This window comes from Ursus americanus, chromosome 33 (assembly GCF_024610735.1).
Source record: "Ursus americanus isolate L20-20 chromosome 33, mUrsAme1.1.p, whole genome shotgun sequence".
Classification (NCBI taxonomy): Eukaryota; Metazoa; Chordata; class Mammalia; order Carnivora; family Ursidae; genus Ursus; species Ursus americanus.
Genome location: NC_142159.1, coordinates 11514090 through 11751238, shown reverse-complemented (window position 1 = coordinate 11751238; position 237149 = coordinate 11514090). Strand labels below are relative to the sequence as shown.

General features: G+C 50.1%; 12 protein-coding genes and 1 long non-coding RNA gene across 46 annotated transcripts; 6 read left to right on the top strand and 7 right to left on the bottom strand.

Moving 5' to 3' along the window:
• Positions 1-23043: 23043 nt before the first annotated feature.
• On the bottom strand, positions 23044-67003 carry PAFAH2 (platelet activating factor acetylhydrolase 2). 2 transcript variants are annotated; one of them, XR_015722704.1, is made up of 13 exons: positions 66865-67003; positions 60178-60318; positions 59076-59229; positions 58408-58504; positions 54080-54148; positions 53567-53702; positions 52489-52602; positions 49074-49165; positions 47091-47261; positions 45241-45395; positions 32053-39404; positions 26070-26187; positions 23044-24527 (listed from the first exon to the last, which is right to left on the bottom strand). XR_015722704.1 is itself a non-coding variant. In XM_045782065.2 (12 exons), exons 3-12 carry the CDS (start codon positions 60265-60267, stop codon positions 39310-39312), a joined length of 1173 nt encoding a protein of 390 aa, XP_045638021.1. In that variant the 5' UTR covers positions 60268-60318; positions 60831-61002; positions 66865-67002; the 3' UTR covers positions 32754-39309. The 2 variants fall into 2 exon arrangements, 1 of the variants encoding a protein (XP_045638021.1); XM_045782065.2 differs by lacking the exons at positions 23044-24527; positions 26070-26187 and adding an exon at positions 60831-61002 and having other exon boundaries at positions 32754-39404; positions 66865-67002.
• Positions 67004-68080: 1077 nt separating this feature from the next.
• Positions 68081-108675, bottom strand: SLC30A2 (solute carrier family 30 member 2). 24 transcript variants are annotated; one of them, XR_015722839.1, is made up of 12 exons: positions 107903-108675; positions 107020-107240; positions 106171-106317; positions 105299-105452; positions 104415-104571; positions 103576-103681; positions 102344-102478; positions 85594-95600; positions 84099-84192; positions 69038-81551; positions 68918-68960; positions 68081-68337 (listed from the first exon to the last, which is right to left on the bottom strand). XR_015722839.1 is itself a non-coding variant. In XM_045782703.2 (9 exons), the coding sequence occupies exons 1-8, from the start codon at positions 107950-107952 to the stop codon at positions 101705-101707; spliced, it is 1116 nt and encodes a 371-aa protein (XP_045638659.1). In that variant the 5' UTR covers positions 107953-108671; the 3' UTR covers positions 97520-101305; positions 101693-101704. The 24 variants fall into 24 exon arrangements, 4 of the variants coding, with proteins under 4 accessions (XP_045638659.1, XP_087714827.1, XP_087714828.1 ...); XR_015722832.1 differs by adding an exon at positions 84525-84766 and having other exon boundaries at positions 68081-81551; XR_015722835.1 differs by having other exon boundaries at positions 68918-81551.
• Positions 85646-99381, top strand: EXTL1 (exostosin like glycosyltransferase 1). 2 transcript variants are annotated; one of them, XM_045782700.2, is made up of 11 exons: positions 85646-86412; positions 91705-91795; positions 92069-92176; positions 93236-93355; positions 93931-94063; positions 94269-94375; positions 95168-95257; positions 96030-96116; positions 96520-96680; positions 97718-97889; positions 98050-99381. In XM_045782700.2, the coding sequence occupies exons 1-11, from the start codon at positions 85646-85648 to the stop codon at positions 98218-98220; spliced, it is 2007 nt and encodes a 668-aa protein (XP_045638656.2). In that variant the 3' UTR covers positions 98221-99381. The 2 variants fall into 2 exon arrangements, with proteins under 2 accessions (XP_045638656.2, XP_087714826.1); XM_087858700.1 differs by having other exon boundaries at positions 97984-98119.
• A 1749-nt stretch (positions 108676-110424) lies between the features above and the next one.
• LOC148107220 (uncharacterized) lies at positions 110425-117644 on the bottom strand. The gene is made up of 2 exons (XR_015722849.1): positions 111399-117644; positions 110425-111062 (listed from the first exon to the last, which is right to left on the bottom strand). It is a non-coding gene; the product is annotated as an uncharacterized LOC148107220 (long non-coding RNA).
• A 2146-nt stretch (positions 117645-119790) lies between these two features.
• Positions 119791-131904, bottom strand: TRIM63 (tripartite motif containing 63). Its single transcript, XM_045782441.2, has 9 exons — positions 131597-131904; positions 130554-130726; positions 127368-127536; positions 126502-126597; positions 125051-125284; positions 124272-124294; positions 123811-123935; positions 121642-121716; positions 119791-120381 (listed from the first exon to the last, which is right to left on the bottom strand). Exons 1-9 carry the CDS (start codon positions 131753-131755, stop codon positions 120371-120373), a joined length of 1065 nt encoding a protein of 354 aa, XP_045638397.1. The 5' UTR covers positions 131756-131904; the 3' UTR covers positions 119791-120370.
• A 190-nt stretch (positions 131905-132094) lies between these two features.
• LOC123782438 (uncharacterized) lies at positions 132095-162822 on the bottom strand. The gene is made up of 5 exons (XM_087858716.1): positions 162408-162822; positions 162202-162272; positions 161175-162142; positions 160214-160288; positions 132095-132982 (listed from the first exon to the last, which is right to left on the bottom strand). The coding sequence occupies exons 1-5, from the start codon at positions 162820-162822 to the stop codon at positions 132973-132975; spliced, it is 1539 nt and encodes a 512-aa protein (XP_087714842.1). The 3' UTR covers positions 132095-132972.
• On the top strand, positions 161685-172918 carry PDIK1L (PDLIM1 interacting kinase 1 like). 3 transcript variants are annotated; one of them, XM_045782393.2, is made up of 3 exons: positions 161685-161818; positions 164265-164566; positions 169034-172918. In XM_045782393.2, exons 2-3 carry the CDS (start codon positions 164282-164284, stop codon positions 169772-169774), a joined length of 1026 nt encoding a protein of 341 aa, XP_045638349.1. In that variant the 5' UTR covers positions 161685-161818; positions 164265-164281; the 3' UTR covers positions 169775-172918. The 3 variants fall into 3 exon arrangements, with proteins under 3 accessions (XP_045638349.1, XP_045638348.1, XP_045638347.1); XM_045782392.2 differs by lacking the exon at positions 161685-161818 and adding an exon at positions 162165-162316; XM_045782391.2 differs by lacking the exon at positions 161685-161818 and adding an exon at positions 162799-164068.
• A 17995-nt stretch (positions 172919-190913) lies between these two features.
• Positions 190914-194089, top strand: FAM110D (family with sequence similarity 110 member D). 2 transcript variants are annotated; one of them, XM_045782303.2, is made up of 2 exons: positions 190914-191031; positions 192861-194089. In XM_045782303.2, the coding sequence occupies exon 2, from the start codon at positions 192955-192957 to the stop codon at positions 193783-193785; it is 831 nt and encodes a 276-aa protein (XP_045638259.1). In that variant the 5' UTR covers positions 190914-191031; positions 192861-192954; the 3' UTR covers positions 193786-194089. The 2 variants fall into 2 exon arrangements, with proteins under 2 accessions (XP_045638259.1, XP_045638260.1); XM_045782304.2 differs by having other exon boundaries at positions 190944-191045.
• Positions 194090-195226: 1137 nt separating this feature from the next.
• Positions 195227-198563, bottom strand: C33H1orf232 (chromosome 33 C1orf232 homolog). The gene is made up of 4 exons (XM_045782645.2): positions 198418-198563; positions 197097-197180; positions 196912-197009; positions 195227-195581 (listed from the first exon to the last, which is right to left on the bottom strand). Exons 1-4 carry the CDS (start codon positions 198499-198501, stop codon positions 195281-195283), a joined length of 567 nt encoding a protein of 188 aa, XP_045638601.1. The 5' UTR covers positions 198502-198563; the 3' UTR covers positions 195227-195280.
• Positions 198564-199986: 1423 nt separating this feature from the next.
• ZNF593 (zinc finger protein 593) lies at positions 199987-200872 on the top strand. The gene is made up of 3 exons (XM_045782420.2): positions 199987-200186; positions 200418-200480; positions 200575-200872. Exons 1-3 carry the CDS (start codon positions 199987-199989, stop codon positions 200714-200716), a joined length of 405 nt encoding a protein of 134 aa, XP_045638376.2. The 3' UTR covers positions 200717-200872.
• ZNF593OS (ZNF593 opposite strand) lies at positions 200184-208390 on the bottom strand. Of its 3 annotated transcripts, XR_015722818.1 has the most exons (7): positions 208243-208390; positions 207507-207633; positions 207045-207112; positions 206033-206343; positions 203646-203696; positions 203308-203380; positions 201679-201703 (listed from the first exon to the last, which is right to left on the bottom strand). XR_015722818.1 is itself a non-coding variant. In XM_087858671.1 (6 exons), the coding sequence occupies exons 3-5, from the start codon at positions 206065-206067 to the stop codon at positions 201210-201212; spliced, it is 252 nt and encodes an 83-aa protein (XP_087714797.1). In that variant the 5' UTR covers positions 206068-206343; positions 207045-207112; positions 207507-207633; the 3' UTR covers positions 200184-200346; positions 201203-201209. The 3 variants fall into 3 exon arrangements, 2 of the variants coding, with proteins under 2 accessions (XP_087714797.1, XP_087714798.1); XM_087858671.1 differs by lacking the exons at positions 203308-203380; positions 203646-203696; positions 208243-208390 and adding exons at positions 200184-200346; positions 201203-201353 and having other exon boundaries at positions 201631-201703; XM_087858672.1 differs by lacking the exons at positions 203308-203380; positions 203646-203696; positions 208243-208390 and adding exons at positions 200184-200346; positions 201203-201353 and having other exon boundaries at positions 201631-201703; positions 206033-206261.
• On the top strand, positions 205009-214512 carry CNKSR1 (connector enhancer of kinase suppressor of Ras 1). Of its 4 annotated transcripts, XM_087858667.1 has the most exons (21): positions 205011-205286; positions 207186-207343; positions 207448-207633; positions 208243-208323; positions 208744-208785; positions 208864-208968; positions 209524-209583; positions 209694-209762; positions 210065-210166; positions 210248-210318; positions 210397-210470; positions 210623-210729; positions 210807-210837; positions 211210-211382; positions 212244-212317; positions 212486-212557; positions 212823-212896; positions 213052-213113; positions 213196-213295; positions 213386-213567; positions 213825-214512. In XM_087858667.1, the coding sequence occupies exons 1-21, from the start codon at positions 205235-205237 to the stop codon at positions 214092-214094; spliced, it is 2145 nt and encodes a 714-aa protein (XP_087714793.1). In that variant the 5' UTR covers positions 205011-205234; the 3' UTR covers positions 214095-214512. The 4 variants fall into 4 exon arrangements, with proteins under 4 accessions (XP_087714794.1, XP_087714793.1, XP_045638371.2 ...); XM_045782415.2 differs by lacking the exon at positions 208243-208323 and having other exon boundaries at positions 207448-207629; positions 208587-208785; XM_087858668.1 differs by lacking the exons at positions 208243-208323; positions 210065-210166 and having other exon boundaries at positions 205009-205286; positions 207448-207629; positions 208587-208785.
• Positions 214513-215071: 559 nt separating this feature from the next.
• CATSPER4 (cation channel sperm associated 4) lies at positions 215072-227952 on the top strand. The gene is made up of 11 exons (XM_087858670.1): positions 215072-215423; positions 215545-215619; positions 216097-216240; positions 219526-219627; positions 223931-224028; positions 224185-224305; positions 224517-224650; positions 225037-225211; positions 225990-226201; positions 226547-226712; positions 227355-227952. The coding sequence occupies exons 1-11, from the start codon at positions 215355-215357 to the stop codon at positions 227406-227408; spliced, it is 1350 nt and encodes a 449-aa protein (XP_087714796.1). The 5' UTR covers positions 215072-215354; the 3' UTR covers positions 227409-227952.
• The last annotated feature ends 9197 nt before the right edge of the window (positions 227953-237149 follow it).

The window sequence follows — 237149 nt, the reverse complement described above, 5'->3', positions numbered from 1 at the left end:
CTTTGAGATCGCGACTGGGTGGAAGGACACCTTCATTTTATTAATCAATGGGTCCAGTCTCCCCATTCCAAGAAACAAATACGACTAACTCTGCAGAAACAACAGTCCTAATTGTAAAAGACTCTGCATGTCCAGCCAGTCACTGGGGATGTGCTAGAGATAAAGACAATTACTGGGTGCGCAAGACAAGGAAAACTGGATCATATAGACAGCAGACACACCACACAATGTAGCAAACAATTAGCAATGCGCTGTTGCCTGAAATATGCTTGTTGTGGCATTTTCTCCAACAATCGCCCTTGTGTGGGGTCAGCCTCTCCCCCGCCCCCAATCGAAGTGGTTTTCCCTTAGCATGTGAGCAAGACCAGGAATGATTCAGATTCTGAGCCCTGAAAGCCACAAAACAGCCAGGTGTTTCCATCTGTCGGTTTTCTGAGCAAAATCTGAGAAATCTTTAGAATGAGTGGAAAGGGGTGGGGATGAGAGCTCACCGGAAAGTGACAGATTGGCAGACAATACAAATGAGCTCCGGAACCCAAGGCCGAGAGGTCTATTATCCCCAAACCAGCCTTTATCTTAAGTCTTTGTACTTGGACTGGAGGTTTGCAGAGGAAGGCCCCACCCATTTGATGCATATTTCTTTTAAATACAAGATATTGCCATGCAAAAATCTTACCTTTCTGACTATTAATGTTGTGACAGGAAAAAAAATAAATCTTTCAAAACACTGATTATTTTAAAGCACTTACACCGCTTCCCCCCCCCCAACTTTCCTTTTTCCCTAGAGCAGATGTCTATTTCCATGGAAACCACAGCTAGGAACGAAGATGTTAGAACTCATGGAGATTTTTAATCTTTTGTAACGGTGCCACTTAGCTGGTGGGTTTGTTGTTAGATGCCTAGTCCTGCCACAAGGATTTCCTGAGCTCCTCACTGCTGCTTGAGGCCTGAGGGGGCGGGGGTAAGGCTGCCCCTTTAACAATCCTTTGCATAAAAAGGTGCTTGTGTGGTGAGGTGATCCCGGTTTCCTAGGTGGGGCTGCTTTTCTGAGGGCCAGACCGCAGCTATTGATTGTCAACTCTGTCTATAGGGTGTTCCTAAACGAGCCCTGGAATAGGAAGGGCTTTCAACTCGAAGGCCAGAAAACAGCTTTGCCACTTCACTTTGGAGAGGAGCAGCAGCTCCTTTCTTGGAAGCTGGCTAAAACTCACTTTAAAAGCCACTCCCTCCTGAAGTGGCAGCAAGGAGTTAATGTTCACATCTTGGAAGTGCCTATCTTTGCCTGTGAGAATTATTTTTGCCTCCGCTCAGATGGTTTGGTCGGATTGCCGCGGAGCTGACTGTGACTAGGGATTAGCACAGAGTGAAGGCAAGATATGGCAGCCCTCCAGCTTATTTGATCTGTGTAGACAGCGAAAGGAGAGCACTTCAGGCTTCAAAGTCTAGAAGGGATGTCTACACTGATCAAACGCGCCGGGCTGTTGTCAGATCTCCTCTGTCCTTACAGAGCACTGCAGCCTTTGTTCATTGTTGGCTCTGAGGCTGCCGGGGTTGTCTCTCGCATGGGCGCCGCCGGGTTCCAGCACTTATGGGGCCTGTCCTTGGCCAAAGGATATTGTGGGAGAGGTTTTCTCCTTGTCCCCAGCCTCTCTGTTCCCTCTGTCCCCTAATCCTTAGGCACTGTGCTCTAACACTCCCTTCCCTGTTCAAGCCCTGTCTGTGAATCTATTTTACATGCCCGTCTCCCTCAGGAGCCCATTAAGTCCAAGAGGGCGGGGCTTGTGCCTGGATCTCGACATCCCTCTGATCCAGAACAGGGCCTGGCCCAGGACGGTGGGACCTGCCTGTGTGCAGCTGACTTTAGGCAAGACCCTCCACTGTCATCTTCCATCTCCTCCTCTGTGATACTAGACACCTGCGCCACAGAAGGGTGGTGAGGACTAAATGAGAAAACTTACATAAGGGTGCTTAGCACGACGCCTGGCACATGTTAACTCTTGTCGCTAGAGAAGGTTCTTGATTACTATAGGTTATGGAACGAACGAATGAATGGATTATTGAATGAATGGATGGATGAATGAATGAATTCCCACACTTTGGTGGGAATCAGAGTCACTGGTAACTCTTCCTATTCGATGTTTTTAAAAATTCAATTAATTTAGCATTTTGGAAAACCCATTCATGTAGTTTAGAAATAAAGCGTAAAAAGGGTACCTGGGTGGCTCGGTCAGTTAAGCATCTGCCTTTGGCTCAGGTCGTGATCCCAGGGTCCCCGGATCGAATCCTGCATTGGGCTTCCTGCTCAGTGGGGAGTCCGCTTCTCCCTCTGCCCCTCCCCACTGCTCATGCTCTCTCTCTCTTTCTCTCTCTCTAAAAAATAAATAAAATCTTAAAAAAAAAAGAGAGAAAGAATAAAAAGTCTTCCTCCCTTTTCTGTCCCCATCTGGCAAATCTACCGACCTTCCCCAATCATAACCACTGTCATCAATTTCCTGGGTATCCTAGAGTCTCTTCAACAAGTTTGTAGATGTGTATTCTCATTCCCCCTGCATCATACAAATGGTAGTCAACTGTAACGGTTCTGCACTTAGCATTTTTTCACCTCACAATACATGTCAGGGATCTTTTCCCTGTTTATACATCAAGCATTTCCTTGATCTGGGATCCACTGTATGAATAGTCCATAATCTAGTTAATCTGTGCCCTATCCATGGCTTTTAGGTTATTCCCAATTATTTGCTATTTCAAACACTGCTGTAATGAATAACCATACACACACACACACACACACACACACACACACATATATATGACATTTTCCACATGGGTGAGTAGATCTGCAAGACCTTTTCCTAGTGTGGTATTGTGAGGTCAAAGGGCAAATGCATCTGTAATTTGGACAGTGCCAAACTGCCTTGCACAGGAGTTGTACTAGTTCAACACTCACCATGTGGTATTTTAATTATCTCAAATCATTCAAAAATGGTGTGAAAGGCTTTGTCCCTAAAAATTTCAGGCATCGGGGAAAAGGAGGGGGAGGACTAGAAATCCCAAGAAAGATGTGGCTGTCAATTCTGTCTATATTCACATCTCCCGTAAATACTTGACAAGCAGCAGCTGATCTCAGAACAGCTCTGGTGTCTGCACGGTAGCCCTCCTCCCACTCCGTCCAGTGGTGGAAGTGTCTGCAGGTGTCGCTATGAGATTGGAAGCCTTTTGAAGGCAGGGTCTTTTTCTTGGCTGTATTGCGCCCCACGCCCCCCCCCCCCATGATGCCTGACACAGTGCCTGGCTATGCATCTTATGTTTTCTCCACGTTTTTGTCTCTGAGGACAATAAATAGCATGTCAAATTACTGACAGCGTATTTTCTTAGTGGGTCATAAAATAATAGTATCTTAAAAATCAATGGCATTTTTGAGTCACTGAAATGTAGTAAAGGGTGCCCATATTAAATGTGTGAGTGGAACAATGGCCAAGGTGTCCCTACTCCTGCCAGTCCTCTCGCTGCATGTCCTAACATTTAAGTTTCCCATTTAGCTGGTGGCTTTGCTAGACACTCTCCCTCCAGGTTTAAAACTTCAGTCAGACTCAACTCTTCCCTCTTTCTCACCCAAGTCTCCAATTATAGAAAGTTAGCATTTTCTAGTAGAACGGAACCTTTAAGATGATAATAGCTACAAAAAGAACAAAGCTGCAGCACCCACACTTCCTGATTTCATAACTTACTACAAAACTACAGGAATCAAAACAGTGTAGTACTGGCATAAAGACAGACATACAGCCCAATGGAATAGAATAGAGAGCCCAGAAATAAACCCTTGTATATGGGGTCAAATAACTTTTGACGAGAACGCCAAGATTCATTCAATAGGGAAAGGACAGTCTTTTCAACAAATGGTGCTGGGAAAACTGGATATTCATTCACGTGCAAAAGAATGAAGCTGGGCCCTTACCTCACACCATATACAAAAATCAATTCAAAATGGATCAGTGATCTAAATGTTTATAAAACTATAAAACTCTTAGACGGAAACAATAGGGCAAAGGCTTCATGACATTCAATTTGGCAATGATTTCTTACATGTAACATCAAAGGCACAGACAACAAAAGAAAAAAATAGACAAATTGGATTTTATGAAAATTCAAAATTTTGTGCATCAAAAGATTATCAACAGAGTCAAAAAGCAACCCCCAGAATGGGAGGCAATAATTGCAAATTATATATCTGATAAGGGAGTCACATCCAGTATACAGAGAGAACTTCTAAAACTCAACAACCTACTTCAAATATGAACAAAGAAAGGCCTTCAATAGACATTTCTCCAAAGAAGATATGCAAATGGCAAGTAAGCACATGAAAATATGTTCAACATCACTAAGCATTAGGGGAATGCAAATCAAAACCACAACAAGTACCACCTCACACCTATTAGGATGGCTACTATAAAGCAAAACAAAAAAACGGAAAATAACAAGTGTTGGAGAGGATATGGAGAAACTGGAGATTTTGTGCACTGTTGGGAACATCAGATGGTAGAGTCACTGTGGAAAACAGCATGGAGGTTCCTCAAAATATTAAAAATAGAACTGCCATATGATCCAGTAATTCCACTTCTGGGTATTCACCCAAAATAACTGAAAGTAGAGTTTTGTTTTTTTTTTTTAAAGATTTTATTTATTCGACAGAGATAGAGACAGCCAGCGAGAGAGGGAACACAAGCAGGGGGAGTGGGAGAGGAAGAAGCAGGCTCATAGCGGAGGAGCCTGATGTGGGGCTCGATCCCATGACACCGGGATCACGCCCTGAGCTGAAGGCAGACGCTTAACCGCTGTGCCACCCAGGCGCCCCTGAAAGTAGAGTTTTGAAGGGATATTTGTACATCCGTGTTCGCGGCAGCATTATTCACAATAGCTAAAACGTGGAAGCAACGCTAATGTCCATTTACAGATATGCAGGTAAGTGAAATGTGGTACGTCCATACAATGGAATATGATTCAGCCTTAAAAAGAAGGAAATTCTGACACCAGCTACAACATGGATGGACCTTGAGGATATTATGCTCAGTGAAATAAACCAGTCACAGAAAGATAAAAATCCTGTATGATTCCATTTCCTTATATGAGATGTTAGAGTCATCAAAATCATAGAGATTTAGAAAGTAGAATGATGGTTGCCGGGGCTGGGGGTAAGAGGAACTAGGGGGTTATTATTTAGTGGGGACAGAATTTCAGTTTTACAAGGTGCAAAGAGTTATGGAGATGGGTGGTGATGGTGACTGCACAACATTATGAATGTATTTAATATCACTGAACTGAATACTTAAAAATAGTTAAGGGGGTGTTTGAGTGGCTCAGTCAGTTAAGCATCTGACTTTTGATTTTGGCTCAGGTCATGATCTTGGGGTCATGGGATCGAGCCCCCCATGGGGCTCCATGCTCAGCAGGGAGTTGGCTTGAGATTCTCTCTCTCCTCTTCTTCTGCCCCTCCCCCCATTTATACACACTCTCCCTCTCTAAAATAAATAAAATCTTTTAAAAAAATAGTTAAGATGGCAAATTTTATACGTGTATTTTTTTGTTATGTGTATTTTTTTTTAAGATTTCATTTATTTATTTGTCAGAGAGAGAGCTTATATAAGCAGGGGAAGTGGCAGGCAGAGGGAGAAGTAGGCTCTCTGCTGAGCAGGAGCCCACCATGGGGCTCGATCCCAGGACTCTAGGATCATGACCTGAGCCAAAGGCAGATGCTTAACCGACTGAGCCACCCAGGCATCCCTGTTATGTGTGTTTTAATACAGTAAAAATAGTTGGACAAAAATGACAGTAGCTAACATACTCACAGAATAATTACCATGAGGCAGGCGCTGGTCTAAACACTCTCCGTGAGATAACTCATTTAATCCTCATAACAATCTTATGAAATATTATTAGCCTAACTGTAAAGCTGAGGAAACAAGGGTGACCAACTACCCTGGCTTGCCCAGGACTGAGGGGTTTTCTGGGATGCAGGACTTTCAGTGCTTAAAGTAGGAAAGTCCTAGCCAAACCTGGATGAGCTGGTCGCTCTAAAGGAAACTGAGACACAGAGACACAGTATCTTCCTTAGACGTAGTACCAAACAGGGTCCTCGCCCTAGGCCCTGCACTTTCAAGGGCTGCACTCCAACCCTCCAGCTGTGCCCCTTCTCCCAGGCAAGCTATCCCCTGGGGCCAAGGATACGAGCCTCCCTGGAACCCGTGGGTATCCGGGACTCCAGAATTCCCTGTCCAAATGACCTGAGTCCACTTTCAGCCTCTCTGCCAGCCCCTTCCCTGGTTCATCCTTCCATCCTGGGTGCAGGGGTAGGGACAGAACCTGGGCATGAGGGCCAGAAAAAGGAAGTGAAAGGGGCTGGCTCTGTCACGCTCTGACCTGGAACTCCAAGGAATCCAAGAATTCTCAACTCAAAACCTGCCATTCTAGCTTATTACGGGGGCATATTTCTCAAGGTAGAAGGATAAAACATATATTTTTAAAAAATAGTGTGTGAGTTTGGTTTATAACTCTTACATACTTAGACCTAAGGTATGTGGGCTTCTCTTTTATACCCCTGCCTCGGGTCTGGCAAATGTTAGCAGTAGGCCTGCAGAGATTGAATCACTAGTCCAACTAGGCTACACAGAAGTGAACAGCTTTTGCAGCCTGGCTCTAAGCCTGTGCTTTTAGCCGGCGAACCCTATTATTTTCCAGATTGGGGAGAAAGGCCCAGAGAGCTTTAGACATTTGTCCAAGGCCCCGCGGCTAATTCATGTCACAGCAGGAATTTGAATTCTATGCTTTAAATGATGCTGCGGGGGACTGTCCAGTTACTACTCGTGTGAGCGTGGGCAGATGGCTTCTCACTTTTTAGGCCTGTGTTTCATCACCTGTGAAATCAGGATGATGCCCCAACTTCCTAAGGTTGTTGTCAGGAACAACAGCCTGAAATGCTAAATGTAAAGTACCTAGCATTAGTGTCTGCTGCGTAACAAACCCTCAATAGGTGAGCGCTGTAGTGTGAGTTCTCAAGCACAGCTCTGATCATGCCACTTTTCTGCTCGAAAATACTTGATGGATTAAACTTTGGGGCACACCAGATGAGAAACATACAGATGCCTAACATGTAAAAAAAAAAAAAAATTTTTTTGTGGATGACTCCCTTGGATTTATGTCATCCTTGGCATGGCATCTGCGACCCTCCGTGAGCTAACTGCAGTCTACCTCACGATCAAGTAAACTCTGAGACTCTTTGATTCTTGATGTATTTGAAGATCTGTCATCTCAAAAAAGGATCGTTAGAGGGTAGCGCAAGTAAGATGCATGGAAGGATTTGGCTAACAACAGAATGGACCTCATAAGAATGAATGAGATTCTTGCTATGGAAGGTATCCAGACAAAGATTTGTCATTCAGCTGCTGGGAATGCAAGAAAGATTCTTGCAGTAGGAGGAAGGTGGACTCCCTTCATGCTTTAAGAATCTCTTTAATGAGATGGGGAAAGGCTTGTGATATTATGCTAATGAAAGAAACCAACAAAGGCTCCCCAACTGTGTGTACTATATGAACTCAAATAGGAGCAAAATAAAATGCAACAAAGTATTTGTTTGGAGGGTAAAATAACAATTGAGTTTAGTTTTCTTCTTTGTACTTTTCTGGAATTCCCAAACTTCTTAAAGTGAACATATTATTTTTATTAATATGAAACCATTGTATTTTAAGAACAGAAGAGAATTTTGTCCTCCTGACTGATCGTAGGTACTCCTGTCTCTGAAACCCCTACCCCCCCCCCAAGACCCCCTCCAAATCTGTTTTATTGCACTATTCCCAGCTCCGTGAAAAGTCGTACACCTAATATGTTTCAGTGTTTTGCTGATACTAACCCTCAGCCTGGAGTCCCTTGGCCTCTGTGTCTATTGAAATTCTCTCCACCCTCCAGGTCTTGGTTCATCTCTCTGACTCCTCCATACTATGCCTGGTGTTGAGTCGAAGCATACACATCTTTGTACTCCTCACTAGGGAATGAGTTCCTTGAGGGTAGGATTATGTATGATTTCCTCCTCATATCCCTACAGTGCCATGAACAGACGCTCAGCAAATACTGAATCTTTTGGCTGATGTCTTTTTGACCACTAAACAACACTTAGGGCCACAGGTCAGGCAGTATAACTGAGGGTTTATCCTGGAGTCTAGTCTCTTGCAATTCAAAAAGTACCATTCCGGGGACGTTTAAAAATATTTTTTTTACTCGTTTTTAAGCTTTTAATTTGAAATCATTTCAGATTTCCAGAGAGTTGCAAAGATAGTACACAGAATTCTCATATACCCTCCAGCCTGCTTGCCCTAACGGCAACATCTTACATAATCACAGAACATTTATCCAAACTAAAACATTAACACTGGTACAGCACTATCAACGAAATGGCTAGCTTTAATTGGAGTCTACATTTTCCCATCGGATCCAGGATCCAACTAGGGATACCACCTTGTGTGTAGCTCCGTGTCTTCTTACCCAGTGACATTTCTTTTAATGTGGAGGCTGGGGTGACTGCTTTCTATTGTTTCTTCCAACCACCTTTTTCCAAATAAACACAATGTGAGCAAGAAAGATGGTGTGGGGACAGTAAGGCTGTAGCACTCACCCTCTCCTGGGCCTCTGGGGCTTTGGACAAGTAAGTGGACTCTTCCTCCCACATGGGGCTAGGAGGACGGCTTTCATTTTATAAGATCTAGTCTTTTTCTTGAATGGGGGCTTGTAGGCCTAAAGACAGAAGGGGTTTACAGGTTACTCTTACTTCATTAAATTCCTGGGCCATTCCATAGACCACTTCTCCATGGCCTGGCATGGGGACATGTTCCCAATTACTTCCCAAACTTCCAAGCAGTTGGTGTTTATCAGCAATCTTAGCAATTCAGCGAGAACAGAGGTTACAGCTGTCACAGGAAGCTGAAACCAAGCCCGCTGAAATCACACCCATTGGAAGGCGGGGGAAAGTACAGACTGAGTAGGATTCAAGCCCGGGACGTGGGGGTGGCGGGGGTGTCAGGAGAAGGGTGGGATGCTGTACAAGAGCGAATACGCAAGGGGAAGAGAAGCTCATGTGTCACTGGAACTCGGGTTGATTTATAGACCTTCACAGGCTTATTGCTAAGCCCTTGTATCGATTAGTAAGCATCAGCACTGCTGGGCTCTGGCAGACCCCACCACGCTCCTGGATTACCACGGCAGCCTCCTAATTGGTCTCCTGCCCGCCCCCTCCCTCAAATCCATTCCCAGCTTGGGCACCTGCCAACTCAGATCCTTGGAGAGTGCAGCCCCCATCTAAGCAGGAGGGTGTGGGGTGTATTACTTTCCTGGGGTGCCTTAGCAAAGTGCCACAGCTGCATGGTGGCTTCAATGACAGGAATTTAGTGTTTTGTTTTGTTTTTTTTAAGATTTACTTATTTATTTTAGAGAGGGGGAGAGAGAGCACTGGGAGGGGGGGAGAGGGAGAGAGAGAATCCTCAAGCAGAGTCCCTGCTGAACGCAGAGCCCACTGTGCGGCTTGATCCCAGGACTCTTGAGATCATGACTTGAGATGAAATTAAGAGTCGGCCGCTCAACTGACTGAGCCACCCAGGCGCCCCACACTGTCATTTTTTAAAATAAAAAATCAGAATGTTACAAGTTCCCTTTCACCACCACTGGCTATCCCAACTCCCTGCCCCTCTCCCCAGAGAAAGCCACTCTTATTGAGTTGGAAGTGTATCTTTTCATTTAAAAAAAAAATGCATTACATATGTTTGAATATACCACAGTTCTGTTGGCTACGTTGCAGAAGCTTTATTATGCTGTATTCATTATTCTGCAGCTTTCTGTCCTAACATATTTTGAGCTCTGTCCATGTCCCTGCACATATAGCTCCAATTTACTCCTTCGAACTGCAATATAGTGACCCATTATGAAAACAGACTCTTATTTATACTTTCCCTATTGATGGCCATTGAATGGTTTTCAGTGCTTTGTTATGAAAATGATCCTGCAGTGGCCAGCCTCCTTGAATGTACCGTCTTAAGTATTTCTCCAGGGTAGAAACCAAGGAATAGAATTGTCAGGGCACAGGGTATAAACCCATTTCCCCACAACCCTCACCAATATCTGACATGGTCTAACTCTATTCCTCACTGCATCTTTATAGATGAGAAGACAGGCCTGGGGCTGTACTGCTTTCTCATAGTCAGAGAGCAGGGCTGGGTTCAGGGCCAAGAGTAGCCCCCACGCCCCCTGCTTCCACGGGGCTCAATCTTTGCACCACGCCATATGGTCACTGTCCTTTCTCCCTGGAAAATCAAGGGAAAGGCTGTGGGGAAGAAAAGGCTGAAATCCTCCAGCCAGTGATTATACTGTGAGTGGAAATGACTCCAAAGCCTCCCAGAAAATGGCTTCACTGTGCTCCATGGATCCGCTCTCCCACCCGAGTTGGTCTCTACCTGCAGCTTTCACAGCTCCACGCGAAGATCGTGATTGGCTCTTCCAACCCAGACAAGGGTGGGGACAGAAATGGCGTCTCTAAGCAGCTGATTGCAGCCCTGCTCAGGGAGGTGGGGGAGGGCAAGCCTCTCGGGACTCCTGCAGGTGCGGAGCCCACGAAGGCCACCCTGCATCCCAGGCTCGCCAAGCCGACCGCAGCACCCAGCACCCTGCGCGAGCCCCAGCGACCCCGCCCTGCCACTTGCAGCACCTCAAGGGTGGGCTGGTTCTGCCCCAGCCCTGCAGCCAGCGCCTGGGTGGCTGGAAGAGAGCGAGCGCTGCAGAGAACTGCACTAATGACAAGTCACAAGGACCTCCCTAGCCAGCAAGCACACGGCCGCGCCCACCGGGGCAGCTCTGACATGCTGGACCCCGGGAGGCACAGGCAGCAACGGTCTGCTGTTAGCTGGGAGTAAGAGATGCAAGGCTGGGTCAGCACTTTTCACTTCCCAGGCTCCCATCGGGCTGTGGAAGCCCCGCGACAGGGACCCCCACGGAGGACGAAGACTAACCCTGCCTGCGCTCCTCCTCCGAGGCGCACAAGGGGACTCTGGGTGAGGTCCCAGATCCCAGTCCCTCTTAAGAGCTAGTCTTAGTGTGAGGTGCTTCTCCCCAGGGGCTGCTGGCCAGATTTCCCTTTTTTTCTTCAAGGCAGGAAAGACCAGAGGGAGAATTTGAGGGAAAGAACAAAGCTGGCACCGCCCAGCCTCCTTTTCAGAGCCTGGAAGGCTCCCTTCCTCTCTCAGTTGGGATTACTTGGAGGGCTGGCATTTTTTCCTTAGCAAACTTTTCTTCTTAGCTACCACGTTTTGAGCCCTTGTTACATGCCAAGCACTGTACTGAGTGCATTATCTCATCTCCTCCCCCGGACAACTCTAAGACCTTAGTCTCGGAGAGGACACGCAATTTCCCAAGGTCACACATATAGAGCGACAAAAGTGGGATTAGGACATTTTCCCAGATCCTGTGCTTTTAAAACGGTTTTAGGTTTAAAAATTAACTCTTTGCTCACTTTCACTAGTCTTTCACAGATCCTTTTGAAAAAATGACAACTGAGCACAAAACACCACAAACATCAGCGTGCTATTTTTACTCCGTGGGAGAAGGGAACAGAGCGCTGGTGTTTTGTTGGCAAGAGTGTAAATAGGTAACACTTTTCTGGAAAGCAGTTTGGCCATTTGAATCAAGAGGTTTAAAAGCTGTCCTTGCCCTTTAATGAGGAAATTCGCACTTTCTAAGGAGACCGCCACTAGCTAGCAATATGTAAAGTGCACATTTCCAGGGACCCAGCGATTCCCCTCGAAGAGATCTGTTCTACAGATGGGTACTCTAGCACATGGTCAAAACGGTACATATGTAAGGACATTCCTTACTGCACAGCTCCAACAGCGAAAGATGGGAACCAACCTCAAAACATTTCAATAGAATTCATTATGGCACATCCATTTAAAGAAATTCTATGCAATATTCCTAGAAAATGAGTCGGTTCTTTTTATGTACGGACCAATCATCAAAAAATATTAAGACAGAAAGTACAAAAGTATGCATCCAATATGCTGTTTCTGTTTAAGAAAAGACTACATATGTAGGCATATATGTGTGCATATGTACACGCATATATTTTTTTTTCCTAAGAAAGATACACAAGAAACCAGGTAATAGTGTTGCCTTTATGGAGAACCACCACAGCCGAGGGACCAAACATGATAAAGACATTTTTTTTCACTGTGTAACTTTTTTTTTTTTTAAAGATTTTATTTATCTATTTGACAGAGAGAGAGAGACAGCCAGCGAGAGAGGGAACACAAGCAGGGGGAGTGGGAGAGGAAGAAGCAGGCTCATAGCGGAGGAGCCTGATGTGGGGCTCGATCCCAGAACGCCAGGATCACGCCCTGAGCCGAAGGCAGACGCTTAACCGCTGTGCCACCCAGGCGCCCCCACTGTGTAACTTTTAGTACCTTTGGAATTATGTACCACGTGTGCCTATCAGCAATTCAAAATTTCACTTAAAAAAATAGATGCACTAAAATCCTATCTCTAGATCCAGTAATTCTCCTTTTGGGAATCTAGCTTAAGGAAATTATTGGATTTCAAAGATTTATACAAAAAGATATTCACTGAGGTATTATAGTGAAAAAGCTGCAGGCGATTCAAAAGTCTAACAATAGAGGAATAGCTAAGGAATTATGGTATGTACATGCAATGCCTATCATGAAATCATAAAAAGGATGCTTACAAAAATATTTTAGTGACATAGGAAAATGTTTATTACGTTAAATAAAAAAAGCTGGACAGAAATTATCTCTGCAGGATGATCTGATCACGGTGACAACAGTGGGTCATAGGAAATAACTAGAAGCAAACATGCCAAAAAGTAAACAATTGTGGCAAGTGGGTGGAGGGCCTGTGAGTGTTTTTTCCCCCTACACAGCTTTCTATACTTTTCCACTTTTTTGTAATGAGCATCCATGTCTCGGATAATTAAAAAAACAAAACAAAACACTTAAAAATAAATTGCCACAGTATTTAGAAAAATTAAAGATATAAAAACATGTCAACCTAGCAATTCTACTTCTAGAAATAAACCCTAGATAGATAGATAGATAGATAGATAGATAGATAGATAGATAGATAAATGCTCAGAGCATAATATGAATAACAAAAGATTATAAACAATTCAAGTGTTTAATAAGTACAGAATATCCATAATGGAGAATATTAAGCAGCAGTTATGGAGAATGGGGTAGGTATACCAACGTGGAAAAATCTACAGGGTAACATATATTTTTTAAAAGATTTATTTATTTGAGAGACAGAGAGAGAGCAAGAGTGAGCGAGGAGAGGAGCAGAAGAGGAGGGAGAGAGAGAATCTCCAGCATACTCCACATTGAGCAAGGAGCTGGAGGTGAGGCTCAATCCCACGACCCTGAGATCATGACCAGCGCCGAAATCAAGAGTCAGTGCCTAACGACTGAGCCACCCAGGTGCCCCAAGGTAATGTATTATTGTGGCAGGAAAAGCAACTTGCAGAAGAATGTGGATGTTATGATTGCATTTATGCTAAAGAAAAGCTGAAACTCTTGTGTTTGTGTTTGTACGTAAATGTATGGAGGATGTTAAACTTGACCAATAGTTGTCTTTGGGGAAGGGAATATACTGTAAAGGAGACTTCTGCTTTGGACTCTACATTTTTCTGCGGTGTTTGTTTCTCTTATAAACGTGTGTTCTCATATCACTTGTGTAATGAAAACAATATAGTATGGGGGGGTGGGAAGTATGCACAGAGAAAGATCTAAAAAGATACATAACAAAATTACCAGTGGTTTTCAGCAGGAATGAGGGATTGGGGCTTGAAGTGATGGGTCAGTTTCCCTATTTACTCTATATACTTTGGCAGAATTTTTCTCCACGCCCACATATGAACGACCTTCATAATTAAAACAGCAACATCAAAAATCCTGGCTGATGGGTAGTAGCCTCTGGATTTCTCCAGCTTTCCACTATCCCTGTTTTAGGGCTCTCCTCTCTTAGGTAACAACCCCGGTCACATGCACCACCCAGGTGTGCAACGCCCCAGACAATACCAGGCTCATTTCTCCTCTTACCAAAGAGGAGGAAACCGAGACGCTGAGACACAACCTTCTGGCAGCTCTGCTGGGAAAGTGGACTCAGGCGACCTGGATCCCAGGCCCCTACTCTCCCACCTTCAATTTCCAGAGATAACCCATAGGAAGGGAGAGCCAAGGACCGGTTTCCACCAGGCAAGGGAGGGCAGGACTTGAAGCCACACATTAATGATATCCGTGTAGTCTCAAATGAGGGAACAATAAACCCCATCATTTGCCGAGTTCCCTCTAGGCTCAGCTTCAAGCTCCTTTCCCAGACAATGGCTGGTCACATCCCCACACAGCCTCTGCCAGGTTCTCCAGAGACTGCAACAGAGCATGGGGCCAAATTGGCCTCCGGTGGCCCACACTCTGGGACTCACCTCCAAGGAGGGAGCTAGGGAACCCTCCCAGGGCCCAGGAGCTCAGCACTGGAAGATCTGTTTGCTCCAAAAGCTGAGCAGGAGACAATGATGGTGCTGCAGGAGGGCACTGGCCTGGAAGGAAGAAAAGCAGGGTTTCAGGAGCCAGCATCGCCATGGCTCCTTTTGTGACTCGGGCAACTCACCAGATCTTCTGAATCTAGGCACTGGGGCGGGGATGGCGGGCGGGGAGAGACAGGAGCCTCTGTATCTGGGGGAGAAAGGGCGGTGTCAAGCCCCCTCCCCCTCCATGGCTGTCTCAGAATCCTAGATGTTGGTGAAGCTTCTGGTTCCTTTCCCAGTGCAGCTGCTGCCTGTCTGTCTCCATGGCAACCAGGCCAAAAGACTAATTTGCCAGGGTCCAGGCTCAGGAGCTTACCTTGGAGCAGGGTTTTAACTTGTCTTTCTGGAAGCCAATCCATGGCCACTCTCAGGAGCCTCTGATAGCAGCCCCTAGCCATTGCATGGGAAGGACACTGGGCCAGCCAGAAAAAATACTCCGTGTGTCCTTTATAAACTCCACTCACTGAGAGAGAGGAAAGACAAACAGCCTTCTGCCCAGTGGCCTTATCACCACTGGGGATTTGTGTTTCAGAGACCTCCGTCCTGCTCCCCAGTTGCTCCGGGCTGCCAGGAGGGATCTTCAAGAGCAGATGGCTTAGGGGACAGCTCCACTGGGAATCGGGTCCCCCATCTGACTCGTTTGCATTCCCTCAGGCTCCTCACTGCTCTCTGCTGGCCTATGGCTGGTCCAGAAGTCCTGCTGTGGCTTGTCTGCTTCTAACAAGACTGAAACCTTTTTTTTTTCTTCTTTTCTAAACAAAAAATCTTGATAATCATCTCTCTCAGAAGCTCATGGAGGGCTAGGCGGGCACTCGGAGCTTTACAGATCTCACCCCTAGACATAGCCAAATTTGCCTAACTATATTGGCTTCCCCCAGGGCCGTCTTAAATCAAACAGCTATCTTTTTCTATTTGTGCTCTGCTACCCTGGCTGTAACTTCCTAGAGGACAGGGATTATACGGCTGTCTCTTCCCAGGATATGGCATATTGCCTCGTACACAGCAGATGGGTTCACGAACACTTCCAAAGCACAGAAGCACCTTTATATACCAACCAAAAAAATCGGACTAGAGTCAGAGGACCTGGTTCTGGGCCTAGCCCTGCAGCTAACTTCCTGTGCAACTTTGAACAAGGCTGTTGCCTTTTCTGGGCCCCACTCTCCCCATCTGTGAAGTAGGACTGTGATCTCTAAAGATTCCTCCTCCGCTCCAACTCTCTCTGTCCAAGACAGAAATCCACACAGCTCTCTGTAGGGGAAACTGGGTCAAGATCAGGATCGATGAAAAAGAAAAGAAGTCATGAAATGGCAACGTTGGACCCTACTGTCCCGACTGGAAAGGGCTCATAGGATAAATAACATAGTCTGTGCAGATTAAATGCCATCCATGAGATGAATTCTGGAAAACTAAGTAACCTGCCCTATTCACAGCCCCTTCTGAAGAAGGCATCCAGTGTTCTCTTATGGATAAAGTTGTAGTGGATTGTGATCAAAACCAGTCTTGTCTGGACCTGGGATGGGATGGCCTGGTGGATGCTGGGCCCAATGGAAACCAAGCCATGAGAGCTTGGCTGAAGACCCCGCATCATGGGGTGAGTTACGCCAGTCGGCAGCGAACCAATGCAACCAGACTTTCTCTGAGGAACTGCCAGCACTAGGCGCTCTCGGACACGGCGGGACCCTGCAGTTGAGGTTGTAACCTGAACAGCACTGCATTGACTTAGAAGTGAGGGATCATGAGCTGGTCCGGGTAGCAGCTGAGACAGTTTAAAACAGCAACAGAAGGGGCGCCTGGGTGGCTCAGTGGTTAAGCGTCTTCCTTTGGCTCAGGGCGTGATCCTGGCATTATGGGATCGAGCCCCGCATCAGGCTCCTCCGCTGGGAGCCTGCTTCTTCCTCTCCCACTCCCCCTGCTTGTGTTCCCTCTCTCGCTGGCTGTCTCTCTGTCAAATAAATAAATAACATCTTAAAAAAAAAAAAACAGCAACAGAAAATCTCTCCCCAGAGGCAACCCAATATACACACACATACCTACCTAAACATGCCGCAAAGAGAACTCCAGGGTGACCATGAGGCTCCATTCCGAAAATAAGAAACAGCTACCATGCTTCCTCAAACAGCCCACGCTCCAGCCATGCTGCCACACACGTGCACGTTCTTACCTCTCCACCCCCCTGCACACGCCCCCTATCACCTTCCTCCTCATCTTCCTTCTGTGGGGCCTTCTCTGGTCCCAACTGTTGCCCACCCCACCCCTTTCTAAATCCCACAGCACCTCGGGACACCTCAATGAGAGGTCTCGACTGAGGACATCATTTTAAAGTCCTCACATCTACGTGCCATCATTCTTTGTCTACATCTGTCTCTTCTCCCTTTGAATTCCTCAAAGCCTGGAGATTTCCTTGGGTCCTCAGTACTGAACACAGTGTCTGGTACAGGGGAAGGACTCTAGAAGCATTTTTTCCAGCACCGAGCAAATGCATGAGAGACACAATCTGAGGGCCGCCAGACCTCATGTTTGTATGAAGATGTTCAGAATCGTGCCTGGCACTTGTTACCATGCTTTCCATATTTTCAAAGCATTTCTGATGTCACTTGTTATTTTGATTCTTGTCATACCCAAGAGGTAGGCAGGGAGATGGCATAGACTCCCCACAGTACAGAAGGACCCCAAGACTCTGAGAAGGGCAGCGATGTGCTCAGGGTCACAGAGTTGGAGGAGAGCTCTGACCTCCTGCCTCTGAAGCTGGGGTTCATTCCACCCCCCACCATTGCCTTCCTAATGTCCCTGTGACCTCTCACACGAAAGGGGGTATTGAGAAAAGGAGGGGAACTTTGAGGCCACACAGATCTTCAGCCCTTTGGGAGAACCTTCTCCTTCTTAGCAAAAGCCCAAATCCGCCCAGGCATGCCCCAGGGACGCCTACACCCTAGGGAAGGAAGCATCTAGAACTGGACTCACAGCCAGCAGAGTTGGGTTCCAGATTTGGAATTTCCACATCTTAGCAATTTCATCTTGGATAAATTGTTTACTTTCTCTGAGCCTCAGTTTCCTAAGAAGTGACAGGTACTTGCATCACAGACGGGTTACAGAATCTGTGGGTTTCCAGAGCTGAAAAGAATTCAGACCCCGTTACAGTATCATATGCACGTGAGGGGGAAAACAAAAATGACAGGACACACAAGGCACCGTGGACAAGGCCTCAAGTCTGAACCCGCACGAGGACATGCCCTCAGACGCTCTGTGTGTGGGCAGAAGTCACTAGCAGGGTGACAGGACCTCCGGCCCTTTGTCGCATCATTCCCACATCTCCTGCCACGCCCCACAGGCCACCGAGGGAGGGACAGTGGAGAGGGTTCCACTTGAATTTAAACTTTGCAAAAAGGCATTTTCCTGAATTCCTTGACCTCATACAAACGATCTGCTTACTTTGTGATCACTTTATTTATTTTTAGGTAATCGCCACACCCGACCTGGGGCTCCGACTCAAGAGTCACGTGCTCTATAGACTGAGCCTGCCCGTGCCCTGGCGATCTTACTAGATTCGCCAGGTTCTGGCCAGCGGCCTCCTCCCAAATTGCCCTTTGGCCATTTTGCTACTTATTTTCCCCGGCAAGGGGTGGGTGGGGAGCCCGGAGCCCATACCATCCCAGTTCTGACCCTGCTGGCCTTTGTCGGAGGAGGAGTTGGTATGCACGGGGCCTTAGGGACAATTACTTTTATTAAGGCCCTAGAAAAGCCACACTCAGCGCTTCCGTTATTCATCACCAGACTTGCCAAAGAGAAAATGAAATTCACTGGCCGCTGTGACATTTACACCCTCTCTTAGGAAATGGCTGGTTGCTACTTGCTATTACTACTATTTTTTTACATTTCCATTATTAAGGTCACGGGTTCAGCTTCTGCGCTCACACATATAATTTCACCTCGAGACAGGGCGATCTATTCCACCGCTACAGAGACAGTGCCACTCCCAATGCGCTGCACGGTAATGCTGGCTTGCTGTTCCACCCACAAGACAATCAACCCCTCAAAGGCGAGGAATCTGCCTTATTCGTGTAAGTATTTCCAGTGACTGGCACACTGCCCAGCGTCCTGGAGGCATTTAGTAATTACAGCTACTGGTTGTCGCACACTGTGCTAGGCACCTTTTTACGTATCATCTTGTGTAATGCTTACAACAACATCTCAAGGTAGAAATGTTATTATTCCCACTGTACAGATGGGGAAACTGAGGCTCAGAAAGGCAAAATAGCTTGTCCAGGGCGACACAGCGAGGAAAGAGCAGAATCAGGACTGAGGAGAGGCTGACAAGCTTCAGAGCCCATTTCCGGCCATCCGCCTCCCCTGCTGGGAGCCCCCCCCTTTAGAGGGGGCCATTTCTGCAGCTGAGGCAGAGGCTCTGATCCTCCCTCCATCCTGTACTCCCGACTCTCTCTGGGGCCTTCACCCTTTGTTTTCCCAGTGACTCTCAGTTCCCCAACAACAGAATGGGGCACTTACTCTTTTGCCTTCGACCTGATGTCTGCAATGGTGGGGGCAAGGATTTCTTATCACAAGTGCACGGGGACTAACTGAAAAGGAAAAATTCATAATGATTAAAATAACGAGGCAGCCAAGGGACACTCCAGGCTCGTCTGTCCCCAGGGGAGCCTCACATCCTAATCTGGGACAAGCCACTGCCTCCCTCCCCAGTGGGGCTGATAAGATGGTCTATAAGACGATACTCATGCTGACCCTTCTCATGGGAAGGAAAAGGAGGTACCCGGGAGGAGTTAAGCCTTAGACGAGAAAAGATTAGAGATGAAAAAGCACGAGTTTCAGGCTGAATTTAGAGATGACATCATTTCTTTTCAGAGTCAAAAGTCTCTTTTAAGTCATGTTTATGAGATTGCTTTTTGGAGCTCCTTGCATCCCTCATTTCGCCAATCTTCTACCTTCTATAACAAAAGTAAAAAAAGGGGAGCTGTAAGTCCAGAGGGTGCTGAGACTCTAGCCTTCACAGGACAGACCGGAGACTCAAAGGCTCACAGAGCCCCCACCCCCAGCAAGGGGTGAAGGACAGTGAAAACAGGAGGGGACAGCTTGGAAGGTGGCTTTGGGTAGCTCCAGGTGCCGGAGGATTTTCAGGGGGAGAGACCCAGGTCATGGGGAGGGAGTCTCCCTCTGAGCAAGAGAGGGGTCCTTGGGCCCTCGCCTGGACCACTAAAGCAGACTGTCGTCCGAGGGCTTGTGGGCTCGGAGAGATAAAAGTGGTATTTAGCAGAAGAAAGAAAAATGTATTCAACTCCCAGCCCAGTTATGATTTAGACGCAGCCGTGGGCAGAATAGCAATGAGCTCCTTATTTTAAACAAGTGGTAGAGAGATGGAAATAGATCAAGGGTGTGGAATCAGGGGAGGTTTTTGCAATCAGGGAACGGATGGCAGACCACACCCTTGTCAGGCAGGGAAAGAGAGAAATAGGAAGACTATTCCTTAAGAACAAAAAGCCTCTTTTCAGAAAGGAGTGTTCGCACCATTGCTGCAGAGAGGTTTGCATCTAAATCATCAGGAGAGAAGGTTCAGACGCCTCTTGGGGTGGGACTCAGGAAGGGAGGAGACGCCAGCGCTTCCCCTGGGGACTCTGCATCCAAGTCAGACCCTCCTCCAAAATTAAGGGAACCCTAGACTAGATGGACCCTCAAGATCATCTAGCAAAAGCTAGGACAGTGGTTCCCATATTTGGTGCTGGACATTTTATATATATTCTTTTGTTCCGATCCTACAGAGTTCTCATGAAGTGGGTACTTGTCTCTGCATTGCTGTAAGGGAAGAAACTAAAGCTGGGTCTAGCTAAGGTCTAGCCCAAGACCACACAGTTAAAAGGGGAGAGTCAGGATTTGAACTTGGGCCTGTCTGGCCCCCAAACCCACATTTTCTCCACTGTACACAGAGGCCTTTGCTCGCTGGTTACGTCTTGGCGAGGCCTTCCCTGACCACCCGGTGGTCATGCAGTGCCCGGTCCCTGGCCCTCTCTATGCCCTACCCCTATTTTCTTCCTCTGCTCAGCACTTAAAAGCATCTGACCTACTATATTTTTTACTTATTTGTTTACTATCTGTTTTCTTCCTCTAAAATCTAGGCTCTGCAAGGGCAAAGCTTTTCATCCATATCTGTAGTGCCTAGAACAGTATCTGGAAAATTAATGAATAGTCAGTAAATAAACAAATATTGAAAAGCCTCTTGCCTGACTTTCTACTGAAAAGCTAACATTGAAATGCATACCACTTTTGATAGAAAGCAACCCCATGGTCCTTTAGAAAACGTAAAGTTTCTAGACTCTGATGGAGTAAAAGGGAGAGTAAACAGACAGCAGGTCTGCCTTTTGGAAGAAAGGAGAGTGGAAGATGGCATCCAAGCCGCCAAGGTGGGCGAGAAGCAGACACGAGGTGCTAGTTCACGAGCTAATCTGAGCGCACACAGGGATCTGTGAATGAGAGGATAAAACAGGTAACTAGAGACTCTGAGACAGACAGTGGCGCTCAGTGTCCAGGAAGAATCAACAAAGCCATTCCACAGCTGCATTTGGCAGGGGTCGTGGATGTGCTGTTGCCAATAACTCTTTCTCCATTCAGGAAGAGAAAAAAGTTGGGGGGGATAGGACTTCCCTGCAGGGCAGACATCGACTGCACCAGAGAAAAGATTCACAGAGTCACCTGAAGGCAGTGGTTCTTTGGGGCGCCAGGGTGGCGCCTTCGGTCAATTGTCTGACTCTTCTTGTCAGCTCAGGCCCTGATCTCAGGGTCTGGAGATCAAGCCCCGCATTGGGAGTCTGCTTAAGATTCTCTTTGCCCCTCCCCACCATGTTCTCTGTGTGTGTCTCTCTCTCCAATAAATAAATAAATCGAAAGAAAGAAAGAAAGAAAGAAAGAAAGAAAGAAAGAAAGAAAGAAAGAAAGAAAGAAAGAGCAAGCTGTAGTTTTTTAACTTGCCCAAACTGATAACTTGGGGCAAGATTCTTGACTCAGTGGGGATAACATGAGATAATGTATGTAAAGCCCTGAGGACAAGATCTGGAACATGGGAGCCATGGGATGTTCACTCTTAAATTGATATTCATTTCTGAAAAATCTGATAAATGTACACACCCCTTCTACAGAAAAATGCACATTTGACTATACACTCAAAATTCTGTATACAGTTTCACGGGGGCTAGGAGCCTTCCAGAGCCTTCCAGTTCTACTGAATATGGGGTTAAGGAAAAGTGCCTTAATGAGATAGAAGGGCTCCAAGGTCAACAAGATTTGGCTGTAATTCACTAGAATATAACCATACACTTACAGAAACAATGTGCTAATTGGAACAGGGGTAATCAACCTTGGGAGCACAGTAATGGCAAATATAGACTGACCCCATTCAAGCACTGCTAAGGGAGGGGTGCCCTGGTCCAAGAACCTATATGTCTGTCCCTGGTGGCAATGGTTTAGTCCTACTAGAGATGTGTGTAACAGGCCTTAGCTTGGTGTCTTTGACATCTGAATCATGTCACCTAATTCCCCTGACTCCGCCAGTGGAGGGCCTACAGGGAGCAAAACAGAACAGTCTGTGAGTATGGCTAACCCCTCCTCCTCCTCTGAATTACAGATCAGCTTTCTACGCCCACAAGCCTTCTTGGGTGATAGACAGGAAGCCCCAGTGTGCTGAGATCGAGAGCTCTTCTTTTCTTTTCTTTTTTTTTTTTTAAAGATTTTATTTATTTATTCGACAGAGAGAGAGACAGCCAGCGAGAGAGGGAACACAAGCAGGGGGAGTGGGAGAGGAAGAAGCAGGCTCATAGCGGAGGAGCCTGACGTGGGGCTCGATCCCATAACGCCGGGATCACGCTCTGAGCTGAAGGCAGACGCTCAACCGCTGTGCCACCCAGGCGCCCCGAGAGCTCTTATTTTCTACTAATGAGTAGAAATGAGTAGTTTTTAATGAGTAATTTCTCTCATAGCAACGGACCTAAAGGAAATAATGAGAAGTTGAGGATGTATACAGGTACTTACAGAAGATGTTCACTGTAATGGATTTCTTAAAACTTTTTATTTTGAGTAAATTTCTATTTATTTATTTTTTAAAGATTTATTTATTTGAGAGAGAGAGGGCACGCGCAGGAGCAGGGGGAGGCTTAGAAGAGAGAGAATCTTAAGCAGACTCTGCGCTCAGCGCTCAGCCCAACACAGGGCTCGATCTCACAACCCCAAGATCACGACCTGAGCCAAAACCAAGAGTCAGACGCTCAACCGACTGCCACCACCCAGTCACCCCTTGAGTTAAATTTTAGATTACCATGCAGTTATAAGAAATGCTATCGAGAGATTCTCTATACCCTTCACCTAGTTTTCCCCAATGGTAACCATCTCAATCTGTTCAGGCAGCTATAACAAAAACACTAAAAAGTGGGTGGCTGAAAATACAAACATTTATTTCTCACAGTTCTAGAGGCTGGGAAGTCCAAACTGAAGGCGTCAGCAGATCACATGTCTGGTGAGAGCCCCTTTCCTGGCTCAGAGGTGGGCATCTTGCTGTGTCCTCAACATGGCAGAACGGTGAAGAAATTCTGGTCTCTCTCTCATAATTCCATTCACGAGAGCTCCACCCTCCTGACCTAGTCACCCCCAAAGGCCCCACCTCCTAACGTCACCACACTGGGGATTAAGTTTCAACATAGGAATTGTGAGGGGACACATTTGCTCGATGGCAATAATATCTCATATAATCGTCAATCCACACAACTTATTCAGATTTCACTGTTTTATGTGCACTCATTTGTGTGTATTTAGTTCTATGTAATTTTATTACATGTAGATTTGTGGGACCACCACCATAGTCAAGCCACAGAAAGGTTCCGTCACAGTAAAAAAGTAAAAATAATAACCTCAGCATCCAACGTGAGGAGATTGTTCACATAAATTACGGCATGGTTATAGGATAAAATACTATTCATTTAAAATGGTGAATGCATGAATATTACAAAATGTTTATAGAGATTGTTTAATATGGAAGATGCTTATGAGATACAAAGTTCCATATATGATATTTTTTAAAGTGTTGAAAAAAAAAAGTGTTGAGAAATACTTGAGGAAATATGCTAGAAGTTTCTAAACACTATTTACCTTTAGCTGGTAGGAGAGGTTGTACTATTCTTCCATTTTACTTTTTTTTATTTGTCAAAAATTTCTACAATAAGCATCTATTATGGACTGAATGTTTGTGTCCCCCTAAAATTCATATGTTGAGGTCCTAACTGGGAATGGGATGGCATTGAGAAGCAGAGCCCTTGGGAGGTAATAGGGTTTAGATGGGATTATGAGTGTGGGGCCCTCATGATGGAATTAGTGGCCCTAAGGGAACAGAAGACAAAGAAGAGAGAGAGACTGCTCTATGTCCCGTGAGGACACAGGGAGAAGACAGGTGTCCGCAGGCGAGGACGAGGGCCCTCACCAGGAACCAAATCGGCTGGCACCTTCATTCTGGACTTCCCAGCCTCCAACAGTGTGAGGAGTAAATGTCTGTTGTTTAAGCCCCTCAGTCTGATACTTTGTTACGGCCGCCCAAGCTGACTGGGACAGCATCTCTTACTCAAAGAATGGGGGTGGCGAGTATTGTGAATACAAGAGGGGAAAAAGGGAAGAGAAACCAAATCAAAGCCAAAAATTTTGACTCAAGGCTGAGACCTTACCATGAGGAAGGATGGTTCCCTGGGAAACAACTGCTCTGTCTGCCCCAGGACTCCAGGGCTCCGGGGACTGTGGCCTATGGCTTTCCCAGGCACTGTAGCAGTGCGAGGAAGTCCACAGGCTCTGCAGCTCTGGCTGTGAACAGGGTGGAACAAGGCGGTGAGGGCATCCTCTGGGCCTCAGCCTTTATTTATGAAAGACAAGGAGGCTGCAGAGACACGAAGAGCAGGGGCAGGAGGTGGAAGCAGCCAGTTAGCTCACCCTTGCCTGTTCCACACTCACCTTCCTGCTCTGAACCCAGAAGGAAGAGGAAGGGGGTGTGGGGAGCGGGACACAGGATGGGTGGAGCATCTGCTCAGGCAGTAACCCGTGGGAGACAAATGAGGGCAGAGCCCGGCTGGAATCTGCCCTGTCTGGGTCTGGGCTCTCTCTGCAAGGAGACTGTGCACCATCTGATAAGAGTGTCGGCCTGGGAGTCAGCTATCTGAGTCTCATTCCAACTGGGCCTCAAAGCTGGGCAGTTTGGCAAAGCCAATTCGATATGGGGGACATTTTGATAGAACTGAGTCAAAATAGAAAATTACTATTAAAAAAATCACCAAGTAACTTCTGAAAGACCTATCCAACCCTTAATTTCTCTCAGACCCTCCCCTCTCCCCTGACCCTCATTCCATCCCTGACCTTGACTCCATTCCTGATTTCTACCATGTCTCTGACCCCCTCTCCACTGCAGACCATTCCTGACTTTCAGAAGTGAGAGCTGGCATTGGGTGGGGCTCAGAGGGGAAGTGAGGACGTCTGCTTTGCATGTACCACTTGACAGTAAAAAAAAAAAAAAAAAAAAGTTATAAATTTAATGATTTGGTTTTTAGGGTAGATGTTCTCATATGAATAGTGCTGTGCCAATGCATTCCAGGGTTGAATCGCTGCTTTCAAACCTGCTAAAGGCATTGGAAGTGATTTCTAAGCAAAGTGAGAGATCTCAGGGAGGGTTCTCAGGTGAAAAAGCCAGAGGTCCCAGAAGGGAAAGACAGCTCCATCCGGGAATGAGAAACCCTAGAATCCTTATGAGGATATGGGTGGTCTGCCTGCCTGGAATTCTGCCCTTTGTGGGGCTGCCTGCCCTTCTGCCATCCCACATCGTTCTGGTAAACAGTCACAGCGTCATGCCTGCCCCAGGCGAAAGAAATGGGGCATGGTTCAACCCTGGCCAATTTTAGTACCTATCTCCTATCCACAGCAACTGGTCTAAGAGGAAGGTACAGAACCCAAGCAGAGTGAGCCTCCTTCCACGGGGTCTAATAATATGGTGCCTGGGAGAGAACACTCTAGGATCTGCCTCTGGGATTGCGGACTATAAAGATGACGGGAGTCTGGGGCTGCTGGCAGCCATCTTGCCACCATGCAGATAGTTAGCAAACCTACTTCAAACTTCCTAAGCCAATAAATTGTTTTTGCTTAAGCTGGATCATGCCTGTTTTCTGTCCATTGCAACTCACGGACCAGTACCACATTGTTCCACTCCTTATTTTAGAACTTCGGGGATCCCGAGATTGCCTAAAGGGAGGCTTGCTTATTGACAGGCCCTGCCCACTCCTCAGAGCCCATAGTCAGACCTCCCACACAGGAAAGAGGTCCTCTGTGAAGAAAACCTCCCATGCTTCAGAAGAACCTACACCAGCTAGCTATCTATACTAATCGACCAAGTCCTTCATTCATAAATGTCTTTCAATCAAAAAGAGATACATACCTAGGCATGTATTGGTGAAGTTCTGACCTTTGAAGATAAAAGTTGGCGTCCAGCGTTCCCAGAGATAAAGGATCAAGACTTAGATTGGCATCAGATCTCTTACCAACGGTACCAAATGCTATAAGACAAAGGAGTAAGGTCTTCAAAGGTCTGAGGGAAAAAATGAATTTGTACCTAGAATTCTCTCTGCAGCCAAATTAACATACACATCTGAGGTCCTACAAGGACTCCAATTTCCGTGTCACACCACCTTTCGAAGCAGTGTGCGTACTCAAGCAAAAGGAAAAAGGAAGCCCAGAAAGAAATGGACCTGAATGGGATACAGAAAACAGAGGACTAACCCAAGAGACCTATGAAGGTGATGTTTTATAAACTACACGAGTAAGAGTTTCCAAAATTTTTTTTAAAGATTTTATTTATTTATTTGACAGAGAGAGAGAGAGCCAGCGAGAGAGGGAACACAAGCAGGGGGAGTGGGAGAGGAAGAAGCACGCTCCTAGTGGAGGAGCCTGATGTGGGGCTCGATCCCAGAACGCTGGGATCACACCCTGAGCCGAAGGCAGACGCTTAACGACTACGCATCCCAGGCGCCCCAAGAGTTTCAAATTATTGAATCCAGGTGGTGGGTTTACAGGTGTTTTTGTACTACGATTTCGACTTTTCTCTGTGTTTGAAATTTTTCATGATACAAAGTTGGAAAAAAAAATAGAAGCACAAGAATCAGGAAGAAAAAAGCCTAACAGCACTTATCTTTTGTGTCAATAAGAAAAAGGGGCAGTTAAGTGCTAGGATAAATTAAAACATAGGTTATTTAATGCTTTGTTAACAACATAGGGGGCTCCTAATTTACTCCATTCTACCATCTAGATATTTAAACCTGTGCTCCTCAAGAAACATGGGATTTTTAGGTTATGTAATGTGAATGCAACTAATACCACAGAACTGTACCCTTAAGAGGGATTAAAAGGGTAAATTTCATGTTAGGTATATTTTATCACAATGAACTTTTTAAAAAGAAATGTGATTTTTAAAAATTCAGTATTTTCACTTTTTTTTTAAAGATTTTTATTTACTTATTTGACACAGAGAGAGACAGCCAGCGAGAGAGGGAACACAAGCAGGGGGAGTGGGAGAGGAAGAAGCAGGCTCCCAGAGGAGGAGCCTGATGTGGGGCTCGATCCCAGAACGCTGGGATCACGCCCTGAGCCGAAGGCAGACGCTTAACGACGGCGCCACCCAGGCGCCCCTCATTATTTTTTTTAAACCCTAGTTGGAGATTTGGGGAAACAATAACTTTTGTGATGAAGAAACATTTGTGTGCTGCAAGAAACAATTCTGTGGTTTTTTGTACACGTGAGCGAGGATTTCTTCGGGTTTGCCTAGGAGTAGACGTGCTGCTCGTAGGGTATGTGCATCTTCGACTCTGGAAGATATTTCCAAAGTGGTTGCACCAACTGACTGGCGTGCCACCAGAAGGGAATGAATATTCCCAGTGAGTATTCTCCCCAATTCCACTTTTTTGCTGGCATTTGTGTTTTCAGACTTCCGCATTTGGGGTGTGAAATCTGCGTTTTATTTTTATAGGGCAGGGGTGAGCCAGATGAGATCTGTCAGCCTGGTGGAACAGTCGGGACAGTGCCCAACATCTGGTCCAGCAGGGACACAGCAGGTATGATGTTGGTTGAACTGAATTGGCCAGGGACACTTGTCCTTTACGGAATCCTTTGTGTGACGGGGGAGCCAGTGTGCATGAGGACCTGGGCAGAAGAAGCTAACAGCCCTGAGGAGTAGATCCCAGGTGTTGGCAGCAGACAGGGCTGAGAAGGTGCTGGAGCAGCTGGTGTGAGGCTTGCAGGGTGGGTTTTTCAGAGAAGGAGAGTCCATGGCAATGCTGGAACAGAGGGGAGGAACAGAATCTGATGAAGAGAAGAGGGGAGGAGGACAGAAGAGACTACAGCCTGTTTCAAAGCTCAAAAGCAGGAGAAAATTCTTCATCATTGAAGGAAGAAGATGGGTGTGCTTAGCAGAAAAGAATTAAAGTAGAGAAGAATCAGAAATACGGACATTGAGGGGCGCCTGGGTGGCTCAGCCGTTGAGCGTCTGCCTTCAGCTCAGGTCATGATCCCAGAGTCCTGGGATCGGGCCCTGCATCCGGCTCCCTGCTCCGCGGGAAGCCTGCTTCTCCCTCTCACATTCCCCTTGCTTGTGTTCCCTCTCTCGCTGTCTCTCTGTCAAATAAATAAATAAAATATTTAAAAAAAAAAAGAAATACAGACATTGAGGCAAAATTATTAAATTGGTGCATGCCTCAGTATCCCCAATTGTAAAAGCAGGATACCGATGGCACCTATTTCATAAGTGTTGTGAACATTACATGAAATAATATCTCTAAGGCGCTTGGCATAACGCCTGGAACAAGTAAGTGCAGTAAGTATTAGCTCTTGTTAAATAAGTCGTCCAAAATCACACAGCTCAACTCGTGAGTGGGTGTCTAGGATTTGAACAGTTCTCTGATTTCAAAGCCCAGACTCTTAAGCCCTGTGCTCTACCGACTACCTACCATTTATGGAGCACAGTGCTCCATACTCTACATTAGTTATCTCACTTACTCCTTATCACATCCCTGAGCTGGGTATCACCATTTTACAGAAGGGGAAATTGGGCATTGCTTAACTCTCTTGCCCAAGTTCACACAGTTGGGACTCACTCATACCCAGGCCTGCCTGGCTCCAGGGCCGTCTCCCCATCACCACACTGGGAGTCTCCTGGCCCGGGTCCCAGGCCCAGATCTGCTACTGATCAACCCGTATCACTGAGTCTATTTCCTCTTTTGTAAATAACAGGGACTAGTTAGAGAATGATCTCTCTGGTCCCTTTAAGCTTTACTGTTCTGGGAAAGTGGATTCGATGAAATCAGACAGTGTTCCAGGTAGGAGAGAGGGATATGTGTCAGACGGTTCTCCATCCCCATCTGATTGCACAACATCAACCCACAGAGATCCAGAGGCGCCAAGAGAGGAGTCCAGGTCTCTAAAGTGTTAGTCATCGTCTGCTCCCACCTCCCAGGGGACCAGCAGGGCTGCCGCTCCAATTATAGTGGATTGATGAGGGGCCTCTAGGATGATGAAAGGGTGGGAGAGGGCATGTCAGAGGGCACACTGGGAGATCCGAATCACTCAGCGTGGAGAAGAGAAGGTGAGAAGGGCCAGTCTTCAAGTCTCTGGTGAGTACGGGGTCTGGGTGTCAGGGGAGAAAGAACACAAGGATAAGCCTCAGTGTATCTGGGACCTGGCCCTACTCCTGGCTCTGACACTAACAAGCAGTGAGACCTTCGTTTGACAAGTTACCTCATCTCTCCGATCTTCAATTTCCATGTCTAAAATATTAGGGAAAGAACTTTACAGAGAAATGCCACCGATTTAGACAAAGAAATGTAAAATATTACAGCTAAAAACAACTAAAAATGGCTCAAAACCCTGGCAATGGGGAGAACTGCTAAGCAGACCCAAACGAGAGGATGGTGGTTGATGTGACGGGATATTAAAATGTCATTTGGAATGCTGAACGGTAACAAACATTTATTGCGTGCTATGTGCCAGGCACTGAGGAGAGGTCTTAACGTGCGTGACCTCATCTAATATCCTCAAGCGGCTTCTGAGGTAGATAGGATCGCATTTCCCAGATGAGTTAGTTGAAGGCCGGAGAGGTTCAGTCACCCCACACGTTAGTAAGTGATGACATCAGGACTCCAGTTCAGAGGTCCATCTGACTCAGAAGGCCCTGGCCCTAATTTACACTCTCCTGTTGGATGGGAGGACCATGCGGAAACAGACAAATGGATATATGAAAGTGTGAAGCGGGGAAAAAAAATACTTTCCAGAGTGATTATGGTAATGTAAGAATGTTGGCATCCACACTAGGTTTGGAAATTTATAAATAGGCAATTTAGGATGATAAGAAGTTACTCGGGGCTGCTGAAGTTTAGATACTTCTGCTCCATTTTTTTTTTGGTAGTAAAGATGATGAAACATAGAATACCTGAGTGAGGGGTGAGTACAGAGGATGGGGCCTTTCTGGTTTTTCAAGGTGAGCAGAGAGGGAAAGTACAGCTGCACTTTTTCATCTCTGAGAAGAGACTGGAAGCCTGGTCATATGACTCTCCTGCTTCCCGCTTTTTGGTTACTTCGTGTGGCCTACAGCACTGGTTTTCAACCTTGCCTGCATATTACAATCACCTAAGAAACTTTATTTTTTAAAGTAGGCTCCATGCCCAATGTGGGGCTTGAACTCATGACCCCAAGATCAAGAGCTGCATGCTCCACCAACTGAGCCAGCCAGGCGCCCCCACCTGAGAAACTTTCAAAACTACTAATATCTGGGTCTACTCCCAGAGGTTCTTATTTGATACGGGTGTAGCTTTGGCATTGGAAGTTTTAAAATCTTCTCACGTGATTCCAATATGTGGAAACATCTCAAAACCACTGGCCAAATGATAAAGACCTAACTCCTTCACTTGACATAGAAGGCCTTGATTTCTTCAAGCTCCCCTTTCCCCCATTTTTCGCCTATTTTCTCCAAACCAGTTACAATGTCCTGAATATGCTATGCCTTGCTATTTGTATTTGTGTCTTTACATCTTATTTCTTGTGCTTGGAAGGCCTTCTCCCTTGGCCATCTGGAAAACTCCATGCATCTTCAATTCTGTGGTAGCCGGCCTCCACAATGACGCCCAATAATCTCCACATCCTGGCGTTCACCCCCTTGTAAGGTCCCCTCCCCCACTGACTAGGCTTGGCCTGAGTAATAATATGGAAGTGTGGATACGCCGGACTATGACTTTCAAGGATGGGTCCTAACACACCCTGCAGCTTCCATCTCACTCCCTCTTGGATCACTTGCTTTGGGAGAAGCCTGCTCCATGCCTTGAGCAGCAGCCCCATGGAGAGCTCCACGACCTAAGGCCTCCTGCCAGCAACCATGTGAGTGAGCCAGCTTGGAAGTGGATCCTCCAGCCTTAGTCAAGCCTTCAGATGACAGTAATCCCAGCTGACATCCTGACTGCAACCTCAAGAGAGATCTTAAGCCAGAACCACGCAGCTAAGCCACTCCAGAATGCCTGAGCCATAAAGTGTGAGAGAATGTTTGTTGTTCTAAGCTGCTAAATTTGGGGTTATTATGCTGTGATAACTAATACAGATACCAAGCTCAAGTATACACTACTGTCTGAGAGCTTTCCTCCTGGGCTGAAGTTGGTCACCCTGTACCCCTCCGGAGCCTTAGAGAGCCCCTATTATAGCACTCATGACACGGGGCCTAACCGTTGGCCGTTCTTGCCCCTTAGATTCAGTTCCACGAGGACAGGGCCAACCATTAGGGTAAATGAACACATGTGAGAACGAGCCATCTGAGTTGATTCTCACAGACCTTTTAGCCCAGGCTTCTTCCTTACACAAAAACTCCAGGGTATGACCACTGGAAACCACGGATGTTATGGTGAGTGGGTCCTGAGGATTTTCTTCATAATCCAACAAAACCCTAGCATCTATGGATGCATCTAGAGCACGAGACTGGAATCCAGATCTGGATTTGATTTGATTTTTTAAGTAGGCTCCACACCCAAGGTGCAGCCCAACACAGGGCTTGACCTCACGACCCTGAGATCAAGACCTGAGCTGAGAACAAGAATCAGACACTTAACTGACTGAGCCACCCAGAAGCCCTGATATGTGGATTTTAATTCTCTACCAAATTCTTGCTGAACTTCTCCGAGCTTTGGTTTCCTCATGCACCAAAGGGCTCTTCCAACTCTAAAATTTAATGATTCTCTATTTTCAGCTAGTACTCTTGTTCCATAAAGAAGAGAAAAATAGGCTAATAGTGTTAAACCATAACAGGGGTTCTCAAACTAGGCTGCATATCAGAAATACCCCTGGCGCTTATAACACACACACACACACACACACACACACAGCCCACACTATACCTTTTGAATCAGCTTCTCTGGGTCTCTGGAGACACGGCCAGGGCATCTGTATTTGGATATAGTTCCTAAGTGATTCAGATGGGCGTCTAGAGCTGAGAATCACTAATCTATAATATATAAGTCAGAGATTTAAAAAATTTTTTTCTGCCGGTTGGTTGGCTCCATGGTTTATAGAGTACAGTACTAATGGGCTTGTTCTCTGAACTGTTCACTTTCTGGGAGGTGGACAGATGATGGATGGACTGCCGGAACCAGCCCATTTCTACTGCTAGAAATGCCTTCAAGGTGCACTCTCAGGACTCAGTTGGGTCATCAACACAAATGACTCTTTGTATGACCCAACTGTCACGGGCATTTACTGGAGAGCAAATTATGGGTCATTTCCGCCTGTGTAGGGCAAAGAGCTGCCTTCTTTTTGTGAGATAGGAACGAACAGAAATCAGGAGCACTGGCTTTGGAACCCCCCCGTTGAGGTTCAAATCCTGGCTCCAGGACGGAACCGCATGCTGGGTGACTGTGCCTGAGCTCGCACATCCTCTGAACCTCATTCTCCTGAGCTGTGGGAAGGGGATAACATGCACTACCTTGCGGGGATGTTGTTAGGATTAAATGCTACAATGTATGTGAAACACTCAGCACAGAATCTGGCACAAAGAGAGCTCATTATGTAGCAGCACCCTGGCAAAAACAAAATATGGCACTTTGGTTATTAATAGCAATATATATTTGTCCCGTGCCTTGCAAATTACAAAGTGCTCTTACATCCGACACTGAAACCCTCTCCCCCCACCCTCCAATCCTGAGGTGGGCACAGCAGACATTAGTGACCCCATTTTACAGAAAAAGAGAAAGGCTCAGAAGGGTTCACTGGCTCCAGATCAAATGGCAAAAAAGTGTGTCTGGCTTCAGACCTGGGTGTGATACCATGAAAATGAATAATTATACACGCGCACTTGGCAGGCTGAGCATGTAGGGACCATCTGGCTTCGCAGGCTGAGGACTGGATTTCTGAGCAGCTTCTTTTTTTAGATGAAAGCAAGATGGGGAAAATAAGCTGGCGAACTTTCCCTCGTTTTCAGTATCGGTGTGATTTGTGCTCAGTTTTGCCTTCCTTCTAACTCTCAGGCGCTCCACGTCCATGTAGCTCGGTTCCCTCCAGCTGCCCTGGGCCACACCGTCCCTGGCTCTGCCCTGGGCCCCACAGCTGGGGTCTGAGAAAACCGAAAGGAAGGGAAGCAGGGGCAGCTGGAGCCATCGAGGGCTGGGCGAACACCAGCTGTTCCCAAGTCTGGCTGGGGAACAAGAAGCCTGCTGATGAGGGGGACAAGCGAGGAGGGAACAGTGATCCCTGCTCCCCATGTCAGTCAACAGGAGGATGATTTTCCCGTGCAACAGATGGGTCCTGCTCCTGGAATAATGTAATCCAGCCCAGTACTAAATATGGCACGAACGCGTTTCTCCTGGGGAGCAGGAGGCCAAGAGATCAAATGTTAGTTGAGTCTAATAAAGAAGGCTTTCAGAGAAGAGGGGAACTCGAAAGGGGCCTAAAGGATTAGCAGTACTTGGAAGTTCAGGAAGGAGGTTGGGAGGCCCCCCCCAAAGGGAATGTGTGTTGGTTTGGGGAATGGGTGGGCATATTAGGGGGACTGGGGAAAAAAGAGTATATAGTAAGAAGCAGAGGACAAGGAGGGGTAGGGCAAGACCAGACAGAGTGAGGGGATGAGATGCCATCTTACAAGGAAAAGGGAGTCCTGCAGATTCCTGACAATTTCAGGGCAGCGCCCCGGAACGACAGCACTGAAGGGGCCTCAGGGATCAGCCAATTCAACAGCCACCACCCCATAGCCCAATTTACAGGTAGGGAAACCAAAGTCACAAGAGGAAAAGCAAGCACTTACACGAGGTCACCGAGCAAGAGAAACCATGACAAGAGCGACTGTGACTAAGAGACGAGACAAGAAGCCAGGGCTCCAGACCAGCAGTTCGGTCCTTCTCCCTTCAGACCACCTTGCCAGACTGGCGTTTCGATACAAAAGTAGCATTTTAGGCAGCTTTGGCAGCAGGATGCAGCGGGAAAGAGATCAGTCCAGGGGTGAGCTGCTGGGGAGACTGGCCTCCAAGGACCTGGAAACCAGCAGTGGGGAGGGGACAGAGGAGCTGGTGGGAAATCAGAGCTAGCGGCGAGGGGGAGAGCTGAGGTCATTCACAGGCCCTCATCGGGCCTGGGGAGTGTCTCCTGAGGAGGTCACGGGGCCCTGGAACCCCTTTATGCCCACCTCCAACGTCACAGACAACAATCACAGCACGTAGCCTCTATTACACACTCCCCACCCCCAGGTCCTCCTCCCTCTGACTGACGTCTGCACAGAGCTCTGATTTTCCCACTCAACATTTTAGGACCTGTGCATAGAACCAGTGCGTAGAAATGTGTGTTTGGATGATCAGGAGTGAAACTGAAACCCAAACTGGAACCTACGAGTGTAGACCCTTCCTGGTGGGCAAGAGAGCCTGCCAGGCTAGAACTGCAGGGTGGGTTTTGAGTTTTGATGTGAGGAGCAGGAAATCAGAGTCAAGAGAACAGAAAAACCGTCTTTTCATCTAGCTCCACCCTCGCACAGTGAGCAGCTGGGTGGCAGGGGGCAGGCTTCTTGCGAGGGAAATACCCGGGAAGCCAGACGAGCTGCAGTAAGAACTTAGACTAGGACCTCCGGGGTCCACTCAGGGAAGGGCAAGTGATATCTGACTGTCCAGGCGTGTAAGGAGGACCAAAGAACACAGTGCTGTCATAGCTGATAATGATTAAGCCCTTAGTACAGACTGTGCGAAGCGCTTCACACGCATTACTTCATCTAATTATAACAATTCGAAGAGGTAAATACTACTAGAATTCTCACAGATGAGAAAAACCAAAGTTCAGAGAATGAACAGCATGGGCCAAAGGGCTAATAGTGGTGGAGGTGTCTGATTTCGAAGACCATCTTCTCAATCCCTGAGCTGCTTTTCTCACGTATCACACCAACCAAGCACCCGACCCACAGTCCTTGGTGAGGCACACCTTCCTCCTCAACCCATCTCTCAATAACGCTGAGGATATCACTGAGTCTAAATACAAGTCATATAGAAATTGCTGGAGTTTGACTTTTTTTTTTTTGGAGTGTGATTTTTTTCTTTTTTTTTTTTTAAGGATTTTATTCTTAAGTGAGCTCTACGCCCAATGTAGGGCTTGAACTTACAACCCCGAGATCAAGAGTCACATGCTCCACTGAATGAGCCAGCCAGGTGCCCCATAGAATTTGGTATTTTGATTCAATTTCTCATGAAATTACATTACTCTTACCCCGACAGTAAAGAGACAGAGGAAGGTGCAAAACCGAGTATGCGTATCTGACAGTATATGGCTCAGTGATTAGGAGCTTGGATTCTGATGCTGAAATGCCAGCTTTGCCAAATTCTTGCTGTGACTGCTTGATCAAGTCACTTCTCTAAGGTTCTGTTTCCTCATAGGTAAAATGAGGCCAACAGCACCTGAGCTCAGGGGGTTCCTGTGAGAAGCAAGCGAGATGATGCACGTGAAGCCCTGAGCACATAATCCTTGACGCCCAGGAAGGGCCCAGGAAACACAGGCTACGATGATCACCATCGCGGTTCCTTCGCCACGCGGCAATGGCCGGAGACGCTTGGCTTCTGCATGTGGTTGTGACAGGACAGAAAGTAAACTTCCTAACGAGGATGGTTCCTGAGTACAGAGTGCAGCCTCTCCTGTCTCTCTGTCACTCGGCAGGCCCAGGGGTAAGTGGTGCCCCAGATAAAAAGGGGAGCAGATGTAGGTCCCCACAAGGCCCAGACATGGAGTTAGCATCCATTGACTGACATTTCGAGAGCCTCGTAGTCCTCTTGAGGATGGGCAAGGAGGCAGCTATGTCAGGACATATACAAGAGAGGCACCTGGGGACTGTGTCGGGGGCACAGCAAGAACCCATTCGGCCTAACCTTCCCTCCTCATGCACCATCCCGCGCACAGACGCTTCACCATGTACCACTAGGAGGCTTCCACGGGAACAGTCTGATCATGGGATGGGGAACAAGATGCAAAAAAACCCCCAAACATTTCCTTTGCTTTTGGGAAGGATTCACTAGAAGGTAATTTACCAGCAAATGCCAAATAATATGCACGATTACCTTACTTATCTAAAGGCCCACTTAGCTGGTGTCTTTCTATCCCCTGGAAGCTAACAAAAAATCAGGACAAAGGACCAAAGGCCTGGTGATACCCCTTCTGAGCAGTCAAAGGAAGGACTGTAAAGTCCAGCGCTAAAGGCAGTGCGTTTTAACTGCAGGAGAGTCTCTGAAGCCCTCTCCGACTACCTAGTTCTATTTTAGACAGTTGTAAATAAGGTGGTTTATCAGAAGTCACAAACTTGAAATGAACAGGGAGGGCCGCCAGGGGCCGGCACATTGAAGGCAATGAGGAGTGATGGCTAGCAGCCCGACCACAAGGGAGACAACACAAGCTCTGAAAAGCAATCAAAAGAGCTCAGAGGACAGTCACTGGGGCCACAGAGGGCCGGTGCAAACAGCTCTCCACATCTTTCCAGACCAGAGGGCACCGCCGCTCAGACCTCAGACCTGCTCGCAGATACGTCAGCTCTCTTGGGGGTGGTGTGCGATGTTAGAAACGAGCCAGATGACTTGGTCTGGCTAATGAAATGTGAATGGAAACAGTGAGGGGGTGGCACTTCTGGGCAGAAGCTTCAAGAGCTGGTGGTGCTCCAACCATGGCAACTGGCTACAAACGCTTTCAGACGGCAGCAGCTCCGCTGGCCTGGGTCCCCACGTGAGGATAAAAACAACGCCAGGCAGAGCTTCCCCAACCAACAGAGAACAAGAACATGGGCAAGACATACCCTTGTTCCTTTTGGGGGTTGCTTCTTAACTACCACACAATCTAGTTTATCTTAATAAAACCATCCTAAAAAGGCAGAGGTCAGCTCACATTAAGAAAATGTGTGCATTATCTTTTTGGTAGATTGCCATTCAAAATAGTCAATATTTTGTGGCTTTAAAGGATAATTTTCAATAATATAAAAATTCACCAACCTCAGTGTTGCCGGATAAATGAGTCATTACCAGAACATGAACTGAATGGAAGAGAGAGATCCAGTTTCTGAGAATCTTCTTTACAAAACATACCTGTGTAGACATTGGACATATTGGTTGGGTCTCGTGGGCTCATGCTGCCAGAGCTGGCCCCTCCACATCTGCAGAGCCAGCCCCAGTCACAAGATGTGGCATCTACTGGTTCTGTGAGTGCGGAGGGGCTCTGGTCCCCATACGGGGGTTTGTGGGCTCTGTTAAGTACCCTTATGCACGCATTCATAGCAGGAAGTCCATGATGTGTTGCTGAGTAAAACGGCAAGCCCCAAACTTCAAAATAGACAGTCTTTTAAATCATATATGGAATATTTTTAAAACTGACCTTACACTGGGCCAAAAAGCAAGTTTCAACAAATCTTGGAAGGATGAAGACCATATGGGTTATTTTCTTTGGCCACAAAGCAACAAAGTCAGAAAACAAAAGCTATAAGATAACTACAAAAATCTCACATATTTGGAAAGTAAGAAACATACTTTTAAATAACCCATGGGTCACACATCCTTACGCTTAATCCTCTTAATTCATGATGCAGATTCCCGTTTTAGAAATTCAGGAACTGAGAATGGAAAGAGAATACAATTTGCTCAAATTTATGCAGTTAGTAGTAGTAGAGCCAGGACTCAAAACCAGGATACAGAATTCTAGAGCCCGGTGCTTCAATGAATGATATTCTCCTCACACTCCGTCTCACTGGAATTCATAAGATACTCCCAAGGTCCACAGCCTCAGTGGATCTGATGTTTCACGCCTTAGAAAGAATAGCTGTTGAGAAGGGAGACATGGGTCCCAGCTTGCTTTGGTGGCACTGACCTTGGATCTACTGTGTAGAGATGCATTTCCCTTTTGCTCCTGCCTCATCTGGGGTCCCCTACCTGGGCTGGGGCATGAAGTCTAGAGGAGTGGAGAGGAGAGTTTCAGGTTGATGTTCCCAGACAGCTTTGAGTTAGATCTCCAGGAAGATTTCCTTTCCTTTTAAAGGCTTTTCCACATGGGTATAAGTAGTAAGCGAACAAAGAAAGACAGAAGGAAAAGTTACTTCCAGATGGCTCGCCATCTTGCTCTAATGCAGATTAAATAAAGAAAATATTCCAACATATCATTAGGCAAACATGAGTATTAATATCATCCATATTATAAATGGAACAGAATGGAAATTCAGTCTTTTTCTTGACATACATTTGAGGCTAGGGCCTCAGAGCCGGAAAACAGACAATTACAGCACCCTGATTCTGAGCAAGTTGGATGCTCATGGTATCTGAGGTAAGAGGCAAGACCAAAGTGTTCCTAGACATCTCCAGGGGTGGCCTCCTGAACTCTAACCAACCAAACTGCCTCCCTCCTGGGGCAAGGGTCTGTTCAAATGGCCACTTAATGGTTCTCCATCTCCACCAACTTGTGTTGATTCTTGTCAAGATACATTTTTGGCAAACCTCCGTAACACCCAGAGCTTCTGTGATACCACTCTGGACCTCAGTTTCTCTCCCTATGCTGTGAGGACAATGCTTCTGCCCTCCTCCGTGGGCTCACAAGTCTGAGTCCTGACCATGTTCCATGCAACAAGAAAATAAACAGAAAATCTGATGGTGGTCCATATCCTAGAAAGTCACCAGAAGTGCTCAGAACTTACCAAGTAGCTCTGGGGAGGGGGAAGGCTGAGAGGTAGGAAGAGATAGTGCTAAGCTGGGCTAGAGGTCCTGAAGGTGGGCATTTTACACCATCCTTCGGCTTCATTTCTTCCACGGCAGAAGCCACAATGGCGCAAGCGGAGGGAGTAGGCCGCTGGGTTAACACTGTTCAGCTTGGAGCTTGAAGCAACCCCCCGCCCCCCAACTCTATCTCATTGCTTGTACCCCACACCATCAGGGTTTAGTTCCCAGAAAGTCAGTTTGCCAATCCGTAAGTGACCCAAGTCCCAGCATGAGTTTAAGATCAACAAGTTTAGATCAAAGTACCCAGTTATCCAATCAGCAGCATGATTACATCCTCTCAATCTGTGAAGAAGGGTCACATCAACCACTTCTTGATAGGAGGCTACGGGTGTCCCCGGGCAGGCCCCAGATGGGAGCTCGGCTCAGTGACCTTTCACAAATGGCTGGTTGTGCCTACAGGCTGGACAGATGGCGTGGGGCCCCTGGGGTGAGCGATGGTCCGATGCCTTCAATGAGGCTGTCCCACTGGCCATAATCCTCTTTCAGGTCTGAGTGGGGGGGAAAAAAAGCAAAACAGGAAGGTTAGATCAAAGAATAGCTACCATGGATTCTGTGGGTCATCCTGGAGAGGAGCACCGGGGATACTAAAAGGACTGATTATGGTGGTTGTGAGGGCGACAGCAGTATGGTAACTACTATTCATTGAGTGCTTTTATAAATGTGCTTCATAAATGACTTGCTTAACCCATAACAACTCAATAAGGGTAACAGTGACAGAAGGTAGCATTTACTGAAGGGTAATTCATCCTAGAGACTATGCCAAACATGCAGTGTTTCATCTAATTTTCACAATATCCCTATGCGTTAAGTCCTGGATTAGCCCTATTTTACATGTAAATTGAGGAAACTGAGGCTCAGAGAAGCGACCCGATTCACCCAAGGTCATTCCAGTGGAGCAGTAGTAGAGACAAATTCAAAGCTGGGGCAAAAAGGGGGAGAAAACGGAAAGCCTATGTGCAGTCTCGGGGAAGCTGCTGAGCAGGAAGGATGAGATCTTTTGCACATCAGCCGGCGGCTGCGCATTCAGGGCCACCTCAGTAACGGGCAGGAGAGAATGGGACGGCCGCATCATGGGGCAGCATAACACTGGATATGATTCAAGAGAGGGCCCTGGCATCATAGGCCGATGGGTCTAATACATAGCCAGAACAGTCAAAAAGGGTCCAAGGCCTCAGGCTGAGGGAGCAGGGCACAGCTGAACAGGCAAATGGTGCTTTTGTTCAAAACAAACAAGAGCTGGGACAGAAGGCAGGGACCACTCTCCTTCATCTTTGGATCCCCAGTACCCTGCCAAGAAGCTGGCCTGGAAGAGATCCTCAACAAGTAAGGGGTACATATTCATTAATTCAAAAACTATCGAGCACACCCATGATGGACCAATCTGTTGTTGGTGCTAAAAATACATCCACACACAGTAGAAAGCCTTATCCCCATAGAGCTCATAATCTAATAGGCAGAGATAGCAATACACACAACAAATTATATAGGATGGGAAAAGGGGATAAGTACTATGGGGAAAAAACCGCGGATAAGAGAAGCAGTGGTGGTGCCTGGGAGCCGGGGATGAGGGGAGGAAAGAAAGGTACAGGGTTTTAAAAAGGGGGGTCAGGGGGCACCTGGGTGGCTCGGTTAGAAGAGTATATGACTCCTGATCTCAGGATCATGAGTTCTAGCCCCACACTGGGTATAGAGATTACTTAAATAAATGAACTTAAGTAAAAATAAAAATAAAAAATAAAAAGGGTGGTCAGGGTGGGCCTCACTGGGGAGATCTGCACAAAGACTTAAAGGAGATGGGAAGAAGCCACGGGACTAAACGCAAGAGTGTCCCAGGCAGAGGGAACAGCAGTGCAAAGGCCCTGAAGTGGTGTGTGCCTGGAGTGCCGGAGGCTCGTGCGGCAACACTTAAGGCAGCTGGGAAGGAGCAGCGGCGGGCGGGGGGGGGGGTCAGGAGGGACCGAGGGCTGCATTGTATGGGGCAAGCAGGACACTGGACGTTGGCTTTGACTCGTAGAGAAATGGGGAGCCCCTGGAGGATTCGAAACAGGGGCATGAGAGATCGGACTTAGTTTCTACCAGGATCACTCTGGCCGCTCGATTAAGAAAAGACCATGTGGGGACACAAGGACAGGGAAGAACGACCTGGACAGGTGGCAGTCATGGGGGTGAGGACAAGTGACGAGATTCCATATGTAGTCGGAAGGTAGAGCCAACAGGATCTCTGAGGGACTGGAAAGGGGAGCAGAGACAAGAATGAAGACGTCAGCTTCAGGAACTCGAAATCGGGTCTTGTTGGAGAGGTCTACTGGACGGAGAAACGTTGCATGGTGGGTTATATGTATCTGATGTTCATGGGAGACATCGAACTGGAGACATAAAGTGGGGCATTGTCAGCCTGAGACTTCAAGCCATGAGAGTGGATGGATGACATCAGGGGATATGGACAGAGGTGAAGTTCAAGCCCTGAGCCCTGGAAGCAGTAAAGTAGACCTAGGAGGAACAGACATCCAGATAGGAGAAAACCCACAGTGGGGTGTCCTGGAAGTGAACACAGGGTTTCACAGAGGAGGGCGTCACCAACTGTCAGAAGCTGCTAAGCGCCCTAGCAGATGAGGAATGAGAACTCTCCCCACCGGACTGAGGGCTGTGAGGCTCACCGGCCACGCTGACGAAAGCAGTTCTCACAGGGAACTGGGATGCAAACGCCTGACCGGAGTGGGTTTAAGAGAGAATGCAAAGAGAAGAACCAGAGAGAGTAAAGAAGGACATTCTTTTGATTTTGCTCTTGGGAGGAACAGGGAAATGGGGTGGTAACTGGAGGGGAAAGTGGGGACAAGTGGGTATCTTTTAAGAGAAATTTCAGGGTGAGGGGCGCCTGGGTGGCTCAGTCAGTTAAACATCTGTCTTCGGCTCAGGTCATGATCCTGGGGTCCTGGGATTAAGTCCCACATTGCGGTCCCTGCTTGGCAGGGAGCCTGCTTCTCTCTCTTCCTCTGCCTGGCCCCCAGCTTGTGCTGCCTCTCTCTCTCTTTCTCGCTTACTCCCTCTCTCAAATAAATAAATAAAATAAAATAAAATAAAAAAGAAATTTCAGGGTAAAACGAACCAAGTAGAGAGGGGCAAACTAATGATCAAAGATAAGAGGAAAACCTGCTGGCACAATCACCTTGAGCCCACGGAAGAGGAGGGAACCTGGTGTGCGGGTGGAGGGGTTGGCCTTAGTTAGACAACTGACTGGGAGCTAGTAACCAGACTCGGAGCTGAGTGTCTGCACACAGGTGGGTAGAGAGGCGCTGGGATTTCAAGGAAGCACTGACTACTTCCATTTTCTCAGTGAGGTGGGAGGTGAAGTTAATCAGCGGAGAGACAGGGGAGGGGAGAGTGTCAGACGTCTGCAGAAAAAGGAGAAGGGAGAATGGAAAAGTGGAGGTAGAAGCTGCCTGTAGCTCACAGGAAAGAAGCACAATCTTCTTACCAGAAGAGAAGGAAATCCCGGGGTCAGTGACAGATGCTCTCCCAGGGGTACTTTTAGGAGCGGGAAGAGGTAAAGCTCACTACAACCCATTTTGGTTTCCCATGTGACAATGTACCATGTGGCCACCAGAATGCTTTTCTCCCTTTGCAAAGCTAATTGCCCCAAGTGGAGAGTCTTTGCCTTTTCAGACTCTGTCTCATCTCTTCTCACCTGGTTACACCAGAGCCTCCGACTGGGGCCCTCAGCCTCTCAGACAGGCCCATCGCCCGTCCTCCATGATGCAGCCGGACCGCTGCACCGGACCACCAATTCACTATGCTGAACGCCAGATACACTAAACACAGCTTCTCCAAACTGACCGCACAAGCCTCTGTGCCTTCTGTTTAGAAGACCCTTGCCCCTTCCTTGGTGAACCAGACTCATCTGTTAAGGTTAAGGACAAGCATCACTTTGTCTAAGGGGCCTCCTTTCCTGGCTGTCCTTTCCCTTCCGTCAGCTAGGGCCTTCTCTCTGTGTCTCCTCAAGACTGAGTCCATACCTTAGTCATCAGAGTTGCTGGCACGACAGTGCACCAACTCAGTATGTGGGCTTTGGAATCAGACAATTTAGGCTGCATTCTGGCCTTGCCACTTAATAACCAGATAACCTCGAACAAATTACTTCAATCTCCTAAGCTTCGTATCTTCATCTATAAAATGGAGTTAATAACAAAAGTACTTACTGGAGAGGGTCATCTTTGGGATTACATGTGATAGTGAATCTAAAGTACTCAGTGTAAGGCCTGGCATAGAGCAAGTTCTCGATAATCCCCCTACAATCTAAGACTGTCCTCCGTCCCGTCTCCTCTTGTGCTGGTCTTCGGTAATGAGCATCTTAGCTCAACAGACATTGCTCCTAAAGGCAGCCCAATCATGCCATGGTGGGCTCCCTGTCATCTTTTGCTCTTTACCTAATGACATGATGCTAACAATTACCAGGGAAAGCAGGCCGAAGACCATGTAGTCAGTCCCCATCTAAGTCTAGAGTCATGGGTCCATTCCTCTCCTACGAGGTGACAGGGTGATGCTCTAAAGTCGCCATTAACCCTAAAGTCTAAACCCAGGCTGGCATAATGGCTCACAAGGAGCAAGTTGAAATGAACAGGTATGTAGATCTGTAACTTCAGGTTAAGAGAGTCGATACATTCATAATAGAACAAATATGCTTTAAAAGCAAACTGAATCCACACCAAATCTGTTAGGCAACTGTTGGAACTGTTAATGCACTCAGGCCATGCAACTAGATGTCCAGTGTCCAGGGCACAGAGGGGACCATCCTGCTGGGTACGTACCACACCCAGCATGTCACGTTCAAGTCAGGGCACCACACATTAAAAGGCACCCTGACAAACAGTGAGTCCAAAGGGGATAATAAATGGCAACGTGGGGAGCCACACAGGGACAGGTGGCGGTACCACAGACATTCAGCTTACCGAACAGAAAACACAGAGCAGACGCCACGGGGGACTTTGAGTATCTAAAGAGCTGCCATGTGCAAGGGGTCTGAGGCTTCTCTGCGTTGCCCCTGAGGGGACGACCAGGGCAAGTGGAGAGGACTCAGAAAGGATCAGACCTTGGTCTTGGGCCAGAGTGAGGTGACCCTGGAAACTCAGGCAGGCCTGGCTCCCAAAGCAAACTGTACTGTGCACGAGACTGCTGAGGGGTCAGTCTGTGCCTCAGTGGTAGCCGGATTCCATTCTGGCTGGATCAGAAATGGATATCCGGTCAAGAGAGCTCCGAGCCTAAGTGGGGCAGTGGCCTACAACGTGCTGCTAGGTAAAGGTGAGCTGGGAGAATCAAGCTGTCTCTCTTGGGAATCTGGTCAAAGAAATCCTAGAAAATGCGGCAGTGAGCAGTGGGAGCCACGGAGGAAAGGATGCCACAAGGTAGGAGACCAAGCCATGAGTGGTTCGAGCCAACCGAAGCTATGAGGAGCCAGTAACGACGAGTAAGTCGATGCTACCGGGAAGAGAAAAACCAGAGTAGAAAAGGAGAAAAATACAGACCAGAGGCAAGAGAAACAGAGATTTCATGAGAGGAAGAGACAGAGAGACTGAGCCCATGAGAGAGACCAGAGAGAGAGGTCAGTCCCGTAAGCGACCCTGGTTCCCGTAATTTTTCACTTCTCACGTGGCAGGTGTACTTTCATGAACAAACTCTCCTTTTCTTCTCGAGGTAAATGAGTGAATCTCTAGTCCTTGTAACCAAAACGAGCCTAACTAGAATACCAGTCATAAAATAGAGAGGTGGAGAGGGCTGACCCTCGTAGCAGTGCACTCTCCATGCTGCCTGACTGTGTGGCGGAAGAAGGAAGAGAAGAGCTCCTCTGGGTGGGAAGCTAGACCAAACACCTCTACGGCCTTGCCATTTAGCTGGTCTGTGATGTATGACACTTGTCATAAGGCTTTTCCATGCTTCGTTTTGTTTAAAGCACTTCTACAAATTTAGCCCATTTATCATCATAACCTCCTGTGCAGTACAGATGAGGTGAGTGAGAATGAGTCAGGACACAGGTCATGGAGGAGAGAGAGAGGTGAAAATTCCATTTACAGTGAGGAAACGAAGGCCAGAAGTTAAATGACTAGGCCAAGGTCATTCCGGTAGTAAGAGACAGAGTCAGGCTCTCCAAACTTACAGCTAAGTGTATACAGCTGTAACTTTCTATAACTCCATGCAACTTTCTCTTTCACTCAGGTTTTCCTTTTGCCATAAATCTTCCTGACCTGGGACATGTCAGGACAGGCCACTGGGCAGGGAAATCTTAGGGGAACCCCCACCCCCGCTGCCCACGAACCCCAGTCCTCTCCTTACCTAGGTGCTTCTGCAGGAAGGCCAACATGGCCCTCACCATAATCTCTTGACCTTCATACGGGTCCAAGCTCCCACGGGTTTGAGTGGAGAAGAATTTACCAATCCAGCTGCCAGCCACAAAAGCAAAGTCAGTTTGACTCCGATGAACAGAACCACTAGAGGAAAAGAGAAACGAGTAACTGGTAGGGGTCTGGAGGTGAGGGCACGCAAATATTTGCTAAGCAACCTACCATGTGCAAGGGGCTATATGTGCATTATCTCACTGAATTTTCATCACAATCTTGGAAGGAAGCATTTTCCTTTCGACGGAATCAGAGGAAATGATCTGCCAAGGTCACAGAGCCAGGAAGGGACAAAGTTAGGACTTGAAAACAGGTGTGCCTGGCTTCAAAGCTGCCTTAACCCCTAGATCACACTGTCTGACAGTGCTGGGAAAGGGTGAGTTCGCTGGAGTGCGCAGGCGCAGGGCGGGGAGGCGAGGCCTGCCCTACCTGCCATTCCACTGGGATTATAAACTATCACACCGTGGCTTTTCCCCGGTGACTTCTGAACAGTCACAAAACCTATCAGCTCCTTCTTTGTCAGAACTGTGCCACAAAGTAAACAGGAAAAGGAATCACCTGCCTTCATTGAAGTCATCAGAAAAGTAAGGGCAAACGCCTTGAAACGAGGGTTTCTGGATTAGAATTTAAGTTCTTTGCTATCAAACACGTTTAATACAAAAGTGAAATTCTCACTAGATTCATTTTGGGCTATGAGTCACAACTAAATATTTACTAGTCAATTAAATGAGGGAAGAAAATCTAAACGCTAAACTTTGGTTGACACCACGCAGAAAACCTGACTTTTTAAAAATGTGGTGCTTATGGCACATGAAAAAGTGTAAAGAATAATACAATGGATACTTGAGTATCCAGCACTTGGTTTAAGAATACAACGCCAGTAATGAAATCGCCCTTGGGTTCCCCTTCCCAACTGCTCTCACCTCCCTTCCCTCCAGAGGTCATCATTATCCTCAATCTGACTGGTGTGGGGGAAAGTGTCAAGCAGTCCCTGGCTGCCAAGAGCTCAAAAGGAAAGGGGAGGGCTGGCCCTAAGGAAGACAGCCTAGCCAAGGGGAGCAAGGGAAGTACTGCCTACGGGACTCCCAGCATTCCAGCACTTTGGATTTAGCATTTCAACTACCCGAGTGATTCCAGAAGCCCGTGACATGCAGTTACTTGTTGTTTTGCTGAAATAGGACCTGGAATCCTTGAGGCATGCGTGGTCAGGTTCTGCTAGGCTCGCGTGCAGGGCGGAAGCAAGTTGGAGACTTGTCAGGGAGCCTTCAGCCCTGCACTTGAACTCTGTGCCACTTCCGATCTACGGTACGCATCTGAAGGTCACTCAAAATTTTCTTTCTGTGATAAGTGTTTCCTGAGAGAAAACCATCTGATAGTGCTACCAATGGAGTGAAGAGAATATGGTTTCTCTCGGGCAGAATAGAGATGGTTTATGGAAGATATCTGAATTGAGGCAGTCAAGGTCTCCATAAGTCTATCCTGTTGTGAATGTCAAGGGTCTATTGTACAACTCGCAATCCCGCAGTACCCTTTTTCCAGAAAGCAACAGGTAAATCCTGTCATCAAGTCATATAAACTAGTAAAGGAATTGCTGTAGGTGGAGCTAAGTGGAGGAGGACAGATATGACATCCTAAAGAAATTAAGACTTTGCACTTCAGGAAGTATTTAAGTATTGTATTTATGGGTAGAGCTTATGGATAATTTAGAAGAAATTAAGAGAGAGTCAGCATGAGCAGCAAACGGAGAGGACACTGGGGGTCATGGTCATGAGCCTGGGGCTTACTCACAGGACAGTTATGATCCTGGACTGTTCATGCTGAGCACATATCTTCTTCATCAAGTTGACACTCTCCATTGTCTGGAATTTCTCAGCATTGATAAAGAACACGGGGCCTTGGGCTTTGGGGTAAAAGTCATGTTCCAGAGGAAACATCCAAGCATCCAGAGCCACAGCACACCTGTGACAAGACCAGACATTTGGAACTGCCATGCAGAAACCCAGGCAAGAATAGTTAGGCAAGCGGGGAGAGGCAGGGTTCTTCCCTTCAGTGGGACAAAGGCTCAGAAAGCCAGGAAGAAGGTACAAGGGCCCAGACTCTTTAGTTAGGATCTTGGCTAGAAATCACTTTAACCTGTCACCAAAGATCCTTCTAGATTTTATTTGTTTGTTTATATTTATTTATTGTAAAGTAGGCTCCATGCCCAACATGGGGCTCGAACTCACGACCCTGAGATCAAGAGTTGGATGTTCTACTGAATGAGCCAGCCAGGCGCCCCAGATCCTTCTAGATTTTAAACTCCCTGACAGCAAGGATCGGACCTTTTCCTGGGTCTACTCTCAGGCAGCTGACCTGAGTTACTCAGAAGGCACTTCATTCATTCAACATTCATTGAGTACCTACTATGTGCTTAGCCCTGTGCTGTGGGTACAGAGATAAATGACACAGTTCTTGCTCTTCAGGGGCTCCCAGTCTAGAAGGGGAGATAGAACAGACAGGGTAACAAAATAGAGCTCAGTGCCCTGACTGCACAAGGAGCTACGTGAGCCCACAGTGTGCGTGGCACAGGAGGTCAGGAAAGGCCTCCTTTGTGCCATAGTTCAAACATACGGCCAGTGTGTCTAGCAGTAATCTGTTACCTGGGGCAGACCTAAGGCCCCAAGATTAGCTCCTCTCCCCTACCCAGAGTTCCTCCAGTCTTCTCCACGTCAATAAAGGACAATCATCTCCCACTTAAATTCTAAAACATATCCTGACTCAATTCGTATCTCTCCATCCTGCCACCTCCATCCTAATGCAAATCCATCACCTCTGACCTTGACTCTGAAATGGCCTTCCTCTAACTAGCCTCCTGGTTTTCAGTCTTGTCCTGCTATGGTCCAATCTTCATACAGTAGCCAGAGGGACCTTCTATTTTTTTATTTTTAATTTTTTTTTTTTTAAGTAGGCTCCATGCCTAGCATGGAGCCCAACGCAGGGCTAGAACTCACGACGCTGAGATCAAGACTTGGGCTGAGATCAAGCCAAACACTTACTCCACTGAGCCACCCAAATGTCCCTTTGAGGGATATTGTAAAGTGTAAATAAGATTTTTCTCAGGGTCTCTGGCTGGCTCAGTCAGAAGAGGATGCAACTCTTGATCTCAGGGTCGTGAGTTTGAGCCCCATACTGGGTGTAACGATTAGTTAAATGAATAAACAAAAACTTCAAAAAAAAAAAAGATTTTTCTCTGCTTAAAACCCTTAATGGTTTCCCATCATACTTGGAATAAAACTGAACTCTCTTACTCTGGCCAAAAGGCCGTGTGATCTAGCCCGTTTATGTCTCTGATCACATCTTGAACCACTTCCCCCTCACTCACTGTGCCTTTCCCACAATGACACGGCAAGCTTCTTTCTACCTCAGGGCCTTTGCATTAGCTGTACCCTCTGCCTAGAATGATCCCTCCCCTGGACCTTCATATGGTTGTCTTCTTTATAAGACTTGGCTTATGTCACTTTCTCAAAGAAGCCTCCAATTACTCTGGTGTTATCAGCCTGGTTTATTTTCTTCACTGCACCTGAGTGTTGGGGATTTGGCTGTTAGCTTGTTTACTCGTCTCTCTCCTCCCACAATAACATAATTCCATGAAATCAGAGACCTTGTTTTCTTGTTCGTCACTGAATCCCCAGCCCCCAAACCAGTGCCGAGCACGTAACACTTGCGTGACAAAGACTTGCTGAATGAGTAAACGGTGCGCGGAGCTCACAGAAGCATCGCTGGGACACTCACCGAAACTGGGTCTCCTTGGCCAAAGCCAAGACAGCTGTGGCCCCGCCAAATGAATGTCCCATCACAGCCACACGGCTCATGTTGATGCTGCCCTGAGGAAAGCGGAGAACTGAACCAAATCAGAAATGCGGGGCTGCTTTTTCAGGAATGCTTCAGAGGCAAGAGGCAAAGAGCGACACATGGATGCAGAAGCACCATACGGGGCGGGGGTGGGGAGGGTGAGCTCCCACCTGCACCGTAAGAACCCCTTGCTCACCAGAGAGCAGCCAGTCCGGCAATCCCGAGGCTGAACAACTTTCTGTAGTCAGGATTCTGAAACCTGTGTTCTTCATTTCTGTTTTTGTAATCATACCACCTGTAATACTTGGGACTAGGGGAGACATCCAAATATACACGAATAAACGACGGGGCCTAAATGATGTGATTCCACACAAATCCATCGTGTAAGAGCACGTTAGGAACGAGAACGGTCTCCAACCCCTAGATCCCTGCCTTACAGCCGGTCCAAAGGGTGACGCAGGCGCCAAGTCGAGAACAGAACGGAAAGCTCCTGCGGCCTGTCCACTTCCCCCTGAAGCAAGGTCTGCTCGTGCAGAAACAAACTCAGCTTCTACTTCCTCTGGATATCTGTCCTGACTTTGATCCCGCAGAGTGAGTCTGCTTGCTCTTCCAGGCTCCGCAAGTATCTATTTCTAGTTGTCCCCAGAAGCCTTCAGGGCACGATTATATAAAAAGCCACCATAGCCGCCTGCCGAGGGGCTCAGGGAAATCTCTGTAGCCTTTGCCGCCCAGCCTCTGCCCTGAACCCGTGCTCTCTTCTGTTCTCTCTAGTTTCCACCCTGAGGCCCTGTACCTAAATTCTCCCCCTATGCTTAGTACCTTCAGACCAACAACTTGGTTGATGGCCACTTCAGTTTTTTTTTTATAGGTTAATATATTTATATACGCTGAGAATCAGGAGCATATAGCAAAGTCACCCACGTACCACATTCCCTTTCCATACAGCTGCCCAACACCTACCCCCAACACCTTCTTCAGTGTCTTTGGAGAGCTTACTAATGCACACATAGGTAAATGTGAATCTATACACCCCCTCTTTTTACACAAAACTCACCTTTGTGCATAATAATGTTAGTTACATAAAGACCTTCCTTATCTTTTTATAGCTACATCTGGTTTCCCCATGGCGTAGACGGCTGGCTGATCACCAATCTGTCTCTCTTCTTCCTGGACAAACAGCTAAACTCTGTTTCCCAGCAGATGGATGTGGCCTTGGGACTGAGTTCTAGCCAAAAGAAGGAGCGTGAAAGCAGTATCTCCACTTCTAGGCCTGGCCCATAAAAAGTGTTTCGTACAAACCTCCACGCCCTTCCCCAACTCCTGGCTTAATGCACACAGTGGAGTTGGGTTTCACAAGTAGAAGAGGGTAGAGCTATAAGCTGAAAGGAGCCTGAATTCCTGAGTCACCCCTTGCAAGAGGAGCACCCATTTGCAACTTTGCATGGGAGGGAAGTAAATTTCTATTGTTAAACTACTGAGATCTAGGACTTAGGAGTTATGGCAATTAGCATTACCAAAACTGATACATCCATTGTCCCATAATCTATTAACCCGCTTTCCTTCCTGGAGAACACTTAGGATACTACCAGTCTCTTGCTGTTACAAACAATGGTGGAAAGAATAAACCAGGTTGCATGTGCAGATATCTACAGAATTCCAGAACTGGATATTGAAATGAGTATACACATTTGTACTGTTGATAGCTATTGCTAAACTGCCCTGCGTGGGGCAATCTGTACTCTCATGGGCAACACAGCAGACTATCTACTTCCCCACAGCTTTGCCAACAAGAATGAGTAACCAATTTTCAGAGCTTAATTTGCTAGGTGGAAATGTTCTTAGCTGTTTTTATTCTGTATTTCTCCAAATCATAATAATCCAACTCAACTCTAGCCTGCCCAATGCCTGTCTCAGGCTCACAGGCACGCAGCCCTGCCCTTCAGCGCCTGGGACCCTGCTTGTCTGCTGGGGGCTGGTGGCACATATCACATCGCTGGAAAAGGGCTACAGATGTCTGCCCTCCCAGCTGGCCCTCCAGGCAGATGCTGTGCCCTGGATGGCCTTGACTCGACCACAGCCTTTAAAAGGCATTTTCTAACAAGGCTTTGGGGCACACAGCATAGGCTTTGGGATCAAAAAGCCCCCGTTTGAAGTCTAACTCTACCACTTACTTGGCTGTGTAACCTTGGGTAGATACTTAGCCTCTTTGATCCTTGGTTTCTTTCTATGGAAAGAGCTAATAATGCTGCGTAAGTTTGTGTGAGGGGCTCTTATCATAGTAAGTACTCATACAGCAATAACTGTTATTTTATGTATATTTATATAGATATATGTATGGATATACATATGTACACAAACACATACGCTTTTCTCATTCATGTGATGCAATATTACATGGCTATTAAAAATCATGCCATAGAAAAATATTAACTGGTATAAGAAGACATTCAGACTATTATGCTAAGTGAAAAAAAGGGCCACAAAACATCTTGTATTAAATGATAACATTATTGTTTTTAAAAATGTATACATATGTGTTACATGTTTTAAAGGAACTGGAAAGGCAAATGTCAACATGTAAAAACATGTTTTTCTTCATGCTTTTGTGTGATTTCTTGGTTCTCTAAATAGAGACTGAGCTACATTTGAAATTAGGTGGGAAAGATGGGGGGCTTGGGAATGTATTTTCATAGGTACCAAATTCCACAGCTGGGACAGTTTCTATCCTCCTGGGCGGATTTTTGGGATTCCCGCAGAGGAAGGAATTAGTCTGCTGGAAACACACGTTGTTTGTTGCTGAACAGACCTTCCTTTGGGGAACGAACCATTTTCCCCTTACCCGTGTGGCCCTGTAGGGATGCCAGTCCTGGCGCTCAGGTTCCCCTGACCCAGAAGTGGGTGTGTAACTTAGGCCAATCAGAATACCCTGTCCCTCTGGTACAGTGACTGGTCCGGAAGGGACATGTAACCCAAGCAGGGCCACAGCCTTCAGAGAATAGTGGAAGCCAAGAGCATCTCTTTTCCTTTTAAATTTGGAGCTGCGCTGAAATACAGGCTTGGGCTGCCAGCAACCATCTTTCCTGCCTAATGGAGAGAGTACGGTGAGAATGAAGCCCACACACACAGAGTGGAACTGAGCCAGGAGAAGGAAGAGAGTGCCAGAGCTCTGATGAGAATGTCTGAGACCCTGGATCTCACTACGCTGGCCTAAGGCCAGCCTGCCTTTGGTCTTCCTAACTTACTGAACCAATAAATTCTCTTTTGATTTAAGCAGATGAGTTAGGTTTCTGTTATTTGTAACCCCAAAAGTCCTGATGAATACATGTGCTCCAGGTCATACCAATTGCTGCCATACCTTCAAGGTCATCAGATCCAACCCATCGGGCAAGATGTTGGGGACGATCTGCCCAGCAGTGACCTCTTGCAGGATCCTCAACACCCGTGTACACTCGCTTACCCTCTGATGCACCTGCAACAGAGACCGTCGTGGTGGGAGCTGGGATATGGCACAACCGTCCAGCAAGAACCTCACTCTCCAAGAGAGCCAAGGGAGGATGCAGGGAGAGTGTGCCCACCTAGATCTCGGCAAGCACTGGGGGCTCCACATCCTGAGAAAGGCTTGGCAACCTCCTAGCAGCTCACCTAAGTGCCACCTAACAGTCCACTGGAGTCAGCACTGCTATTCGGACTCTATGCACCTCCCCATGGGGGCTTCAGGAAGACCCAATAAGACAACATATATGAAAGCACCTTAAACACAAAAGAAGTAAGAGTGTTTTTTTTAATCAACCCAGTACTGGATTCTACTTGCCTATATAGCATACATCTATTGTTTTTGTCTGCCGAGCACTTACCTGCCCCCATTTCTCCCATTACCCCTGACTTTTGAGGACTCTGACACCCCTCAAATCTACCAACGTATTTCTGACGAAAATTTCCCACCTGGGTACTTCTTCCGGGCCTAGGAGCCTCCCTCCAGGATTTTTCATAGTGCAGCCTGAGGCAGGTGGGAGGACTGGGGGACCACCCTCCCCCAACAGCCCTATTCTCTCAGATCATGAGGCCAAACATATGCTAACTCAATCCATCTAACCTTGTAAGGTAAGCCAGTTGGCAGATAAGACCAACCAGCAGAGGAGACAGAGAGAAAAAAACGTCCTGATGGTATTTGAGTCTGGCTCCTGTGGTCCTGCCCTTCTTACACTCAGCCTGTTTAAGCCAGTCAATTCTCCGTTTTGCCTACCAAGATTAAATTGAGTTTCTGTCACCTGCAATTGTTAAGAGTCTTGATTACTACCCCATTTCTCTGCCATGGCAAGTTCAGACCCCCTATGAGTAAGGTTTCAGGACAGAAGGTTGGTTCAAAGTCTTCTCACTGACTGTAGTATCAGGAGGACAGGTTTAACCCTCCTCGCCAACTGGCACAAGCCTACCTGGCAATTCCGGACATAGAATTCCTTCTCCCCTTCTTCAATCTGACGGTGAGGGATCCATTCTTCCTCCAGCGGCTCATGGGTCAGCTGGCTCTCCCCCTGCTTGCAGAAACAGGTGGCCGCGGCTGACCCGTCCCTGAAATACACACGTCGCCAGAGAAACTAGAGGATACCCTTGAGCTTATTTCTCCCCTTTACCAAAGCCCCCATTCCCGCCAAGACACTCTGGATCATCTTTTGGCTAGCAGGGAGAAAGATCTGGGGCATGCACAGGAGAGTAGAAAAAACACGGATTTTGAAGACTGACTTGGGTTTGAACCCCCACTCAGCTGTGTCACTTCCAGCAAGTGAACCTTTGAACTTCGGTTTCCTTGCCTTGAAAATGAGTAGAATACCTGCCTTGCATGGTCATTGTGAAGATGAGAAATAATGTATCGATAAGGGACTCGCCTATATCCTAGCCCACGGGCAGCAGCCAATCCAAGAGAGTTCGTTTTGGCCGTCACCACTCACCTGTGTTCTGGGACAGCCACCACAAAGCCATGGGAGGCCAGCTCCATGCAGAAGGCTGAATACAGCGTCCTAGAGATGCAGGAAGGAACAGAGAGAAGTGGTCAAAAGAATTGGCCCCCTGCAGCTCCCATTCCAACCATGCTCTGCTAGTGACCATCTCAAAAGACTGAATGGAGGAAGTTTCATCTGTAGCAGCCCTCCCTCCTCAAGGTGCTTTCTCTGGTCAGCAGACCACTCGTCTCACCAAGGCTCCAAGAAGCATGTGTAAATCCATCCATGGTGTTTTCAACCCCACATGAACCTTGACTCATCTCCTCCACCCACCCCCAATACAGTCTGGATACTTTAACGATTGCATTTTTATTGTCTATATATTATTATACGTCTCCCAAATTAGTTGGTCAGATCCTTGGAGACAGGCACTCTGGCTATTTCTGTAATATGCAAATATGCACCTGTGATTTAGCATGTGAATTTGTCTGTCCTCCAACTTCCCAGAAAAAAAGGAATATGGCAGACACTGTTAACTGCCTAAACACTTATTTTTTCCCTCTTCCTTAGTAGCAGAGTCTGATTTTCACCTGAAGATACAGGCATCAATTATGAATTTCCCAGCCTCCCCTGCTGCCAGGTTTATCTAGGTGATTAGGTTCCAGCCCAGCAATAAAAATAGAATGCTGCCCTCATTAGTAATTAAAATTCTCTAGTAGATACATTTTCAAAATAAAAAAAAAGTGGAATTAATTTTAATAATATATCTTATTTAACTCAATAGAGCCAAAACATTATCATTTTAACATATAATTAAAATGTCTGAATTAGGGGCGCCTGGCTGGCTCAGTTGATAGAACATCCGACTCTTGCTCTCAGGGTCATGAGTTTGAGACTGACACTGAGTATAGAGATTACTTTAAAAAAAAGAATGTTGAATTAACGAAATATTAAGTTCTTTTTTGTCCATATGAAGTCTTTGAAATCCAGTGTATATCTTATACTTCAGCCCATCTCAGTTTAGACTAGCCGTATATTTGTAATTTCAATAGCCACATGTGGCTAGAAACTACTATAATGGACAGAGCAGCTCTAGTCATTGGAACATAAGCAATTGTGTTGTACAGAACTTTCGGGGGGGGAAAAAAGGTTTCAGGAGAGTTCTCCCTTCCTATTGCCTGGATGGTGGATGTAATGGCAGGAGCTAAAGCAGCCCCCCGAGGTCATTAGATTACCTTAGAAATGGAAGCCACACGTGGCAGAGCAAAATGATAAAAGAAGTCTGGTTCTCTGGTAACCTCGTGGAAGTACCTTATCATCTCTGTCTACCACTAGCGTTCTTTTATCTGAGTAAGAAATAAATTTTATATTGCTTAGGCCACTACTGTTTGGGGTTTTTCTGTTAATACAACTTGCCTGGACCCTAACTGATTCAGGAAGGACAGACATTATTTCCTTTCACCTTCTCGCACTTCTCCGAGGGAGGCAGTGAACTGGGAGTAAGAACCAGAGAGATCTCTGATCCCTTCCCAGGTCATACTGCGTAATCTTGGGCAAGTCTGTCTTTCAGAACCTGTTTGGTCATCTGTAAAATACACACCCCCACCACCTACCTCACAGGACTGTGTGGAAACCAAAGGAACAACTGCACATTGCAAGCAGGGAACACTTAAATGCACATACTCCTCCCTGGGGTGGGAACCCATAGGTCTGGAAGGATTTCAGATGCTGAATTAACCACATACGCAACAAAGAGGCAACCACGTCCCTTTCCCTCCCTGTTCTTCAGCTTGGAATTTCTTTCTGGTGAGCAGAGTATTTATAACTGGCTTACCCAGGTCAACTGAGGTGTGAAGTCTCAATACAGATTCTTAGACCAAAAGACCACTCTCCAAAGTCATGTGTTCACCTGCTTTCTGTACAAAATACCTGTAAGCTTAGGAGAGAATGTTTCTTACTTCTTTTTCCTGCTAGACTACAGTCCTTCTGAAGGCAGGGACTCTATCTTATTCGCTACTGAGGACACAACCCCAGCACAGGCCCCAGCATATGGCAAGTACTAAATTTACTGAATAAGAGAGCAATACTGAACACCATCTCCTTGCCTTGCTGGCCTCATCTCTGCATTTACTCTCCTGCCAAGGGCTACAGTTTTGTGAGTCCATGTTTGGGCTCCCCCAGTGGATGCAATTCCTTGATTTTCTCCACAGGACTCACCTTCTTCTCATGCCACGGGGCTGGCACAGGACAGGTGCTCAACAGGTATTTGCTAAAGGAATGAGAACCTAGCAAAACATAGCCCTTGTATTCACTTAACAAATATTCACTGGGAAACTACTACTTTCCAGGTATTGTCCTAGGCACTGAAAGAGATAGAAGACAGATATAGTCTCTGCCTTCATGGAGCTTAGAATCCAGGAGGAAAGACAGACCTTAAAGAGTAATCACAAATGTAATTAATTCACTACAATTATATTAAGTACTGGAAAGTACAGGTTATTTTATGAAAGCATATTACTGGGAAACTTAAACTAATATAATACAGGGGTCAGGATGGGGGTCCCTAAGAAAGTCACATCCAAACTAAGACCTTGAGGGTAATTTGGAATCAGCCAGGCAAAGATGAAGGGGTGGAGGGCAGGGGAAGAAGACAGGAGCAGAAGAGCAAATATTCCAGGCAAAGCACAGCACAGATAAAAACTCTGAGGCAGAAAATAAAATAGTGCCTTTATGGAAGTGAAAGAAGGTCAGTTTGTCTAGAGAGCTGGAGTGGTGCAAGTAGTAAGAAACAAGGCTGGAGACTTTGTCTGGGACCTGCATCTAGGTAAGACCATGACAAGAGCTGAAATAAATTCAAAGGGCTATTAAAAAGATTAAGTAGGGAAGTGACATTCATTCATTTATTCAACAACTATTTATTGAGCACCTGACAGACACTGTTCTACGTGCTGAAATGACAAGGTCATATTTGCTTCCAAAACAGATCTCCCTGGGGGCACCTGGGTGGTTCAGTTGGTTGGGCTCAGGTCATGATTTCAGGGTCCTGGGACTGAGCCCCACGTCGGGCTCCACATTCAGCAGGGAGTCTGCTTAAGATTCTTTTGCTCCCTCTCCCTATGCCCCTCCCCCTGCTCATGCTCTCTCTCCCTCTCAAATAAATGGATAAATCTTCAAAAAACAAAACAAAAGGAACGCCTGGGTGGCACGGTCGGTTAAGCATCTGCCTTCAGCTCAGGTCATGATCTCAGGGTCCCGGGTTCGAGTCCAGCATCGGCATCCTTGCTCAGCGAGGAGCCTGCATCTCCCTCTGCCTGCTCCCCCTGCCCCCACTTATGCTCACCCTCTCTCTCTCACAAATGAATAAATAAATATTTAAAAAACCCCAAAAAACAAAAAACAAGATCTCTCTGGCTACAGTGTGGACAATGGTTTGGGAAGTGCGGAAGCAAAAACAGACATCTTTGAGAGGTGTGACACTCTAGGGCATAAACTAGACTTAAATGTTGATAATGAACGTATAAACAGAATATTCATAAATTTAAACAGGAACATATGGCCTACAGTTATTAAGCTGTATAACACAGCAAGATGGAGAAATCAGGATTCCCAGGATGATTTCAGAAATGGATACTGCCCTAACATCAGGCAGAGTTTCCCAAAGTCTTACAGTTCACCATCCCGTGTGCCTGCATGTAGAGAAACAGAAAGCACTGCACGTGTGCATGCTTACTGGTGCCAGTCTAACCGAATCCTCACAAACCACGGGGTGGGAGCAGCATCCCCATCTGACAGACGATGAATTCTAGGCTCGGAGAGCTCTACAACTGTCCCAAGCTCACACGGAGCACAGGCGGTGAGGCTGAGCCTCCCAGGTGAGGCTGAGTTGCGGGCGTGCAGGGAGCGAGCCCACCTCACTGCTACAGCCGTGCCACGGCAAAGCTGTCCCTCCACGGACACTAAAGGAATGACTCTGGCTATAAAGCTCAAGCTCCTTCTAATACTTCTGTGCTATTATATGGAAAGAGAGCTACAAGTGTTTATTTATAAATGTTTACTTATTTTAAAGACAATATAAACATAAAATCATTTACTTATTTATCAGTGCAGGAACATGAGAAGCGAAGGATGTGAAGCCTGAGGGAAGACCCCCGGGTGTCAGGGCCTTGGGGAAGGCCTTCATGGGAAGGTGGACACAGTGCCCCAGCATGAAGCAGATGGCAGGGAAGACAGCTGGCAGATGGAAATGTCTGTTTCTCTGCCCTCTGAGAGTAAGTTAAGACTCAGCAGCTATCACTAGTTAAGGACTATGACAAGGTCTGAGGGACAGAAGCTCTTACCTGAAGGCTCCCATGCCATGGGAGAAGATGATCAAGGGGTATCCAGAGTCCTTTGTCTTAAAGGGGCCATTCCAGCTAACAGGCAGGCGACAAGATCCTAGAAGAGACAGGGGCTATGAAATCTCTGGCTTCCCCAAAGCTGTAATCCCAGGGGCAGCCTGGGCAGAGGCATGGGTGGGGATATGTGTCCCTCCTCACTGGAGAAGCACTTTTACCCCTGAGCAGTCCAGGGCAATCAATCACCTTTTCTTTCCCCCTTTCTTCCCTAGAAAGTACAAATATGATAGAAAGTGGGAAGATAAATGCAAAGAAGCATTGAAAAACTATGGGGTGAACCCCTGAGATGCCAACACAGTTGGCTAGAGTTCCTCATGGTGGGGCCTTTGGGGGAAGTGGATGATTCAACGGTACTTTACGCAGAGAGAGGAGAGCTGAGGAGGAACTGTCAACGATAAAGTCTGCATTTGAATCCCGGACAACCTAACTCTGTAACCAAAGCTCTCATGTACATACTCCTCTCCCGAGTCTCCACACCACACTGGCTCATGCATGCCCCACTGCAAGAGGGCTGGACGATGCCGGCTTCACAGTACTGTGCCTGCCTAGGGATCCCCCAGGAACATAACCAAGATGCTGGGAAAGCATCTGGGGGTGAGCCCAGCACTTACCCACAGCCAAGCTGAACAGCAACCCCCCCCAGCGCTTATTAAAGTGCAGGTAATCGGCCAGGCCGGTGCAGTACTCATAGCGGGGAATCCACAGGGGCTGCTCCGTGGTCTCCTCTGCCTCTTGGCAGGGGTAGAAGAGTCTAAAGAAGCTCCCCTGCAGGAAAGAAGAGAGCAACCGCTCAGAGCAAGAACCGCAAGCTCGGTTAGATTTCCCAACAGACACACTGCGGGTATGAGGGGTGCCAGCAAAGCAGGCCACCAAAATGGGGCACTTAAGCTTCAATTCACATACCTGAATTTTGCATTCAGAAAATCTAGAAAGAAGCAATTTTATTTTTAGCATACACGTAAGCCTTCTGTTATTTCAAATAGCCGGCTGTATTTTACATGACATCTGGGGGGGTACCAAAATATTTTCAGTGCTTGGATCAGAGAGATTTAAATCTGGCCATGAGCCCAGGCCTGGAGGAGCCCTGGGAATGAAATCAGCCCTCATGCTGCATGGGGTGGCATCCGGAGGTCACCCAGGCCCCTTCTCGAGGCTGGCCCTTAGGAAGCAGCAGCACACTTGTTTCACATGGGAATAGGTGAGGGGTTAACAGGAAGCATGTGCCTCTCAAAAGAGAGAGGGGGAGTCCAAGGGCCAGCAGAAAAGCACCTAGGAACTGGTGGAGGGAAAGTCGAGAACCGAAGTGGAGGGAAAACAGATAAAGACAGGAGAGGAGAAGGAGGAGCAGGTCTTCCTACCCAGGGGGAGTCAAAGGCCAACAGCACATGGTCCACTTCCCCTCATACACCTTCAGACTGGGATGAGACTGGAAATCTTTCCAGATCAGGCATCTGCTCTCAAGACCGGGCATGGGATCTGAGAGCTGACTTTGGAGCTCGAGCCCCCCTTTCCTCTTAGCTGGCTACCGAGAGGTTTCTAACTGGAAAGAGGAAGAAAAAGGTCAGGGAAGACAGACTTGGAGGCTCTGTCACCAAATCCAGACCACCTCTCAGTTCCCCCACCGCTGAGAATCACACCGTCAGATTGGCTACTGTAAGTTAGGGCACAGAAGCAGCAGCGGAGATGTGCGGGGACGGAGCTGGAGGCACTTACCTGGAGACCCTGGCCCTCCATCACATCCCCGCAGCCTACAAGGTGGGGTCCTGTGACAGGTGGGAAGCCCATGGACTGGTTCACCCCCATTTCATCACCAGTTGGAACACACAACGACCTGGACAGTGCTGAACTTGATGGCTGAGGGCGAAACACAGAAGAGCCTCTTGCTGGTTTCCTCTTAGCTTCCTGTTGCTTTTATGTGTTATCTGTCCCCCGTGTCCACAGCTCCTTATCACCCCATCTCCCTTCCAGGGACTCACTCCATCTTCCACGTGATCTGCTTTGCTACACTGACTTTGCCAAGGTTTAAGGGCTGCATTGCTGTTACTGGGAGCAGGGTGAAGAGATGGTTGGGGAAAGAGAGCTTCCATGCTCTCCAAAACCCACTGCCAAGGGGGCGCCTGGGTGGCTCAGTTGCTTGGGCGTCCGACTCTTGGGTTTCAGCTCAGGTCATGGTCTCAGGGTCCTAAGACTGAGTCCTGTGTCGTGCTCCACGCTCAGCAGGGGGCCTGCTTGAGATTCTCTCTCTTTCCCCCTGCCCTCACTTGCACTCTCTCTCTCTCTCAAATAAATAAATAAATCTTAAAAACAAAAAAATGAAACAAAGCAAACAAACAAAAAACCCACAGCCAAGTGCACTCAGCACCTACCACATGCCCAGCGTGGCAGTCACCTCTGCAGAGAATGTAACCCAGACCGTGTCCTCATGAGGCCAGGAATAGTAAGACGTATTATTCGCTGTGTCAGCACTGAACTAAGCTCCCTCCATATAGTACATCATTTCATTCTCTCCACAACTCTGAGGAAGGTCCTACAAATACCCTGTTGATAGATGAGGAAACTAAGGTACAGAATGGTTGAACAACTTTCCCGAAGTTATCCTGCTTCGGGGCAGCAAACCCAGGTCTGTCTAATCCAGACCTAAGCTCTTAACCCCAACTGGTCCTGCTCATGGGGGAGACTCAGTTATATGTTTACACAAACACGGACCTAAGCTACTATAACAGTGGCACTCAGGCTGGGCCTTGAGGTAGGAGAAAGATTTAGGGGCAGGGGAGAGGAAGGAAAGCATTTCTACACAGGGCATAAGAGCAAGAAAGGGCAGAGACGGGGAAGAATACAATGTGGCTGCAGATCAACCAGGAGCCCTCGACATGGCAGGTGTGTGTTCCTGACTAGCAAACATTCTTGTAATTTGGCTGCTCCCTAAATTGGGGCCAAAGCCATTGATCTCTATCCCTCTTCAATCTCATCATCCCCATCAGCATCGTCATCATGACACTTAGGGAGTGCCAAGAATTACACTAAGTGCTTTAATACATTATTAATTGAAAAACTGAGATGAGGAAACTGATGCTTGACAAAGTTAGGTAATTTCCCCCAAGAACATACAGCTAACAGAGCCAGAATTTGATCATGGACAACGTGGCTGTAACAGTGGAGAATACGGTCAAACTTCTCCACACCTATTCTATCTTGCCCTCCTATGCAGTACCCTTGTGACTTGAGTGGGGCTGACACTCCCCTCCCCTAACTTCTAGACTTGGGCCATAATTGACCTGAACCGATCAGCCCTTGGTGTCCCCGGGTCGGTCTCTGGATGAAGAGTGGGCACATGACATAGTTGGTCCATTCAGAGTAAAGCCCAGGACTTTGATGGTTGAAGATGGAAACGTTCTTTCTTGTTCTGAACTACGGTGATGTGCAGATATGAAGCCTTGAAATGTTGCAGGCACTTGCTACCTCAAGGATAAAGCTACCCATGGAAGACAGCAGAGGAAAGAATCAGACAAACGGAGTCATATTTGTGAAGACATTAAGAATCTCTAGACCAGACAATACCTGAAAAACCTGACCCACTTCTGGACTTTCCAGTTACATGAGTCAGTAAATCCCCTTTTTGTTAAAACCAATTGACTTTAGATTTCTATTGCCTGAACCAAAAGCATCTAAACAAATACACTGAGTCCCAGACCCACATTTTTAGTCATTACACTATTCTGCTTTCTTTAAGACACTCTGGGGTGGATCAGAAAGTTCAAGTCCAAGCATGTCTTGGCAAGCAGAGACCTTAGAAGCCATTTCTATGGATCCTTGCCACAATCATCTCCCACCCTCCCCACTACATACATGTGCTGTCCTGATGAACAAAACAAGGTCCTCAGAGGTTAAGCGAGCTGCACAATGTCACAAGCAGAACTATTATTACACACAGATCTCCTGGTAGCCAACTTCCAATTGTCTGGTCCAATGGCAAACCCCAAATAACCAATAATCCGAATGTCATTCTATTTAACTCTGGAATATAAGAAATGATTTTCTTGGGGCGCCTGGGTGGCACAGCGGTTAAGCGTCTGCCTTCGGCTCAGGGCGTGATCCCGGCGTTATGGGATCGAGCCCCACATCAGGCTCTTCCGCTATGAGCCTGCTTCTTCCTCTCCTGCTCCCCCTGCTTGTGTTCCCTCTCTCGCTGGCTGTCTCTCTCTGTCAAATAAATAAATAAAATCTTTAAAAAAAAAAATCTTAAAAAAAAAAAAGAAATGATTTTCTTTCTACTACTCTGTAGTAGTAGAATGCAGTTCTTTTTAAAAAGAAATTAAGCTTGGGGCGCCTGGGTGGCTCAGTCGGTTAAGCGTCTGCCTTCAGCTTGGGTCCTGTTCCCAGGGTCCTGGGATTGAGCCCCACATCAGGCTCCCTGCTCAGCAGGACGCCTGCTTCTCCCTCTCCCTCTGCCGCCTTCCCTGCTTGTGCACACGCTCTGTCAAATAAATAAATAACACCTTTCTAAAAAGAAACAAACAAACTAAACTAACTAACTGACCAAGCTCCTGATGCAGTCAGTGGACTGGTTAGCCAGAGTGAAGTTGAGTATGTGCTACTTAGTCTCACACCCTGACCTTTTCCCCTTGCCGCTGAGGGCACACACGGAAGACATAAGGCAGGGGTGCATGACACATGTCACCCACATGACAATGAAGCAGCTCCAAGATCTAACTGCCAAAGAAAAGGTCATATAAGAGGATCAGATGCAGGAGTTCTGAGAAGAAAGCACACGTCCGTAGCTTGGCAGTGGAGGCAGAGAAAGATGGCAAAAGTGGACTTTCAAGTAGGAGAAAGTGTATCAGCTAAGCCACAAAGGTAAGAAAGCACATGTGAGAAAAGGTGTGACAGATCTGGAGGGTAGCAGTCTCTCCAGTGCTAGCTAAGGAGCTGGAATCGACTCTGGAAATGAGCGATATTAAGTCTGAAGGAGCCGAATTTGAGCCCAGCTCCTTTGCTGCCTAGCTTTTTCACTTTGGGCAGATCCTCTGATCTCCCTAAGCCTGATTCCTCATGGGTACAATAGGAAACTATCCACCCTCGTAGGGTTGCTAGGAAGATAAAATGAAATAATGCATTTAAAGCTCCTTGTGTAGTACCTGGCTCTTATGAAGTACCCAGGAAATATTTGTTGATTGAGTGAAAAGTAGAAACAATGGGATTTGGCAAATGAGTGGATTTGGGGAGGCAAGGAAGACAGAAGAACCAAAGAGGAGTCAGGTTTCAGGACTGGGTGACCAGAATGATAGTAACTTCTTATGGGAAGAGATTTTGGTCTTACCCCATATAGAGAACAGTGCTTGGGATAGGAATCAAGATGAGTGGAGTTAAAAACTGCTAAAAGGAAGGGAGTAGAACTCTCTAGTAGTCCTGGAAAGTTTCTGAAAGAATCTTGAAGTTTGGAGATAAATACAAACTAAAGCTAACTGGCCAGAGTGAGGCATACACAAAAATGAATCTGCATTCCCTGGGCTCATATTGATGTCCAAGGAAGATGGGGAGATGGGAAAATCCAATTTCGCCTAAGAGACACCCACCCAGGGTATCCAGAGTCATTTCTAATAAATGCCATAGCATTTTCCAAGGAAATCAGCCCAGGTGTCTCTACCTTCTTTTGTTCACTTCATCCAAACAATTTGTGGTGGTGCCTGTCTAGAAGTCTCTAGACCCATGCAAGCCTGCCCGATCCATCAAGGCCCAGTGAAATCTCTGGTTCTCTGCGCTTTAACAAGTCCTTCCACTTGCCGTTCTCTCAACTCTAAGCACTGTCTGCATCCTTCACCTGCTAACCAATCATGGGCTGCCTTAGGATAGCTCTCGGATTAGTACCTATTCTAGCAGTTTTCAGTCAGTGACTTCCTACAAGTAGTCCAAGCAGAACCTAGTTCAGAGGTTCCTGAATCTATTGTCACAGTCACCTGGGAAACTTTCAAAAATATAGATTTTAGGATCTTCATTTCCAGAGGTCAGTTTTTAAAAGCTTCCCATGTTTCTCCCCAGCAAGGTTTGAGAACCTCTGGTCCAGATGATACTTTTTATTCAGAGATGCATGCATGCAACAAATATTTACTGCGTGTATACAGTGTTCCAGCCCAGCATTTTCTAGTAATGAAACGATAATGACTATGACTTCACTTGGTTCAATGCCCATGGCCACCTAGAAGCATGTTCCCACCAGTCACAAGGCTTAACATAGTGCCTTGCATATAATTGGTCTCAATAATTAACTTATCCAGTGAATCTAATTTTTACACCCTTATGCATTTTTTTGGATACCATATAAAGGCTGTGTTTTATACGTCTTTGTAGGCCGAACCATCTACCTTCATGCTTTTCCTATGTAGTAAAGACCCACTAATTGCTCCTTTACTTGGCTTTGATTTAAACCCTCTCGATTCTTTAATCTGTCTTTTTTGACCCCAAAATAAGGCTATATGGTATAGTGTAAAAAGAAAAAGCTTTGGTGATAGTCTGAATTCCAATTCTTAACTGGCTGTGATCCCGAGGATGTTCCTTCAATTCTAAGTCTCTGAGATTTTATCCATATGACAGAAATACTAGCACTCATGAAGTTGTTGATGAGGACTAAATGAAATAACGTATATAAAACACCTGACAGGTAGAAGGCACTATAACCAGAGATAGTAGCTCTAACTACAATAGTTATTATAGCATGACCTCTCTGAGCCTAAGCTCCTTAGAAGTAAAATGAAGACACTTCAAAAGTGAAATTTAAATAAGAAAATTGAGAAAATACATAAAAATTTTTAAAAATAAGTAAAGAAGGAAAGTGAGGGGCCCCTGGGTGGCTCAGTCGGTTAAGGGTCCTGGGATCAAGCCCCTCATCCGGCTCCCTGCTCAGCAGAGAGCCTGCTTCTCCCTCTGCCTCTGTCCGCCGCTCTGCCCACTTGTGCTCGCTCTTTGACTGTCAAATGAATAAAATCTTTTTTTAAAAAAAAGTGATATTGTCTAGGGCTTGGTACATTTTAAGTGCTCACAAAATGTTAAAAATTGGGGCGCCTGGGTGGCACAGCGGTTAAGCGTCTGCCTTCGGCTCAGGGCGTGATCCCGGCGTTATGGGATCAAGCCCCACATCAGGCTCCTCTGCTATGAGCCTGCTTCTTCCTCTCCCACTCCCCCTGCTTGTGTTCCCTCTCTCGCTGGCTGTCTCTATCTCTGTCGAATAAATAAATAAAATCTTTAAAACAAAACAAAATGTTAAAAATTAATTAACAGTGCTATTTCATCACACCAGGCCAAGGGGCCAAGGTCTCTTCCATTTTTTTCTGTATTAAACCCTTTGGCAAGACGAATTCTTTCCTTCCAGCCTTCTTGAGTCTGAAACACTCCAGCAAAAATCAGAGTGTACTAAAAAGGCCCACAAGAGCCCAGGAGATGGACAGTGCCTACAACGCAGCTGTCCATCTCCTGCTGGGGTCCTGTTTCCAATGAGGAGAAACCAACCACCCTTTTGCCAGCTGTGTGGACTTTTCATCACTGGCTATTTCAGGACAGAGTCCAAGAGAAGCACTTCTCTGGGGCTTCCTTTCGGACAAAGCTCTCTGGAGACTTAAAGCTCATTAGTCTGACCTCTGGTCTCTGGAGGAAGGGAGGAAATAGCCTACTTTTAGAGAATGGAGACACCAAGCACTCAAGAGACAGGCTTGAACAACAAGGGGACAGAGGTAGAAAAGGACCCAAAATAAGAGTGTTCCAGAGTATTAATAATTATAATAAAAAGAACCTCTCTCGCTTGAGGAAGCTTTACAGTTTAAAAACCCTTTCACACATATTATCTTATTGGCTCCACCAAAGAGCCTCACCCCAAGACCGACACCAATTGCCATCTCCATTTTGTAAATGAAGAGCTGGAGTCCCAGGGAGATTGCTTGATTTGCCCAAGGTCACACGGCGAGTGAGCTGCAGGGGTGGACTAGACCCCGGGTCGGCTGAGCCCAGGGCTCTTCCACGGAATGGGAAGAAGGAATGGCGACCCTTCCTCCACTAGCATGAAACAGCAGAAAGTGAGGGGAAGAGAGGAGCACACAGGAGGCGTGGAGCCTAAGGAAGCCCAGGATTCGCGGAGGTCACGTTGTGTGCTCCAGCTGGGGCTGAGGGGCTGAGTCCTACCACCACAGCTCAGGGTGGGATTCCGGGGGCGACGGGAGTGAAGGCGCGAGATGATCGTGAGAGCGTTAAGGGTGCGGGCAGATACTGGAGGGGTCTGAACAAGAAACAGAAAAGGATGAAGGATTAATGCGGAGTTACTGGGATTGAGACAAGCAGCCCCCAAACCGGGCTGGAAGATGAAAAAGTCGGCTGATACCTCAGTTCAGAACAAGAGCTTTCTCCACCCCAACTTACCCAGTCAGGTTGACCCCTCAGAAGTAACCCAGACGGTCAACTCCACGGAAACCAGAAACTACTCTGGAGCTCGTGGCCCTTTGGTAGGTGTAGTTTCCAGAACTCATCATTGACGCCTGAAAGCATTCCCCTCCTCTCTGTCTGGAACTACAACTCCCGAGGGTGCATCGCGCAAGATTGCGCATTGAGACCCTAAGACTACAATCCCCAGAGTTCCACGCGGGCCCTCATTGTTGGATGAAACCGCCCAAGGCCCAGGATGCGGCGCGATTCCTCCCCCTGGTGGTCTGAAGCGTCGCCGCCACCATTACAAGGCTCGAGCGGATCGTTACTGCTTATAGTCCCGGTTAGTAACCCTCCGCCTCACCATTCCTCAAATAATTCCCGGGCGTGCCTACAAATAGCCATGGCTTCGTTTTATTTTCAAGGAGGTGCGAGCCTTTTTTGATTTCCCACACTCTGCGCTCTGTGAGAGTATGAAACTGATCATTCAAATTAAGCGCCCATTTTCTACCAACCCATACCTGTTGACACTTTTTTGACCTGATTTTCCATTGTCCTTCAGACACCGACGAAAACGGAGGAATCTGAGTGCTCACTGGTCACCCTCCGCGCCCCCCCACCCCAACCCTCCCTCCATCGTCACTTTGCTGCCCCTATCCTGGTTCTTAGGGACACGGTGGTGAACAAAGTACTGTTCCTAGCCTCGGATGAAATCACAATCTAGCGGAGGATTCCGGCGAATGAAGATTTACAACACAGCGATACGTGCTCTAATAAGGGAAACAAAGGGGGTTGTGGGAACCCTGAAAGGAGGCACGTACGCAGGCTTCAGGGAAATGGGACCGTGTCAGCAAGGCTTCTTAGAGATATTAGAGGGATATTAAAATTGAGACTTGAGGGAATAGGACTTAGCCAGGTGTACAGGCATTGTGAAGAAGGTCTTATATTCAGGCTGGAGCACAGCAGAGTGAGGGATGGAATGGAGGGACACCTGAGGAGGTTGGTAGAGCCACATCCTCAAGAGTCTTGTAAACTTCTGTAAGAAATTTGGATCATTCAAGAGATTTAAAAACTTTCAACAGCTACTGAATGAGGTCCCAACTTCTTAACTTTGATGCAGGCTGTCGGGGTCTGAGGACCCAGGGGCGTCCTGCAGGACTAGCCAAGAGGGTCCTTGGCTTCATGCAGGATGGAAATCAAACTCGAGCCAGCAGGAGGTGAAAGTGGTTTATTGAGGATATAGAAACAGCAGATACAGACAGAGCTTCTGGGAGACTCAGAAAGGAAAGGAATGTGACTCTTGTCTTTGCTTGGGGTCTGGGGGATTTACTGACGATCATGGTCTGATGCACGTGTCCTCTCAGGCATCCAGGAACTGGTCAGAACAAGGACAAGGTCCAGATGTCCATCCTAAGCCACTCACTCCTTGGAGCCGGGGATCTTGGTGTTGAGATGTCTGGCACCAGTGGTCTGGAATATGGACATGATGGCTTTGCCCCGTAGTTCCTTAGATATTATCTATTGTGCTGGAAGACTCCAAAGATATCATTAACTCTTTGTCCCTTACAAGGAGGACATACATACAATAAGGCCTGTGTAGGGCGGGGGTGCAAGTCTAGCAAGAATAGAAGCCCAAAAAGGAGCAAAAGAAAAAAAACAAACATTTTTTCCCCTCATGGGGTCCCTTCGGTTTTCCTGCCTCAGCTTGGCATTGGAGGTCCTCCTCAACCTGGCCCCCCACTACTTCCCCAGAAGTGTTGCTCACTCTGTCAGGGCTCTCCTGTCTTCTGCTCTGCCTCCAGCTGCCTTCACCTCCTCGCCATTCTCGAGATGTATCAGGTTTTTGTTGTAACCTGCACCCCTTTACTCATGCATGCTCTTCGCTCCACTCGGTGCTGCCCTGCCTGGTGGCGTGTCTAATCCTGTTCTTCCTGTAAAAGCCAGTTAGGCCCTCTCCCCATGAAGCTTCCCTGATTCCTCCAGTCCCAAAGAACCTCTGCCCCTCTCAATGGCTGGGATATTTGTGTGCACCTCTCATGGGGGGGCTTACCTCACCCTGTCTTGTGCCATCTCCTAGGTGGGAGGTCTTAACGCTGCAAGAAATGGGGAGCTCTCTGAGGTCAGGTGCTGAGTCCTCCAGGGGGTCCCCACCCACCCCCATCTCACATACCCTCAAATCACAGGTGTCCAGAGTCCCTGCTTTGGGCTTCTTTAGGCTCACCCCTGCTCATGACACTGTCACCACCACCATCCTTCCAGGAGCCACGAGAAAGTCATCAGGAAGGAGTGAGGGCAGCACCGCACTGTGGTAATTAAGCCCCAGATTTAATTAAATCCGTGGTTAGTGGCAGAGGAGAATGCTCTCTCTGGCGTTAATTAATCGGTGCTCTGCGGCTGACCCAGAACACCCAGGACTAACCAGAGGCCCCAGTCATGAAAGGAACAACTGGGGTCATTCCTCTGTCTCCTACTCCCAGACCAGACGATGGTGGGGGTATTTGTTGGGCAACTGACTTTTCAGCTTCGCAGGGACAGGGACATCACAGCCTCCTTTACCTCCTTTGTCACTGTTAAGAAGATCTGTTTTGGGCCCAAATTTCTCTTGAAAAATAGAATGCTTGAGTTCAATTGCATGTCCTTCCAATCTAGTCTTTTTTGGGATAAACAACCCAAAGGCTAAGTTTTTAGCAAGCAGTTGCTTTTCCAGGCTTTCATCATAGATCCTGTCTTCCAACAGCCCAAGGTTCCCTTCCAGTTGGCTACCATCCCACTCCAGCCTTCTTGTTGCTAAGTTACTAAATCGGTATTTAAGTGACCGGTTTGGATCTCCTGTTCTCTCCACTACCCGCCAAAGTTGTTGGACAACACTTTTTAAAATCGAACCATAATATAGATATAATAAAGTGTGCAAAGTCCACTACTAGTAAGTGGACAGCTTAATCTTTTTTTAGAAACATTTGATGTAGGTTGGGGCACCTGGGTGGCGCAGTCAGCTGGGCGTCCGAGTCTTGGTTTTGGCTGAGGTTGTGATCTCAGGGTCATGAGATTGAGCCCCAAGTCGAGCTCTGCACTCAGCTCAGAGTCTGCTTGTCCCTCGCCCTCCCCCTCTGCCCCTTCGCCCCTCACTTGCACACAAGCACACTCTCTCTCTCAAATAAATAAATAGGGGCGCCTGGGGGTCTCAGTTGGTTGAGCATCCAACTCTTGGTTTCAGCTCAGGTCATGATCTCAGGCTCCTGGGATTGAGCCCCCCGGTGGAGTCGGGAATCCGTGCTCAGCAGGGAGTCTGTTTGAGAGTCTCTCTCTCCCTCTCCCTCTGCCCTTCCCTGCCCCCCCCACTCTCTCTCTCTAAAATAAATAAATCTTTTAAAAAATAAATGTGGAACATTTCCAATATTCTGAAAGTTTGCCTCATGTCCCTTCCCTGTTTATAACCACTCATTCCCCAGAGGGAGCCACTATTTTTCTGTCGTCTTCAACTAGTTTGGGGTGAGCAACACTTGGTAACTTTTGACAGTGATATTTTACGGTCAACGATCTATCACTGGATGACACCTGGGTTAATGCCACTGCAGTAAAAGACCACCGGAAACAGAGCTGTAATTGAATACTCGTTGCAGTGAGGTGAGGGAGAGCACACACAATCAGGAACTGTGGGCCATCTCAGAAAGAGGGTATCAGAAAAGACTTAGAAGTGGGACTTTTGTTAGATGATTTCAGGGAGGGTTGAAGGAAGCAGGGCTTTGCTCTGGATGGGATGCTATCCAGAAGTAGGGGTAATTCTATGACTGGAGATCTTAATTTTATCTAGAAGGAGGGAAGTTCACTAAGGTGAAAGTTGTCATTAGTAAGAATCAATAGTCTCTTTTATTAGCCAGGATAGGGGATGGTTGGTGTTTTTTGTGGCTTGGACAATGTTCAGTGTTCATTTTGTCTATGTTCAGAGGTGATTATGGAGTGGTCCTGTTTGCATCTTTTTTTTTAAGATTTTATTTATTTATTTGATAGAGCGTGTGCACGCACATGAGCACAAGCAGGGGGAGCAGCCGAAGGAGAGGAAGAAGCAGACTCCCCGCTGAGCAGGGAGCCTGATGTGGGGCTCGATCCCAGGACCCCGGATCATGAGCTGAAGGGAGCCACTTAACTGACTGAGCCACCCAGGCGCCCCGGTCCTGTGTGTATCTTGATCCATCACGGATGTAGTGGCCTCACTGCTGTGGATATTCTGTGAAATTGTTGTTTCTGTTCAGCTGAGGAACACCAAAGCTCAACTGTGAGTCCCAGGCCAGCTCGTGGAGTTCAGGGGCTGCTTTCTTCTTTCTTATATACCAACATATGTTAATGTCTGCTCTGCGCTGGGTGCTGGGCGTATAGAAATTACTTGCCTTTATGTCTTCAGGGACCTCATGGCTTGTAGGGAAAACGGACAAGAGAACACATAAATACCACTGGAAAGCACTATAGTTAAGGGTCTGAGCCTTGGAGATAGGCTAGGAACATTTTTTAAGATTTATTTATTCATTTGAGAGAGAGAGAGAGCAAGAGTGTGAGAGCAGAGAGAAGGGTCAGAGGCAGAATCCTCAAGCAAGCTCCCCACAGAGCGTGGAGCCTGATGCAGGGCTCGATCTCATGACCCTGAGATCATGACCTGAGCCAAAACCAAGGGTTGGGTGCTTAACCCACTGAGCCACCCAGGTGCCCTGGGTATGAACTTTAAATCCCAGCTCTGCCGCTGACTAAATGAGATCTTGGGCAGCTCCTCTTCTCTAGGCCTCAGTTTGCTCATCTGTAAACAAGGACAACAATAGCACTGACATTATAGAGTTGACACGAAGATCAAATGAGCTCACCCATGGATCACTGGTCACCTAAGTGGCTTGGATCTGATAGGGGGCAGAGGTGGGTTCAGGTTTTGTGAGGCTTGAAGCTTATACAATTTGGGGAGACCCCCTTTAAAAAAAAAAGAAAAATTTTCAATATCTTACTTTTTCAAACTTTGTAAACCGTGTGGCCATGTGAGCACATTGCTAGGTCCCCTCCCAGGGCCTCAGAAAGGACTCAAAAGCTTAACTTCATTAGCTTCTCTACAACTCTGACCCTGGGAAGAGGCAAATTATGCAGTAGCTTCATTCTTTCCAAATCACTTCCTGCAAACAAGCTCGCCCAAAATACCCTTGTCCTGGGGCGCCTGGGTGGCTCAGTCGTTAAGCGTTAAGAGTCTGCCTTCGTAAGGTGGTATCTCAATGTGGTTTTGATTAAAAAGTTAAAAATTGAACTACCCTATGATCCAGCAATTGCACTACTGGGTATTTAGCCGAAAGATACAGATGTAGTGAAGAGAAGGGCCATATGCACCCCAATGTTCATAGCAGCATTGTCCACAATAACTAAATCGTGGAAGGAGCCGAGATGCCTTTCAACAGATGACTGGATTAAGAAGATGTGGTCCATATATACAATGGAATATTATTCAGCCATCAAAAAGAATGATTTCTCAACATTTGCTGCAACATGGACGGGACTGGAGGAGATAATGCTAAGCGAAATAAGTCAAGCAGAGAAAGACAATTACCATATGGTTTCACTCATTGATGGAACATAAGAAGTAGGAAGATCGGTAGGAGAAGAAAGGGAAGAAGAAAGGGGGGGTAAACAGAAGGGGGAATGAACCATGAGAGACTATGGACTCTGGGAAACAAACTGAGGGCTTCAAAGGGGAGGGGGGTGGGGGATTGGGATAGGCTGGTGATGGGTATTAAGGAGGACACGTATTGCATGGTGCACTGGGTGTTATACGCAAGTAATGAATCATGGAACTTTACATCAAAAACTAGGGGTGTACTGTATGGTGACTAACATAATATAATAAAAAAATATTATTATAAAAAAAAAGAGTCTGCCTTCGGCTCAGGGCGTGATCCCGGGGTCCTGGGATGGAGCCCTGCATTGGGCTCCCTACTGGGAGCCTGCTTCTTCCTCTCCCACTCCCCCTGCTTGTGTTCCCCCTCTCGCTGGCTGTCTCTCTCTGTCAAATAAATAAATACAATCTTAAAAAAAACAAAAACAAAAACAAAAAAACCCCACCCTTGTCCTGGCTGAAATCTGCTCAAGTACTCTTAGTTCTTTCTTGTCTTATAGCCTGGCAGTTAGTGGGCTAGTGTCTGAGGACTTGAAGGGTCCTGCTCTGAATATAGCTACACTTACTCTTTTCAGCATTGGGCCCCAGCTGGAGTCCAGATGAATCCAGCTGGGTCTAACGTCCTGTTAACAGATAGAGGATGTGCTTAATAAAGGTCAAGAATAGTAACTGCCTTCTCTCTTATTGTTTTTTTTTTTAAGATTTTATTTATTCATTTGACAGAGACAGAGACAGCCATCGAGAGAGGGAACACAAGCAGGGGGGTAGGAGAGGAAGAAGCAGGCTCCCAGCGGGGGATCCCAATGTGGGGCTCGATCCCAGGACTCTAGGATCACACCCTGAGCCGAAGACAGATGTTTAACGACTGAGCCACCCAGGCGCCCCTCTATTATTGTTAATATAATGATTCTTCCATTCAAAAAAATATTGAGCCCCTAGTATGTCCCAGGTGGTGTGCTCAGCACTGGAGATCAAGTGGTGAATCGAGAAATTAATTTCCTACTCACATGGTGCTTTCATTCTAGTGGAGAAAGACAGATGATGAACACACATAGAACCAAGATAATTACATGCTATGTCAAGTGCTCTACAAGAAACAGACAGGATGCTTTGATGGAGAATAATGGTCTGGGAAGGATTCTATGAAGAGCTGGCATTTGTGGGGAGCCCAACCATACCTACCATTTCTCGACTGTCTACTCTGTGTCAGACAAGTCGTTAGGACTTTCAAATAGTTCACGTCATTTAATCCCCCTGGGAAGTATGTCATAGTCTTTCTGCTTTTCAGACAAAAAACCAAAAAACAAAAAACAGAGGCTCAAAAAAGGTAATAGGAGTGTGGATACCTGCCTCTTTTCCCCTCATCCCTTCTCTGAGGTCCCGTGCCAGTGTGGTACTTTCCAGCATGCTGAGGGCCCATCCACTCAAGCTCTTCCTTCTGCCTGCTTCCTTGCCCCAAGGGCTCTCTTGGGCATCTATGAACCAGGAAGGGCCAGAGGGTGCCACATCTGGCACCCTAAGGGCAACCCTCACCCATCCTGAGCCAAGATGATTTTGAGGTGCATTTCACACTGTCTCTCAGAGAGTCCCCAGGGGACTGAACCCAGTGGCTCCCATGAATGTGCCCCACCTGTATTAGCTCCTCTCCCCAACTCACCTTCTCCATGCCTTTACTTCTGCTTCTTGAAATCACTTCCCCTAGACTATAAGCACCTAAGTCCCGGGGGCTGCTTTTGAGGGGACTCAAGCTAAGACAGAGCCTAAGTGATTCACCCAAGGCCACCCAACCAAGTGGCAGAACTGGAATTTGAATCCACATTCGCATGTGTCACATTCCACAATCTTAAACACTATACCAGGGGACAATGAGCCTGAAGATGGAGCCCAAGCCCCTTTAGCCCCACCCCACGCCTTTCCCATCCTGACCTTCCCTGCTCCTGTCCAGTCTCCTCATTGTCAGCCACCTCTTGCTCCGGGCACAGCAGACTGCTCGGGGACATCACATTCTCCAGTCCGGCCATGCCCTGTCACCCTCCATGACTTTGCAAGTGCTGTGTCCTCTGCCCCAGCTACCCATTGTGGTCCATCTAATGTTACCTTCACCCATTCCTGTGCCTCTCACCTGATGAATTCCAGTTGCAAGCGTCCAGCACTGACAAGAATCACATTTGTTCCAAGTACTTGGCATATTCGATCTCATTCCATCGACACGAGAATTCTGAGAGGTCAGTAGTGTCATTCTCAGTTTGCAGGTCAGGAAACAGGGTTCACAGAGGCCGGGTGATTTACCCAAGGTCTTACAGTTAATGACGGGCAAAGCCAGGACCAAAACCCAGATCTAGCTGTTCTGCTACTACACCTGGTACCTGGCTGAAGAGAAGGGGCAGGCACTGGGGTCTCTGAGGTTGTTCCGACATTTCCCCTCTGTCAGACCTAACTCTACAGCTAAGGGGACAAACTCCCAAGGCAGTCCCTAGAGCGCTGGCTGAGAGGTGCAGGGACTATGGAACTCAGAGGAAGGAGGCCAGGCTGAGGGGGTTTCCTGCAAAGGAAGGGTCTGGGCATCTTGCCCACCCCCACCTGGGGAGGGGGAGACCTGGTGAAGGCATTACCCTTTCAATTTCCTGGCTCCTTCTATGCTTTCAGGAGTTTACTTGGCCTTGGCAATGGCCTGCTTCCCAGAATCTCTCATCAAAAATGGTCCTTGGAGACTAGGCCAGTTCAGGGATGCCCAGAGGCCAAGAAGGTCCTGAATCCCCACTCTCAATCTTTTCTTCCTGGCCCCCAGCCTTGTTATCATCAAGCCCATCAAATGTCTGGTAAAGGCTGGCCAGCCTGCAGAACATGAGCTGGCCTGGTGGGTACCAAGTTCTTGGCAGGTTTGGGAAAATGGAAGTGCATACGGGTGGAACCCTTACTCACATGACTAATGCCACGTCAGTCCCTGCTCAAAATTCTTCTAGGACTGCTTTCAGCCTCCATGACTAAGCCCAGCATCCTCAGCAGAAAGCCCAAAAGCCCTTCAAGATCTGAGTCAACTTCCTTCAGGCAGTCAGATTCATGCTTCCTTCTGCAAAGGGACTGCCTGGTCCCTACACACGCGTGTGCTCCGTGTGATTTATGCTGTTTCTATTTGTGCCCGCTGCGCCATTCCCGTCTGCTTCCTGTCCAGTCTTCAAAAACCCAGCAGAGATGGCACTTCCTCTGGGGGATCCTGGTTGAATCCCCCTGTGCTCTTCGGTGCTTCCCGAACACACATCAACATCCCTGTGACAGGTCGGCCTCCCCACACAGCCATGGGCTCCTTGAGGACAAGGATGTCATCTTACTCCTCTCTGTGGGCCTAGCACGGTGCCTGGCACAGTGGGTGTTGGTTAAGAGGATGAGTGAATGAGTAAGAGACACCCAGAGCAGGGGGTTGGAAACATGAATGACTTCGGGGTCCAAGCAAGTCAAGTGAGTTGGTGTAAGATGCTGGGGAGGGGGAGCATGGTGGCAAACTAGACAGAGTGATTTGCCTGAAGGAATTTGAATTCCATGAAAGAAAATAGGAGAGGGACGCCTGGGTGGCTCAGTCGGTTGAGCATCCGACTCTTGATTTCAGCTCAGGTCATGATCTCAGTGTTGTGAGATGGAGCCCCAGGTTGGGCTCCGTGCTCAGTGGGGAGTCGGCTTCTCTCTCTTTCTCTCCCTCTGCCTCTTCCGCCACTCAGACGCTCACATTTGCTGTCTCTCTCATAAATGAATAAATCTTAAAAAAGAAAGAAAGAAAGAAAGAAAGAAAGAAAGAAAGAAAGAAAGAAAGAAAGAAAGAAAATTGGAGAGTGTAATTCAGCCTCTGTTAACAATGTCGACAACAATAATGGGTAATTACAAACTGAGTCTGCACCAGGAAATAAGGTGCAGTGGTTCAGGGTGTGGACTCTGGAAATGGGCTGCCAGGTTCGAGTCCCAGCCCTCCTGCCTGTTAGCTGTGAGACTTGGGTCCAGTCCCTTAACCTCTCTGAGCCTGTTACCGCACTTGCAAAATGGAAAAATAATAATAACACCTACCTTAGAGGCTTGTCATGAGGATTCAAAGAGCGAGTACATGGGAAGTGTGTGAAAGGGTGCCTGGTGCAAGGACAACCCCCAAGAAGTGGTACCATTATGATCCCGTGATGGCAAGGGTTCAGGGAAGGCCTCTCCATGAAGGCGACGTATACACAGAGCCCTGGATGGGGAAACCTGTGCAGAACCCTGGGAAAAGAATGTTCGAGGCAGAGAGAAGAGCTAAGGAAAGGTCCCAAGGTGGGAAATGGCTTTGCTGGGTCTGAGGAGTAGCAAGCAGGCAGCGGGCTGAGGCGCAGTGAGTCCGAGTTAGAGGGGCCAGAGCCAAGGTGCTGGAGGGTCGGCAGGGGTGAGATCACACAGGGCCTTCTAGGCTATGGAAGGAAGCCTAAGCCTGGATTTTATTCTGTGTAATGCAAACCACTGGGGGAGCTGGTTTTAAAAAAGGTTTTATTATTGAGGTATAGCAAAGCCAACAGATCAGGAGACAACTACGATTGAAAAGACGGGTTTGTGATGCAGATCCCGAGAGGAGGGGGGCATGCCATGCTCCAGGGGGTCACATGGGAAAGCACCAGGTCCATCAGGGGGCAGAGGGAGCAAGGGGAAAGCCTGGGCAAGAGCCTTTATTGTGGTTTCTGTAGGAGGAAGGGACGAGGTAGGGGAAGGTGGCTTAGGCTTGGCTAATATGAATAATGTCCGCAGGCTCTGCGACAGAGGGACAGTCCCCTGTTGTCTAGCACCTGGTCCTGGGCTGAACAGGGCAGGGGGAGACTGGCCCTGAGTGTGACAGCCCTCCAGGAGGTGTTTGGGGGTATGGGCTCTGGGTCAGTTGGCTTACACGTGGGCAAGCTCAAGAGTGACTTCTTATCTCCAGGAATGGGCGAGCCTTGGGAGAGGCAGTCCCTCCGGGGTCAGCAAGCCCTTGGCCCATGTCAAAGCATCAAAATACAGAAAATAAAAGATGTGGTTAATACAGAGTTACAGCCAAGGAGGGATGGGGTTGACACTTTAACAAGATCCTCTGGCTGCCGTGAGGAAATAGTATTTTAGTGAGATGAGAGGGAATCAGAGGCGGAGGCCAACGCAGCGGTCCAGACACAAAGTGATGGTGGCCTGGACTAGGGTGGGGGCAGGCGAGTGGGAGCTAGGCTAGCGTCAGGGTTTGTTTGGAGGTGGGGCCAACAGGACCTGAGGGACATGATGAGGATGCTGTTGGGATTGCAAGAGGCGCCTTGCCAGGGGCCATCCTGTCCTTATTTCTGGGATTCACGCCTGTGTTTCCTCCCCAGTCATGGACTGTTCCGTCTCACAACTCTGACGTTAATGTGTAGGAAAGAGTTTCCAGAAAATGATACTTCCAGGTTAGAGATTGAAATAAAGTGTTCGGGGTGCCTGGGTGGTTCAGTCAGTTAAGAGTCTGCCTTCCACTCGGGTCATGATCCCAGAGTCCTGGGATCGAGTCCCACATCGGGCTCCCTGCTCAGCAAGGAGACTGCTTCTCCCTCTGCCTGCTGCTCCCCCTGCTTGTGCTCTCTCTCTCTCTGACAAATAAATAAATAAAATCTTTAAAAAAGAAAGAAAACGTCCAACACAGTGCCTGGCACATAGTAGGTACTCCGCCAACAGACAGTTTTTTCTTCCATAAGGGAAAGTATGAAGTCCCGCAGGTCTGATGTCGAGGAGATCATGGTTTGGTCCTGGCTCTACTATGCACTAGCTGGGTGACCCTAGACAAGTGATTTCATCTCTCTGCATCTCCCTTCCCTAATCTGGAAGCATAGATCTGGAAGCTCTCTGGTGGTGGCTGGGATTAAATGAGGGGATGTCTGTAAGGGGCCCAGCCCTTGCATGGGCTCCCATCAATTACAGCTGTAATTATCATGTCTTAAGGAATGTCAGTTGGAGTCAGGCTTTGGAGGTGGGGCCGAGACTCCCAGAGAAATGGGGCTGAGCCCCCTTCATCTCCTCCTCGAACCCCACCTCCGGGTTGATTCCTGCCCCTAGCTCCCACTGCTCTGCTGGGCATCTCCTCAAAGAGCCAACAGAAAGCTGTGTTTACTCTGCCAAGTGGCATCCCTAGGGAGGGAGGAGAGGAGAAATAAATCTTCCTGCCTTGGCTTTGAAAAGCAGGCTGTTAATTACCTGGGGTTCCAAGCAGCCCAACTGCTATGTAAACACTCGGCAAGCTGGCCTGTCGATTAACCCCTTGGCACCCAGCGCTGAGGTCGAGGAATCTGGGTAAGGGCTGATCTGGGAGGGTCCGAGGAACTTAAGGAGCCGGGGCACGGCTTTGGAGCCTTCGGAGAGGGACTAATTCAAGTGAAACATTGAGGAGGAGGGAACAGAATGACTGTAACTGAGTTTGAAATGTACTTTATTTGGGCTGTCCTGTCCTGCCGTCCTCCAGCCTCCACCCTGAGACCCCTGTCCCGGGAATACAGGCCCCAAAGGAGGGGCCAGGGCTGAAAGCTCAGCCTGCAGTTTCAGGCAGGGATGCTGTCCTGTTTGTGAGAGGCTGGCCCGGCGATGCCTACTCACCTCAACCCCTTCTGGCCTTCTCCAGCGAAGAGACACCCACCCGATAAAAAGCAGAGACCCACTTCCCAGGGGTGGGGGACCCAGGCCCTGGGCTTTGTCTAGGTGTGGCTGGTAAGAAGGCAGCCTCCGCTGACAATAATTACTCACATGTGCACGTGCCCGTCCAGTGGGCCAAGCCCCTTCCCATGCGTTCTCTCCGTCAACCAGCCCTACAATAAACCTCTGAAGCAGGAATTAGGCCCCTGCGATGCAGTGGTTCAAGTCTAGGCCCCAATACTCCCTGGCTGTGTAGCCCTGGGGCAATCACGTCACCTCTCGGAACCTCACTAACCTCACCTGTTCAATGGGGACAGCAGGTGCCCGAGCTGGCCATTTTACGGGGCAGCTTAATTGAAATCAGGGATCCAAAGAGCTCCATCGTGCCTGGCACTGGGGAGTAAATGTACCGGCCCCTCCCTTAAATTCCCTTGAATTCCTCTCTCGACTTTTACAGAAGAGGAAAATGAGGTTCTCTGAACTATCAAATTATAATCTTCCAAGTGTTTTTAAAAAATGATCATACCATTGGATAGCGAGCTCGTGTCAAAGCTGCATTTCACTCATTCGTAAGGAGACTGTAGGATGACAGAGCTGGTTCAGGGGACTCGTTGAGGATGGTCCGTGAAGCACAGAGAATGTTGGAATAAGATTGCGAGTCAGATTCCAACCTGGCAAATACCCTGCAGGGCATGACTTACAACCTTTGGGATGATCTCTACTGGTCAGAAGTCGTTTGTATTGCTTCTGTTTGATAAAAATCAGTTGTAGCTTACCTGTTTTCTACAACTTAGTGGTCTTTTTAAGACTTTATTTATTTATATAAAGAGAGAGAGAGCGCGCAAGCATGACAGGGGGAGGGGCAGAGAGAGGGGGGAGGCAGACTCCCTGCTGAGCAGGGAGCCCAATGCAAGGCTGGATCCCAGGACCCTGGGATCATGACCTGAGCTGAAGGCAGATGCTTAACCAACTGAGCAACCCAGGTGCCCCTACAACTTAGTATCTTAGTTCTCATACTTATAAAATGTCTGGGTCCCCAGTATGTAGGGGGTCACATGACCCTTGGGGGCTTCTTGGATGATGCCCCAGTAGAATGATGAAAGTTCACACAGTCTCCTCATTGCCTCACTTCCAAGTTTTGCACATTGTTCCTGACAAAGTCAAGTGTTCATAGGATGGGGAAGGGAAGGATTGGCCTTCCAAACTGTCAGAATTACTATTCAGTAAGAATTTCAGATCTTTTTGCTCTAAAAAGCTAGTCCTGCTATTGCGTTAGGCTGATGGAGAGAAATTGAAGGTCCAGGAAAAGGGTGTGACTTGTCCAAGGTCACACAGCTATACCTGGGGGAATGGCAGAGGCCAGAGCTGTGTTCCCTGACTTCCATCCCCAGGGCCCCTGGGCAGCTTCCCTGGACCTTCCCCAGGTCTGGGATCCAGGTGTGAGTTCTCTGCTATAGGTAGGAATCGCTCTGCATCCTGGTGGGGTATCAGGGGGAGACTCACTTTAGCGGGAGCTGGATTGAAATCATAGAGTCCTGTGGGGATTCACCACGGTTTGGGGTTATCAGTGCTCAGGCAAATAAGAGCTGAGACCCTAGAGCCTCCCATGGACTCCAGCCCCCCACACGTGTGACTTCCGCAGTGAGACACCCAGAAAGCTCAGAGCTGGAGGAAAAAGCAGCAGCAGACTAGAAGCAGCAGATGGGTTGCCATGGTGATCGCCTCCTGGAGCTCTAAGTGTCTTTCTTTCTGAGCAGAGATGGAGGTGCAGCAGGAAGAACACGGGCACAGGGGAGAAAGTCCAAGTCCTAACCCTGATCCACCCCATTTGGACAGCTTGGTACATGCTGACTCACCTCCCCTGGGGTCTGAGGAGGACAGAGGGTGCATTCGTTAGGTGCCGACCTTGTGCCAAGGATGGTGTGTTGAAGGCTGTCCATTCATTATCTCATTGAATTCTCTTCCCAGAAAGCCTTAGAAGAACGTGCTATTACCAGCATTTTATAGAGGGGGAAACAGCAGCACAGAGAGGTGAAGTAACTTGCCCAGGAACACACAGCTTGTTAAGAGCACCTGAACTAATGCTCCAGGCCCCTTTCTCTTAGAAGTCTAGATAGATTCCTTCTGGAAATTTCAGGCCCATCCCAGAGAAGGAAAGGCAGGAGGGAGGCAGAACCAGGGTGCAAAGAGGGAATACTTCAGATCACACACAGTGGTGTTAGCCCCCATTTTCTGCCTGGGCACTTGGCCACCATGATACCTGGCACCTCAGGCAGGGAGCACGCCCTTGTTCAGGCAGTGCCCCTGGCAGCGTGACACACCGTAGCCCCGAAGCAAACACTGCAGTGCTCCAGCTCCAGGAGGCCATCCAGAGCACCTCCTGGTCTCCAATCCGCTCAAGGTCTGCTTCAACCCTGCCCTGCGGGAAACAAGAGTGCTGCCTTGTCCCAGAAGCCTCCCCATGCTGAACCAGAGCCAAGGCCTTCTCCTTTTCCTCCTCCTCCTCCCTGCTGTCCTTTCCTTCCTGCCCTGTCTCACCCCCCTCTCCCCAAAGTGTGGGCTACTGGGCCATTGATCCCAACCCAGGCATAGCACGGAACTCCTGGTGGCTTCGATGAGCCCTGAAGAGCTCGACGGAGGCCCCAGAGCTTTTGGCAGAGCCCAGTGATGTATTTTTAGAACGAGCCCAGCTCAGTCCTGCCTGCCAGGATCCCTGCCTTCTCTTCCTCTATCCAAGCCGCAGGGCAACCATGTGAATCGTGGGCCACACAAGCCCAGGGCCCAGCCAGCCTGAGGGCCTCCCCCGCAGGTCTGAAGGTAGGAGCTGGCTTGTGTGTGTGCACATGGGCGGGAGCCAGCCAGGGTGCCCAGGGCTGGGGCAGCATGAGTCCCCTACCAAGCCCCTCACCAGCTGGCCTTGGCCTCCTAGCCCTCCCAGCTTTGTCCACCTGTCCGTTCATTCATTCATTCGACAAGTATTTGTTGGCCATTTATTACCCTTGTGCTGGGATGAGAAGGATGAATGAGAAAATTCCTAGCCTCAGAACTGGACCCCTGGCCTTCTCCCCCACATCGGCTCCCCACTCAGTCTTGGCGTGGTTCCCCCAGGCTGACAAGGCTCCCCGCTTCTGTGCTTCTGTCCCCGCCCCGTGGCAACTTCTTCCCTGGAGTCCGAGTAGCGCCTCAAAACCAAGTAAGATCGTGCCTCTCATGTCGCACGTCCACGTTCCCCGCCCCCCCAAACCTGTGCCCTGGCTTCTCTCCCCCCTGCTGGAGTGACCTGACCTTGCACACACACCCCGCACTCCCTCACCTCCAACGTCAGCTTCTCAGTGCCCCCCTCCCCACCCGTCCCATTTCCCATTTAACACAGCAGCTCCTCCCCTTCTCCATAGCCTTTCTTCCCAGAAGACACGGGATATTTTATTTATGTTTTGCTCGTTGCCCATCTCCCCTCCCTGGAACGTGAACTCCATGAGGGCAAGGTTTTGTCTGCTTTGTCCCCTGCCCTGAGAGCCCACAGTACGTGCTCATGAAGGAGAGCTGTGGAATGAGGGAATGAATGACTTGTGGGGGCGACAGAGTCATTAAAAAAAAGCTGTCCCTGCCTCCACTCCTGCCATTTCCTGTCTGCTCCCACCTAGGCAGCCACAGTGGTTTTTCTAAAGAACGTTCTGTGTCCTTCAAGTGTTAGGGCAGGTGTCACTGCCTCAGATGACGTCTCTGGCCCCCTGCGTTAAGCAGCCCCTCGGTGTACTCGGGTGACCCCTCCCCCCCTCCCTGTAAGTGCCTGGATCCTGGTGTTCCTCAGGGCCGGTGCCTTCTGCAAGAATGGGTGTACCTGTCTCACTCAGGAGACAGGATGGTGTGATGGCTGAAGGAATGGATTGCCTGGGTCCTAATCCTGGCTAACATGTGGGAATTTAGGCAACTTACTTAAGGTGTCTAGGCAGGCCTCTATTTTCCCATCTATAAGATGGGGATAATAACAGTACCGTCCTCAGAGTCCCCCTAGGAGAGGATTCAGTGAGCTAATACACTCGCACTTGGAGTTGCGTGTGGAACATAGTAAGTGTAATACGGATGTTGGCTGTTACTGTTCATGTGGTATCTCTAGGGCCTGGCGCAAAACCTGGCCCACATTTAGTACTTAATAAGTACTTGTTGAATGAATGAATGAACGAATGAATGAGTACGGGGATAGAAGGATGAAGAAGCGGCATGAGAACCTAGAGGAGGGCCCAGACCCAGCCCGAGGAGAGTCAGAGAGGCTTCCTGTAGGAGGAGAGACTTTCGCTGATTCCTGTCAGATGAGGTGGCGTTAGCTGAGCAAGGTGAATGGCGGGAGTAGCAAACAGCAAGTGTGAAGGCCTCTCTCCCCTCAGGAAAGCCTGATGCGTGCAGGGAAAGTCAGTCCATCACTCAGTGATGGACCCTGTAGGCAAAGAGGCCAGGTTTCCCCTGTGCTGGCCATTTTGAATGAACTGTGCTCTTCCCTCAGACCTGCTGCCCATGGATGGCAAAACATTCCCGTGGAGGGCAAAACATTCTCCCTGGTCAGATCAGTGGCCCTCTGAGATCAGGGGAAGGCAAGCAAGGAAAGGAGGTTGCCACTTGTTGAGGGACCCCATGGGATAGGCCTGGATTTAACCTGGCAACCACCTCACGGTGAAGATCTTTACTTCCCTCTAGAGATGAGGGGACAGAGGCGCCACATCATCCAGCTGTTAAGAGGTGGAGGCAGAGTTCCCTCTAGGTCGGCTGGTTCCATGTGACCTCCCTCATCAGACTGGGGCTCCTGGCAGCCAGGGTCTGTGTCTCCCTCTTCACCTCAGCGATGCTTCAGTGCGTGACATCACCCATTCCTGAGCCCCCTCTCAGAGCACAGACCAAGGAAGTGAGCAGGGGAACCCCTCAATGGCCGTGGACTAATGGATAGCCAAGTTCAACATCAGCCAGAACTTACCATAAGGACTGGAGGACGAGCATCGAGACCTTCCCTCCGGAGCTCCAGACGAGGGCAGACCTGGGCACCTGAGTGAGAGGTGCCAGGTGTGGGCCTGAAAAGGTTGCAGCTGGATGAGATGGGGGGGGGGGGGAGTGCTGAAGGAGGAGGGGCTGATCCTGGGAATAGTTGAGAGCATCTTACCCAATACCACCCACCCCATCCCGCCCCCACCTACCCCTCCCCTCACTTCACACCTCACTCTTCTCATCTGTGGACTTTCTCATCTGCTGACTGATAGACTCCCCACACTCGGACCCCCAGCTGGGGTGACCAGTGGGAAGCTCTAAGGAGGAGGGTCAGGAGTTCAGGGTTCAAGTCCTTGCCCCGCCACATCTTAGTCATCCTAGGAAGATACCAGCCCTCTCTGAGCTTCACTTCTCTCACCTGTGAAAAATGACAGGGCTAAACCTCTGTCTTGGAGGGTTGCTGTGTGAATTCTGAGGTTTGGGCTGTGATAACTCGAGGCATCTGTGAGGTGTGGGTCCTGCTGGGGAGGATTATCGCCCATCGAGGAAACTGGTTTGGAAGGGGTTAAGTGGAGACCCTGCCTCCCAGGCAGGAGCGAATCAGGGCTGCCAGGGGAGGAGCCAGGCTGGGAAAGAGATCCAGGCCGGCCAGACGCTGCCCTGAGAAGGAAGGGGAGAAGACGCCGGCAGGGCTGGGGGGACATGGGACAGGGGCTTGGGACAGGGTCCCCCGGCGTCTGCACCGTGATAGCTCCAAGTCAGAGGGTGCAGGACCAGCTGCTAGGGGTGGGGGAAGAGGGGCCGAGCTGCCTGAGCCCGGGTACAGCGGCAGGGTGGGAGAGGACTAGGACCCGGAGCTCTCCCAGTCCCCCCAGGCAGGGGGCTCCGGCTGCACCCAGGCCTTGACCTCAGCTGACCCTGATAGTCCCTATGGGGGGCGGGGTCTAATTTTAGCTCCAGCCGCAGGGCCCCACAGCCCAGGAGTGCCTGCCAGTGGGCACAGGGGCGGCCGGGGCTACTAGGGGGCTGCTCAGGCAAGGGGAGGATTGGGGAGGTCAGCCCCGCTTCTGTCCAGCCCCGCACCCTGGCCAAGCCACCTCCTGTGAGAGCCCTGACAGGTCCCCCATGGCCTGGCAGACTGCCCGCCTCTCCGCGGAGGCCAAGGTCAGGGGGTGCAGCCAGGAGGGCAGAAGGACGTGGCCTTGCAGTGTGGTCAGGGGATTGCATCAGCCTGAGCAGTGCCCAGGGGCAGGGGGCGCTGCTGGGGGGGGCAAAGCCTGGCTTGGTTGTCCAAAGGCCAAGGAAGCAGATTCCTGACTGCAAGAAGGCAAGGCCACAAAGCTGGCTCCTACCTGGCCTCCTGGTGCCTGGCTGGTGACTTGAGGTTTGACCTTACCCAGGCAGCCTGTTCTCCATGGGCCTCAGTCTTCCCATCTGTATAATGAAGGGGCTGAACTAGAAGGCTGATTCCAGCTCCAGCGACTCACCCTCAAGGCCTTGCTCCTCCTGCTTCCCCCAGCCCCGGCTGCGGGTGGCCACATGCAGTCGTGGAGAAGAAAGTCCCTCTGGCTGGCACTGTCGGCCTCTTGGCTCCTCGTCCTTCTGAGAGTCTTCCCCCTTCTCCGCCTGGCAGTGCCTGCCAGACCCTGGGCAGGTGCCCCCCAAGGCTGGCCCCGCTGGCTGGATGCGGAGCTCCTGCCGCGTTTCTCCCAGCCTGGGGAGCTCCCAGAAGATGACCCTCAATCTCCTCGAGGCCCCCGTGGTGGCAGCTGCGACTGGGGATCTTGCTTTGATGTCTCCAAGTGCAGGGGTGGTCGTCTCAAGGTGTTCGTGCACCCGGTGGCTGGACCGATCTCTGACTCTCACCGCGGGATCCTGGCTTCCATTGAGAGCTCCCGCTACCACTCCATCAGCCCTGATGAGGCCTGCCTCCTCCTCCGCCTGGAAGCCCCCGCTGGAGAGTGCAGCCCGGTGCCCCCGCAATGGAATGGGGGAAGGAACCATCTGGTCCTCAGTCTCCACCCAGCCTTCTGCCCCCAGACCTTCCAGCTGGGACAGGCGATGGTGGCCAAGGCCGGCCCCACAGTGGACACCTTCCGGCCTGGCTTTGATGTGGCCCTCCCGCTTCTTCCTGAAGCCCACCCATTGCGAGGTGGGGCACCTGGCCAGCTGGGACAGCACAGCCCCCACCCTGGGGTGCCCCTGCTAGCCCTGGCAGAGGAGAGGGGCGGGTGGCGCACAGCAGGCGCTGACTCATCTGCCTGCCCCTGGGATGGGCGCTGTGAGCAGGACCGTGGACCCGAGCAGTAAGTGGACCTTTACCCTCGGGGGCTGGGTGGGAGGGATCTGCAATGGAGTGAGCCCAGAGGCCAAGGTGGAGGGCGGAATTGAGATGGGACCGGAGAACCAGCTAGGCCTGGCAAACTCTGGCCTCCTGCTGCTCAAATTAGACAGTGAGAACCGCCCCCCCCCCACCAAGATGGTACTTTGCCACACGGGGTGTGCAAAGTCGGTTTTGGAGTTCTTCCTGGGGGATCTGTAAAAACAAAAATACGACTCACTCCCACTTACTCTTTTTCTCTTATTCCAGTTCCTCCTTTCCTAATATTTTAACGTATATGTCTATTGTGTTCACTCTGTGCTAAATTATAAATAATGGTTATAATAAAATAATACAACTGCTATCATTTGTTTGTGTACCAGATGCTAAGCTCAGAGAGGTTAAGTAACTTGTCTGAGGCCATCCAGACAGAGAGCACAGCCAGTGTTGAAATGCAGAGTTGCCTGTTTCCAAAGCCTGCAGCATTAGAATTCTGTGTTTTAACCAAGAGTGTATGATCAACCCATCACATACCTGAGAGCTACGGAGCTTGAGAACTGGTCACAGATGGAAGCTGCCCTTGTGTCTCAGTTGGGGGATTAATCTCTTAAGGAAACAGCAAGTATGAATGAGGTCAGACCTACAGAAGAACTTCCAGCCAGTGCAACCCAACCGCCTTGGAGACATGTGAGGGGCATGGTGGCCTATGGGACACGGAGAGTTGTTCAGAAACTCCCCTCCTGGGCTAGTTGGAGTGACACACCTCAAGTGAAAAAGCAGTTAATCCCTAAGTACCCTGATCCCCCTGCACCCCCGCGAGGCTGGAGGTGTCCAGAGGCTGGTTGGGCAGGCAGGAACTCAAGTTTTTTTGCGGCCGTCCAGGGCCCGAGCGGCACAGGGTTCCTCCTCCCTCTCTGGGGCAGACCTGAGTTGGAACCTGTCACTCTGGTGTCCTTCCCTTGCTCCATCCCTCAGGTAGCCCGCTGTTCTCTCCTAGAACAACATGGGCTATTCTCAGCTCCACTCCCCACTGGGAATTCTTCACGTGGCCAAGCTCCCTTTTTGCCTCTGCTTCTCAGGGGCTTCTCTCAGCCAGAGGGCTCTCCTGGGAATGCAATCCCTCTGCCTCTTCAAGGCAGTCACCAGGGAGCCCCACAGCCAGAGGTAGGAATGCAGTTGCCTCGTCAGCCCCCAGGCCCTCCTGCCCGGACCCATCCCTAGAACGTCCTCGCCCGTGATCAGAAAGATCGGGACCCCCGCCACCCCAGGCCCCTGAAGCTCAGAGCTCAGACGGAGCTCACCTTCAGTGAACAAGTTCTCTGGTTCACCATGGCCCCGCCTGACCTTTCTGATTAGGCTCTTAGCTATTCTTGCTTACAGAAGGTTCTTCTTTGGGCTGACTTTAGTTACTGCCCTGGTGAAGCTGAAAGCTATTTTAAGCTGAACTTCTTTGAGAAACTGAAAGTTAGGGAGCTGCATACAGTAGGTGAACTCTTGACTCACTGAAGGTTGACTGCTTGATCCCAGGTCGGCTAGAACTGGTCAAGGCTTTCCAGCCTCTGAGTAGCGTGTGGATGCATTTCTTTCTGAGGTGTGATGCCTGGCAGCCTGTGACTGTCCTCTGCAATTTCACAGGTTCTGTCTTTGGCCTCAGCCCCCCTGCAGGGGACAGGCCTTGTAATCTCTGGAGTAGCTTAAGCCTCAGTTTCCCTGAGGTGTCAGGCAGCTGCCTGAAGCAGCCAGATGGGACAGGGACAGAGGGAGAGAGGGAGGCCACCAGTCACAGGGCAGCCCCCGGAAGGTGGCCTGAATAAGCAAGTACTGGCCAGAGAAAGAGGCAATTCACAGCCCCTGCCACCATCCCACAGCCGCTGTCCCACATTCACTGGGCCTGCGAGGGTGGGGGAGGGGAGGGGAGGCAGTGAACACGGCCGGGGGCGGGGGGGGGGGGCCCTTCGCACAAGTCAGGCACCCTCAAGTACCCTTCAGGGAACAGGAAACTGAGGCTCAGAGAGGTGGAGAGAGACAGCCAAGGCCCTTTGGTGACGAGCTCCTTGATTCGCCATGGCCTCCCTCGAGTTGGTGATGGGGCGACCGCGGAGCTGGGCTTCAACCCTGCACTTCTGGCTCCAGAGCCTGTATTTTTCCACCCTCGGTGAACAGTCTCCTGTTGCTTTGGAAGAAGCCTCCACCCATTTAAATTGTTATTTATTTATTTTTATGAATAGGGAATTCATTCACAGGGTACCAAATTCCAAAGGCACAAAAGGGTATATAGTCAAACTCCCTCTCGCCCCTGTCTCTGGCCACCCAGGTTTCCTTCCTGGAGCCAAACACCGTCTCTAGTTTCTCTCCCGTCTGTTCTGAGGTACTGTGTCTGCACAAACGACGCGTACCTATGCTCTCCCCCACTTAGGTTTGTTTTTGTTTTTTTTTTTACATAAATTCAATGCATGTTTTAAAATGATATAGGAGGCGCCGTGCCTAGGTCCCATGGTACTTTCAGGGGCCCAGGAAAACGTTTTCATTTCTTTGAAAATCAGAAGGAAAAACCATACTTTTAAGTAGAAGAAAATGTTTTAATATATATGTTTTGAAAGATTTCATTTGAGAGAGAGCACGAGCGGGGGCGGGGGGGGCAGAGGGAGAGGGAGAAGCAGACTCCCTGCTGAGCAGGACTCAGGGCTCGATCGCAGGACCCTGAGATCATGACCTGGGCCGAAGGGAGACGCTTGACTGACTGAGCCACCCAGGCGCCCCTAATATATAATATTAATGTCTTCATTTATTTTTAAGTAATCTTAAAATGTGCACAACCCCGTGACCAGGAGTTTCACACTCCACCACCTAAGGCAGCCAGGCACCCCAGTGGTTTTGTTTTTATACCCATGCTTTATCAAAGGTTATATAAATATATATTATATATACATATTTATTTATTTATGGCAGAGAGGCCCCAAAGGCCCAAGTGCCAAGGGCACACAGAAGTCACATGTGGACTTGCCTATGTCCAGCCCCGTGGAGCCACATTGACTCCATCCCTGGGCACTGTGGCAAACAGCCTATATGGTCACAGACCCCTCAGACTTCACAGGCAGTCGCCATGATGTCCCCTCCGTAACACACACACACGCACGCACACACGCACAAAGGCAGGGGCTCATACAGCTCTGCTTACATACCTCTACCGATGGGGATCTCACCATCTCCCAAGGCTACCCCCTGGCTACTGTCAGCCAGACCCAGTACTAGAATTGGTGCCGAAACTGACCTTTCAGACATTGGGCCCACTGGCCCTGGGTCCGTCCTTTATCACAGCCTGAGCAACCATTACATGCCCAGTCTCGGCCGGGGGCTCGACTCAGCCCTGGGGACGCTAAGATGAGGAAGGAAGGGCCCCAGCCCTCAAGTTGCTTGGTCTTGTGGGAGAGGCAGGCAAGCCCCTGGGTAGGAGCCACGGTGTGAAGCAGAGAGATGCTGTGCAAGCTGCCTGGCTTGCTGGCTTCTCTCCCTCAGAGCTGAGGGCCTCTCTAGGCCTCCATTCCCTCATCCGGAAAGCAGGGGACTAACCGCACAGACCTCCCTTCTCTGAGGGAGGGCTGTGAGAATGAAGTGAGTGACTGCATGTAAAGCACTCAGAATAGTGCTCAGTGAAGGTCAGCGTGGCTCCTTACTGTGGGAGCAGAGAGGAGGAAGCCATCTCTGGAAAGATCAAGGAGGGCTTCCCAGAGGAGGTGAGGTTTGAGCTTAGACCTTAAGATCGAGTAGGAGGAGGGGCACCTGGGTGGCTCAGTCGGTTAAGTGTTTGCCTTCGGCTCAGGGTCATGATCCCAGGTCCCACATTGGGTTCCCTGTCAGTCTGCTTCTCTGCTGCTCCCCCTGCTTCTGCTCTCGCTCTCGCTCTCTCTCTCAAATAAATAAATAGAATCTTAAAACAAAAAAATATATATTTAAAAAAGATCAAGTAGGAGGAATTCCTTGGACTATAAGGCAGAGAGGGGTGTTCCAGGCTGAGGGACGATAGAGAGACAGAGGAGGAACAGTGGAGGTCAGTGAGGATTGACGAGTACAGTTTAGTCAGAAAGCTCTTTGTCTCTGGGTTCTCGGAAGCCTTGAACTTAGGGCTTCTCAGTCCCTTAGGGCTTTGTTGGGGGGGAGGGGCGGGGAGGAGGGCTGTAGCTGGCTGGTGCTGTGCCACCAGAGTTAGAGAAAGTCCCGTTGTTTAACTCGTGGCTTCTTCCAGAAGCCTGGTGGCCACCTGAGCAGTAGAGACAAGGCAGCAGGCAGAACCCCTGAGAGACCCCTAAGCCGCAGCCCTGGGGTAGTTCAAATAACCCAGGGGCAGGAGTAAGCCAGCTCTGCCTTAACCCTTTCTGAGACCCTAAGCTAGTCCTTGAGTCTCTCTGAGACTCAGTCTCCCCATCTGTTCAATGGTTCAGACTCAGACCAGACAGGCTGTAGCTGAGGAGGGTCGTGGGACCTCTGGGCCCTATTCCTCAGTCCCACTCTGAGCAGGCGTTTGAGCCCAGGAGTCCTGCCCCCTCCACACCCACCCTGCACCTCCCAGTAGCTAGGTCATGGGCGCTGCTTCCCTGGGTGGGCAGTCCCAGGGAGGTGGCTCCGAGGCGTCTGTGACTCAAGCCCCTCCCCCCACAAACACACACAGAGTGTGGCCCTGGGGCTGGGGGAGAAGTGGGAGGAACAGAGGAAGCCTGTCCTCTGGATGTGAGGGCCTCTGGGCAGCAGCTTCCTGTGCGGTTCCAGGCTGGGGGCCCAGCCCACCTCCTGACAGAGGAAACTTTCATGGGCCTGGGCGCTCGGGATGAGGGGAAGGCAGGGCAGGGAGGCCACTCAGGTGAGGGCCGCCCGAGAATCTGCGTGTGGCAGAGCAGTGGGGGGGCAAACCTGTGCCTCAGACCAGGCCTTGGAAACAGCTGGTCCCGCCACCTCCCGTTTTGCAAATGAGGAAACCGAGGTCCAGAGAAGAGAAGGGGGACATGCCTGAGCCCACCAAGGGCAGAGCCAGAGCTAGAACCCAGGGCTCCAGCCCACCATGGGGGAGGGGCGGGTGTGAAGCTTGTGTTTGTGTCAGTGTTCCGTGTGGCTGTGTGCGTGCATGAGTGTTTGTTAACATATGAAGCACAGATGGTGGGTTTGCACATTGTGAAGTTGGGAGTGTTGGTGTGGGGGGTTAGGGGGTCATCAAGGGAGCCAAGTGGGATGAGGGGCAGCTGTCTCGGGCCTCATATGTGCGGGACCCCCTCCTGTACCTCCTTAGGACCCACCTGGGGGCAACGCTACCCAATGCCACCTTCTGCCTCATCCCTGGCCACGGTCCTGATGCCTTGCACTTCCTCCAAGCCCTGCAGGTACAGCGCCAAGCTAGGCATCCCCTGGCCCTGTCCCCAGACACTCCTGAGCTGGCAGGCTCTCCGGGCCTAGGCCGATGGGAAGGGACAGTGAGCTGCCGGCACCCGCGCTCACCACACCCTCTGTAGAGCAAACCCCACTGCCCAAAAAAACCACCTTTCTCTCCTCTTTACCCCTTGCCCCCAACCCAAGCAGCTGCTAATTTGGAACTGGGGGAGGGGGAGTGTGTGTAGGGTGAGAGTGGGCTCCCCAGTGCCTCCGCTTTCCCCCAGGCTGGCTGCATCCCTGTGCTTCTCAGCCCTCGGTGGGAGCTGCCCTTCTCCGAGGTCATCGATTGGACCAAGGCGGCCATCGTAGCTGACGAGAGGCTCCTGTTTCAGGTAGCTCAGGGCCCTGCCCACAGGGTGGAGACTGGACCCAGGACACGGGAGGAGCCCGGGATCTCGGCCCCCAGGCTGATCTCAGTCCTCATCCCTATGACCTGTATGTGTGTATTCATGATTTTGCTCCAAGCCCCAAGCCTCTGGGGCTCCCATAGGATCAGAGAGAGGCAGAGACTCCTGAAGGTTCTGAGAGTGAGTCCTGAGCCTTTTCCAGCCTCAGTTTCCCCATCTGTACAATGGGATAAGTTAGACCAGCTAATCTCCCATGACTCCCACCCATGACTCGACCAATTTAAGGGAAAACCACAAAAAATCCAAAATCTGAGTGCCTCCATGGAGGCTGGGGTGGGAAAGCAAAATGCATAGTGATTTTTCCAGCTGATGAAACTAATTTTGCCTGGTTATGAAAAATCTGCATAAGCCTCGAGACCCCTGAGAAGCGAGACTGGTAGAGTAGTTAATAATAATAGCTACCAGTCACTGAGTCTCTGCCATATGCTAAGCACTTAATATTTATTATCTATTTTATTTATTTATTTATTTTCAAGATTTCTTTTATTTATTTGAGAGAGAGCGCATGTGTCCATGAGCAGGCGGAGGGGGAGAAGCAGACTCCCAGCGGGAGCAGGGAGCCTGAGGCGGGGCTCAATCCCAGGACCCTGGGATCATGACCTGAGAGGAAGGCAGACGCTTAACCATTTAACCGACTGAGCCACCCAGGCACCCTGTATTATCTAATTTAATCCCCACAGCTACGCTATGAGGCAGGTACTATTATTATCCCCACTTTACAGATGAGGACACAGACTCAGAGAGGTTGAGTCGTTTGTCCACAGTCACACAGTTACTAAGTGGCATTTAGGCCCAACTCTGTGTGACGCTTGAACTCTTTACTGTTACCTGGGACTTGGCCAAAGGTGGCTGCTGCTAGCTTACTTGGAAAACCTTGGGGAGAAGGCTTCTGGTTCCCAGACCTCCAGCCTGGGTGGCCCCATCTCAGAGTCAGTCAGAGCCTGACAAGGCGCCATGCTTTCCTTTCCTCCCTCTGTGCCTCAGGTCCTCGCTGCCCTCCAGGAGATGCCCCCCACGCGGGTCCTTGCCCTGCGTCAGCAGACCCAGTTTCTATGGGATGCCTACTTCTCCTCCGTGGAGAAGGTCATCCATACCACTCTGGAGGTGAGGGGGACTTCCATGATGGGGGCCGTGGTGCTTGGCTCCTGCCTCATCCCTGTTCCCTCTCCACACCCCTCTCTCTGGATACCTCTTCTGCCGCCTGTTTGGACTTCCCCCTTGAAGAGGCTTCTAGGATGCATCTGAGACTTGGCTCTGAGCTCTTGGACAAGTTCCTTCCCCAGTCTTGACCTCAGTTTCCCCCATCTGTAGAGGGATGGCTCTGGCCAATAGATTTCGAAGCATGTGCCAACATGTCAGCCCAGGTGATGGGCAGTGGCTGCCTGGAGTGCTGTGTTAAAGGAGATTCTGGGTCCGGGAAGAATGTCACGATTGTTAGCCAGTCTGCCATGAGTGAGGAAGGAAAAGGAGGCAGCCAGCTCATCGTCATCGGCCACCTCTGGGCACCATCACTGAGTGCCCCCTACTCTGGACTTCTCTGAACAATCCGGACAGCGATGCAGAGGCAGCCCTCCCAGGAGCTTGAAGGGGGGGGGGGCTACGCCGGGTCTGCGCTTCCCCAGACCCTGCGCACGACCACACCGGCCACTTTCTCAGCACAGCCCTCTCTCATTTCACAGATAATTCAGGACCGGATCTTTGGAGCATCCGCTCACCCATCGCTCTTATGGAACAGCCCCCCAGGCGCCCTCCTGGCCCTGCCCACGTTTTCCACAAGCCCCTTGGACTTCCCCTTCTACCACCTACAACGGGGTATGCCCTGGGGATGGGGCAACTTGAAGTCCCCTTGCCAGTTCTTCTCAAGTCTGTCCCAGCCTCAACCATAGAGCCCTGCCAGGCCCTTCCCTGATTCTCCAACATTTCTCCTGGCTCCTGGAGTCCCCCGCCCCCCACTCAGGTCACTCTTCAGGGGGTCCAGTCCCCTCCCACCCTGACAGCCTCTGTCTTATTCCCCCAGGCTCTCGGCCTACAAGCAGGTTCAGCGCCCTGATCTGGGTGGGGGACCCAGGCCAGCCCCCGCTGAAGCTCATCCAGGCGGTGGCAGGCTCCCAGCACTGTGCCCAGGTCTGTCCCCCTTGCCAGCTGGGGTCCTGGGATCCAGGGTGGGGGCAAGGGAAAGGGCAGGACCCTTGAAGACATCTAGACCCCAAGTGTAACCACACATTTTTGGGGGGGAGGCACAGGAGGGGTTTTCAAGGGCCATCACTGCCCTCCTCTTTAAGTCCCAATGTCCTTGTTCCTTTCCTCCCTGCCCCCCCCCCATGAAAACTGATGAAATCGTGTAAAAAGCAGGTACCCTTTGGGGCGGCTGGAGAGGTAAACAGACATGCGCTCACTCGTGGGCTCACCCATCGGTCATTTTCTCAGTGCCAGGCTGTGGGCTTGATGCGGAGGAAGCAGAGAAAAGGCAGGAAAGGATCCTGCCCCGGATTCAGATTCGGTTAGCATTTCCTGGCTCGCGTTGTCAAACCTCACTTCCAGAGAAGCCACAGAGACTCTTGAGGGGGCTCACGGGGAAGGGAAGCCCTCAGCTCATCTGGGGACAGGAAAAGCAGCTCCACAGATGGCACGTTTGAGCTGGGCAGTGAATGATAAAGGAGCAGAAGAGAACGAAAGCCTTTGAGAGAAGATGGGGACGGGGTGAGGGGCCGGGGCCCAGGCTAGGGGCCACCACAACGCTCTCCAGCTCTAACGCGATCTGTAGCTACCTCGCGTCACCAGAACTCCTGCCTTCCTGAAGCCCCGGGGGCAAAAAACAGGGCAGCGCTGAAAGGGCCTTGGCTCCAACTAAACTCTCCCAAACCCACAAATAGAGCTGCTCTCCCAGACTGCGGGAACACCCCGTTTTTCTCCTAGATCTTGGTTCTCTGGAGCAGTGAGAAGCCACCCCCACCCAGGTGGCCCAAGACAGCAGTGCCCTTGACTGTCCTGGCCGGGCAGAGGAAGGTGAGGAGCGGGGTGGGGGCACGGCAGGCAGGGCTCCAGCCCCCACATGCTGGGAACCAGGGAGGCGCACGCAGGGTGCGCTTGCCGGGCCTGAGCCAGACCTGGAGCCCAGGCAGGCCTGCAGCGGGTCGGGAGGGCCCTCCTCCCAGCTCACTTGAAGATCTCCTCACGCAGGCTTCGCTTGCGCGGTGCGGGTGGCGGGCTGTCTGACGTGGGTCTCAGCTGCGGGCCCAACGGAGACGATGCTCGTCCATCCCTGACCCTTGTCGATTGTGCTTCCAGAGAACTGGGGTCTCACGTGATGAGGGCAGGCAGAGGGAGTATGTTGGCTGCCTTGGATGAGCTAGAGGAGAAACGTGGGGTCTTGAGGAAATGAGGACAGACGGCAGCAGGTTGAGCCGGAGGAGGGTGGCTTCTGAGAACCCAGGGTGGGGGCCGACCGCGTGCTGTGTGGCTCTGGGCAAGTCCCTTCATCTCTCTGGACCTGTTGCTTTCAAAGGGAGGATGTCTGATAGCCCCTCCCAGGGTTGAGGTGAGCATGTCATGCGACAGGAGGAATCCCGAGGCGTCGAAACTAGAAGGGCCTCGAGGTACCATCTGCCCATCTTACCAAAGGGGAAATGGAGGTGCAGAGAGCTGCAGTGAGTGCTGGGCGCCAGGGCCAGGCAGCCCAGCTGTTGTCACCGCCCTGTCGCGGCTATTTAGACAGTCCCTGTGGGAGCCTGGGGAGGGTTCCCACGGCTGAGTTGGCCTCACCTCCCTCCCACCACAGGCCAGCGACCGCTTCCTGCCGCACACAGCCATCAGCACTGATGCCATCCTCAGCCTCGACGCGCACAGCAGTCTTACCACAAGTGAGGTGAGGACGGGGCCCAAGAGGAGCCCAGGGTGTAGAGGGGACAGGGCCAGAGGGGCCGTGGGCAGCCCCCCAGATTCCCAGAGCAGGGAGGAGCAGATGACCAGGGCAGAGGTGCACGCTCCTGCTTTTGAAACCACCCCTGCGAGCCGATCAGCCTCCTCCTTAGCAATCTAGAAGCTTCTGGCAGACTCTTGAAAACAGTTTCCAGCTCCCAGCTGAAAAAGCACTGTTTCTAGCTCCCTGTTGGGAACCCCACCCCCACCCCAGCACTCCTGGAAACTTTCATGCTCCCATCTCCTCTCTGCTGAGTCCCCTCGGCCAGGCTGGCCTTGCCTCCATTATCTGTGGGTGTTCCCGCTGGTCGGGAAGTCCCTCCTCATACCTCACTTAAATATCTCCCCAGGTGGACTTTGCTTTTGTGGTGTGGCAGAGCTTCCCTGAGCGGATGGTGGGCTTCCTGACATGGAGCCACTTCTGGGATGAGGCCCGGGGTGGCTGGGGCTACACTGCGGAGACGGCCAACGAGTTCTCCATGGTTCTCACATCAGCTGCCTTTTACCACAGGTACAGATGGCTGGCCTGGCTCTGGGAGCAGAGGGCCAGAGACCCCCTTCTTGAACCATGAGCAGGGTGGCGTGGGAGGGAACACAGCAGTCAACCTAGAGCCCAGAGATCCAGGTTCAAGGCCCAGATCTGCCACATCCCAGTTGTGTGATGGGCAGATCTCCTCACTTCTTGTGAGGCTCAGTTTCCTTATCTGGAAAATGTTTTCACCTCACAGGGCTGATGTGATAATCAGATGAGAAAACCAGATGAAGGCCTTGGCACACAATCGGTCAACAAATGGTAGCTAGTGTTATTTTAAAACAGAGCTAGGTAGAGGATAGGAATTTGGGGTTGGCGTTGGTGGTGACGAGAGAATGGCCCTAAAGCTTTGTAAGTGTGTGTGCGATGGGCTGGGGACTGTCCCAGGCCTTCCACAAGTCGATTGAAGCACCTGTCTTTGGGGTAGGGACTGAATTCTGGAAGGCCCCTTTAGAGGGGTTCCTTAGATGTGTTTAAACCAAGTATGTGGAACCCAGAACCTCTAGTGCCTTTACCCAGGAGCTCTGCAGGCAATCCTCAGCAGAGTGAATACCCCTAAGGTCTGCAGGGTGGGCCTAGGTGGTTCTGTAGGAGGGCGGCGTGAAGCAAGGCCCACCCGGAGCAGCGGCATCTGGTTAATCCCCAGCCTTCCTGAGGCAGGTCTTAGGGCTGCCATGTTTAATGGCCTTGGAACCAGCTGATCCCCCAGCTCATTCTGGCTGAGTTCAGACCTCAGAGCCCAGGAGTGGGGGCCTCATGGAGCTGTAAGGGAGGGGGCAGGGAGGACACCATTTGCTGGTGACGAACCACAGAGCACAGAACAGTAGAGAGGTTTGTATTTCTGGTGTAAGCTCTCTGAGGCGGCCAGGGCTGAGACGGGAGCAGGGGTTTCTAAAGAGGCATGGGGTTTGAGGTCAAAGGGAGAGCGAGGTCAGGAGGGAGGAGAACGGGGCCTGGCAGGAAGGGGTGGCGGGTGAATTTGGCTGCAGCCTTTCCCTGTCATCCCCCTTGCCCAGGTATTACCACACCCTCTTCACCCACTCCCTGCCCGAGGCTCTGAGAACCCTGGCAGATGGAGCACCCACCTGTGTGGACATCCTGATGAACTTCCTAGTAGCAGCAGTCACCAAGCTGCCCCCGATCAAGGTGCCCTATGGGAGGCAGCATCTGGAGGCCAGACCTCTACTGGTGAGGATACAGGGGGCCGGGTCGGCTGGGGGAGGGCGCTGGCTGGGGAAGGGATTCCCTCTCACTGTCTAACCCCAATCCTTTTTTGCTGCAGGGTTCAGGGGCATGGGGGTGGGTTCAGAAGGACAGAGAAGACCTCCAACGCATTTCTCCCCCTTAGACTCCTGGGGGCCCAGAGTCGCAGCCGCCGGCCCAGGACTGCATCAATCAGATGGCGGCGGAGTTTGGCTCCATGCCCCTGGTTTCTTCTCGCCTCCGTCTGGACCCAGTGCTCTTCAAGGACCCGGTGTCCGTGCTGCGCAAGAAGTATCGCAGCCTGGAGAAGCCCTAGGAAGGACCAGCAGTGCCCCCAGCCCTGCTCCTGGGGGCACTGCAAGGGAAGGGGCTGGGAGGGCTCAGCCCCCTCCCTTTGGACATCTGGAGACCCAATCAAGGCTGCCAGTTAGCCAACACGTCAGATCCCTATTAGCCAATCAGCCCAGTGCCCCGAGGCGCGGGGCCTCGCCCCACCCTCCACTCCAGCAGCTCTTGGCAGGTCGCAGGTGCCCGGCGCTTACTCTGCGACTATGCCCTCACCTGTCGCTGATCCTTTGCCTGGAATTCCTTTCTCAGCTTCTCTGCGGGAGCAGACTTCTCCTGTTTTTCAGATCGCCTCCCCCACGGACTTGCCTGACCCCCATCCCTGACCCAGATCCTCTGCGCTTTCACAGCTGCATCTTTCCCACACTGTTCCTGCTGCTTTGCAAGGTACAGTCAGGCCCCAGGGCCAGCCTGGAAGCCCCAGGAGGGCAGAGCCACGTCCTCTTCTCTCTGGCTCGGCAGGTGCTTCACAAGTATTTGACGAACAGAAGACATCAACTGTGTGCCCGGCCCTGTGCCGTAGTTGGGAGTGTGGAGAGTGTGCCAAGTGAGACAAAATTCCATCCTCCCTCAACCTCCGGTGTTCCTAGTCCGGCAGTAAGGCAGCTACCTGCAGATGCCTGGGTTGCCAGGCCCGATCTTCGCACAAAGAGGCACGGAGAAGCCAGCTTCAGGACTTCCTTCCCTACCTGGCGCGCGAGCCGAGCCATGGGGCCAAAGGAGAAAGAGGATCGCAAGGAGTCCGTGCCAGCCCAGCCCAGGGCTCTGTACTTCGGGCCGCGACCACTAGGTGTCAGCGCCACACCACACTCCCTCTTCCCGTAAAGGGACCGGAGTTCTAAACGCCCCTTCGGTCAGGGGGGGACCGGGCAAGGGGATGTGGAGTGTTGGCAGGGCGCAGTCTGAGGTCTAAACACTAGGGGGAGGAACTTGAAAGAACAGCCCCACTCCTTTAGCCCACATACTCAGGACTAAGAAGCCATTTCTAGGTGGGCTGGGTGGGAGATGGGGTTGTCTGGAGCCCCTGGCTATGACAGTGGAGTGGGGGAAGGGCTGCTGGGTTCTCCAGGGTTCATCCACCTGGAACTGGAATTATCACTTCCGAAATAAATCGCGTGTCCTTGCCCCCTCATGCTTGGGCTATAAATACCCCTACAGCAGCTGCGTGGGGGAGGGGGAACTCAGGGCTTGGGGGGGAATGGGGTGACCCTAGAGAGGTGGGGGTGATGGGTCCAGCCCAGGTCCAGGGTGTCAGGTGTTTTCCTGCTTTGATGGCATCGCGGCTTTGGAAACTCTCGTGACTAGCTCACCCTGGCTGGCCAGAACATGCTGTCCCCCAGGGCTTCTCCAAGGCCTCCCACCCCCACCCTCCAGCTTGACCTCTGGCCCCTGGATGACTCAGGTCCTCCCTGGAACCAGTCACAACTGGGGTGCAGAGAGGGCTCTCCCTTGGGAGGCATGGGGCTGCTAGATTATTGAGGCGAAGGGGGACCTGGGGGTTAAAGAGGACGGAAGGCATTCTGGCCCAGGGTCAAGAACAGTTGAAGGTGGGTGAGGAAGAACACAGCTGTGGCCCAGGCACCCTTCCCAGGGTGGGGAGGGCTCTAAGCGCCAGGCCCAGCCAAGAGAAGGAGGCACTCTTCCCCTTCCCACTCACAGCTCTGGCACCCAGATATTTAACTGCCCTGGCATGGCCTTACCCATGGAGGGCACTGCCAGGCCCAAGGGCTCACACTGTACCAACACGCAGCCCAGGTTTTCGGCTCCTGCTGTAGACGGAGGCCTGGGTGACTGAGGCAGAAACCCCGACCTGCTTCGGTGGCTGTGTGACTTCAGAGACTCAACCTCTCTGAGCTTTGCTTTTCTCATCTGTAGAAGCAGTCTCCTGAGAGGGGTGTAAGGACTTGGCACACAGCAAAGCTCAGGATCCAGGTTCCCGGGGCCTGGAGGGCAGAAGGGGTTTGACTCCCCAGAGACTGGAGTAGAGTAGAGCACAGCCTTCAGTGGTCCCCCGCCTCACACTTCCAGGCCACAGACTTCCCACAGATTTTGAGGGGCTGAAGAACCCAACGACCTAGACCACAGGTAAGCCTGGACGACAGTGCTTGAAAGGCATCAAGAGGTTATTTCACAGACGGGAAGAGAGAGGCTCACAGGGGAAGGCGAGTGACCAACCCTTCCTCTTCCTGCCACAAATCAGGGCAGAGTCAAGACAGAGTGCTGGCCCTGGGGAGGCTAGGAAGCCCACCTGGCCTTTGGCGAGGTGGCCTCAGGCAGCATCTTTCCGGCGTGATGATCAAAGTACGCACTCTGCAAGGAATACCAGGTGCTTAACAAATTCTGGCTCCGGTCCCCACAACAACCCTGTGAGGGTAGGTTCATTCTTAGTCTCTCCTTCTCTGATGACACCTTCGGGCCACCTACTGAGTGGTGGTGCTGCCTTCTCTGTGAGACTAGGGACCAGTCTCCCCTCCTCATCTTGTAAACACAAGCTGCCCCTAATTTGGGAATCTAGATACACCTCAAGAAGCCGTCTCCCATCCGTTGTACAACCAACCCCTTTGTCCTCCATCCTCAAGTTCTGAGCGGGTCAGGCCACACCAGCCACAGCGCTGGCCCAATCACATCGCATGTCAGGCTCTGAGATCCCTGAGACTCTATCAGGACAAGAGAAGTGGGCCAGGGGCTGTAGGGTTATTAGGGCAGAACCCACACTGAAATCCCTGCACCCCCCCCCAACCACCACCTGAGGCAAGGGAATCATTGTGTTGGCACAGGGTTCCTGGGCTGGGGGAATAAGGAAAGAAGAAACCACCCAGGTCCTGACACGGTCAGAAGCCTCCCCCCTCCAAGAAAGGGAAACATGTGGCTCAGAGCTGAAGTAACTAAGGCACAGACAGGCCTCAGGGGCCCGCTGGTTTCCCACCTCAGAGGGACAGGTCGGAGAGTGCAGGGTCCTCACAACTCCCAAGCCCCAAGGCCTCCTTACACCATGTTGTTAGAGGCAGAGGGAGAAGGGGCTTCTTCATAGATTCGTAAGGCAAAGGCCAGACAGACTGAAATGAGGAATACGGCAGGTGAGCAAGGGGACGTTGGAGCCAGTCTCCCCTCTGTCACCCCTCACTGTGCCTCCCTGCCTTTTCAGAGGCTGGTGGTAGGAAGGCGTTAGCTGAGGATTAGGCCCAAACCCAGCCCCGCCAGGCACCAACCCAGAAGCTGGAGGAGCGGGATCATACTACCCTTACACCTGCTGAGTCTCCATCCTTAAACTGGCTATCTAGTCAGATGGGGGACGCAGGGGACAGTTCCTTCACACTGAACACAGAGGAGACGTCAGGAGAGGGACCCGCTTTATAACACGGCCAGGGGAGCCCAAGTCCTGGCGGGGCCTGGAGGCACTCAACCCCACCAGCTGCTGGTCCCGTCCATGCCTCAGCTGGCACCTGGCCAGGCAGTCAGTCGGAGGGGCCTTGGCACGCCTGACAGTCCTTCATGTCCTCAGAGTAGTCTTCGATCTGGATGGTCATGGTGTGGAAGTGGAACTTGCCCTGCAGGCGGGTGCTGGCTGCCTTCAGCACAGCCTGGCCATCTGCATTCTGAGCTAGGGGCCAAGAGGACACATCGGAGAGGCACCGGACAACGATTTACTCACTCTCGGGCCCTGGGGAATGATCAGGAGCCTAGCTCGTTCCCCACCCCCAGCAGGACAGGGTACCGGCAATCAGGGAGACCCCCGGTTCCACCCCTGCACTGGCCACCCTCGGGTTCCCACACCTGGCACAATCCCACACAATCCCACAAGAGCAGGGGCAGCCCTGGCTTTGAGGCTGGGAATCTTTGCTCGGCCATCTAGGAGCTGTCAAAGCCCGGGCAAGTGACAGGACCGCCCCACCCCAGCCCCAGCCTCAGTTTCTTCATCTATAAATGGGATTGTGATGACCAAATGAACTAAGGTCTATAAAGGACTCAACATGGGGCCAGGTTCAAAGCAGCCACGTGCTGCAGACATCGAGGTCATCCGGCGCTTCCGGGATGGCCCCAGGCCTCCGGCGGCCTCTGTCCCTCCCCCTGCCCTGAGGATCCTGGCCACTCACCGATGGCGATGTGGACAGACAGCACGGGCTGGGCCACGGTCAGGGCCCAAATGTGCAGGCTGTGCAAGGCTTCCACCCCTTCCACCGACAGCAGCAGATCCCGTACAGCCGTGAAGTCCACACCCTTGGGGGTCCCTGAGGGCGGCGGGGACAGGGACTGAAGAAGCCTGCTCCCTCCCGCCCCTGCTGGTTTCTGCTGTTCAAATGTTGTCTCCTCAGAGAAGAACCCCAGCAGATCCGATGCTGCCCCCACCTCCCCGATGATCTCCACGTTGCCCTTTTGTATTTTCCTCCTCATGCCTGACACTGTCTGAAATGACCTTGTCAGTCAGTCTCTTGCCCGTGTCCCCTCTAAAACGGAAATTCCACGAGCGCGGGAGTCTGTTTTGTCTACCACTGTATCCTCAGTGCCTAGAACACTGCCTGGCCCAGAGCAGGTGCCCAAACACTATTTTTTGGAAGGGAAGAGGGGAACCTGGGGACCCCCGCAGCCACACGGGGCATCAGCATCATCGCTTGTATCTGGGTCCGTCACACTCTTGGGGAAAATGCTCTGACCTGCAGCCAGACATTCCCGCCGACTCCAGATCAGCGGCCAACTTCGGACTGACCGTGGCTGCCCAGAGCCCCACGACCCGAGACCCTGGGGCACAAGAAAGCTGGTGAATGTGGTTAACACAGGACGGACCGTTTGCCAGCACCGAGGAAGCCTCCAGAGCCCAGCCACGTGCTCCCGAGGTGGAGGCCTCAGAAAGGAAGGCAGTGAGCTGGAGGGGATTTGAGAGGCTTGTCCAACACCCACCACCTCGTTTTCCTGAGCCTCAGTCTGCCTCCTGTGCAACGGGAGGCAGAATCCTCGTCCCCTCCTCGTCCCTCTCTCTGGCTGAGGGAAGGCAGACGGAGACTGAGGAGGTGTACGGGGGGAGGGGAGGAGCATCCGGTGGTAGAAAGTTACCTGACTAGCCAGGGAAGACACACCCCAGCAGGGGAGGGGACACCCTGGGGCTAGAGGGAAGGGAAGGTACGCTCCAGGGGACATTTCTAGGAACAGCCACACCTGAGGGCTCAGCTTGATGCCAAGACTGGCCTGGGGCCCCAGGAGGTTTTCCAGCCTGTGCCAGGCTCCAGACCATGGCTCCCTGCCAGCGTGCTGGGACTCCCCTGCCCCTCCCCCCAAACGTTGTTAGTGCTGGATAGCCCAGAGCAAAAGGAGAGCCCCAAGCCCAGGTTACCTTCCATCAGCACCAGGATCACATCTCTCAGGATGGTCAAGGTTGTCCCCAAGACCAGGATGGAGAAGAGGAAGGTGCAGATGGGGTCTACATACTTGTACTCTGGCTACAGAAAGAAGGGAAGGCAGAGCTGTGGTTCAGCACCCAGCACCTCAGCCTCTCTCTCCCTTCCCACCCCGGGCTGAGTCGGGGAGAGGGGCACTCTGCAGAGTGGGCACAAGCCTCATCCTGGCTCTGCCTCCCCATTCTCTGCCTTTCATCCTGTGTCCACAAGAACAGGCAGCACAGATCACAGCTCAGGATAAGGCACAGTCCCTTCCCACCCCTCCTTGCCCAAGGGACTGAAGTGTCAACAAAACTGAAAGGAATCATAGACACCAATGGTCCAACAGCTCAGTTTACAGATGGAGAAACTGAGGACCAGCGAGCTCAAAGGACTGTATCACACAGCTAGCAAGGGGTGGAGCCAGACGTCAGCCCCAACGCCTGGCTCTTTCCACTACACCACTCTGCGTCTATGCGACGGGCAAGACCCAGGCACTGGCAGCACACAGGCCTGGGGGTTTGAATCTGGCTCCACGATTTCCCAGCTGCGTGACACTATCCAAGTCACTGAACCTTTCTGAGCTGCAGAAAACACCATCTGCTCTTCAGGATTGCTGTGAAGATCAGAGTTGCTGACACTTGGTTGGCCCTGGGTAAATGTTCCTTTCCTCTCCGCACACAGCTGGGAGGGAGCTAGAACCTGGAAAGGGCCACGTGTAGAGAGGAGCCCCCGGATCTATACTCTCCTGCCCACCCCCACCCCCAGCCTACCTCCCTCTGTCCCCAGCTCTGACCTTGAAGTATAAAATATAGGCTGCCACCAAGATGCCTATGCTCTGTAGAAAGTCCCCAATCACGTGGATAAAGGCAGCTCGGACACTGGGGTTCTCCTGCGGCTGGCTGCTGTCGTGGCTGTGCCCATGGCCAGACTGGTGAAGAGTCAACCCCATTCTGCAGAAGCAGAGACAAAGCCAAGGGCTCACTGACATGGCAGGTAGAGGCCCCCCAGTAGGGCCGGCCTTCCTGTTAGTCCCCAAACTGCCTGTTCCCTTTGCCTGGTGAGGATCCCCAACCCACCTGGCCTTGGTTCAGAGCGCCACAGGAGAACGGCTCAGCTCCAATGCCAGGCTAGATCTGGGCACAAAGATGCCAAATCTCAGAACAGGAGGGCACCATGGAGGTCATCCTGTTCCCCCCACCCTTTCGCAGAAGGGGAAGCTGAGGCCTAGAGAGGGAAGTGACTTGCCCAAGACCACTGACCAAGGGAGAGGAAGCCCAGAAAGACACCCATGTTCCACACACCCTGCCTCTAACTGACAGCGACTTCAGGCACACCAGCTTGAAAAAGAACTTGGGATTCTGCCCTAGGGACATCTGCCCTTGTAAGAGCTAGACTCACCCCTTCCCATTTCAGGTATGAAGGCTCCTGGTTTATTCACGCACACATACGGGGGGAGGGGGTGGTGGTAGAGTTGATGCTGCCCCAAACTCCTAGCTCTCCATGGCCTCAGCCTATGCCTGAGGCAGGACTGAGGCGTTCCAGGAACCAGAGCTCAGACCACTAGGGAAATTCTGGTCCTGTGGCCGACACATGGCCTCCTTCCACTGAGAGCAGGCACGCAGATGTGCGTGTGAAAAGTGGGAGGGAGGACTCACAGGGAACAAAGGCCACACTCACATGATATTCACGGCCACAGCACAGCCCGACGTGATCAGCATGGTCCCCCCTTCGATCTCATAGTCCCCAGAGATTAGCCGCTCCACCGCCAGGAACACCAGCACTCCAGTCACGACCCAGATGGACAGTACAGAGAGCAGGGCTCCCAGGATCTCTGAGAAAGAACCCAACCCCCAATACCCATCTTAGCATGGGGCCCTAAGACTGAGGAGGCCTCCCCATCCCTCCATGCTCCCCCCTGCCCCCTCCCTGCGAAGTCAGGGCCTGGATCCACCGGGCTCTGCCGAAGGTATGGCTGGCATGGTCAAACCTTACCTCACCACTCATCAGAGTACGTCAGAGCTAGAAGGAACTGCAGAAGTCACCTGGTCAACCCTTTCGTTTTACATGTAAAGAAACTGACTTATTAAAATATATACCTATTGCTCGGCTGACAAACGGAGGCTTCTGAGGAGACTGGGCCATCTCCCACCAAGAGGAAAATGACAATGCGGCCCAGAGACGCACTAAAGGGTTAGCCTTAAAGCCTCTATCTTCCAGAATGCTTTGCTGACCTTCCCCTGCCCAGGAAATTATTCCATATGGAATTATGTGCCGTTAATGCCACAGTCATTTGTTCTTGAAGTCTGGCCATTTCATTTCTTAGGAAGGTGAACTCTCCTTTCCCTGCAGACTGGAAATGCCCAGAGGACAGGGGACCAGAGCTTCTCTGTCAGCCTGGGAGCTGCCAGAGGACAGAAGCCAAAACTGACATCCTCTTCCCCGACCCCAGTCACCCTCCGGGCCTCACTCACTACTGCAGGCACCAAAGAACCCACGTCTTGACCCGCTCCCTCTTCCAACCCCATTCCCACCCCCACCAGGGTCCTCACCAGCTCGCTGCCAGCCGAAGTTCATAGTCTTGGTGGCTGGTCGAGAGGACATCCAGAGAGAAAAGAGGCTCACGAGCATGCTGGCAAAGTCAGTGAGCAAGTGGGCTGCGTCGGTCATGACTGCCAAACTGTGAGCTAGGTACCCACCTGCAGGGGCAGGACCAGAGAGATGGAGGGGCTTGTCAGCTCCCCGTGGAGCCAACTTCCCAGACTGCGTGTGCAGCAGGGAAACCAGGGGCTCTGGAGAAAGACCACGGGTTTAGGACCTCTCCACCCATTAGCTATGTAACCATGAGCAAGTGACTTTCTCTGAGCCTCACCCTCTTATCTGTGAAATGGGACTGACAAGATCTACTTAGAGGGTGATTGTGAAAATCAAGTTCAAATAGGGCTTGGAAAGCACAGGAGGCAGTCAGTAAATGCTCTTTCCTTCTAGGTATTCAGGCCGTCCCTTAACACGCTGGTTGTGCGTGATCTTGGGCAAATTACTTAACCCTAACGTGCCTCGGTTTCATCATCTGTAAAATAAGAATGACAACACCCACATGACAGTACAAGCTTGTAGTGAGGACTGGATGAGATAACCTGTAAAAGTCTCAGCATTAGTGAATGTTCAATAAATGGGGCTATTAGTAGTTTCTTTTTAATTAAGTCGGCTCCACACCCAATGTGGGGCTTGAACTCAGGACCCTGACTGAGGTCAAGCGGCGCATGCTCTACTGACTGGGCGAGGCAGATGCCCCGGGGCTATTAGTGTTAATATTACTGGGAACATCCTGGAGAAAAGCCTTTTGGATCATGAGACTATGCATGCACCCAATTTCATTTAATTAGCACAAAAGTTCTTACCAACGACTTCCCCAATCATGAACACCAGGCAGATGGCAGAGGCCACATAAAGCTGTCGCCGGGCCCGCTCCTTCTTGGGGTCCAAGTGACTGCCAGGACCCTTCTGGGCATGACAGTAATGATTACTCTCAGTGACTAGCTCAATGGCCTGCAAGTCCAGGCCAGATGGGGGCAGAGGGATCCAGCCAGTCCCCTCCTGCCACAGAGATCCCGTGTAAGACCTGGCCAGAGAGGATGGGAGAGGGCGGACTCAGTTCTGAGTTGAGGGCAGGGAGGGCTGACTCCAGTCCTCTCTCTCTATGGGGCCTTGGCAAACGTTCCCATTCCAATTCAAAGAATAGCTAAGGGCACTCCAAGCCTCACAGTCCCTGAAGAGTGACCAGAAACTCGTGTTTGGAGTGGGGTGCTGGGGAAATGACCAGTCCAGGAGTCTTGGGGGCTTGGCCCAGGGTGTTCCCTCCTCCCCCACCCGGGGCAAAGACGGAGGAGGCAAAGACCTTGGGCACTGGCCAAGGGGCAGGGCCAGTGCAGCCAAGCACGGAGAAGGAACAGAGCTCAGGCTCAGGGAGAAGGGCAGACGCCCCTCTTGCGCACCCGGGGACACAGGGCCTCCCAGGGCGGGGCTGCCCGGGGGCAAAGTGTCGGGCCACGGGCGGGGCTCCAGGCATGCGACTGCCCACTAGCGGATCTGTGCTCAGCTGCGGGTGGGGGGGGAATGATCCCCCTGCCCAAGCTCGATTTTCCCCTTTCCCTCCCCTCCCCCCGCCTCCCTCTGTGCGGTCCCAGTTCAAGCCGCCGGCAAAACCGTCCACTGTAAACGGCAAACCAGGAGGTGCGCCCGATGCCGCTCAAATCCCCGCTGCTCCGCAGGCTCTCGCCTTACCGGACTCCGGGCCTGGCGTCCACCAGATGCTGCTTCTCGGTGGGCTCCATGCGGCCCCGCGCACCCCGCGCTCGGTCCGGGAAGCCGCGTGCGGCCGCTGCGCCCAATGCGCCCTGGAAGTTGGGCGCGGGACGCTGCGCAGCGCGCGCCCACCTGCACGGAGGGCCCCGCGCGCCGCTCCCGCCACCCCTGCGCCCGCGCCTCTCGTCCGCCCGCTGCTTCGCGGGGCAGCTCCCGCCCGGGCCGCGCTGGGGCAGTCCCGCTGCCGCTCCGGCCACTCCAGCCGGTCAGTGCCCGCCGCTGCGCCCCGCGCCCTCCCGCTTTATCCGGCCCCTGCCACCCCGTGTGAAGCGGATCGCTGCGCGTCGTGTGCAAAAGCCCGCTGGGAAGAGGGAGGGGAGGCCGGCTGCAAAAGATTCCCTGGCGCTGCCCCCGAGCACCCCGTGTCTAGTGCCCCTGGGGCCCCAGGAGCCGGCCGCGCGTGACTTAGGACTGGACGACGGCTGCGCTCACTCTCCCCGCGCGCCTGGCCGCATCCCGCCGAGGCGTTCTCGGACCTCGGTTTGTGGAAAGCTGCTCCGGGTCCCCTGAGAGCAGGAATGTGGCTCCTGAGGCTGGTTGTGTCTTCCCCTCAGGCTGGAGACTCCCGAGGTTGGCTGCGTTCTTCCGCTCAGGCTAGGGGGTCCCCTGGGGGTGGGATATGCCTGCCCTCGGGCTGGGGCAGGAGCCCTGCTTAGGACCGGCTGAGACTGATTGTCCCATCCTAGCCACCCAAGCAGCGCCAGTTCCTGCCCTCCCGCGCGCTCCGATTACTATTTGGAGTCGCTTTATCTCCGCCCCTACGTAGAGCAGTGTGGCCCTTCAGCAGCAGTCACCATCCGCAAAGAACAGACACCCCCCCCTTCCCTGCCCTGCAACAGCTCACAGAAGCCCCCCGAAGGTGCTGTACGTGGTGTTCCACGAGAGAAGCTGGCCTGTCTGTGTTGGCTTGGTGCCCCACCCACTTTAAGCTGCGTCTTCTCACAGCTATTCGGGGGCCGGGTGGCGGGGGCGGTCAGGACCTTATGGCCTAGCCTTATGGATGGACTCTGATAGGGGCCCATTATATAGAAAGAACTTTGGACTGCTGACCTCTCTGCCCAGTCACTCCATCATCCCCCATGCCCTTGGTCTAGGGGACCATGGCTTGGCTATGTCCCTTCACATAGACAAGTGTCTAAAGTGCAAGCCACTTGCCCATACCACTGGGGTTAAAGAGGGTTCCTTCAGTCTCTCCCTGACAAGAGTCATTTTATTTGCAGACCAGGTGCAAGGAGTGAGGGTGGCAGCACCATGCCTACCAAGATTGGGTACCCACTGAGTGCTTTTCCACCGCCTCTGGACTCCGAGTGTGAAAAACATTTACCTTAAGCGTTGTGGTTTTCCGGGTATAGTCTAAGAATTCCGTTACCTGGGAAAAGTGTTAAAATGCAGGTTCCCAAAATGCTGCATCAAACCAACTCAATCAGAATCTTGTAACTTGGGGGCTCCTGGGTGGCCAAGTCGGTTAAGTGTGCCCTCGGGGTCATGTTCCCAGGACCCTGGGATCAAGCCCCGAATTGGGCTCCTGCTCCTCGAGGGGTCTGTTTGTCCCTCTCCCTCTGCTCCTCCCCCCAATTGCGTGCTCTCTCTCTCAAATTAATTAATTAATTAAGATTTTTAAAAAAGAATCTTATAACTTATTTGATGGCAAAATGTTTATGCTTTAAAAAGTATATTTTTATGTCCCTCATTTCTTTCAATGCAGAGCACATTGTAAGTTCTCAATAAACGCAGATTTACAAATCGAGTTCAGATGGATATATTCATTTTATAAAGAACTTTTATGTCAGATTTCCTTTAAATTAATACTTTCCAAGATGCACTTTAATTGATTTGCAAGAGTTTGACCAGTCAAGACTTTGATATAGTGCTAGGCCCGCTTATATTATTATATATCTGGCTCCAGAGATTGCCAGGAGGCCTACATGAATGGCCTAGCAGTTCTCAGACCTCAACCTGAGGAATTTTATTTTAAAAATATAGAGTCCAGGGGCGCCTGGGTGGCTCAGTCTGCTAAGCATCCAACTCTTGATTTCAGCTGGGGTCCTGATCTCAGGGTTGTGGGATCGGCCCCATGTTGGGCTCCACGGTCAGCACGGTCTGCTGGACATTCTCTCTTCCCCCTTGCCCTCCGCCCCTCCCCCACTCCAGCGTGTGTGCTCCCCTTCTCTCTCAAATAAATAAATCTTTTTTAAAAAAATAAAAGTACCTTTATTTAAAGTATCAAAAGATAAAATGATATGATATCTGGGATTTGCCCCCAAAGAATCCCAGTGCGGGAAGTGGGTAATGGTAGAGAAGAAACAAATGTGTCAAAAACTGTTGAAACTGACTGATGGGTACTTTATACTATTTGCTCTACCTTTCCATATGTTTGAAATTTTCCCAAATTAAAGTTTAGAGAAAACCAAACCTTTTCTGGTGATTCTAACGCAGCAGGCTATGGAACCATATTGAAGATTTATTGGAATAACCCCTTCGAAGCGTTCCCCTCTTACAGCATGATCTTAAAGGAAGTCTTTGATCAAGAACCCTTCATAGTATGGGGCGCCTGGGTGGCTCAGTCGTTAGGCGTCTGCCTTCGGCTCAGGGCGTGATCCCGGCATTCTGGGATCGAGTCCCACATCGGGCTCCTCCGCTGGGAGCCTGCTTCTTCCTCTCCCACTCCCCCTGCTCGTGTTCCCTCTCTGACTGGCTGTCTCTCTCTGTCAAAATAAATAAATAAAATCTTTAAAAAAAAAAAAAAAAAAGAACCCTTCATAGTAGGTGTTCTGGTTTGCGAGGACAAGCCGAGCCCTTTGTGTGGCAAAGTAGAGACCCTCCCATTTGCAATCTAGAAATACCTCCCTGGGATTAAAACGTTGACGACTAGCTTTGACTGCCTTCCCTCTTCTCTCTGATAAGTGACAAGATAGTGGACTGCTACGCCTGTTTCTCACGTTATCAGCAACCTGGAGAAGAAATCTGGAGGCCGAATGTGGACAGGTTGTAATTCTGATTCTTGTGATTTCAAAATGATGAAACCTCTCTCTTTCTGGCTTCAAATGCCTTCGATCTTCTATAGGAAGGTACTTCAGGCCTATAAAAAAAAGCAAGTGTGTGATTATCAAAAAAAGGCACGATAATGGCTACCTCCAAGGAGGGGGCCACACGGGAGCTTCCGGGGGCTGTCAGTGTTCTTTTTCTCGACTCGCACAGTAGCAACACAGAATTTCATTATGCGGCAGCTTATTAAACTCTACAGCTTGTTTTCTTTCCTTGTGTGTAACATATCACACAATTTGTGTAGAGGCTGCTTTCAGACAAACAGGCTTGAGCGATGGAATGTAGGAAGGGCTCCCAGCAACCACCTGGCTGAATACAGACGGGCCCATCAAAATATCCATAGGCCCGAACCAGCCAATGGGCTACTTACAACGAGGCACAGCTACCAGAAAAGGGGAAGATTCCATACATCAGCACACCTCCTCATCTTCCCCCTTTAGAAACAGCTGCCACCCCCTGCCTCCCTGCGGGCAGGCTCTCCTCTGCGGTCTGCCCTCTGCTCCCTTCCAGGCGTATTCAGTAAACTTCTATCTCCTTTGTTCTGCCTCAGGTGAAGTCTTGTCACCGCCTGCGCCATCAGCTTCCACCCAATCAGTAGCCCCACATTTGAGGGGCCCTCATCTGATCAGGAGAGACACCCATGTAGACACCACATTTCGTGGCCCGTATGGGGAGACTTTGTGGCCTCCCCACCCAACACGCATCTAGGGGAAGCCTGCGCAAGGAGCTTTTGCAGGTCTGGCACTTTCCCTGGATTCTCCGGGAATTTCTCAGGACTTTCCCCTCAGCGGACAACTCTAGCACTCCTTGGGCACCTGACAACTTCTTGCGAGGTTCCTGCTCAGTGAGGATCCAAAGCCCCGAGGGGGAACCAGCTGGACCACCCTGGCCCTGAAGGGTGAGAGATTTCCCCTTCTGCCCTTGGGAGGGACCCTTCTCTTAGACCTTTCAGCCCCGCTTCAGTCTAACCCGAGTACCTCCCAGACAACTGAGGGCCCGTGGCCAGGACGGCTCCCTGGTGTGGTCTAAAGGTCTGAGGGCGAACAGGTCAGACTGTCGGGCCTGTGAGGAAGGAGCCCTTTCCTCTGCTGTCTCACTCCCTCCTGAGGTCTGCTCCCAAAGTCCAGCACAATTGGCTGCTCCCCCAGAGAATCCCCCATGTTAGGGACTCGGTTGGGACCCTTTCTTGATGCTGGCTCTCAGCTACCTCCCTTCTTACAGCCTCTGCCCCTTTACCTCTGTTAGCTCGGGGCCCAGCTGCCATCTTGATCTGCGGGCAAACCTGTTCCCACGCACCTGAGTGGTCAGTCCTCCCCCTCCTTTTTCCCACCCGGTCTGGCCAAACAGCATCCGGCTCTAGCTGAGACCACAGGAAGTGCCATGCCATTTGCTGCTACCCCTTTCTGTGGTGGGACACCACCCGAAGGGTCAGTTGCCTCATGTAGGTCCAGTCTTTTCTCAGCTCAGCAGAGCTGCAGACTGAAATGGCGACCTCAAGTAGGATCTCCATTCTCTTTGGCGAGGGCACCCCCTTGGGAATCGGCAGCCAGTCTTTCGCACAATGGGACCCCCTCTACTCCTTTGGGCTGTGTTCTTAGAAGCTGGAACAGATTTGATAAACTCCCAGATCAAGAGATATGGCCCTCCCAAGGACCTCTTTCTTATAATACTATTTTCCCGCTTGACCTCCTTTGCTGAACTCCAAATGGTGGGAAGTCCCGTACGTATCTTGCTCGGTTTCATGGCCCTAAATCAGGACCTCGACCTAAGAGCGTCTTACAGAATGTGTCTGACTGCTACCTGCTGACATACCGGATGCTTCATCTCTTCTGCCTCCCTCTCCTCCTCCTGTTCCGGCCCCACCTTGGGTGCCGCCTAGGTTAACAGGTTCCTGTACCGTCCATGGTGCCTTCTGGGCCATTGGCTCCTCTTCTACCCTTGCCGTCAGGGAGTGAAGAGCAGCCCCTTGGACTTACACTGCCCACTTCAGATTTCCCCACCAGTGCCCCAGTGAAAAACCAACAATGGGGAACAAATTGATTGACTTTTAAGTGAACCCAAGTGGAACATAAGTCGGTATTTAAAGTAATTGAAACTTTCATTCTGCCAAGGTTTGCTGAAGGTCAAATAAGCTCGTGTACTCTGTTGCAATTTGTCGGCAAAACGACGACTTCAAATGACGGTTAATTTTTCTGTCTCAAAGTGTTCATGGGTAGTTGTTCAGATAGTCTTTGGGAACCTGAAACTTTACAGTTTTGCTTGGATGATAAATTGGATTGAATTCATGGACATCTAGGTCTTTTCCAAATAGAATGGAGGGCGAAAGCATTGATCACTGAACATAGGTGTGTGGTTTTGACTTCTTATTGCTGAGGAACTAAGGATATTTGAGCGTTGAAGAATATGCTTTGTGCTTAATTGATTCATAAATTTGCCATCTAAAGAGCTGTGGTGTAGCAATTCAAAATTGGCCACTACCTAGCTTGTACTGGAGACTAAGGATCCTAAGAGTTCAAAATTCTGCTAAATGTATTTAAGAATGATGGAAATAAGGGAAGCAACTCTGTAAGCAGGAAAGTAAGAGATGTGTAAGAAAGATGTAAGAAAAAAAAAAAAAGAAAGATGTAAGGAACAGAAACACATTTTTGTTGAAGGAAAAACGGAATTTTGTCCTAAAATGAAACTGGTTATTTGGAGAGAAATGGCTTGGGACAAAATCTGAACGCAAAAGAAAGTTGTGGAAGGTGTATGAAGGGGAATCTTTGGAAAGGAATTTTATGTGTTATCAGGACAAACTAAGATTGAAATGAATGAATTTTAAAAGTATGCTGGTATAAGATTGAAATTCTGCTTTCTCTTTGTTAAAAAGACTAAGTTTTCTTGGATTGTTGGTCCGCTCTTGATAAGAAAATGTAAACAAAGTTGTTTTTTCTTTTCTTGGTCTGCCCAGAAAAACCAGTTTCTATGTTTTGTCTTTCACAGGTCTTTGATGATCTGAAATCCTATCTAGGCATGTGCTTTGAAACTTTCTAAAGTTTTTAACAAACTTCCCTGAGATTTGACGTGTCCCAGAAATAACTGAATTTCCTTGTCAATTGCATCATGATGAACTCTCACGTCAGATCATCACAACGTCCGTGTCGGAGTTCTTCGTCATTTATAGTTATTGTTCTGATGCTCTTGTGAAATGTGTTTCATCTTCAAGGAGGTTCATAAAAAGGGCTTTTGACAAATACAGGTATTTGATATCTTTAAGATCATAAAACTGAAATGAGTAAGAATTTCCAGAGCTAACGAAAAGCTGCATTCAAATCGAACAAAACTTAGTAACATGGAACTAAATGAACTGAGGAAAATGATTATAGTTTTTGTGACTCCTGTTTAAAAATTGCTGACGCTCGGGGCGCCTGGGTGGCTCAGTCGTTAAGCGTCTGCCTTCGGCTCAGGGCGTGATCCCGGCGTTCTGGGATCGAGCCCCGCATCAGGCTCTTCCACTGGGAGCCTGCTTCTTCCTCTCCCACTCCCCCTGCTTGTGTTCCCTCTCTCGCTGGCTCTCTCTCTTTCTCTCTCTCTCTCAAATGAATGAATAAAATCTTTAAAAAAAAATTGCTGGCTCTCTTGGGCCACCTGGGTGTCTCAGTTGGTTAAGCATCTGCCTTCGGCTTAGGTCATGATCCCAGGGTCCTGGGATCCTGGAGTTCTGGGATCAAGCCCTGGTCAGGCTTCCTGCTCATCAAGGAGTCTGCTTCTCCTTCTCCCTCTGCCGTTACCCCTGCTCATGCTCTCTCTCTCTCTCTCAAATAAGTAAATAAAATCTTGGGGGAAAAAAATGCTGGTTCTCTAATGTTTGCTCTTCCAGATTAAGGAAATTTTCTCCTAAGATATTTTTACTTTTTGCACACACACACACAAGGGGGGGAGGGGGGGCGGGGGGAGCAGAGAGGGGGAAAGAACCTTAAGCAGGCCTGATCCAATGCAGGGCTGGATCTCACGTCCCCAAGATCATGAACTGAGCTAAAATCAAGAGTCAGAAACTCAACCGTCTGAGCCACCCAGGTACCCCGAAGCATTGAACTTTTCTCTATCTGAACCTTCTGAAATTCAAAAAGTCTCAGTGAGTATTCTTTCATTCATGGCAATCATGGTTATTTTCATAAGTTCAATAAAAATCTGTTCTCCTTGTAACTGGACACCATTGGGAACCCTGGTTATTTTACAAAGGCATTGACTGGTGTCACTTTTGAGAGAGACCTGCACAGACTCAGATATCACCAGACAGCCTGAAGGAGCTGAGACTGACTTTATGAACCATGAAGCCAATAAAACCCCTTGAAAATGTTGACCTGATACCTTGCTTACACGGTTCCCAGCAGCCTCACCAGGTGAGTAAAGAATGTCACTTCCTGCAGGTGCAGGAGCCTCAGGACATTTTGGGGACCCCGAGAAGAGGAATTTGCCCAAATCCACAGGTATTGAAGGCATGACTGATGGCAAGTATTTGGTCTTGGCTTCTGGCCTAGAGAGGCTACTAAAAGTTCAATTGAGATTCCTTATAAAGAATTCCAGCAAAGCAAAATTTAAAAGATCTATTATGATCAATCACTATTCTTGCTGACCCTCTGCAAATGATTAGGTCAGGTTTGTTAAAATTGGACTTGTTTTCCAAACGAGTTATTCTTGATTTGCTTATCTCTGGAAATAAGGGTGATTTCAAAGAGGGGTGCCTGGGTGGCTCAGTTGGTTAAGCCGCTGCCTTTGGCTCGGGTCCTGATCCCAGAGTCCTGGGATCAAGCCCCACATCGGGCTCCGGCCCCACATCGGGCTCCTTGCTCAGTGGGGAGCCTGCTTCTTCCTCTGCCTGCCGCTCCCCCTACTTGTGCTTCCCCCCCTTGTGTCAAATAAATAAATAAAATCTTTTTTTTTTTAAAAGGGTGATTTCAGAGAGAAAAATTATGATTTAATAACACACCTTTGTGGATGTTAAATTCTAGTTCTGCTTGTCTTTGAATGCTTGTTGTTGGCCTGAGCTAGACAACTGGAGGTAAACTTCAGAGAAATTGCCACAATTGCTCAGGTATAGACAATCTTTGTGCTTGTTATCCTGTGGAGATAATAACAGGACCCCATGGACCTATGATTATTTGAACAACTGGAAAATGGAATGGATTCCCCAACAATTATATAACTCAACCAGCACCTTGACCAATTCTGTGTGGCTGGGATGACAAAATGGCTCCTTAAAAGCCGGAGTGTACCCCACTCCATGTGGTTAACTGTGGACTTGTGGAGATAACGGATGCGGCCACTTTCCTTATGATTGGACTGGATGATACACTTCCAGATACCCATATTCCCAGACAAGTCTTCTCCCGCTTGCCAGTGATTCCTCATAATTAGGATATTGTTAAGGCCGGACCTCAGACAAAGAGGGCTTCCTGATGGTTTTATCCCTTCGCCACATTTGTCCCAAGAACTACCTCTAATGATATAAAATTGCAAATAGAGGCTTTAACTAAGCACGCAACAGCCGTCTTTAACCAAACCCAACTTGTAGTCACCCACAAATTCAAAAGGTAGCCCTCCAAAACTGAATGGCCCTTGTTATCCTGACTGCACTCAAGCAGGAACCTATACTTTACTAAAACAGAGTGTTATGTATATACTCCAAACGACGAAATGTGACAGGGTTACTAACTGACATAAATACTCAAACTGGTGCTTTAAAAGATCTCTCTCTCTCCTGTAATGATTGGTTAAACTGGACTGGAGACTTTTGTCAACTATCAAAGGACTCTTAGTTGGGCTTCTTTTTCTTTTTGTTATTCTAATTACACAGTCTGTTTTATCCCTAGGGTAAACGGTCTCCGCCACTAATGACGATCAAAACCAGTAGGGTCCAAATCCTGACCCCTCTTTCTCAGGTAACATACGTCCAAAACTTACTTCCAGGGATTGAGTATACCTTAAGCCTCTGCAGGACAAAAAGCCACTTGAACCTGTCTGGACCTGGCCCCGTCGAATTCCTTGACCACTCCAACAGCAGAAAAACTTCACGGCTTCTCACCATGGATCCACCTTTCCAGAATCAAGACTGCCCCAGCCCTAGATGTGGAGCCCTCCTCTAAGTACAGCTGTTGGCGATCTACACCTGTTACTCACACAAGACCAGCGATACACACCTAGAGGCCTAGAGACCCAGGAGTCCGACCCATTGCTAATCCCTACTCTCTTCCCTTCAATCATTCTATGATATGGTCTTAGAAAACTCCCTAAATACTTTCCTCCTGAAACTCTCACCATTTCTCCTTCCCAATTCCAAGACTTCATTCTTTTTTTTTTTAAGATTTTATTTATTTATTTGAGAGAGAGAGAGGGAGGGTGAAAGAGAGCAGGAGAGGGGAGAGGGTCAGAGGGAGAAGCAAACTCCCCTCTGAGCAGGGAGCCCAATATGGGACTCGATCCCAGGACTCCGGAATCAAAACCTGGGCCAAAGGCAGATGCCTACCAACTGAGCCACCCAGGTGCCCCCCAAGACTTCATTCTTGACCTTTCCCTTCAGGGTGACCTCTCCAAATTTACTTGGTCAGAAATCATAACTTACCTGGAGCTTCCCCCCCACCCCCCACAATACAATCCTCACCCCTTTCTGGGCTAAGCTTTGTCTTCCTCATAGTAACCTTCTTTTGGTTTCCTCCTTCTGGGACCACGCAATGCAAGGATGGTTTTCCTGGAAAGAAACCTGTTTGTGGCTATCCTAACGCCTTCCCTCCTTAGGACCCCTGGCCTCAATACTCCTGCTCCTAATTACTGGTCCCCCTCTTTTTAATCTCTTTATTAAATTTGTCACTTCTAGAATCCAACAATTCCATATCTGAATGATGGCTCAACAGGAATTCCAGCCCATACCACGGGAGGGTCCCCTCCCCCAAATCCCATGGACCTGGCCACCAAGGAATTTCACTCAAATCGCCTATCAGCACGTTAATCTAATACCATGCTCCGGTCTATAACTGACAGAACCCCTGACGGACTGACAAGTTTAGGTAGGGACGTCTCTGTGTCCCTCATTCAGCAGGAAGAAGCTACTGAAGACAAGACCTCGGCCCAAATGCCAAAGATTTGTCATTGTCCATCTGTCAGGGGGGGAAGGTAGAGGCTGCTTTTAGGCAAATAGGCTTAAACAATAGAATGTAGGAAGGGCTCCCAGCAACCACCTGGCTGAATACAGACGGGCCCATCAAAATATCCATAGGCCCGAACCAGCCAATGGGCTACTTACAACGAGGCACAGCTACCAGAAAAGGGGAAGATTCCATACATCAGCACGCCTCCTCGTGTCCCCCCTTTAGAAACAGCTGCCACCCCCTGCCTCCGTGCAGACAGCCTCTCCTCTGCCTTCTGCCCTCTGCTCCCTTCCAGGCGTATTCAGTAAACTTCTATCTCCTTTGTTCCGCCTCAGGTGAATTTTTTTTTTTTTTAAGTAGAAAAAAAAAAAAAAAGAGTCACATGCCCTATCAACTGAGCCAGCCAGGCGTCCCGCCTCAGGTGAATTCTTGTCACCGCCCTCACTACTGACTTCCACCCAATCAGACACCCCGCATTTGGGGGCCCTCATTTCTCAAGAAAGACACCCCATTTAGACACCACAATTGGTAAATAATAATAATAATAATAATATAATAATAATAATAACTTGACAAAGGACTAGAAATGAGAGAAAATTTTGAAAATTCAAAGTTAGGGACTGAGTGAGCCTTGGAAAAACTCCCAGAAGTGAAAATGGGCAGAGGTGTGATGGGTCGAAAGCACTATCATAAAGTGAGCTCCACAGGACACTAGTTCTGGACGATGTCACACGAATGAATAAGCTGGGAAATGCTGGGTTAAATACTCAATCCACCAAAAAATATCAAGAGGCAGTATTTCAAACACCATGAACTAGATGGACCAATCATTGTCTAAGGTTATGGCAGGACTGCTCAGAGCCCTTACCTTGCTGCTGTGCTCTGAACGTCGAAAAAATGGGACAGACTCTGCAGTGTTCCTCAACGATCTACGTTCGCAGCGGCTCAGACCCGGTCACGTGCCTCCTTGGATCCGCTCGGCCTCACCTCTCTGCTGGCCCCTTGGCTCCTTGTTCACGGAGGCCCTGGATGCTACGTCAGCCTTGGTCTTTGCCTTATCCATCCCCTAGCACTGGTGGCTGGCTCGGCCTGCCCTGCATGAAGTCTGGAATTAACACTCTGGGAGGTGGACTTCGATCCTGAGACAGAGACGAAATTCCCTTCCTTCTTCCCTCCGATGAACTGCTTTGAGCAGTGTTGCATTCTTTATGACTTGCTAGAAATATCTCCCATGACTGAACAAGCAGCTGGGGGCGGGGGGAGGGGAGGGGTTCTCTTGGTGAAGCTGTAGCCAGCTCAGTAATGCCCACGTCACATTTGCTTCCCTCCTTTCCTGTCCCGCTGCCACTTCCCTTCCCTCTGGCCGCCCTGGGATCGCCCCGAGGCTACAGCATTGAAGCTTTGCTTCAGTCTCAGTGTTCTGGAGAACCAGAAAACAAGGCATTGAAGCTGTTTCTTGGGGACTCCCTCTCAGGGCCAGTTTTCCACTGCGCTCCCATTGGGAAATGCGAGTTTAAAGAACTTCCTCTTTGGCGGAATGGAAACCGGGCCTGCAACACACTTCCCATCAGACCTTCTGTCCATCCGCTCTGAGTTCTTCCCAGAACAACAGGCTGAATGAAACCCCAGCTCTTTGGGTAATAACAGAAAGAGAGCGCTGTGCATTTATTGAAACAACATGTAACACAAACTCAGTTGCCATCCCCTATGTCAGGGATCGGCATTGACACCTGCACGGTACAGTATCCCTTTCTCGGCCTGTGAGTGCTACCCAGCCCTCCCTCCCAGGAAAGGAAGAGGGCAGCTTTGTCAGGCTGGCTTCCCTCCCCTCTTTCTAACAATAGCCGGTCACACAATGACCAGGCATTATCATACAAAAGTTCCTTTACAAAAAGCACCAATTGGCATACATATACAAGTATATACAAAAATCACATTTAAAAAATGTACAAAATATTCCATTTTGCACCAACGTAGAAAAGTGTCCTGTGTGGTTGTTTCAAGCACGTTTCCAATTCTGGTTCAGTGGCTGCTGGACACAGCAGTGGGGGTCCTACTGCTAGTTCCTGCTCTCTGAGCAGGGAGAAGACACACCTTCCCTTTGCCCCTCCAGGGGCCCCGACCCCTCCCACCCTGGGCCTGTCACCAAGGCAGCTGGGCCCATCCCCACCCTCCCCAGTCTCTCTGCATTCAGAAGGTCTCTCCCTCATCCAGCTCCTTACTGGTGTCCTGCAAGGTAGAGACAAAGAAACACAAGGTGAGACAGGGCACGTGGCGGGGGGGCGGGGGGGCGAGGATCCAGGGCTTACTGAGCCCCAGTGACAAAATTATCAGACTCCAACTCCTGCCTGGCCCGTGCCTTTTTAAACCAAAATAGAATTTAGTCATCAAAACACCACGGATTGCACACCCAACACCAAACTCCAAAAAAGTAGCCTGTATTTTTTCAACTGGATTGGAATTTAGTTCCAATAGTAACTTGGCTTGAAAAATGATATCAGCAAACATGTGCTAATCAGCAAACGTGCTTTCTACGCGCCAGACACTGTTAAATGTGATCTGATTTACTCTTCCCTAGAATGTTTTGCCGTCAGTAGTTCTGTGCCCCGGTGTATAGATGAGGAGATCGAGACCAGAAAAGTTGTGAACAGCCCAAGATTACACCATTCCTCTGTGGGAAAGCTGCCGTTCAGAACCCAGGCACTTAACGACGCTCTGGGCACAGAGAGCTTTCTAAATGACTACCCCGAGAGCACGTGGGTGGGCAGATGCCCCAGAGGCCAGCGGAGGACCCCACTGAGGAAAGCCGGCAGGCGGACAGCGGTGGGCGGAGCAAACGGGCAACGGGGGCGGCCCCTGCCCAGCGCCAGCTCTCTGGGATTAGGGAGGCGGGCAAGCATTGTTAGTTCTTTCCAAATTTTCACAAGAAGGTGGAAATCCAGATTCTTAGTTGAAATCTTCTTTCAAAACAACAAAAAAACAGGGGCGCCTGGGTGGGGCAGCCCGTTCAGCCCCCAGGTCATGATCTCAGGGTAGCGAGACCAGCGTGGAGCCTGCTTGGGGTTCTCTCTCTCTCTCTCTCTCTTTCATTCTCTTAAAAAAACCTGTCCCCCATCTCCTAATTTTTAAAATGTTGGCAACTAATTTAAAAAATTTTAAACATTGTGCTGGCCCAACAAAAGTTCTCAGTGGGTCAAGCCTGGCTCATAAGTCCCCTGTCTTCTATGTGACACTGTATTGCTTTCCACTCAGGAAGGTCATTGAGATATAAAAGGAAAGTTTTTATTATGAATAGTTTGGGGGTTTTTTCTCTAAGAATAAAGGGAACAGGATTTTACCCTCAAAAGGTATAAAACCCGTATTAGGACCATCACCACATATTGGCATCGTCCCCAGGGTCCAGCACAGCTCTTTGCCCGCAGTCGGGATTTCGTGTTGTTGAATGACTGAACGAATGAATGAATGCATGATGGTGGAGGACTTTCTTACCTTCTTCCTTTCTCTCTGTGGACTCTTCCTCTTCCTGATCTTCTTCTTCTTCAATGAACTCTTCCTCTTCCTCATCTGTGTGTGACAAAGAAGAACTGTATGAGGACGGAGCCAGTTCCTCGGAGGAGCTGCTCAAAGGGGCACCAGGCTGGAGACAGCACCTACCCAAACCCCTTCCACACCCAGTTGGGACCACACGGCCATGCGGTGACATCAGTGGCCCCAGAGGTGACGAGCTTGCCAAAGCTAAGCTGCACAGAGGCCTGCTTCCTCCTGCCCTGGCCTCCTCCTTCCTTCCCACACCCCTCCAAGGGAGGGAGGTTCAAGACACCCCTTTGTTCTAGGAGCAACAGCAGCTCCTATCACTTGACCTGCCGGTGACCAGAGGGGACTTTGGGGGAAGCACACTTGGTGCCTCTGCACGTCTGACAGTTAGACCGAGACACGTCCCCTGGGGGGAATGGACTCCCTGGTTCTCAGGGATCAGAGTCCTTGTCGTGGAGGAATTTGCTCAGCCCTTGAAATCTGCTTGCCTAGCACTCCCTGTCCAGTTTTCCTCATTCCACAGCCTCCAAAGGGGTGGCCGTGGGGTGGGGGACATTTCTAGGGTCATCTGCTTGATAGCTCTCTGAAGCTGAGCCCCAGACAGACGGCGACCTGTGTCCTCACCTTCCCATCCTGGGACATGGCCTTCACGCTCCGCTAACAGGGAACGTGTCTGTTCACCCTCCCCTCCCAAGCCACTTCCTCAATGCTTTGGGGCCCTGAGCCCCCCAAAGCCAGAGCATTTGTCAAGAGTGTGCATGGGGGGTTTGAAAGAGTTCATGCCTCCAAAATGTCAGCCTGATTTCCGGCTACATAGCTGGGACCTGTGCATAACCCGGGGGTTTTTGTTGTTGTTTAATTATTACCACAATTAACTGCTCTCAGCAGCATCGGCTGAGCCCTTCCTGTGTGCCCAAGTGTTGTGCCAAGCATCTTACACGCGTTGTCTCATCGACTCCTCCCCAGGGTCTCTGGAGCCAGACGGCCCTTGGTGGAGTCCGCGTGGGCTACTTACTAGCTGTGTGGCCTCCAGCAAATTACTGACCCTCTCTCGGCTTTATTTCCTTAACTACAAAATGGAGACGACGATAGAAACTACCTCGTAAAGTTAAATGACAGAATTTAATGAGTGGGGTATTTTGGGGTTCAAGCAGATCTTCGACACGATTCTGAAAGCCTGTGGCAGAGCCAACACGAGACGTGCGCGCTCTCTTTCTCAGCTGGTCACCGGAGCATCACCTCTCAAGTCCACATAACACGTGGCACAACTGGATCTGCTCTCTCTTTCTCTGTTGCTAAATAGCTACCTTGCAACGGTGTGACCTTGAGCAAATTATTAAATCTTTGTTCTTCATCTGGTTTCCTCATTTCCCCTTAGTACTTTCCCCTATTATTGCTAGGGTTATGTTGTTACGATGGTTATAGGTACTCTGTGCGAGAGTAATCACAGACAGAAGTGAGGAGAGAACACAGGTCCGTTAAGGTGCCCGGGTATCAGAGAGGGTAGCATTGGGAAGCTGAAGCTAGGACCAGCCTCGGGCAATAACTAGTTTTTGTCTGGTGCCTGACAAACCCCTCAGCATCGCTCTTTTATTTGTTTCAAGAGCACCATGACGTGGTCATTATTAGTAGGCCCACGTTTTAACTTAATTTTCGAAGTTAGAAAATGAGGCTCAGGGGTGTCTGGCTGACTCTGGCGGAGAAGCACGTGATTCTTGATCTCGGGGTCTGGAGTTTGAGCCCCATGTGGGGTGTGGAGATTACTTAAAATCAATAAAAACTTTAAAAAGGAAGAAGAAAATGCAGGTCGGAGAGGGAGAGGAGCTCACCACAGGTCACGCGGTAACGAGTGGTAGAGCCAATATTTGAACTGACTCTGCCTGACTCCAGTTGCCATGTGCTCTTTCTGGGGCCCCAGGCCTCCTGCAGTGGATCCATACATAATTTACTGAACGACAACTATGTAGCAAGTACTGTGCGAGGCTCTGGACTCAGGCAGAAGCTGGCTACAGGAGTCTGACTGTTTGCTAGTGGACCTGCCTCCAGGTGGGGCTCAGCAGCAGGGAAGCAGATTTCCAGGGGCGGAGCAGGGGAACAGACACCTGGCGCCACCCCCTCCTTTACCTGTCCCAAAGTCGATGGCCCTCAGGGCGTCTGCTATGTGCTCTAGGTCCAAAGTAAAGTAGTCCATGTTTTCAAAGCCCTGTTCTGTCTTCCCCAGCTGGCAACCCTTGGAAGCTTCCACAATGCTGTGGGGGAGGGAGAGAAAAAGAAGAGGCGGGGTGAGATTTCTGGGTCTCAGTGAAAGAAGGGGGGGGTCTTAGCTCCAATTCACAGCAGTGCACACATTTGTGGCCACACCCAGGCCTTGTATCTAGAGGCTCCCCGTGGAGGGGGGGTATTTCCTCTCCAGTCACCAGCAGAATGGAGGGGCCAAGAAGGCAGGGGATGCAAAGGCCAGGAAAGCTAGCCCGGGTCGAGACCCTCCCAGCCGACCTAATGCAAAGGGGGAGGCCCACTGGGCAGAGATCAGAGGCCCTGGTGGGACCTAGGGCCTTGGATCATAGTCCTGGGGAGACACTGACCTTTTGATGAGTTGCTTAGCACTCTGTGGGGGGAAAGAGAGACAGCGAAGGGTTAGGAGTGCAGAAGAAGTGGCCCCAAGAAATCAGCAGAACCAGTCACAGAGCCACAGATGGGCCCTCGGTGCTATTCCCTAGCCTAGCTGGGACGTGCTCCCTGCCCAGAGTTGAACAGCACTTGGGTCTTTTCCTCCTGTTCATGGTCCACACAAGGTTTTGGTCATCACTCTAGGACCCTTCCACTGTCATGGCAGGAAGCTTGGATTTTCAGAGTATCATTCTAAACATTCTTAAACTCCCAAATCTTCAAGACGAGAATCATATCCTAATCACCTTTTTATACCCAATGTCTAGCCCAAAGCCTGGTCCACAGTATGTGCTTAGGAAGTTTTTATCGAGCTGTGAAATCTTATCGTTGATCCTTTTCTGTCTCCCCAACAAGCTCTTCTAGGGCAGGCGGTATCTCCCTCATCTCTGTTGTCTCTACTTCTGTGGCTGACCTATAGCATGTGCTCAATGTAACAGTCTCTACGTGAACACTGTGTTTGGCAGCTTACAATGCCATTTCGCAAACATCTTCTTATTTGATCCTCACAAAATCAGTTAAGAGGAAAGAAGGTAGGAATCATTGCATGCCCATTTTACAGATGAGGACGCTGAGGCTTAGAGCTTTAAATGGCTTGCCCAGGGGCACGTGGGTGACCAGCGATGGAGCGTGACTTGCACTTTAGTCAGAGCTGGTGAGTCGAAGTGACCACCCACACCCTCCTCGTCCTGCTCACCAAGAGGAAGATGGCCCCGCCAGGCTCGTCCAGGGACTGGATGGCCGTCTCCACCAGCTTCGTGGACTTGTCCAGTTGCTCCCGGTACTGCTGGATAAGGGCCTCGATGAAGCCAAGCTTCTCCTCCTGCTCCCGCGTGATCCGCTGCAGCAGCTCACTCTTCTTCTCGTCCAGAATGGCGTACAGCACGTCAAACTTCTGGCTGAGCTCTTCCTTCACCTGGTGACTGTTCTCCTGGGGGCAGAAATCTCAGAGTCACACCCTGTGGGGTCCTCCTCCCTGCGCCTGGCACGTCCTTCCTGCGATGGGTGTGCTAGGAGTCACAGGTCTGAAGCGGGAGGGGATCTTACTACACCCCCATTTTACAGGAGACAAAATGAAGGCCTAGCAAAAAGGAAGCCCTTGCTGAGGTCTCGTAGTCCCTTCGCACACCAGTAACGTTCGGAGGCTGGTGTCTTGGAGAAAGCTAGCCCCTTCCTCAAAATTAGAGCTCCAGGGTCAGATGGGATGATTGATTCTGGGCCCCCTGTGTGCCCCGAAGTCACTCTCTCCCTCCCCCCATCCCCCATTTTAGGACAAGACTGGATTCAGGAAGCTCTGCCTCAGTTGGTCCTAACAGGGGTGGAGAAACAGCATCTCCCCTAGCGGCCTCCTCGTTGAGGCTCCCTTCTCTGCAACATAGTCTCCTGACCTGTAAAACAGGTGTAATAACCGTATCTCATCAGCCTGGGGGCTCTAGTACCCTCGATCAGGCTGCGAGCCTCGCATGAGTAGTAACAATGCCCCCTTCTTCTTTTGAAAGCACCCTTCACACAACTCTTCGTCCACCAGGAGTGTGATGTTCCTTTCCCCCCATCTCATCTCCAGGCCCCACCTCAAGTGGCGATGGGAAATCGTGGGTGCTTTTGCAGGGATAGAAAAGTTTCCTTCTGCCCCTACAGTCTGGCTACTCAGTGTGGTCCATGGACCGGCATGTTGGGCAAACCCCGGGAGTTTGTTAGAAAGAAATGCAGAACCTTATGCCTCCCTCCAGACCTACTGAATCAGAACTTGAATTTTAACAGGATCCCAGGGTGATCTGAATGCATTTTAAAGTCTGAGAAGCTTTAGTTCACCACACACTGGGAACAATGCTCTGAAAACTGCACGTGCTGAAGAAATACTGAGAAGGATTGCTGGGATGCTCCCTGAAGTCAGGGATCAGGTCTGTCTTGGTCACCACCCCATCCCCAGCGCCTTTGGCAGGGCCTGACACACAGCTGTGTTTCAGAAGCGTTTGGTGAATGAGTGGATGAATAGATTAGTTGGTCCCCACTCCACCATTCCCAGTTGAACACCGCAGCCTCCAGGCCCCAACCTGTAGCCACAACCCACAGGTGAGCCTTCACCCCAGAGACCTGGCTGCACCCAGAGGCTTTGGACCCCCAGACAAGGGCTCTTTTCCCCCTCACCTTGGTCACTCGACCAGAGTCCTCCAGCTGAGTGATGATGGTCTGCATGCGGTCGTTCCCCGCCACCAGCATGGAGATACAGTTACTCAGCTCAGTCTAGATGGCAGGAGGGGTGGGGGATCAGGAGAGGAGACAGAAGTGGTCTCAGGGCCTGTATTCTCAGGAGCGGCACCCTCCCTCCCCTCTCTGCGAGAAAGAGCCTCTTTCTGAGGTGCTGCTCAGATCCAGAGCAGAGAACGTCAGAGAGATACCGCGTCCCGGATGTTGCAAATGAGGCCCAGAAAAAGGGGACGTGAGCAAAATAGAACAGCAACGTACTGTCAGAGGAGGGGCTTGTTTCTAGGAAAGAAAGGATGCAGAAAAGAAGTAGAGTTGGAGAGTTCTAGAAGAGAAAGATCAAGAGAAGAGTGGGAGGCAGGGAAGGAGTGTCCGGAAAGAGGGGCCACACCTTACTGCGTGGGCAGGATGATGGGACTCCCACAGGCCTGGGGGCCCAGGAGGAGTGTTCTCGGCTATTTTCTGCTGCAGGAGAGGTAATCAGCCCAGGAAGAAGTATCTGGGGCCTGAAGCACACTGGGATTTAGAAGCCGTGGCCTGAGAGGACCCTGGCGGCCTGACCCAGGGGCCTGGTCTCTCCCCTGTGGCCACACCCAGGTGCTCTCAAGTGGCTCTAAGTATAACCCATGAGCTCAGCCACCTCCCCCAAGAGGCAAGGGCTGCTGTCCCTGTGGCCTGGGAAGTCCCTCCAGAGGGACTATTCCCGAAAGGCCGGCTCAGCAGATCTACAGGGATCAAAGCCACATCCTGAAGCATCTGGCCGTGCCCCGCAGGCCCAGGCTGGGGGTAGAAGCGGCACGGGCCAGTACCTTCTGTCCCTGGAAGACGCTCTGCAGCGGGGCTACCTCACAGGCCTGGTGAGCCCCAAACACCTTGCACATGGAGCACGTGGGCACCTCACACGTGAGGCAGTAGATGTTGATTTTCTCGTCTTCGTGCTCCTTGCACATGGGGTGGCTGCCCTTCTGCGGGGGCCGACTGCAATGGAGAAGAATCACAGGTCAGATGGGGGAGGGGGGGTTTGGTCCCGAGTCCCTGTCTCCTCCCCAGCTCCACGGGACCACCCCGGATCTAGGGCCTGAGCTCTCAGTGACTGGCTGCCCCCAGTCCTTTTCATTTTCTGGAGACCCAGAAGCAGGAAAGCCAAGTGACACCAAGGCCGTCCTCGTATCCTTGGACTCCAATACCGGTGAAGGAGCTGGCCTTAGGCCCCGCCAGTGCCGAACGTGGTTGTAGAGTCCCAGGGTCGGAACTGGAGACCATTTCTGGGAAGGGGAAACTGAACCCCAGGAAGGTGAATTGACTTGCCCAAGGTCACCCATCAAGTCAGGGAAGGGGAGGCAAGAGTGCATTTGCTCTAATTATAGTCCCCGTAGCTCTTGGTTCCTGCAGGCCGGACTCTGAGCAAAGCAATTTATACACATGGCCTCACTGAATTCTATATTTAATCCACCGGACTGTAACCGCCGTCAGAGCAGGGAATCTTGCCTGTTCTCTTCATCTCCGCAGTGTGCAGTGTGGGGCACAGCCTCAGTGGTGCAGGTGGAGAGATCGCGTCAGTGAGCACGCCCTGAGGGCGGCCCCAGGCTCAGAGAAGGAAGAAATGCGTGGGCCCCAAGTCACACAACCAGGACACGGGCAGCCCAGGCATGGCTCACAGCTTAGCCTAAGCCTTGACTTAAGGTCCACAAAATCTCTCCAGTGTCCAGAGTTTTCTCCTTCCCAAACACACATTCTTAGAATGCTTTGCTCGGGGCGCCTGGGTGGCACAGCGGTTAAGCGTCTGCCTTCAGCTCAGGGCGTGATCCTGGTGTTCCGGGATCGAGCCCCATATCAGGCTCTTCCACTATGAGCCTGCTTCTTCCTCTCCCACTCCCCCTGCTTGTGTTCCCTCTCTCGCTGGCTGTCTCTATCTCTGTCAAATAAATAAATAAAATCTTAAAAAAAAAATAAAGAATGCTTTTCTCCCTCGGTCGCGTTCTCTACGACTCTTGCATGTTATTTGTGTTTCTCTCGAGGCATCAGTTACTTCCCATCTGAGGCTCAGTTTTTTGGGTCTAAGTCCTACCTCCCCAGCTAGACTATACGCTCACTTAGAGCCAACCCCATGTCTACACTGCTGTTGCTTTCCCAGCCCCTGACACAGCAAGCCTCTCACAAATGTCAGATGGTGACTGTCCCCCGTCCATGTCAACGCCTCACCTCTGAACAGCCTTGCACAACTGGTCACACCCCAGGCATGATTATCTCCCCAGGTTCTTAACTAAGTCCCTTTCCAGACTTATCTTTCTTTCATCTTTTAGCCCAGGGTCCCCCATGCTGGCAGGGGTCTCTCTTTGCCACCTGTCTCTACTCCCACTCGGGGAAGGGAGCTCTGGAAGGGCCGTAGCTGCAGAGGTGAGGTAAGACCCTGAGGTCTGGTGCCCGTGCCCTCTGCCATCCCCAATGCCCATTCTCCCAGGCATCAGCACCTGGGTTCAAATCCACACTGTTCTGCCACTCACTCATTTTGTGACCTTGGGCAAGTGATTTCTGCTCTCTGAGCCTTGGTTTTATCCCAGAGCTACCGGGATCATGGCAGCTGTCTGAAATGAATGTGTTGAGCCCAGCACAGAGCAGACCCTCCAAAAAGGGCAGCTCTCCTGACATCTGACTATGTGGAAAGGTCCCGAAGGGTTCAGACATAACAGACTCTTCATAGGTCGGCACTTGGGGCAGGGGGCCCATATTTAGGTGCCATATCGACTTTATTATTGTGAGAATGATCGGCAATATAGCCGCACTTTTGTAGTGTTGAACTCAGCAACTCAGAGGCCATAGCAGTTCGGAATGTCCGCCTGGAGTCAGACAGACAGGCTCCCTCCCAGCTTCACCGCCTGCTGGGTGCCTCGGGCAAACCTCTGACCCTCTCTGAGCCTCTGTTTCCTCATTGGAAAACGCGGGTAAGAATGCCGTGTGGACTGCCGTGAGAATGAAACCGGGGTCACGCACAGAAAATGCTCAGCACGGTGCCTAGACCCAGGAGGTGCTCCATAAATATTTGATACATCTAACACTTCCCATCAAAGCCCTATTTGAGAGTCGCAATAACCAACCTTACCACCGGTTCTGCAGGCGGGAAATGAAGGCAAGTTCCCGCAGAGCATTAGTAACAGAGTCAGACTCGCGGACGGTTCGCCCAGTCAGGGCTTTTTCTCACCAAGATTGGTGTGTCACCGATGCTGGGGCAGGCCGCTGCCTGCGGGCAGCACTGGGGGACGGTTTGGGACCAAAAGCCCCGAGGGCAGCAGCCTGGGAGTCTTGTCAGGGGTCCGGATGTGTAAAGAGCTCCCTGGTGACCGTGTCTCTCCCCAGTTTGAAGCCACACACTGCACAAACTCTGTTCCCACAAATTCTGCCCAGGACGGAGCTGCTGTTTCACCAACAGGGAGATTGGGGCCAGATCAGGGCTGTTCCCTGGCCATTTCTCTTTCCAGCTGGGAAAACTTGGGCAGCTGACGTCACCTCTTTGAGCCTCAGCTTCCTCATCCGTGAATGCGAATGATGAAAGTCATGCCCGATCCACAGGGGTGCTGTGGAGCAGCGCGAGGAAGCTTCCCCAGTGCCCACAACGATAGCTGTGGCCTTCGCTATAGAGAGACCAGCTGTGTTCTCTCTGCACTTTCCTCTGCTTGTCGTGGCCACTTAACTGGCCCCAGTGCGTCCCTCCCCCTGTCACATCTCGCCCTTCCCCTGGTTCCTGTCTCAGTCTCTCCTAGGAGGGCAGCCTCAATGTCTGGGCTCTTCCCATTCCCTGAGTGACAGCGGGAGCTGGTGCTGGGGACAGAGAAGGGCCTCCATTCTGCCTGAGGAAGAGGGAGAAGGCTCTCTGGACTGGCGAGTGTCGCTCTTCCAGCCAGGGCACTGGATCCTGGGCAGAGGGGAAGGAGCTGGGGAGAGCGGGGACAGAGCGGCTGGGGAGGGAGGATGGGCTCCCCGCAGCCGGGCGCACTGACCTGGAGCACTCCTGCTTGTAGATATCAATGATGTTCTCCACCAGCAGATTCCTCTGTAGGCCGTACACTCCGTGACGGTCCATGATCACCTCATGGCGGCAGGAGGGGCAGCGGAAACGGCCTCCAGACATGGACACGGAGCCAACCCGGTTGGTCCAGAAGGGATTTGCGGCCTGCGGGTGGCAAGGGCAGAGGTGAGGCCTGGGACAATCTCCGATTGTCCTTCTTCCTGCTTCCCCCAACAGTTCTCGTCAAACCATTTGACCTAGAGCTCCCCATCCTGAGATGAGAACCAGCCCACTTATAACAGGGAGCACCTCAGAAACAACTAAGCGAGCGTGGGAGTCGGCAGACCTAGGCGCAAGTCGCGGTTATCTTCTGAATGACTTTGGGCAAGCAAACTTCTCGCTCCAAGCCTCCACCCCATTCACGCAAGGGGCATTATCATTAGAACCAGCTCGTAGGGCTGCTAATTCAAAGATAAAATTGTGAGAGAACATTTTGTAAAATGCTTCTGGGAACCTTGAATCCTGCCTCCCAGCCAGGACACTCCTCCCCTTCCTTTGTTCAGGAGATGGATCCCCTCCAGCCCCATATTATAGGGAACCGGCCTCGAATGGGAAGACGCCTCTACTGCCCAGGGCCTCCTGGCCACCCTCCTCCTCCGAAAACTCTGGGCCCCCTGCCACCAGGGAGCTGGCTCCCTCCCCAGGGGTCTGGTTTCTCTCTCCTCTCTGCCTGCCTCTCCCACTTATCGCTTGAGGCATTTGACTCCTGATTGGAGAGTCAACTGCGGGCTCAGGGCAGCGGTGGGGGAGCTGTGGGCAGGGTGGGGACGGGAAACACGCGTCATGGAGAAGGAATGGGGCAGCCAGAGCCGCCGCCGAGCCCCCTTCCGTCCAGAGGCCTCTGCAGGGGCTCCGCTCCAGACGGGAGAAAGCCAGCCCTGGTTTAGAAGTCCTGCACTAAGAGAGACTGGCTTTCACCACAGGCGTCCTGAGTGGCCACCTGGGGCCCGGGACCCGGCCTTGCCCAGCGCTCACCTGGAAGATGTCATTGGCACACTTCCGGCAGAGGTTGTGCTGACAAGGCAAGATGACCACTGGCTTGGTAAACATCTCCAGGCAGATCGGACAGATCAGCTGCTTCTCCAGGTTCTCCATGGGGTTCCCATCCTGGATCAGGCTTGATTTATAATCCATATTGTCAGGAGGTGTGGGGGTTCACCTGGCTGCCTCCTTTGCCTGCCTCGCTCTACGCAGACCTGGGGTCTTGCCTTTATCACAAAATACCCACACAGAGCCTCTTTACCTTCTTCTCCTGGTGCCCAAATTCTGTCTTGGTCTGAGGCCCCTCTGATATTTATAGCTGGGTCCCGGTCACATGAGCCCCAGGAGGGGACCAGCTGAACATTCCGATGCCAAGTGGCTGGCTGGGGCTTGAGTTTCCTCCAGGCCTGAGAGACCGGCCCTCTCAAATCACATGTGGGGATGAGCAATCGCTGTTCTCCCGGGAGGAGGGTCGTAAACAAGAACAGCCTGTTCGTGGGCAGGCCTGGGGGGAGGATGGGGTACCAGAGTTTCCTCCAGAAACTAGTGTCTCAGGCTGCCAAGCCAGCAAGGGGACCCAAGGAGTGGGCCACTGGGATTTGCAGGGTTAATAACCAGGGATCCCTCACTGACTAAACCCCCTCTTCTAGAGTACTGAGTAGCTCCCAAGAAGAGGGGTCAGAGCAGCCCCTCTCTCTGAGCCCATCCTGAGCACAGAATATTGCTAGAGACCTTGAGACCCCACCCCAGCTAGCCCAGCCCTCTGGCAGCCGTTGGCCACTATGTTCACTCTAATGCTGAAAGGGCTTACTTGAGACATAGTCCAGTGCCCTTGATTTATAGATTTTGACCCTGAGGTCTAGAGAAGGAAAGGACCTTATCCAAAGTCACTTAGAAAGTCAGTGACAAAGCCAGGAATCTTTTTCATTCATCAGACATTTCTCTGAGTACTAACCATACATCAGGCACCAGGGTGACAGATAAATGAGTAATCCGTTTCCCTGCCCCTAGAACCTCACAGCCCAGGGAGGGAGGCAAACAGAAATAGCTATCACGGGGTGCCACGAAGCCCCACGTGGACACTTAGAAATTATCCAGATATTCCCTCTGCTCTCTGCACAAATTTAAATTTTTCTCCATGTTCTGTGGGACATCTTCTGTGTTGGCAAGTAGAAATCATTAGAGTAGTTCTGATGGCTATTTTTAATGCGGAATCTCATGCAAAGGGATGCAGGGGCCAGCCAGTGTCAGGTGCTGGGGCAAGAGTGAGAGCAGTGACAGGGGGCCTCGAGGATGAGCCGAAGAGACCGCGGAACATGCAGGAGTACCCAGGGTCTCACGAAAGAAGGGCGGTAGGAGAGGAGGTTGGGTCACCTCAACCTGAAAAAGAGATGATGGTTGGAGCCTTGAGGCAAGAACTAGTGAGTAGTGAGGGAAGACGAGCCAACCTTGGGGTGAGGGGAGGAAATGGGAGCGAGAACCAGTCATAGAAAGAGGAGGAGGGGGGCGCCTGGGTAGCGCAGTCGTTAAGCATCTGCCTTCGGCTCAGGGCATGATCCCGGCGTTCCAGGATCGAGCCCCACATCGGGCTCCTCCGCTGGGAGCCTCCTTCTTCCTCTCCCACTCCCCTGCTGTGTTCCCTACCTCGCTGGCTGTCTCTCTGTCACATAAATAAATAAAATCTTTAAAAAAAATTAAAAAATAAAAAAAAAATAAAAAAGAAAGAGGAGGAAGCCCAGAGGACGAGAGGCTGGGGGATGTTTTTTTTTTTTTTAAGATTTTATTTTTAAGTGATCTCTATACCCAATGCGGGGCTTGAACTCACAAATCCAGGATCAAGAGTCATAAGCTCCACCGACTGAGCTGGCTAGGTGCCCCATGAGGCTGGGGAACTTGAAGGAGAGGGTGCTCCCTGCCAAATGTTAATGGCCAGTTTTTGCCGGGCACCTACTTACCGAGTGCCAGGCACTGTGCGAAGAGGTTCGTACGAGTTATTTACTTCATTTCATCACCCCAACAGCCAACAACGTGAGAACGATTCTATCCCCATTCCACAGATGAGCAAGTACAGAGCATAAAGTAAGTGGCGTGAAGCAACATAGCTTGCTAGAAATGGCTCTAGGGCATGAACCCAGGCATGCTTGACTCAGAAGCCCAAGCTCCTTATTGTTTTTTAAAGATTTATGTATTTATTTTTAGAGAGAGCACGCGAGTGAGCAGGGGGAGGGGCAGAGGGAGAAGTAGAGAGAGAGAGAGAGAAAAACGGACTCCCCAATGAGCGTGGAGCCCAATGCAATGTGGGGCTTGATCCCACGACCCTGAGATCATGATCTGAGCCAAAATCAGGAGTTTGAAGTTCAACCCACTGAACCACCCAGTCACCGCCCCTGCCGAAGCTCCTTCTGTCTCTACTGAACTGCGGGTCACCACTGCCAGGCCAGCTAGGGGTTGGAAGAGGGGGCAGGATGAAAAGAGGCCATCCCTTCTTCCTTGCTCACACCTCAGCTTTGTTCAGGTATCAGATAGCACTGTTCTCCAGGAAGGTGGACCTCTCCAAGGCCACAGGAGACTAAGGCTTAAGCCTATCACGGTAATACCATTGTCCTTCGTCTAAGAGATATAGTTATGGCCTAGGAGACCCAAGGGCTCGTGGAAGTGGGAGAAAGATAAAGGACTTCCTCCGTGATAAAAAGTGAAGTGCAAAAGGAAAGCTTCATTCTTGCCTTTGAATGGGGGCTGTGAGCGGGTGGGGCAGCTAGTTTGCAGCCCAGAGCAGGGACAAGTCTCCGGGAGACATCCACTCCCTGGAAAGAGCAAGGAGGGACTGTAGAAAGCACGGGTGACATTGATGCCATCACTGTGCTGCCAATTTACCCACCCCTGGACCTTCCCCCCTCCTGACTATTTATGATGTGAGATAACAGGGGCGCCTGGGTGGCACAGTCGTTAAGCGTCTGCCTTTGGCTCAGGGCGTGATCCCAGCGTTCTGGGATCGAGCCCCACATCAGGCTTCTCTGCTAGGGGCCTGCTTCTCCCACTCCCCCTGCTTGTGTTCCCTCTCTTGCTGGCTGTCTCTCTCTGTCAAATAAATAAATAAAATCTTTGAAAAAAAAAAAGATGTGAGATAACAAACGTCATCATAGTGTAATTACTCTGTTATTTGCAGCAGAGAACACTCTGTATACAGTCAAGTCTCCACCTCCTATACGCCAATGATCCTCACATTTCTAATTCCAGTTCAGACCTCTCTCTCTCCCTCAAGCTGAAGATTTGTTGGAGATCTCTCCTGGGATGTCCCAACAGCACCTGGAACTCCTCATTCCCCCAAACAGAGCGCACCATCTTCCCCCACACCTAACTCCTCCTTGCATTTTCCTTGTCTCGTGTCTCAGCGAACACCACCACCATTCACCCGTTTGCACAGACCGAATAACTGAGAGCCGGCCTTGGGCTCCCCATCCCTCCACCGCACACCTGGTCAATCTCTGCATCAAGCATGGGTCCGTCTTTGCTTCCCACCTGTCATTTTACCCTCATCTGTTTGTGAGTCTGATTCTCCCTTTGGACCTTGAAGACTTTGAGGGTAAAGACTGTCTCTGTTGATTCTGTACACCTGGTACCCGGCACACAGTAGGCCCTCAACAAATACTTCTTAAATGAGTGGACTAGGGAAGGAGTGAGTTCAGTAAGGGAGCAACACGGTCACTGTCAGACTTGGGAAAGATTGAGATACTTGAGCGAGGTGTTTTTTTTGTTTTTGGTTTTTTTTGGTTGACACGTTGGAGAGAGAAAGTGCTGGAAGATTGAGAGGGGGTGATGGAATGAACAATTCAGCCTCAGAAAGGAGAAGGACACTCTCTGTCTTGAGTTGGGAGGAGAGGAAAGAGGAAAGGATGGAGGTGAGAATCAGGTGCTGGGAAGTGGAGAGAAAGGTCTTCCAGTTGATGACCTTGGTCAAGAGGGAGTTGAGGCCAACTTCTGAGGCTAAGCAGGGGTACGGGGAGCATGAGTGGGTGGACCAGCCAGTGCGGAGTGTAAGAGGAAGTCCCCTAGAGAGGCCTGGAAGGGCTGTGTGAGGGCAGAGGAGCCTTGCTGGTGTTTCATAACCATCGTTTTCTATTTGCGAGGAGCCATTCACATGGTTCTGTTGACTTTGTCCAGCCGCACTTGGCAGTCCAGGTGCAAAAGCCACGCAAATGGACAGTGGGATCCACTCCACCTGGGCCTCGGCCAGGCCAGCGCTGCTGAAAGTCAAGAGGTGAGGAAGGGGAATTCCCACGTGGGCCACGCTGGGCATCAAAACATGTCTTGTCACTTAATCCTCCCAACAGGTCTGCAAGGGGGGTATTATGATCTCCGTTTTCCCAGGAGGAAACAAGATTCAGAGAGTTAATTAGCTTGGCCAAGGTCACACAGCCACAAGCGGCCGAGCAGAACTGGGGTTCACATCCAAGGTGGTCCGACTCCTAACCCAGTGCTCCTCACGCTGAAGCATTTATTGAATGCTTACTGCGTGCCAGGCATTGTGCTAAGCCCTTCCCAACCATCCTCTCTTGTTCAGTCCTCAAAATAACTCAGTGAGGCACGGGTCATGATTTTCCCTGTTTTGCAGCTGAGCAAAGGGTCTCAGAGAGGTTAAGTCACTTGGCAAAAGACCCCAGCCACTGAGTGGTGGAGCCAGGATCAGAACCAGGAAGTTATAAACTAGTGTCATTACCAGTTGCTGGAACATACTGGAAAGCTATGGATTGACAGATGAAAAGACAAGGAGTATCAGTGGTACATCTGATCCAGAGCTTTTGACATTTTGCTGCTTCCCTCTTTGCACATCTCCTTGCTTATTTATTTATTTTTAAGCTTTAATTTATTTGAGAGAGAGAGAGAGTGAGTGAGAGAGAGAGAGAGAGCATAAGCAGGGGAAGGGGCAGAGGGAGAGAGAGAAGCAGACTCCCCTCTGAGCAGAGAGCCCGATGTGAGGCTCAATCCCAGGACCCTGGGATCATGACCTGAGCTGAAGGCAGACACTTAATCGACTGAGCCATCTAGCTGTCCCAATTTTTACTGTTATTTTTTAATTTTTAAAAATTTTTACTGTATATTAATGAAAATTTCGAACACCCAGAAGTAGAGAGAAATGTACAATGAGCTCATGTAACCAAACCCAGCTTCAACTGCTACCAACAATTTCCCAATCTTACTTCATCTAAAACCCCACACACTTCTTTTGTCTGAAATATTTTTTAAAAGATTTTACTAATTTACTTGACAGAGAGATACAGAGTGCCAGAGAGCACAAGCAGAGGGAATGGCAGAGAGGGGGAGAAGCAGGCTCCCCCCTGAGCAGGGAGCCCAATGCAGGGCTCAATCCCAGGACCCTGAGATCATGACCTGAGTTGAAGGCAGACACTTAACTTACTGAGCCACCCAGGCGCCCCTTGTCTGAAATACTTTAAAGCAAATCTTAGACATCAAGTAATTTCATCCATAAATACTTCAGTAAGCATTTCTAACCAATAAGGATTTTTTGTACATAATCACAATGCCATTAGCATATCTAACAAAAATAATAAGAATTTCTTAATATTATCTAGTTTCCAAACCATTTTCGGAGGACGCAGATTGCCTCAAATGTCTTTTACAGTTCGTTTTACAAATGAGATCCAGATAAGGTCTCACACATGGCCTTTTGGTGTTTTTGTCTGTCTCATTGATCACTTTTAATCTGTAGTAATCGCCTTCCCTCCCATTGTTCTGTGCCACTGATTTGTCAAAGAATGATGCGGGGTATTATGATTCTCATTTGGACATATCAGGAACTGAAGTTCAGAGAAGTCGAGTGACTTGCAGAAAGAACGTCACCCAGCTAAGAGACAGGCCTCATTTGGGACTGCCCCCAAAGTCAGTTACCCCTGGGAGGAGCTTAGTGCCCAAAGGGGTCCCAGCTGGGTAGGGGCTAGACAAGGTGGTGGGGGCAATGGGCTGGGCCTGGCAAGGAAAAGCAGAGATGGAAGGTAATAAAAACTGTAACACTACTTTTGACTGATGGACTGCTCGCCCGTGGCTGGGCATCTACTAAGAGCTTCGTGGCTCTATTTCATTCCGTCCTCATGACAACCATCAGTAGGTCATACTTATCCCCCATCTTCCAGATGAGGAAACTGAGGCACGGATTGGCATATGGAGTTGTCCCAAGTCCCATGGCTAGTGTAGGCAGAGCTGAAAGTGGCTGATTTAACCCCACATTCTATGCTGGTTTCGATTGTCACCAGAGGCGGACTTTTTGGAAACCTGAGATTTTGAGGCCTGGTGGTTGGAGAACATTCTGTCAGACACTAGCAATGTGATGCCCACACCCGCCACACCCACCTTCAGTTTCTTGTTTGCAAACAGAGCGACCATTAAGAAATGCTCCCCGAGGGTCCCTCCGTGTCCTCAGTGGCTGGATTCTCGGAGGAGCTCTTCCAGGGATGGGTGACTGGCTGACACAGGCCCCGGGGGTGGTGATGCTGGAGAGGAAACCACCCTCCCTCTCCCCTTTCATTTCCGCATAGCTTGGGGCTTGCTTAAATGTTTCTTTGGTACATCATGCGTGGATCGGATCCCCTCCACGTGTGTGCTGTTCTCGCCCCGGCCCCCATGACCTCCCCAGGAGGGTGGGGGCTGCCCCGCCTCTTCCTGCGGATTTCCCCTGGAGCCTCAGTGGTGCCTGAGTACCCTCAGAAGAGGGCAGGGGGAGGACAAAGACTGGTTTTCTTACAGCTTGAGATCCCTGTCACATGCTGCAGTGTCATCCTAAACAAGAATCACCCCAAATCACAGGACCAAACCAATAGGTCCTTCACCCAGAGGCTGAAGACAGAACAGTTGGCAGGGGCAGGTCAGCGGGGTCTGGGGCGTGACGCAGAGCCCCAGGTGCAAAGCCCACGTGCCGCGGAAGGAGAGCAGAGTGTTCTGGGCTCTCACCACTCAAGGCCGGGAGCCCCACACATCTCTTCCACCGGCCTCAGGTCCAGGCCACCACTGTGGGCAGCTATGAGGGCTCTGGGGCGTGGATGGCCTTTAGAGAAATGGACTGCCCCAGGGGATACGGGACACCTAGAGGGTGTGGAGGGGGCTCTGCACTGATGATCCCAAAATAAAGTATTGAAAGCGCTTTATACACTGTGAGATGCGATCATCCCTTATTATAAGGCCCTCGAGAGCAGAGCAACAACAAAGAGGCTGCCCTGGCCCCGGTGGATCTGAGTTCAAGTTCAGTCTCCTCTGTACATCAGCTCTGTCACCTTCAGTGGATTACGTAACCTCTGTGTCTCAGTTTGCTCAACTGTAAAATGAGAGTTGGGTCAAGTAACGATATCTCCAGGTCTTTTAGCCCCAGGAGTCTAGGATTCTCGGTAACTGTCTGCCCCCAGCACTCCATGGCTTGCTGAAAATTGACGGCACAGAGGGAGGCGTCCATCTGCCCAGAACGTGGCGCATATTTGGCACATGGCAGACACTTGAGAAACACTGTTGCTAATATTTTCACCATCAGGGGAATAATACGGGGGGCACTTACTGAACAGTTGCTATGAACAACCCCATGGTATTAGGTATTGCTGCGGCACAGATTTTCCCCAAATTTAACAGCTTAAAACAATAATAAACATTGATTATCTCAGATAGTTTCTGTGGGTCAGGACTTCAAGAGCAGCTAAGCCGGGTGGTTCAGGCTCAGTGGCTCTAGGGAGGTGGTAGTGAGGACGTTGGCGGGGCCGCAGTGCAGTTTATCTCAAGACTTGCCTGGAGTTGGAGGACCCACTTGCAAGACGGCTCACTCACATGGTTGGCAAGCTGGTGCAAAGCCTCTGCTCCTCAGCTCGGGTATCTCTCCACAGGGTTGCGTGGACATCCTCAGAGCATGGAGGCTGACTTCCCCCAGACAGAGTGACCCAAAAGAGCAAACGGTCTTTTCTGACCTAGCCTCAGACATCACACGCTATCATTCCCACTCTACTTTACTGGTCACACAGACCAACCACATAGAGCGTGGGAAGGGACCACACAAGGGCATGAATACCAGGACGCAAGAATCATGGGGAGCCATCTTGGAGGCTGACTATCGCCGTCTGCTCTAAGGGTTTTAGAGCTATTAATTTATTTATTAATTCATGAGGTCGATACTGTTATTCCCATTTTACAGATAAGGAAATTGAGTCACAGAGAGATTCAGGTAACTTGCCTAAGGTTATACTTCTAGGAAATGGCTTGGAGGCATTGTTATGGACTTAATGTCTGCGTCTCTCCAAAATTCATATATTAAGTGCTGATCCCCATCGTGATGGTATTTGGAGATGGGGCCTCTGGGAGGTAAGGACTAGTACACTTAGAGACACAAGAGAGCCTGTTCCCTATCTCTCTGCTCACGCACATGCCCTGAGGAAAGGCCGGGGCGCTGGCAGCCATCTACAAAAGGAGAGAAGAGGCCTCAGAATGGAGCCCACCTTGCCCACACCTCCTTTTAGTACTTCCAGCCTCCAGAACCGTGAGAAATAAATTGCTGTGTGTACGCCCCCGGCCTGTGGTATTTTGTTACGACAGCCTGAGCAGACTAAGACAGGATTTGAACTCAGAGAGGTGGGCTGCTTAGCCCTTGCTCTCAAACTTCCCCTCCCTCAGCTGCCCAGTTAACACTGGCCCTGACTCTCCCTGCTCCCTGCCTGGCCCCCGGGCTTGCGGAGAGACTCTCCCCTGACAGTGGGGTCCAGACCGTGCTGGGAAGACTTGCAAGGGGACTGGAGGGAGCCTTGCAGCAAACTGAACGTCTGGGGCTCAGTGGTGGCCCGGATGTTTCAATGCTTGCACCCCAGAGAGACAGTCCTGGGGGCCAGCTGCCCACCCGACCTGGCCCGCTGCTCCCCCCACCACCAGCTTGAACCTGGGGTTTGCCACACACACCCTCGGGGCGATCCAGATCATAAATGGTAAGTGCGAGGAAAACAAACTATATTTAAACCGGCAGTTGCTCCATAAACAAAGCTAGAAGACGAGTGACCGTTGGGAGCAGTAGAAACACATGGAAACACGACGCGTCAATACCCATAATACAGTACAGTTTTATAAACAAGCAAAGGGTACAAAAAGGCAAATCAGAAAATAAGTGCCAAGGCTCCCTCCCTCAAAACAAAAACAACAAGAGGCTTATCCTCCCGACTTTTTAAAATCTCATTAAAACCACAATAAAACCTGATTTTTCCTCTATCGGATTGGCAAAAAACTCTTAAAGATTAATAGTATACGAGTTTGGTGGACATGTAGGGCAATGGACACTGCTACTACCCTTGACCTTGGGGGCCGGCGTACAATTTTACAAAATCAAAATGTGAAATATGGGTACATGTGACTCAGCAGTTATATTCTGAGGCATCTATCTTATCCAAAAACTAGAAAGATAACAACCAAAAGATATATTTAGCTGTAGCTAGAGACCGAGAAATAGATAATCAGATACATAGATCCATTTAAATACAAAGATGTTTTTTGCAATCTGGCTTTATAGTGGTAAAACTTTGGAAACAACCCAATGTCCATCAATGGAATAAATAAATAAACTGTTGTCTGGTCACATAATGAGTACTGTTACAGCAACGACAATGAACAAATATCGTCACGGGCAACGACATAGGTGCATCTCAAAGACTCTTGAGCAAAAGAGCACATACAGCATGATTCTGTCTTTATAAAGTTCCAAAAAGCCCCAACGAATCTAAGCTGTTAGAAATCAAAGTTGTGCTGCCCTCGGTAGGGGGGGTGGGGGTGGCAGGGAGGCGGGGGGGGGGGTTGGATGGGGGCATAAGCCAGGCTCTGGGCATGCTGGTCAAGTCTGGGTCTTGATCTGCGTGTGGGTTATTCAGGCATACTCCCTTTGTGAGGGTGCTTTGAACTGTACCCTTGTGGACTGTGCCCTTTTCTGAATGCATATTATACTTAAAGGAAAAGTTGATTTAAAAATGAAACAAAGCAGGGGTACCTGGATGGCTCAGTCACTTAAGTATCCAGCTCTTGGTTTTGGCTCAGGTCGTGATCTCAGGGTTGTGGAATCAAACTCCGTGCTGGGCATGGAGCCTGCTTAAGATTCTCTCTCTCCCTCACCCTCTGCCCTTCCCCCCTCTCTCCCTCTCTAAAAAACAACACAAAAAAACCCCAAAGCATATCTTATGTATAGATATGTAAGCGTTCCTCCAATTAAAAAAATGCATTGAGCTTTCTATATTGAATACCCATATGAAAAGAGGTCAACAATATATTGTTAGCTACAAGCAGAAAAACAGATGCCATTTACATGTACTCTGATTCTTTTCTGTTAAAATTATAGATATGTTTATGTAAATAAACTTACGTATGAGAAGTGTTGTACGGGCATAGAAAATGGCTGGAAAGAAATCCCCCTGTTAAAAAGTCACTGTTCCTATGGATTAGGTCTCCAAGAGCTGAGGCTTCTTACTGAGGCCCTCTGAGGAGGCCCAGCAGGAAATCTGAGCTGCAGCTGAGTGAGCTGGGCCCTCACCTCTGTCAGAGCTGGGCCCTGGCCAGCAGGCCAGAGGGGACTTACGAATAGGGTTTCTGGAAGCACTGTAAGAGGTGGGCAGCCTGGGACCCCTGGAACAGCCAGATCAAGGCCTGGGACAGGGCATTTAAGGGCCCCAGCTGGGCAGGGGGAGGACAGGAAAACCAGCCCTACTCAAGCGGCCCTAGTGGTGGTGGGGGAGGGAAAGAAAGGAGGAGACCCCATTTAATCATCACAACCCTATGAAGTATGTATGATTATCTCCATTTCTAGATTAGGACGCCAAGGTTAAGTACCTTGCCTAAGTCCTGCAGGTAGTAAGTGGACTAGCCAGGCCTTGAACCCAGATCTGTCTGAACCTGGAGTCAGAGGCTGTGCACTGGGCTGGGGAGGGGGCCCCAAGACAGCACAGACTGAGAAACCCAGTCTGGAGGTCTTTACACGGTCACCTATTAGGAATTACAAAAGCAGTTTCTGCCCAGTGCCTGCAGCCACACCACCCATCTGGGGTCAGGGCTTCACCACTAAATCTGGCCCCAGGGCCTGCTCTGTTAACTCAACACTGATACCTCCAGCTCCAGCTGCCAGCAGCCTAGAGGCTGGCCCCATCCAAAATAGATCCCAGGTGTGAGGGCGTGGTCAGTCCACTGTGCCTCTGCACGCAGCCACCCCCTGATCTCCCAACTCCCCTCCTCCCCCCTCATTCCTCTGCCCCTACCTGTGGGAAGAAACAAGGTCGGGGCAGTGGGGCAGTGGTGACTGAAACAGCCTGGGTTCTGGATTCAAGTCCCTGAAGTTTGAGTCCAATGCGACCTGCCTAATTGTCCTAAGCAGCTTAGAACAAGCTACTGTACTGATTGTTGGGGGTAGGGGATGGCGGACAGCAGCCAGTGGTTGGGAGCCTACTACGTTCCAGTTTTTTCAGTCTTTAGGACTGCGAGAGGTAAGTATTGGTATCTCCATTTTACACATGAAAGAACCTGAGGCTCAGAGGGGAAGCAATTTGCCCAAGGTCACCCACAGCTTTGGCTCTGGAACCAAGGAAGACCTAGGTTTTGAGCCTGGCTATGCTTTGGTGGTCTTGGGCAAGTTACTTGACCTCTCTGAGCCTCAATTGCCTCATTTACAAAGATGATATTAAATTAATATTAATACCCAACTTAGAAAATTATTGTGAGGATTTTAAAGAGTAATGTTAAAACTCTTAGCATGGTATCTGGTACAGAGAAGGTCCTCAGTCAACATTATGATTAATTCAATTATCTGACCAGCGCGAGGTTTCGCTCCCCAAGAGTACCACTACTCTGGGGCTAGGGAAAATTTTTAACCTTCCCAGATCAATCCAAGAGGTCTTCCTGAGAGAAGGGGCATTTTTGTCTCAGTTTACCCCGAGACCATACGTTCGCTAGGTGTGGGCATGGGTGTGGTGGGGCTGGGGGTGGGGGTATTTGGGAGAAGGTGTAAGAGCTGAGGTAGAGAGAATTACCTCAGTCTGGTGTGGAGGGGTCAGGTCAGGTCTAAACATGGGCAGGCCACCAGACCTCGTTCTCGGAGGATGTCCCAACAGCCTGCTTGGGCACCTTGGAAGATAAACAGGTTGTCACCCTCCGAGCCCCAAGTGAACCTGATAAACCCTGGCAGGCCTGAGGGGAAGAGTGGAGGCCCATCTATAAATATTCCATGACTCAGGCTCAGCGTCCTGTTGAAAGAGCCGCTTGTGTTTATGGCTCTGTTGCTCTGGGGAGGCATTCCAGCACAGGGAGCAAGGTCTAGGCCACCCTGAGGTCTCAGACCACCCATTTCGCTCTGCTGGGGCCGATATGGGTCTGCGGCTTCGTGTCCAGTCCATTACGGGATTCGGGAAATCTCTCACCTCTGGGTCTTCTTCTCTTTTCTTTCCTTTTTTTTTTTTAAATTAAAGATTTATCTGTTTATTTGAGAGAGAAAGAGCGAGCCAGGGGAAGGGCAGAGGGAGAGGGAGAGAGAGAATCTCAAGCAGAATCCCCACTGAGCATGAAGCCCAACAACTCGGGCCTTAATCCACGACCCCGAGATCATGACCCGAGCTGAAACCGAGAGTCCGACACCCAACCAACTGAGCCACCCAGGCGCCCCCACCTGTGGCCCTTCTGTCACCTGGAAATGAGACATATCTCTCGACTTTAGACAGATGGGCTCTGAGGCAGGATAGTCTAGTGGTTGGGCACACAGGGTTGTTGTTTTTTTTAATTGTTTATTTTTTGTTAATTTAAATTCAATTAATTATTATTAGTTTTAGAGGTAGAGGTCAGTGATTCATCAGTCTTATATAACACCCAGTGCTCATTACATCACATGCCCTCCTTAATGTCCATCACCCAGCTACCCCATCCCCCCACCCTCCTCCCCTCCAGCCACACTGTTTCTTTCCTGAGATTAAGAGTCTCTTATGGGGGGAGGGGGGGCTGGATGGCTCAGTCAGTTAAGTGTCTGCCGTCGGCTCAGGTCATGATCCCAGGGTCTTAGGATCGAGCCCCACGTCAGGGGCTGGGGGGGGTCCCTGGGGTCCCTGCTCAGTGGGGAGTCTGCTTCTCCCTCTCCCTCTGACTGCCGCTCTGCCTGCTTGTGCTCTCTCTCTGTCAAAAAAAAAAAGTCTCTAGTGGTTTGTCTCCCTCTCTGATTTCGTCTTGTTTTATTTTTCCTTCTGTTCCCCTATGATCCTCTGTTTTGTTTCTTAAATTCCACATATCAGTGAGATCATATGATAATTGTTTCTCTCTGATTGACCTATTTTGCTTAGCGTAATACCCTCTAGTTCCATCCATGTCGTTGCAAATGGCAAGATTTCATTGTTTTGATGGCTGGGAAGTACTCCATTGTAAAAATATACACACCAGGGGCGCCTGGGTGGCACAGCGGTTAAGCGTCTGCCTTCGGCTCAGGGCGTGATCCCGGCATTAAGGGATCGAGCCCCACATCAGGCTCCTCCGCTAAGAGCCTGCTTCTTCCTCTCCCACTCCCCCTGCTTGTGTTCCCTCTCTCGCTGGCTGTCTCTATCTCTGTCGAATAAATAAAAAAATAAAATAAATAAAATAAAAACATACACACCACATCTTCTACATTCATTCTTCTGTTGATGGACATCTGGGCTCTTTCCACAGTTTGGCTCTTGTGGACATTGTTGCTATAAACACTGGGGTGCAGGTGCCCCTTCAGATCACTACGTCTGTATCTTTGGGGTGAATACCTAGTAGTGCAATTGCTGGGTCATACGGTAGCTCTATTTTCAACTTTTTGAGGACCTTCCGTACTGTTTTCCAGAGTGGCTGCACCAGCTGGCATTCCCACCAACAGGGGCACACAGGTTTTCATGGTGCCAGAAAACCATGGGCTCAAGTCCCAATTTCATCCCTGAACTAGCTATGTGACCTTAAAGCAGTGACTTTACCTTTCTGAATTTCAGTTTCCTGAACTATAAAATGGGCATAGCAATGGAAACTCCTTCATAGGTTTGTCATGAGGATGAGAAAAGAGGGTCTATAAGGCACTTAACACAGTAACCAGCATGTAGCAAACCTTCAGTTAATAGTCGGTATTATCCTGGGGCACCTGGGTGGTGCAGTCAGTGGAGTGTCTGACTCTTGGTTTCGCCTCAGATGGTGATCTCAAGGTCATGGAATCGAGCCCTAGTCAGGCTCCGAGCTTAGCATGGAGTCTGCTTGGGATTCTCTCCCCTTTTCCTCTACCCTCTCTCCTTCTCCCTCTGCCCCTCTTCCTCTGCCCCTCCCACTCATGCTCTCTCTCTCTCTGAAATAATTGGATAAATCTTTTTTTTTTTTGTAGGTATTATACCTACAAATTAAGCTGTTTAAAATACTTGGCAAAGGGGATACTTGGGGACTTGTTTCCCTCAGAGAGATACTTAGGGAGTCGGTGGTTACCCCAGACTTTTACCATCTCTCTGCTTCCCAAATATGAAGAGCCAAGGTATGCAGAAAACAAGATGGCTCCCAAGACTGGTAGGGAAAGGTCAAAGCACTGTCGTTTATCAAATACCTGCTGTGTGCCAGTGCTGTCACTCACATCATCCTCTTGCTTGACTCCCCAGCCACCAGATAACACCCTGTAAACCACAGCCCAGTGAAATATACTCAGGCAGAGCTGAGATCTGAACCCACATCTGTGTGCCTCTGAAGTGCTTATTGTATGTGGCCCACTGCACGAGGGTACCTGGCTGCTTCCCTGGTCTAGGAAGGCGGCCAAAGAAGGGATGGAAGTGAGAGAATGAGGAAGGAAGAATCAAGAAGCTTGGCAACAGTCTGGGAGAGTGGAGAGAACAAGGACAACTGGAGAGGGGAAGCTGGTTGGGGAAGACACATGACCACATGACTTTGAGGTGACTGTTCTATGGGGTCAACCAGCAGACAGAGAACTGAACTCAGAAGAAAGATCAGCCTGAGGTGGAGAGAAGAGTCCTTGGCTCAAGACTGTCTGAAATGACTTCTGAATTTACAACTTCTCAAGACCCTCTTGTGGGGGTCACAAAGAGTAGGTCCTGAGTCCAGGAATAACGGGATGGGGACCTATTTAAAGGGCCCCCCACAAATCTTAAAAAAAAAGAAAAAGAAAAAGAAAACTAAAACCTGGAAATAGTAAAATAAAAAAGCAACCAAGATGGTCACAGTGACAGTTCGTGCGCACACCTCGTCCCAAATTTGCTAGACAGACAAACTGTCAGAAAAGCGAAACAGCTGATTTATCGAGTGGCATGATTGTGGATGGCTTCTTAATTTTTTTCTTTTTTGAAAAATACCTGCTGTTGTCACATGACAAATTATCTAATTTTTTTTTAAGTCAAGAAAAAAGCGGCATTCCAGGCGTCTCACGCAGACCAAATAAGACGGTTCTCTGACTCCTGTGAAGGCTATGCGTATGAGATGGATATGTCACCCTAGTGAACGTGCTGGGCAACCTTAAGCAAGTGACACTCCCTCCCTGGGCTACAATACTGAACATGCAGGATGCTACACTGCCTTATACATCTGCCAAAAGTGGGGTCCCTCCTAGATGAAGGCACTGGCAAAACCAAGCCACGTGCCAGTCACGTAACACCTATTTATAAGAATACTTTTGTTTTAAGATTTTATTTATTTATTTGACAGAGAGAGACAGCCGGCGAGAGAGGGAACACAAGCAGGGGGTGTGGGAGAGGAAGAAGCAGGCTCCCAGCGGAGGAGCCCGATGCGGGGCTCAATCCCAGAACGCTGGGATCACGCCCTGAGCTGAACGCAGATGCTTAACGACTGAGCCACCCAGGTGCCCCAAGAATACTTTTTTTTAATCACAAGAAAAAAACGGAATCATTCATAAAAGTTAATCAGGAGAATGAGAAAACAAGTCACAGGTGGGAAGAAACATTTGCAAAAGGCATATTTGATAAAGAACTGTGATCCAACATCTACAAAGGACTTATAAAAGCCAACAATAAGAAAATGAGCAACTCAATTAAAACATGGACAGAAGATCTGAAGAGCTCAGCAAAGGTATCCAAATGGCAAACAAGCATGTGAAAAGATGCTCAACATTATATGCCATCAGGGACTCGCAAATTAAAACAAAAATGAGATACCATGACACACACGTCAGAATGACCCAAATTCAAAACACTGACAACACCAGATGCTGGCAAGGGTGAAGAGCAACGGGAACTTCCATTTATTCTGCTGGGACGGTTAAACGGCACAGCCACTTGGGAATACAGTTTGGCAATTTCTTACAAAACTACACATACTCTTACCATCAGATACAGCAATCACGCTCTTTGGTATTTACCCAGATGAGTTAAAAACTAATGTCTACACAAAAACCTGCGTGTCGATGGTTAGAGTAGCTTTACTCATAATTGCCAAAACCTGGAAGCAACCAAGATATCCTTCAGGAAGTGAATGGATAAGTAAACCATGGTACAGCCATCCCGTGGAATAGTATCCAGCACAAAAAGTGAGCGAGAGTGAGCGAGCTATCAAGCCGCATGAAGACATGGACAAAACTTAAAGGCGTATTACTAAGTCAAAGAAGCCAATCTGAAAACGCTATATATTGTAGGATTCCAACCATATGACATTCTGAAAAAGGCAGTATGGAGACAGTAAAAAGTTTAGTGGTTACCTGGGGTTTGGGGAGAGGGAGAGATTAGGAGGCGAGGTACACAGAATTCTTAGGACAGTGAAAATATTCTATATGATACTGTAACAGTAAGATACATGTTACACACATTTGTCAAAACTCACATACAGCAAGAGTGAACTCTAACATAAGCTTTGGACTCTGGGTAATAAGGACGTGTCACTGCCGGTTCATTGATGTCATGACAAATGCACCACACTGGTGCGTCACGCTGATGGTGGGGGATGCTGGGACGCTCTACACAGAGCGTGTATACAGACTGTCTGTACCTTCTGCACGATTTTGCTGTGAACATTAAAGTGCTCTAAAAAAAGGTTATTCATTTTTCAAAAATCAGTATTAGAAGACAAAGAAGCCTTCATTGATATAATTGTTAGCCGAGGCGGGGGAACGGGAAATTCCTGAAAGATCTTTGTTCCTTGAGGTCTGCCACCGCTCACTCAGGAAGGAACGAGAAGTTACGTATAAGATGAAGGGACTGGGCTCCCAACATCCGCCGTTTGGGGGACACTCACTGCGCACTAAGCCCTGGGATGACATGAATCATTTCATTTGTTCTTTCAACACCTGAGAGAAAATGTTTCTATTACGTGAAAGGGTTAAAAATTATTATTATTCCCAGGAAAAGCTGAGGATATAGATTTCCCCCAGCTCTGTCCAAGAGGCTGAGCTCTAAACTAGCAGGGGGGATTGGGGGCGCCCTTGGCCCCAACCACCGTCACCATTCCACAATTCCATGAGTTTGGTCTGTCTCTTGTGGGGTTCCAATTGGGGGGGGCTGCTCCCTGAGACGTTAGATTCCTGGAAGGACAGTGCTGTGCCCTTAGGGGACTGAGAGTCTGACTGCCCGGAGCTCAGCCTTAGGCAGGAATTTCACACCTTCCCAGACCCTAGACCACAGGTGGACGGTGTCTGGAGGACGGGCCAAGTCTGCCTGTGAGACTGGGAAGGGTTGTTCCCACGGAGAGAGGGCTCCTTCTCCAGCCCTCAGCCACCTGTTCCCCAGATCCACCCTCCCCACCTCTGTACCCCCTCTTTGGAATGCTAAATCCAAGAGCTGGTGGGGCCGGCCGGGTATTAATAACTGGAGTCTGACGTTTGTGCTGATTAGAGAGGCATTCCCTCCTGGCAGCCAAGATGTCTGAGTGCCTTTCAGCCCATCTCTCCGAGCCCTCCATGACCCTGAGGAGGAGGGTGGCAGGATAATAACGATAATAACAACAGCCGCCCTGATTTGAACGCCATGCTGCCAAACGCATCACCCACAGTGTTGCGTTCAAACCCTTCAGGTCCTTCAGTCCCTCCATTTCCTATACTGAGACACTGAGGCTGGGGAGAGGTCAAGTAACTTGCCCCAGGCCACACAGCAGGGGAGCGGCTGGGCAGGCGCTCAAATGTGTCTGCCAGCAGCCGCTCTTGTGCTCTTGTGGGCCGTGGAGCCAAACACAGGTTCCTGCTCAGGTGCCAGGAAGCATGTGGCCCAGTTCCCTTCCCTTCCAGGAGCAGAGCTGACTGGTACGGGGCGGGGGGAGGGGGGGCGACGAGCTTCCAGGAAGCCACCTTGCTGGTGGACTGCAGGACCAGGCCTGTTGGCCCAGGCCTCAAGACAGCCCCCAAGGGGCAGGGCCAGCCTGCCAGAGGGGACCTCCCGGGGCTTCTGGCACGGGGAGTCAGGTGACAGGAACATCTGCTCCCGCCCTGGGAAAGCTCTGCTCACCCCCCCTGCTCACCTCTTCTGCTTCTGGTTCTCTGGCTTGTGCTCACCTCTTCTCTCCTTTGAGATGTTTTGACCATTTGGGAGAGACGGGCTCAATCACGGGGAGAGGAGAGCAAAGAGGCCCGTTCGTCCTGGGGCTCATAGTCACAGAAGTCTCGGATCTGGGCCTTTGACATTAGCTTTCCAGGGGCAGTGTGACATCGTGGTGGCTTAACCACTGGAGCCAGACCGCGGCTGGGCCTCCCTCTCCCGGGTCTGCCACTTACGGCTGTGTAGCTTTGGTAAGGTTCTTGAACTGCGCTGTGCCTCAGTTTCTCCAGTAGGGATAAATAATACCTACTTCATAGGGCTGTTGTAAAAATTAACTGAGTTAATGAATGTGAAGTGTACGTTTCTCGAAGCATAAAAGCCTGGCACAGAATAAGCGCTCAATCAGTGTTAGCGCTCCATCGTTTGCTGTTTCCAAATGATGCTTCACGCAGAATAACCAACAGAAGGGAAGAGACATCCATCAAGGAAACTTTAAAAAAATCATCTCCCAAATCCCGCTGTTCAACACAACCACCAACAGCACTTCACTGCGTTTCCTTGCAATTATTTTCCTGTCTGTCATTCTTACAACACTATAATTACAGTGTACTGGAAAGTTCTGCAACCTTGGGACTTGTTTTTCTTCTTTCTTCCTTTCTTTCTTTCTTTTTTTTTTTACAGACTTTACTTCTTTATTAGCAAGAGAGCACACACAAGCAGGGATAGGGGCAGAGGGAGAGGGAGAAGTAGGCTCCCCGCCGAGCAGGGAGCCAGATGTGGGGCTCGATCCCAGGACCCCGAGATGATGACCTGAGCCGAAGACAAATGTGTAACCTACTGAGCCAACCAGGTGCCCTGGGTCTTGTTTTCCATTTAACATTTTATTCTAAACATTTACTATAATCATTCAGTAGGATTTTACTGAGGGTCTGCTCTGTGCTGAGTAGAGTTCTGAGCTCTGGGCACACAGCAACCAGCAGGAGCAGACAAACCCTTTCTCTCCAGGAGCTTACATTCTAGCGGCCTACATCGCCTTCAGAATTCACGCTTTTGGGGCGCCTGGGTGGCTCAGTCGGTTAAGCGTCCACCTTCAGTTCAGGTCATGATGTCAGGGTCCTGGGATCAAGTCCCACATCGGGCTCCCCGCTCTCCCTCTACCTCTGCCACTCTCTTGCCCTATCTCTCAAATACATAAAATCTTTTAAAAAAAGAATTCATGCTTTTACATGGAGGTATCATCGTGTTAAGTAGGGAACACAAATAGGAAGTGTGGAGTTCAATGAATTTTTACACATATATTCATCCACGTAATCTTCGCCCAGATGAAGATCCAGAACACTTCCATCCGCCAGAAGATTCCTTCACCTTCCCCACCAATAACCACCCGACTTCCACATAGATTTGTTTCACCTGTTTAAAAAGAGGGTCCACTCTTTTGAGAATGCCGATTTTCTAATGGCTGCAGAATATTCCATCCTATCGATATATTATTGGACACATATTTTGCTTTTCGTTTCTCACTGTTCCTACAGGGAACACCACATTTTCCTAGACTTTCAGAAGTGGGATTGATTTTTGAAAGGGTGTTTAGTATATGCGGACAGATTGCTTCCCTAGAAGTCGCACGGCTCCCCCAGGAGTGGGAAGAGCAAGGCACACAGCGTCGGCAGAGTCTAGCTCCGTCACCCGCCTTCTCAGTTTGAATCACCTAGAATTTTAGCTAGAATTCTCAGCATATAACACAGAAGGGTGTCTTCATGAAAATCTGACTGGTGAGAAGGACTCACAAGAAGGACTCACAAGACAGGATCTCTCTTGGTCCTGAGTTTGGGGCTGAGCTTTACAATGTCAGAACCCCAACTTCTCACAACATACTAGAAAGGGATTCGGGGGATTCATCTTTTTTTTTTTTTTTTTTTTTAGGGGCTTGAACTCAGACCCTGAGATCAGGACCTGAGCTGAGCTGAAGAATAGGACCCTTAACTGACTGAGCCACCCCAGGTGCCCCGGGGATTCATCTTTCACCGATGGATTAACAATAACCAAGCAGCAGAGTCAGAGTCAATCATTAAAGCAGCTATCAATCTAGGAATTTACAAAGATAATGCAACAGTCAAGGAAATCAGAATGCCTGTGCTATCCCTCTATCCCTAAAGCAAATTTTTAAGGAAGATTCTCAGTGGCTCAGTCTGCGTTCCTCGGAAGGCAGAGCTGGTGAGAAGGAATCACGGAGCTGTGAAGACAGGATACCCTCATCTGCAGCTCAGTGGACTCCCTCAGATCTGGGTCCTTCAGGAAGACTAAGGTCAGCCCGCCATTCCTTGATGGTTCCTCCTTCCCATGGCAAAGTTCCAAAGTGCAGATCCTGTGCAATCTCCCACCTGCCCTTAGATCTACTTCTCCCCTCTTTCCTGGTCACAGCCTAGGCCACGCCACCACCATCACCTCTGGCCTAGACCTTTGCAGCTCTCGCCACCCTTGGGCCAACCTTCACCTGCCAGCTAAGTGACCTTTTATTTAAAAAAAAAAAAAATTTTTTTTAAGTAGGCTCCACAGCCAGCGTGAGGCTTGAACTCACAACCCCGAGATCAAGAGTCCCACGCTCCACAGACTGAGCCAGCCAGGAACCCCACCCCGGCAAGTGGATCTTTTAAATTGGAAATCTGATCTGGTTTCAAATCTCTACTTAAACCCGTTTGGTGATGGAAAGATGAACGGATAAACCAAATGTGGTGTGTACAGATAATGGAAGATGATTCAGCCTTAAAATGAAGAAACGCTGAGGCGTGCGACCTGAACTGGAGGCATCGTCCTAAGTGAAAGACAGACACAAAAGGACAAATACTATCGGATACCATACGGTGCTTCTGTGAGGTTCCTGGCGTACTCAAGTTCACAGAGACGGCAGGTAGACTGGCAGCTGCCGGAGGCTGAGGGAAAGAGGGGATGGGGAGCTGGTGTTTCACGGGGACAGAGTCTCAGTTTGGGAAGATGAGAAAGGTCTGGAAATGGATGGTGGTGATGGTTGCGACTCAGTGTGAGGGGACTTACGCCACTGAACTGTGCCCTTAGAAATGGTCAACCTTATCTTATAGATATTTCACCACGATTCAAAAAACAGCTTCGATGACCCTTTACTTATACCTCAAAATCCATAACAGGGTCTACAAGGTCCCACAAGATCTGGTCCTGGCCTTGTGTTGGCCTTTTAAGGCTCATCATCACGCCTCTGCCCCCTTCCACGGGCGTCGGGCCCTACTGAGAAATAGGAATGGGAATCAGACAGGTGACCTGCTGGAGACCTGAGCTTTGTTACTGATGAAGCTGGGCCAGAGACAGGCTTCTGTCTGTAGCTGCTACAGTGAGCTTCCTTCCTCTGACTCTTGCCCTAACTCCTGGCTTAAACTTCCAACTCAGGGCTTGGAAGAACCCCGGGCGCGTACCTCCCCTCCACTGCTCACTTGGCTAATTGCTTCTCCTCAGTCATTTGTTAGCATAAACGTCACACGTTCAGAGAGGCCTTCCATGACCCAAACCACCATCCTACCTCCACTCCCTGCCTACTAACAAGCCTTGGGCCTCTAGAGCTTGTTGGCAGCACTTTCCACAACTGCATTCCTGTGTCTCATTGCACGATCATTTCTGGAAGTAAAGAGGAAGGTGAGCTCCGTGAGAGCAGCCCCTGGGCACGTCTTGCCAGCGCCTGGCACAGTGCCTTGACAGTTCTGTATGCCATTGGAAGGAAAACATGGGTAAGACTTTGGGTGGGCAGTCAGGGGCGAGCCCAGGTAACATCCGGTGCTACACTGAGTAGCAGGCTTTTTTGTTTTGTTATATGCCCTTGCAGGTTCGTCCAGCACCCAGGTGCTCAGTACCATCGGGAAGCTAAGTACAGTTCTGCCTTCTCCCCAAACCGCACTCAGCCCCTGCTCTAAATGACCATAGACCAAACATTCAAAGAATGTCAGTTTGAAGGAGTGTCTAAGTATCTCACTTTGGCCCTCAAGTCTCAATTTAAATGCTACCTCCTGTCAAAAGCACCTATCCTCTTTCATGTAAGAACAACATAGGGCCCCCTCCTCTGGCACTAATCACCTTGTACCGTCTTCAGCTGTTTAGGTGTCTGTCACCCCCGCTAGACTATGAGAGCAGGGACCTTGTCCTCTCGTCCACTGCCTTTCCATCGGCATCTAGCATAATTTCTTTCACCTAGCAGGTACTCACTAAATAGCTGTTGGTTTCATGAATGAAAAAAGTGCTCACCATGTGCCAGGCACTAGTGACTCTACAGGAGGGGTATGTGTAGTGACATTTGCTAGCTGCCCCCACCAGTCAGTAAGCCCTGTCCTCCAGGACACAGACCTTGGTCAAGGAAGGCCCACCATCCTTAATGAGCCAATCAGGTCCAAAGACTCAACCCCAGGACTGTCTGAGGAATGGAGTGACTGACTTTCTCATTCCTGTAGGGTCATACTCCTGAGCTGAATCCCCAGGACTGCTGCCTACCACCTGGGCCCATCAGAGAGGCCAGCTTTAAGATGTAGTCAGCAAAGTGGAAGGCAGAACAGAGGAGGCTGATATGTGAGGTGCTGGATCAAACCTTTCCTGTTGTTCTCAGACACACATGCCAACCATTCCCTTTAAGCCAGTTTGAGTTGTGCTTCTGCACTTGTAACACACAGCATCCAGAAGGGTCAAAGGCAGCCAAAGCTCTAACATCTTAGTATCTGTTGAGGAGCTTCATGAATCCTCAGCTTGAGATGCTTTTGGGACCTTGTCTTACAGCTCTCAACTCCTCAACCATCATGGCTATCAGATGGGGACACCCCCTAGCAGGAGCTCTTGGCACCAAGGGCAGGGGATGTGGAGCTTGGTCTTAATTACCAGCACTCCAGCTGTTCTCAGTCCTCACTGAGGAGACAGCTAGGACCCATCCAAAGACACAACAGCTAAAGCTGGGGCTGGCACAGGACTTTCTTGAGCCCCTAAATCCCCTGTTTGGGGGCTGGATCAGAAATAATCTTGGTACATGCAGAGTGGAGGTGTAGGACTGAAGAATCGGAGTGGCAGAGCTGGAAGGATCTGTAGAGATGAGCTGGTCAGACCCCTCGTTATGCATATGCATATGAGGCACAGAACAGGGAGACATATTCAAAGTCACACAGCATGGCAGTACCAGAGCTGGTGTTCTCCTTAAAGGAGTTTCTCCATCAGCCTCCCCCTGCAGAGCTGGGACTGGAAGGAGAGGGGAGACAGCATGGATGGGAATCCTCCCTGCTATGGCAAGATAGGAACTGCTCCCCCAAACAGTCACCTGGTTACTCATCCTTAATAATTTGGCAGCATGTTGATAACACCTTGTGGCGGGCCCAGGATGCAATGACTTCAGGGGGTACTAGGTCTCTGATGAAACATCAGTGATGCCTCCAGAATTTCCACAGAGGAGGAATTTAGGGCCAGCGATCTGGGGGGAAAGGAGATTAAGAGACCTGCCCTGAAGCTATGTTTGCACAGGGAGTCTACTGCTGTCACGGCTTCTCAGTTTCCACACTATTGACATTTGACGCAGGATAATTCTTTACGGTGGAGGACTGTCCCAGGCTGTGTAGCAGCACCCTCAGTCTCCACCTAGCGGACGCCAGCAGCACCTACGCTCCCAGTGTGATAACCGAAAACGTCTCCAGACGTTGCCAAATGCACCCTGAAAGGCGAACGGCCCCATTTGAGGTCCACTGACTTAATTATATGTTTAACTGGCTGAGAGGGCATGGTGGAGAGTCTCCTAAAAGAAGAGAGGAAATAAAAATAGGAGCCACCCTTTCCTACATGGAAAAAAAAAACATCAGGGGGATGGTTGGTTCTAGGCAGAACTATGAGCTTTGACCTTCCCCGTGCACCCTTGCTTTCATGACCATTTTCTTCTCTTTCATAGCTCCCATTCCTATGTAGAAAAAAATTTAAAAAACTATCCACGAAAATATTAATATTTGTATTCATGCTAAAAGTGAGACAAGCAGGATACAATAGTTATCGGGAGTTAAAAACACAAGCATTATATTCTTAAGATGTGAAGGGCGCCTGGGTGGCACAGCGGTTAAGCGTCTGCCTTCGGCTCAGGGCGTGATCCCGGCGTTCTGGGATCGAGCCCCACATCAGGCTCCTCCGCTAGGAGCCTGCTTCTTCCTCTCCCACTCCCCCTGCTTGTGTTCCCTCTCTCGCTGGCTGTCTCTCTCTCTGTCGAATAAATAAATAAAATCTTTTAAAAAAAATGTGAGCAATTCACTGTATGTAAACCATATCTCAAAAAAAATTAAGTAAAAAATACATGAGTACTGTAGTCAGACCGGGGGTCAAGTCCCAATTCAGATGTTTCCTAGCTATGTGACTTTGTCCTCTTAGAAACTCCGTTTCCTCGGTTGTAAAAGGGGAGTAATAACAGTACATGCCTCACAGGATAATATGCAGAGTAAGTGAGATCACATATAAACAGCACTTTGCACAGTGCTGGCACGGGGGGGGTTCTATGAATATTTCCTACTTTTATTTACATTTATAGTACCTATTCATACTTATCTGCAGTTTATAGGCAAAACTGCTGCCCAATGATCTGCTTCCTGTAGACCTATTCTAATTAGGGGCATCTCCACTTGCCTCTTCTCATGGGACCCCTTTGTTCAGATAGGAAAAGGAAAGTCTGGAGACACAGCAATTTTGGGGCTTGGAACCTGGAGTTTTCGCTCTACCAGTGACTTACTAGAAACTGAACTTACTGAGTTCCTCTGAATCTCCCTTTCCCCAGCTTTAAAATGGCATACCACCCCCATCACCACCACACCACCACCACCACCACACCACCACCACCACCACACCACCACCACCACCACACCACCACCACCACCACACCACCCCACCACCCATTTCCTAGGGTTCCCGTAAGATTTATAACCCAAATTTTGACAGCTCTGGGAATTCAGACCGGCCTTTTAGGGCTGGGGCGGTAGCTGTACTAATGGAACCTACCACAAGGGGGCAGGATCGCTACATCCAAGTTCCCACCTATCCCTCACGTTTCATTTTTCGAGCATACTTGGCTACTTGTTATAATCAACCTGTATGTGTAACTTGTATATTCCGACATATACATAAATAGAATGGTATAACGAACCAATGTACCCAGCACCAGGCTTCAACAACTATCGAGATTTGGCCAACCTTCCTCCCCCCTTTGTCTGCTGTACTGCTTGTAGAAGAGTAAAGCACAGCCCAGACCTCATTACATTTTATCCATAACTCATCAATGTGCCATTCTAATTGAAAAAGGCTTTTATTTTCACAGGCACTATGTCATTATCGTATCTAACAAAAAAGAATAATAATTCCTTAATCTGTCAGTCCACATTCAAATTTCCGATTGAACCACACAGCTTTTGACAGTTGGCGCACTTGAATCAGGATCCAAATAAGGCTATTGCATTTGACGCGTGTCTTGAGTTTTATACTTTAACATTCTATCTTCCTTTTGTAATTTCATGCCATGAATTTGTTGCAAAAACCAGGTCACTCGTCCTGTAGGATGTCCCACATTTTGAATTTGGCTCATTATGGTATTTTTCTATCCCCCTGATTTCTGGTACACTGGTTATTAGATCTTGGCTTGATTAGGCTTAGACTTTTTTTTTTTTTTTTTTTTTTTTTTGCTTTTTAAGGCAACAATATTTCATGGAGAGAGCTGAATCCCACTCTTGGTAATGTTAAGTTTGGTCGCTGGGTTCCGGCGTGTCAGCCTAAGCTATTACAAAGTTCCCCAACACCTTTCATCCAATTGTTTGAGCATCGTTTCATGATTGTCACCTAGACCCATTATTTCATTAAGGTTTGCAAAATCATGCTTTTCTAATCTTACCATCCTACGATTTCTTTTGCACTTATTAGTTAGAAGTACAAAAAATAACTTTTTCTTAGCTACCATTTGGTTACATGCAATATAACTGAACAAGGAATGACCAGAAAAATGTTTAATTATTTCTCTTTATCAATGTTCACAGTAATTAGTTGATTCCCTATAAAACTCCACTGATAACAAATGTGTTGTTTTCCTTAAGTATCATTATTAATTAATGAGTTCTTATATATTTTATGTGTTATGATCAATGGAAGTCATTATTTTTCTTCTAATTCTCAAATTGTTCCATCTTTGGCCAGTACGGCCCCTTCATATTGGTTCCTCTGTCATTTTTACATGACTTCAATAGTCTTTGATAGCTTCCTGGCTTCCAGGCACAAGATGACGCAACTTCATCTTTCCTGTTCCAGATCTGGAACCAGCCATTTATCAAAGGAGCCTTGATTTTCTTTGCTTAATTTTTTATTTTTTTACAACTGGAAAACGGTGTTTAGAGACCAACTCTGTGCATTAGGGGTGTTCATTACTACTGGATTGGTGATTTTTTTCTGGGCCTTTTCAGCAGAAAGTAGAAAACATTTTTTAAGAGGAAAATACATCATTCATTCTGCTATCTAACTCAGATATAAAATTACCCTAGGGTTGTTTAATATTTTTTAAAGATTTATTTACTTATTCGTTTATTTGAGAGAGAGGGAATGCCAGGGTCGGGGTAGAGGGAGAAGGAGAGAGAGTTTTAAGCAGACTCCTCGCTGAGTGCAGAGCCTACTGGGTTTGATCTCAAGACCCTGAGATCACGACCTGAGCTGACATCAAGAATCGGATGCTTAACCGACTTTGCCGCCCAGGTGCCCCATGCTAGGCTTGTTTTTTTGTTTTTTTAAGATTTTATTTATTTATTTGAGAGAGAGAGAGATAGTGAGAGCATGAGCAGAGGGGAGAGGAAAAAGCAGGCTCCCCGCTGAGCAGGTAGCCGATGTGGGGCTCGATCCCAGGACTCTGGGATCATGACCTCAGCCAAAGGTAGACACTTAACCAACTGAGCCACCCAGGCGCCCCTAGGCTTTTTTTCTCATTTGTTGAAAATCTTGATGCCTAACGTCACTGACATACTTATGTGCCTTCTCCTTAAATAAATCTATCATAGTTTCAAAACAGCAATGTCAGTCTTATTTTTTAAGATTTATTTATTTATTTATTTATTTGAGAGAGAGAGAGAGAGAGCATGCACAGTCGGGAGGGGCAAAGGGAGAGGGAGAGAGAAACTCAAGCAGACTCCTCGCTGAGCATGGAGCCAGACGTGGGCCTCAATCTCACCACTGGAGCTGAAACCAAAAGTCCCATGCTTAACCAACTGCACCACCCAGGCGCCGCAGTAATGTCAGTATTACTTCTAACAAGACTAATGAGTGAAATTTAATATTTGTATGCAGTTCTAGTTGTCCTTAGACTATAGCCCATTAGGGAGGTACAGTCAAAATACTTATAAAGCCACTAATTATAAAATACTTCTAAAGCCAATTGAAATTTTCTCTGTGTAGTTACGCCACCAATCTGACATGCAGATGGCTCATTTGTTTCCATTTGTTTTTAACTTTTGTGGAGTGTTCTGTTATTTTTATTGAACTTTGTTTTATAAATATATAAAACATTTACAAGGTTCCAAAATAGTCACTATATAAGGTACATTCACAGAAGTCTCGTTTACACCTCTATCCTCTCCATCCCACAAAGGAAACCACTTTTAGAAGACTGGAGTTTATTCTTCTACTGTTTAACTTTTAAATATAAGCAATTAATGTTCACTTATATCATCCCATCACTGGGTGATATAAACAGTATTATGCTTATTTCACTTAACAATATAGATGGACATCACTCCAGATTAGCATGCTTATTAGCATATGCAAGAAGGCTTCCACGTATCTTTTTATGGCTGCATAGCACTCTAGCCTGTGCATGTACTATAATTTATTCAGCCAGTTCTTTATTGACATGTGAGCAGTTTCCAATCTTTTACTCTAAAAGTGCCATAATGAATAACTTTGTGCATACAGCTTTTTGTATTTTTGCCAATATATCACTAGGATGGATTCCTAGAAGTTTAGGATTTGACCTGGGATTGCTGGCTGAAATAGTAAATATATATGTAGAGTGGCTATGTGTTGCCAAATTTTCTTAACGAGTTACATCATTTTGCTTTCCCACAAGCAATGTAGGACAATACTACCCTCCGGTGTATTTTGGTACCGTAACAGAGGCGGCTTCAGAGATGAATCATAGACAAGGTTCCTGTCCCCAGGAATTCTCAGTCTAGCAGAAGTCCTATGGGCAAACAAACAATGATGTAAGTATAATAAGCAGGGGCCGATTTACCCCGGAGCTAATGAAGCTTAAGCTTGAGGCCCTCCCTTACAGACACCTTCTAAGGTGTCGGCAACGTGTTCATGGGGCCATTCTGTAATCTTTTTCCTAAAGAAAACACCCACCTCACAATCTTTAGTCAGCCTATCTTTGGGGATTACAGAGCTGGATTTCAAGTCTCAGCTCTGCAGTCAGCTTGAGGAGGGATTCCTATATTTAATGACTGAGACAAACAAAAGGAAAAGGCTCTTCTGACCAAAAGAGATACCCCCTCTCCCGATTCTGATCAATCACCCACACGGGTATTAAGGCCTCCTATAGTTTCCCTCTAATTTCAAGGGCAGAAACTAAGCCTTGGATGGCGTCAGTATCCCCAGCTGAGAGCTGAAGACTGGTAGATGGCACTCAGAACAAAAGTCTGAGCGGATTACAGAGCAGGGTGTTGCTGGGGTTTTGGCGGCGGAGTCATACCAGGGGAGTGGGTATTCAAGGCAGGTACACACATACACACACACACCCCAAACTACACAACTTTTGGTCAAATAAGGCAGAAGTCTGTTTCTTCACCTGTCAAAACAAGGTCAGCAATAAAGCCTACCCCGTGGGATTTGGTCAGGATTAGAAAGGCTAATTTAAAGACCTAACCCAGTCCCAGACTCTCAGAAGATCATAAATAGAGGACAGCAAATAAAATGAGTAAGTGGTTGATCCTTGAGAGCACTGACAGGGATTCTTTGCACATCGTGCCTAATGCAGCACTGGGAGGAGGGACCACCACTTTACTGACAAATAGTAGGCGCAGAATAAATTGGTGAAGAAGGGACGGACGTTTCTGGCGGATGCTTACTGATCTGTGTAACTAACTGAATAACGGGTTGGTCCGAGTCTCTGAGTCATTGACAGTCCCGGGCTGGCTGTCAGGCGACTGCCTGCCGGGATCTGACAGACCGCTGTCATTCGGGCCGAGAGAAAACGGCTGTCTTCGCGGTCCATCCCGGCCCCGGCCGCCTCGAACCGCCGGCCGTCGCCGGGCGCAGGCTGGATCCGGACTCCCCCTGGGGCCGCCGCCGGGCAGGGCCTGCGCGGGCGGCAGCGGCCAGGTGCGGGCGCCGCCGCCCCTTCCTCCCCGCGCTGGGCAGGGCGCCCCCGACTCCCCGCGGCCGCGGCCGGGGAACAATGAGGTGCCGGCTTCTTTAAGGGAGATACCACCGCGCCGGCGGGGCAGGGGACGGCGTCCTCCCAGATGATCGCACCCAGTCCCGCGCCGCCGCCGCCTGGGCAACTGCACCCTCCGCAAACATGGCTCAGTGACTCTGACAAAAGGTGCAGCCTCCCTCCCGGCGGGGCGGACGCCAGGCCTCCCAGCTCGGGCCGCGCCTCCCCGCGGACCAGCCGAAGAGCTCCGCGTCCCGCAAGCACCCCAGGCCGGAGCCGAAGAAGATGCACCAGGCGTTCCGCCCCAGCGACCCCCGCACACCTGCCCGCAGCTCGGTAGGTGGGAAGGGGGGCGGGGAGGGAGCGGGGAGGCCGCGCTGGGCGCGCGCACCCCCAGGCCCGGACCTGCTGCCGCAGACCATCCCCGGGGCCGCGAGCCGTGCGCGCCCGCTGCGGCTGGACGGTGACCAAGCTCCGGCGGGCAGCGGCCTCCCCGTTCCCGGGCCCGGCCACCCCTGCGGGGAGGGGTACTAGTGGTGCGTTCCGGAGCGCGCACACCTTCGGCGACTCCCGGCTCCTGCGAGCCACGGGAGAGGGAGGAGGCTGGCAGAGCGCGGGGCGCGCGCCCAATAGGGATGGCGCTCGGCGTCCCGGCTCGCGCTACGGAAAGCCGGAGGGGGGCGGGGCCGCGCGGCGTAAGGGGGTGTGTCCGCGCGCACCACGGGGGCGCGCGCCGGTCTCTGACTGGAGGCCGCCGAGGCTGAGGCGCGAGCTGCCCGATAATGGCGGCCTGCAGAGCCCGTGAGAGGGAGAAGCGGCGGCGGCTACCCTGAGGTAAATCTGGCCCTTAGGCCTGGCACGGAGGCCCTGCTGCAGAGCCGAGGGCCTTGCATGCGCCTCCCTCCCCGGGAGGCCTGTCACAGACCTGTCAGCGGAGTCATGCTAGGGAAGGCCCCGCGCTCCTCAGGCCTCCGGCCCGCACCCCTCAGGCCACCGGCCCCAGCTGCGGCCTCCTCTTCTGCCCCTGGCCTCCTCCCCAGGCCCCGGGCCTCAGTCACCAGCCCCGAGGAGTTGGGACAGCCGCAGGACTGGCTCCTCGGGGTGAAGGGCCTCGGGAGGATCCCCTCCGGGTTTAGTCTAGACGCCGCCGGGGAGGGGGAGGGCCTGATACTCGGCCAATGAGCGGGGCGCTGCGCCGCCGCGTCGGACACCACCTCTGCCCAGGACTGGCCCTTCCCCGGCCCGGCAGGTGTGTGGCCTGGCCCGCCGGCCGCCGAGCGCTGGCTTAGCGGGGCGGGCGTGAGGGCCCGGGAAGTGCCGCCGGTCGCCTGGGTTCGCATCCAGGGATTTCATAAATGCCCTCCCTCCCCCTTGCTCGGGCGCTCTTTCGTGTGTGGGTGTGGGACAGCTTGCAAGATAGCAGCCACTTAGAGTAATTGGCGAGCCACGGAGAGCAGGAAGGTGTCTACTGTGGACCTGGGGCAAGGATTCCGTGGCAGCATATCAGACACTAGGAGATGGAGTAGGAATTTGAAGGGGGGTTCCAGTTAGAGGAAGTGGGACTAAGAAGTAATTTCAGAAGCTTTCATTTTCTTTATTAAATCTCTCCTATGGACTTAAAGTAGCTGTACCCAATTTTTCAGGCTCAAGAGTCAGTCGCTTCTTGTGCCCCCACACTGTACACCATAAAGATCGTACAGTCTCTTGCCCATCGTGGCAATCTACAAATAAGAATTTGTTCCTGAAGCTCATTAGAATCTTAACATTCTTTGGAGAGTGGGGTGGCACGCTTTAGACTTTCTTGATTCAACTCATGAGCATTTCTGTGTACACAGGGGCCTTTGCTTCTGCCTTTAAATGATTTATCAAATTGAATTCGAAAGAACTCTGTCGGAGAGCCCCTTCATATGGAGGACAGTTTTTGGTGGCAGAAATGGCCTACATCTAAATAGCTGTTGTTTAAATTTAACATCAGAAAGGTATCAATATTCTAAGTAGCTTGGTTTATTTTTAGAGGACCATGTTTCTCCACAGACTTTATTTTCATTTATTTTGCAAGAAATGAGGAAATAACATAAAATTAAAATAGGGACATACACAGTTTGTTTACTTTTATAAAAAACCCACATTCTCAATTCGATATATAATCTGGTTCACTTTCAGTCCCTAAGCACAAGGCAGGTGTTTGTATTTCTAACTTGTGAGGTTTTTTGTTTTTGTTTTGACATTTTTATGAACTTTTGTGTGTGTCAGCTTTAAGGAGAAGCTGGAGTTTCTTTTTTCATGATCACTAAATAAGAATGTTGAATTTTTTGGTTTAGTTTTAACAGTAATATTTTGAAGCAGTTTGTGTAAGAGGCAGTATAGTGTAATGGTTATGGTCACGAATGTCAGAGCCAGATGGCCTGGTTTCAAAACCCAGGTCCACCAGTTAGTAGCTGTTTGACCTTAGGCATGTTGCTTAAACTCTCCGTGCTTTAGTTTTCTCATCTATAAAATGACCATAATAGTATCTGTTTCATAATATTGTTTGAGGATTAAATGAATTTAATATTACAAAGTGCTTGGAACAGTTCCTGATGCATGGTAAGTACTACCAAAGTGTTAGCTGCTTTATTATTATTATTATTATTATTATTCAAACTTTTAGATTTGCCCAACTTATAGCAAATACCTTTCAGGCACTGCAAACAGTGAGACAGATAATTAAATCATACATAAGAAGGTATACAAGCCAGTAAGTATACTTAATTTCAACAGAGCACTTTGTTGATTTTTCCAGAAACTTTGACCTTGAAGATGGTGAGTAGCCAGCCAAAGTACGATCTAATACGGGAGGTAGGCCGAGGCAGTTACGGTGTTGTGTATGAAGCAGTCATCAGAAAGACCTCTGCACGGGTGGCAGTGAAGAAAATTCGATGCCATGCACCTGAAAATGTTGAACTAGCCCTGCGTGAGTTTTGGGCACTAAGCAGTATCAAGAGCCAACATCCAAATGTGATTCACTTGGAGGAATGCATCCTGCAAAAAGATGGGATGGTGCAAAAAATGTCCCACGGCTCTAATTCTTCCCTTTATTTACAGGTATGTGTGGTTGAATGGGAAATAGAAATAACTTGAACTTAGCATTGGTCAGCAAGAAGAGGAATAAAAGAGTCAGATGAACTTCTACTTTTAAATGCAGGTGTTTATATAGTTAGCAGTAGATAAGGGTCTGCCAAGAACCGAGTAGATGTTTGCTTTAAAGGAAGGTTTTATTTAAACCTGTGATGCAAATACCTAAAAATAACATAAGCCACCTGTTAGGCCATAGTACTTGCCAGTCTGCATGGGAATGGAGCAACACAGGAGCTAGAGAAGTGATTGAGATAAGAGTCTACTGAGTTCACTTATTTGCAATCAAGTTTTTTGGAACTGAAGCCAGAAGAAAAGGAAAAACTCCGCAGTCAATAGCAGCACCCATATAGGTAATTGGGCATTTCTTTATAAATCACTGATTTGAATACAAGCCTTTGCTGTTTCAGAGGGTTGTGTGGCTTCTTAACCATGCAGCTCCAGCTAATTTTCATGAAGTATGTGGCATAGCACTTGAATGTTATTCACAGTGCTAATGGCTAACATTTGGGTTCCTAGTCAGTTCCGCACTGTGTGCTAAGTGTCTTAAAGGCAGTTGCTCAGAACAATCCTGTGAGGGTAGTACTATTATTATCATCATTACAAATGAAGAAACTGAGGCTTAGAATAGATAATGAATTTATCCAAGTCTCATATCCAGCAAGTGGCAGAATTGGGAACTGAATGTAGGAGACGATCCGACTGCTAAAACTTGTGTTCCCTTAACTTCCAAATTACTCTTGCCTTCAAATTACTCTTTTTGTAGACTTGGGGAAAGCATTAACATAGGAAAACAGAAAAGGTTGGTTGGTTTGTTTACTTGGTTGGTTGGCTAGCTGGCTTCTGGCATAGATCAAAATCTCTAGTAGGCCTATATTTGCTAAAGAGAAAAGATACTTAAGACATAGCTAGTTAAAGGCCGGAGAAAATTTTCTTAAGTCCAGTCATTCTTGGAAAAGGAAACAACTTTCCATGAGTATGTCTAAATTCAGAATTTTACCATCAGGGTGCAGAAGTATAATTTTAAAACAACAAAAGCTTTTGGACCAGGAACAACAAAGAAAACAAACACATTAATCTGTGTAATTAGAAACTTGCGGTTTTCATTATATGGTGAACAAATATCAATCTTGAGAACCTAATTTATATTGCAGTTTAGCATGCTATATCCTGAAGTTTTACCTTTTAAGACAGTGACTATAAAGCACAACTATTTAGCCTCTATTCCATTTATTGTTTACTTTTCTAAAAGTGCTTAGTATGTAAGTTGCACTGATGGAAATATTAGAAACATTCTTACCACACTCCCTCTTAAAAGTGGATAGAACCTTGATGAACTTTGCCATTGAATTGGTCTACAAATAAAAAGACATTTAAATATATGACTTAGTGTTAATGGTATCCTTGAGTCCAGATCAAGCAACCTTTATAGTAATTAGGTATTATGGTGGTCTTTCAAGGCTTTAAGATGTAAGTATTGGGACACCTGGCTGCTCAGTCAGTAGAGCATGTGACTCTTGATCTTGGGGTTGTAAGTTTGAGCCCCATGTTGGGTGTAGAGATTACTTAAAAAAATAATAAGAAGAAAGAGATGTAAAGTACTTCCAGACTTGACTCAATGATTTTTTTTTTAGTCTAAAGCACCTTTTTATTTAGTACTCCCTTTTATCTTTTAAAGCCTGATAAGCCTGTTTGACTTGTATCACTTTTGCTAGCTATATGATCTTGGCTAAATAACTTATCCCTTCCAGCATCTGTATCTTCAGATGTAAAATAGGAATAATCATTTCTACCTTCTGTGGAAGTTGTCAAAATTAGAGATGATACAGGTATAATACTTGGCACATAGGAAGTATTCAGTAATAGGTAGCTCTACTAAAATTGTCTTTTCTATGGATTTATTTTGTTAACAAGACATTGATCAACACACTTAGCAAGTACCTTCTCTAAATTTACATCTGGTAAAAACAGTTAAATCTATAGTGTGACCACAGAGTCCCTATGCATGGCTTTCTCTATTCTCTACACAAATTCTTATTTTTCTCCATGTTTTTCTAGATATTTTCCTTGTTCTAAATGATTAAGTCAGTTCCTAATAGCTAAAAAACTTAACCTAGAAGAAAATGTAAAACGAATAATTAACAGAGGATATAGTCTCAACTTAGGAACTTAGTAGCCAGTCTGTATAACTTGTAATAAGTGTCATGAATGAGAGGTATAGAATGATATAGGAGCGTATGATAGAGAATCTGACATAACCTGGGGTTCAGGAATTATGAACTGTTTCAACTGAAACTTGAAGGATAAAGAGGAGTTAGCCAGGTGAGTGAGAAAACTTTCCAGCCAGAAAGAACTGTACATACAAATGTCTTGAAGCAAAAAGTACAAAGCATTCTAAGAATTGGAAGAAAATAGTAAGACTGTACTATACCGGGAGAGTTGTTTTAGGTGAGACTGGAAAGATCAGCAGGGTCAGAGGATCCCATAGCCCATGTTAAAGACCTTAGACTGTATCCTAAGAGGATAGGGAAGCTGTTGAAGTGCTGAAAGGAGCCGTGGCATCAAAGGACTTTAGGCAAGAGAACCAATGGCTGATGACATCCTCTACACATGGAAATAAGTGGATTGGGCTCTCTCAACCAGCAGCCCTCAAACTATAGCCCTCAGGCAGTTTTTATATGGCCCAGATGCTAAAAATAGTTTCTACATTTTTAAAGAGTTTAAGAAAAAGAAAGAAAGAAAATAAAGAAGAATATGGAACAGAGACCTTATGTGGCTTGTCAAGCCTAAAGTATTTACTATCTGGCCTTACTCTAAACCATTCTTTGAATTCTGGGACTCTGCGTTGCTCCAAGCTATTTAGGAAGTTTGCTTTTGAGAGTAAAGACAGAAGAAAAGAGGAAATGAAGTAAGAGTCGTGGCACTGGTCTTTAATCTCAGCATATTTAGTAACAGTGCACCTGGTAAATAATTGTGTGATCTGTACCTTTCTAGTCTTTCATTTTCTGGCTCACTGGCAAACACATGCAACAAAGAAAATGCATGCAAAAGACATCTGCAGACCGTTGCAGTTACAGCTGTTTGCCATTGGGGGAGATGGTGTGAAAAGGTGTTCTTTGCTTCTGCCCTCCAAAATGACAAGAGGAAGTACTAGTAGACTTAAATGTAAAATTAGCAGTTCATTCATTCTTCAACAACTCTTCAGCTTCCATACTGAGTTTCTATTCAGTGGGTCCGAAAAGGCACCATGGGTCAAATGCTTTCAAAGCACTGTATGCTGTATTTTAGAATGGTAGTTCCTATTCAGTGAAGTAATCAATATTCTTGAATTTCAGGTAATAGAGTTATAATTTGATAATGATAACAAATAAAATAGCTACTTATTCTAGGTTTTCAGCTTGCAGCAAAGAAATATACAAACTCTGGGGCGCCTGGGTGGCTCAGTTGGTTAAGCATCTGCCTTTGGCTCAGGTCATGATCCTGGGATCAAGTCCTGGGATCGAACCCTCCATCGGGTTCCCTGCTCAGTGGGGAGTCTGCCTCTCCCTCTCCCTCTTCCACCTCCCTGCTCCTTCTCTCTCTCTCAAATGAATAAATAAAATGTTAAAAAAAAAAAGTAATATACAAACTCAGATTTGAATTTTTATATCAAAGTGTAAATATGCTTTTTTGTAAAATGGTTTTTAGAAGCCATACAGTGATAGAGATAGCCAGTATATTTGCATTCTGCCTGTAGAAGTTTATGAAGTAATAATGGCAGTCTTTATTTTTATCAGTGACTACAGGAAGCCTTTATTTCCTTAACAACTAGTGTTCCTGACCATTTTTCTCTTAATTTTACAGATTGTATAATGTTGATAATGTATATCCAATGAACAAGAAACATATTTCAGGCAGTTAAATTGAATAGAACTTCCTAATTGATGTTTATACCCCAGCTGGCAATCTCCCAGGTCTGCTGAAATGTCCATTTTTTCATGAAGCTGTTGGCTAGGTAGGTAGAGTTCAGCTCCATTAACACGTGCAAAAAATGTATAGCCAGTTGGACACTTTTCAAAATCATTTATTTGTTTAGTTGTTTGTTTATTTATTTATGATTTAGTAAGCTCTGTGCCCAACGTGGGACTTGAATTCATGACCCTGAGATCAGGAGTCCCATGCTCTACCAGCTGCGCCAGCTAGGTGCCCCTAAAGCTATTTTTAAATAAGTTTTTACCTCTCAACTTAGAGATTTGGTGTGTATTCATTAGGGGCAAAGTGACAGTTTGAAGTACTGGAATTTAAAATAAAACGCACATAGGAAAGCACTGACCAAATAAAACATTCATGGGATTTCCACTTAAAATTGGAAGTCCAACTTAACCGGTTATTCTTTTTCTGTAGCTGAATTGTATAAACTGTGCAGATGATTGTAATCTGTTTTTCCCCCTCTCATAGCTTGTAGAGACTTCATTAAAAGGAGAAATTGCCTTTGATCCCAGAAGCGCCTATTACTTGTGGTTTGTGATGGATTTTTGTGACGGCGGAGATATGAATGAGTATCTATTGTCCAGGAAACCCAATCGTAAAACTAACACCAGCTTTATGCTTCAGCTGAGCAGTGCTCTGGCTTTCTTGCATAAAAACCAGATCATCCACCGAGATCTTAAGCCTGATAACATCCTGATTTCGCAAAGCAGGTTGGATACCAGTGACTTGGAACCCACACTGAAAGTGGCTGATTTTGGTCTCAGTAAAGTTTGTTCAGCCTCTGGGCAGAATCCAGAAGAACCTGTCAGTGTAAACAAGTGTTTCCTTTCCACAGCCTGTGGAACAGATTTCTACATGGCTCCTGAAGTGTGGGAGGGACATTACACAGCAAAAGCTGACATCTTTGCTCTGGGGATTATCATCTGGGCAATGCTGGAAAGGATCACATTCATAGACACAGAGACAAAGAAGGAACTCTTGGGGAGTTACGTAAAACAAGGAACTGAGATTGTGCCTGTTGGAGAGGCGCTTCTGGAAAATCCCAAAATGGAACTTCTCATTCCTGTGAAGAAAAAGTCTATGAATGGGCGAATGAAACAACTGATTAAGGAAATGCTGGCTGCAAACCCTCAGGATCGTCCAGATGCTTTTGAACTAGAACTCAGATTAGTACAAATTGCATTTAAAGATAGCAGCTGGGAAACGTGACACATATATTGTTTGCAAATATCTTGGATGATATGCTGCTTATGTTTTAACAGTGATGCAACAACATAACGTGGCTGAAAAAGAATATAAAAAGCTAAGCTCCACCTTCTAAGGGTTTAGATTTTATTGTGGGGTGTTTTTTTTCCTCGTTTTTCTTAAGTCCAAGCTGGCCATTTTGTTATAGTATGTTTTAAATGTGTATTACCAATGTGGGTGTACATTTTTTAAAATGATCATTGGTAGAAGTTTGGCAGGAAAATTCTCTAAGAGCCAAGAAGAGAAGAAAGTCCAGTTTTCTGGAAGTAAGTCTCTTAAGTATTTTAGACATTCCTTGTCAGTATTAGGAATTTCCATGGAAGAAGAGGTTTGCATGCTGGCAATGCAACCTTTGAAGCTTTGTAAAGGAAACATATATGTATATATTTATGTATATGTAAGTATGTGAATGTGTGCATTTTGCATTCCATATGAAGAAAATGCCACTTCTGTTTAAATTATTTGATGTAGGTTTGGGTTTTTGAGATTTGCTGGTGAAATCAGTAATGAAAAATAAAAGAACCTTCCCTCATCTTCCTACCCTGTCCCTCCCTCTAATGAAATCATACTACACTTTTTATTTTTGTAATATTATACACCTTTTTTTAAGGCATCATTTTTGGAGGGTCTAAAATTACCCGATTAAACATAAACAAAATTAAGCGATGCAAAGCTGCTGAAGTATGTTTGAGCTCTCCAGTGCCCTATAGCTGCAGGAGTTGAATTAGCCATGCAATCACATGGTAGCAGGTTGGCAAGGACCTTGATGATTCAGTCGTACCTTTAGGTAACCAAGCATTCAATTAACCAATTAAACCATTGCACTGGAACATGTCTGCACTTGACCATCTGCAATCTGATATAAATCTGAACACAGGATTCCTCTGTTTCTGAAAACTTTGCAATATATGAACTATCGTACTAGATATATTAAGTTTTGATTTCAAGACTGTCTAAGCCTCAGCATAAAGTTGAAGAAATCAAATGAGCTCTACCCTCACATTGCCTGCCCTGATACGGTCTCTTTTTTAATCACTGGAATTCCTTTCATTTTGGCACTAATGCTGTTTTCTCTTGCCTAATTTAACACAGTAATGATAGTGATATGGTTGTGTTAAATGCTGATCACCTTTTTCTAAAGTGGGAGATGATACCTATACAGCGTGGCAAATGGATGAAATATCTTGGCATCAACTGTATCTTCAAGTAGAAACTTTGAAGTTATCGATTGTATACAATCACTTGGTACGGTCTATGTCAAAAACCAATAGACTGTTACTCTAATTGAAGTTAGTTTGATTTTTAACCCTATATGGTTGTCTCCAGTTTGTTTTCCTATAAATGCAAATAATTAAAATCTAAGGAAAGTTTTGCTAAAACAGAATATTAGCCTTTAAGGTTAGATAGACTTTGAGACCATTGTATCCAGGTTAGTCTTTATAAAGCACTAGAATCTTTGGTCAAAGTAAAAAAAAAAAAAAAGTATTAGAATACTGAAATCGTTAATAGTTTGCATAGTCTCCTCAGCTCTTTTTTTAATGAGGTTTTCTTTTTTTGGTTTTTTTTTTTTTTTTTTTTAACTAAAGCATAATTGACACCCAGTGTGTCTCCTCAGCTTTTTTGAACTTCCATAACTTTCGGAATTTTGCTATCATAATTTTTTCCTTACTTAAAATGTGTTTGGGAACTTGAGAAGGTGAAAAAGCACAAAAAATTAGAGTATGTAAAATTTCTGAACTATGCGTTACTTGGTGTGGAAGTTTAAAACTTGGACTGAAAGGTTTTATTGAGATAAAACCTTTTATTCTTTTTTAAATAAAACCTTTTAAAATAAAAAAAAACACATACTTTGAACATCACTTTCAAGCTAATAAATGCGAGGAAATTTTTGGAAATGAGAGGTGGAAATACACTGGAACCTCATGATAATTGACCCTCTGGATCACCAAATTACTGTAACACAAACCTGGCCAAGGGGATTGAGTTACTGGAAGTGAAAAGTATTATAATGTTGCATCAGTAACACGGCGCTTCAGCAGAGATTCATGATGCTGCAGGTGATAGTATGCCAGTGCTTCGTTTGCACTTCAAATATCTATGTGCTTGGAGCCATGGTTTCCTGAGTACATAGTTTTTGGTCTTGCCTCATTTAAAATAGTTAGCGATTATCATTTATTTTGAAAGATTTCACCTGTGAAGTGAATTCTTTCTTTCATTGGCAGCAAAGGTATGAGGTGATCAGGACGTGTCTCCTGGAATTTTCTCAAGTCCTTGTATTCTAAAATAGTCAATGATACCAAGCAATGATAGTAAATTCTTTGTCTTTGTTTTTTCAATCAGGAGGTATTTATTCAGTACCTACTGTGAGCTCAGCACTAAAGGTCAGTTGGTAAAATGACAGTTTAAAAATGGCATATAGCCACAGACCTTTTCCAGCCAGGAGTAAGAAATGAAAGAAGGCTGATGATACTTGGAAATTCCTGGGTATTTGCTAGAGGAAAAATGAAAAGCAAAAATTTGTGCACAGTGCCTTGCCCATAATAGGTACTCAATAAACAATTATTCCTCAGAGTCTCTTGCCATGGTTTATAGTGTTTTATGAAATTTGTCTTAATTGAAAAAAAGACCAAATATTTCAAATAAGCTTATAGGCAGCTGTGGCCAGTTAAAATATGGGGTTGTACAGTTAGTTCCTAGAATGTTATTTTGCACTAGTTGTCATTTAGAAAGACGGGGTTCCTGTAGATTTTTGGTGCTAAGGGATACTTTGTCATTACGATGAAGTAAGTGTTAAGTGTCAGATAAATAGCACACTGAATAGTTCTTTCTGCTGGTCTGTTTTTCCTCTTTGTTGTTGTTGTTGTTGTTTTTAATTGTAAAATGTTTATCAATCAAACTATCGTAGCAGCTACAAAATAATTCACCAGCATGACAAAATGGTCAAAAAATAAGTCATCAGCACTTCAAAAATGAAAGCAACTTTTGAGATTTTCTTTTAAAATTGTCAAATATATTTTATGAAGAATTTATAAAAGGGGGAAATGATTGTAATTTATTGTTCATGACTGTTTTTTTTTTTAAATAAAGTGAGTTTCAACAAAAAAAACACACCCTGAAAATTTTATATTGTTGGTTTGGTGGTTCTGTCTACTTCTGTAGTGTTTTACTTCATGAACATAAAATAGAGGGTATAAAATTGGAAACAATGTCATTATCAGCCTTATCTATTAAGTGAAACTTTCTGTAATAGAAGCTATTGCTGAGGAAAAGATTATTGAATTATAGGAATTTCTTTCAGCATTTCAAGTTCTCAAATTTTAATGCTTACTATCTTGCTGTATTTGTCAAAAGAATTTGTATTGCCTGAAATAAATGATTTTTTTCATTAATCCTTCTATCTCATTAAGATGAGGATGCATCCCAGACTCAGAATGAAGTCAATAGTAAACGTACCAGGAGGAAGTAATTTTTCAGCCTATAACTTGAAAGCATGGTTTCCTTTCTATAAAGTCATCTGGCCCACTTTTTTTCTTTTATAGGTTTTATTATGGATTGCTGCTCCAGGATAAACAACGTACTGAAGATACAGTGCAGTTAATGGTCCAAAGGACCAGCAGAGGGAAAAATGGGAGACAGAAAACATTAATGCTACACGTAATCTAGTGACAAATAGGAAAACAGGCACCAGGAATTGTGGCTGCTTCTGACTGCCACGTCATCCTGGCATAGCCTTTGTAGACAGGCAGATTTTCCTTTCTATTTAGAGATTAATTTTAATTGCATCTTAAACTATAAATATTTGCATTTACTAGTTTTTTTGTAATCCATTGCAGTTTACAAAGAGCCTTCACGTGGTTTTTATGTATCTTTTCGGTGGGTTTTCCTTAAAATAGGGACTGGTTTCTTGACAAGGAAATGAATAGTAATACACCAGTTAGTGAGGTAATGGTATAAGGGTTTTAGTACCTAATCTCAGAAGCCAGTTGGAGTTTTCTCTGACAATAAAGCTTTATCTTTCTCAGGGGAGGAATGACCCCTGGTTGTTTTGGTCTTGTCTTTAAATTCAAATGTTGCTCTCTTAGTCAACCAATCCCAGATGTCCTCTAAAATGCAGTGTAATGATAGACAGTTGGTTTGTGGTTAGATAATAACTCCTACTTGAGAAAACCTCCCCACCACACCTCTTGAGCGCACAGTGCTGTCTTGCGTCTTTTAAAGGCAGTACTTTCTCTTTTGCAATGATTTCTCATTGGTTAGAAGGGAATTGTTTAAAAAAAAAAAAAAAAGGTGTCTTTGACTTCGCTCTTTCACTTCCTGCTCAGTCCTGATATTTCAAGCTTAGCTCGTTCTGAGAAGTTAGGCAGCTTGGTATTATGGAAGGCATCATGGCGGAGCGGCTACAGGATAGGTTCGCTGTAGTAGATCTCCTATTAAACACTAGCTTTTGCAAATACCTACATAATTTAGTGGCATTGGTCAAGTCACTTCATTCTGAGCCTTAGTTTCCTTATCTGCAAAACGGAGATGGTACATTGGATGATGATACGTACATTTCAGAATTTTTGTAAGGGTCGGAGATAATACGTGTAAAGTGCCTGTCGTAATACCTGGCACATTAAGTTCTCAAATGGTAGCCATTTATGTTAATTGTGTTCTGATTTTGACAATGTGTCGAATGAATGAGTGGATTCTCAATGAGCCAGGCTTCAGCTGTAGCTTTCCTTCTTCTCCCCTTTGGGAGAATCTGATGAAGGCATTACATCCTCTCCTCAGGAAACTGTTTGCCTGTGATTTAGGGGAAACTTTGGGGATGATGGGTATGTTCGTAGGTTTCATACATATACCAGAATTCACCGAACTGTACTTAAATTTATGCACTTTATTTTACATCAATTCTACTTCAATAAAGTCATTTAAATTTTTAAAAAACCGATCCCTAGGATCCATCTCATATTAATAAAGTGAGAATTTCAGTAGGTAATGCACTCACATTAATATTTTTTAAGTATTAGTGATTCTAATGTGAAAACGGTAAGATATTACAGTTGAAACAGTGTTGGTCAGACTGTGGGATAGGCAGAAAAAGTCAGAATGTAGTAGTTTTTTTTAATTTGCTTACCTCCAAGCAATCAACAGCACGGACCGTTTCAGCACCCCACCCCAAACTCAAGTCCCTATCTTCACTTTCAGACTCTGCCTGCCTCAGAGCAGAACGCAGCGGTGTTTCTGAGAAACAGAAGACGTAATGCATTAAATCACTATCAGGGACATTATTCTAGGACAGGACTTCTTAAGCAGGAATCCAACAAGGGAATCCAGCCTTGTCAGTGGACCCACTAGAATTATAAGCAAAATTTTATGTGAATATGCATTTTTCCTTGGGGACAGTTCATAATTTTTAGCAAATTCTTAAAGAAGTCCAAAAGACCAAGAACCACTATGCTAGTCACATGAGGAACCATTGCATGAGAACTCTGGCTGCGGGGTACACGGAGTGGATGGACACTGAAAAGAAAATAATGGACACCAAGGAGCTTGGAAGGCTAAGTCACAGATTGGCCTACTGCAGGCTGGCGTTGACTGACTGACAACGGCAACCATTCTTGTCTAGGTCTACTTGTCAGAACACTGCTCTGCAGGGGCTCTGGGCCTACTCCAGCTGGCTCACAAACTAATCGGCCTGCCCCAGAGGCTTGTCTGGGCCCTGCCTTGTCCAGTTTAGCAGGCAGGACTTCCTGAGGCTGATGAGATCTGGTGGGCCCTCAACCCCGCTGCTCGAATCATATCAATACCAGTGGTTCTTCTAGTCTTTCCCAGAGGAAAGTCAGTGCCTGTAGGCTACAATGGGCTATGGAGAAGAAAATGTTCTTTGAGGATAGATTACATGTTTATCTGGGCTCACTTTCGGCCTAGGCCCCATCCTTAGAGAAGAAACTTCCCGACTTTAGGATTTCTTTTAGGGACATAGGACCAAAAGGATCCAAAAGAGTGGTGTCTTCATAATATTAATTACTGTCCGCACTAACTAGGAATAATTTCTAAGAGCCCTTCCAGTTCTAAGATTCAATGAGTCAGTTCAACATGGAAAATTACTAATGAAAGGATTATGAAATTTACAAAGGTAGGTCACACATCCCTGCCCTCAGTTCAGAAAACAAAATACACAATGTATCACTATAAATTTCCTCAAAGACACCAAGAGATAAGAAGCATCATGTTCGGGGTGCCTGGGTAGCGCAGTCGTTAAAGCGTCTGCCTTCGGCTCAGGGCGTGATCCCGGCGTACCGGGATCGAGTCCCACATCAGGCTCCTCCGCTGGGAGCCTGCTTCTTCCTCTCCCACTCCCCGGCTGTGTTCCCTCTCTCACTGACTGTCTCTCTGTCACATAAATAAATAAAATCTTTAAAAAAAAAAAAAAAAAAAGAAGCATCATGTTCTTTCATCTTTCTAGAACAGCCAAGATTAGAGGGAACTTCTCCTGAATCATCTACCAGCCTTGCAGAAAGTCCTCTGGTCCGCACTCTGTCCGCTGAGATGCTTACTAACCAAATCCCTAGGCCAGCCCTGCTCAGACGCTGGCGCCATAGGCCCGTTCCATCCCATCAGAAATCTCGCTGCCGTGGGCACTATTGGAGCTCAATTCTCACAGAAATCAGCTATACGTCCATTGCTTCAGTCTCAGGAGATTCCACCTTTGCCGAGGTGGGTAGGGTTGCTTGTTCCCCTGTCTTTCAACACTTTGAGCCATTTCATTGCCCTTGAGACTTGAAAATCAAAGCTCTTGCCTCTCCACTGGGACAAGCGAAGCCCTAGGCCTCGAGGACAGAGAGCGCTATTGCCCTCTTAAAATGGCAAAAGGTAAACTGCCTTTCAAGAAATTAGCACCACTGTGTGCCCGGGACTTTTTTAGGTACTTTTCAAAACTATTGAACTTATGTATGTTAACTAACTGGAGTTTAAATAAAAACTTGAAACTACAAAAAAAGATAAAGTGACAATGTTTGGCTTCAAAAAAATAATAACAAAATTATTTTATTTACAAGAATCCTCTCCTGGTTTGCCGGTGAGCTGTAGGAAGCTAATAATGAGCCACTCTGTAGGGGGAACAGGAGTCCCGCCTCAAACGCATCCGCAGTTACTGTGAGCCACGCACTTCTTTAAGTGCTTGACATGCATTGACTCGTAGAATCCCCACAGCCCTGCAAAGCACCTACCGTTGTTCACCATTTTACACGTAGAGAAACAGAGGCACAGGGAGGGTAGATAACCCACCCTTGTCTACAGTTTGCTCAGGATCTGAACCCAGGCTGGAGAGCCCATGATCTTCGTCACTGCTCACTGCACAGAGCCCAGCCACGAACTGAAGAGAGACCATGCAGATGCCCAGAAGGACTATTTCAGGGAATGCATGTCAGGAAAACGAGAGTGGATGAAGACAGTGGGATCAGAATATGAAGGGTCTTCGAAGACAGGCAGGAGAATATGAACTGGTGATCAAACCTAAAAAACGGATGTGTCTTTTTGTTCCAGCATCTGCTGTCAACCTTATAACATGCACAGCTTCTTTATAGTAGGATCCATGCATGGATTTCGTAGGATCTCAACCCCCCGCCTGTAATTTTAGTGTATTTGTATCAATGTATGTTTTTGGGAAGATGATCTAGAGATTTCATTAGATTCTTAAGGGGGGTCCATGTCTTCCAAAGGTTAAGGACCCCTTGGAGGGTGAACACCAATGGCTAAGTCCCTGTTCAGCCGTATAATTGGTGTAACCTTGGGCAAAACTCAGAGCCTATATTTCCTCATCTGTAAAATAGAGATAATAATGTCTACCTCTCCGTAGTAAATATGGGAGTGTTGAATCACTATATTGTACAACTGAAACTAATACAGCACCGCATGTTAACTATACCGGAATTAAAATAAAATAAAATAAGATGAAATAATATCTACCTCCCTGGGTGAGTTAAATGTGAGTTAAATGATATCATTATAAATAATAATATACACAGTCATACCATATAAAACTCATAACATTAAAATGTATAAAAAGAATATAACAATGTCATTAAATAAATAGGAGTTGTGATCATGAAATCCATGTTTTAAACTTTTTTCCAACAATATGGTGAATTAGAGACCTAAGTGACCCTCTTGATGAAAAAAATTAAAATGCTGTATAAAGGAGGTTTGGGTTTTTTGTTTTTTTTTTTTAATTCTTTTTTACTATGCCGCTGAGCTGCCACGAAAGTTAGGAGCACGCCCAGCCCCAAAATGAGATGGAGAGGAAAGTAAAACCCAAATTGTTTTTAACCCTCAGGGTGCCTGCCAACTCCTGGACACCATAACATCCTCCATCCTGTCCTGTCTGTGTGGGACATAGCAGACAGAAATCCCAGGGCCTCTCCAAGATGGGCACACTGATAGGAGACCCCAGAGGGTTTAAACCACAGCACAAGGGCCGATATGGAGCAAACACTGGCACCCAGAAGGGAAGACAGTTAAAACTTCCTTATATCGCCTTTGGCCCTGGGGAAAGGGGGAAATAAAATTTCCTTTAAGAATTCATAATTTGCAGGGCGCCTGGGTGGCTCAGTCAGTTAAGCGTCTGCCTTCAGGTCAGGTCATGAACCCAGGGTCTTGGGATGGGTAGAGCCCCGCTTGCATCAGGGTCCCTGCTCAGTGGGGAGCCTGCTGCTCTCTCTGCTGTTCCCCCTGCTTGTGCCCGCCCCCGTCAAATAAATGAATAAAATCTTTAAAAAAAAAGAATTCATAATTTGTAAGCCAGCTCCCTCATGAAATCTGAAGTCAAATCACAGTATTTATGTGATCCTAAAATCCTTAGGCAAAGAATTTAATTTAAAGTGTTGTGGGCTGGTTACCAGCTACCAGTTACCAGCACATTACTGACCGAAAGGAATGCAAATTGTCTTTGGAGGAACTTGATGTCAACACAGGCCTCAAATAATTCCTATGAATTTCTAGGCAATGTGAGCAGCTCACGGTAGAAAAGAACACGCAAGGTAACAAGGCACCGTGAGGGAGAACAGATAGAATTGAGAGACGGCGGAAACAGACCTTCAGAGATATTGGAATCGCCAGACACACAATACAAAATAACCTTAATGTGTTCAAAAACTAAAAGAGAAGCTTGATAGTATGTGGGAACTAGTAAACTTGGGGGAAAAAATACAATTTCCGAAAATGAAAAAATACGTTAATTGAAACTGAAAACTCAGCAGACTAGGCATTCGGTTAGAGTGGCCAACACAGCAGTTGAAAGACACAGAGCCTATAACTACCTAAATGAACAGAGGCAAGGGTTGGGATCGACCCCAAAATGTCTTTCAAACAATAGAGAGGGGTAGCGCCTGGGTGGCTTAGTCGGTTGAGCACCCAACTCTTGGTTTCAGCAGTCCTGGGGGGTCCCGGGATCAAGCCCGGTCAGGCTCAGGCTCAGCAGGGAATCTGCTTGAGGTTCTCTCCCTCTGCCCCTCCCCCTGCTCACACACACTCTGTCAAATAAATAAACAAATCTTTAAAAAATTTTTTAGAAAAAAAAAGAGGGAAAAAGTACAAAACTACAATGTGCATTACAAGATGAGGAATAAAAATAAAATTAAATAAATAAAATAAATAAATAAATAAAAATAAATCTCAATGAACGAGTTCAGAGATAAAGGATGTCGGACAAAGGAACAACATCCAATGATGTTCTGTTTACAAAAGGCAGATCTACACATCAGAACACAGATTGACAAAGTCGGAGAAGAGAAATACTAGGCTAAATAAATAAACGCAAGTGATATTAAGGCAAAAAGCATCACTAGAGGTAAGGAGGGGCAAAACATAATGATAAAGTTCAGTTCCCCAGAGGGGGAGGCAGAGAACATTTCTAAATTGGTAGGCACCTAATAACATAGCCTCAAAACACTACAGAGAGAACTGGACAAAGCCATCATCCCATCATGGGCTATATTCACACACCAATCTCAGTAATTGATAGATAAGTAAACAAACAAAAATTCAGTAAGAACATGGGAGATTTGAACCGTATAATTAATAAGCTCTATATGTTCCAGTCATCTGCTCGTCTATCCCTCCTCCATACCTCATGGTCGTAATTACTGCAGAATTGAACAAATTACAAGCCAGCTTGTACATCAACCATAGCATACAGCAGGTACCTAATAGATGTCAGTGATAGCCGCACCAGAAACTCGCTATAGGACTTTACCAAGGATAGCCCCTTCCCCTCTGGGAGCTTCAGTTACCTCGTCTAAAAAGTGGCTATAGAATAAATTATTTTTCCAAGTTGCTTTGTAAACCAAATGAGAATAACGTATGTGATATTTCATAAACTGCAGGAACAAATATAAATGTAGGAATTCCTACTCTTACCGGTTAACTGGAATTACAAAGCACCAAGCATCAAGGTAATAACTATCGGGGTGGGCAGCAGCGAGAAGAGCGGCGCTACGGGTGTCCAGGGAGTGCAGAGTAATGCCAGGCAGCCGCGTCGACCCTGGGGCTATTGGAGCTTGGAAAAGAGAGTCCGGAGGTGAAGGCGAATCAGGAAGGCTTCTTGAGGGGTGAAGCCTGCCCTCTAGTGGACACGCCTGGGATACTCGGCTCAAACGCCAGGTGCCTTGCGCGGGTCTCTGGGAAACCCCTCCCCAGTCTGAGCCTTTACATGCCCTCGACCCAACCGACGGGCTTCCTGTAGACATTGGAGGGTAGAGTGGGACAATTTGGAAACAAAACTCTCACTGTGGCCTGTGTGTCACAGTGCCGAGCTCGCCTATCTCAGAGGCTTGTTGGGTCGTCTCTAAGAAGTAAGCCACTAACCACAGAGCCCACGGAGGGGGCTTGGCCTCGGCTCCTGACCACCAATCGCTTTCAGATCACTAGGGCCCCTGACCACCAATCGCTTTCAGATCACTAGGGCCGGCAGGAACGGCCTCTCCACCCGTGGCTGGACTTCAGGAGGCCGAGGGGAGCAGACCACTCAGGGTCTAGGGTCTTTATGGAGAAAAGATTTACTCCCACTCTTTCTGGAAGGCATTTAAAAATTATCAAGGCTCTGGAACTAGTCGGTGCTTAATATTTGTTTGCAGAGCAAATGGCGAAGGGAGCAGGTGGGAAAGGGTGTCTAAATCTCAGAGTAGAAAGCTGTGTTGGAAGAGCTGCTCAGAAGCCCCCTTCAGATGGCCTTGGGGTCTCTGGAGGGAAGCTGGAGACAGAGGCAAACTGTTCCTGGGGGCTGGTTCTGTTCCATGGGTAATTCGTCGCTGGTGCCACAGCTGAGTTCTCTGAAAGCAGACCCAAGACAGAGTTTGGGCACAAGCCGTTTATTAGGGCAACAACCCCTATGAGAGAAGGGGCAGGACCCAGGCTGAGGCAGGGGAAGAAGTTGAACTATGACTCAGAGGACCTGGCCCACAGCTCTGGCGCGAGCACAGTCAGTCAGTTGGGGTCCTGCATCGGGCTGGAAAGGCCAGATCTTTGCACCCCACTTCCTCCCGTCAGCAGATCCAGGCTGCCCTAGGAAGGACATGACCCTGTATGAGGGAGTGCTCAGCAGGCGAGGCCCGCCCTCAAGGAGGTGACAGCTTAGGCAGAATGCCCTTGCCACACACGGGCAGCAAGCCCTTTCCTGAAAGTCGGTGTCTTCCACAGACCACCCGAACTGCTTGAATCCGCTTCCCCACCAACATTCAAAGAGCAGCTCCTTCGGGAGTCCACGGACCAAGCAGTCCAAGGAGGAGAAACTTGGAAGAGGAATGTTAGTGGGACAAACCAGATCTCCCACCATGGCAGATGGTCCCGGGGCCACAACTGATACTCATCGTGTCCCTTCTCTATCCATTCTAGACTTCCCCCTACTGTCAGCTGCCACTTCTGTTGGCCTCAGCGCACCTGGTGGCATGAGCCAGCCCCACTTCCTCAAGGAGCCTGAGCCCCTGGTCACCAGGCCCTTCTCAGGCCAGGATTGCATTACCTGGCCATTTATAGTCACAACTGGGCCAGGGAGTACCAAGAAGCATCCAAGTAGATCACCTGGAATCGATTATCCCAATTGTGTAACAGCGGCTTTACTCCTCTTTATAAGCAGGGTCAACCCCCCCCCCCCAATGCCATGACCCCTTTTCTGCCCGCTCGTCCCTGGATACAAGGAGCTCAGAACACCCAGGAGGCAGACGTAGCTTATAATTCAATGCAACTCCTTTAGGCAAAGTGTGCCCTTCTTGAGGACCAGGACCTCTTACCCCCCAGAGCCCAGAGTGGCAGGGCTGGGAAGAACAAGGTCTCCAAGAGTTGTTAGTAACCGTAAGTGGGGTCACTCCTTGGTTCCTGTACTCCTTATTCTTGCTATGGGGACACAGTGCCACATAACGTTCTGAGTTAGGTAAATGCTTTGGAATAAGTTTTGCCCATCGGTGTCCCACTTTGGGCCAAAAAGGCTAGATCTTTATACTCTTACCTGCCTCAATCGCCAGATGTGGGCCACCCTGGGAAGGGGGTGACCTTGGGTAAAGGGGCGCTCAGCAGCTGACACAGACCCTGAAGGAGGTGACAAGCACAGGCAGTTGGCTGACTGCCCTGCCCACCGATGGGGACAGCAAGCCATTCCTCGAGCGCGCATTGTGAGTAGAGGACCCAGATAAGCCACACACCGCCCACCCCCCCCCCCGCTTTCTCCCCCTGCTTCTTCATGGTCCGCAGATGGCCAGAATCGTTCTAAGAATCACATCCAGGCAGCTCATCTAGAGGAAAGGGCCCATTTCTTCCTGTGTCTCCCTGAGAGCAGGGAAACCTTCCCTCAGATCCTGCAGCACTCTCCCTCGCGTCTCACTGGCCGGAAAAGCCACCCCCCTGCTTTGGGGGCCTGAAGCTTGCATCACTCTGGTCCCAAGACCCTCAAGAGACCCTCTCGAGCCACTCCCCCCAACAGTCTCTCCATGGTTTCTTCAAAATCCATTCACGAAACAAGTATATTGAGCACCCACTAAGCGCCAGGCACTGTGCCAGGCGCTCGGAATGTATCTGTGAACAAAACAAAGGCCCCCGCCCTCACTGAACTTACATTCTAGTGGGGGAGGCATATTTGAGCATAAAGAAAGAGTCGTTTAGTATGATAGAATGTGCTAAGTTAAAACAAACAAGAAGATGCAAAGAAAAAGCAGAGCGGGGCAGAACGTGTTGGGAATGCTGCAGAGAGACGCTGGCTGAGTTATTAAGTGAAGTGCTCACGGGAGATGTCGTTGGGGCAAGAGTTGAAGGAAGTCTTAAAGCCGGCGAAGGAGTTAGCAAAGCCGAGAGCGGAAGGAAAGGCATTCCAGACAGAGGGTCAAAGCCCTAAGTTAGACATGGCCGTGGGTTCAAGGAACAGGTCAGGAGGCCAGAGTACCTGGGGCAGGGTGAGGGGAAGGATAGCCAGAGGTGAGATCCGGGTCATGAAAACCTTGCTAGCCTTTGAGCACTTTGGCTCTCACTCCAGCGAAAAGAGGAGGAGCCTTTTTCAGGAATTTGAGTGGAAAGGGACAAGGTGATTAACTTCTACCTTGAAAGATTGATCTAGCTGCTGGGTGGGCTGAGGTTAGGAGGGAGCCCTGGAGGCTATGGCAGCAATCCAGGCAAGAGAGGATGGCATTTGGCCCAAGGTGGTAGGAGTGGGGTGGGACAGAGGTGACCTAAATCAGGATGTGTTCTGAAGATAGAGGCAAATAGATGTGGCTGATGGATTAGATGTGGAATGTAAAGGAAAGACTTGTGTCCAAGATGACTCCAAGCTCTTGGCCTGAGCGATTGGAAGGATGCTGAGATGGATCTGGAGGGATAAGAGATAGACCAGTAGTTTAGTTTCAGACATGCTGAATCGTGGGTTCCCAGGTATCAGCATCAATTCAAAGTCAATGTTTAGTAATGCCTAACAGGTCTGATTTTTCCCATCCCCCTTCCTTGGAGGAAGACATACACTCTACACTAGCTATTTGCGGCAGTGCCCCAGGGTCCTGCCTTAAGGGAGCTGGCCTCCTACTCAGTGGGGACATCAGCTCTGTGAACTGGCTTGGGTGTGGACAATAGTTACAAAGCCAAGACGTTCCATTGTGACAACAATTCACATTAGGCTTCTAGCCACAAAATATGGAGGTTTTTCTGTTACATAACTCAAGGATATCTAATAAGCGGCTCATCTGTTTTATTCCCAGGACACTGATCAAAGCTCCCTGCAAGTGCGAACATACCAGTGATCATCTCATCCTGCAGGGAAAGCACTCACCTTGACTCTGGCGGTTCAGCCAAGTTCAGCTTGGCTTCTACTCCTTCAGGACCCCATCACCCCTAATGAAATCAGGGAGCCCATCCCAGCGGTACCTCTCCCAATATACCCAAACTGCAGAGGACAGCCGCCATAGAATTCTTCAAGGATACCGGCGTTGTTTTCACTTAACACTTATCTTAACACCTCGGTGAAGAACTACCCTCTGAGCCTTCTTGGGGGACGTACTCAGTGGGATTAGGGAATATATGCAATTTCATGTGATAAAGCTCCAACATTCCTATCTTCTTAGACGTGAGACACGTTAACCAGAGAAATGCTGACATCTCAACCTCAGAGAATACGGGCCATGTTGAATACCAGTTTCGGTCGACTAAACAAGCAATGTTAGAGCTACTTTCAGCTGCAAGAGATAACACATTAAATCTAGAATGTCTAGTAAGGGCATTCATATCAATAAAATCAGTCTGTTATGTTCTTTCCTTCTTGACTCCCCACCAGACCTACTAAATGAGGTTCTCTGAGGGCAGAGGTCTGGCATCTGTCTTGTTAGCAAGTTCTGCAGGTAAATTTTATGTAGCCAATTGGAATCCACGAAGGAACAGCACTGGGGAACCACGGGTCGCATCCACTTTCTTCCTTTTAACGGATCAGAATCTGAGGTGCGAGAGAGAGCGACTTGCTGCAGACCAAGAGTGGGTTGGCCTCAAAGTCAGGACCAGAATTTGGTGTCCTGACTCCTTATGAGAACTGCGACTGCTCTTTCAAGTCAGCTATCCACAAACCTGGAGGCATTCGTTCAGCATTCCTGAGAAATCAGTGCGGAGGTGGGTTAGGATGGTAAAGCAAGAGAAGGCTGCTCATGGCCAATGCTACACGCACCGTGATGCAGGTGACCCTAGTTTTGGAGAGAAGGATGTTTCTTTCCGGTTTATGTTGATCATAAGTGACTGAAAAACCAACCCGGGAGGGTTAAGCCGAAAGGAAAGGTATTGGCTTCCCCAGCCATAGGGATCCCCACAGGTTTGTTTCAGACACAACCACATACAGAAGCCCCGCTCCTCAGGGTCGGTTTTCACTGGCTCTGACCCAGTGCTGCTCCTTCTCCGCTGACTCAGTCTTCGGGCAGGCTGGACCCTCTGGGCCTTCTCTGCCCAGGTTCTTGCATGGCAGGGAAGAGAGAGATTTGTCGCCGCAGTCTCAGCAAAAGTCCCCTTGGCTGTAATTGAGTTACATGTCCATCTTTAAATGAAGTCGTGGGGCCAGAAAACGCAATAGTCTTTTTGACCCAAACCTAGGTCAAGCACCCCACTCCGAGTCCAGTTACGCCACTGTGAGAGCACAGGTGGCCAAGGTCAGGGTAGGATGAGACAATTACTGAAGGGCAAAAAGCACAGATGTTCACAGTGCTAGGAACCATGGAGAAGCTAACAATGACTGAAGGAGGGGGCGATTATAATCCAGGGGTAACACTAAGGTGTTAGTTACAATATTATGGTGCTTTAGGGGTGATGGTCATAACACTCACCTTTGTGGGTATCTGCCCAGCTCTCAACCTCCACCTTCTCTGGGAATTACCCTCCTCACATACAGAAAGGTTAGGTTCCCACCATCGGGTGTGTTCAATGTGACACAGCACCTTCCTGGCCATAGTTCAGTGCCCCCCGTAGAACTAGCTAGAGGGATCCATGCCCTTCAAAGGGGCCCCAGTATCAAAACTGCCCCAAAAGTCATTTATTAAAGCATCTCATACAAGCATCTCAGAACCATACAGCGTAAGCTGTAATCCTCAACGTCTGCTCTCGTCCCTAACACCACTCAGCCCTGGGGAGACAAACGCTTCTCCACACCTCTTGCTCTATGTCCTTGAAACAAAAGACCACTGCATCCAAACACCATGAAGCTTTGCTCTGCTGCTGACATCACAGACAGCCACGGTTTGGGGCGTGGAGAAGACTGAGTGGTGAGGGAGCTTAGGTGAGACAAATGAATTCTCTTGTCGAATCCTTCCTCTCAGAGAGCAGGAATGCTGCAGCAAGAATGTACTATTTCCGCCAAGTGCTGAGCATCCATTCTCTTGCTCCACTTCAAGCTTTCCAACGTGTAGACGGTTTTTGCAATAGTAACATATGGTGGCTGAGGAATATCTTGCAATGTTAAACAATGTATTTTACTCTTAAATTTGTTTTTTGTCGTTTTAAGTAAACTCTACATTTGGGGCTTGAACTCACAACCCTGAGATCAAGAGTCACGCGCTCTAATGACTGAGCCAGCCAGCATCCCTGAAACTTTTCATTATAGCAGCATACTTAGTAGTATTGCTCAAATCAAGGCAAGACAAATAGATTTTATGGACTAAAGATGGAATGATTTGTGAATTATGCATATCTTTATTTTCTTACTCATCCAGTATTGCTGGCCCTTGTCCAAAATACCTATATATGTTCAATAATAGTTAAATTCGGTCATGTTTGATAGTTTTATGACTTTCTCTGTGTAAAAAAAAATCAAAACATATTTTCCAACATGTCACTATGAACGTATAGTTGTCAATATTGGCAGGAAGATAGATTTCTTGCCGCTGCATTCCATGAGAATCCCGTTTCTTGCCCATGTGTTCCCTACTGCACTAGGTCGGGATTGGATGGTTTTTGTTCCTGGTCCTGGATGTGGAGGCGCCTTGCAGAGGACAGCGGCGGGAGCTGGGGATGGTGGAGATGCTGATGAAGATGCGGCAGGGAGGCGGTGAGCACTGCAGCTGGGGCAGCTCTCCTTCCCCCACCTTCCCCAGTTCTCTGCCTCTGCGTGCAGAAGACTCCACCTCAAGTCTGGTGGGCAGCGGGTAGGGGGGAGCAGAGGAGCCCAGGACCGGAAGCCCCAGGTACCCAGGTACTGCTGTGGGGGTGGGGGGGGTGGGAGCTCTCTCTGCAGACCCCACTCTCCGGCTGCCAGCTGCGTGACCCCAGCTGTGTGAATTAATTCTCCCGCCTGGGCCGCTCCCTCACCCCGCTCACGTGGGGCTGCGTGAGAGGCAGGTGGCTACTGAGCAGAGCGCTGGGCACAGGGCGCCCTGTATGTGGACTTGGCTTCCTCATTCTAACACTAGGCTATAGGCGCTTTGAGAGCAGAAATCCGATCTCTTATTCACCGCATTCGCTGGCAACACAGAGGTGCTCCACAAACAACATTTAACGACACCTTCCTCTCCACGCCCCAAGGTCCCCCCCTTCCCGCCGTGGGTGTGGGGTGTCGGCTCTGTCCTGAGGCCGCACCCCTTACTGGGAGAACGGGAGCCAGGCTATTGTTGTGGCTGAGATTCTTTCCTAAACGGAAGGCCCCGAATTACAGAATAGCTGCTTTAATCTCTGTGGGGGCGCACACGGCCAGCGGAGGGGCCCCTCCTGTGGTGCCCAGCCCCACTGAGGCCAGCGTGAGCCCCTCCTGCTCCCTGAGCCAGACCCCACTGGGAGCCCCACCTCTCCTCTGAGCTGCCTTTTCTCAGGACCCCCACCACTTCACACATCTCCTCACAGAACTCCTCCCTTCTCTGCACCCCATCTTCCCTCTCAGCCCCCTTGAAACTCACCCTCCCTCTTCCTCTCCTCCTTCTCTCTCCCTCTGTCTCCGTCTCTCTCTCCCTCTCCTTCACTCTCTCCCCCCTCCCCCACACCCCAGCCCCTCCCTTCCCTAGCCTCTTGCCCTCACTGACACCCTGGCACTCCTGCTGTCTTTAGGCCTGTAGCTCTCACCATCCCTCCCCCAACACCCCACCCCCCACCTCCCATCCCACCCAAGCCAGAAATCCCTTCCCCCTGCCCCCCCCCCTTCTCTGGCAGAACAAATGACCTCCGCTGTCCCCTGCTTTGTTGGCCTCTTTCACAGAAGCACTGCCCTGGCTGGAGTTGTGATCAGTCTGTCATGCCTCTGCCACACACACCCCCAAGCAGGCCGAGCTCCCTGAGAGCAGCAACCATGTCTGACCTATCTGCTGACCTCACAGCACACAGCAGTGTCCAGAATGATTTGTTGACAGCAGCTGAGACTGTGGGGTTGGAGAAACGACTCAGGCCGGAGGTGTCCGGAAGGTGTCTGCGCTGGATGAGAGCTAAGAGGCAGATTCAGCTAATATTTATGAGCAGCTTAAGGCACCAGAGGCTTTCTCAGTCGCCACAGCCGCTACTTCTCCATGCCGCTCAAGAGCTGGGTCTTACCATTCCCATTTTACACAGAAGGAAACTCAGAGAGGTTAAGCTCACGCTCCGGGCCACACAGCCAGCCAGTGGCTGCACCAGAGCCTCAGAGGCAGGGCTGAGGTGTGGGTGGCTGTGGTGAGGGGGCTGTAGCTGGCAGCTAAGGAAGGAAACAACGTGGGTCTGGGGTCTGAGGCTGGATCTGAAGGCCTCCCTGAGTCATCTCATTATTCCCGACACTGACCAGAGCAGCTCCCCCAGCAACCCCCCCCCCGCCCCCACCTTCCCCCACTCTCTCCTGCGGAAGGAGCCAGTTCTGACTCAGACCCATTCCAATCCATCATCAAGGTGATCCGGGAATGAGCTTGGGAAGAGGAAGGAAACAGCTCTCAGATTTGGCCTCCCACTGGCCCAAGGTCCTGGCAGGACCGGAAGGAGCCACTTTAAGGATCTCCCTAGGGATCCATGACCAGAAAGACAGATGATCCGTTCATGGTAAGTGTGACCAAGAGAGCGGCAGGGCAGGCAGCTGCAGTTCCACCTCACGATCTCCCCCTCCCGATGACTCTTGGTGGGGGGGGTTCTTTCACCCAGAAAGCCGAGCCGGTTTGACCTCTCCTCCATGAACGCGCTCTGCCAGCACGGTAGAGGGTCTGTGTCCATTGGCACCCTGGGACAGGGGACTGTCACCCCTCATACTGGGAGCTCCTGAGAGCAAGGCTCCTTGACCACCCCCCCACCGTGGACTCCCGAAGGCAGAGCTGTGTCTCCCCTCTGACTGGGCGCTCTGAGGTCTGGAGCTGTCTTCCCCCCTCTGACTCTGACTGACTGACGGGGTGCTCCTGCCAGGAGGTGGGGTCATTTCTGGTCACCCTCGTCAGACCAGAGGCTGCCGCAGGTGCTTTACACTCTGAATCCCTTCTTTCCGTCGCCCAGCATCTGTCTTGGACTCCAGAAAAGAGCTGAGAAGCCCACCCCCCACCTCCCACCCCTACTCTGCCTGCCCTTCCACCCAACCCGGATACTCCTTTAAGACCAAAGGGATGGGGGTTGTATCAAGTCAGACACAACAGCCCCATCCTCCCCCTCCTTCACAGGCCAGGTTTCCTGCCATTGACAGCATCCCAGCTGGGCCCTGCCCAGCCTCCACGCTTAACCCCTTCATGACCAGATCTCAGTGCCAGGGGCCTGCACCCCAACCTGCATCTATAAGATTAGGAGAATAAAAGTACCCCTTTCACTGGGTTGTTTTGAGGATTAAATGTGTTAGTCACAGAACACTGCCTAGCCTATATTAATCCCCCAATAAAAGTTAGCTCCTAGTCTCATTGTGTGAGCTTGGATGGATCATTTCACATTTCTAAGCCTCAGTATTCTCAGCTGTTAAATGGGGAAGTAAAACACATTACTCCCCAAAGACTGTCTAGGGATGAATTGTGATCATGTAAATAAAAGTATTTTGCAAAGAAACATAACATAACAATACAATATGGAGCTATCATGGACCAATAAACAAAACAAAAGTAAAAACAAAAACAAAAAAACCTTCCTTTAACTAGGTGATAAAAATCTCTTACTGGCAAATGGGCCTCCCGGTTTTTCAGACTTGTTACCTTATTTGAAAAGCAGAGGGTACAGCGGAAAGGGTGGTTTTGGAGTTGGGTTTCGGCAAGATCCCATTTCCTCATCCATCAAGTGGGGTGGTCACCCCCACTGGGCCCCCCTCTAGAGTTCTTAGGAGAGCCAAAGGAGATCCGAGAGCACAGGTGTGAATGTGCTTTGCACACATTAACAGTTCTGCAAGGCAAGGAAAGGGGCCAGCTGGAGGGGGGCAGGGTGCCTTGGCAAAGGCATTGGTTTTTGAGCTCTGGGTGCTGCAGTTTACTGGGGAGAGAGGGGGAGATCTCCTGGCACCAGCACTGTGGGGACAGGCTCCCCCTTGAGACACAAGATGTCAGCTCGAGAAGTCCCCAGTGGGGCAAAGCAGAAAAGAGGCCAAAGACACCAGCTTGGCCCTGGAATCATCCCTTCAACACCCTCTTCCCAGCCAATCCCATTGGCCATCAGAGGAGCTTGGGCAGAGTCACCTCCAATGGGCTCTGAAGTGACTGTCAAGCCCAGACTTGCTAGGACAGGCTCACCCTGCACGTCAGCAGCGCCAATGCCCCCACCCTTAGGCTGCAGATTCCTGGCCTCACCCCTAGGGAGAGCAGGCCTGCCACCATTCCCCCCCCCCCCCCCCCCCCGTCAGGACAGGCCTAAACCTGCTACAGAGGGAGACAAACACAGTCAGCTAGAACCCGGCTCTGCCTTCGCCTGCTAACCCAGAGACTCTGCCAAGGCCTAGCAGATGGGGCTGACCCGCATGCGTAGCCTGTCCCTACCCCAGGCCTCTGGAGGAAGTTAGGGAATCAGGAAACCTTATTTGGGTCCTGGCTGTACCCCAAGCTCACTGTACCTCCATGCAAATCACTTAACCTGTCAGGGCCTGTGTGACCATCTGTAAAATAAAGGGTCTGGATCTGGTCCAAATGTCCTCACCAGTACTAAGACTGTGACCAGGAAGGAGTTAACTGGAGACCAGGCTCCAGGTCAGGAAGGCAAGGGTTAATCTGGGGGGGGGGTGGAGGCTCTCTCTCCTTTTCCTGTGGAGAGTGAGGTTTCGCTGCCACCAAAGTTACTTCCAGTCCTTGCTGTCCCTCCTGCCCTTGTCTGGTCCTGCCAACGGACCCCTGCAACGAGCTTCGGTGAGTGCACAGAGGTGAGGGCATCCTGAGCCCAGGGCTGGGGTGGGAAGGCACTCAGGGACCCAAGGGCAGGGAGACTGGCACCAAACCAGTGAACAAGTCCCCCCATCCCCCCAGCCCGTGTCCAGAGCTGAAGCTGTGGGCAAAGTTCAGACCACTAACCACAGGACTGGAAGAAGATGGGCAAAAGGACGGAGGGCACAAGGATGTCTGGAGGCTTCTAGGGTGGAACGTCTGTGGTCAAGCATCAGGGCCAAACCAGGAGTCAGGGGAGAGACTGTGGATGGCAGGGTATTTTGGTCCCTGTGTTTAGGGACTTTTTATAGCCTTGCTGCTCAGGGCTGGGAAGAGGAGACAGAGATGGGAGGATACTCATAAGGTCAGACAAGCATGGTGCCCTCCTGGGACCTTGGAATCCGACCCATTGCCTGGTATAGTTCTTGAAAGCCAGGAGGGAGGGCGCTGCCAGGCTCTCCTTGACGCCTGGGCTCACAGTCACCAACTACCTATGGACTGACTTGACACTAGATAGCGGTGTGTGTGTGTGTGTGTGTGTGTGTGTGTGTGTGTGTGCGCGCGCGCGCGCGCGCTGGGGTGGGGGGTTTGGCAGGGTCTCTGTTCCAAGGCTTCTTGGGGCGGCCTCCCCCCATTCCTAGCAAGTTCCATTCTTTTGTTGCCTCCTGACTGAAGGTCCCCTCAGCCCCCAGAACTTATATGTCCCTTTCAGTTGAATGGAGGATTCAGGGAGGAGGGAGCAGGGGTCGTATGGGGTGTGCTGAGCTGTGTGGGTGGCCCATTCTGTTACTGCCAACAGCACTGTCAGCTCTTGATTTACAACCCCTCCTGGTCCCCTTCCCCAGTGGCAGAGGGGAGGTGGCGGACAAGGGTCACAGGGTCTCAGGATGAGAAGAGGGCAGGGACCCTGAGGGCAGGTTTCTGGGAGTGCTGCTTATTGGGAAGAATTTGTGGAAGGAACTTCTTAGTGAGGCAAAGGACCCGTGTCTAATGGAAATTGCTTGGTATTACTGCAGCGAGAAGAGAAGCAAAACCTAAGAGGGAAGTTCTGATGGGCCATGAGACAGGCCATCTGAACTAGTTCTGCACCGCAAGGCTAGAGACCTGGGTTTCAATCCCAGCCCCTAACTCTCAGTAAGACCTGAGCAAGCCCCTTCCTCTCTACCAGTTTCCTCTTCTGTAGAAATGGAAATGCAGAGGTAGGCGAGGTGGTTATTTTACAGGCGGGCATTGTGGGATCCCCTTGGCAGGGGTACAGAGGTGGTAGGTAGCTGGCTGACATGACCTGGTGGCCACCTCTCTCTCTCTCCTCATGGCCCCGCTGGGACTGGGCTGGGCAGTTGGCTGCAATTACTGGAGGCTCCTACCCTGTGGTTATATCCCTGACCTCGGGTGCATGGGGGCGGGAAGGGTGGGCCCTCCTGGAGCCAGCCTGTGGCTGGGGAGCCTTCTTGTCTTGGACTCAAAGTTGCTGGGTTGGGAAGAGGTATTTTTTCCGGTTGAGGCCACTTTCGGGAACTGAGCCGGGACCAGCCCCATTTCCTTTTCCAAGTGTCCCACTTGCTGATGCTTAGCTCTGTGGCCAGACTGGGGCACCCTCAAAGGGGCATGTTTCTGGGTGGCCAGGGTGCCCCTGCTCAGTGTCTTTGAGGGATAGGGGAGGGGGTAAGCGGTAGCCGGAGCCTCTCCCTCAGGCATGGTACCGGCTGATTTGGATGGGGGAGGGGTGGCTGGCTGGTCCTATTCCCAGGAATGCCTGCAGGAGAAGTACAGGGACATCTACTCTCTCCCTGATCGGTCCTCTTTCCGTGTAGGCACCAGGGAGTCCCGGCCAATTGCTCTTGGTTCCTCAACTAGCTGCTTACTTCCAGTGGCTTATGGGGTACAATCCTGTCCAGTCCCGCTGAGATGATCCTGGCTTCTCCCTCCACCGCGTCCAGGGGACGGACCCCCAGCGCCGTGGAGAGGCTGGAGGCCGACAAAGCCAAGTATGTCAAGACACACCAAGTGATAGCACGACGCCAGGAGCCAGCTCTGCGTGGGGGTCCCGGACCGCTCACCCCGCACCCCTGCAACGAGCTGGGGCCCCCTGCATCGCCCAGGACGCCCAGGCCCGCCCGCCGGAGCAGTGGCAGGCGGCTGCCAAGGCCTGACTCCCTCATCTTCTACCGCCAGAAGCGGGACTGCAAGGCTTTGGTGAACAAAGAGAACGCCAAGGGCCAGGGGCTGGTGCGGCGCCTCTTCCTGGGCGCCCCCCGAGACGCCGCCTCGAGCAGTCCCGGCCCACCCGAGCGACCAGCGGCTCCTGGGGTTTGGGCCGCGCCCCAAGATGCCCCGGAAGCGGCAGGAAAGCGGGCGCTGTGCCCCACCTGCTCACTACCCCTGTCGGAGAAGGAGCGCTTCTTCAACTACTGCGGTCTGGAGCGCGCGCTGGTGGAGGTGCTGGGCGCCGAGCGCTTCTCTCCGCAGAGCTGGGGCGCCGACGCCAGCCCCCAGCCCGGAACGTCGCCGCCGCTCGGTTCTGGGGACACCAGCGACTGGACGTCCAGCGACGGCGACGCGGATCGCCCGGACGGTGCTGGCTGCGACGGCGGCGGCGGCGGCGGCGGCTCAGAGGCAGCGGGCTCGGCGCGGGACGGGCGCCCCCCGGTGTCGGTGGTGGAGCGCAACGCGCGCGTCATCCAGTGGTTGTACGGCTGCCAGCGCGCCCGCGGCCCGCCGCGCGAGTCCGAGGTGTGACTGCGGCCGCTGGGGAGCAGGCTCCGGGGGAGTCCGGGGTCCGGGGAGGGCGAAGGGGTGGGCCCAGGGCTGGACCCGGGCACGGGCAGGGATGCCCTGCCTCTGACGCGCCGGGTGCCTTTAGGCGAGCCCCTCCCTCTGCATTCTTGGTTTTCCCCTGTGAACCTTGGGAGGATGGGACAAAATGATTCCGAAGGCCCTTCCCAGAGCAGACGACGGAGGGGGAGGGGGCAGCTACGTGGCCCCCGTGGAGGCCTGGGGTGGGAGATCAGAGAATCTGCAGAATAAAGCCAAAATGTTATTTAAAGGGTTCGTGATGTTGGATTAGAGAGCAGATATTGAGGAAGGGGAAGGGGCGGGCTGGCGGGGTTACGCGCGTTGGTTTTGGAATGCGGGTTCCGGAGTGCGGGTTCCAGGCTCACTGTGTGACTCTGGGCAAGCACTTAACCTCCCCGAATCACAGCTGCACCCCTCGGTGATCGAAGTATTTTTGAAATGGTCACAAAGCGCATGGCAAAGTGCCCGGCATACAGGAAGCGTTCGATAAGCGACAGCCACTAAGACCACCACGGAATTAGTACGAACTCTGTTATGATTATTTCCTCCACCGACCCCGAGGTCGGTCCACACTAGATCTGGGAGCCAGGAATAGCGTGTTTAGGGAGTTCTGGGGAGGGGTTGGCTGCAGAAATCTGGGGTCCGCTGGCCTGACAAGGCCCCCATTCCTGGAGATTTGCTGCCCCCTTTTGGTTACCAGCTGTGAATGGGCTGAGATACGAAGAATCCAGAATTGAGGACAGTAAAGGAAGGGACCCTTCAAACCAGGATTTTGCTAACCTGCAGCCTCACACCGGGCCACTGTCTTCCTTTCCCTCAAAGACACACAAGGTCACTTGTTTGCCTCACACGTCCACACCTCCAAGTCCTTGCTTACGGTCCTCCTCCCTCTGCCTGGGCTACCTTCCCCTTTCTTTCCACTCACCCTTCTAAGATTACATGTGTTCGTTCTCCTTCAGAAATTCCTGAATTCCCAGTCGGCCTCATCTCCGAGCTCCCAAGTACAGCCTTATTTTTGTGCCTCAACTTGTCACCTCGTGTGGGACCCGCTGGTCGTCTGAGTTCTCTCCCTAGTCTCTGACCTTCCCCTGGTACAGGAACGGTGCAGAGCAGAGCCACAGGCAAGGTTTCTCGAATTAAAAGAGGCTGAACAGGGCGATGGGGCCTGTCCTCTGGGATTCCCCAGCTTCCTGAAAAGTTGTACCCTAAATTGGACACAATCTATCCTGACACCAGGGCTGTCTGGTCATTTTCTCCCTGTACGTTTGTGGGGGAAGGGAGTGAGGACGCTTTGAGCTGGACCCTGCCTTGAGGTTGCCCACCCAAAAGCAGTCATCCCCGCTGTCCGGACAAAGGCACGCGGTCACACGGGGTGTCGGGTCAGGGGTTTTATGGGGGTAGGGGAAGGAAGGAGCAGGGGCCCAGCTGGGCCGGCCGGCTAGTCGCCCTTGGGCGCAGCCTTCACCCTCATCTCGGCCAGTTTGTGGGTGAGGAAGCCCCACTTGAAGCCGGCCACGGCGCCGGCCTCCCCCGGCTCGGGGCGCTCGGTAGCCTCCTCCGCGGCCTCGTCCCCGGCTTCGGGGTCTGGCTCCGGGTTGCGTTCGGCGCCGCGCAGTATGGACGCCGCTGCCGCCTGCTGCTGCTGCCACCTGCTGGCGAACGCGTCCCAGAATCCAGGCCCGCGCGGCTCCGCCTCTGTCGCGGTCACCGCCTGCGAGGGGCGCCGTGCAGCCAGGGGGCTGCCGGAGAAGGACGGGCGTCACTGGCCGAGAGGCCCGAGGAGGGAACGAAGAGGGGAGACGGGGTGCAGGCGCCAGTAGTGGGGCAGAAGGGACCAGAGGGAGGTCAGGTGACTGGGGGGGGGCGCGAGAGCTGGGAGACTGGAGACCAGGGGAGGGCTCAGAGGCACCGGGAAAGGGGGCTGGGGTGGGACAGGGTCAGGGGATTAGGTGAGGGGTCTGGGAAGAGGGGGCCGAGACCAGGATTTCTGGGGAGAGAGTCGGGGCCAGGGGTTTAGGAAAGACTCGAGGAGAGGAGTACGGCCAGAGGAGGAAAGCCTGAGGTGTGGAGTCTGGAAAGCTGTGGGAGGAGCCCGGCCGGGGGGGCGGGGCCCAGCGACGCTTGGGGCGGAGTCAGACTCTGGGAGCAAGGGTCGGGGAAGCCAGGGTTGCAGCCCAGGGGCAAGAGGCAGGGCGGGGGCAGGGGTGAGGTTCTGGGATGGTGGGAAAGGGGGACTGGGGAAATGAGGGAACACTGGAGAGAAGGACGGGTGGAGCGACCCAAGGAAATGAGAAAGGCCTAGATGAGGGCTTGGGGGGGAGGACTGGGGAGGTGGCAGGGAGTGTGGGGGGAAGGGCAGTGATGGAGCGGTGATGAGTCTTGAGGTGGGAGCCTCAGATCTGAGGAGTCATTGGAGCTCTGGGAGGGACAGGTGATGAGCGCCAGGAGGGAGAAAGGAAGCCCTGAGGCTGGAGAGATGGGTGGGTTGGGGGACCCCAGGGAAGAAAGGAATAGGGGAGTGTCAAAGAAAGGGGTGTGACTAGGCTGGAGGAAAGGACAGAGGGGGTGTGTGCTAGGATAGAGCTAGGAGAAAGGAGCTGCCCTGGGTCCCACCCCCCACCCCCCAGCATCAAAGCCCTTCTAAATCAGTGGTTCCTAACTAAGCTAGTGTGCCTCAGGTCCTCAGGAGCAAGCTGCAAATACAGATCCCAGGCCTCAGCCCACATTGGGAACCACTGACCTGGACCACCTCTGTTCCGAACACCTAAATGTTCTCTCTTCTGTTCCCTGATTGTAGGGAGATGACCCCTCCCATGCGGATGGGGAGGAGAGAGACAGAGCCTGAAGTACCTTCTAGCACCTCAATCCCAACAGCCCTTCAAGTCCTCCTAAGATCTAATCTCCAGATATGTTGATTTGGCCTCCTTCCTGATCAGACAAACGGAAACAGCCGGGGGGCTGGCCCTCCCCCTCCCTCCTGGGTCAGAAAGATAGACAAATAGACCAGAAGGAAAGGACATGGGAGAAGGGGGACCCTAGGCCCATCCCAGCCCCCACCAACACACGTACTGGTCAGCACTGGGCTCCGGTGGCAGCAGCTTGTCCTCATCTTCTTTGTTAAACAGAGACGACATTGTCAGCCAACCTTTCACCCCGACCCCCTGAACCTGGGAGGAAGGGGCTGGGAGTCAGGGAGGGGTCACAGCAGCCTCTGCCAGGCTCCCCCGCGCTGGGATGAAGAAGGGAGGACTCACCCGGCGGGCCAGCTGTGACATGGAGTGGAAAGCCTCTTCTGCAGGGTCTGCTGGCTCGGGCTCCACTAAGGCTGGGTTCCCTCTCTGGGACACAAGACCCCTCCCAGCATGAGAGAGGCCCCAGAGGAACGGGACCTTCCTCCCCCACTGCTAGCCTGGTATGCACACCCTGCCACCCCCAAACCCTCACACCTAAACACCCATCTTGTCCCCTCACACCCTCCGTAAATACAGACAGGTATACTTGTATTATACACACCCGCAGACATAGCCACATGCACCCACAAATGTGTGGACAAGGGCATGCCTGCTGGTGTAGACACACACCTGTGCATGAGCATGCCTCCACACTGCTCTAGCTCTTCACCTGTGCACAGATGTATGTGCTGGGAGGCACCCTACAAGGACACGTGCGGTTACACCGTTCACACCTGCGAACTTACACGAATGCAGACAGCTGCACCGAGCCCCGCCTACAGCACACTACACCACTCCGCCCATCCACAGACATGAAGGCAGAGACGTACACACACACCGTACAAACGTAACACCTGCCAACGCCTTCACAGAGGCACTCGGGAACAAACTTAGGCCCCAAATACACGCCTGAAAATACCTATCTCCAGTTCACACCTCCCCGTATGACTTCAGGGGGCCAGTCTTCATACTGACCCACAGATACTTCTACACAGGCCCATCCTGGGGCACCAAACTGTCTAGACAGATACTTACTCACACACATACACTTGCGCCCTACAGAAATATTTCCTGCCCCTGCGATTTCCGTGTGCACAACTGCCACTTATCACAGCCTCTAGATTTAAGACTGTTCCCAGTTACAGAGCTTTTTTGATCTTTAATGTCAGGACAAACATGGTGCAAGTCTGGTTCTGACCTGATGCTGCGACAGTGATTGTCTACGTCAAGCCCCACTTCCCCTACTTCCAGTCCCATAGGGCTCACTTTCCTCTCAAGGCAAAGCCATCCCGATTCTGCTCAGCCCTGCCCACTAGAAAGTGTGTCAAGCCCCATGTACCCTGGGTGGCTACGGCCCACTGGTCCTGGAAGGATCTCTTCCATGTAGTGGCCCTTGAGATCTTCGGAGACAACAATCATTCATCTGGTGGCCCCCAAATCTTCTTCCTCAGTTTTCTTAAATACCCTGGCTTTCTGCACCATCCCATTTGTCATCCCTGAATGTGCCAGTGGCTTCTACACAAATGTGCACTCCCCCCAGAACCTGTCTCTTGCCCTTCCTTGTACCTCTCACTCCTGCCGCCCATCTGCCATGACCCACCCAGCAAGCATGGATGGTACCCACCTCCTCTGCCAGGTCCTCCTCAGATTCCCCACTTAGGGTCTGTAACACTTTGGACTTGTAGGTTTTCCAGAAGGCCTGGGTCATGGCTGCAGGGAGATAGAGCCGGCACCCACGCTCAGGAAGGCAGGGGGTCAGTGGGCACCCAGTGGGTCTGGCTCCAGGAACTTGGTGAGGCCGAAAGCCTGTCCCAGGGATCAGGTGACTTCATTAAAGATGCACCAGCCTTCCCAGATGGCACAGCGCCCAGCAGGTGAACCTGACCCAGAGGAGTCTGGGGTGGGGACAGGACAGAGCTGGCTTCTGTGGCCTCAGCCCCTTGTCTTGACCCATATCGGCCAAGAATAATGAAGACATCTCCTCGGAGGCCTCCTTCCTGCCCCTAGGGGTACTTGAATTTGATCCCTTGGAATAGCTCCAGAAAAATCTGTCTTCATTCACAAAGTCCATTTATAAAGTCCTTGGGCCCAAGACCCACACTGGAGCCCCTGTGACTGTAGCCATACCAGTTGTGCCCTCAGCAGGGCCTGCCTTCTATCCCCATTCAGCTGTGAACTGGATTGAGGAGCTCCCAAGGCCCCCAGTTGGCACCCTGGGATTACATTTCACTGCTTTGTCTGGGCTGGAAACGGATTCCTTTCCCCAGGGGATGCACGTGCACGTCTCCCTGTTTCCTGGCAACAGGTTCCAAAGAGCTGGAGTCCCTGAATTATTGCTGAGCTCCTCTGGTCAGCCAGGAAGGCACCAGGCTCCGATGAATGGGGAAAGGCTCTTGGGCCCACTCCCCACTCTGAGCACACAACACCTAGGCTGTGCCTCTGCCTTTGCCTGGGAGTCCAGAGCTCAGGGAAAGGGGCAAAGATGAGAGGTCCTTCTCTGAGCACTTCCTCTTCTTGTGAGAGGAGCTGACCCCAGTTCAGTCTGAGTGGATGCCCGAGCACTGTGCTCCCTGAGGAGGAACACTCCTTGCTCAAGGATTTGGTTGGGGGTGGATGAAGTCTGGAGATCCAAGGGAATAAGTGGGGAACGGCGAGAAGTGGTGAGGGCTTTGTCAGGAACTGGAGGTATCTCAGGAATCCTTGTGGGGGCCGGGATCGCAAACTTAGTCACTCTTACTCATTAACTCATTTATTCACATCACAGCCATTTTTCAGTGCCTCCCAGGGATGCTCAAAGCATTTTCCCTCTCCCCTCTGACCCTGGAGTCTAAGATCTGGGAACAAGCAAGGGGTGATAGTGCCCCGGGATGGCGCAGAGATAGGCGGGGCGAGGCCGGAGGGGAGGGCAGAGGCCGGAATCCCCCGGGGGTACGCACCACCCAGCCGCCCCCCAGCGAGAGCCTCGCCCGTGGCGGGTGACGCCGCTCTGGGCCGCGCCCGGCGCTCCGTCACTGACGTCGACGGCCGCCTGGGGGCGCTCAAGACTCGAACCGCGCGAATGACGTCATCTGAGGCGGTCTGGAGGAGCGGGCTCTGCCCCCGGGCGTCACGTGACGTCACCCAACAATCCGGAAGCTCCCACACGTGTGCGCCGGACCCGGTTCTGGGCCGCCCGGCCCCGCGGTCGCTGGCCATGGGTCGCTCCCGCCGGACCGGTGCGCACCGAGTCCACTCTCTGGCCCGCCAGATGAAGGCGAAGCGGCGGCGGCCGGACCTGGATGAGATTCACCGCGAGCTGCGGCCCCAGGTTCCCGCAAGGTCTCGGCCAGACCCCGGCTCTGAGCCCGACCCCGACCTGCCAGGGGGCGGCCTGCATCGCTGCCTGGCCTGCGCGTGAGTCCCGGCCCGGTCTGGCCTGAGTTGGAGAAGGGTAGGCGGGACGCGACGGGGGCGTGAGGTCCGGGCCCCGGGACGCTCTGGGTCTCCTCTCGTGGGACCCGTGGGTCAGCTGGTCTCCCATCCCTTCAGGCTCACTGCCCGGCGTCAGGAAGAGCTAGGTTCAGGGAGGTAGGCGTTCCTGAGAGCTATCACGTCACTCTTCTTACCCACCTCCCATCCCTACAGGAGATACTTCATCGATTCCGCCACCCTGAAGATCCACTTCCGATCCAAAGACCACAAGAAAAGGTATGAAGGGGTAAGGAGACGGTTGATGGATGAGTGCTGGTTAGACAGGGCTTGCATCTGGTCAACTCCCACCTCTCACTCTTCTCTCTCCCAGGCTAAAGCAGCTGAGCGTGGAGCCCTACAGTCAGGAAGAGGCCGAAAGGGCAGCGGGAATGGGCTCTTATGTGACCCCCCAGCGACTGGCAGTGCCCACGGAAGTATCCACTGAGGTCCCTGAGATGGACACAACACCCTGACGTGACCTGAGGATGCAAGGCAGGGGGGCTGCCCATGGACAGTGAGGCAAGGGCGAGGCTGGGAGAGACTGTGCCAACATTTTTTGGCCCTGGGTTTCGGGAGTGGATGGCCTCTTCTGGGTGCCCTCACCCCCAATAAAGGAACTGGATAGAGAAGACTTGCCTCTGACTCTCTAACCTCCAGGCCACTCCCCCCAGCTCCTGCCCTGTGGGGTTTTCTGCTACTCTTGTTTACAGGGCCTAGGGTATCTATTCCTCACTTGGTCTAGCTTTGGAACCTACAGCCTTGCCTTCCCTCGGGGGTCCTGGCATCTGACCTGGAGCCCCCAGATGGAGCCCAGGTCAGTGAAGGGGAGGGGAGGATCAGGTTCATACTGTCCTGCTCCCCGTGAGACCAGGGACTGGCCCGCAGAAAAGAAATGGGCTCCCGAGATTGCAGTCCCTGCTGAGTCACCTCCCCCAGGACCCAGGTGAGAGGCCGCCTACTTTATCCTCAGGCCCGCGGTGGCCGCCGCTGCCCCACCATCTTCCACACGGCATAGCAGGAGCCCCCCAGTCCGAGGACAGCCAGCAGTGTAGCCACAACCCCAGCCAGTGGACTCCGGGGCTCTGCTTTCAGCTCCCCAGCTATCTGCATCTGGAGGTACACAGAGGGTCCATCTGAGGGGTCAGTTGAGACTTCCGGGAAAGTAGAGGGTGGGAAGGAGCTAGAAGGTACAGCTGAGTGAAGGAGATGCCATTGCTGCCCCAGGGAGATTCCACCCCAATCCCTCTCGCTTCACTGCCCATCTGGGCCCTGGCTGCTGCTCAGGCGGCAGGAAACGTGACAGCCTGGCTGCTGGGGATGTCAGCCCAGCTATGGTAGGGGAAAAGTAGGGGGTCAGTAGCAGAAGCCATCAGCGAGAGGTACTTACCTGTAGTACCCGGAAGTAGCCAGGGGTCAGGCGTCGGAATCTCATGGTGGATGCCACTAGTCTCCCTGGCGGCCTGTGGGGTAGAAGCAGGAATGAGGAGTAGTGGTGTTCATGATAGGAGCGGAAATGAGTGCATAGAGGTTTCTGACCTCCCATATACATGAGAGCCATGCCTCAGAGGATGCTCACCAGCGTCCGCTCTCCCAGGTCTGGCAGGGGGCGGGGCAACTGGACCTTTAAATCTGGTCCCTTCCCCCGCCTGCCCGGTCCTGCCAGCCTCAGGAGCAGCTGTCAAGAGAGATCAGCATCAGGCCTGAGCAGCACCTCCCCCACTCACCAGGGAGGCCAGGCTGGGTAGGCAGGAGAGGCCTTGCCTGGCAGCGCTCAGGAGTCTGAGACCTGGACCAGGTACGAGGAAGGTCTCCCCAGCCCTGGTCCTGGCTCTGTCCCTACCCCTCAGATGGTCGGATATCACCAGTCAGTCCTCAGCAAAGAAGGAGCAGGGTGCCTTATTAACCCCCCATCTTCCCAGACATTGGTAAGCCTTTTCACTTGGTTTCTGTTGGATCAACAGCCCCTACCTTGGGAAAAGGCACATATCACTTCTTTCTCCAAGATGAAGTTCCTGCAGGGACTTTCCTATTCTTGGCTTGGGGACAGTAATAAAAGATTAGTATATACTGATTAAGAAAATTGTCCATGGCATGCTAAAAAACAGTAGCCACCTGTGCCAGGCAGTATTCTAAGAAGTGAACGTGTATTATTTAATTTGATATTAACTTTCTCATAAAGTGAAAAAAAAAAGCACATTTTCAGAATAGCATGTGGAGTATCTGCCTACGTAGAGAATGGAAACTTTACAGTGGTCCCCACTTGGGAATGGAATAGAGATATAACGACCTACTGTTAACATTTGAATGTTTTACAACAAACGTGCAGAAGTAACATCTCTAAACTCATAAAACTACCTTTAAGATAGAAGCTACCATTTACTCTACCCTTACCTGCCTAGCCCTGCCAGGTGCTGGGGGCACAAAATAAAGGCCATGCCATGGATGTGAGGCCCCCAGTCTTTTTAGGGGAGCACGTGAGTACAGTGGTGAGTCCCTGCCTGTTTGTCCCATGCAGGACTGCGTGTTCAGGGAGGGCAGGGGCTGGCTGGCTGGCTCGGGGTAGGTGTTTGGTGAAATCAGGAAGGGGGAGACAGGTCTGTGTTTATTGGGCTTCCCCAGAGTGCCACAGGCGGGCTGTTGAAGCGGAGTGATGGAGGGACACATGCTGCACACGGTGTGAGGAGGCATGAGGCAAAGGAGGAAGCCAGAGAGGTGAGGGCTGTGTTGCACATTTGGAGCCTACTGGGTCACCAGGGAGGGAGCGAGGCCTGCAGGGACCTGCGGGGACCTTGAAAGAAGCAGCCAACAATTTGCATTCATGTCTGATGCCACATGTCAGCAGCGCTGGCCGGGTTCCAGAGAACTGGATATGTATATGAAATCATTAAATGAGGACAGCTGAAACACACACACTAGGTGAGCCATCCATAGGCCAAGTGCAGAATTTGGATTTTAGGGCAAGATCATGACAGGCTTTGAAGGCTGGGTATTGGGGCACTGGTAGGGATTCCAAAGTGACAGTCGGAAGGCCAGGCCCCTCTCCACAAAATTAAAGCAATAATACCTCAGATCTATCCCATGTGACGGATTTCGAAGTACTTCAAGGAAATCATCACAGCGCTAAGGTCTAGGTGTCCCTGTTTTAGACAGGAAGAAACAGGTTCAGAGAGGTATTGAGGTGAGGCTCCATCACACAGCAAATGGCACTGATTCTGTCTGATTCCTGGGAGTCACCTGGCCTGGGATGGTGGTGACGATGGTGATGATGGTGACCACTACAAACAGTATGTTTCAGACTTGTTCCAAGTGAAAGGCTCCTAACTGGGATTCAGAATTTAGGGGCCCCATAAACTTGGATGGGAAAAACTAATATATTTTCACTAACCTGTAACCAAAACTTACCACTTCCTTCTATATGGATTGAAGTATCAGCAGTATCTATGGCTTTTTCACCTATTGAAATCACAGATATTTTATATTAAATTAAAGTTACTCAACTATCTCAATATTATATATGCTCACGAGTATTTCAAAATTGTGATGGTTATTAACCCACTACTAAAAATTGCGCTCTTTCAGACACTCCTGCTATGTAGCTGCCATTCATGGGGCACCTCTAGGCCTAGTAGAGGGTCAGTGACCAAATGGTGAACGTACCTATTCCCACCCCGGCGACCCGGGCTTCTCCATTACGCTCCTGCGTTCCTTATGTTTAGCTGTTAACTGGTAAATGTGTGCAAAGGGGTGAGTCAAAGACCACCCCACAGTTTAGTGTTCTTCAAGTTAACCAACAACACGCTGATACTGTAGAAACGGAAAATTTAAGTCTTATTTAATGCTGATAAACACATTACTATGTCATAAATTCATGGTGTATTTTTTTTTAAGATTTTATTTTTTTGAGTACTCTCTACACCCAGTGAATGTGGGGCTTGAACTCAACCCCGAGATCAAGAGTTGCACACTCTACTGACTGAGCCAGCCAGGCACCCCAATCATAAATTTGTGGGGTTTGGGTTTTTTTTTGTTTGTTTTTGTTTTTTTTAAGATTTTATGTATTTGCCAGAGAGAGAGGGAGAGCACAAGCAGGGGGAGCAGCAGGCTCCCCGCTGAGCAGGGAGCCTGGTGCAGGGACTGGATCCCAGGATCCTGGAATCATGACCCAAGCTGAAAGGCAAATCTTAACCCCTGAGCAACCCAGGTGTCCCATAAATTTGTGTTTTAAATATATTTTGATTATAATTCTCACCTTCAGCATTTTTTAAACGCTTCCAAAAGCACTATTCTGAGAAAGGGTCCATAGGTTTCACCAGACTGCCAGAGGGTCTGTGTGCCAAAAAAGAGGGAGGCTAAAAACCCCTATTCCAAAAAGTTTTAGACCTATTAATGCAGGTATTATGCACAGCAGCCCATTTTGCAGACGAACTGACGCTGGGTGGGGAGGGGCGCGGAGCTAACAAGCCGCGGAGCTGATGTTTGCAGCCAGGGCTCTGGCTCCCTAACCTCTGCTTTGTGGCTGCACTCCCTGCTCACCTTTATGACTGACTTTCTTTCTTTTCTTTCTTTCTTTCTTTCTTTCTTTCTTTCTTTCTTTCTTTCTTTCTTTCTTTCTTTCTTTCTTCCTTCCTTCCTTCCTTCCTTCCTTCCTTCCTTTCCTTTTTTTTTTTTTTTGGCGGAGCCTAAAGGTCAAAGTGCAGTTTGGGGCGGGATCCCGGCCCGCCCCCAAGTCGCCTAGGTCGCACACCGGGGGCACCGCCTCCAGGCAGGCAGCCCAGCAGTCCAAGGACGCCTGAAGGGCGGGGCAGGAGGCGGGCAGGGGGCGGGCCGATGGCGGTCGCAGCGCCTCACCTGGCGGTCTAAATTGGACCCAGGTATGCCAGTGGCTCCGCCCAGCGCCCGGCCCCGGTCCCTCCCCAGGCCGGACTCCGGGAGCGGAAATTCCTGCGCGGGCGGGACCCGGCGGGAGCGGATCCCAGCGGGCGGTCTCGGCCATGGAGCCAGTAGCGACCTGGACCCCCGGGAAGGTGGCATCTTGGCTGAGAGGTGGGCCTGGGCAGAGTCGGGCTGGAGGGGCACTGCGACGGGGAGAGGAAAAGGGGAGAAGGACGAGCCAGGTCTGCCAGTTGGTTAGTCAACAAGCGATTTATAGAGCGCCTGCCAGGTACCCGGTACTGTGCTAGGCAGAAGGATCGCCGGGATGACCCCGGGGGGCCTGAGAACTCAGAGGGGTCTCCCATCGCCCCAGCATCGCCAGGGGCTGCCAGGGTGGCGGCGGGGAGGTGGTGGTTGTGTCATGAAAACAGAGGGGCGGCCCTACTGTGCCCAGGCCCACTCAATCTCCTTTATCTTCCCTCCGCCCCAGGGCTCAGTGGGCTGTTTTTAAACCCATTTTTCAGAAGCGGCAACTGACGCACTGAGCCAGGAAGTGATTTGCTTGGGCTTTGGAATAGGGCCGGTCCTCCTGTCTTTTCCCTTCTCCCCACCTTGAGATTCCCATTGGGAGAAACAGAAGGCCCAGTCAGACCGAAGGGCTTGGCACAGCCCCACCCTGGGGGACTCAGGGGGAGGACGTGAGCCCTATTGGGTGGGAAACGGCCCAGACTGAAGCTAGGAGAGGGGAGGTGAGTCCCCACAGCCTTCCTGGTGGGGGAAGCTCCCAAAGGAGTGGAGGGAAACGGACGACGCTGCTGGCAGGCTCAGGGCTCAGGGCGATGAGCCCTGGAAAAGCAGGGATTCCGGGCTGGAGTCAGATTCCCAGGCCGAGTTCCAGGCCCCGCCCCTCCACTCACCAGCTCTGCGACCAGAGGTCTGTTTCTCTATCCATAAGATGAGAAAGTCACCAATGATCTCAGGAGGTAGACAAAATGAGACCATCATGGCAGGTGCCTGGTCTGTGTGGCTCAGTGTAGGACACTTTGGGGAGGACGGCAGCGCAGCGGGGTCACTGTACATGGCAAAGGAGCTGCTCCGGGTCTGTAGCCACGGCGTCACAGGTCCAGGAACTCCCAGTCCAGTGTTCTTGATGTCACATGGGGAATGAGGGAGAGCTATTAATGACACTCACATTCCCCGGCGATGGAGCCTGACATGGAAGGAATTCCTTCAAAGAGAGAGCAAGCTACTTAATCTCTGTTTGTACCAATTTTCCCATCTATAAAATGGGGATAACAGTAGTCATTACCGTCTACATTCAGTGAGCACCAAATGTGTTAATATGTAGAAAGCCCTTAAAATTTTGCCCAGCACAGAATAAGCTTTCGATAGATATTATTTCTATTTTTGGTCTGCCTTGTCTACCCTGTGCCAGGCATGGGCTAGAATTAGAGATGAACAGTTATTTATGGCCCAGAGCTTGAGGGGCAGTGGGAGCAGGAGAGCCCCCGACCCACCCTGGGGAGTTATGGAAGGCTTCCTGGAGGGAGTTAGATTAAAAACGGGGAGTAAAGGAGCTAGAACACTCCAGGCAGGAGAGATAGCCCATAGAAGACCCTGAGGCAAAAGGGCATTCCAGGAGCTACAGGGAGTTAGCGCTCTGGATCGAAAGTATTGGGTTTGAGGGGCTGTGCCAGGAGATGAGACTGGAGAGGCAGGTGGCGGCCTGGTCATACAGGGCCTTGTAGATCAGGTCAGAGATTCTGGTGATGATACAATGGCAGCTCTTACCGACTACCATGAACCAGGGAATGGGCCAAGCGCTTGACATGCCTCGTGTCATCTGATACCCACATGATCAGAAAGTAGGTGCTTTTATTATTGCCATTTCACAGGTAAGGAAACTGAGGCACAGAGCAATTAACTTACTTGCTGAGTAGTGTCATCTGTGAAATGGGCAGAACACAGCGTGGTCTCAGGACTGTGGTTAGGAACAGCTGGGAGGGAAAAGGGCTTTGTGTGAGTGAGGAAGTGGCCTAAAAGGCCACGGCACCCCTCTTCTCCCTCCAGGCCTCGATGACTCCCTGCAGGACTATTGCTTTGAGGACTGGGAGCTGTCTGGCAAGTGCCTGCTCCAGCTCTGTCCCCGAAGCCTTGAGGCTCTGACGGTGTGGCCTCTGGGCCACCAGGAGCTCATCCTGGAAGGGGTGGAACAGCTCCGGGCCCTGGTGAGTGAACGGTGGCCACGCTGGCTGCGGCTTCCACCCGCCTGGGGGTTGTGGATGGGGGGCTGGCCACTACCAGGAGACAGCCTGCCTTTTTTCTGGCACAGAGCTCTGGGCTACAGACAGAGAACCTTCAGAGCCTGACAGAGGGGTTGCTCGAGGGGACCTGTGCTTTCCAGAGCTTGGTCCGAGGCCACCTGGAAGGCTGTGCTGAGCCCCCTGCTGATGTCCTCAGTGCAGCGGTGCGGCTGGTGCGTGAGGCCCGAGTCCTCCTCTTCTGGCTCAACAGGTACCTGGGCCCCTCCTCAGCCCCTCGTTGGGCTGGCTGGTGAGGGGGCCCTTCTCATCCTTGGCCTCCTCCGGGGCCTGGGAGAGAAGAACAGAGCTTGGCTGTTGCTCAGAAGTCGTGGAGCGGGCAAAGAGGTTATCTGTGCAGGGGCACCGGGGCGCCTGGGTTCCCACCCACCCCCAGCGTGTAATCGTAACCGTCCTAACACTGCACAGAGAGCTTCTCCACTCCCTTCAAGTGCTGCTGCTTGTCCCGCAGGTCCCAGCTCGGGTGTCACCTCCTCTGGGAAGCCTTCCCTGTTGCAGGTTCTCAGAGCTCCCTACTGTTCACAGTGGCTGGAGTTATCTCATTATTGATGTACTCATGTGTGTAAGGCCTGTCTCCCCAGCGCCTAGGACAGGGCCTGGCACGTCTTAGGCGCTTGACAGCTAAGTCCTGTGCTGAGCTCTGTCGACATATCAGTCATCTCCTTTCCCCCAAGCAGAACCCGTCAGAGCGGCTCTTCTCTCCCCCCATGCGGCGATGAGTAGTTGGCTCTGAGTGGTTCCAAGACCTGACTGGTCATCACAGCCCCCTAACCACTGCCCCTCCCATCCTTCCCCCTGCCAGGTACCTCTTCTCCCACTTAAACGACTTCTCGGCCTGCCAGAAGATTGGGGAGTTGTGTGGGGAGCTGGGCCAGGCCTTGCAGGAGGTAGGAGAACCAAGGGCCAGGCTTGGCCCAGGCTGTAGAGACCAAATCAGGCTAGAGCTTTTTATAACGTGTGAATCAGCACAGGATCACGTGTGGGGGTTGGGAAGAGGCAGGGGCAGGAAGAAAGGAGGCCTGGCCACGGGGTAGGGGGCGATGGGGGCCTGGGGTCTTCTAGCTGGCAGGGGCAGCTCAGGAAGTTTGACTCTGGGGCAAGGGTGGAGTGGGTGAGGGCATACATGGTGATTTCTGGGGTTTGGCATCAGGGGGACGAGACCTTGGAGCCAAAGCTCTGAGGCCGTGTCATCCTGGGAGGAGACCAGCATGCAGGACACAGGGAGGGACCCCAGGGAAGCCCACCCGGCCCTCGGGAGAAGGCAGTGCCCCTGCCTCAGGGAAGGCTGCTGCCCTCTCTGCTTCCAGGACAGTCCAGTGGCCGAGAAGGAGAACAAGGTCCTGAGCATCGTGAGTGTGGGTTTGACTGAGTGGGGCGGGAGAGGGGCGTGCTGGGAAGGGGCGCAGGCTCAGCATCCCCTCCCCCAGTGCAGCCACGTGGCCGGGATCTGCCAGCACATCCTGAACTGCAGCCCCCAGGAGCTGCTGGAACAGAGGGCCATGCTGGAGCGCGTGCAGCTGGACGACCCGCGGGTGAGCTCCGGCCTGGGCAGCCTGGTCTGGGCCCTGAAGTACGGTTGTCGGATCCCACAGGATCCTGTCCTGCTCTGGCTGGAAGGCCTCTTCTGTACAGCTGTGAAAGGCCCAGGGGACTTTCCTGGGGTCTTAGGTCATTAAGCACTTCTCCAGTCCTGAGGGGCTTTAGCTGGTGTGGTCTCAGGTGACACATTCCAGCCCTGGGACATAGACCTGGCGGGTTAGGGGACTGGGGAGAGGACACGGACTTTCTTGCTTTCATCTTTGACTCGTTGAGAACCCCAGAGCCCCCAGCCCTGCCCCTGTCCTGCCCCCGCCCGCTGATCCCTTCAGGAGGGCTGCTGAGAATCTCCTACCTCATTAGTCAGCAAGCCCAGCCTCCCTCTGGCCCTTATTGGAGGAGGCGGCAGGGGCCCAGAGAGGAGGGGCAGGCCCAGAGTCACACAGCAAGTTGGGCAGTGCCGACCTGGGGCCAGCTCTCCCCCCAGTTCCACCCACTGAAGAATCCTGGTCCCCCAACACCCTCAGTGACTGCAGCTTCTGCTTCGGCAGGGCCTGGAAATCCACACCACCAGTAACTGCCTGCACTTCGTGTCCCGTGTGGGCACCCAGGTGAGAACCCCACGCCCTTCTCAGCCGCCCGCCCCAAGGCCCTGCCCTCCAGCTGAGCCTGCTTCAGGCCCACGGAGAGCGAACCCTGTGAGCCCTACCCCGCATACCAGGTTCCTGCTGACTCCCGGCTGCAGATCCTGCCTGGAGACGAGATTGTCCAGGTCAATGAGCAGGTGGTGGTGAGTGAGGAGAGGGACACGGGGTTGGGGAGTGAAGGGACTACTGAGTAAAACCCAGGGCCGGTGGGTGGGGAGGGACCCTTGTGGAGACCAGGCTTGGGGGAGCTGCCATCCCTGAGATGAGCCAGCTCTTACGGGTCAGAGTGGCCTTGGCAGAGCCAAGGTGAAGGGCTGGTGGAGGCCTCCTGGAGGAGGAGTGGCAGGAGACCGAGGGCAAGGGCTGTTGGCTTACTCCGGAGCCTCGTGGGCGGCTGCATCAGCCCTGGGTCCCTGGCCTGCCCCCTGCCTCCTGCCCTGTCCAGGTGGGCTGGCCCCATAAGAACGTGGTGAGGGAGCTGCTACGGGAGCCAGCCGGGGTCAGTCTAGTGCTGAAGAAGGTCCCCGTCCCGAAGACCCCTCCACAGGTACTTGCCCTCCAGCCCTGCCCCCATCCCGCTCTCAGACCCCTGTCGTCAGCTCTGTCACCATTTCTGGTTGTTCCCCAGACCCCTCCTCAGGCCCCAGGCTCCCCACAGCTGTCGAGCCCCTCGCTGGCTTTCACCCCGCTGTCTCCCAGGTAACAGGCTCTGCCGTCGGTGGGTCTGGGCAGGGGTGCCACGAGCTCACTCATCTCACCTCCCCTTGCTCTCCCCAGGGCCCCATCCGAAGACGTCTTTGCCTTTGACCTGACTTCAAACTCAAGTCCTGCACCCAGCCCTACCTGGACAGGTAGATTCAAAGTCCCACCAAGTGGCAGACGCCCCGGCCAAGGCATGTGGGATGCCTGGCTCTAACCTCCCCCCCCACTCTAATGTCCTCACCCTACTGCCCAGCATGGGGCTGGTCTCATGGACGCTCCTCTCTCTCCTCCCTCCTGACAGACGCTACCTCCCTTGACTCTGAGTCCCGGCCCGTTCCCCCCACGCCCCCAGCCATACTGCCAGCAGGGGTAGTGGAGACACAGGAAGCCCCAGAACAGCCTGACAAGGTAAGATGAGGGCTCAGCAAGGAGGGTTGTGTGGCTCCGGCCCCAGACCCTTCTCTAACCGCTTATGGCCTTTTCAGAGTCCTGTTTCTGGTCGGAAGAAATCAAAAGGTAAGAGACGTACTTGACCGGGTGGGGATCCCCTGATAGGAGCTCTTTGAAGTCTTTACAGTGTTTGGCAAGACCACCCCTCCCATTTCATACACAGCCTCTCCTCAACAGCTGGGTGTGACAGACCTGTGCATCCAGCCTGGGCCTCTCACCAGCTCTGTGACTTTGGGCTAATGACTCCTCCTCTGATCTTCCGTTTCCTCGCCTCTGAAACGGGAAGAGTCAGCCCTACCTCAGGGAGACACCTGTAACCTTTCAAGCCCAGAGTATGGGTTCAGAAGATCAGCTGGGAATGCTGGGGGGGTGCAGGTGCAGGCTGGGGGGTCCGGGTGGCCCTGCCAGCCCCTAAGCACCCAGGCCGTGCTCCCGCAGGCGTGGCGACACGGCTGAGTCGCCGGCGGGTGTCATGCCGGGAGCTGGGACAGCCCGACTGCGACGGCTGGCTGCTGCTGCGCAAAGTGCCCGGCGGCTTCATGGGCCCGCGCTGGCGCCGCTGCTGGTTTGTGCTCAAGAGACACACGCTCTACTGGTACCGCCAGCCCCAGGTGAGCCCCCGCCCCCCCGCCCGGCTTCGCCAGGGGGTCAGAGCCATGGTTCTTGTCCTTATCCTGCCGGCCCCTCCCTCTGTGGTCACGGGCAGGCCACCGACCCCCCGAGCCCCGTCTGTAAAACGAGGTCACTCCTGGAGAGACACAGACGGATGTGTGTGTGAAAGCAGGCTGAGCAAGGCATCACGGGCAGTGCAGAGTCACGTCTGCTCTGCCCACTTTTCCTTCCTCTTCTGTTACTCCATCTATCCTGTTTATTCATTCGATGAACATTCAGGTGCCGGCTGCGTCCCCAGCTCTGGGCCGTGTGCTAGGGACATAGGGCAGACGGGGACAGTCCCTGCTCCTCTGGGCCGGTAGCGGGGAGGGTGCATGCACGCTCAAGGACCGTTTGGGGAACACACGCTATGCTGAAGGAGAAGCCCAGGGGTGGGTAGGAGCCCAGTGGAGGTGGACAGTCCAGCCCGAAGAGTCGAGAAGGCCCCCTGAGAAATCAACGCCTGGGGGTTAGTCAGATGGGAAGGAGAAAACAGCAGGAAGGGAGAAGAACGTTTGTAAAGCTCAGGGGCATGCAGCAGCTTCCCGTGGCTCTGAGGACAGAACAAATGCATAAGCAGTCAGTCTTCTCTTTTGGGACTGTTTTCCTGGATATCTTTGGCTCCCCTTTCCTGGCTCAAAGGCCCCCCCTTGGTCACACCCCCTGCCCCCACCCCAGATTCCTGCCCTGAGCTCTAGGCACGAGGAGATTTGTGGTTGGAGAGCCCGGGAGCACTCTCTCCCCTGCCCACCCCAGGAGCCTGACTGGGCCTCCAGGGTAATGGGGCTGCAAGCTGACCCTCAAACTGTGACTTCTCCCAGGATGAGAAGGCTGAGGGCCTCATCAATGTTTCCAACTACAGTCTGGAAAGTGGACAGGATCAGAAGAAAAAATAGTTAAGTCCTGGAGTGTGACACGGCGTGGGGGTGGGGGGGGGCGAGAAAGGGAGAGAGGAGGAGACGTGGGGGGGTGGGGGCAGCAGGTAGCTGGGATTCCCGGGGCAGCTTCATGGGTTCTGGATGGGCACAGCCAGGCTGAGTGAGGCCGCTCTGCTCCCTGGCAGTGTGTTCCAGCTCACCCATGACGTGTACAAACCCTTCATTTTCGCTGCTGATACCCTGGAGGATCTGAGCATGTGAGTGCCACCCACCCACAACCCCCAGCTCCCACATGAGTGCTTGTGAGCCTGGCTCAGGAACCTGGATTCTGATCCCAGCTCTCTGATAGTGGCTGGTCAAGGCACTCACTTCCCCAAGCCTCAGTTTCATCATCTGTAAAATGGGTTAATAAGAGTTCCTACCTCTCAGAAGTGCTCTGAGGATTAAGTTAGAAGAGGATGGAGGTGCAAACCCCTGGCATACAGTAGATGAAAACTCCGAGACCCATTTGTCCCTCCACAGGTGGGTGCGCCATCTCATTACCTGCATTTCCAAGTACCAGTCTCCGGGCCGCGTCTCCCTGCCCCGAGAGGAAGGTGGGTGTCTCACAGGGGTGGGTCCCACCAGGTCTCAGCTGAGCCTCTGTCTTTCCTGCAACGGGGGCTGAAAACTCCAAAGCCCTAGCCCACTCCCTGGCCTCCCAAAACCCTGTGAAGCTTAGTGGGCTCCCCAACTGCTCCTGTTCCCCCAGACTGCTACAGTGAGACAGAAGCAGAAGACCCTGACGATGAGGCTGGGTCCCGCTCAGCCTCGGTGAGTGGGAGACTGGTGGGGAGCGGAGAGCAGGCCATAGGGCTCAGAATGATACCTACCTCTCCTTGCGCCCTGCCCATAGCCCAGCCCAGCCCAAGTTTGGAGTCCACTCCATGGAGACACGTCACCTGCAGCCACCCCCATGCAGGGCAGCCCACAGACTTCCTTTGGCCCGCCAACAGGTGTTGTGCTGGGGTTGGGAGCTGAGCTGGAGGGCGGGGGGCTGGGGGGGCCAGGATGGGCACATCCTCATCTGCCTCCCCCTCCCACAGACAACAGTGAAGGGGCGCTGGAAGGAATGGTGCAGGGGCTGAGGCAGGGTGGCGTGTCCCTCCTGGGCCAGCCACAGCCCTTCACTCATGAACAATGGCGGAGCTCTTTCATGCGGCGCAACCGAGACCCCCAGCTCAATGAGCGAGTGCACCGCGTGCGTGCGCTCCAGAGCACTCTCAAGGTCAGCTGGAGGGCACTGGGTGTGGTGAAGGGCTGGGCTCTGGGCTTTTGGTTCTGGTTTCTGGCCCTGAGCTCTGGGCTCGGCTGTGGACTGGGCCAAGTTCTAGGTTCCCAGAGCCAGCCTCTCAGTGTGAGGGTCAGGGCTAGACCGGGCCAGGTGCTGGGTTTTAAGCATTGGACTCCAGAGTGAGCTCTGGACTTGGGCTCTGCCCCTCTCCCTGGGTGATCATGGCTCCTTAGCCCCTGCTCTCTTCACAGGCAAAGCTGCAGGAGCTGCAGGCCTTGGAGGAAGTGCTAGGTGACCCCGAGCTGACAGGAGAGAAGTTCCGACAGTGGAAGGAGCAGAACCAAGAGCTCTACTCAGAGGGCCTGGGAGGCTGGGGAGTCGTGCAGGCTGAGGGCCACTCCCAAGTCCTGAGCTCTGACTCCAGAGAACAATCTTCCCACCCCCTGCCCTCTGACCCTGAGGAGCAGTCCCATCTCTGCCCCCTGACCCCAGAGAGCAACCTCCGACCTCCTGACCTCTGACCCTGAGCAGTACCCTGGCTCCTGACCTCTGGCCTTGAGGACCACCTCAGCCCCCAAGCCTCTGATATGTCCAGGACAGAGCATCCCCGGGTTCTGTTCAAGGTTGAAGTAGTGCTAGTCCATGTGTCACCCCAAGATGCCCCCCTTTGCCTACACGTCCACCATTTCTGCTCCTCTCTCCCCTGGAGTGGGGTAAAGTGAGTGAGCTCTGTGCCATCCTGTCTCTTGCCAATGAAGGAGTGGCACGCTGGGCTGAAAGAGATTCTCTCTCACCTCATCCTCCGACCTGTGGGGGCACAAACCTGTCCCCCTCCATCTCTGGAACTTCTCCCTTCCCCAGACCAGTCTTATATAATCGTTCATTTTACACAAGAAACACTTTCAACAAAATAAAATCAGTTTATCTAAAATGAATCTACATGTGCCTTGACTTCCGTGTTAGAACCAGGAGTCTGCTCCCGGACGGGACAAGGATGGAAAGCTATCAGAAGGACATGAGTGTAACTAGTCTTGGTAACTAGTTAGTCTTGGTAACTAGTTGCTGGTTGGTAACTAATTTGGTAACTAGATAGTCTCGGTAGCTAGTCCACCATGTGCGCAGACCAGTGGCCCGGGCCCTGCAGCTGAAGTTCTGGGCCTGTCAGGATGCCGGGTTGCTGATCCGCGGCTAGCGGGCTCTTCCACGTGTGCCCATCTCTTCCCATCTCCTCCCAGCCCTTGCAGACCAGGGGGTGCTCTCCGGCCCTATCCCCAGGACGGGCGAGGGGGGGGCACTAAGAGAAACAGAGGCTGGCCTTTCACTCTAGATGGAGAAACACACCTTGCATGGAAGGACAGGATGGGCAGCCCTGGAGACTGGGTCTTGGACGGTGTAGCCGGTGGGGAGAGGTACAGGTTGAGGCCAGCTGGGAGGAGGGCCTCTGAGCCAAACATCCCTCTTCTTTCCTTTCCTCCCAGTCTCACCTCCAGCTCCTGGACCCAGAGTAGGGACATGTCCCTGTGTCTCCATCCAAGCTGCACAAGAGACCTGACCTGCTCCCATCAGCCTCTGACCTCTAACCCCAGCCCAGCCCCTGAGTGTCCCTGGCTTCCTCCATGGGGTACCGAGGGGAATCAGTGGGAGGAACTTTTCTTGGTATCAGGATTCCTTGGTGGAATGCACAGCTGGAGGTCACAGAGTCCTCTGTGATATCACCACGAGGGGGAGCAAGACCCCTTGGAATGAAGTTTCTTTGACGGGTGGGAGGAGACTGAGCAGCTATGATCGGTAACCGAAACAGCGGGTGGCTGCAGTGGACCCACGCCAATACCAAACCTCTGACGGTCATGGTAGGTGGCCCCTGCCTTGGTCCACCCAAGCCGGGCGTGCCAGGGAGGGGCGGGGCGCAGGGCCCGGCGCTGGCTCCCGGGGGCAGAGCCGCACTGATGGGCCGGCTCCTCACTCTCGCAGAGGGCCGCTCACGAGCCCTACGCCCGGCCAGAGGAGCAAGTGCTCATCAACCGCGGAGACATCATGAGCACCAAGGTGAGGAGGCCGGACGGCCGCCCGCAGCGAGCCCGGCCCCACAGTCACCCTCAGCAGCTGTGCCCTGGGGCACCAGGCCGCCATAATAACTCTGCCCCTTCTAGCTTCTAAACGAACGTCCCCCCTGAGGACCTGCCCCAGCAGTGACCCCTACAGTGACCCCTTCATGGTATGTTAGTACCCACCTGGCAGTGCTCCCCACGGGAACCCCTCTATAATGACAGCCGCTCACCAGCAGAGCCCCTAAAGTTCTCCCTTGCAATGACTCCCACAGAGATTCCCCAGCAGTCACCCTCTTTCGGTGGCCGTTTAGGTAGTGACCCCTACACCAATGCCCCCAGATCATGACCCCTCCCAGGCAACTTCTCCCCCTAGAGTGGCCCTTCCCCCAGGGGCCCCCATTCACTGAGAACAAACGTCCAGGCAGAGGCCTCCGCGGTGACACCTGCCTGAAGGAAGGTCCCCGCCCTCTCCCAGGATGCCTGGGACATCCAGGAATTCATCACTCACATGTATGTCAAGCAGCTGCTTCTACACCCGGCCTTCCGGCTGCTGCTGGCCTTGCTGCTGGTGGTCAACGCCATCACCATTGGTCTGCGCACCAACTCCTTCCTTGGCCAGGTGGGACTCCAGCCTGACCTCTGCCCCCACTGATCTATGGGGGGGGGGTGCTGGGCAAGACGCTTTTCTCTCTGGGCCTCAGGCTCCTCATCTGTTCGTGACGATTGCACTGAATGTTCTTCCGGGGCTGTCAGCTCTGACTTTCTAGGAAATTAGAGATCAAGGAAGACTTCATGGTGGAGGGGGCCCAGATTTGAAAAAGGCATTAGATTTGTAGAGAGATAGGATGGGAGAAAACTGGTGTGAGCAGAAGCAGACAAATGGGTGCCTGGTGGGGGAGGGTAACCCATTTTTAATCAATAGTCACTCTGTGCCAGGGTCCAGGTGTGATCACAGCAGACCCAGTTCTGTCTCAGACACAAGCACGTCATTACGGATGATGAGTGTCACGGGGTACGTGGGAGCTCAAAGTAGACGTCAAACCCAATCTGTAGGGTCAGGCAAGGCTTCCTGGGGAAAAGAACGCTTCAGGTGGGAATAAAGAGTAAGTGGGAGTCAGCCAGGCAGAGAGAGGTGCGAAAGAGTGTTTGGGGGTGGAAGAAACAGCTTGTGAACAAGTTCTGTACGTCCATCTTCAAGTCCAGTATGATTTTGGTCTTATCCTTGATATTTTTAACTCCTACAAGGAATATACTACATACATGAATTGTGCTATTTGAAATCAGTATTTTAAAAATGTCCAGTGCAGTGGCTGGTGATTTCAGAGACGTGGCCAGCAGCTAGCTGGTGCAGGGTCTTTATCTTAAGGAGGATGGCCTCTCTCCTATGTCATTGGGAAACCAGGGAACGGTTTCAAGCATGGAAGTAACATGACCAGACATGTGTTTTAGAAGACTTTTAACACTCACTCCCACAGGGTGGACCACAGAAGGGAGGGTGCTGGGAATGGGAAAAGATAGATCAGGCCGGACTGTGTTGTGATGTTCAGTGAAAGATGATGGGGCTTGAACCGGGGCAAGGGCCATGGGTAAAAGAGGTCCCATGCATCTGAAGCTCTCTAGGAGTCAAATCCACGGGCCTTCCTGATTGCTTGCTTGCTTGCTTTTTAAAGATTTATTTATTTGAGAGAAAGAGAGAGAGACAGAGCGAGCAGGGGGAGGGGGCAGAGGGAGAGAGAGACAAACATTGACTCTCCGCTGAGCCGGAAGCCCGATCTCAGGCTTCCTGAGATCATGACCTAAGCCGAAATCAAGAGTCAGACGCTTAACCGACTGAGCCACCTAGGCGCCCCCCTGATCGCTTTTCTTTACAACAAACGGTGAGCACTTCATATGTGCTGCCGTGTTTAACATACCTCATCCTCTCACGCATGTAGAGAAAGGGAGAGCAAGGAGTCACCTTTCTGGCTTGAGCAACTGTGTGGGGACAGCGCTGTTTGTTGGGATGTGGGGACACAGGACAGTGAGCAGTTTTGGGGAGGATGCTGAGGTCAGTTTGAGTTGAGTACTGTAGTGGTTGGAGGTGCTGGGGCAATATCCACACAGAGATGTCTAGGGAGAGGTTAGGGCTAGACATGGCAACATGAGGGTTGACAGCATCTGGGTGGATGGTTGCCAAAGCTAAAGGAGGAGATGAGGCCACGGGGGGAGAGAGTGTCCAGTGAGGAGAGAAGAACGCCAGGACAGAGCTCTGAGGGGGGCCTCCCAGTGAAGGACAGAGAATGGAGGTGGCTGCACGGAAGGAGACTGAGGAGGGCTGGTCAGTGGGAGGACCTGAACGTGCTGTCAAGAAGGGGATGCAGGGCCAGAAGAGGCGAGAGAGGAGGCCAGAGAAGGATCGCGGAGCATCCCTTGGGTTTAGTTCTTGTGGCCTTGACAAGAGCGGTGGAAGTGTGGTGGAGGCAGAACCCCAATAGCCAAGATGGCCGAAGGAGTGGACTGCAGGCAGCTTCCCCCCCTCACAGATTGTGAGATTGGTTCAGACTGCAGATACCAGCACTCTCAGATAGAATGAAGTAGAATGAAAAAGAATGAAATAGAAGCTGCATGTGTGTATGTAAAAGAGGGAGGGAGGGTGGGGGCAGGAGAGAGACAGACTACTGGGAAATATAAAATACATCAATCTTACCGTGGGTCCTGGTCAAAAACGCTAAAAGCCCTGTAGACGATATGTGTCCATAAAGGTCAGATCCTAGAGGCCTGTGAGTGCCAGACTGGTTTTGAACCTTGCCCTGAAGGCCATTGGGAGCCATGGTAGGCTTGTGCGTAGAGGAGGCAACTCTGATTTAGCCATAGATGCTCATGACTTGGAGGAGGCAGGAGGACTATTTATGAAGCTCTCGTGGTAAATAGTGAGGAGAGCTGTTGCCTCCCAGGGCCAGCGGGATGGAGCTGAGGGGACAGATGACGGGAAAGAAAGTTCTTCCTTATCATAGACAGACATCCTTGGCCTGTGATGCCCTCTGGGAATTTGGAAGAGGTAGGGAGCCCATGACCTTAACGTCCCATTCTGGGTTTAAGCAGCTGTGCTCAGCCTCTCATTGGCCAGTGGGTACGGGTGATGACAAGGTGTGGGGACCAGGAGGCCTCCGTGTGGCAGTGAGCCTTGAGGCATTGAGTCTGTTGGCCATGGACGTGAAGGGAGGAGTCCTCCTTACAAGACTTTGGGAACTGCCAGGGGGGGCGTCGGGCAGGCTGGGAGCTGTTGATGGGGTCACAAACCATAGTAGGGTCACAGCTTCGTGAGAGATTGGGGGAAAATGAGTTGGATTTTGAAAAGAATTCAAGCTCATCAAGTCATCCGTCATCCATCCAACCGTCAGTCCACCCAGGGAAATGGACCCATGAGTGTCGGGGACATGCAGGAGTCGTGTCAGGCCTTGCCAGGGGATTTGGGAGCTCGAGCAGCTGGAGTAGTTGGGACAACCAGAGAAGGACGGGTGGGACTCAGTGTCCAGTGTCCGCCATCTCAGGGGCCAGGGCCTTTCTTCCCAATCCTGGAGCCTGTTGTGCCTCTCCCCAACCCCTCTTTTTCACGCATCCCTACTCTAGAGGTTAGGAGCAAAGGTTTATAGTCTTTATTGCTCACTGTCTGACCTTGGGCACCCCTCCGATTCCTCCTGTGTGAGATGGGAATAAAACCTACTTTGTAGGACGGTGGTGATGCTGACAGGAAAGGCACATGCAAATGGAAAATGTACTCTAAAGGGAGCTGCAGAGATGCTGAGGAAGACGAGCAGCAGGAAATGGGCCTGCCTTCCCCCGCAGACGCCGCCGTCCCTGACCTCACCCAGGCTCTTCGCCACTGACCTCTCGGCCCCTCTTTTTTTCTCTGTCTTCCATGTAGCAACACTATGAGTTGTTCTCTACCATAGATGACATTGTGCTGACCATCCTTATCTGTGAGCTTCTCCTCGGCTGGTTAAATGGCTTCTGGATTTTCTGGAAGGTGAGATCCTGGGCCCTCCCTGCCATTGCCCCAACTCCTCCGTAGGGACTGCACCCCACCCCTGTGCTTCTGGCCCAACAAGCTGAGAATGTGTGTGTGTGTGTGTGTGTGTGTGTGAGAGAGAGAGAGAGAGAGAGAGAGCGAGAGCGAGAGAGAGAAAGAGAGAGACGTGGAGAGAGCGAGACTGACTACTTCTGAGATGTCCGCGATGCAGCAGTAAATAATTTGTCCTAGGAGCGCAGCTTCCCTGGTTTCCTCCCTGGGTTAGCCTTCCCTAGTTCTGTGATCTTGGGAAAACCTTGACTTCCTTACCTAAGAAATGGCTTTGAGAGTCTCCACCTTAATTGACAGGGTTCAAGAGCAGAGGTCAGCAAACTTTCTGTAAAGGGCAGGATAAATATTTTAAGCTCTGTGGGCCATACAGTCTCTGTTACACCCACCTCTGCCTCGGGGCACAAAAGCTCTGCAGACAGACAAACAGCTTGACTGTGTTCCCAGAACGCTTTATTCATGGACACGGAAATTTGAACTTCATATAATTTTCACATGTCACAAAATGTTGTTCTTTTGATGTTGCCCCCTAACCATTTAAAAATATAAAAACCATTCTTAGCCTTCTTAGCCTGAGGGTCTTACAAAAAAAAAGGGCCGCTGGCCAGGTTTGACCCGCAGGTTATAGCTTGTGACCCCTGCTGGGGAGAGTGTCGGAGAGCTGTCCGGGTAGGAAACGGTCTTATTGCCGCATTAAATGAGATGAAGACTCAAACTTTGTTGTTGTGTTGGTTTTTTTTTTTTAAGATTTTATTTATTTGACAGAGAGAGAGAGAGAGACAGCCAGCGAGAGAGGGAACACAGCAGGGGGAGTGGGAGAGGAAGAAGCAGGCTCATAGCGGAGGAGCCTAATGTGGGGCTCGATCCCAGAACGCCGGGATCACGCCCTGAGCCGAAGGCAGTCGCCCAACCGCTGTGCCACCCAGGCGCCCCTTGTTTTTTTTTTTTTTTTTTAAGATTTTATTTATTTGAGAGAGACTCCAGAGCAAGAGAGAGCATGGGGAGGGGGCGGGAGAGGGAAAGGGGGAAGCAGGCTCCCCAATGCGGGCTTGATTCCAGGACCTGGGATCATGACCTGAGTGGAAGGCAGACACTTAACTAACTAAGCCACCCAGACGCCGCAGAAGTATCATTTGAATACTGTTACTGGGGGTGCCTGAGTGGCTTGATCAATTAAGAGAGTGACTTTGGCTCAGGTCATAGTCTCGGGGTCCTGGGATGGAGCCCCACATCGGGCTCCCTGCTCAGTGGGGAGTCTGCTTGTCCCTCTGCCCCTCCCTCCGCTCCTGCTCTCTCTTTCTCTTTCAAGCATATGAATAAAATCTTAAAAAAAAATACCATTACCAGGACAACCAATTAGAATTATAAGCTTTCCAGGGGTCAGAGGTTTCACTCCATAGAACCCAGAGTGTAGAACCCAGAACATTTCTGAAGTCTGGATGTCTTAAAGACTGCCTTGTGCAAACGACATTTGCAAGGATGTTTATTAAGAGTAAATAGAATGGACTGGTGCATATTTACATGTTTCCACACTCAAGAGGAGGTAGGTACCATGCTTTCTGTGAACGTTTCAATGCACCACCTTATCCGAACTAGCCCTAGGAGGCAAGCAGACACCTGTTCCGTAAGAGAAAACATCTCCTCCTTCGTATCTTCTTGAGATTTCTTTTCAGCAGCAGTTAGGGGGTCTGCATTTTCTTAACAGTGTTGTTGTTTTTTTAAATTTTTATTCTTATTTTTTTAAGTAAGCTCTATGCCCAGTGTGGGACTTGAACCCATGACCCTGAGATTAATAATCGCATCTTCTACTGAGCCAGCCAGCTGCCCCAGGGGGCCTGAGCTTTCAAGGCTAAGTCCCAGGGTTTCATTAGCACGAGAGAATTGAAGCAAGCCTGAGAATCTTATGTTCCTCCAAGGCACCCTGCTTGTCCCCTAAAGCAAGGTTTCTCAACCTTGGCACTATTGACATTTTGGCCTGGATAATCCTTTATTGTAGGGACTATCGCATGTTCAGACACACCCCTGGCCTCCCCCGCTAGATGCCATTAGCACCTTCCTCGGTCGTGGCAACCTAGTTGTGACAACCCCAGACATTCCCAAATGTCCCCTGAAAGGCAAAATCATCCCTGGCTGAGAACTAATGTCCTAAACCCTAACCTTCCTCTGGGGCCCAGCTTCCGGTGCCAAAAACCAGGGCTTGTGAGAGCCCACTTCTGCCTCCTTCCCTCACCCCTCTCCCTGCCCCTGGGTCCCAGTTTACAAAACCTGCTCCCTGTTGAATAGCTGGGGTGGAAGGGGAGGCAAGAGGAGGGAAAGGGGAGATGCAGGAAAGGGAGGAAAGTCTGTAAATTAATATCTTAAAATATTACCCAGCCCTACAGGAATCTGCAAAGTCTTGTCCCCGGCTCTTACTTTTCTTCTGCCCTGCGGGGTCCCTTCCTCCTCCTCACCCCCACAGCCTATTAATCACTATTTCACCACCTAAATATTTCTCAAATCCTTAAAAATGCTGCAGTGGCTCCCTATTGTTTATAGAATCAGGTCCAATTACTTTACAGTACTTGAGCCTTCCGAGGTGCTCACTTTTACGGCCTCAGCATTCCCTGACTTGCACTTGATGTTCCAGCTACCAAACGGCTTGTAGTCGCCTTCCCCAACACCCGCGCACACACATACGCATGCACACGCGCACGCGCATGCACACGTGCCTTTGTCCCAGCTGACCCCTAGTCTATGAAAGCCCCCTGCCACTTTATTCACTTGCTTTACTCCCGCTTATGGCTTAAGACTTGGTTCAGATATCTTCTCTTCCAGGAAGTCCTCCTGTCTCTCCCAGGCCAGGTGAGGTGTGGCTGTGTCTCCCTGATACTGTGTATTTATCTGTCTCGCATGGAGTTTAAATTTACTGTCTCTCTTCCTGGAAATAGTTGGTGTGCCCTGCAGGGCAGAAATCCTGTATCCTACCATCCAGTTCAGGGCCTGGCATATAGTAGGAGCATAATACTGGCCGGATAGAGGGCTGGATCTGTAGACAGACAGATTTGCATCTCCTTGCGTATGTGTAGGCACAGTCATGCTGATTGTGGGATACCAGGAAGCCTTGTGTTCATTGGACTGCCCGATACATTTAAGAACATTTTTTTCCGTTAAAAAATAGTTTTCTTTTTGAATATTTAATGCGGATACACATTGGTCAAAACTATATTGAAAGGTACACAGGGAATATTTCCTTCCACTCCTTCCCTTTATCTCTTCCCCACCCCGCCAAGTAATCTTTTTATATTTATAGTCTCTTGTTTATCCTCACAGTGTATATTTTGCAATCATAAGTTAATACGTGTATATCTTAGTCCTCCTTTTCCTTTGTCCTCTCTCCCCTTGTACTTTGCTTTTGTCACTTACTGGGTCCTGGCAACCTTTCTATGTCAGTACACGGAGATCTTTCTCATTCGTCTTTGTTGCCTGGACAGTGTTCCATTGACTAAACGCTCCGTGGTTCACTCAACCAGTGTCTCATTGCCGGACACTTGTTTTCAACCTTATGCAAATGTCATTTTGTACTTGGACCAGAGTTTCCATGGGTCAGATTTTAGAAGTGGAATCACTGGCTAAAAGCTAAATGCATCCATGGTTTGCTACATTAATTCCCCTCTTTAGTGGCTGTGCTTGAACTTTTCATACCTGGGAGCTTCCTTCGTCTGTCCCCATTCCTATACGACTTTGTGCCTTACTGGACAAAGGGCTTGTAACAATTCCCTGTGTCTGTCTCTCTCGCACAGTGAGAGCTCGCTCACTTCTGAACTGGCTACTGAAGCAGTAGTCTTTGATTTCTTAGCATTTATTGTTATTGTATTGTTAATTGTAGCGTGTGTCACACAAAGCCTGCAGCATCCAAACACGTCCCCGTCACCTAACTGTAGGGCAAGGCCATTTTCAGCACTGCACTAGCCAAGGTGGGTGCTTAGCTTAGGAGTCAGCTGTGTGTGTGACGGTCTCCACTGTGTGTCTCTGAGGCTGCACTTGGCTGTTGACACGCATATGAGACAGCAAGTGCTTGTGGGTTTTGTGGCACATTTGGGGAGGCAGCAGGAGAAGTAACAGCAGTGGATGGCAGATGACTGGTCCTGTCCTGAGAGGCACACTGAGCCCTCCATCCTTGGGGTGGTGGGAGGGCAGACCCTGGATGTCCCCACGGGCTGGGCCTGATAGACCCTTTGGGGCTGGCCCACCCCCCATCCCCCACCACCCCCAGGACGGCTGGAACATCCTCAACTTCCTTATCATCTTTACCTTGCTCCTGGGGTTCTTCATTAATGAACTCAGTGTCAACGCCATCACCTATACGCTCAGGTGAGCCGGGAACTCTGGGGAATGAAGGGAACCTGTCTGGACCCCGGGAAAGAGATGGGGTGGGGATCATCTCTGCCCCTCTAGGCAGGTCAGGGGGCAGTGGGGAAGAGGGGCCTGGGAGGGGCCGAGGGGCACCCCTGAGAGGCTGTGCCGCAGGGCGCTTCGTCTGGTGCACGTCTGCATGGCGGTGGAACCTCTGGCCCGGATCATCCGCGTCATCCTGCAGTCGGTGCCCGACATGGCCAACATCATGACCCTCATCCTTTTCTTCATGCTGGTCAGTGCCCTCCCCTAACCCCCACCTGCTCCCCTTTCCTGACCAGGGCCCCTGGGTCATTGGGGATGGGGAGCTGTCTGGAGAAGAGGAGAAACCTCTGGGCCAGAATCCCTGGGATTCCCTTGGCAGTGTTCATTTGCATGGCATTTGCATGTCCTGTCTCCAAGGTCCTTGGGTAAAGTTCAGGCATCGTCTTTGGTCTCTCTGGCAGGTGTTTTCCGTGTTTGGGGTTACTCTCTTTGGTGCGTTTGTGCCCATGCATTTCCAGAACATGCAGGTCGCCCTCTATACCCTCTTCATCTGCATCACCCAAGATGGCTGGGTGGACATCTACAATGACTTTCAGTGAGTGCCTGTGGGGTGTCCCCCCCCACCCCGCGGGGCAAGGCAGTAGGAGTGGAGCTCCAGGGCTTGGGAGGAGGATGGCCCAGCAGGAGAGGGCTGCCCGGGGCTTCAAACTGGGGAAAAGGACACTCTGAGGACTGGTCTTGGTCTGCTTGAAGGCTTGTCCCCCTTTCAAAGTCCTACTGCAGATCTGTTCATGAAGACGTCCCCTGTCATGCTAACCAGCTGGGTAGCGAGGCCTCGAGCAAGACAGCAGATCTGTGGTTTCAGGACAGCCTCCCAGCCCAGTCCTAGTAGGCCTTGAGATAATGTCCCCATTTCATAGAAGGGGGAATTGAGACTCAAAGGACCAGGGAGGTGATGGAGCCCCTGCCTGCTATCTCCAGGATGGAGACAAGAGAGTACGCGATGGAGATTGGGGGTGCCATCTACTTCACCACCTTCATCACCATCGGTGCCTTCATTGGCATCAACCTGTTGGTTGTCGTGGTGACCACCAATCTGGAGCAAATGATGAAGGCAGGAGAGCAGGGGCAACTGCAACAGATAAACTTCAGTGAGGTGAGGGGGGTGGGGAGGGCAGAAGGGAGGAGAGGGAGAATGTATGAGTGCTGACTTGAGGGCACGCATGTGTGTGTGTGCGTGTGCATGTGTGTGCACACATGCTTACACACTCAAGGGCCTGGAGAAAGTCAAGTCTGAGACCTGGGGGCAGCATCCCCCACCTTGAGTACCATCTGAGTGGTGTGGATTGCCTAGTTTCTATGGCAACTCAAAACTGAGGGGCTGGGGGACCTTAGGGCAGGTAACCAATCTAAGCCTCGATTTCTTCTTCTGTAAAATGGAAATAATAATAGTACTTCCCTCAAAGGACTATTATGAGAATTATATGGATAAATGAACAGTAGTTGGCACACATATAGAATTCATTAAATGTTAGCTACATTTAATAATAACATTAAATGTTAGCTACAGTGTTATTCATTCAGGGGTAGGACTTCCAAAAACTGGTGGGGTGGAGGGGGCTGTGGCTGTGACTTGAGAGTAGGTAGGGCTTTAGAAGTTTGCTAGGTAGGATTTATCAGGAGTGAAACTGGGTGCTAAGTTTGAAAAGCTTTTTGAAAAGGGGTGAGAATTTTCAAAGGGGTGGAGGCGGGGCTTGTGCATTTGAAGTTGAGCTCCCACAGCAGGGTAGGGGGGCTAAGATTGGCTGGAGCTGAAATGAAGGGCATTAGAACCCTGGTGTCCTAAGAGACTCATCCTCCAACAGGCCAAGCAGGAAGGGGCTGGGGGAGGGGTGCCGGCTGAGTGGTCCTTCTCCCCATTTCCCTCTTTCCAGAGAGGCAAGCAGGAGGTGGAGGGAAGTAACGAGCTGCCGCTGGTGCACTGTGTGGTCGCCCGTTTGGAGATGTCTGGCGTCCCGCAGGAGCCGCTGTCGGGCGGCCACCTGTCTAACCTCTCAGAAAACACCTGTGACAACTTTTGTTTGGTGCTCGAGGCAATACAGGAAAACTTGATGCAGTATAAGGAGATCCGAGATGAGCTCAACACGTAGGGCGGGTACTGGGGGTACCCCGAGTCCCGTGAGTCTGGGCTGAGCAGAGCCTCGGATTCTTCTGGCTTCACGCCCTCCCCGCTTTATAATGCGGACCCTGGGGCCCAGAGGGGCTTCAATGACTTGCCGGGGGTCCGTGGGTGGAGAAGCTGGAATCCATACCTTCCTGTTCCTTCCGTTTCACACGAGCGCACAGCTTGGCCTGGCTCTCCATAGGAGTCAAGGGGGAGGGCGAAGCGGGGTGGATGCCAGGGAAGAGATGGGAGGGCAGTCCCCCTCTTTCACCTCCCCCCCACCACGCTCCCTCAGCCCTCGGAAAGTACTCACCCCTCCGCCCCCAGGATAGTGGAGGAGGTACGCTCCATCCGCTTCAACCAGGAGCAGGAGGAGGAGCTGATGCACAAGCCCCTGTCACTGACCCTGTCGGTGGTGAGCGGGTCCTCCCTGGACATCCGCGACATGACTTGCCAGCAAGACCTGATCACCGCGCTCATCAACAGGGAAAAGGTGCACGCAGCTTCCCTCTCCTACCCAATAAGAGCTCGCCCGCCCCGCCCCCGAACCCCCCCAGCCCCGCCCAGCCTCTGCCCCATTAGTTAAACTTTCTGTCTATTCCAAGATCTGATCCCCTGCCCGGGCTCTCACGCACCCCGCAGCCGCCGCTGAGCGGGTTCGGTTCCACCCTTTCCTCCTCGGAGAGGCTCTGCCCCGCCCCCCATCAGGCTCCTCCCACTGAGTCACTTAAGTCTCTGACGTCCTCAAACCTACCCCTTCTTAGGGTGGCTTGAGCCAGCTCAGTTTCCACCTGGTGGCAGATACCTGGGTGCACTGTAGGCAGAGAGGATCCCTGGGTTCTCGCTAGAATGCATCCCGAGGCCGGAAGCTTCTAGGGAGAAAAGACACACACCCATATGACTTCGTTTTTTTCTCTGCTTCGCACACCACGTGACTGGGCTAGAATGACTGGAGCCTTGTGGAGGTCCACAGCCTAGGCTCCCAAGCTTGGAGAGGACACTAGGCAGCTAGAGTCAGACATATGAAGCACTTGCCTGGGAAGCCTGGTTGGGGTAGCTGCTGAAGCTAGCAGAGGGGAGTGAGGGAGTGTTTGCCACGTGAAAGTGAAGGACTGACAAACCCCTTGTTTTGCAGGTTCAGGAATCCAACACAAACATACTCCTTAACAAGCACGGGAGCAGTCGCTGAGAGGCAGCCTGGGAGCCAGGGGCCTGAGCTGCACCTTCCTGCATCTCTATGTGACTTGGCACAGTCTGGCCTGAGCCCGTCTTCTCCCTTATACCTAGGCAGATGCCTGGGGCTGTGAAGGGGATGGCATCTCCAGGGCTTGTGTCTGTGAGCCCCAGGTCCGGAGGAATTCAGATGGACAAGGATGCTGGATGAGAGAGGGAGCCCCACAGCAAAGAATGAGCACAGAAAGGGGGTGCTGGCCAAGGCAGCCAGGATCTGTCCTAAGGATGGACAAACTTGGCCCCCTGCTTTAGGCCAGAGCTAGCTGGGGCCCAAGCTGGCCTAAGCACCAAGAGGAGAAAGGTGAGGCCAGTGGGACCAGGCATCTATGTATTGACAATAAAGTTTTGTGTTGGGATCAATATGTCTAACTGGTGGATCTCCCAGCTTGGGGCAATCTTGCCCCAGGTCTGATGGGCAAGACATATCTTGACCCTCAAAGGCCCATTTGTCTGATGGGAGAGTTACTGACAGCACTCTAGAGCTTTCCAGTCTAACGGGAGAGAGAATCTATACCCTGAAAATTTCTGACTTCATGGTAGGGCTGTAATCTCCCCTGAGTGTTCTAAATTTTTGTGGCAGGGGAGGGGGTGGGAATCTGGTTCTCATGGTTGGGAGCCCCAGTCTGATGAAGGAGACAGCCTGAAGGTAGAGAAGACTGGTCCTCCTTCTGGGGGGCCCTCGTCTGATGAGGTCACCACTGACCAAGTCATGCAAGTACGGGCAGTTCTCTCCTGGGGCAATGGAGAATGACTGGCAAACCATGGCTCCTGGTAGGCTTGCCAGAGGAGAGGAGCACTGGCACTTGCTGGAAGATCGCAGGAGGAGTTTCTGGGTTAGGTGAATGAGATCTGGTGGGGTACTTGGGACCTGTAGAGATCTCCTTGGGACCTTCACACTAAAGACTATTGAGAGCCGCAGCAAGTTCCTGAGCTAGAAATCCAAGAGTCTGAGAGAGCTGCGGCAGTCACAGGCATTAGGAAGAGCTGCCTCAGAGAACTGGATTCTCATCCTAGGGTAAGTCATTGGGCCTCATTTTCCCCATCTGTGCAGTGGGGATAGGGTGAGATTGATCTGCAACTCGAAAATCAAGTGGCCAGCACTTAGCCCAAAAGTTGGGAGACCAGTAAGATCATCCATGTGGCTGAGACTCAGAGTCCCTCGTGTTGGGTTGGGGGGAAGGCTGGAAGGCCCAGAGTTCTGCCCAGCTGGTCAGCCAAGCCTGACAATTAGGGGCCTTGGGGATAGTCACCAGTTGGAATGGGAATCCCCAGAGGCCCACTCATTGCAGCTGATGGGAAACTTCATCCTCCATCCCCCTCTAGTCTACTTGGTTCCAGCCCTGTAAAGCCCCCTGGGGCCAGCTGGGAAGGAGTCTGGACGACTGGGGATGGGAATGGTAGTATCCTCAGGCAGATGAGAGATGACACCAGTGCCAGAAGAGCCTCACTGTCTTGCAGCTGCTGTCTGTTCCCCTGTTTGAGTCAAGACTCCTTCTCAGTGCTCTCTAGGTCCATCAATCAGCAGGGTCGTGGGCTTCCAGTGACTTTTGCTACTACTGTTATTTCTTGCGGATGGAGCCCTCAATCTTCCCGGTGAGCACCCACATTATACCTGTTCCATCTATCCTCCTCCGGGGGCTCTCACAGACCAGAAGAGGGGGGAAGAAGGTGACAAAAGAAGAGACAGAAAATAGTGTCCCCAAGAAGATCTCATAATGTGAGTGCAGCCATCACCCACCCAACCCTAAATTGTCTGAATGGCTTGGGACACCAATGGATTTGGAGGCAGGAGCATGACAGGGTAACCTCCAAGGGACTTCCGGCTTTGCTCATCCATCCTTTTCCAGGGTGCTACCTTTGTCTACTCCCTCCATCTTGTCTGTCAGCCCAGCTGTCTCTCCCCTGCTGTCTATCCTTCCCATCTGCGCCGGGCCAATAGCTTAGGTAGTTCCCTCTCAAGATGGCCCAGAACTGGGGGCCCAGGGCCTTGGACCCCCGCTGCCCTCCCCTGCCCTACTCCAACGAATAACAACTGCCACCTCCAATGTCTCTCTGAGCCTGGAACCTGAGCCCCTAGGACAGTATGGGGGAAGACACTGGGAAGCGGCAGGAAATTGCATGTGTCATCACTCCCATGAATCCATAACTTTGCCGGAAAGAAGTAACCTCTTCAAAGCACCCGGGAAGCAGATACCAGTCTTGGTGAGAGGAGCAGAGGCGGTAATCATTACCAGTAGCAGATTCTACTTATCGAGCACCCATTATATGCTAAGCACCGGAACAGGTGTTATCTCATTTATCCCTCATGACCATCAGTGAAGTGGGTACTATTATTATCCCTGTTGTATAGCTGAGGAAACTGAGGCTCATGACCATGAAGTGATTTGTCCCTTATCACAGCTGGGATTCTATCCCAGGTCTGACTTCAGAGGCCAGTCTACATTCCACTGCTTCTCAAGAAAATTGCTATGGAGGGGGAAACCTCATTATCACAAAGTTGTCCATTCTTACCAAATCTATAATTGTACCACACTGCCAACCAAAATCCCAACAGGGATTTTGTAGAACTTGGTAAGCAGATTCTAAAATATATGGAAGAACCCAGAGCCAACAATAGCTGAGATAATTTTGAAGAGCAAGATGGGAGACTCACTCTACCAGATACTGAGATTTACATTAAAGTAAGATAATACGGTGTTGGTGCAGTGACAGACAAGCGAACCAAAGGAATGAAAGAGCAGGGAAATCGGTCTAGATACATAATGACAAATAGCAGGACAAATCAGTGAGGAAAGGATGGACTTTTCCATAAGGCAGCAGGGACAACTGGTTAACCACATGGGGGAGGAAAAAAACCCCATAAAATCTCTATCCAATGGAAACATCTCTCCCTACAAATAAAAACTTGAGAGCTGTGGCATGACATGTGTTCATTACGGCCAGGATTTTTATTGCAAATAGACCCACAGACCACTAGAACTTAGAGGACTTCTACAATATTGAGCCCAAGCCCCTCACTGTTTTGAGGGGAATATGGAAGCACTAAGAGGATTGGGTCTCCCTCAAGATTATACAGCAAGTCAGTAATAGAGCCGAGTCTAGAGCCTAGGTCCTCCTACTCTTTCCGTGCATTCTGGCCAGCTCTCCTGCCCTGCTGTGACCCCTTAGCTCTGCACAGGGCTAGAACAAAGTGGGGTGTGGAAGGGGCAGGTGCCGGATAGGGGCAGAATTGAAGACAAGCGTCAGTGCCTCTTCAGAGCTGGGTTGTGGGAAGGATGAGCCTGCCACCTGGGTTGGGTCAACTCCAGTTTTGGGAATTAGTCCTTTGATGATTGTGCCAAGGATGCAATGACAGAGCATCAGGTAAAGGACCTGTTTCTGCCTATTGCCCAGGGGAAAGAGGAAGGTTTCCAAGAGATCCAGCTTAGCATAGCTGATTTGGGCCTTTCTCTCTAGAGAGAGTGGTTGGCTCAGCCATGAGAATGAAGCTATATTTTTGCAAGGCGGTACAGTGCGACAGGGAAGACATTTGGCTCTTGAGTCGAACGGACCTCATTTCAAATGCAGCACCACCACTTCCTGGCTGTGTGACCTTGCACAAATCTCTTTGCCTGTCTGAACCTCAGTTTCTTCTTCTGACAAATAGAAATAATAATCATTACCTCAGATTCGTTGTGAGGATTCAATACACCAATGCAAAAGAAAGAGCAGGCACAGAAAGAAGGGAAGGGTTAAGTATTAGCATCTCTTTCATCACCCCAAAAGCATCACTGTTTGACATGTATCAGGACCCCCTGTGTTGCAACTGGCAGAAAACCCAACCCCAACTGGCTCGAGCTAAATAAATAAACAAACAAATAAATAAATAGAAACCACGAAACAAAACAGAATTTGTTGGCTCGTGAGACTTTTTAAAAAGTCTTAAAGAAGAGTTGAAGATGCTGACGCCCCTGCCTCCTGGTTATTGTTAGGTTATTGTCACCTCAAAAAAAGTCACCATGATGATAGTGTGGACAGTTCAGACCACTATCTCCTAATCCCTCAGCTCAGAATTTTCTCTATCAGACTTTGCCTACCAATGCCAACATTGCCACCAATAACTGAGGTCTCTTTTTTTCAGTTTGGAGCAATTATTTCTAATAAGTGATGATTGATAAACTATGCCCAGTCAAGCAAACTTTATTGAAAGGAGAGAGCCTTAGAAAAACAAATAAAATTAAGACAAAGAAAACTAAAAGATTGGGGCGCCTAGGGTGTCTCAGTCGGTTCAGCATCAGACTCTTGGTTTCGGCTGGGGTGGTGATCTCAGGGTGGCAGGATAGAGCCTCTCAGCAGGGAGACTTCTTCTCTCCCCCTTCCTCCACTCTTCCCCCAACTAGCGCACGCACATGCTCGCTCTCAAAATAAATCTTAAAAAGAAAAGAAAAGAAAACTAAAAGATCATCTTGCCATGAATTACCACCACCACACCATGAAAATAATAGTGAAGAGAAGAGAAGAAGAAACAAAAACACGGAGAGAAAAGTGTGGAAGAAAGGAAGAGAGGGAGGGAGGGAGGAAGGAAGGAAGGAAGGAAGGAAGGAAGGAAGGAAGGAAGGAGGAAAGAAGGAAAAAAAGGGAGGGAGGGAAGGAGAGAGGAGGGGGAGGAAAGAAAGGAGTCAGGGGAAAGAGAGAGAGAAAGAAAGGGGAAGGGGCAAAAGTCTAGTCTTCCTCCTAGGATTGATGTGAGGATGAAATGAAAAAACGCATGTGAAGTTCTCAGTAGGAGACGCAGCATCTGCACTCAAACAGCACCAGCGAAAAGGGGTAAATCAATGTTTCTGCGTCCACACAGCCGGCCCAAGCCTGGACTCCAAACAGGGAGTGACGCTGCCTCCCCCCCACAGCTGCCCAGTCAGCAAACCAGCTGCTCAGGGGCTGCGGGCCAACGGGGCCTCTCTGCCAGTGACGCTGGCCTTCATTCAACCCGCTCCACTTCGTGACGAACGACACGTTCTACCTGCACAGCCGAGTGACCTTGTGTGATGAGCGGAAAGGACACCCGTGCCAGCCGGTAAGCAGGCAGGCCTGGGAGATCCAGGCAGTCCCTGCAGCCTCCGCCTGGCGCCGCTGGCGGCGGCCACTGGGGACGGCCACTGGGGAGCCAGGAGCCGAGCAATATGCCAATGCTGCCACCCTGGGGGCGGGATTAAGGAGGGGCCTGGAGGACGGCGGTGCTGGGGATCGGCTTATCTTGCTAGGGGAGGAACCGAGGGCGGGGTTTGTGGAACAAACTGCCAGTAGAGTGATCTAAGGGGCGGGATTTCGGGGACCACACCTAGTTCCCTGTGTCTCCGGTCTCGCTAACCTAAGGTTGTGTCCCCCACAGCCCTGTAGGCAGAAGACTTCACCTGGGAGATCCCGGCGCAAGAGCTCCTGGAGAGCGGCGCGGGCTGAATGGGGTTCGGGCCCAACTGGATAAGCGGTAACTGGGTGATTTAGGTGCCTCCTTGACTCCTCTTGCAGAGCCTCCCACTGACCTGCTCTGAGACCCGTCCTACCTTCTTGTCCTACATTTCTCCCCCAATCCAGGTCCATATCCTCCCCAAATCTATATCCTCAGCTTCTCCTCTGCTCTGGAAGGGTCCCCTCCCCTCACGGATCCTGTTCTCATTCAACTTCTCCTCTCCTCCCATTCCCACCTTTCCTGCCACACCAGTTCACTCTTCTCCTAGTCTGTTTGTCCCTTGTGCCAGCCCACTTTTGTATATTCTCCTTGCCGGTCTGGAATAGTCTCTTCTTTCTATTCTGTAACAGTCTTCCAAAGAGCTGACCCTCACAGGAAAGCCCGTCTTAGTAAGCCCATTCTAATTAGAGGCAAAAGGGTCATCAGCAAACCCTTCTGAGGCCCTGCTTCAACAAAGGGTCAGCCCTTTCTCTCAATCTTGATGAAACAATGGGAATCCTGTCGGGGTGGTTCCTTAAATTCAATCTTTCTTACTGTGCGGTTTCAGAGTCCAACGCCTCCAGCAGCAGGTGTTTGGCAGGTGTGCACAGGGATTGGTGTGAAAATCTGGTAGCTGCACCAGGGTCTGGGGGTGCACACTGGGTTCTGGCTGGTGCCGGTCTTGGATCCTGTCTCTGCTCAACTCTGTGTTACTTGGGAGAAGTCAGTTACCTTCTCCAAGTCTCAGCTTACTCAGCAGTACATGGCAGTTGTCATTGTGGGGTTGTTGGTAGTCACAGTTAGAGTTTTACACCTCATCAGAACCTGAGACTATCCAGAAATGACTCAGAGGGTTAGGGCCAGGCAGGTAATAAGTGAGGCGGGCTGAGTGGGGTCCCCATTGAACTAGAGAGTGCATTTCATCCCTGGACTCCATCTGCCTCACCCCCAATTTAAGGGAGAGACTGTCAGACAGTTGGGACAGTGGGCCCAGGAAAGCTTTTTTGAAAGAATGCATGAATGGATTACTAAATAATCCTCCAAAGTGGAATATCTAAACCTAAAATGTTTCCCAGGCTCCCAAAGCCACTGAATCCTATTTGTAATCATTTCTTTCTTTCCTGCAGGAGCCTAGATGACTATCTTTCTTTTGATGGTGATAGGCTTGATGCTGGGATAAAGTCCTGCCCAGATATTTTCCCCAACTCTAGCCCTTGGCTTCAGAGTTTCATTGTCTGAGGTAAGGGTGGGGTGGAGGAAGATTTAGGGAGAGAGTAGACTGTCCTTTTGTTAGGGAGTGAAGATGGAACCCGTGCGTGTCCCAACTACTACCTGGTAAGAAATGTCTCTGCTGAGCCTCAAGCTGTGCTTCCTCATCCCACCATCCCTTCCCATCTCTGGAACTCTTCCAAGGGCAGGATTGGGCTGTGCAGTGTGGTAGGGGGCTGGGCAAAGAGAATGGCCAATAAACAGCAAGGAGTTCTACTTTGACTTTCCTTTTCTGTGTCATCTGACTACAAAGCTTCAGCGCTTTATGACGAACAGGGTACGTGTATATGTGAGAAGTACTTTATTCTGTATGGGTTCTGGTTCCCTTATATGTGAAAGACTTTGACCAGATGATCTCTGCTTGACTCTGCTTCCAGGGAAGGTTCCTGGGCATTGGCCAACTGGTCCTGCCTCCTTTCTTCTTCTTCTTCTTTTTTTTAAAGATTGATTGATGAGAGAGAGAAAGAGCACAAGCAAGCCAAATGGCAGGCAGAGGGAGAAGCAGACTCCCCACTGAGCAGGGAGCCCAACACAGGGCTCAATCCCGGGACCCTGGGATCACGACCTGAGCCAAAGACAGATGCTTAACTGACTGAGCCACCCAGGCGCCCCCTGTCTCCTTTCTTCTGCAGAATGGGCAAGAACTATTCAATTTCAGAATTAGGATTAAATGATTCCATATGTTATTATCCTGCCTATTAATTATTCCTGACCTCATAAGCACCCCCCTTCCTAGTAGAGGTGGATATAGGGAGCAGTCTTTCTGCTACTATCATTTATCCATTCAAAAATGGGCTGGGATCTACTATGTGCCTGCCTGTTCCTGTGTTAAGCCCTGGGGATTCAACAGTACATAAGACACAGTCTTTGGACCCTACAGAAAGGACAGTTGAGTGCAGGAAGCAGGTGGTATGGACCAGGAAACAGGACAGGCTTTATAAGTTGGCAGAGGTGGCACTTTCACAAAATCACAAGAAGGCCTCTTTTTGTTGTTTGTTTTTGAAATACTACTTTTGATTGATATCTATGATCATTTTGGAAATTAATTTCTTGGGAAAATATTTTGGTACAAACAACAATAAAAGCTAAATTTAACAGTCCTAACATTTCATCTGCAAGGACTTTTCTTATAATTTAATGCTTTCACAGCTCCTGAAAAGAATTAAGTCAAATGATCAATACGTATTATTTTTTATGTACACCAAAGTCACACATTTATTAAATCAGCATGCAAGTAATTACCTTTCATTGGGAATTCATATTCACTTTATAGGTCTGGAGTAGTTTGTTTATTTATTTATGAGTAGACTATTTAAATAGACCTGTTGGTGAAGGCATTAACCCATGCCGTTATTTAAAATATATCCTGGGGGTACCTAGGTGGCTCAGCTGGTTAAGCATCTGCCTTGTTAAGCATCTGCCTTTGACTCAGGTCATGATCTCAGGGTCCTGGGATGTGAGCCCTGTGTCAGGCTCCCTGCTCAGTGGGGAGTTGGCTTCTCTCTCTGCCCCTCCCCCACCCCTCGTGCACTCTCCCTCTCTCAAATAAATAAATAAATAAATAAAATGTTTAAAAATAAAATATATCCTGAAGGATAAAGGCAAAAGATTACGGACTATACTATACTAAGTATCTACAAAATAGAATAAAACAAAATTAAGTAAAGAAGAAAGCTATTGAACTTAAAACTACTTAGTCGACCACATGAAAGAAGCCTGTGCTGTGTAACAATAGATGCTTATAACATAAGCCACTAGACAACACTAACGCATGCGAAAGTGGTGGCTCTAATGATACGATTATAACCTAGATACAGATAGTTTTCTCATGTTCTTTGATTAAGCTGAGGTGGAACATACCTGGGTAACTCTTTCTCAGTCATGTCAGGTGATAGTTCCATTGACATTTAATTTTTTTAATTTTTATTTTTTCCATTGACGTTTATTAAATTTTCAGCAAGTCTTTTTTTTTAGATTAATTTATTTTGGAGGGAGGGAGCACAGAGTGGGGAGTGAGGGAGGGAGAGAGAATCTCAAGCAGACTCCCTGCTTAGCTGTGGAGCTCAATTCAGGGCTGGAGCCCACAACCCTGAGATCATGACCGGAGCCAAAATCAAGAGCCAGACACTTAACCAACTGAGCCATGCAGGCACCCCTTTCAGTAAGTCTGTTATGGCAGCCAGAGCACAGGATTACATGCTTCCTTAACATTATCTTTTTATTTTTTTATTACTTGTATGCATTTTATTTTTATTTATTTATTGAAACTCAATTAGCCAACATACAGTACATCATTATTTTTTAAAGATGTATTTATTTATTTATTTGTCAGAGAGAGAGAGAGAGAGCACGTAAGCAAGGGGAGCTGCAGGCAGAGGGGGAAGCAGGCTCCCCGCTGAGCAAGGAGCTTGACTCAGGGCTGGATCCCAGGAACCAGGCATCACGACCCGAGCCAAAGGCAGATGCTTAACTGACTGAGCCACCCAGGTGTCCCCAGCAAGTCTTTTTAAATAATAGAGTAACCGAAGATTTAAGACTATCTCTTATCAAAAAATTGATTGTGAATATTCTCTGAAATTAATCTTTGTTAAAATATGAAGACTCACTCACATTTGAAAATTAGTAGTATGATAATTGGGTTACTTTTAAAATACAGATATCTGGGGACGCCTGGGTGGCTCAGTTGGTTGGGCATCTGCCTTCGGCTCAGGTCATGATCCCAGGGTCCTGGGATCAAGTCCTGCATTAGGCTCCCTGCTCGGCAGGGAGCCTGCTTCTCCCTCTGCCTGCTGCTCCCCCTGCTTGTGCGTGTTCACGCTCTCGCTCTCTCTGACAAATAAAATAAAATCTTTAAAAAATTTTTTTAATTAAAAAAATAAAATACAACTATCTGGGCCACCTTGCTGGCTCAGTCAGACATGCAACTCTTGATCAGGTTGTGAGTTCTTCGGTGTAGAGATTATTTAAAAAAAAAATCTTCAAAAAAAATCCATTGGAGAAAGC

Coding starts and splice junctions, on each gene's coding strand:
- SLC30A2 (XM_045782703.2), bottom strand. CDS start 107,952: ATGGAGCCCACCGAGAAGCAGCATCTGGTGGACGCCAGGCCCGGAGTC. Junction 103,682..104,414: donor CCTATATTTTATACTTCAAG/GTCAGAGCTGGG, acceptor TTCTTTCTGTAG/CCAGAGTACAAGTATGTAGA. Junction 102,479..103,575: donor GATCCTGGTGCTGATGGAAG/GTAACCTGGGCT, acceptor CGCCGCCCTCAG/GGACCCCCAAGGGTGTGGAC.
- TRIM63 (XM_045782441.2), bottom strand. CDS start 131,755: ATGGATTATAAATCAAGCCTGATCCAGGATGGGAACCCCATGGAGAAC. Junction 124,295..125,050: donor GCGGGGCCATCTTCCTCTTG/GTGAGCAGGACG, acceptor TTCCCCCCACAG/AGTGCTAAGCAACTCATCAA. Junction 123,936..124,271: donor GCTAAGCAACTCATCAAAAG/GTCAGTGTCTCC, acceptor CCTCCCCCACAG/CATTGTGGAAGCTTCCAAGG.
- EXTL1 (XM_045782700.2), top strand. CDS start 85,646: ATGCAGTCGTGGAGAAGAAAGTCCCTCTGGCTGGCACTGTCGGCCTCT. Junction 96,681..97,717: donor TCAGCTGCCTTTTACCACAG/GTACAGATGGCT, acceptor CCCCTTGCCCAG/GTATTACCACACCCTCTTCA. Junction 97,890..98,049: donor TGGAGGCCAGACCTCTACTG/GTGAGGATACAG, acceptor TCTCCCCCTTAG/ACTCCTGGGGGCCCAGAGTC.
- FAM110D (XM_045782303.2), top strand. CDS start 192,955: ATGATCCTGGCTTCTCCCTCCACCGCGTCCAGGGGACGGACCCCCAGC.
- CATSPER4 (XM_087858670.1), top strand. CDS start 215,355: ATGATCGGTAACCGAAACAGCGGGTGGCTGCAGTGGACCCACGCCAAT. Junction 226,202..226,546: donor ATCCGAGATGAGCTCAACAC/GTAGGGCGGGTA, acceptor CTCCGCCCCCAG/GATAGTGGAGGAGGTACGCT. Junction 226,713..227,354: donor CGCTCATCAACAGGGAAAAG/GTGCACGCAGCT, acceptor CTTGTTTTGCAG/GTTCAGGAATCCAACACAAA.
- ZNF593OS (XM_087858671.1), bottom strand. CDS start 206,067: ATGGATAGAGAAACAGACCTCTGGTCGCAGAGCTG. Junction 201,704..206,032: donor GACCTCTGGTCGCAGAGCTG/GTGAGTGGAGGG, acceptor TCTACCCCACAG/GCCGCCAGGGAGACTAGTGG. Junction 201,354..201,630: donor GCTACTTCCGGGTACTACAG/GTAAGTACCTCT, acceptor GTGTACCTCCAG/ATGCAGATAGCTGGGGAGCT.
- ZNF593 (XM_045782420.2), top strand. CDS start 199,987: ATGGGTCGCTCCCGCCGGACCGGTGCGCACCGAGTCCACTCTCTGGCC. Junction 200,187..200,417: donor CATCGCTGCCTGGCCTGCGC/GTGAGTCCCGGC, acceptor CCATCCCTACAG/GAGATACTTCATCGATTCCG. Junction 200,481..200,574: donor TCCAAAGACCACAAGAAAAG/GTATGAAGGGGT, acceptor TCTCTCTCCCAG/GCTAAAGCAGCTGAGCGTGG.
- LOC123782438 (XM_087858716.1), bottom strand. CDS start 162,822: ATGCGAACCCAGGCGACCGGCGGCACTTCCCGGGCCCTCACGCCCGCC. Junction 162,273..162,407: donor TAGCATGACTCCGCTGACAG/GTCTGTGACAGG, acceptor CGGGCTCTGCAG/GCCGCCATTATCGGGCAGCT. Junction 160,289..161,174: donor TCAGTTAGTTACACAGATCA/GTAAGCATCCGC, acceptor GTTTGCCCATAG/GACTTCTGCTAGACTGAGAA.
- CNKSR1 (XM_045782415.2), top strand. CDS start 205,235: ATGGAGCCAGTAGCGACCTGGACCCCCGGGAAGGTGGCATCTTGGCTG. Junction 208,969..209,523: donor TGCAGCTGGACGACCCGCGG/GTGAGCTCCGGC, acceptor CTGCTTCGGCAG/GGCCTGGAAATCCACACCAC. Junction 210,838..211,209: donor TGGTCGGAAGAAATCAAAAG/GTAAGAGACGTA, acceptor GTGCTCCCGCAG/GCGTGGCGACACGGCTGAGT.
- C33H1orf232 (XM_045782645.2), bottom strand. CDS start 198,501: ATGACCCAGGCCTTCTGGAAAACCTACAAGTCCAAAGTGTTACAGACC. Junction 197,181..198,417: donor AGGAGGACCTGGCAGAGGAG/GTGGGTACCATC, acceptor CTTGTGTCCCAG/AGAGGGAACCCAGCCTTAGT. Junction 197,010..197,096: donor TGTCACAGCTGGCCCGCCGG/GTGAGTCCTCCC, acceptor CCTTCCTCCCAG/GTTCAGGGGGTCGGGGTGAA.
- PDIK1L (XM_045782391.2), top strand. Junction 164,567..169,033: donor ATTCTTCCCTTTATTTACAG/GTATGTGTGGTT, acceptor CCCCTCTCATAG/CTTGTAGAGACTTCATTAAA.
- PAFAH2 (XM_045782065.2), bottom strand. CDS start 60,267: ATGGGGGTGAACCAGTCCATGGGCTTCCCACCTGTCACAGGACCCCAC. Junction 47,262..49,073: donor GCCAAGGAGACCCAGTTTCG/GTGAGTGTCCCA, acceptor GTCTTGTCACAG/GTGTGCTGTGGCTCTGGATG. Junction 45,396..47,090: donor TCCAGGATCATAACTGTCCT/GTGAGTAAGCCC, acceptor CTTTTCCTCTAG/TGGTTCTGTTCATCGGAGTC.